The sequence below is a fragment of the Phacochoerus africanus genome, chromosome 11, assembly GCF_016906955.1.
Source record: "Phacochoerus africanus isolate WHEZ1 chromosome 11, ROS_Pafr_v1, whole genome shotgun sequence".
NCBI lineage: Eukaryota > Metazoa > Chordata > Mammalia > Artiodactyla > Suidae > Phacochoerus > Phacochoerus africanus.
In genome coordinates, this window is record NC_062554.1 from 27,403,440 (window position 1) to 27,647,232 (window position 243,793).

Here is a 243,793-nt window from a genome sequence, read left to right on the forward strand (position 1 = left end):
AATGAAGAAAAACATCGGCTTACAATCAGATGGAATGAGAATTGAACTTGGGTTCCCACACATATTCAGTATTTGTTTGGGGCTACTGTTTATGCTCCTCTCTGCGTCAATGTCCTTGTCTTCAAAAGTTGGGGTGGGGGGTGGGGCAGGGGGCAGGTAGAGGACTCCAAGAGCTACCTTACAAGTTTAATATAAACCCTATATAAGAAAATACATGTGACAGGGGAGTTCCTGTTGTGGCACAGGGGAAACGAATCCAACTAGGAACCATGAGGTTACAGGTTTGATCCCTGGCCTTGCTCAGAGGGTTAAGGATCTGGCATTGCCGTGAGCTGTGGTGTGGGTCACAGATGCGGCTCTGATCCCGCATTGCTGTGGCCGTGGTGTAGGCCAGCAGCTGTAGCTCTGATTAGACCCCTAGCCTGGAAACCTCCATATGCCAAGGTGCAACCCTAAAAAGACAAAAAAAGAAAAAGAAAATATATATGATAATAATATTAAATCAGCACTAGTGGACTCTGAATTATATTGTGCTGTTCATAACTCTCTGCTATTTTATCAAATAAATACGTCAGCTTCTAGCCACTGTTTTCATTTTACCTTATTTTCATTGATATCAATTTTCCCTGGTTTGTACTAAAAGGATTTCCTGGATTGTATATTTTTAATCAGTTTGTGGGAAAGGAAGTCCTCAAAGGAAAGACTCTTTGCTCTATATCCTATGAAATCATTGGCAGAATATTTAGAAATTTAAGTAGAAATAACTTGTTTACCATTATTTAATTCAACATGGAAATTTCCTTAAGTTTAGATTTCTTTTTGTTGATTTCATTTGCACAAAGTAAAACCGCTAAATATAAAGATATGAATCTAATGTTTATGAAACAAAGCTGTGAAACTTTATCAACTAACCTAAATTGTATTCTCATTGGTGTTACCAATTAACGTGAAGGTGGACAAATAATTTTCCCACATTAGAGGTTAGTCTACCCAAAGTCTAAGGAGTGCCACTTACCTATTGAAAAAAAGAAATACATGTGGCATAATTCCACTGTAGAGTTCTCCACCACATAACTAGGCTTCTTCTGTAAGTCTACACACTTCGCAATAAAGTTTTATTTATCTCGTTCTATTTATGTATCACTAGTATGTATGGATTACTAATATGTATGCATCTGTCACCGCTGGTGTGTACACTGGGAACTTGGTAAGATTTGCGGTTTGGTGGATCAGATGAAAAGATTGTGCTAAGACGGACCTACTCCTTCTTCCACCTAATAGTCTGTCCACCTTCCCAAAGGTGGATTTGCTCTTTGCAAATCCACAGGGGCCCTTGGTGAATCCAACAAAAGAATTCCTTTTCCTAGGATTTTGTGATGTAGTTAATATTCGTGTTTGAACCTGCAGCATCCCAGAAAGGAGTCAGGTGTGGAAAGAAACTCCGAAGAGTATTTAAGATTCTGCCCCCACCCCATGTCCTCTCTCCTCCATCCACCAAAAATTCTGAGAAACCAATAGAGTTAAATGAATATAAGGGTGAGTTTATCATTGTCTCTCTAAACAGAATTGTGCCCAGTCTTTACAAGCTGTATTTCCGTAGCTTTTATGCTGTCATAAACTGCAGTGTCACTGAGCTGAGGTTGAGAAGATTGGGCAGAGGCAAGGGGAACATCTAGCAAAAAGCTTTGGAAACGCTTCAGGGAGAAAGCTGAAGCATTAGTCACCGGAACAACAAATAAAACGGAATTGTTCTGTTGTTTGTTCCTTCACCTCCTTCCCCCTTTTACTTTCACTTTGGTAAACAGTATTAAATACTCGTTCTGGGCTATTTATGAAATAACACTGAAGGGGACAGGAACTCAACACTGACTTCCTTTCCTCTCAACTCTAATCAAGAAAATATGACAAAGTTGCTAATACGTCCCCTGAAGGGCATTTTACAGTGTAGCTAAAAAAAATGTCCATGAGAGCTATAACACATCAGATTATTAACCAAAAAATCATTCTTAGGCCCAGAAATGTTGTCTAAAGAATTTCCTTCTCTTGTGTTCTGAGAGGGCTTTATTCAATGGCAAAGGGTCATTTATAAAGCAACCATTTCTTGAATGAAGAAACTACGATTCAGGAAGTGGATGGACCGAGTTAATACAAGATGAACTAGTTAATGCAAGATTAACAAGCAGATTGTTTCCTACGCTCACTACCCTACTTTTTTGTTAAGAGTTTCTACCCAGTTCCTGAGTACCTATCGTATCCACAGTGCCGCCTGAAGGCTGTGCCAGATACAAACCCAAACAAGTCATGGTCGCTGAACCCAAATATGTTATAATTAGATACCTGTTACAGAGCAAAACGATAATTGCTATTTATCAAATATTCATCCTGCGAGAGAAACCAGGTCAACATCAGGGTCACGGACAGTATCCTCTTATTTTCCTTATTATCCTTATTTTCCTCCGTCTACAGATGGGAAAACCCAGATCCAAAATAACCATGTAATTGTCTCAAATCACACAATTCATCTGAGGCAGAGGTCATATTGGAACCAAGATCTGCCTGGATCCATGACCTTAGTTAGCTCTTATTGACCACATCATAGGCCATGCTTCAAATGAAACTTAACACATATCCTCAGAGGCAATCGGACATACTTGAGATAAATGTAAAAGGCATGTTTAAAAACAAGCTTTATTTACTCTGGAATAATTTACCAGAGGAACCTACAGCATTTCATCCTTTCTAAATGACTTTAAATTAAGAGATTTCATTTAAAAGTAGGCCTACGTGATTGCCTAACAGGAAGGGAAACCAATGATATCTCGGGCTTTCTTCCATCCTCTGACTCCAAAGGAAAACAATCCTAACAAAAAACCAAAAACATCTACAGCAAAATGCCTTTCCCCTATATTTTCCCTTGCAGTCAAATGATCTGAAAAGTGATAAATTTTTTGCAAAGAAAGTCGCTGTGCAATGCCCTTGGAAGAAGACGTATGGACCTCAAAGCTCTGAGGTGGTTTCAAAGAGATTTTGCAGTCTTTCATAGTAAAGCCTAGTGCTGGAGTTTGGGCAGAGAGAGGTGTGTGTGTGGGGGGGTGCATGTGTGAAGTGACAAAGCCTATGTGTCCGAGAGGCCAAAATGGGAGGTGGCTGGAAAAGATGCTGATGCTGGAAGGCCCACGAGATGGCTGGAAGGCCCACGAGATGGCTGGCATCCTGGAAGAGAGAGAGATGTTTCCTCAGAAAGAGAATTTTGGAACCAGTGCCTTGCTGTCCTTTTTGGGCTTGGTTCTCTCTCTGCATCTCAGGATCACATACACATTGAAACAACTATGCTTCTCCCTCTGTTTGCCAAGAAAGAGGCAGAGAACCAGGAAAGAGCCAGCTAGTTAATCACAAGGACTTGGATAATAGTACCTTTCATTTGGAATACTTTTTCTTTTTCTTTTTCTTTTTTTTTTTTTTTAGTTTTCAGGATGTTGTCATATTCTCTGACACTTGCTTTAGAAACTTGGGCTTTGTTCACGTGCTGTGGCCCCCTGCAGTGCTCCCATAACACCCTGTACCATTTTTCATAAAAACTAGCCCTCTGGTATTCACTTTTTAATACAAGACCTCTTCTCTGCTAAGCTATATGCTCATTTTGTGGTGGGGAGCAAGACTGCCTTATTAACGGTAAGAGCATGAGAACGCAACACAATGCCAGAGAAGGTACTCAAAAACATTTTTTTCCTAGCACTCTTGAGAATATTTTTAGATATCCTCAATATTCCAGAGAGGCAGAACCTGGATTGGCTCTTTCATTAAGTTGCTTGGATGAGACCATTCATTCGTTCATTCATTCACTCAACAAATATTTTTGAGTTCATACTATGTGTCAGGCTCTAGGCTGAGTGACTGGTACTCTACAATGAAAAGAAGGAAAGAGCCAAAAACTTTGATCTCATGGAACTCGCATGTCAGCGTAACAACATTTGAGAAAGAAATTGAAAAATCCAGCTATTTGACTACAAAAATCCACCCATTTGCCGGTGACATACATACATTGCTAAAGATCTCACACATTTTCTATTTTGATCAGATTGGATTATATCTCCATAAAACCAACAGAGATTTTTTTTTTTTCTTTTATGGCAGCACTTGCAGCATTTGGAAGTTCCCAGGCTAGGGGTCGAATCAGAGCTGCCGCCGCCAGCCTACACCACAGCCACAGCAACCCCAGATCCCAGCCACATCTGCGATCTACACCATAGCTTGTGGCAACACTGGATCCTTATCCCACCAAGCGAGGCCATGGATCAAACCTGCATCCTCATGGATACTATGTCAGGTTATTAACCATCTGAGCTACAAGGGGACCTCCAACTTATAGAGTTGAGAAACTTGAGAAACATAACTTAAAGGTATAGAAATCTATTGTAATGGAGAGAAAAGTCAGCTGGGTACCACTCCACGGCCCTTCCACGTCTAACTTTAGAAGAACCCCAATGGCTTCAGCACAAATACAGCTGTCCCGTTGTTTCTTGCCACCTGAATAACGGGCTCCAGGTTCTGATGGTAATAGGCAGTTTCAGAGTGTGGGAATATTCGTCCAGGGAAGGGAGGTGAAACTAACATATACCAAGGTGTTTGCAAGTGCTAACTTAGGACTGGCATTTTTGCATACTACATTATCTCATTTCATCTTGACAATACACAAACAGTAAATTAAATCATATGGCCGCCTTTTTACTTCCTTTCAAATGAGGAAATTAGGTCAGAGGTGGAGCTGTTCCTTTACATATCAATAGAGAGATTATGGCTTTTGCTATGGCCAGAGCTCCTAAATCACTGATTAACTTCCCAACTAACAGATTTATGGACTTGCTTAAAGAGTGAATAAATGAATGGTCTCACCAGATACCAGGAAAGTTTGCTATTCATGACCCTGTGCCAAAAAAAGAAATTGGAAATCATCAGACCAGAGAGAAGGGCCATCTACTTTCTAGTCAGCCAGGCAAAATTTTGTAGAAAAGATGTAGAAACCGGCTACAGTTGTTGCTATTTAAAGAAATCCTGACGTTTAAAACTCTCCACTCCCTTTCTTAACGGTATTTTTTTTTTTTCCTGTCCTTAAGGTCACAAGCTTTTCTCCAGCTGAAAACACAGCTGTCTCACAGAAACAGGGCAAAAGAAAATTAATAACAATAAAACCCAGAGGAATCAGGGAAGTAGTGATAAGGCTGTTTGATGCTTTTCCTTTATTCAACTGGGAACTTCCTTTGGGCCTCACATGCCAGTGTGAAGAGGCTGGGGGAGAAGGCTGGGCCAACGGAGAGAGACAGGAAGGTGGGGAGGAGCAAACAGAAAAGGGAGGAAAGGGAATTTTACAGAGGAGAAAGCCTTCCAGCTGGGGCTGATCCAAGAAACAAGGGAAGGTCAGCAGAGGGGCTTTAACACAATCCTCTCCATCCATCTCTCTCTGTCTCTCTCTCTCCTCTGCAGTGTTCTCATCACCTTCAGTTCCCATTCTCTTCCCAGCTGCTCAGCGCCCCCCATCCCCTCAACCACCTGAAACAACAAATGTTCCAAATCAGGAATTAGCTTTGTGTATGCAGTAGAGCCTCATTTTGTCCAAATTTAGCTTTAAAATCTAGAGTTGCAACTAATTATTTTTAGTCTTCAACTTCAAACAAATCTATTACCATGTCTTAGGGCTACAGTGACTCAATAGTAAAAACCAGAATGGCATAGACCCGTTTTGGTTTAGAAAGCGAGCTTTAGAATTGACACTTATCTCTCATTCTCCTCCAGAGATTTAAGAGGTACCTCAAAGGCAGAATGTTCTGAAGCCAGATGTCAGAATGTATGTATTCTTTTTTTTCCATCCTTGGTCTAGATCAATGGTAATCCAATTTCAATATGCGTAAGAATTACTGAAGAGCTAAGTTCCCCTTGTGGTTCAGCAGAAACGAATCTGACTAGCATCCATGAGGACACAGTTTCAATTCCTGGCCTTGCTCAGCTCACCGGGTTAAGGAGCCGGCATTGCTGTAGTGTATGTCACAGACACAGCTTGGATCTGGCATTGTTGTGGCTGTGGCTGTGGTGTAGGCCAGCAGCTACAGCTCCAATTCAACCCCTAGCTTGGGAACCTCCTTATGCCATGGGTGCAGCCCTTAAAAGACCAAAAAAAAAAAAAGAATTACTGAAGAGCAAAATACCTCAAAACCACTTATACTATACTACACAGATTAGTTAAGGCCCTTTCAAGCAAAATTTTCTCTCTAGCTTTGACTTTTGAACATGCCCAGGTGCAAAAAATCACTTCCAATGTATGTACTTTTTTCTGGAAAGGAGGTCTATAGCATTCGAAATACTCTCTAAGGAATCCAAAACTACCCAAGATAACAATCACTATTCTTCCCATATCAAATCTCACCTCACATTCTGTTCCCTTAGGAATATCCTGTCCCCTTGCTAAATTACTATGGCTTAACTGATAAATTAATCTGAGTTAAAATTTTCATGGTTCCTGCACTTCAAGAGCACCTGTACTTTCCAAAAGCCTTTAGCACCCAAACTCAAGGGATTAGATAACTTTGGGAAATTCCAAGAATTTTGGCAGAGTCAGAAAGGGAATCGCTTGAGTCGTCAAGGTGTCAAAAACGGTGTATAGCACCTCTTCAACCCTGCCTTATAAGTAAGCACTTCCTCCTCCTTCAGGAACTTTCTTCTTAGCACTTACCACCTTAGCTCGTCCAGCATGGCTGGTGTGTGGCAACATCAGTGTGATTCTGAATCACCTGGGTCTGAGGATCTTTAGGGGAATAAAAGAGAAAGGGAAGCTGAAGAGAAAGGACCTGAGAACCTTGAAGCAGGGAGGTCTTTACGGGAGAGCTCCTTGAGGTTACTGCCTTCCCAATCTGCCATTTCTTGAAAGACAATAAAAATCAGAGCATAGAATCAGAGAATCTCGGAGCCAGGCTTCTGAGACCTATCTCACGTCTTCGGGTCAGACAAATACACAGAAATTGCAAGTCCCAAAGTGACTCAGCACAGTTAGCATGCTTTTCCTTCAGGAAGTGTTGCCTTAAGAGGAGGTGGCATGCAGGGCCCCTCCCAGCCAATTCTGGACAGAGAGAAACAACACTGAGAGCCCAGATCAACTGCCACATCAAGAAACTACTAACGTCCACCTGGTCAATCTAAAGAATCCACAAATGCTGCGCCTTTGGGTAACATTTTCATGTCATCCCTATTTGAACAGCAGCTCTCTTTCCCTCACAAAGCAAAAATCCATACCCTGGTCATCAGAGCCACGCAGATCAGAACACAACTGTATGGAGCCATAAGGAGAGCTGAATCCAGTATCTTGCAGAGCTTTGATTGTAACTAAGCAATTACATGCAAAGGTTGAAAGAATTTCAGAAAACAAAATAATGTAGCATTGGATTCTAACCCAACACGTATAGTAAATAACCCTGATTTCACACTGATGTAAATGATTGCATAAATAAATACATGGTAGAGGAGAAACAAATTTCCTGTGCAGAAGGATTCCAAATAATTTATGTAGATACTTCACCTTAAAACAGATAGAACAGAATACTTTAGTGTGGGCTGCACACAGTGACTTTCTTACAAAGAGTAAAATGGAAGGTGAGGAAAAAAGTAATTTTACAGTGAAGAAACCTGACAAACCCTCCCTCAAAGTCATATTGTTAGTATGTATTTTTTACGATGTAGTGAAAATGACACTTAACCTCTGCAGTCATCCTTCCAAAAACAAACTGCTCAATCCAACCATGAGAGGAAAAAAAAAAAAAAAAAACCAGACAAATCCCAACCAAGGGACATTCTACCAAGTATGTGGCTAGTGTGCCACAAAATCATCAGGGCCCTCAAAACAGGGATGCCTAAGGAATTATCACTGCCAAAAAGAGACGTGACTACTAAGTGTAATGCTGTAGCCTAGATGGAATTCTGGAAATGAAAAAGGATACTAGATGAAAAACTAAAGAATTCACAGGATATCTGAAAGAAGTACAGAGTTTAGTTAACAATAATGTCTCAGTTTTGATTCACTAATTGTGACAAATTTTTCGCAATGATGTAAGACCCTAATATGAGCGCCATCTGAATGTGAAGAATGTGGAGAGATTGTACTATCTTCACAATAACTGTGCTTCTAAAACTGTTCAAAAAGAAAGTTTATTTTAAAAATTATCAAGTATCAGATAATTTAGGCATTATCAAAATGTTGCTATGCTCTTGCATTGCATAGCACTGATGCATTGAGTTGCAATGCACCTAAAGCAGTGAGCAAAACAAACCTGCCCCATGCCCTCAGGGAGCTTATAGTTTTAATTTGAAGCAATGACATTCAGGATATACTCAAAGAGAGAAACTATACCTTGAGGATTTTATAAAGTCTAATGACTCCAGAGTTGGTAAAGAAGTCCTGAGACTGATCCCATATGAAGAAGCATCATATCCTTCCCTATGGCCCTATAATCAAAGAGGCTGAATTTGAATGCATCCGTCAAACACTTTCTGTTGATGACAAAGACTCTACAGAAGGCGGAGGTAGGCAAAACATGATTGGATCCATTAGACCCAAAAACCTGAGATCAAAGTCTACATTCTATCCTTTATTAGTCATTTCTTCACCAGTCAATTTCTGCACCAGTAAGATTTAGATCCTAACATCCACCCTTCAGAGTTGGTAAGAAGATTAAATGTGATTGGATAAGTGGCCAAGCACACTTAGTGTCTACCTTCAGTGGCTTAGCTAAAACCCCACACAAATCTGTTCGCTGAGTCCAGGCACGTTCTGTTCCAACATGCTGTGTTCCCTCCTCTCAGAAGGATCACCAACCATAGGCTTGCTGGGTGTGGTTCACCCTTCCTCCTCAAATACGCCTCTTTCTCCTTGAGAACACTAGTTTCTCCACACCTGGCTTCTTTATCTGTAAAAGCCTGCTGTGTAATGATGCAATAACGCAACAGAGCTGCCCAACATGGGAAAAAATAAATTATTTCTCTAGTTCCTTGGCTTTCATGCAGGAAACTCAATTTATCTTGCAGAGGGCAAAGGGAAGCTTCATCCAATTTATATTTGGAAGCAGAGAATATACTATGGAGAAAGAGAAAAAACTAGAGCCTGCAACTGAACTTAAAACTTAAGACGGAACTGATACCATCTCATTAATTTGTATCCCACTAATTCAGAATATTTGACAATTCAGAAGAATCCATGTGGTTCTATTGAATAAAAATAAAGGCTAGCAGCTACAGTGCAATATGTGGTATTAGTGGTATATACTATCGAAATTAATTTGATAGAAACAATCCATGTTAAATGATACTAAATGAGTAGGAGCACACTTTTTTTAGTAATTTTTTGTGTTAAATCATTTAGTCACAATACCTCTGAATATATGATACTGTATTAAGCTAGTTTTACCAAGGATGCCTAAACTGAACCCAAGAGCTCAATAAAAATATGATATCTGTGTATAAAATAATGCTGGAAAAGATGTTGTTGCATAGGAGGGAAAGGAGAAAGAAATACTCAGAAGTTCAAATAAGAGGATGCTCTTAGGTGAATAATCATCATCTTTTTGTTGTTGTTGTTGTTGTTGTTGTTGCTATTTCTTGGGCCGCTCCCGCGGCATATGGAGGTTCCCAGGCTAGGGGTTGAATCGGAGCTGTAGCCACCGGCCTACACCAGAGCCACAGCAACTCGGGATCCGAGCCGCGTCTGCGACCTACACCACAGCTCACGGCAACGCCGGATCCTTCACCCACTGAGCAAGGCCAGGGATCGAACCACAACCTCATGGTTCCTAGTCGGATTCGTTAACCACAGAGCCATGATGGGAACTCCTACTTTTGTCATGTTTTGAAGGAAGAGATGATGAGATTTGTGGAAAGAATGAATGTGGCATAAGAGGAGAAGAAAAGAATAAAAACAGCTCCAAATTTTGGTTTGAGTAACTGGATGAATGCAGTTGTTGTGAGCTGAGAGGCAGAGATGGCAGGAGGAGGAGGCTCTGTGGATATTGTTCAGCTGGAGATGCCTACTGAGCATCCAAGCAGAAATGAAGATCAGGCAGTTGGATGTTGGGAGTTTTTACTGTAGAGAAGTTATTTTAAGCTACCAGACTGGGTGAGAGCACCGAGGAAGCAAGTGTGCATAGATAAAAGAGGAGTCCAAGGGCATATTTGATAGCAGCCATACTGAGTGGATTGCTGGGCGGCCCATGGAAGGCAGGAAAGGAGGAGCCATTGACAGGACAGAGGTGGAAACTTCATGACTGTCAGAATCAGAAGAGGAGCCTTAGTCTCTTGTCCCTTTCCCCCATCCGTGCCACAACATCAGAGCAGGGCAGGAAGCAGGAAGAGGAGGGTTGAAGCGGGGACAAGCCAGTCACTGCGCTCCTCACCTCTTTCAAGTTCCTTGAGTCCTGAGCTTAGTCTATGCCTGGGCAGAGAGAAAGAGGGCTTGGAATCCAACTGGAGATTGAAGTCAGATGAACAGCACTCCGTTCTCCTTCTTCTTTTTTTTTTTTTCCTTGTCTTTTTAGGACTGCACCTGCAGCATATGGAGGTTCCCAGGCCAGGGGTTAGATCGGAGCAGTAGCTGCTGGCCTACGCCACAGCCACAGCAATGGTAGATCCCAGCGTCATCTGTGACCTACACCACAGCTCATGGCAATGCCAGATCCTTAACCCACTGAGCAAGGTGAGGGACTGAACCTTCATCCTCCTGGATACTAGTCGGGTTCTTTAACCACTGAGCCACAACGGGAGCTCCACTACTCAGTTTTAAAGATCCAAAGTGTGACTGTTTTAATAACCGAAAATGGCTACAAAGTCATGGAGCCAGAATGAGGTACCTGAAGCAAGCCTGCTCCCCAGCCTGGAAAACATTGTGGGGTTGTGACCAAACCAAAATTGGGTCCATTTGCCTGTGTACAGTAAAGCCAGTCTACTGACAACAGGTTGCGGTGAAGGAAAGTGCGTTTATTGCAGGCGCCAAGCAAAGAGTCCAGGTAGCTAGTGCTTCAAAGCCCTGAACTCCCTGAAGCTTTTCAGGGAAAGGTTTTAAAGGCAACATGAAGGAGGGGTTTTGTGGAGTGTGTGATCAGCTCGTGGACATTCTGATTGGTGGGTGGCGAGGTAATCGGGAGTCAACCTCATCAACCTTCTGGTTCCAACCAGTCTAGGGTCTACATGTCCTATGGGTAGCATTCAGTTAACTTCTTCTACCTGGTGGGGGTTTTGGCCTCTGCAAAACAGCTCAAAGGACATGGCTGAGAATATTATTTATGGCTCTGGAGGAGGAACTAAAAGTCCTTGATTTGTTTAATGTCTAAACTCATCATTGTATCTTGATTTATTCTTTTCCTTTCTTGCTGCATTTTCTCACTTCTCTGATTGAATTTACTCTTTGGAACTTGGGAAAGGCCTAGGAGTTAACGTTTTTCTACAGACAAGAGGCAGAGCAGAGGACATGGGTGGGGGTGCCGTTCTGGGAAGGGCACCTGTTAGACTACAGGGTGAGAACACAGATAGTGTCACTTATTAGGGAAAAAATCCTTTTAATGCTCACAACCTGCGAGAGACTACTCACAAATCCAGGGTGTGTCAATGTCTGATGCTGTGAGATCTATATGAGAGGCAGGGATGGGCTTTCATTCACTTACCCATAAAAGCAGTAGTATCTAAAGATAGTATCTAAAGCCATTTCCAAATCTCAAATTCAGCCTATGCCACAGCCACAGGAAGGCCAGATCCAAGCCACGTCTGAGATCTACACCACTGCTTGAGGCAATGCCAGATCCTTAACCCACTGAGCGAGGCCAGGGATTGAACCTGCAACCTTGTGGTTCCTAGTTGGATTCATTTCCGCTGCACCACAATGGGAACTCCTGAAAATACATTTGTGATAACATGTTTTGACCACTGGCGTAAGAATGAAACTAAAGAGCTTTTTAAATCCAGTTATTAAAAATCTTTTCAGATTCTGCCTTTGGGGCTCACATTATCAATAATAAGGAGCAATACGATTTCTCTCCACATGCAGAACAAGACTATCAATGAAATTTCAGTTTATGCAAACCATTTGCTTTACTGGGCTTAATGAGAATCTAAAAATAAGAACTAATGTCCTATGTGGAAATAAACACACTGACAGATTTGTTTGATTCAAAGAGTTTCCAACATTGAGGGACATATTCTTCCAACTCATATTTTGGCCTTTTTAAGCCACCAAACAGCTATCTTCTAGCAAACTTAATGATGACTGTTTCAGAAATGATTCCTGTAATTCTTCCACATTAGTGTAGAAATAAGCTAAAGTCATAGAATGCAAATCAGTGATTTTACTATACAAAATGTATTCTAATTTCCCGCTTGGGAAAAACCTTGCAATTGAGACACATTGGTTTTTGAGCATATTTGAGGCCCACTTTGCAACTGCCAGTATACCAATATTGAAACCTGAGCAGCAACGAATGGCCATGGCATTAGGCTGACTGTATGTTATAGAAGGAGAAAAGCCATCTGAAACTGACTCTTGGAATTCATTGCTATTTTTGAGTAAATTTTTTCTAAAATTTAGAAGATTGGTAAAATTCCTCAAAATAAGATTTTGGGAAAGCTAGGTGTATCATTTCCATTGAAAAAAAAAAGTTGCTTAAAAAAGATCTGTTCTGATATGCTTAGTTCAGCCTTGTGCCCTTGGCAGGTACAGATGGATCACTTGATTGGGGTTTTCAGAGAGGAGGTGGGATCCAATATAGAAAAGGTGCACCGCAACCATTTATTTTTTTTAGTGAATAGGAACTGAGGTGAAATTTTCTGTACTTTATCTAAGTAGTAATGAAATAATAGGCTAAGATGCTAATTTCAATAAAATTAGAAATGGTTAAAAATGTAAATTTAATAATTCTTATCCAGAATATTGAGGAGTTGTGATGGTTTGCCTGTCTTGTAGTTTTTAAAATTTTATTTCTGTATATACACTTTAAAAATTCTAGAAATTCTGGTTTCTTTGGAAACAAAAATTGTGGGTACTATATACTACATATGTATAGGTTTATATATATCTATATATGTGTGTATATTATATATGTATAGATTTATGTATGTATGTATAAGAGAGAAAACATGCCACATATAAATATATGAGCATCTACTATGTTCAAGTTCTTTGCAAGGTTTCTTACAGTAAGTTCTGAGACTAATAATAGCTCTACTTAGATGAGAAAATGAAGCTCAACAAATTTAAGAAACTTGTTTAAGGTCTGCAGCTAGTTAATGATAAATATTGTGTTTTTTATATATATATATATATTTTTTTTTTGTCTTTTGTCCTTTTAGGGCTGTACTTCTGGCACATGGAAGTTCCCAGGCTAGGTGTCTAATCGGAGCTAGAGCGGCTGGCCTATGCCAGAGCCACTGCAACTCGGGATCCGAGCTGCGTCTGCAACCTACACCACAGCTCATGGCAATCCCGGATCCTTAACCCACTGAGCGAGGCCAGGGATTGAACCCACAACCTCATGGTTCCTAGTCAGATTTATTTCTGCTGTGCCACGACAGGAACTCCTAATCTATTTCTTTTAATCCCATGTTTTTTTTCACTCTGCTGTGCCATCCCCTTTCTGCAAACCCACTAAAGAGGCAATACAAATATACAAAATAAATGAATGAGGTGATTATTTCCTTTCCAAATGAATTCACTCTTTTTTTTTTTCAATGATCAGTGTTTAAAATACCACTTGCTTTTTTATTTATTTATTTATTTTTTGGTCACGTCTGCAGAATGTGCAATTTCCTGGGCCAGGGATCAAACCCACGACATAGCAGTGACCTGAGTCACTGCAGTGACAATGTCAGGTCCTTAACCCACTGTGCCACAAGGGAACTCCAAAATACCATTTGCTCTTACATGCAATTCACTGCATATAGTTTTCGAGAATGTAAGTATTATATACTGTGAGACATGTTCTTGGAAATGAATGTAATAGATATGCTCCAGGATTTTTTTTTTTTTTTTTTGGCTATGCTTTCAGCATGTGGAAATTCCTGGGCCAGGAATTGAACCTGTGCCATGGCAGCTACCTGAGCCACTGCAGTGACAACACTGGATTCTTAACCAGCTGTGCCACACGGGAATGCCTGTTTTGGATTTTAAAAGAATTTTGTTGCTATATTTTGCCCATATTTCTTCCTGACATCTTGCCTAATATCATGGGTCGAATGCTTTGATGCAGATAGACATGACACTGAAAGGACCCCATGTAGGAGAGGCATCGGGTTTGTCAGAAACGGCACGTTTATTAAATTCCTACAGCGTGTCTGCGAGTGTTCAGGCAGGCAGACAAAGTACAAAACAACTTCTGTACCATCAAGTCTTGTAGTGTGGTTCAGAGGTAATAATCAGAGATTCCTATAGAGACAGGTTGATACATCCCCACATTTCTAGTGCTGTGGGTGCCATGTGTCCCGGTCTACGCTAGGTGAGAGGTAAACATAAGAGGGTGAGCACAGCAGTACAAATACCTTATTTCATTGGCTCCGCCTCATTCACTCGACTGCTTTAAAACTGTTACTGATTAGTGTCATCCTTAGTGTTTCGCTGGAATGCACACACTCAAACACCATCATTTTGCCTTTTTCCAGTTACAACTTTGCTGTCTAGGGTCGGACCTGTTCCCAAATTTCCCAATGCCAAAGAGCAGATGCCACTGCCCGGGGTGCTTGCCTTGGCTGCCTCCTACGTCCTGCTCCCAGCTGCTCTCAGTGCTAAAGCGATTTCATGGTGCCAAAAGTAGTGATGGGGAAGGCTTTGGTGCAGAAATCTCATGGTGTGTTTGCCCTCTTTTGTATCACGCTCCTAGTATTGTGTGTAACTCATGCCCTCAGGCTTCTCCAGTCTGCAGGTAGAAATAAAGTTACATGAGCATCAGTGCCTGGAACGACTTTGCTTTTCTGCCCTTATTTATTAAACCACAGTAACTTACTAGTCTCCACCCTTGCCTGAGTCTTTTCACTTAAGTGTGGGAATCTGAAAGCCTCTCTGTGCATGCAGAAACAGGTCGGTTCAGATTTTTCTACCCACCAAGTCCTCTGTAAACTTGCTTTTCTATACACCAGTCTCTTCTTTCCATGCAAAGAATACTTTAAAAATAGAGCCTTCGGCCTTCTGGGAAAATATTTATCCAACACATGAGTGTTTCGGTCCAAAATGGAAGTAAGCTTTATAAGAATGAAGTTCCACCTGGCTTAGAGAACACGTCTTAACATGGATGAGTTTGGAAGAATAAATCAGTAGTGTGGGGAAAAGCTAAGTCTTTTGAGTCTTTCTCCTTACTCTAGGGACAAGACTGCTCTTTTCTCCTGTGTGCTACAAGAATTTTATGTACGCTGACCAAAAGCACAGCTATTTATAAAATTTGCACTGCGGAGTTCATGTGGAAGTCACGAAGATCAGGAGAATTTCCGTGGATGTTGGTCAAGAGACAACCAGCATCTGTTGTGTGTGGTTAGCTGGCTCTTATGGTTGAGATCCTTAAAATAAGAAAGGAGAAAGAGTCATTTGATTGCTGGAATTGATTGTGGGGTAACGGAGTCAATGTGTGAGTGTATTTTGAAAGTTAACACACTCTCTTAAATGTGAATTGCTGAGAATATTTATGCATTTGCCCAAGCAGGAGTGTGGAGACATCTCATGTGCTTTTTCTTTGAATTTGCTTTCAGTTCTCGTGTACTTGAATACATTTTTTCTGTTCTTGCTGTGAAAACAAAATAGAGCCTTTGGGATCATAAGCCTCAGACACACAATCTTGGATTTTGAGGCAGCACTGTGCCCTTGTCATAAAAATTCCCATGTTTTGCTCAAGGAGGACTGAGTTAGGGTCTCTTACTTTCCACAAAAAGAATCTTGACTTAAACAAGATGCTTTTTCTGTTCTGAATCATTCTAGTTTTTCAGAATCCTCAAGATTATCCCCAAACTCTGCATTACAAGTTAGATCCTACAAAGTGAGGCTCTCTCAGATTAATTAATGTTGAGGGCTTTAAATCATTTTTCTAATGTGATTTATTGTCAGCATCAATCCACAGAATAGATGGTTGCATAATTTCATTTTCCTCTGACATTGCAAAGTTTAAATTCCCAGTCTCATTAATATATTTACGTTTTATAAAGTGTTAAATTGAAAAATATTCTCTTGATATACAATTCTCAATGCAGCTGTATGGACTTAGGAAGGTCTTATAAAGTCCTGTTTGTAAACTAGGAGATCTGTAATTTGGTCTTGGGTCCATCAGTTGTTTGCTGTATTACTTTAATTCAGGCATTTAGTACCTCTGAAATTATGTCATCACTTTTAAAACAGACAGAAGGTAGATGTTATAAAAAGGCAAAATGTATAATAGAAATAGTAAACAAAAGACCCCTAGCCTGAGAACCTCCGTATGCCGCGGGTACAGCCCTAGAAAAAGACAGAAAAAAAAATGACAAAAGCAAATTCATAGATACCAAGAACAGATTGGTGGCTAACAAAGGGGCAGGGGTGGAGAATAAGCAAAATGAGCAAAGAGGATCAGTTTTACAGTGATGGGTGACAACTAGACTTTATAGTGTAACTTTACAGTGTACTCAGATGACAAATCATAATGTACACCTGAAACTTATACAATGTTATATACCAATTTTACACCCATAAAAATAACAACACAGTATCAGTTGCTTTTGCATGTTTTGGAGCTCCTGCTGGGGCACAATGGGATCGGTGGCATCTTGGGAGCTGCTGGAACACAGGTTCGTCCCAGCCTGGCACAGAGGGTTAGGGTCCAGCGTTGCCACAACTGCAGCTTAGGTCGAGACTGTGGCTCTGATCTGATCCCTGGCCCTGGAGCTCCATGTGCCACAGTGTGGCAAAAAAATAACAAAAAAATGCATAAGCAGGAGTAAACGGCTTATGCTCCCTTGAAAAAGAAAGAAAGAGAGAGAGAGAGAGAGAGAGAAAGAAAGAAGAAAGAAAGAAAGAAAGAAAGAAAGAAAGAAAGAAAGAAAGAAAGAAAGAAAGAAAGAAAGAAAGGGAAAGAAAGAAAGAAAGAAAGGGAAAGAAAGAAAAGAAGAAGGAGTAGGGAAGAAAGGAAGAAAAAAGAAAAGAAAAGAAAAGAAATATTTAATGGTAAAACATTGTTAGAATAGACAAATACTCAAGCAGAGCTCGAGAAGAGGATTCTTACTGGATTCCATCACACAAATATCCTATTTTCTTGGCCATTACGGCATAAGAAGTTGGTGGTAGTGAAATGAAAAAAAGTTATATGTTTCCATGTTATTTCTGGCTACTCCATTTGCAGCATGGGGGAAAAAAAGTAATGGTTCAGATATTATCTTAATATTAATCTCAAAGATTTGTATGTTTTTATAGAAATGAAACTAGTAAATGGAATTGGAAAATAAAGTTTCATTTTCTTCTTTTTGACATTTTTTGCTGTTTTTGTTTTTTGTCTTTTTAGGGCTGCACCCTCGGCATATGGAAGTTCCCGGGATAGGGGTCAACCACAGCTGTAGTTGCCATCCTACACCACAGCTCAGGGCAACGCTAGAACCTTAACTCACTGAGGGAAGCCAGGGATCAAACCCGTAACCTCATGGATACTAGTTGGGTTCCTTATTGCTGAGCCAAGATGGGAAATCTTCTTCTTTTTGGCATTGTAAAGTTACTTCAAAAAAATTTAGTCTGAAAAAATATTGTGCCCTAAAATTCAAGGGTTCATATACTTCTTAAGTCTATAATTTACTAGACAGAATGTCATTACAAGACCAACAATCAGGTCATTATTACATAAAGACTAAGTTCTAACACAGAGTCTAACTATTAGCTGGAATACCTTCCTAGCTGTGTATCTTTAAAGGAAGCACTTAACAACCCTGAGCCTCGGGTCATTTCAAATAATAGCACAGTCATGGCACCACTTTCAGGGTCATAGTGATGACTGAAAGAAATAAAGTTGGTGACCATCATTACGCAAATGTTGGCTACTGTTGTTTTCCTCTTTATTTCAGGGACCCAAGTATGAGCCTTCCTTTTATCACATGAAAAAACATGGACCACAAACATTATGCAGTCAGAAGCAACCTAAAATAGCCACTATATAATTAACCCAGTCTCCAGAAGAGAAAACAATTACAGGATTAGAGAAGGAAAAACACAGACAATTTTCTATGCCCCCTCAACAGCCGCAGTTGAACGAAGACTTTCAGGATCGCTCATGGCCCCCACCTATTTTACTGAATCTTTATGGTCCCTAAATAGTCCAGATGCATAGGGCTCACTTGTGTCTGGTAAGCCATGAAACAAGCTCGCCAGTGATTTCCCATAAAACAGTGAAGTAAATAACCAGAAGAAGGAATGAAGTTCATTTGGACATTTTTATCTTAACATAATTGACACGGGGTAGGAAAAAAAAATTGCAAGTCCAAGTTTCTTGCAGCAGTTTTCTTATTTAAATACCTTCGAGGAAGCAGTTTGTCTCACCAAATCACCAATTGGTTTCCACTTCATTGCTTTGTCTACCTCTCTAATTCAGGCCCTGAGAATAATCCTCCACATCCCACACACTGTTCTTTTGAAAGGATTCTTTGTTTTTTCATAAATTACCTTCATTTTTTCATTAAATTACCTGCAATTTAGTCCCTTGGAGGAATTTGGCACAGAAATCATCATACAACAAGTAGTTAAAGACCTACAGTTGCCATGCGTTCATCTAGACTCTTGGGTTGTATTAAGGAATAAACAAAGATCTGTCCCCTTGTGGAACTCATAATCTGGGGGAGAGGGGGAGGAGACAATAAATAAGAAAAATTATGAACAAATTATAGGAGTTCCCACTGTGGATCAGTGAGTTAAGACCCAACTAGTATCCATGGGTTTGATCACTGGCCTTGCTCAGTGGGTTAAGGATCTGGCATTCCACAAGCTGCAGCATAGTTCGAAGATGTGGCTCAGATCTGGCATTGCTGTGGCTGTGGTGTAGGCCAGCAGCTGCAGCTCTGATTCACCCCCTAGCCTAGAACTTCCATATGCTGTGGGTATGACCCTAAAAAATAAATAAATAAAATAAAGTAATAATTATACAAAGTGTTAGGCAATAGCATGTAATGAATGGTACACAGAGGCAGCAGGATTGACTTGGGTTTGAAGAGAAAAGCAGAAATGTCTCCATTTCAACTGTCAGCATTTATTATTACTATTACTATTAAAATATAGTTGATTTATCATGTTTTGTCAGGTTCTGCTGTACAACAAAGTGACTCCGTCACACATACTTGCCTGTGCTGTACAGGAGGGTCCCAGGGCCCATCCATTCTAAATATAACAGTTTGCAACCGTCAACCGTCAGCATTTAAAGAGTAAGGATTCTATAAAGACACACAGCCTTTCTTCTTGGAAGAGTGTTTCATCCTGGCAAGTAGTAGCTCTGTTCCTTTTCCCTTCAAGCAAGTAATGGAATTTCACATAGTCATTTTTACTCTTTTTAATTTCCAGATCTGAGTTTGCGGAACAACATATTAGGAGAGCCTCGTTTCTACATCCATTATATTTCATTAGGGCTAATTTAGCTTTTCTATCTCCAAGTCCTCAATCTTTCCATCTTCCCTTCACAAATAGAATAATTACCAGTTCGCATCCTTTGACGTCAGACTAGTCCCAACCGTCAGTGTTTTACCCGTTTAATTCTAAAACTTTTCCCGGGACCTCATTTGAACTTCCATGGGTACAAGCGTATCTTAATAAAACACACACTTGTAGCATGTGGCAAAATTGTGAAGCAAGGGCAGACTGGGAGGGAGGCCCTCCACCGCACAACTCATTGCTGAGATGCTTTACCCACTTATCACTGTGCTTTCCTTCTTTCTCTCCCTTCCAAAGTATGGTGCTCTGATGGGGCGGGGGGCACACTGCACTGCAAATCTCCCCCACCCAAAACTTACCCCTTGGATGGTACTTCCTTGAGGACTTGCCGCATAACTTGTAAACCAATGGCTGGTAATAACTTATTTCACAGTCACTTAATCCAAGTAAAGTTAAAAAAAAAAAATTAAGGGCGTGGGCGGAGGTGGTTCTGCGCCCATCTTATTCGACTTCGTGTCTCCTGGGCTCTGTGCATGTAAAGGACTCTGTATCTGTTGACTAGGTGGATGGGTGACACTAATACACAAAATCATAATTCTGTCCGAGGGAAGGGACAGTGTGAATTTTGTCTACGTGGTTTGAAATCAGGACCATATCTCTCCTAATCCTCTGCTTTATCCCTTCCTTGTGCATTTCTTTATTTCACAATATTTCATTTGTCGCTTTGTCTGCCCGTCTCTCTTCCAATGGACTCAGAGCTCCTTAAGAGACTACGTGTTTGGCTGTTTTATCTCCAGGAACATCCATGGCGGGGGGGGGCGCACATTTATTTCCCGCCAGAGAGAAGCAGGGATGTCTATTCTCCTTCTCGGAAGAAAAAACACAGGAGGAACCTCTGCTGTCTCTCCCATCCCTCCCTCACTCCTGTCCAGGCTGCCTTCTTTACTGGGAAATGCGGGAGAAGAAATCACACGTGCTTCACTCAGCCCCATCTACCTCTCCTTGTGGGCCAGCCTGCCCTCAGAAGCCTGTGTTTTCTGTCATTCTTGTGGGATAAGTGAATGGGGTGGGCTGGACAGGTTCTTCCAGATCTCGGTGGTTAAATCCTCCTATCCAGGACTAAAGTCTTAAGTGGAGGGAGTTCCCATTGTGGCTCAGTGGGTTAAGAACCTGACTAGTATCCGTGAGGATGTGGGTTTGATCCCTGGCCTCGCTCAGTGGGTTAAGGATCTGGCATTGCCGTGAGCTGCAGTACAGGTCACAGACACGGATCTCGTGTGGGTGTGGCTGTGGTGCAGGCCAGCAGCGGCAGCTCAAGTTCAACCCCTGGGAACTTCCATATGCGGCATGTGTGGCCCTAAAAAGGAAAAAGAAAAAAAAAAAGTCTTAATTAAGTGGCCCACTGGGGTGGCCATTTCTAAAGCACGGTCTCTAGGCAGCCTCACCAAGGAAGCCAGCTTTACATCTCCATTCAATTTCAGCACTATGCCTGAATCTCTGAATGCACAGCTGACACAAAACCTGACACATCATATGCACTCCCAAATCAGAGAGTTTAATGAAACAATATTGGGAGGGTAGTCTTTGTGATGCTTGAATACAAATGCGAAGGATGAGCTAAGCAAGCACAGGGTAACTCCAATGCTCAGAGAAATGGAGAGTCACCTCTGACTCCAAAATCCAGGAGTCATTCATTTATTTGGTACTTAGAGGAAGCAGGCTAGAGTAACGTGGCGAATGTCTAACCTTGGCCATGCTTATGTATGGCTGATCACTTTGCTGTATACCTGAAGCTAACACAACAGTATAAGTCACCTATACTCCAATAAAATTTATTTAAAAAAAAGGAAAAAAGAAAATGTCTAACCTTGGCTCTGTGTTTCCTTATTATTACAACATTATATCACGAATGTCTTGAGCCTAAACTGGGGCACATCCCAGTGATACCTGAGATTTGTAACCCTGGGGATGCTCTTTTCAAAGTGTGCTCCATGGGATTCTCCTTGAGCAAGATGCTCTTTGGCAAATTGAAAAAGGAAGAAGATAGAGCGTTGTAGTCAAGAGTGTGGGTTCTGCTGCCAAACTCCTTGGGTTCAAATCACAGTAAGGCCCCTTGCTCATAATGACTGTGAAGAGGTGATGGAAGCATTCCAGGCCTTAGGACCATCACCAAAAAATGAAGACATGTCATAGAACAGTATGGATTAAATGAGGTAACCTATATAAAGCATTTAATATAGTAAAAAGTATGTAGGTGCCCAATAAACGCTGACTTCCTCATATACGTTTGATAACTTCAGTATCTCCTTCTCTTAGAGATTCCCAAAAAGCAATACACTCAGGGATGAAATGCCCTGCAATACATATGAACTTCCTAAATGTATTTCACTATGAACTCTTTTTTTTAAAATAAGTTTAAACATTTTTCTTAACATTCATGCAAAAACTTTAGGCAACACCACCATAGGATTGTGAACAGAGCTAAGGGCCACAAACAGCCCAAGGGGCCATCAAACCCTAAAAACATGAGACATGATTCAGATCTATCCCCCCATTTGGTTGTGAGGCCTCTCTGAAGTCTAGCAGTAAAGCTTGTCCCCCACCATCTGCCTTTTCATGACCAGCGCTATGCACAGGACTTAGTTAATTGAACAAGCAAAGTGCCGCCTGCAGGCTACCATCTCCGTGTCTATTTTGACTCATCATCCAACGAAATCAGAGATGAAAGCAACATCTAATGGCTGCGAATACGTACATAGCCATTTCCATTCACTTTCAATTACCCTGCAGAGGAATCTGGTCACAAATGAGCTCAGTAAATTCACAATATGTTGTCCTCAATAGCCACACTGAGCAAAATCACCTAATTTGTTAGAACATTAATCCTCTAAAAGCGTGCCAACCCTGATCATCCTATGGCTTTGGATTGCTTAACGGTAAAGCTGAGAGGACTCCCCAGGGATGCCCAGGTGTGACCTTCAGTTAGTCAAGCTCAGACTGTCTCCTGATAATGTGGATGCAAGTTGTGCTGCCAGGATACCTGCCTTACGCTAGGGCTGCAGGTGTTCCAGACGTTCACTGGCACTATATGTCTTTCATTAAGTCATCTTGGAGGAATGGCTGGTCCATTGAAAGCGAAGATTACACTTTATTTCTTTCTGAATCCCCAGTGGTGGGCATAATATCAGGCACATAGGGGTTGCACGAAATATATTTGTTAAATGAAAAATCAAATAAGAGATGGATATTTAGGAGACAAAGAAAGGGAGGGAGAGGAGCATGGCATTATTTTTACACTTCTCGGTGTGAAGGCAGAGGTGAAGGCTCTCTTTGCTCAGTTCTACCTGTGAATGAGAAGTTCTGAAGTGCTGGTAGCTTCACAGGCAGAATAATGTAAGAAATGAAAGTGGATTTTGCATCATGCTATGTGGGTTTAATCTTGGATGTCTCTCTTCACACCAATCTCCAAGCAACCTCTCATTTACCACTTCAGATGAGTTTTGCCTTTCCTCGAATTTCACGTAAATTTACTTTCATGTGTTTTCTTTTATTCAACATGTTTTTGAGAGTTATCCACGTTACTGATTTCAGTCGGCTCCTTCTTTTTATTGCTAAGGAGTGTTCCAGTGTATGGATATACTATAATTTGTTTTACTCACCTCTTGATGGACTTTTGAATTATTGAATGTTTCTGGCTATTCTGAATAAAGATTTTATGAACATTCATTACAATTTTTGGTATGACATAAGCTTTTATTTCTCTTGGGTAGATTCCTAGGCATGATTATGTGATCGCTGGTCCGTTGCTAATTGTGCATTTATAAGAATCTGCCAGATTGTTTTCCAAAGCATTTTAACTTTTTATGTTCCCATAAATAATTTATAAGAGTTCTGGATACTCCACATTCTTGTCAATTCTTGATATTATCCATTTTTTTAATTTTAGTCATTCTAGTAGGTATGTGATTATATCTCACTGTTTTTTTTTATTATAGTTGATTTACAGCATTGTGCCAATTGCTGCTGTAGAGCAAAGTGACCCAGTCATGCATATGTATGTACATTCTTTTTCTCATATTATCTTCCATCATGTTCTGTCCCAAGAGATAGGATATAGTTCCCTGTGCTGTACAGTAGGACCTCATTGCTTATCCATTCTAAAAACATCTCATTGTGTTTTAATTTTCATTCCCTAAGGAGCAGTGATGTTGAACATCTTTTCATGTGCTTATTGGCCATTTATGTCTTCCTTGGTAGAGTATTTGTTCAACTCTTTTGCCCATTTTCTACTTGGGTTTCCTTTGTCTTCTTCTTATTGAATTCTAAGAGTTCTTTATATATTCAAGATGTAAGTCTTTTGGTAGATATGTATTTTGGAAATACTTTTTCCTATGCTTGCCTTTTCATTGTTTTAATGGCATCTTATTAAGAACAGAAAATTTTGATTACACTAAAGTTATATTTTCAAACTTTTTTCTCCACATTTCATGATTTTTGTGTTCCTAAGAAAACTATACCAAGACAAGTTCACAAAGATTTTCTTATATTTCTCTTTTAAAATTTTCAGAGTTTTGGCATTTACATTTAGGTCCATGAACCATTTCAAGGTTCTACATAAGAATGATGTGAACTAAAGTATGATGTTCGTTTTTTTCTAAAGGGGCATTCAGTTGTTCTAGCATCATTTGTGAAAAACACTTGCTGAGAATTCAATTCACTATACACACCCACACTCTCTTTTCTGCCCTATTGGTCAGTACATCTATCCCTATATCAGTACCATGATAACTTGATTACCACAGCTTTTGCTGTGAGTTCCCCGCTCCTGTTCTTCTCCTAAATTGTTTTGGCCTTCTAGGGTCTTTGTATTTCCATATAAATTGTAGAATCAACTGAAAATTTCTACCCACCCCCCAAAAAATCATGTATGATTGAGGTGCAATTCTACATCAAGGAGAATTAGTATTTTAACAATATGGAGTCTTTCAATTTGTGAACATGATATATATTACTGTTTAATTAGGTGTTCTTTTATTTTTCTCAGCAAGGTTTTGTAGTTTTTCAGTCTCATAGTGTGAAGTCTTTATATCTCTTGTTACATTTATCCCTGATTAATTTATATATTATACTGCTATTCTAAATGGAATCACTTTTTTTGTTTCGTTTTGTTTTTTGTTTTTTTGCCTTTTCTAGGGCCGCTCCTGCAGCATATGGAGGTTCCCAGGCTAGGGGTCAAATCGATGCTGTAGCCGCTGGCCTACGCCAGAGCCACAGCAACGCAGGATCCGAGGTGCGTCTGCGACCTACACTACAGCTCACGGCAACGCCAGATCCTTAACCCACTGAGCAAGGGCAAGGATCGAACCCGCAACCTCATGGTTCCTAGTCAGATTCGTTAACCACTGAGCCTCTACAGGAACTCCTGGAATCACTCTTTTGTTGAATGCTCCACTGGTTCATTGCTAGTGTATAAAAATACAACTGTTTTGCGAGCTGCCTTTTATCCTATGACCTTGCTCAATCTACTTGTTTACTCTAGTTGCTTTCTTATAGATTCCTTAGGGCTTTTTATATATATATATCATGTTAAATGTGAATAAAGGTAGCTTTACTTCTTCCATTCTAATTTGTATGCTTTTTTACTTGTCTGGCATTGTTGCACAAACTAGAACCATATACAGGGACCAGTGCAATGTTGAATAGAATTGATAAAGATAGATCTTGTTATGCTCCCGATCTTAGATTGAGTCAGTGCTTCACCATTAAGTATGATGTTACCAGTGATTTTTTGTTTGTTTGTTTTTGTAGAAGCCCTTTATCAGATTGGAAATTTTCCTTCTATTCCTAGTTTTCTGAAATATTTTACCATGAATATGTATTGAATTTTGTCCAATGATTTTTCTGCATCTAGGGATGTTTATATTGTTTTTCTTCTTTATTCTGTTCACTTGGTGATGGATATTGACTTTTTTTTTTAATGTAAACCACCTTTGCTTTCCTTGGATAAATCTTATCTGTTCATTTTGTTTTTCGGGGTTTTTTTTATTTTGTTTTGTTTTGTTTTTGTCTTTTTAGGGCCACACTTGTGGCGTATGGAGGTTCCCAGGCTAAGGGGCGAATCGGCCTACACCACAGCCACAGAAACATGGAATCCGAGTCGCATCTGTGACCTACACCACAGCTCAAAGCAACGCCGAATCCTTAACCAGGGATCGAACCCACAACCTCATGGTTCCTAGTCGGATTCATTTCTGCTGCACCACGACGGGAACTCCTGTATTTTTTTTTTTTTAACATGTTTCTAGATTCAAGTTGCTGATAAGTTGTAGTGTAATTTTGTTTCAATATTTACGAGGGACACGGGTCAAGTGTTTTCTCGTAATGTTGCCATCTGGTTTTGTTTCAGAGTAAGTCTGGCCGCATAAAACACGTTAAGTATTTCCTCTTCTGTTTACCAAAAAAGTTTGTGTAGAATTTTTTATTTTTTCCATAAATGTTTGAAGGCATTCACAATGAAGCTATCTAACAAATCTATAGTTTTCTTTGTGAGAAAATCCTTTAATTTTGAATGCAATATCTTTTATGGATATAGGCTATATAGATATTCTGTCTTTAGCTATGTTGATTTTGATAATTTGAGCTCTTCAAGAAATGCTTATTTCAACTAAATTGTCCAATTTTTGGCATAAAGTTGTCCATAATATTTCCTTCTTTTTCTTTTTCTTTTCCTTCTGATCGCCTGGTTAAAGGCTTATCTATTTAATTGATTTTTTCCAAAGAATCAACTTTTGGTTTTATTTATTTTCTCAGCCCAGTTTTTATTTAATTACTTTTGTTCTTATCTTTATTATTCCCTTCTGTTTATTTTTGGTTTCATTTCCTCTGTGGTGCACAACATGATCTTCTTTTTTTTTTTTTAACAATGTTTCTTCAATGTCTTTTTTTTTTTTTTTTTCCCACTGTACAGCAAGGGGGTCAGGTTATCCTTACATGTATACATTACAATTACATTTTTCCCCCAGCCTTTCTTCTGTTGCAACATGAGTATCTAGACAAAGTTCTCAATGCTATTCAGCAGGATCTCCTTGTAAATCTATTCTAAATTGTGTCTGATAAGCCCAAGCTCCCGATCCCTCCCACTCCCTCCCCCTCCCATCAGGCAGCCACAAGTCTCTTCTCCAAGTCCATGATTTTCTTTTCTGAGGAGATGTTCATTTGTGCTGGATATTAGATTCCAGTTATAAGTGATATCATATGGTATTTGTCTTTGTCTTTCTGGCTCATTTCACTCAGTATGAGATTCTCTAGCTCCATCCATGTTGCTGCAAATGGCATGATGTCATTCTTTTTTATGGCTGAGTAGTATTCCATTGTGTATATATACCACCTCTTCCGAATCCAGTCATCTGTCGATGGACATTTAGGTTGTTTCCATGTCCTGGCTATTGTGAATAGTGCTGCAATGAACATGCGGGTGCACGTGTCTCTTTTAAGTCGAGTTTTGTCCAGATAGATGCCCAAGAGTGGGATTGCGGGGTCATATGGAAGTTCTATGTATAGATTTCTGAGGTGTCTCCAAACTGTTCTCCATAGTGGCTGTACCAGTTTCCATTCCCACCAACAGTGTAGGAGGGTTCCCTTTTCTCCACAGCCCCTCCAGCACTTGTTATTTGTGGATTTATTAATGATGGCCATTCTGAATGGTGTGAGGTGATATCTCATGGTAGTTTTGATTTGCATTTCTCTTATAACCAGCGATGTTGAGCATTTTTTCATGTGTTTGTTGGCCATCTGTATATCTTCTTTGGAGAAATGTCTATTCAGGTCTTTTGCCCATTTTTCCATTGATTGATTGGCTTTTTTGCTGCTGGGTTGTATAAGTTGTTTATATATTCTAGAGATTAAGCCCTTGTCGGTTGCATCATTTGAAACTATTTTCTCCCATTCTGTAAGTTGTCTTTTTGTTTCTTTTGGGTTTCCTTTGCTGTGCAAAAGCTTTTCAGTTTGATGAGGTCCCATGGGTTTATTTTTGCTCTAATTTCTATTGCTTTGGGAGACTGACCTGAGAAAATATTCATGATGTTGATGCCAGAGAGTGTTTTGCCTATGTTTTCTTCTAGGAGTTTGATGGTGTCCTGTCGTGTATTTAAGTCTTTCAGCCATTTGGAGTTTATTTTTGTGCATGGTGTGAGGGTGTGTTCTAGTTTCATTGCTTTGCATGCAGCTGTCCAGGTTTCCCAGCAATGCTTGCTGAATAGACTTTCTTTTTCCCATTTGATGTTCTTGCCTCCCTTGTCAAAGATTAATTGACCATAGGTGTTGGGGTTTATTTCCGGATTCTCTATTCTGTTCCATTGGTCTGTTTGTCTGTTTTGATCCCAGTCCCACACTGTTTTGATGACTGTGGCTTTGTAGTATTTCTTGAAGTCTGGGAGAGTTATGCCTCCTGCTTGGTTTTTGTTTCTCAGGATTGCTTTGGCGATTCTGGGTCTTTTGTTGTTCCATATAAATGTTTGGATTGTTTCTTCTAGTTCTGTGAAAAATGTCATGGGTCATTTGATAGGGATTGCATTGAATCTGTAGATTGCTTTGGGTAGGATGGCCATTCTTACAATATTGATTTTCCCAATCCAGGAACATGGAATATCTTTCCATTTCTTTACCTCTTCTTTGATTTCTTTGATTAAAGTTTTATAGTTCTCGGCATATAGGTCCTTTACTTCCTTGGTCAGGTGTATTCCGAGGTATTTGATTTTGTGAGGTGCAATTTTAAAAGGTATTATATCTTTGTATTCCTTTTCTAATATTTCATTGCTGGTATACAGAAATGCAACTGACTTCTGAATGTTAATCTTATATCCTGCTACTTTGCTGAATTTATTAATCAGTTCAAGTAGTTTTGGGGTTGAGTTCTTAGGGTTTTCTATGTATAGTATCATGTCATCTGCATACAGTGACAGTTTGATCTCTTCTCTTCCTATATGGATGCCTTTTATTTCTTTTGTTTGTCTAATTGCTGTGGCTAGGACTTCCAAAACTATGTTGAAGAGCAGTGGTGAGAGTGGGCATCCCTGTCTTGTTCCAGATTGGAGTGAGAAGGCTTTCAGTTTTTCCCCATTGAGTATTATATTTGCTGTGGGTTTCTCATAAATGGCTTTGATTATATTCAGGAATGTTCCCTCTATACCCACTTTGGCGAGGGTCTTGATCATGAATGGATGTTGGACTTTGTCAAATGCTTTTTCTGCGTCTATTGAGATGATCATATGATTTTTGACTTTTTTTTTTGTTAATGTGGTGTATGATGCTGATTGATTTGCGTATGTTGAACCATCCTGTGAACCTGGGATGAACCCAACCTGGTCATGGTGTATAATTTTTTTGGTATGTTGTTGGATTCGGTTGGCTAAGATTTTGTTGAGAATTTTTGCATCTATATTCATCAATGATATTGGGCGATAGTTTTCTTTTTTGGTGGTATCTCTGTCTGGTTTTGGAATGAGGGTGATGGTGGCATCATAGAATGTCTTTGGGAGTATTCCTTCTTCTTCAACCTTTTGAAAGAGTTTAAGGAGGATGGGCACCAATTCCTCTTTATATGTTTGATAAAATTCACCTGTGAAGCCATCTGGTCCTGGACTTTTATTTGTAGGGAGTGATTTTATGACCTCTTCAATTTCATTTCTAGTGATCGGTCTGTTCAGTTGGTCTGTTTCTACTTCATTCAGTTTTGGCAGGCTGTAAGATTCTAGAAAATTGTGCATTTCTTCCAGATTGTCAAACTTGTTGCCGTATAGTTGTTCATAGTATTCTCTTATGGTTTTTTGTATTTCTGCTGTATCCGTTGTGATTTTTCCTTTTTCATTTATAATTTTGGTTATTTGGGTTCTTTCTCTCCTCTTTTGAGTGAGTCTGGCCAGGGGTTTGTCAATTTTGTTTACCTTTTCAAAGAACCCGCTCTTGGTTTTATTAATTTTCTTTATTGCTTTTTGAGTCTCTATTTTATTGATTTCTTCTTTGATCTTTATAATTTCCTTCCTTCTGCTGACTTTAGGCCTTTTTTGTTCTTCTTTTTCTAATTCGTTTAGGTGGAGGGTTAAGTTGTCCATTTGGGATCTTTCTTCTTTTTTGAGAAAGGCCTGTATTGCTATAAATTTCCCTCTGAGCACTGCTTTCGCAGCATCCCATAGATTTTGAGAGGTTGTGTCTTCATTATCATTTGTTTCAAGGTAGTTTTTAATTTCCTTCTTGATTTCCTCATTGACCCATTGGTTTTTTAGGAGCATGTTGTTTAGTCTCCATGCAGTAGGTTTTTTCTCTTTCCTTTTCCCATGGTTGGTTTCTAATTTCATGGCATTGTGGTCAGAGAAGATACTTGAGATAATTTCTATGCTCCTAAATTTATTGAGATTCGCTTTGTGTCCCAATATGTGGTCGATTCTTGAGAATGTTCCATGAGCATTTGAGAAGAATGTGTATTCTGCTTTTTTTGGATGTAGTGTCCTGAAGATATCAATGAAGTCTAACTTTTCTATTGTTTCCTTTAGGATCTCTGTTGCTTTATTGGTTTTCTGCCTAGAGGATCTGTCCATTGATGTGAGGGGGGTATTAAGGTCTCCTACTATGATTGTATTCTCATCAATATCTCCCTTTATGTCTGTTAATATTTGTTGTATGTATCTGGGTGCTCCTGTATTTGGGGCATATATGTTGACGATAGTAACATCCTCTCCTTGGATGGACCCCTTAATCATTAAGTAGTGTCCTTCTTTGTCTTTCTTTATGTCTTTTGTTTTAAAGTCTATTTTGTCTGATATGAGCGTTGCGACTCCTGCTTTTCTGTCTTGTCTATTGGCGTGAAATATTTTTCCCCACCCTTTCACTTTCAATCTATATGTATCTTTTGTCCTAAGGTGAGTTTCTTGTAGGCAGCATATTGAAGGTTTTTGCCTTTTTATCCACTCAGCCACTCTGTGTCTTTTGATTGGGGCGTTCAGTCCATTGACATTTAAGGTGATAATTGATAGATGATTATTTATTGCCATTTGAACCTCGTGTTCCAGTTGATTCTATGGTTCTCCATTCTTCCTTTCTTTCTTTCTTTTTTTTTTTTTTTTGGTTGGATGATCTCCTGTTATTATCTGCTTGAGTGTATTTTTTTTTCATTTTTTGCAAATGCAATATTTGGTTTTGGCTTGTGGTTGCCCTGTTTTTTAAGTATGCTAACCCCTTCCCATAATTGTGTGTTTTAGCCTGATGGTCCTGTTAGTTCAAACCCTTCATTACTATATTAAAATTAAGAAGAGAAACATACAAACAAACAAAAAGGGTTATTTACTTCCTAACATCCCTTGCCCACATTTTATGGTTTTGATGACTCTTTTTTATTTTTTTCTTTTTAATTTTATTTTGTTTGAGGCCTGTTCATGATTAAATCTGTATGCTGGCTTATTTGAGTGACTGCTCTCTGATTTCGGTTTCCTCAGTTCTAGTTCTTCCTCTTCTTCTTCTTTTTTTTTTTCTTCCCTTTCCTTCCTTTCTTCTTGGTTTAGAGAAGCCCTTTCAGTATTTCTTTTAGCCTGGGTTTTGTGTTGCTGTATTCTTTAAGTTTTTGTTTGTTGGAAAAAATTTTTATTTCCCCTTCTATTTTAAATGATATTCTTGCTGGATAGAGTATTCTAGGTTGCATATTTTTTCCTTTGAGCACTTTAAATATCTCTTGCCATTCCCTCCTGGCCTGTAGTGTTTCTGTAGAGAAGTCAGCTGATATTCTTATGGGGGTTCCCTTGTAGGTAACATTCTGTTTTTCTCTTGCTGCCTTTAGGATCCTCTCTTTATCACTAACTTTTGCCATTTTTATTATGATGTGTCTTGGTGTGGGTCTATTTGGGTTCAGTTTGTTTGGGGCCCTCTGTGCTTCTTGTATCTTGAGCCCAGTATCCTTTAGATTTGGGAAGTTTCCATTGATAATTTCTTCAAATATATTTTCCATCCCCTTATCTCTTTCTACTCCTTCTGGAATTCCTATTATGCGTAGATTGGCCCGCTTTATATTATCCCATAGGTCTCTTATATTGCTTTCCAGTTTTTGGATTCGGTTTTCTGTCTGTTGAGTGGATTGAGTGATTTCCATTATTCTATCTTCCATATCACTGATTCGTTCTTCTGCATTATTCATTCTGGTTTTTACTGCCCTTAGTTCAGTTTGCATCTCTGCAAATGAATGTTCTAGTTTTTCTTGGCTCCTCCTTATATTTTCTAGTTCCTTTCTGAGGGTATCTGCATTACTGTTCATATCTTCTCTTAATTCCTTCAGTATTTTCACTATTTCTCTTTTGAACTCCAGGTCTGTCAGACTGCCGAGATCTGTTTCATTGTTGACTGTTTTAGGTGAGTTCTCCTGTTGGTTTGACTGGGGGTGGTTTCTCAGCTTCTTCATCTTGCTTGTTGTTTTCTTTCTCCTGAGGGAGTTGTACTCTCCGTTATCAGGCAGTGTTTGCCTTGTCACTGCCGTGGAATATTTCCTGAGGGCTGGCATTGTTGGTCAATCTTTTTTGAGGCAGTGTGGCTTTTCTGGAGTGTTGATGGGGCTAACAGTGTTTCTTTGAAGCAAAGGAGGGCTTCCTGAGGGCAGACAGGACTGGGAGGTCCACACCACGATGGTAGCAGATTTCACTTGGTCATGCAGAGCTTGCTCTGGTGTTTTTAGGCTGTGGGGTTCTTGCAGGGGGTTGGTGGTGTTGGGCAGCTGTTCCTCAGGAGTGCAGCACCCCCTGGGGGTTGGAGCAGCTATCTGGGTCACTGAGAACCTAAGAGGCTCTTCCCTAGGGCAGCCCAACTCAGAAGGATGGCCTGAGAATGTTGGCAGATCTTTTCACAGTCTGGCCAAGCTTGTTGCAGCTTTTCTGGGCTGCAGGGGCTCTTCTAGGGGGCTGGTGGTGCTGAGCAGCTATTCCGCGGGAGTGGGGCACCCCCTGGGGGCTTGGGCGGGTAGCAGGGCCACTGGAAACCCAAGAGGCTCCTCCCCAGGGCAGCCCAACTCAGAAAGACCGTCTGAGCTCTTTTCCCGGCTTGGCCAGGCTTGTTGCAGCTTTTCTGGGCTGTAGGGGGTCCTGCCTGGAGCTGGCAGTCCTATGCAGCTGATCCACTAGGGCACCCCCTGGGGGCTTGGATGGGTAGCAGGGCCGTTGGAAACCGAAGAGGCTCCTCCCCGGGGCAGCCTGACTCAGAAAAACCGTCCGGGAATTAGGCAGATCTATTCACTGCCTGGCTAGGCTTATTCTAGCTTTTCTGGGCTGCAGGCCTTTTCTCGGGGGCTGGTGGTGTTTGGTGCTACTCTGCGGAAGTGTAGCCCCTCCAAAGGGCAAGCAGGCCTGTGCAGAGACAGCCCCTGTGGTGGTAGGCTTCAGGCAATTGTTGAGGCCAGCCCTCCTGGATGGCAGGCAGCCCCAGGTCAGGCAAGAGCATAGAGGGTGGCGGGGGTGGGGGGGAGGGGATGCACCGGGAAGCGCAGCTTTCAGCTAGCTAGCGGGCCTGTAAGCTTGCTGTGGCGTGGGGGGTATTCTATGGGGACCCACCCCTTCTTCTCTCCCCTCCCCAGCACGGGCGCAGACCAGGCTCTTTTCCCAGGTTCCCTCTGATGCGGCTTTCCACTTCCCTGCCCCTAGAGTATTGCTCCCTTCCTCTGCGACAGCTTTGTTTTCTAGTCTCCCAGGCAGTCTCTGCCCCGTCAAATGGTTTCTAGACCTCCCAAGCAGTTTCCACTCCGCCCTGCCCCCCCAGCCTGGGGACTAACCTCTGGAGCCTAGGTCTCGGTGCCCAGACCCCACCCAGGCGTCTCAGTTTTTGGTGACTGTGCCCGTAGTTCAGACGGTCTGTTCGGTTCTTGATTGGCTTTTCCGTACTCCAACTTACTGCTACACTCTTCTCTGCATTGGAGATTCCTCCGGTTCGTTTGATCTTTCCCCCGTGTAGGTGACTTTCCAGGGTGCGGGATCCTTTTCTCCTCCGCAGTTCCCTTTCGGGAGCGCCCATCCTGCTCGGATTCACCTTCTCTCACTCTCCTCTTTTCTCCCGTTCTGCCCCGTAATGTCACGAACTTCTTGCCGTTATTGGAGTTTAGGTTCTTCTGCCAGCGATTGGTTGCTGTTCTGTGCGAGTCATTTATTCTGTAGATGTGCTTTTTTTTGTTGTGTTTGTGGGAGAGGGCGAGCGTGTCCCCCTACTCCTCCGCCATCTTGTCCTCTCTCCAATCCCTTCTTTTTAAAAATTTTTTATTAGAGTTAATTTACAATATAATGCCTTTCTTCATCCTGATAATTTTCCTTATTTTGGGTCCTCTCTGTCTAATATTAATGCAGCCACTCTTTCTTTTGATTAGTTTTTCCTCAGTGTTTTTTTTTTTCATTCTTTTACTTTTAACCTAGGTTTTGATATTTAAAAATAGGTTTCTTGCAGCTATCACAGCGCTGAGAATTGCATTTTTTTACCCAATTGGACAACCTTGCTCTTTTATTTAGAGACTTTAGCCTATTTAAATTTCATGAATTATAGCTATAGTTGGGTTTAAATCCATAATCTTGCCATGTGCTCTTTATGTTTGTCTGAATGAATTTTTTTCTCTAAAGGATAATTTTGCTTCATATAGAATTCCAAGTTAACAGCATTTTTTCTCTTTTCTATTATTCCGTTATATGTGGGCTTGTGTTGTTTCTGAGGAGTCTGATGTCATCCTTATCTTTTTTCTCTTTTATGTGATGGGATATTCTCTAATCCTCTGCTGTCTTAAAATTTCTTTTTATCATTGATTTTCAGCACTTTTGATTAAGATATGTCTTGATGGAGTTTTTGGTTTTTGTTTGTTTGTGTGATCATTTGCTTAGGTTTTGTTGAGTTTCTTGAATGTATAATTTTATGGTTTATATCAAATTTGAAATTTTTTTCTTTATGTCACCAAATATGTTTTCTACTTATTTCTTAAATTCCCATTTTATATGTGTGTGTGTGTCTGTGTGTCTCTGAGTCTGTGTGTGTGTAGAGTGCTTGAAATTCTTTCAACGATCACTGAGGAACTATTGATTTATTTTAGTCTTTTTTTCTTTCTTTGCTTCCATTTGAATTGTCTCTATTCCTACATCTTAAACCTCACTCATCTGTTCTCCTATACAATCTACTCTGTTATGTTCATCATATAACATGCTTGTTTATGTTAAACGTTGATTTTTTATTTAATCCTGGAAGATCCGTTTGCCTCTTTTTAAATATGTTTTATTTCTTTCCTCACTAACTTCATTTTTCTCTGTAAATTCTTGAGCATATTTGTCATAGCAATTTTAAATCTAGTATATGTTAGTTCCATCTTCTTTGTCACTTCTAGGTATATTGACTTATTTTTTCTTGGTTATGGGTCACATTTTCCTGCTTCTTTACGTGTCTAGTAATTTTTACCAGATGCTGAGAATTGTGACTGCTATATTTTGAATGCCTAGATTTTGTTGTCTTCCATTAAAGTATGTTTAAGTTTGCTTTGACAGGCAGTTAAACTATTTGTGGATCAGCTTCTTCTTTTTGAGGATTGCTTTCAAGTGTTTACAAATATCTGGAGTTTATTTTAGGGTTCATCTAGATGTACTGCTAAAGTGTGAACCTTCTGTGGTCCCTATTTAAGGTTCATTGAGGTCTCACTACTTTGGCTACCTGTAACTCAAATACCGTCCAGTCAAGTATAATCTCTGGAAACTGCTTATTTTACCACACCCTAGTGTTTCCTTGGTTGGCTTTGAGGAGTTTTCATCCTCTGCATGCATAGCTGAGAATTCATCAATGGACTCAAGTGGACCTCTTTGCAGGTTTCTGGTGCTCTTTCTCTGCATGGGTCCCTATTGTCTAATTCCCTGACCTACAAACTTCAGCTCCCTCAGCCTTCTCAACCTCTGGTTTCTCTGTCCTCAATGCAATAGGACCTGCACTCTGCTTAGGCTCTCCCACTATGAGCTGCGTTCATTGAAAGAATGACCACACATTGCTTTTTTTTTTTTTTTTTAAACCATCACTTAAGGATACCCTCCTGTTGTTCAGGGTATTTTCTAGTGATTTGGGTGGGAGAGCAAGTTCAATCTCAGTTATATCATCATATTTGGAAGTGGAAGTCAAAAGCTAAGTTTTGATTGCTGTTGTACTTTAGGCAAAATGATTTTCTGATTTAAGTAAAATTCACATTAATCTCCAAAAGACTCAACCTTCCCCCTCAAGGACCATAGCAATCCCTTTTCATCACTGAACAGATTTGAGGAAGAGCAAAGAATAAATGGTCAAAGAAATCCTAGAATGTTTATAGTGTCAGGATTTCCTTTTTTTTTTTTTGTCTTTTTGTCTTTTTGCCTTTTCTAGGGCCACTCCCACAGCGTATAGAGGTTCCCAGGCTAGGAGTCTAATCAGAGCTGTAGCTCCCGGCCTATGCCAGAGCCACCACAACAAGAGATCCAAGCCATGTCTGCAACCTACACCATAGCTCATGGCAATGCAGGATCCTTAACCCACTGAGCAAGGCCAGGGATCGAACCCGCAACCTCATAGTTCCTAGTTAGATTCGTTAACCACTGTGCCACAACGGGAACTCCAGGATTTCCATTTTAAAAAGTTACATACCCTCTTCACTTAGCAACAATCCTCTACCTCATTACTCTCCCTCATTTGCATTCTTCATTCTGGATTCTTCATGTAGTACACCATGCTCCCCACCTTTTCCAAAATGTCTCTCAGCAGAATTTCCTGCTTAATCATCCATCTGTTCGGAGTCCAACTCCCCAAACAGGGACCATATATGTGGGCCACACTTCAGTGGTGGCAGGAGACTAAGTCAGGGTTTATTGCCTTTGACCAAGGTAACATCTGTCATTATCAGCAGACACCTTCTGGAGAGAATGGTTCTGCCTTTGTTGTTTAACCCAAAAGGGTCCATCTAATCAGTCCAGGAAGAACAATGGCTTCTAGGCCAGTCATTGGAAGTGAACATTTTAATTAGGTCAGGTCTTTAAATATCTCCAGGTGGGTAGTTAATAAAATAAGAGAACTTTCAATGAATTCAAGCAAAATATATGTCTCTTCTCCCAATCTCCAGTAGAGCAGTAAAAGGAAGCATTCAAAACCATTTCTATTTAACTGACCTCCAAGGGATGGTACATTTATATCTGGCAAGTACTTATACAGACTGGGTTTTTATTGCTTTGTTTTTACTATTTTAAGTAATCTGTTAAATGGCATGTTTGTTTATTTATTTGTTCAGAAATACTTATTTCACTCTTGCTGCATGTCCTAGCCATTCCCTAGGGATGGCTGGGGATGATGGTGCTTCCCAAGTTGCCCATCATCTCTTAAAGGAACAAATGTATAACTGGACCATTAAAATACAGTGAAGCCATTTTTATAGAGTCCTGCTCAGAGAGCTACAGAAGCACCAAAGAAGGAGTAATGTCCCCTGTCATGGGAAGAACTACCTAGATCAGGTACCATTTCAGTAGATTATGCTCAATATGGCTGAACCTCTCAGAAATGAGACAGTTTTGACCTGGATACACTGTTAGAGACACAAGGGGAACTAAATTAAATATTGCAAAACAAAATATCTTTCTGGGGGAAGCCTGTGAGGAACTTTAATGGAAGGCTGAGTGAGGAAATCCTCATGCTCAACGCACAGGTCATTATCAGAGAGAAAGTGAAAGAGCAGGTCTGATGTAGTTAATCAGAGCAGGGAAGGTCCGAATGCTGTTAGAAGGCTGAGTAAGGATAGGAAATAAAAGAGAAAATTAACTCACAAACCAGTATGTTCTTCATAGAGCAGTAATGCCTAACCTGGAGGCCAGGACTGGACTTTTGATGTATTGGGGATGATGAGCCTCTCCATGCTTGAAACTGTCTTCACCTTTTTGGATGCGTGTATGTGTGCATTTTTTTTTTTTGTCTTTTTTGTTGTTGTAGTTGTTGCTGTTGCTATTTCTTGGGCCGCTCCCGCGGCATATGGAGGTTCCCAGGCTAGGGGTCCAATCGGAGCTGTGGCCGCCAGCCTACGCCAGAGCCACAGCAACGGAGGATCCAAGCCACGTCTGCAACCTACACCACAGCTCACGGCAACGCCGGATCGTTCACCCACTGAGCAAGGGCAGGGAACGAACCCGCAACCTCATGGTTCCTAGTCGGATTCGTTAACCACTGCGCCACGACGGGAACTCCTGTATGTGTGCATTTTTCTGGGACTGTGTTCTTTAGCTTCGATCAGGTTGTCAAGTATCACATAACTCCTTTTTTTTTTAAGTTGAAGTATAGCTGATTTACCATGTTGTGTTGATTACTGCTCTACAGCAAAATGATTCAGTTATTACATATATATATATACATGATTTATCACAGGATATTGAATACAGTTCCCTTTGCTAAACAGCACCTTGCTGTTTATCCATTCTATATGCAGTAGTTTGCATCTGCTAATCCCAAACTCCCACTCCATCCCTTCCCTGTCCCTACCCCTTGGCAACCACAAGTCTGTTCTCTACATCTGTGAGTCTGTTTCTGTTCTGAAGATAAGTGCATTTGTGTCATATTTTAGATTCTACATATAAGTGATATCATATGATATTTGTCTTTCTCTTTCTGACTTACTTCACTTAGCATGATAATCTCTAGTTCCATCCATGTTGCCTTGAAGGGCATTATTTCACTCTCTTTCATGGCTGAGTAGTATTCCACTGTATACATGCACCACATCTCTCTCTTTTTTTTTTTTTTTCTTTTCCTTTTTAGGGCCACACCTGCAGCTTATGGAAGTTCCCAGCCTAGGGGGTCAAATTGGAGTTGCAGCAGCAGGCCTATGCCACAACCACAGGAACATGGGATCCAAGCCACACATGTAACCTATAGCACAGCTTACAGCAACTCCAGATCCTAGCAAGGACAGGGATTGAATCTGTATACTACTCAGCTTCATTACCACTGAGCCACAATGGGAACTCCAATTATCACATCTTTTTTATTCATTCTGATTGATGGACATTTAGGTTGTTTCCATGATTCGACTATTATAAATAGTGTTGTGAACATAGGGGTGTATCTCATAACTATTAAATGCTAAGAACCACTGCAGCACAGTAAATTATCTTGTAATGTCAACGAGTTATGAAGCCAGAGACTCAAGTTTGAGGCATGCACCCTCCATATACTAGCTTCGTGTCCTTGAGCAGGTCCCTTTAACCCTCTATGCCTATTTCTCTCATCTGTCTACTTATGAAATTGTGACGGTCAAAGGGTGTCATAAAACTTAAAGGATTACACTATAGTTACTTCTGAACATAAAAATTCACTAAAGTAAATGCAAATTTAATTTATTAAAAGTTCCACCTTGCTCTTTTAAATAAGGCAAATCCACTCTACAGGTGCACTCCTATCTGTACAAGATGTGTGTGTGTGTGTGAACTTTTAAAAAAATTTTCAGTGTGAAAGTTTTCAAACAGACACAAAAAAAGAGAAAATAGCATTGCAAATGCCCATATCTTAGTTCCATAATTATCAACATAGCCAATCTTTTCTCACCTATACCCCCATCTTCTCACTGGGTTATGCTAAGTTACATACAGCATATCATGTTATTTTATCTATATATACTTTAGCATGTTTCTTAAAAATAAAACGACCCTACCATTTTAAACATAACAATATCATTATTATACCTGTCAATTACAGTAAATCCTCAATATCATCAGTGTTCAGATTTCTTTGAATCAGAGTCCAATCAAGCTCTATCCTGAGCCTCTGGGTTGAGAGAGCCCCATAAGTTCGCTCCATACTGACCTTCCCAGATCCTCTGGCCAGGGCCCTCCAAGCCCTTCCTCAGCAGCTCCTGAGACTGAGCTGCTCAGGCCAGGATTGTAGCAGTAGCATTCCCCACAACAGGCAGCTCTAGAAATTATTTTTGTTGCCATAGCCCTTATCAACTACGACTGAGCCTGATTTTCCGTTGTGCTTCTGTTTTATTTCCCTGACAATTTTCTGACCATTTGGCTACTGCATGCATGACTATTTACGATGGTTTTAACATCTGGTTGCAAATTCTTTTTTTTTTGTCTTTTTGACTTTTAGGGCCACACTCGCTGCATGTGGAGGTTCCCAGGCTAGGGGTCTAATCGGAGCTGTAGCCACCTGCCTACACCGCAGCCACAGCAACACCAGATCTGAACCACATCTGCAACCTACGCCAGATCCTTAACCCACGGAGCAAGGCCAGGTATCAAACCCACAAGCTCTTGGTTCCTAGTCAGATTTGTTTCTGCTGTGTCACAATGGGAATGCCTGGGTACAAATTCTTTGACACCCCTTCTATTGGGGAATGATGTCTATGTATCAGTTGAATGGAGCTGAGTTTGGACCGCTTTGATCAACAGAATACAGCAGAAGTGATACAATGTGATTCGCAAGGCTGGGTCATAAAAGCCCTGGCAAGTCCTGTCTTTTCAGTGGGACCAGTCCTCCGTACTGTGACCAAGTACAAACACCATGGAGAGGCCACATGTGGGCATTCCAGCTGACGATCTGGTCAAGGCCAGTCTTTATACCATCCCACCAGGCACCATACCTGTGGTTGAAGAAGTTTCTAGATGATTCTAGTCCCTATCATTTGAGTCGCTTCAGATTTCTGAGTCCTCCCAGCTGAGGCTTGAGGCATTATAAAGCAGAGACAAGCCACCCCACTTAGTTTTATTAGCGAGTGCCTTGTCTGAAACCTTGACCCGCAGAATCCATTAGTGTTTTATGCCAATACATTTTGCAGTGACTTGTTACATACAACATTAATAACCACCCCAGTTCTTGAATGCCTGTTACCTTAGAGCACGACATCCCCCCAAAGCTCTGCCCCAGTACTGTCCCCTGCATGGCCATGATTTGGGAGACCAGATAAGGAGATGGGCCGAGAGATATTAACCATTTACTCTGCAGAATTTAAAGTGACTCACTCTGACTCCAGGCTGTTTTTGTCATCGCTAAGAGTGTCTTAGTTCCATTTTTCTGGAGCATAAATCTCCAGAGGCCTAGCTTTATGGGAGTGGGAGGAGGTTTAAGTCAGGTGAATTTCAATCAAACTTCTTGCATTAAGCCTGTCCTCATCCTGCCCCCAAGCCCTCAGTTTTCCCTGGGTTCTGCAGTCAAGCTTCACTGTTGGCAGGCACCCTCTTTGGAGGCACTTAGGTTTCAGCAGTGTCCACTCAGCTAAGCTGGAATCCCCCAGTTTTTGTTGGCATGTCATATCTGCTGTTGTTTCCCAGCCTCTTTTCTCTACCCTTGTGTATTTGTATCCTATGTTATTCGTTCTCAGGCTTCCAGTCTCCTAGAAGCAGATCAGGGGAAGTGGCTGGAGGGCCAGACTTGTTTTCCAGATGTGGACTTTCATTCAGTCCCTGCTTTCTGGCCTACCTCTCACCCTAGCCATATCCATACCCAATTCCCTATATCTCTGAGTTTTGTTTTGTTTTGTTTTGTTTCCTGGCTGTGCAAAAGTTCCCAGGTCAAGGATTGAACCTGCGCCACATCAGCAACCTGAGCCACAACAGTGACCATGCCAGATCCTTAACCTGTTAGGTCACCAGCGAACTGCACAAATATCACTGAGTTCTAAGTTCAAACTTTCTTCCGTGTGTTGCAGACTCTCATTCTTCTTATTCTCAGCCCTGTGCCTCATTTCCAACTTGCACAGTACCTCTACGCTCTGAGCCTTGTACGGTGTCTGTGGAGTGGACAAACTGACCACCAGTGAAGATCCCTCTTTTCAGACTCTTCTCTGCTCTGTCAGTCATCTCTGCTCTGACTTTGTTGTTGTCATTGTTGTTAAATTTTGATTGCACTATAGTTGATTTACAATGTTGGGTTAGTTACAGGTGTACAGCCAAGTGATTCAGTAATATATATATTCTCTTCCATTATAGGTTATTCCAAGATATTGAATATAAGTCCCTGGGCTATACAGTAGGATTCTGTTGGTTATCTATTTTATATGTAGAGATTCCTTTTTTATATGTAGGGATCCACTTTCTGTCCCCCTGAAATACTATTTTCATCCTGAGTCTACATCTTTTAAATTTTCTTCAGGTCTTAGAAAGAAGAAGATGTAAGTCTGTGTGGTCAATACATGAAGTTTAAGAAATGGAAAATTGCCAATATTTACTTAGAAAGTCACCAGTGAGTAATGAAGGTTGCTAAGATAAAAATTAGAAATCATAGAGTGGTTGCTATTTTATATCACACTCACTGTCTACTTTACCTCTTTATTTTTATTGGGTTATCGTATATTGAGAGATTTCTATTTCATAGAGACAAGAAGTCACAAATGATAATGTTTTTAGCAAACCGCCCCGCCGTCCCCTGATACCCAGTGTAATTGATCCAAAAGACTTAAAGGGGAACTGCAGTAAATCTTTCTTTTCAATGTTGACGTGCTAACAATATCCCACACAGTTCGCATGTTGTCACTGGTAGTTATTCAGTTGGGAGTGAGTTGGTGGCACAGTTTTTTGAGCAGCAGATGATCAGGAACATGATGAGATCTCCAACTACATCTTTAAAAGCTCAGGAAGATTTCTGTTCCAAATGGAGCATACATGCTCCTCCCGTTCTTCTTAAAATCCCCTTGGAATGACCATAAGCAAAGAAGAGGAAGAATTCCTGCAAGAGCTGGGACTGGGGAGGGGGGCATCAATGTAATTTACTAGAAGTCAGTAAGACAGACTCAAGATGGTGTGGTTCCCAAGGAGGAGCAGGAGTAGGTGGGGGTCCAGCTCTGAGCATGTTCTGATGGGGATGTGGCCGAGGCAGGGGGATAGTCAACTTTAAGAGTGATACCCAATAGATTCAGGGATGATAATTTATCATAACTGAGTTTTATTGAGCACTTACAACATGCCAAACACCTTATGAAGTACTGTCCCATTTGATCCTGACAACAACTTTCTAAAGTCAATACTACACCCAGATGAAGAAACCAAGGCACAGAAAATTTAAATGCCCAAGATTCCTCCACTAAAAAGTGGTAAAGCTACACGTGGAACTCGGGCAATTTAACTCAAGAGCCTTGAAACTGCGTTCCCACACTGAGGCTGCTTGCAAATGGTTATATTCATTTTGCTTTGTATGTTGAATTCAAACTTTAAGGTTCACTTTTATTGAGAATATGTTATCTGCATTGGGAAGCTGGAAATCCCTGAGAGACTGCACTGTAAATGTGAGCTTATTCAACTTGTTGAAAGTCAGACAGAAAGCACCCCACATACGTGCTAAAACCGTCATATAAGTGGATCACGATACGTTACCCATTCACCAATTTCTCAAGACCAGCTCTTTCTCCACAAAAACGCCATGTGTCCAGTGGAAGCATTTAACTATTGCCTAACATTTAATTGAGCACAACATATGTGGGTTGTCGTAATGTTCTTTACTATATGACTGTATATACACTATATGACTAATGTTCTTTACTATACTATATTTCTGTATAGACAGAAAGTTGAATTTCAAACAACACTGGGTAGGATGACAAATCTCCTGTAGGACACATTCTTACATTTTGGCTTTTTTAAGGCCGCACCCATGGCATATGGAGGTTCCCAGGCTAGGGGTCCAGTCGGAGCTACAGCCACTGGCCTATGCCACAGTCACAGCAACATCAGATCCGAGTCTGCGACCTACACCACAACTCAAGGCAACGCTGGATCCTCAACCCACTGAGCGAGGCCAGGAAGCAAACCCACAACTCATGGTTTCTAGTTGGATTCATTTCCACTGTGCCACAATGGGAACTCCTTTTTTTTAAGTACAAATACAAAAACTGTCAGAAAACTCTGATTCCAAATTTGTGCACAAGTTAAACAAGGTGTCACCAGTCAGCACCTAACTTTGAGCCCTTGTAGTGGACACCGCAGAGGTACCCCAGTGCCAGCACACACAGGAGGAGGCTCCTGGCAGCCATACTTAGAATGCGTGCGTCTGTGCCCTTGGCAATAGCTGACCGGATCCACTAATACCTGGGTCAGGTTAGCCAGCTGGAGTTTCTAAGCATTTGGAATTGGTAATGAAATTTGAGTAGGTGTCTGCAGATATACAGCCCCAGAGGGTGTGTAGTGGCGATATTTTTGACCACAAGGCCGAGGAGCACTGGAGGCAGGTCTTGAGAAAAAAGAATGAAGAAACACAGAGGCGAGAAATAGAGGGTCCTATTGGTACCAGGTTTCAGTTCCTTCCTGGGACCCGGCTGCATTCCAGACCTTGATCTATGACAAAGTCCTGCGTCCCCTGAATAAAGTGCTCCATCGGCCCTAGGAAGGGCTGGTTTCTCTTACTTGAAATTCTAATCCTAACCTAGAGGGCCTCCCCTGTGTTAAAATTTATTGTCAGCCCAGAAGTGTGCCTCTTACTTTTTACGAGTTGTTTGCTTTTTGTTTGTGTGTTTTGTCTTTTGAGGGCCACACCCTCGGCATACGGAGGTTTCCAGGCTAGGGGTTGAATCAGAGCGGCAGCTGCCGGCCTACACCACAGCTCACGGCAATGCCAGATCCTTAACCCACTGAGCAAGGCCAGGGATCAAAGCCGCATCCTCATGGATACCAGTTGGGTTCCTTACCGCTGAGCCATGACAGGAACTCCCCTTGACACGTTTTTGAAGTATTCAAAATGTCCTAAATTAATCGTTCTCTTGTCTGCAGACTCCTGCAGCTTCTGTGCAGTGTGGAAATCTCTCGTCTAAACCTGCTGAAGAACCTGCCACAGGAATGAAGAGTTGGGCTAGCGGGAGTGCAAAAATACCTCCCATCACCCATTGGCAAGATGGAAAACCAAGTGTCCCCTGGATCAGATAGTGACAAGTCTAGCCTGGCCAGAGATGCACACTCCTAGCTGTTGGGGCATCTCTTGTTGCTTTGGGTTGTGGAACTCAAACAGGAGGCCTGGAGACGCGCAGGTCCTCCTTGCTGCCCCAAGGCCATAGCCTCTGCACTTCCTGCTGCTGCTGCTTCTGCCTCCACTGTGGGAAAGGGGTTATTTGTTCGCAAAAGTCTTTCCTGGAGTTCCCATCGTGGCGCAGTGGTTAACGAATCCGACTAGGAACCATGAGGTTGCGGGTTCGATCCTTGCCCTTGCTCAGTGGGTTAAGGATCTGGCATTGCCGTGAGCTGTGGTGTAGGTTGCAGACGCAGCTTGGATCCCGCATTGCTGTGGCTCTGGCATAGGCCAGTGGCTACAGCTCCGAGTGGACCCCTAGCCTGGGAACCTCCATATGCTGCAGGATCGGCCCAGGAAAAGGCAAAAAGACAAAAAAAAAAAATCTTTCCTTACTTGTTCTTGTTGCTGGTGCAGCTCATTCTGCTCCAGGCCCCCACATCTCAGAGACCAGGCCCAAATGACTCAGAGCCCCAGAGAGGAAATAAAGCTTCCCCACCCCTGGACGCTGGTCCGCACTCATCCCAGGTTACAACAGTGGAAACATCCATCTCTTTTCAGGGAAATGCTTTCTTACTATGGATGTCATGTAATCCACGACCTCAACAAAATAATTAGGTTCATAGTGGATCTTCCCCAACCTGAAAATTTTCAATCACATCCCTGATCCTCTCATCTCACTATGCTACACTGATGGAGGTGAATGCGCTGGCTGGCCGATTGGAATATTAAAAGTGCAAATAGGATGTGCTTTATTCTGTGATGGCCAGTAAAGTCAAGTGAGTCATTAGCATAGTGAAAGGAAAACAAAACACATGTAAGAAAGCAAAAATAACAAGATAAAAAACACTAGGGAGGGAGTTCCCATGGTGGCTCAGTGATAACAAACCCAGCTAGTACCCATGAGGATGTGGGTTCAATCTCTGGTCCTTGCTCAGTGGGTTAAGGATCCAACTTTGCTATCAGCTGCAGTGTATGTCTCGGATGCGGCTCAGATCTCCAGTTGCTGTGGCTGTGGTGTAGGCCGGTAGCTGCTGCTCTGATTCAGCCACTAGTCTGGGAATTTCCATATGCCAAGGTGAAAAAAAAAAAAAGAAAGAAAGAAAGAAAAAAATACTAGGAAGAAAGGAAAAAAAAAAAGGAGGTGGGGAGAAAACCCCAAAACACAAGAACTGCCATCAGAGAATAGCAAATGCTGGTGAGCCAAGAACACAGACAGCTCTGTACCTTGCCGGGAACTTATGGCCCAGAGGAACATTCCTGGAAAGGGCAGAAGGGCCGTGTTAACCTGACCCTGTTAACTTGTTATTGCCGCAGGTCGGCAGAGCAGGGCAGAATTCCGTCGATGCCAAGTTTACGGAAGCCCAGTGGACTCAGCTCAAGTCAGCCACTCAGGGAGCTTCGGTTATATCATCTTTAATAACAACAGCATCTATGGCCATTTATGGAATGTATAGGAATTTTCATACCATGATCTTACTTGATACTCAGAGCCCTGGGGACTGATCGCTAACAGCAGCATTATTATAACATTTTAAAAATGAGAAAACTAGGGAGTTCCCATCATGGTGCAGCAGAAATGAATCTGACTAGTATCCATGAGGATGCGGGTTCAATCCCTGGCCTCATTCAGTGTTAGGGAATCTGGTGTTGCCCTGAGCTGTGGTGTAGGTTTAGATCCTGTGTTGCTGTGGCTGTGGTGTAGACTACAGCTGCACCTCTGATTTGACCCCTAGCCTGGGAACTTCCTTATGCTGTGGGCGTGGCCCTAAAAAAAAGCAAAAAATAAGTAAATGAATGAATGAATGAACTAAGATGAAAAAAAAAGAAAAAGTTATTTTTCCAAGGTCTCATGACTCTCCATCTCACTTCTTTTTTTCTTTACAGCCATGTCTTTAGCATATGGAAGTTCCTAGGTCAGTGGTTGAATCAGAGCTGCAGCTGTCAGCCTATACCACAGCTCAAATGGCAACGCCAGATCCTTAACTCACTGAGTGAGGCCAGGGATCAAACCCACATTCTCATGGATACTGTCAGGTTCTTAACCCACTGAGCCGCAACAGGAACTCCTCCCATTTCTTTCTATACATCACAACAGATTTTGATTCCGTAATTAATGGAGTAAAGCTGGGCTCTGGAAGTTATGCAGTGGCAGAGACATCAATTCTCTTTATTCAAAGAGACAAAAAATTAAAAAGCAAGCGGATATCAAGGACTTTTCCAAGTGAGCAAGTTCCAGCGCCCTCTCCTATTCAATCTTCCCTTTGCCTTTCTAAGGAATAATCATAGCCTATTTACTGAGCACTCAGTGGGATTGGCAGTTTAGATGCTTTATTTAAACTTGACAACAACCAGGTGATTGACCACTATTTTAGTGATGACAAAACTGAGGCTCAGAGAGGTTAAGTAACTCACCCAGTGTTGCACAGCCACATATGACAGATCTGAGTTTGAACAAGGGTCTAATTCTAAAGCTGCGGTTCTTAACCACCATACCTTTTTAGCCTGAGTGTAAAACACTGTGCTAGGTCTGAAGTGAGGTTTCTCATCTTTGAGTCAAGGAAAAGTTAAATTCTTCCCAGCAATCACCACCTATGAAAACCAGGAAGCATTCCGTACTGGGGAGTGGGGTGGAGTAGGGTCAAAATTTAGTTTAATTATTTTTGACTTAATTCAACATTAGTGGTCAGGAAACGTTATTCTGCTTTTACTTTGTAGATCCTTGCTAACGTTTATATTAGTATTATTATTATTTTGATTGCACTATTATCTTTATTTACATAAGGCAGAAGGGTTTTTCCTAAGCATAGAAATCTCTTGAGCTGTAGATCTTTTTTAGAAATCCAGACCTACCTAATTTTGTGCATATGAAGAAATGAAGAAATGTGATCATATTCATGCTAGATTCTCAGGGCACAGCCCTTTTCTTGGCGGCTAACCATCCCACATGTCTTGCTGCTTCTCCCTTCCTGCAGTTAATTTTTTTTTTTATGATGTTTCCTCTTTACCTTTTTGTTATTTGTACTGGTGTGATCAAGCTGCCTTCAGTCCAGTTTTCCCCCTGATATTTTGCAAGTTCTACCTCCTCTTCACTTCATTAAGGGCAAACTTCCCTTTCCTGTGCTCACGGGCACAGTCATGTTTTTCTAGTTTATTTGAACAAAAGATACCATCGGTGTCTCCTCCACCCCAGGACTTCTAGTTTTCCATTTTCTCCTGACCCTACTGAGAGCAAACCTTTAAAATATGCCCTCCCACCCCCTTCTCATGCTGTCCTCTGCTGCCTGCCTTGCTCATCATGAAAACGATGGGAATGGAATGGAATCTCTTTCCCATCTCCATTTTTTAGATTTTGTTGAGATTATAGTTCAAATCATTGAGTTGTCTTTTCAAGAGTTCATATGTATCACTTCTGAATATTAGAAAAATCCTAGGCTAATAATATCTATTTAGATTTAAAGATAATTATGTCTTGCAAGCTTCATTGCCCAACCATTGCATCCTCTCCTTGATGTCTCCGAACTGAATATTTTTTTTTCCATTGCCTTGCTTGATGTCTTTTCTAGAATAGTTTCTTCATATGAAGAACACCGATGGTAGAGTCTCTGATTACTGGCACAACCACAATTACATTTCTTGCATCTTGACAGAATGGTCCTTGGCTGCTGAAGAATGCTTAGGTTATAGGGTTGTTTTTTTTTTTTTTTTTTTGAGGGGGGGGTTGGCAAGTAGTTTGTGGGATATTCATTCACTGCTGCTTCTAGTGTTATAGATGAGAAATCTGATTTCTTGTCCTTTGCAGGAAAACTGCTTTTTGGGTTTTTTTCCCCCTGTTTGGAAGTTTATAAGATTTTTCTCTTTAGACTTAAAATACAGACATTTTTACCAGGACATGTCTTTTAAAAAAAAATCAATACTGGTAGAAATTCATTGATTCCTTCCAAGATGCAGACTCAAGTCTTTTGTAGTTCTGGGAAATTTTCTACTATAATTTAATTAATGTTCCACTCCTCCTGTTTCTTTTAACTGTTTTCTTGTAGGACTCCTTTTAAAATAATTAATACTTTGCATGTCAGGACTCTTAAATCTATCTTACCAGAAATGACCTTTTCTCCTCATTTCCTTTTTCTTTTTTTTTAAGCCGCACCTGCAGCATATGAAGTTCCTGGGCTAGGGGTCCAATCTGAGCTGCAGCTGCCGGCCTACACCACAGCCACAGCAACTTCAGGATCCAAGATGCATCTGGGACCTACGCTGCAGCTTGTGGCAACGCCAAATCTTTAACCCACTGAGCAGGGCCAGGGATCAAACCTGCATCCTCATGAAGGCTGTGTCAGGTTCTTAACCTGCTGAGCCACAACAGGAACTCCTCTTTTCTCCTCATTTCTACTTTGCATTTTGGACATATTTCTTGTCATTATTCTTCCAGGCTATTGGTCTAATCATAGCAAATGTTTGGCTGGGAAATTAAAACTGTTTTTAGGTCAAGAAAGTCTTCTTCCCCCCACCTGCTGGCTATTCTTCTTGTGCATGTCACTGTTTTTCTGTTCAGATGTTCTCTCTCCCCATCTGCACCTCTGGTTGGTTCCTGTATTATTGGTTCTGGCTGGTCTTTCCCATCTAAGTGCTGGGCCCCGCTCGCAGGAGCAAGTCCTTTGTTATCCCCCAGGCGCTCAGCTGGGTGGATTGAGGCCCCTAAGCGGTGGCTGGCTCACTGAATCCTCTCAGCACCCACTGCTTCAAGAGTCTCATCCCTGAGGTGTGGAGTGTGGGAGGCGAAAGAGAAGGAGAAGTTAGAGGTGAAAAGAGATTGAAAAGACATAACAAATGCCAAGTAATAGACCTTCTCTAGATCTTATTCGTAACTCCATACAGATCCTATTTTGATTTATTAAGAAAATTTGGACACTGATCATTTGATAATGTTAAGAAATCATAACTTTCAGATGAGATAATAGAATTAAAAGCTTAGGTTTTTAGAAAGAACCTCTTTCTTTCTTTTTGTTTTGCTTTTTTTTTCTCCATACACCTGCAGCATATGAAACTATGTAAGTTCCCAGGCTAGGGGTTGAATTGGAGCTGTAGCTGCCAGCCTACGCCACAGCCACAGCAATGCTGGATCCCAGCCACTTCTGCAACCCACACCACACTTATAGCAATGCCAGATCCTCAACGCACTGTGCGAAGCCAGGGATCGAACACAAGTCCTCATGGAAACTACTCAGATTCATTACCACTGAGCCACAACAGGAACTCCTAGTCTCAGACTTTTCCTCTGCATGTGGCCTTTCCATGCATCTCTCTAGCAGCAGAGATGGCCTTTTTCAATGAATGACCCCAAGAGCACAAAATTGGAGGTTTTCAGGACTTCTGGAAGGCTTAGGCTCACAACGGACACAACCTCACTTCCTTTGCATTATGCTGGTCCAAGAAAGACACAGGGCCATCCCACAATCGTTGCAGGAAGGGGCACACAGCCTATGCAGCTATGAACCACAGCCTGTGACTGGGCTTAGCCCTGGGCCTGGGATGGTATGCTTTGAGACAAGCTATGGATGTATTGGATGGCTTCTCAAGGTCATTTCTTCCTGCCCATTTCATGCACCATGGATTTTTCTTTGAGAAAAAGAAAAAATTAGGCCTCCCTTATTCACTAGTGATGGGACAAGTCTGCCAGGATAGCATGAAGTCAGATGGACAGGACAGCACGAACTCCTTCAGCCTCTATTGAAAGCTCCCCCCAACCTTTTTTTTTTTTTCTTTTTTGGCCACTCTGAATATGGAATTCCCCAGTCAGTGATCAGATTCGAGCCACAATGCTGGATCCTAACCCACTCTGCCTGGCAGGGGATTGAACCTGTGCCCTGCCGCGGCAGAGATGCCGCCCATCCCACTGTGCCATGGCAGGAACTCCAGCCTCTCTTTTTAATAACCTTAATTGTGAATGCATCCAGAAAAATTGGTTCTCTCCTGCCCATATATAAATCAACCAAACTGCTAGCTACTTTTAACCAGGATGGGACTTGTGAATTTTCTTAGTTGGATAAAATCACTAACCTTTTTTTTTTTTTTTCTTGAGGTTCTAGACCAAATACATTTCTTTCTTTCTTTTTTTTTTTAGGGCTGCACCCTTGCCGTATGGAGGTTCCCAGGCTAGGGGTCTAATTGGAGCTGTAGCCACCGGCCTACGCCAGAGCCACAGCAACGGGGTATCCAAGCCATGTCTGCTACCTACACCACAGCTCACGGTAACACCGGATCCTTAACCCACTGAGCAAGGCCAGGGATCGAACCCGCAACCTCATGGTTCCTTGTCGGATTCGTTAACCACTGAGCCACGACCGGAACTCCAAGGCCAAATACATTTCTTGTATTAGCATTTTAAAAAGTAAACCTGGCATGTGGCAAGTTTAGAGAGTCCCTGAAAATTAATGAATGGACGTGAAAATAATAATGGGGTTGCATAGATTGGAGGAGATATCCTGAGAAGCCTAGAGTGTAGCTGCAAGGGAAGTGGGGCATTAGGAAGAGTGGAGTTCAGGTAAATACATCCATAGCTTGCCTCAAAGCACACCATCCCAGCCCCAGGGCTAAGCCCAGTCACAGGCTGTGGTTCATAGCTGCATAGGCTGCATGCTATACAACCCAGGACTCCAGGGGTACTACTACTATAGACCAGCTCAGTGATGCAGTGGCCACATCAAACCTCCCTTGGAGACAGAGCTTAGTTGGAGATGGAGGACCTCGGACAGTATGCTGATTCCCTGACCCATTACAGGTCCTGAAGCAGGAGCTCCCACATGGGGAGGAGGAGGAGGGCCAAACCAATGTCCCTAGTGCATCAGCAGGACTGGCTTTGGAGAGAAAGACATGTGCACAAGACATCAAGACGGAAATCTTTAAAGCAACTCTTTTTAAAATAGCATTTCTGGAGTTCCCATGGTGGCGCAGTGGTTAACGAATCCGACTAGGAACCATGAGGTTGCCGGTTCGGTCCCTGCCCTTGCTCAGTGGGTTAACGATCCGGCGTTGCCGTGAGCTGTGGTGTAGGTTGCAGACGCGGCTCGGCTCCCGCGTTGCTGTGGCTCTGGTGTAGGCCGGTGGCTACGGCTCCGATTCAACCCCTAGCCTGGGAACCTCCATGTGCCGCGGGAGCAGCCCAAGAAATAGCAACAACAACAACAACAAAAGACAAAAATAATAAATAAATAAAAAATAAAAATAAAATAAAATAGCATTTCTGAACTCAAAACCAATGCTTCCAAAGACAAACATTTTAAAACTCATGTTTTGTGAGCTAATGAGTTGACTGAGTTGAAAAGTTATATTCTGGAATTGTGCAAGACCAACTGCCTCTGCAAATGGATTCTCCCATTTATACCACTGTATAGCTTATATATAAAGCGTAGCTGTGAGAATGCTTCTTACCAGAGTGAATTCTGCAGCCGTATAGCAAAAGCAGCGTTCACAATGTTATTTGGTAGTGAAGCCCTCCCCCTGGTGGACATAAGTAGGAATTCAAACAAAGTCAGTGAAATCTGATCACTACGTTTGGTGCCTCTTTAACATTTAAATCATGCAATTAAAAGCGGAAAGGGAGCAATAACTGCTTCACATGACATGCTATGACATGATTTGATGTCATGTAATACGATCACTTTCTGCTCCTCTGTTGAGAATAGCCAGCAGGCAACAGAGATATCAGGAGTGGAGACAGTGAAAAGTAGTCAATTCCTGGGTGTATTTTGAAGTTAAAGCTGACAAATTTTGGAAGGACAGATAGGGGGTGAGAGAGAAAACGAAGAGTCACAGATTATACCGAAGATTACGGCCTGAACAACTTGAATTGTGTTGTCATTAACCGAAGTGAGAAAACAGCCAAAGAGTTATTTGGACTTGAAGGTCCAGATCAGGAGCACACAGCTGTGGATGCCAAGTTTGAGAGGCATTTTGGATGCACACATGGAAATGACATACAGTCTAGAAATTAGCAGAGTTGTCCAGACTGTTGCTATAAGTTTGGGAGACATTAGCTTAGATAATAATTAGAAATCATTAGAGAATATTTAATGAACTTATCTAGGAAAATTAATATATATATATACTGTATATATAAGTGAAAAAATTATATTTTATATATATATATTTTATAAAATACAAGGACTGGGCCCTGAGCAATCCAACCATTTGATATAAGGGTATGAGAAGAAACGAGCAAAAGAAACTGAGAAGCAGCAAGAGAAGTTAGAGGCAAGTGTGATGTTCTGAGGTCATGAGTCTTTGTAACAGTTTAAGGATCCAGCATTGTCTCTGTGGTGGCTCGGATCTTGGCCAAGGCACAGGTTCAATGCCTCGCCTGGAGCAGTGGGTTAAGGATCCACAGTTGCTGCAGCTGTGATGTAGGTCGCATCTGCAGCTCGCATTCAATCCCTGACCAGGGAACTTCCATATGTTTCAGGTGCAGCCAAAAAAGAAAAAGAAAAAAAAATGGGTTTATCTTGGTAACTCCCTTCTTAGTGTTATCATTCATGAATATCTGTAATTTATCATACTTTCTGCAGTAACTTAATTGCCTGGCTGTCTCCTCTAGACTGCGAGCTCCTGAAAATGAAGATCAATCTTTGCATCTTTGTTGAACTGGCAACAGTGACTGACACATAGTGAATAAAAGATGTTCAATCAATACTGGGATTTAAAAGGAAATTCACTGCTCTGAAATGAAAATAACTGTACAATAACAGTCACTGAGACTCTCAATTAATTCAAAATTAGCAATAACTCAGACATAATTCAAATAATAAAGATTATTCAATTATGTGGCATCATCAAGGACTCTTAGCCACCAACATCAGCCGTACTAAATCCTACAATGACGGGGATACCATTCTCACCTTGACTTCAACCAAAGCGTGTCTGCTTTTACTTGTTTTATACATGAGGACTCTGGATAATATTTCACTTGATAAAAGAAAACTAGTTCCACGGCTAAAAACCATGAAGCCATTAGTCAACCCTAATATTCCATTGTTATCAGACTCACAAGAGACAGGCTTGAAACTCAAAAGGTAGCGTTAGCCCTGAAGTTAGCTTTAAAGGTTTTTAGTTAAGTAAACAGTTGTGTGCCAGAGATTATGGAAAGTCCTTTGTGTGTGAATGCTTTATCTTACTTAACAGTGAGTAACAGCCTTATAAATTGTTAATGGCCCAGATGAGGAAACTGAGACTCAAAGATATTGATAAATATACCCCGAAACATCCAGTTAATAAATGATTTTGAAACCACATTTGACTCCAGAAATAGTGACCCTAAATACTAGGCTCTACTGCCTTCCATGTGTGGCCATGAAATTACTACAAATGGTTTTTTTTATAATGTAGGAGTTGCTTTTCTTATAGAGGTGAGGGGAGAGAGGAAGAAGGAAAAGAAGAATCAAAATTACATTATAACATGATCGTAGCCCTTACAGATAATGCTGGAAGAAAGTGTACAAAACAGAAACATGAACGTCCCCAGGTGGTAGAATTATGGATGGCATTTTTTTTTTCTTATATCGTCTCATTTTTCTCAGTGAAGATGTGTTGTTTAAGGTGAGCCATGGTGGTGGTGGTATTGGTGGTGGTATTTTTTTATTACCAAAAAATAGTGGGTTTTTTGGTGGGTTTTTTTTGTCTTTTCTAGGGCCACTTCCCGTGGCATATGGAGTTTCCCAGGCCAGGCTCGGGGTTGAATCGGAGCTGTAGGTGCCAGCCTACACCTGAGCCACAGCAACACGGGATCCGAGACACGTCTGCAACCTATAGCTCATGGATCCTTAACCCACTGAGCAAGGAAGGCCAGGGATTGAACCCGCAACCTCGTGGTTCCCAGTCAGATTCATTAACCACTGCGCCACAATGGGAACTCTAAAAAATAGTATTTTTAACTTACACAAAAGTTAAACTGAAGAGTGTAATAAACTGCCATATACCAATTACTCAAGTCCAATAATTAACAGCAACAGTCAATCCTATTTTGCTTGTATTCTCATCCACCTCCCTCCCTACATTATTTTGAATCAGGTACCAAACATCATGTCATGTCCTTGTAAATATTTTAGTAGGTGTTTTAAACATTGCTGCATTATCATACCTAAAAAGGTAACAGTAATTACTTACTATCATTTAATAACACATCAGTATTCAAATTTCCACTTGTTTCATAAATCTTAAAAAAAAAAAACTTTCAATTTTTAAGTTTCTTTGATTCAAGATTCAAATGAAGTCCACACATGGTGATAGGTTGATATCTTTTAAGTACGTTATATGCTTCCCCTCTAACTCCCCTCCATCACTTTTTTTCTCCTTGCAACTTACTGAAGTAACCACTGTGCCAACTGCATCCCTTTGGTGTCATTCAACGTAATGTTCTTTGCTATTTCCTGTAAACTGAGAGATGCTTGATCAGATTTAGGTTTGATTCTTTTGGACAAATTTACCCTTGGGTACTGAGTGGTGTGCTCCTCCTTCAAGAAACCACGTTATGTTAATGAGTCTCCGGAGTTCCCGTCGTGGCACAGTGGTTAACGAATCCGACTAGGAACCATGAGGTGGCGGGTTCGGTCCCTGCCCTTGCTCAGTGGGTTAACGATCCGGCGTTGCCGTGAGCTATGGTGTAGGTTGCAGACACGGCTCGGATCCTGCGTTGCTGTGGCTCTGGTGTAGGCCGGCAGCTACAGCTCCGATTAGACCCCTAGCCTGGGAACCTCCATATGCCGCAGGAGCAGTCCAAGAAATAGCAAAAAAAAGAAAAAAAAAAAAAGAATGAGTCTCCTTGGGAGTTCCTGTCGTGGTGCAGCGGAAACAAATCCAACTAGGAGCCATGAGGTTGTGGGTTCAATCCCTGGCCTCACTCAGTGGGTTGCCGTGAGCTGTGGTGTAGGTCGCAGACACAGTTTCCATTCTGTATTGCTGTGGCTGTGGTGTAGGCTGGCAGGTGTAGCTCCAATTCAACCCCTAGCCTGGGAAAATCCATATGCCGCAAGTGTGGCCCTGAAAAGCAAAAAACAAAAAAAACAAAAACAAACAAAAACAAACAAAAGGAATAAGTCTCTTTGTGTACTTTTAGCAATTGGTCAATAGTATGACCAATGCTTATTATCATCAAAAACTCATTAAAAGTTGCAAAATGATGATATCATGATTCAATCATTGCCTTTCCACTTATTAACAGAAACCTTTTTTTTTTGGCCTCACCCATGGCATGCAGAAGTCCCTGGGCCGGGGATTTGAACTCATGCCACAGTAGTAACCCAAGCCACAGCAGTGACAATGCTGGATCCTTAATTTGCTGAGCCACCAGGGAACTCCAAGGATTTTTTTTTTTTTTAAAGAAAAAGTATCTTTAACTGCTTGCCTACCCAGAGGTATAGTTTGTATGGGAACTGTAAGAAATATTGAGTTCTTTTCTGTTCAGTCATTAGTTTCCAAAGTAATGAGTCAGTCACTAGCCTCCTCCAATGGTGAGAGATTAGTGCTTTGGTTTTTGTATGGTGTATTTGTCTATTTAGTATCATTTTAAACTCATGTATTTAAACATAGGCAACGTTTCCACCTACTGCAGATATTATTTTCTATATTGATGTTCGTATTGTGCTATCTTGCAAATGGCTCATGAGTCTTTTGAGAGCATACTAAATCATCCTTGATAGCTTCCTTGCTATCTGGCCTGACAAGGTGTTGCAGGCTTATTTTTTTATACTTTCCCTGCTGAATATGTCTATTTCTTCTGGAAGTATCTTGAGTTTATGCTGGTAATTCTAATTGAAAATAGACTATATAGATTTTAGTAAACCTATTTAAATCTCCTTTCTCTCTAGCCAAGAATCCTAGTCCTAAGTAATGAATAGAAGGATAGTATTAGAATATCACATAATTATTCACTTGCCTTACTCCTTAATATTTTGTCCCACATAATAACCTCACCAAAATATGATTAGTTAACAGTATAAGATGATTCTGCAGCTCTATTTTACCAGAAGACATATCCCACTGGGGAGGTACAAATTATTGCACTTTATAGCAATTAGAATTGGTCGTGGCACCAATTGGCCAAATATTTAGGTACATTTGTTTCATTTCTTTTTTTCTTGATTGTTTTACAATTGTGTAAATTATGCTAAACCCTCAATTTAAAAAAAAAATGAGCAGATTTGTATGTGTGTATCCCTACCCTTCTTAAATATATAAAAGATATAAAACACACTTTTTATAAGTGTGTGTTTGGGAGAGATTTTTAGAAATTGAATTGCTAAGTCAAAGCACAATTGCCTATGTGATGTTGCTAGTTATTAAAATGTACCTCCACGGGGACTGTTTTGCAATGACCGAGAGCCGTTTCGTAGGGCGTTTCCACAACTCCGTCAACAATGTATGTTATCAGATTTGGGATATTGCAAACCTACAAATGAGAAGGGGTAACTCCTTACTTCTTTCCTCTTTCTTATTATGAGTGTGGTTGAGCATCCTTTCACGTGGTTAAGAACCACATGCATTTTTCCTATGAACCGTGCATTCATTTCTCTGGCCCAGTTTTCTATAGGGTGGTTGGTCTCGTCTCTATTTTAGAAATGAGTCAATCATTTCAGTCAAAATACAGTTTCTGATCTTCTAATCATTTACGATTTCCTTGAAAATGGTGACTAGCAATACATATTCCAAATGCAGTCATCACATTAAACATGAGGGAAAAAACACGGGGCTTGAGTCATATACCATCTCCTTGTCAATTAAAAAGCACATTCGGTACCTTCTGTGTTGAGGCATTGTTGAGAATGGAGACTTTTCTCTGCCCACAAGCTCAAGGCATCCGATTGACTTTTCTCATTATCCTCAACTCCTTAGCTATGTCCGATAGGATGACTACACATTCCACCCTAAAACTGATTTTCCTTTGTAAGGCAAACTGGCTAGGTACAAGTGACCTAAGGCAAGCTACCTCAAATTCTTTTTAGAAAATGTCAGGGCATGAATAAAAGTCAATCCTTAAGTCGTTTGCCCTTTCCTGCTTCATTTTTTTGGCTCTAAAATAAACAAGTTGGAGACAATGACTCCTACAGTCCTCTTAAAGGGTCAGATTATCTAATCTTACATCACTTCCTCTTCAAAAATCTAGTGGAGGCTCTATCCAAAATGCTTTTCTGTATGTACGTATGTATGAGTATATGTACGTATACTGTGTCCACAGCATGCAGACCTTCCTGGACCAAGGACTAAACAGGCGCCTCAGCAGTGGCCCAAGCCGCTGCCATGACCACACCAGATCCTTAAACCTACTGAGTCACATAGGAACTCCTACCCAAAATGCTTTTAAAATGCATTTCTAAAAACTTTTTCATGTTTATTCCCCAATTTTTCCTCAAATACCTTCCACTTATTGTCCTGTGAAACTTCTCGTGACTTTTTTTTTTTTGGTCTCTAAGGGCTGCACCTGCAGCACATGCAAGTTTCCAGGCTAGGGGGCAAATCAGAGCTGCAGCTGCCAGCCTGTAACAGAGCCACAGCAATGCAGGAATCGAGCCACGTCTGCAACCTAAAGCACAGCTCACGGCAACACGAGATCCTTTACCGAGTAAGGCCAGGGATGGAACCCACATCAGCATGTATAATAGTTGGGTTTGTAACATGCTGAGCCACAACGGGAACACCTTTTCTTAAAAGATTCACACACTCACACACACACACACACACACACGTATATATAAAAGTTCTCAAAGTGTGGGTTCTGGGCCAGGAGATCAGGATTACCTAAGACCTTGAAATCCAAGTTTTGGAGCCACACCCCAGACCAATGAACTCAAGAACTGGGACACCCAGCAACACATGCTTAACAAGCCCCACCACCACACCCCAATTGATGCCTGCTCAAGTCTGAGAAAGCAATGATGCAGACTAACCTTTCCCACGACTCTGAGAATGCCCTTGCCTAAAGGCCATTAGCTTCTTATTGCACTAATACTACAGTTATGTTCCAGATTTCTTTCATGTGTATTGTCTCCCCAGCAAGTCTATAAGTTAAATCATGTCTTCAACTCTTATCCTATCAAACAGTCTAGCACGGTTCTAGTCATGTTGCAATGTTTGCAAAAACCTAACTCCATATAGCTTGATTTGCCTATTGTTGCTCTAAAATGGCACAATAATAATTCATATAAATTTTTTTCAGGAAAATATTTCACAAAAAGTCTTAACAGAAACGAAAGTTAAATGTTTGGCCTGAGTTAATTCTCTCAAATTTATTGTTTTAGAGCCCTGTACTGGGAAAACGTAGGCGAAGCTCAGTAATGATCCCTCAAGATGTCCTATCCTAATCCCTAGAACACATAAATACTACGTTATTTTATGTGACAAAAGGGAGTATGTGAACTTAAGACAGGAAGACCATCCTGACCATCCAGGTGGTCCCAATGATGTCCTTGAAAGGAGCTTATAAGAGAGAAGAGAGGTAGGAGGCAGTACAACCAAAAAGAGATCATGACAGAGGCAGAGACTTGAAGATGCTATTTTTTTGGCTTTGAAAGAGGAGGGGGGGGGGCGGCGGAAGGGGCTAAGAGCCACAAAAGGCAAGGAATGGGGCTCTATGAGTTCTCTTGTGATGCAGCAGATTAAGGACTGCAGTCGTCACTGCACGGCTCAAGCTGCTGCTATGGCACAGGTTTGATCCCTGGCTCAAGAACTTGCCAAGGGTACAGCCAAAAAAAAAAAAAAAAAAGAATATGTCTCCAGAAGCCAGAAAATGTAAGGAAACACACTCCCCTAGAGCCAGCCCTGCCCACACTTTGACTTTAGCTCAGTGAAACTGGTTTTGGACTTCTGCCCTCCAGAACTGTAAGAGAATTGATCTGTGTGTTTCTAAGCCACTAAATTTGGGTAATTTGTTACAGCAGCAATAGGAAACCAATACAAAGCTTTTGACAAGTTTTTATTGTGAAATATTGGATTTAGAAAAAAGTACAAAATGTCAACAGTCAGATGAGCATAAGTACAGTATTTCAATAGTCTATACATATGAACAGCTTAACAGGTTCACTGAGGAATGCATATTTAGACCAATACCATCTAAAAAGGACTGCAATATTCACAGGCTATTAATACATAAATAACCGGAGCCAAAATGACCCTCACTGGCAAATGCTAATCCATAGCTGAAAACAGGCTAAAAAGCACAATACGGCACACCATAGTATCTCCTTACAAGTCCACATTGAGAGAATATCTGCTCATGTCAATAACACTACAGATCCAGGACTGGGACTCAAGTACTACTTTATACAACTGCAAAATAATTAAGTTATAAAATCAGCTCATGGAATAAAGAGATGGCATTTAATTAGGACTAAATACTGTGAAGCCCCTAAAAGGTTTTAGCCTCAAAATTTACAAAGCTTCATTGTTTAGACCAATTTCAACTTTTAATCTGTTACCTAAAATTGGGGAAGGCGCACCTTTCTTTTGTAGCAGCTCCAACAAGGAAAAAGAACTATTAACACAGTTTATACTGACCACTATGACCGACAAATAGCTGTGAAACCAGAATACAAACACTATAAATTTTAAAGAAAGGTTAAGACTATATAATGAATTTAGTAAATCCTGCAAAAACATTAAAATCTGTGTTAAGAAGGCATTATCCATCCCTGTAGAGAGTACTAAATTTAGGAAGATTATTGCATGAAGACATCATAAAAACAAACTGGTTTAATTTTTCCAAGTCTGGCTGACTATTTTGCTATCACTTGAAAGTTGCCCTAGATTATATGTTTTCAAATTGGACAAAGAATTATTTGATGTCACTTTGTAACAAGTCACTATAGGAGTAATCGACTAAAACATGTCATGTTAAAAAACAATTATTACAGTCATTCCGTCTTCTGAGGAAAGAGGATCTTTGATACAACATTCATAATCAATGCTTGTTTAAAAACAAATCTTCAAAACCAAGAAGTTTAATAACAGTTTACCTAAACAAATCTGTATTTGCCCATAAATGCCTAAGAGAAGGAGCCCTTCTACTCTATACAGTTACCTAGCAATACTTGAGACTTTAAAATTGAACTGAAAGTCTGAACTGGCCTTAACTAAGGAGATCAATTCTATTGCAGGGAGGCAAAAACACTGGATCAGAATATAATTAGTCAATAACTTTTCCTAACCTATCCCACCCTACCTTAATCTTTTATAGACAATTTTAAAAAACTCTGATATAATTTTCTTATAAATAGTGCCTAAATCTTACAGTAGATTCCAATTTATTCAAAGGTAATCCCAGACTGATTTAAAAGATATTTAATTTTTTCCAGACTTGCTTTAAACTTACAAATTAAGTATGGTGTACATAAATATTAACTTAGATAACCACATATTATAGGTAAAGCAGATATATGGACCACTACAGAACTATAATTTCTTAAAATTTTAATTAAAGAAAAATAAAGTAAAACATGTAACTCACAAAATATGAATATGAAGCCATATGACATTAAAAATAAAATTACTCTATCAGAAGTGATTTAAAATTAAATCTTTGGGGAAGTATTTTGACATAATTCAATGAATTCAATGACCAACAGCTTCCCACATCACACAGAAACAAACAACAAAATCATCTAAAGTCTAGATGCATATCAGTGCTTAATGCAACCTCAAACATTTTTACTAGCAATTTTGATTTCCTTTTGAAATAGCTTCTGTACATATGCATTTATATACAAACATTTATTAAACATGATTTTAAAACAAATAGTATGTACAAAAGATCAGCATTCCTATAAATAAAAACATTAGGTGGCAAAAAGGCACTTGTAAGTAAAAATCTACAGTAGTTTTTACAAAACAAACACATTTTACCTTGGATACTGTACAATAAACATGAAGTCCTACACCAATAACGAAAATACTAGTTTACTAATGTTAACGATGTAACTTTTAAAAACATATTTACATATACTCTGAAGTCCATTTAATAAAAGCACCATGATTCTCTCCTAAATTCATGTCAATGAAAAGTAAAAACACAACTACCAAAAAACCAGTGTTCACAACTTTTTTTGTTTAAAAGTTTCTGTATTTCTAAATTGAAAACTGTTTTATCTGAAATGATCATCGTGTAAAATAAACATCAAAGCCAAACCCCTGCTGCTCTGACTTCTTAAAACCATACTTACTCTATTATTGCATGTTGCATTTTAGAAAGAGCACTATTCATGCACTCCTTGACAGCTGTTTAATACTATTGCTGGCAAAAAAAAGTTGCTGGATATCAAATAATTAAAAAGTTACTTCAAACCAGTTGAAGTTTTATTTGAATGTTTTACAACTTAAAAAAATGCTGTGTTATCAGTTACAAAAGTGAATAGGAAACACACCAATTCATTTGGTGTGCAAAAATATTTTTCCACTACACACTAAATTTAAGGGCTTCACAGAATTTCTTTTTTTCAAATTTTACATTTTCAGCAGAAACACTAATGAACAACTACTTTCTCTAAGGGGATGTTAATATGCTTCCACTTTTGTCAAACTTTTTACCCTTTGACAATGCTGCGACCTGTTTGAGTAGTTCTCTGTTTTTGGCCTGTGGGAGACAAAAACATTTAAAACAATTAAACAATTAAAAGTATTTGAAATAGTAAGTCATGCTGAAGAAGACTACTTAAAATATTCATTGAATCAGAATAAATAAAAGAGTTGATATATTTAGGTTCATCTCTTTACTACTGGATATGTAGAAGGATGATTCTAGATTGTCTGTCAGCCCCCTTTATATAAATATCAATACTAACATAACTGTGGTCCTAAGACATTGGCTACAAAAAAGGCAACTTAAAGTGAATCTATTTTAAAGATGGACAAAATTTTAAATAAGGAAAAAACTTTGTCTTTATCTTAAAAACATTAAACAAGGAGTTCCCTTGTGGCTCAGTGGGTTAAGGATCCTATGTTGTCCCTGCTGTGGCATGGGTTTGATCCCTGGCCATGGAACTTCCACATGCTACAAGCAAAAAGAAAAGAAAAAAGAAGAAATGAAAACCGTGAATATAAGTATTTTATAATTAATACGATCAAATAACTCAAGTGGTGATTTGAGAGGACTATTTCCAGACAGACTGCAGAGTCTTTCATTTTGATGCTTACCTATTTATGGAACAAGCCTAAGAGGTCCTTTTCCCAAAAATATCGACTTTAACACTTTGCTGAAGGGACCACTCTCTTAACTTAATAATATTCAAGTTATTTTTTTTTTTTTTAAGCACCCGTTAGACCCACCCTTTCAGGTCTTTCTTTAATTGCCATACAATCATTAGGTACTGGCTTTAATGTAATTTGGGCAGTTACACATCATCATTGTTTTAAGTTTCATGAAAGGATGAAACTTTTCTTCAGAGATTAAAGATTTCACTTTGCCATCAATCTGAACTGAATTTGCTCATCATTCCAATGACAAAGTCCCTGTTCTCGAGCCAAGGTACTATGACAGTCACTAGTGCGTAGTGAGGAAGCAAGTATAAATGGGGGCCTTTGGTGAATATTTTCAGATTTTGACTGCATCTGTCTCCCTACATTAATCCCTTAATTATGGAAATGTAGGTAATAAAGGACCCTCCATACATACAAATACGTTATTGCACAAATGCTTTTGGAGCCAATATAGGGAGGAAGTTTAAAATAGTTTGGAATCTGAGCACTACTCTAAAAATAACACAATTTCAAAAGATGTCCTCTGGTTTATACGTGAAAAACCTCTTCCCTTCACAGGTCTCAGGGTTTTTTTTTTTTTTTTATCTAGACTTTTTTAACCCCAGTATGCAGCTTCTACTTTAATTTTAGGCTTTATATGGCAAACGCTCTGCTTTCTCAGTATACCATCTTAAAGCAGTTTCACAAAATACAAACCTTTTCCAGGCTTTGTACTTCCACTTCCCCACCCTTCTCCAGTCCAACTCTCCCTAATTAATACCTATGACCTCCAAAATGCAAATATTCAAGAAGTTTCTTACATCTACAAGTCAAATCATTTTATGTTTCACTGCATGATTAATAGCATTTCTTTATTCAACAGTTATTAAATAATTAAGGCGGTAATTAAGAGTTTTGATTTCAAATTCAATTTCAAACTTGGAAAACCATCAAGAATTTCAAAGGATTTTAATTTTCCCTTTAAGATTAAACAGTCTGAGAAACTCTGAAGACAAATTGATGAGAATGCCTGGCAGTTAATGGAAGTCAAGTCCGCACAGTCATGACTGACTGGTGTACAGCTCGGCTGACCAGTCCCAGGATCATGGTAATTTTAAGTTGTTTTCCTTTTATTGTTAGCTATGTGTTATTTAATTTATAACTGTAATAGACTCACTAAAAAAAGGCGTCTTAAGAAACAAAATTTTAAATATAAATTAATGAAGGGCATTAAGAAAAAGGGAAATGCCTGCAAACTGGCCTCAGAGATCTCTGCAGATTTATAAATGATATTTTACCAAAGTATTTACAGTGACATACTAATTATTAATGCCAGTTATTTTATAATTATCTTTTCTCATCATTAAGAAATAAACAAGAAAATCAATGAGTTTATAATTTTCATAGTCTAAATATGAAATACAAGAACTCAACCTTAGGTACTGAAAGACGTCTTTCCTTTTAATTCTTTAGCAGCTAATTTTCAATCTGCATGTATATATTCAGTCTCCTAATCACATCACTAATAAATTTATTTGCTGATAAATTATGGAAGAAAAGACTAAGAAGAATTAACAGTGTGTCAGCTGTTAAATGGAGACAAGTCCAAGTCTGTCTCATTCTTATTTAGGTACCTTTAAAATATATTTTAGAGTTAATATTTAATATATAGGCATTAAAATTTTTTATCCAAATATTACTTATTATGCACCATGCAAAAATCAATTAAGAACTCTTATTTAAACAAGTTAAGTGAAAATATTTAGAAATGCTGACTTAAAGGAAGGAATATGTGGATTAAGAATCACACAGATCCCAGAGTTCCTATCATGACTCAGAGGAAATGAATCTGACTAGCATCCATGAAGACACAGGTTTGATCCCTGGCCTCGCTCAGTGGGTTAAGGATTCAGTGCTGCCGTGAGCTGTGGTGTATGTAGGTCGCAGAGGCAGCTTGGATCTGGCGTTGCTGTGATTGTAGTGTAGGCCAGCAGCTGCAGCTCTGATTCAACCTCTGGCCTGGGAACCTCCATATGCCACAGATGCACCCCTAAAAAAAAAAAAAAAACAATCACGCAGATCCTGTCTTGAATCCTGGCTCTGCAACTTATCTTGGCATCTATTTTCCCATATGTAAAACAGAAACTTCACCATCTCCCTCAAAAGGAGTTGAAAGAACTAATCAAATATACAAAACAGCCTAACACAGTTGCTGGTATATAGCAGGCACTCAAATGTTAGTTCCTTTTCCCTTTTTATCAACTTATTGCCTAAATAAAATCTATTTTTTATTTGGTATTCTTGATGTTTGAGACAATTTGTTTTCTATTTGGTTGACTGGGTCTTTTGGTTTATTTGTTTGGGTATTTTGGACAATTTTTTTCTTGTGATGCTCAGTGCTTATTTTCCAGGTTTGGTAGTTTAAAATGATTTGAGAGCTTTTAGAACAAGCAAATTTTCTGCTTCAAGGTTCAGTTTCTTATCACAAAAAGGTAAGAAAAATATTTCACTATGTTTAGGTAGAGAACCTTACTGGTACATGGTTGCTAAAGGGAGGGGGGTTAAAACAGGGTACTTTACTGGGACAGAATGTCACCACGTTATCAGCAATAACACAAATGATATCGGGAAGTGGCCTGACAACAAGGATGACGTGGAAAACTTGAGCAGGTGGGGCCAGTATAGAACAGGAGAAAGTTAAATCTGAGTCAGAAAACGGAGGTTTGTCACTTTTAACTATGTGACCACAGTTTCACTTGCAAGAGGAGGACAGCACATAACTCAAAGTTAATGTCCAGAGGAAATAAGACAGCTTATGTAAAATTATGTTGAAAATATTTACTTCTACATAATTATTAGTTATTATTCTATTATATGAAACTTGAGCTACTAACCAAGAAGAGGTAGGCTTAAGCTATCAATCAGGCTAAGATGTGAACAAGAAGTTTAGGAGTTCCCGTCGTGGTGTAGTTGTTAACAAATCCGACTAGGAACCATGAGGTTTCGGGTTCGGTCCCTGGCCTCGCTCAGTGGGTTAAGGATCCGTCGTTGCCGTGAGCTGTGGTGAGGGTTGCAGACGCAGCTCGGATCCCGCATTGCTGTGGATCTGGCGTAGGCCGGTGGCTACAGCTCCGATTAGACCCCTAGCCTGGGAAACCCCATATGCCGCGGGAACGGCCCAAGAAATGGCAAAAAGACAAAAAAAAAAAAAGTTTGCCTGTGCTTAGAATTATAAAATCAAACAAAGGACTGCTCTTTTAAACAGTGAGAAGTACTAAGTTTTATCATATTTAAGTAGTGTTGACAGTTTTTCTGTTACATCATTCTGGATTTACTCATGTTTTGGCTCCATCCCATTAAACCAGAGATCAAAATGCACAAGACTTTGTTTCTATGAATCATTCAGCACTAATAACTGAATGAGTAAAACAAGATAAAACTATTACTTGCTGGTGGATGAGAAACAGCAACATACAAGAAGCCTAATCTGCAAAAGGGGTGGTCTCTCAGAACAGAGAGTAGATGGACATTTCATAAATCACTGCTCATTCAACAAATGACTTTAATGTCTGCTATGTGTGAAGTTCTACAAAGGGTTTATCTTCAAATCTCCCCTACTTTGGGGCTCACCCACCGTGCCACTCGGCCAGAAAAGCAGGCCGCTGGGGCTGGTCTGGGCAGGGCTGCCAGGTCCCACTCTGGGGCCAAATGCCCCTGTTCCTGGTCTCTGCTACCTTCCTGCTCTTTGTTTACTACTCCATGCAGGCTGAGGATGGCAACCCCTTCCGGGCAGAGCCCTGAGAGTCTGGCTTTGTGGCTTTGGGGCCAGCCGGTCTTAGAAGTCCTGGCTGACTGCCTTGGAAGCCCCAGCTGACTGCTTTAGCAGTATTTGATGGGGAGGGAGGCTGGGACTTATCTGAGTGTTTGAGCTTGAGGGTACTGGGGCAGGGGTAATGACTGCTTCCCCTGCCTTGTCCTGCAAGGGAGGCAGCAGGCTCAGGCCCTCTGCAGCATGGTGGGTATGAGCATGCAGGCCTTCCTCTGCAGCCTCCTAGCTCTGCTCACCTCTGAGCCTTAGGGCCTAGGAGAGCAAGACCCTTCTCCTTCTCTTGGAGAGAACAAGGCTGTTGTCATTACATGCCTTCTGTTCACTGTCAACTCAATCAGCGTTGGGGGGGAGGGAGGGAGTTTTAACCAAAGGCTACCCTGACTTTGTTTTCATGGACACACAATAAAAAAGACCTTTTCTTAAAAAAAAAAGACTAGGCAACATCAATCTTGAATTTCAACAGGTTCCTAAATCCACTTTACAATCTTATTCAATTTAAGCTACTTTCAATAAAGCATGAAGAATACAAATCCAAAGACAGGAATAGCAAATATCCCTTGGTGTTTAATGTTTAAAAAGAATGGGGGGGGCAGTATTAATTCCTTCCTTCCCAAGCTGCACTCTCCCGTATCAAGAGCCTCAAGTCTGTGTGCTATCATCTCCCAGGCTATTTTTTGTTTGTTTGTTTTGGCTTTGGTTTGGTTTGGTTTAAGGGCCTCACCTGCGGTATATGGAAGTTCCTAAACTAGAGGTCAAATCAGAGCTACAGTTGAGGTCTATACCACAGCCACAGTAATACCAGATCTTTAACCACTGAGCAAGACCAGGAATTGAATCTGCATCCTCACAGACACTATGTCAGTTCTTAACCCGGTGAGCCACAATGGGAACTCCTCTTCTAGGCTTTCAAGACTTAAAAACTTTTGACCTTTAGAAATCCTGTTCCCAAAGATTAATTTTACAAATGTCAGAATGTAATTAACTTAGAATGGTCTGATTTCTAAATTTACAAAGGCTTGGTGAAAAAAAAGTGTAAATATGGGAATGACCTGTATCTCTGTTGGATGCTCTCCATCTCTGCATGCCAGACCTCACACAGAGGTCACTGTGGTGATTCCTGACATCACCATTCAGTTGTTCTGGATACTGAAACCCTACTGAGTAGACCCCGCAGTACTCCAACATTGGCCACATCCCTAGGCTCCCTGCCGGGGATACAGCAGAACCCTGTGTGGCACTTTGAAAACAGTACAGAGGTCAAAGTGCACTCTTCGGCCTTGCATCACTGCATGAAGCATGAATTGGCTCTACTCAGGTCCCTGGAAATCAGTTTTGTACCCCCACTTCCCCTCCTGTTGTCTGGGAGGAAATAGGAAGAATAATTGCACAATGTACTAAAGACCTTATTTTTACCTTAGTTTCATGAATCTGATTTTTTATTTTTTGCTTTTCATCCAATGATCAATTGAACATACTTTAGTGATCTCCTCCTCTGAAAATTCTATTTGAATTTTAAGCAAAAGTTTCCGGAATTGATCTACTGAACCCCCTATCAAGGATTTCAAGGAGCACCTTTTAATGGGAGCATGTTAAACATTATTATTAAGTCAAAATCAAAGCTGAACATGCACTAAATATGCATAGAGTAGAGATACCAAGACTAGTCTAAGAGAATGAGTGCTATCAACCAAGTTTAGCCCTCCTTGCCTACCATTTACATAATCTCATTTACCTGAAGTTGTTCCACAGTTTCTTTGTGAGCTTTCTCCATACTGTTCATCTTTGTTCTCAAGTTTGACTCTTGGTACTGAAAGTCTGCCTTAAGTTCAGTTAACTGAAAGATTAAAAAAATACATATACATATATATGTATATGCTTGTACATATGCATATATACACACATCACTGTAAATATTCTTCATGACAAACTCAATTCATTACAAAAGGGGAGAATGTTAACAGCAGTGAGCTTTAAAACTTATCTAGAATGTATTTTGTGAAATGATGACTTCTATCTAATTTATTAACACTAATATAAAGTAAGGATAATAATGAAACATCAGTAAAATTTTTGAGAAGTTGCCTTTTTTGTTTCTTTTGAAAGGTGGTTTCACTGGGCAAAGTTTGGCAACTGTTGTGCGAAAAGAAAAGCTCAATGGCTAATACCTTGAAAAAACGCTTCAATTAAAACATACCTCATCTTGGAGTTCCCGTCGTGGCGCAGTGGTTAACGAATCCCACTAGGAACCATGAGGTTGCGGGTTCGGTCCCTGCCCTTGCTCAGTGGGTTAACGATCCGGCGTTGCCGTGAGCTGTGGTGTAGGTTGCAGACACGGCTCGGATCCCATGTTGCTGTGGCTCTGGCGTAGGCTGGCGGCTACAGCTCCGATTAGACCCCTAGCCTGGGAACCTCCATATGCCGCAGGAGCGGCCCAAAAAATGGCAAAAAGACAAAAAAAAACAAAAAAAACCCCCTCATCTTATATATAAACAAAGTAAACAGTAACACTGGTTTCAGATTAAAATAACCTTTCAATGATCAAAGAAAAGTTTCACAACAGGCAAGTTAATAGAGGAAGAGTCTTATCAACCAAAAGCTACCCTACTTTTATTTTAAAATTTATGTCCAGAATTATGTATCTAGTACCATCTAAGATTTGAGGTAAAAATGGAGAACAAAGCCCAGGAATACAAGATGGAATGAGAAAGGAAAGGGGGTTACATTAAAATTTCTGTTGAATTAGACAAGTGTAAGAAAAATGTTAGTGGTTGAGGAAGACAGTTTACATGACAACTTTTTACATATATATAAATGACATACATAATGATATAGAATCTCATGTCTTCACACTCAAAAATAAGTTGGTATTATATAATTTTATTCTAAGAACCAGGTGGAAGAAAGCTTCTGGTTACTTTTAAATGGTTTTCCTTATGTAAGCTTTAAAGGTTTGCATGTTCTTCTCTGTAATTACCCAGTAGCCAGTAAACAAATAAGTACGGCAAGGGAGAAAAAGGAAGTCACAGTGTCTTATATTCTAATTTTTTGAATAAAAAGCCCTTGCTTTTGTCCAATTCTAAGAATAGCTCAATTCTGCTTTCTGTATGACAAAGGAATTCCTATTCTGAAATGCCTGTTCACATCAGATAAACTATGATATTCTCATCACTGTGAGCTGCCTCTGGATTATGAATTTCTAGACAATAAGGATTATACCTTATTTATTCATCTTTTTATCCTCACCGTCTAGTACGTGGTGGGCTCTACAAGTCACTGAATAAGGTGAAATAAATTCATGAAAATAACGTGACATCTTATATTAACATTATAAGGAAAAGTTCTAAGTACATAGCTATTTTAAGTTTACAATTATTTTCCTTAGAGCACTGCTAATTTCTATCCCCATTAGTGTTTAAGAAAAAAGGGAAACTATCAAAAGCAGAAAACTTCCAACTAACTGCACTAACAGTGGGACACTCTTAACCATCCTATTTTTAATCTTATATATCAATCTTAAATTTCATATAATGAATTTGCTTTAAGTAAGGAACAAATGTATTAAAATAAATTTAAATCCAGTAACTATTAAAGTGTGCGAAAATGTAACATAAAAGTTATATTTTTTATCTAAATGCCAGAAGTAAAAGCAAACTGAGACTCAAATACTACTATGGATACTCAGAGATAACTACATACTAATGTAGTCACAATCATGTCTTATTAATTTTAAAAGAATGTTTTTAAAGTTTTCCTACTACAATAATATGTTTGAAATACCAGAGAGTCTAGGACCATAAAACAAATACATAAGTAGGTTCTATCTTTAAAGATGACCGAATCCCAGGAATAGCAGCTCTGAGCACTTACACATGCCAGGAGCTCTAAGTAGGCACTCTACATTTGCATTTAATCACAACCGTCACCCCCTAAGACAGTGTTAATACTCTCATTTTTAAAAATGAGAAAACTGAGGCCCAAACAGGTAAAATTCTGATCAAGTGCACAAAGTATTAGAACTTTTCACTAAACAGACATATTGGATATTTCCCTTGATCTAACTGAAAAAACCCCAATAAGTATATTTATATCCTATTTTATTTTATTATTATTATTTTTTTTGGTCTTTTTTTTTGCCTTTTCTAGGGCCGCTTCCCACAGCATATGGAGGTTCCCAGGCTAGGGGTCGAATTGGAGCTGTAGCCGCCAGCCTACACCACAGCCACAGCAACGCGGGATCTGAGCCGCGTCTGCAACCTACACCACAGCTCATGGCAACGCCATGAGGCCAGGGACCGAACCCACAACCTCATGGTTCCTAGTCGGATTCGCTAACCACTGCGCCACAACGGGAACTCCATATCCTATTTTAGATACCTATTGTTAATCGCTACCACATAGAAATTCCCACAGCAGTACTTTTTACCAGCTATTTGATCTTGATTGAAATAAATACATAATTGCTATATCAAAGACTATACCTTAATTACTTTCTTATAGCAAAAGAATTGGCATAATATTACATTTACATCTCATTTTCAAATTAAGACATTAGATCTATTTTTAGATTACAGGTTTACTGAAATCCAGTGTTCAGAAATTATTAGAATTCTAATTAGCTCTCAAATAATTCTTGGAACTAAAATTCTGAAAGACCATTTTAACATATTGTCATTAAATGGCTTAGGATCCGATTTGGGCTTCTGTGTCTTACCACAATCATGCACAACACACATTACCAAATTATTAAAGAAAGTCTAACAAAATTTGCAATCAAGCAAGAGTCAAGATGTAATATTGCCAGGCTTCAGTGAACCATGTACTTACCTTTTTATCTTTTTCTAAAATGGTCTGGTCTCTCTGCTGTAAGAGACGTTTAAGTGACATCACTTCTTCTTTCAGTTGACTTATAAGGACAAAATTGTCTGTTCCCCCACTATCTGCTGACTGATTTATAGAGCTACTAAAAAGAAAAAAGTAAAACACAGTTAAATGAAGTGGAAGGAAAATCAGCAGGTGTTCAAATTGCATAAATTAGACAATTCCACAAACATCCTTAAGGCTAATGCAAAAAAATATGTACCTGACAGAAATGGATGCAACTGGCAAATTACCTTACTAATGGCACACATTACATACACCTGCAGAAATATAATTCAGTATTAGCTTTTAGGGGGTCAATACTTCTAGTGTAAAGCAATAGGCAGCCAATTTGTACAGTAACATCAGCAAACTTTTGGCTAATGAACTAAAACAGTCACTCTCATAATACTTTAAATCTAAAAACATTTTCCAAGCAGGTCAATTTCAAATATCACAATTAGATCTGTGTTTCATTGAAGAATAATTAAGAAAAGAGAAATGTTCTCTATTCAGATTTGTTTTTTTTCAAAACCCAAGTTTATGCCCCAAATAGAACAACATAGTTCAGTGCCACTTTCTTATTGCCAAAATTAGGTTCAAAATTTTAATTGATTATGTTTACTCTTCTAGGTGACTCAAAGAAGTCAATGTAGAAGACACGTTTCTATTCTTCTACCTAGTAATAATTGGCAATTAGTCATAACTGTTCAACTGAGTTAAATTTTCACAGCACTAAAGGAATTCATTTTTACCTATCTCCATTAGATGGCTTAGATTCCAATTTGGGCTTTTTCTTTGGAGTTTCATTCTGAATTGTTGCAGAGGATTTATGGCTGAAACCAAACATTAATAAAAATAATTAGAGTAAAAAGGACAAAGGCATCAAAAGAAAAGTTATTCTTCTTCCCCTAAATTATTATTGAACGTCGATTTTTTTTTAAGCCTAAGTAACAAAATTAAGGGCTTTCACATTTTTAAAAATACATTTTGAAATACTTCAGAAAATAAACATATTTACCTCTGTTTCCACAGTCCCTGCTCTTGTTCTGGACTTAGGTTGCTGATTCTGAAAAAAATACAAACGACATCTAATAACAACAATTATTTAATACATCAACATATTAACATCAGTTTTCCCAACAGAATCAAATAATGTATATTTATATTTTTTTGTTCAGAGAAAAACGTATTCAAACTAAGTTTTTAATATACTGAGTGAATCACATTCTAATAAGATAAATGTTAAGTAAAGGAATATTAGCCATCTTAGGTTCTTTAATAAAGGTATATTGATAGGGGCTTAATTTTCTTTTTAATCAGGTCTTTCATAATTCAATTTAATACCATCCTAAGCGTTACAGTATATGACTACGAAAACCACCACAGCAGGGTCGGTATGTCTGAAAATCATCGTAACTTAGGTTGCCCTTACTATTTCAGACAGATGATGTTTTATCTTTAAAGGTAAGGCCTTCCCAATAATCCTACTGGGAGGTTCATTTGAGGTTAACTCAAGTTCCTCAGATTAATATGTCAAATTGAACCAGGAAATATTTGAATTTCTTTCTTTCCTAGTTTTCCTAAGAATCCTTTCCAAAGCTCCAATCTTTTGTTAGGCTGTACTCTGGGGAATTCATGCTAAAAATACTGGGGAATTTCACAGTAACAACTGATTTCACTTTTACTTATAATTTCTACTGTAATACTGCTACTTCTCCATTATGCCACTTTTTAATTCACTACCACCCGTACATACTTTTCTCTTGTACTTTCACACCAGCCAAGCCTTCACTAACCTCCAGCTTATCTAGTCAACGTATGTACAGCATCTCCTATATACCGGACACCACATATACTGCTGACCCTTGAACAACACGGGGGTTTAGGGGCCAGGATCCTTCACACAGCTGAAAATCTGCACATAACTTTACAGCCAGCCCTCCATATGGGACATTCTGTATCCACAAAGTCAATCAACCGCAGATCAACTATAACTGTAGAAAAGTATTTAGTTTTAAAATTTTTGAGTATAGAAATGGATCCATGCAGTTCAAACTACTGTATGTACAATGTAAGCAATATCAGAAGACCTGGACTATGTGACTTTTGCAAGTTGCTTAAAATCCCTGAACCTGTTACCTTATCTGTAAAACAGCTATGACACATACTTTATAGGGAATATGAGGATTAAACGAGTCATATATGTAAAAACATTTGGTACAGTGCTAGTATACATACATTAGAAGTATGTACATATGACTGTGTGGTGTGTATAAAATTTACTACTGTTTTAGCTGTGTAAGTTTTTAAATCATGTTCTTAAGAATCAGCTACAAATAAAAAAGTTGGGGAAACAGCAGCTGTCATTCTATCAACCTGAATTATTCCCTACTTGTGGCAATGAAGAGCAATCCTACTGAGGAATTCAGCTGCCGTTTTGTTTCCTTAACAAATTTCATTAAAAGCATTAGCAAGCCATATAATCACACGTGAATTAATAGCACTATCCAGACCTCAAAGTGAGAAAAATCACATTAATGATGATTTAACAGAAACACTTGGAATCTCATTAGCTTTCTGAGGCAGGTACTCCCGGATCCATATTGCTGTGAGTTTCTTCCTCCCCCAGTCCCCATCACTATATATCACAATATGTATGCTCCTTATAACCATCCTTATCTACTGAACTTAAGATAGGGCTCCACAAACCTGTTGCCTATTCATCAAAGGTAAAATAGTATTTGCATTTCTTAAATAATCAAAAGGAAAATAAAATCAATCCATTCTCTTTCCCTTTCCTTTCTCTGAAACCTGTCATTCTTTCAAAAGATTAAGTTACTGTCACAAAATTTAATCTTTATTAACATAATCGGTGTGTGCCCTTTCCCATGATGCTAAATTAAATTCATATGCAAAGGACAGGGAAAGGGACATTTCAGCTGAGTCTTAGGAGTAGGTCTGATAGTTACCATCCTGGTAGTTATTTTTTCTTAAAGCAAGAAGCAAAAACCAGGAAGACTTATGTTCCTTTGCTCCCTGGGCTACTCTGAGACAGACAGGACAAGATCTCTTCAAAGGAGCAATATCAGAAGTCACTATTCAGTCAACTGCTGCTACATCCAGAAAGCACAACACAGAAAGGCTGGTAGAAAAATTGCTAGAGAAGCAAACAATATCAGTGCCTCAACAAACCCTCGTAATCTAATAAAATTTGTGCTTACCTATAATTTAGAATCAAATGTTGTTAATCAGACAGAACTTTTTTTTTTTTTTTTGGTCTTTTTGCCATTTCTTGGGCCGCTCCCACGGCACATGGAGGTTCCCAGGCTAGGGGTCAAATCGGAACTGTAGCCACTGGCCTACGCCAGAGCCACAGCAATGCGGGATCCAAGCTGTGTCTGCAACCTACACCACAGCTCAAGGCAACGCCAGATCCCCAACCCACGGAGCAAGGCCAGGGATCGAACCTGCAACCTCATGGTTCTTAGTCGGATTCGTTAACCACTGAGCCACGATAGGAACTCCAGAACTATCTTATATTCCACATATACCATCATGTGTTCCTAACTGGCAGGCATCAATTTTTTTGTAAATGAAACTATGTTTTATCTATCTAGAACTTTAAAAAGACTCAGAAATTTGGGGAAAAAACAACAAATTCTGAAAATTAGTGTGTATCATGTCTCTTTCTTCTGGTTCAATTTTTGTGTTTAATTTGCACTTTAATATATCTGATTTGTCCATGGAGGCTAAAATCACACTTACAAAAAAAGAAACAAAACAAAAAACTTTATACCCAAAGGGTTAATTTAAGATATTACAACTATATAACTTTTCTCCCCATGACACTTTAAAAATCAAGTCGTTTATATTTGAATGGAGTTCTTGTCTGTGTTTTTTAAAAAAGGAAAATACCACTAATTAAAAGGATTATTCCTCACCCTGGGAAACTTTAAGACTTAAAGTGCTTCTATCATGGTTACAAAGGATAGTGTTATAATCTGTTCTCCCAAAAATACCAAATACGTTTCCTAGTCACTGGCTTAAATTTGTTTTAACTGAAACAAGCGAATAGTAACCGAGGTAAATATAATTTATCTACAAGTAAAATCCCAACAACTCTTGGAACAGAAAAAGAATATTGATGCTTTTGAAGACATGAATCAAGGAAGTATTAATTAACTCTGATGTACTTGTATTCTGACTTCATTATATAATCATAATTTTATGCTGTAATCCTCTAAGTGTCCTATCTTTATATTTGTGGTAAAAAGCTAAACACACTCATCATGTGTAATGCTATACACCGAATAAAGGGGGGAAACAGCCCTAGTCACTTAAGAGGCTTACCATGTGCCATGGAAACTAGACGAGCACGTAGCCAGTACGTACAGAAAGTTAAACACCAACACGCAGCACTGAAACGGCAGGGAGGAGTTCAGAAGACGTGATTTCGGAGTACTTACTTGTGATGGCTACTGCTGTGCCGATGGTGATGGTGATGATGGTGGTGGTGATGTTTTGAATGATGCTGGTCTTTCTCAGTGAGGGATGAAGAAGAGGAATTTGAATGTGAGGATCCCAGGCCCTTCCTTTGTTCTTTTGTCTTCTGTAAAACTCTCTTGTATGATAAAGTACAGAGCCAGCATAATAATTTCCCATCAACCTTTTTAAAGAAAATATGTATATTAGATTAAATGTACCTGTAAACTGGCTGTAAGTGAAACCAGGTTAAGGTAAGCTGCTCAACTTTCGGTTATACATCACACACACGTATTGTTGCAAAGCAGTAGTAAAATTAGACTTTTCTAAAACTTGGGGAAATGCTTATTTAGAGAATCATAGAACTAGAAGGATGATATATGGACTTAATTTAGAAAAACTCATTTTCTTATTACTGGAAAATAAAGCATAAATTGATGACATACTTCAAAGAAACCTTATTTAAGCACTAGCCTGAATTCTTAAATTATTGAATAATTACTGAAATGACAAAGTATTTCCCAATACAGCAAAACTATGAATTTACAGAAAAAAGGAGACTGAATGACACAGAGTCCATCTCCTCAGCAGACTGCCTATTTGCAAATTCACCACCTACTAGCTAAAATTTATCTGTCGCCCCAAAATCAACTTGCAGCACTTTTGTAACCATTTACTCACTCAAAAGAGCAGCAAAAAAATTTGTGTAGCTAGACTGCAAATGTTCCCAGCTGAGGCTGAACAAGGTGATGCTCTGCTGCCTTTTGTCAGCTCTCATTCTGTAAACAAGTGTCCTTTTCACAGTCTGCTTAGTACTACATTGTTCACATTTGTGGTTTTTGGTTTTTTTTTTTTGTCTTTTGTTGTTGTTATTGTTGTTGTTGTTGTTGTTGCTATTTCTTGGGCCGCTCCCGAGGCATATGGAGGTTCCCAGGCTAGGGGTCTAATCAGAGCTGTAGCCACCAGCCTACGCCAGAGCCACAGCAACGCAGGATCCGAGCCGCCTCTGCAACCTACACCACAGCTCACGGCAACGCCGGATCGTTAACCCACTGAGCAAGGGCAGGGACCGAACCCGCAACCTCATGGTTCCTAGTCGGATTCGTTAACCACTGCGCCACGACGGGAACTCCACATTTGTGTTTTTTATTGGCAGCGTCACTGTTAAAATGGCCCCCAAGTGTGGTGCTAAAAGGATGTACACTGTTCCTAAGTACAAGGCGGCTGTGAGAGACCTTATATGGAAAATACCTGTGTTAGAGAAGCTTTATTCAGGCACAGTTCAGTGCTGTTCCACTTCATCATTCAACAATACTTATTGAGTGAAATGCAGATATAATAATAAATGTTAAGTATGTATTAAGTTACTGAAAACAAAACAAGGTTAGGTATCGATCAACTGATTACCAAGTTGTAAGCAGATGTGAACCTAATCCTGTACTGCCCATGGGGACGAGGGTTCCATATTCACTCATTCAGTGTTTGCAGCCACTTTATAGACCACAACAATCGCGGGCAACAGGAGTCAATTATATGTGTGTCGGGGGGAGAGACAAAGACTTCTTTCCAAAATGATTACAGCTAAGCTTATAAAAATTAAGTTTCTATCCTCTATTTTTTCACATGAGACGTGCTGGAGGGGCATGTTTTGCAACAAGGGTACTTATACTGCTGTGGAGGGACCTGGGAGAGCCCCTCAAAGAGACAGTCATCCTGCAAATCAATTGAAACTGACAGAGCCCAGGAGGCCTGTGTGAATGCGCATCAGCAGAGGAGTGTCACACGCATACACATACTTTTTAAGTCACTGTAGATGGAGAAAAACAAACAATGGTTTAAAATATTAGCCCCAAATCAAAAGGCACATGTCTGACTTTGATTGAACATGTGAATGTGCCATCAGGTATTTTTCCACACCAGCAACTTCAAGTAACCAGCAAAAGGGTAACTAACTAAAAGGATTTAAAAACAGTAATTCTCCCGCATCGAAATGTTCAGTAACCAAATACCGCAAAATAGCCAACACAGAATATTTTTTCAACTATAGTCATCTCAATTGATCGACAATAATCTACACAGCAGGCCAAAAAGGAGAAAAATGTACTGTTCCTGCACTGCCATCTACCTACCTGCTCTCAGGGACCCAAAGACTACATCAAGCCTCAGTAACATATAACTTATATTAACTTCCAACTTGTTTGTGTTTTAATTTCCAGAAGACCTTTACAGCAGCAACAAAACATACCTTTCTTCTTCCCTCCTCCTTTCGATCAAAAGCACACTGTTGTTTGCACTGTTCACAGGTCTGAGGTGGTCCATATTTTTTTTCTGAATTTGTGCAACGCTGACACTTTGTACCAATAAATGCTGCAATTATGTTACAGTACTGACAAGGCTTAGGCTGAAAAACAGATATATATTTTTTTGAGACATTTTAAAATATTAAAAAATTTGCTGCATAAAATACACCCGGTGTACAGGAAACATCTTGGGAATTTAATTAAGGAAACTAATAGGTAAAAATTTTTCTGTCAAGTACGATGCCCTCTCATACTCAAAGACATTTATTATGTTTCTATTCATTTACTGACATTTATTTCTAGACTCATAAAACTTTGTTACTCTATTAAATAGTTAAATAAGGTCACAAGGAGAAATGTATTTATGAGTTGAATAGTAAGTTATAAACACAAAAGATACATGTGAAAAAAGTTTTAATGAGTAAAAGTAAAGATATACAATGATAGAAAAGTTCCATATATCCAGTATTTAGAAGGAATGACCTCCTAATAATTTAATTTCCTATTAGTTTAATTACTGTGTCATTTATTCAAAATGTATTTAACAACTTATCATATATAGGCATAGATGGTGCAAGGAACAACTACTACAGGTGAGTTTTCAACTTAGAAAAATTGGCGCAAGCATATTCAACATAACTATAACAAATATACCTTGATATTCTTTGATACTCCAAAGACAACTCGAGACTTTAGAAAGCCTTACGGCCAGCAACTTGACTAATCATGACTGCAATATATCAATAATGACTATAACATACATATAAGAAAAGAATTTGTACTAAGATAACTTCTGGGAATAATACCTGAACTGTGCTGCTATAAAAACTGTTTCTGAAAGAGGGGGAAAGTATAATTATACAAACTTTATGAGTAAGGAGGTTCTCTATAACCAGGAGTTTGTCGGCTATATTTGAATCTCTACAGGGTAAAATCATAAATTTCATACTGAAATTCAGACATGTATAAAACATGCACATACTATGACTGTTTTTAAATGTTATCTTCCCATCAGGCTCTCTGTAGCAAGCTTCTTTCCTGAAATACTGTGGTGTTTTGAAATACTTAAGAACACAGCAATACATTTTCCTTTAAAGGTTCATCTTTGTGAAAACACACTGACCAATAACAATGAAATGAAATGAAAATATAAGACATACTTACGGTGCCAAACTGCTTCACATTTTGAGCACACTTCTTACAAATTGTGTTAGTTTTGCTGAAAAGGAAATTGTATATAGATGATGAAATTTAGGCAGCTTTCTGAGGTAATTAGCACAATGATGAACTAAAGTAAATAAAGTCACAGAGTACTATTTGCTTTAGTAGTACTTAAAACTTACTCTAACACAGACCACTTTTTTTTTTTTTTTTGTCTTTTTAGGGCCGCACTAGTGGCACATGGAGGTTCCCAGGCTAGGGGTCAAACCAGAGCTGTAGCTGCCAGCCTATGCCACAGCTGTATCTGTGACCTCCCGCATAGCTCATGGCACCGTCGGATACTTATTCCACCGAGCAAGGCCAGGGATCGAACCCGAGTCCTCATGGACACTAGTCAGGTTGGTTAAATGCTGAGCCACGATGAGAACTCCCAAATTTTTTTCAAAAAATACAAGCATAAGGATATTTTCAGAGCTGTACATTATCCGACCTTATTCCTCTTAACATAAAAATTTTTATAAATTTTTATGTGTATTTTAGATGCAAACAAACAAACAAAAAAATCCTAATGCTTATCTAGTCCCAAAATCTTCACACTTGCCACTATTTATGTATTTCATCAGTGTCAACCTAACATTCCACTGGGCCTTCTCCACTATTATGATGCTCACACCTACTTGTGAAGAAATTATTTCTTCTTCTCTTAGGCTACTGTCTTGTGCGGGCACCGACACTCTAACAGGAATCACACCATTAAAACATGTGCTGTTCTTCCACTGGTAACAAGTTACTAGATTTTTCCCTTGGAAGGTAGTTGGTGACACTACAGACCTTTCCTCAGGTCCATGTCAGCACTAATGTTCTGCTTTTTTTTTTTTAACAGCTTAATAGTAACTGTTTATATTTGCATTTTTCATTAGCAAGTCTGTATATTTTCCATGCAATAATTTATTTTTTATTTCCTATTGTATAAAGTCTAGGTGTAAAAACGCCTGTTAATTTTTTGTCAATATTCTCCTACCATGTCTAAAAGGTTCACGATTTAAAATTCAAGAAACTAAACCATTTTATTAAAAAAATTTAATAAAATATGGGACTGCAACCCCCACATACTCCTCAGAGACAATATTTTGTCTTTAACAATCAAAAACTGTTCAGTATACAAACCTCTCTTGTTGAAATTCTGATCTGCAGTAAGTACATTTTACAATAGGATGCGCAATCCGACATTCCTGTAATAAGACAATATATGTCAGTCTCTATCTGAAAAGTCCCAAATTTCACTTTTTTGGTGGAAAATTTTTACCCATTCTAGTCAAATGCCTAAAACATCAATACAATCTGTCCCCCAACGTAGACAATTAAGTGATTTACTAAATAAGTGGTCAATTACAGCATAATTCCTTAGGGAAGGCATAGATGTCTTTGTCTTTATTAGATGTGAGGGGTACGCGCTACAGATAAATTAAGAAAGCTGTCAAAGCCGATCCCAAGGATTGGTTAAATGTGAAACTACTTATTATTGTGCACCGTTGCTCACAGACAGCATCCCGGCTTTAATGGGATGGGAGGAGCTCCAAATCTTAGAGCATTCTGTTCCCAAGCCAGACGCTTCGCTTTCCTGGACAGGGAAGAAGGATGCCATCAGCTTTGCGGCTTCAGGTTCCTAGCAAGAAAGTGCAAACACCGTCCCCTGCCTCCCGTTGGAAGAACAGGACAAACCAGGAAGAAAACCGAGATGAAAACATCTCCACCCCGGGGTCTCTGCGGCATAGACAGGTGGCTGCCTCACTCAGCCCCACCCCTAAGACCCCTCAACATTGCTGGCGCACGGCACCCTCTGGGCCGCCTGGAAGAGGGGGCTTTCCCAGCTGATGCCCAGGTTCTAGGATAACCGGGTCTCTGGGTGAGGAGGCGAGGGCTCCAAACCCCAGGCGCCGGCGAAAAGAGAGGGGCTGCAATGCAACGGGCACCCAGATCGCTCGGGCTACCGCCGCGGAAACCCCGCCCGCCCGCCGCCCAGCGCCCACGGACCTTGCAGAGCTGCTGGCCCTGGGAGAGCTCCTCGAAGGGATAGCGCTGGGTGCACTTGGTGCAGGCGTACAGGGCCGAGGCCGCCATCCTGCTCCTCAGTCTCCTCCTCCACCGCCGCCCGCTCTGAGGCGGAGCCCTACGGGAAACTCGGGCGCCGCAGCCACCGCTGCCGCCGCTGCCGCTTGGGCTGCGGGCTCCTCCTCCTCCCCCTCCCCCTGCCTCGCGCCCACCAGGCCCTCGCCGCGAGAGCCCAAGGCCCTGCGGCCGCCGCCGTCTCCCTCCGCCTCCACTTCCGCCCCAGCCCACCCAGTGACGCCGTCCCGGCCGCTCCCGCTTAGGCCCGAGAGCGGCGGAGGAAGACGAAGAGGATAGTTCGCTGCGGTTTAGCAGCGCGGCAGCGGATCCGCTTCCTCCTAGGCTTCCCTTTCTCACCCCTGATTGGCTGGGAAGGCTACTGCGTCACCAGGCCGCTCCGCCCAAGGCCTAACCCCCGCAACGCTGGGAGCTCCTACAAAGGGAGGAAGTCGCTGGCCAATAATAGCGCGACGCTTTCAGCGCGCGAAATCCACTTTAAACTTGCCCCGCCCAAAGGTCCCGGTGGCGACTATTTCTAGCAGCCAGTCCCAGGTTTGGTTGGGAGCTTCCCAATCCAATTGGGCAGTTGTTTGCTAAGGTTTACTCTCTGCCCCTATTCTTTTTTCTCCTTGACTTCCATTGGACCAAATTTTTAAGCCCCTCCCAATTCTATTTGTTATTGGCCGAAAGGTGAGTACTTCACCTGGAGAGGCGTCCCCGAGTGAAACTCACGCTCTCTCTGGCCTTTAATCCAAGGGAAGACATGGAGTGTTTGAATTTCGCGTTCGCTTTTATTTCAGTCATTGTATTCGATTGCCAATGAAACAACACAACCCTTCGCCCATCTATTTCCCTCGAGAAAGTCCGTTCCTGTGCAAAACCCTGTCAGAAAGGCCTGGGAACCCTCGGCGTTACGCGCCCGCGCAGCCCTTGCGACGCGCTACCTTGTGACGTCACCGAGGGAAGGGGCGGATTCTCCTACCACCTGAAGACGTTCGCCTTTTTGATTGGCTGAGCAGGGCGTCCGTTAGGACGTGTTGCCCTTTCCGTGTGCACTCCAGAGCGCGGGCGTCCAAGTGGGGGTGTGTGGCAGGAGTTTCCGGGCCGGGCACCAGCACCCCAGCCCCTTCCATCAGGGGTTTGGCTTAGGGTCGTCCCTGGCGGGCGGCTCTCGAAGCTTGAAGAACAGCGCGCGCACCCGGGCCGCTCCGGGACTGCAGAGGTCCGCTAGGCAGGCACGAAGATGGCGGCAGCGTCGGTCTCTGAGACTTCGGCTTCTCAATTCTCGGTAAGAAGCGGTGGACGTTCGAATAGGTCCCGTTTCGGTCTTGGCGCCCCTTTGCTCTTCCTCACTCTTCAGAGCTATGTCGGCTCAGCATCTTACCCGTTCTGGGGAACGGCGCGGGGCGCCTACATCTCCCCGGACTACCTCGGCGCCCACCGCTCTTCTGCCTGGGCTGTACCGTTCATTGAAAGCGGCCGGCCGGCGGGTCTCTGCCCCCTGCCCCTTTCTGCTTACCGCCCAGGTGGCCCTTCATTGCCGGGACCCGCAGGGATGATTACCCACACGCACCCCGTGCTGCGAAAGCTGTGCTCCTGGGTCACGTGGGTGTAACGGCCAGGCTTGAAAGCGCCCCGAGACCAGGTAGGCGCTCTAGTTGCCTTAATTGGCAGCTGTTGAATAATCCACAGTCTCCAGTGCTTCTGCTGATTGCTTTGCCAGCAGTACTCCCTCCCTTTTGTTCTTCCATCCTTCCTTCTGCATTCATCCCACCGCCTTCCTTATTCCGATGACCTCTGTGTAAAGGTCGTTTTAGAGAGGCGACAGGAGGAGCTGATCTTAAATATTGTTTTGGCCTCCGCTAGAGTCACAAGCCTGTTACTAGTATTTTGTTGAATTGGGCTGGTACCCGCCGCTCTGGGAATAGATGGGAAGTGAATGTGAATGTGAAGAAGCTCAAGTTAGAGCCATTATCTCTTCATGCAGCAAATGCTGAGTGTCTGGCGTATTTTTAAAAGGCTCTAGGATTGCACAGATGAATAGAGCAGAATCCCTCTGAAGGAGCAAACACTGAAGGAATCTACACGTAGTTAGATTAATACACAGTATTGTTTCATAAGTGCCACCATGCTGGAAAAACCGAGCCAAGAGTGATGAGCACTGCTTGGTGAGAGAAGAGAGAGCTAGTTGGGTGGTGAAGGATTCGCAAATGCTTGTCCCAGGAACAGAAAAGGAAGGAGAACAAAGCACCACAGGCATTTTGGAATATGTGCCAAGACAATAGGTGCTTCCAGAAACCTTGAAAAAAATTTGGAATGAGCAGAGAGGTAGTGTGGGTGTAGAGTCCCTTTGGAAGAATTGTAAAAATAGATTAAAATAAGAAGAGAGGGATGGTGAGGGGAGAAGGCAGGAGAATATCACCGTAAGGTAATGTCATAGACGTTAACAGGGAAAGGTTACTAAGAGCAGAGTCACCTGGGTGAAAAGACACTTTTTCCTGTTTCAGCTTTTGGTGATATGTGATAATGAGGCCAGAGTGATCCTCAGGGTTTCAGCACAAGGAGGGTAGCGAATTAAGAGATCAGGGAAGATTAAGAAGAAGGAATGAATGAAGCAATTGGAGTTATTCAGGAATTAGGTCAGTAAATGAGAAGATGAAAGAGGAACTGTTAGACTATTAAGTGTCAGTAGATAGATGAGATATGAGCTGTGATTACTACTTCAGTTTAATTGGGAGAAAAGATAAGTAATTAAAGATAATTGGCATGGGGGTCTTTTCATTGCTCTCAAAATAGCACTTGGAAACTAAGCAAGGAAAATTCCTATGAATGTTGAATTGAGCTGAATTCTGCCAAGGCCATCTAGCTGAGTGGTTACTGGGATGTGGTTAACCATTAGTCTTTAAGGTAGCCTGGACAGAAATTCTATGGAATGTTTACTAGGAAAGCATATATATATATATATATATATATATATATATATACACACATAGTATATATATACATAGTGTGTGTATATATATATATAATATGCTAAGCTCAGCTTTAAGTGGATTCTAAATATGGAGAAATTTGCTATGAATATCTAGGATCCTTTACAAATCAAAGTATAACTTGACCTGCTGCATCAAATGTCTAATTTGGAGGTCACTATGTCTCAAAAATGACTAAATTTAGTTTATCAGAGTATAAGAAATGGCCCTGCTAAGACACTATTGTCCTGTCAGAAATAAGGCTGGCATTTCCAATAGAGGTTAAAAAGCACTCTAACTTAATAAACAGTTGATAATAAAATCAACAGAAGAAAGACCTTTTAAAAACTACAACATGAACTCAGAAGATGACTCATAATGAGATTTCAGGGTTGTGGACATTAACAATTTGTGTATTTAACATCAATAAACCTAGCATAGAGCAAGTTTAGTAAATGAAGATGCTTTTAGTAGGTAAGGATTTTTTTTTCTTTTCAGGGCCCCACGTGCAGCATGTGGATGTTCCCGGGCCACCTCTGCAACCTATACCACAGCTCAGCTGAAAGCAACGCACTTAACCCACTGAGCAAGGCCAGGGATCAAACCCTCATCCTCATGGATACTAGTCCGGATACTAGCCACAATGGAAACTCCTAGCAGGTAAGGATTTTTAACAGGTAGATTCACAAATAGTGTAATCTTTAGGAAGCAGCTACAAGGTAAATCTTAAATGAGAACAACATGGCAATAGGTGATACATTTGAATTGTTCTTGTAAGCACTTCTTGTAAGCATTCTTTCACACAGCAAGAAGAGTAAGGGCTAGCAGCTGACATTTATTGAATGATTGCTATGTATTAACTCACTAGTAGAGAGCCTCAGAAAAATAATTGTGATCAGGCATAATGATATGAATAGAAATATAGACAGCATAGTGTTGAAACAGAAGAATGTCTTTTTTTTTTTTTTTAACTATTCCCAGTAACCGTGGTCAAACACTCTTATATGACCTTGAACTTAATTAATAAGCTAATCTATTTGATCTCCCTGGCTTTTTAGCCAGGTCCATTAACCAACACTCTATTTTTTATTTCTCATAAAAATATTTTATGAATATGTCAGAGATTTCATAACAATATATAAAAGATTGGTTTTTGAGAAAGACAAGATTAATTTTTAAGAAAGACAGTGAATACTTTCATGCCCCTTTATTCATCTTCCTGCTTTTACTCATATACATTTTGAGGTTATAACAATATATAATACTTGTATAGTACTATCTGATCTGATCAGCATTTTAAATATTTTTCATATATAAATTCACTTAATCCTCACAATAATCTTATGAGGTTGGCATTAGTATTTCCATTTTCAAATGAGCAAAGTGAGGCACAGGTTAAGTCAAGGTTACATAGCTAGCAAATAGCAGAGCCTCTTATATTTCTGTGTAGTATAGTGTCTTGATGGGCTTTCGGGTTTTTAGAGTTTGTTCATTTGTTTGCCAGCTACTGTAAACAATCCTGTTGTGGGTATCTCTGTATGTTCCATGTGTGCTAAAGTGTTTCGAGAGTAACATTTCTCAAAGAGTGGTCTAAAGACCTTTGGTAGGCCCTGAGACCCTCTCAGGGGATCTGCAGTATCCTTCCTTATTCACTCACTTTGTGGGAGACAAGATTCTTCATATACATCAACCAAAACAGAATGAATGCAGAAGCAAATAAAAGAAGTTAGCAGCATTTTTTTAAGCCAAGAATTAAAGAGCTTTGCAAAAATGTAAAACAGAGCCACACTTTTCACTAAACTTTTTGGATGATATAGTTGTTTTCACTCAGAAGTTCTATTTATGATAATGTCATGGGGGTTTTTTTGGTTTTGATTTTGTGAGGTTTTTTTTTTTTTTGGTTTTTTTTAGGGCCCCACCTGCAGCATATGGAAGTTCCCAGGCTAGGAGGGGTTGAATCGGAGCTGCAGCTGAAAGCCTACACCACAGCCACAGCAACGGAGGATGCAAGCTGCATCCTCGACCTACACTACAGTTCATGGCAACTCTGGATCCTTAACCCACTGAGGGAGGCCAGGGATGGAACCCACATCCTCATGGATACTAGTCAGGTTTGTGACCTACTGAGCCACGACAGGAACTTTCATGGGTTTATTTTTAAATTAGTAAATATCTTTAAATTTCCTCAGTTTGGGTTTTTCATGTGATAAATATCAATTGACATTACTCCCATAAGCAAAAGCTCTTTGGGGTCTTCGTTAATTTTTAAGAGTGTAAGGGAGTCCCAAAACCAAATAGTTGGAGGAGCAGTGACTTCAAACTGCAGATTGAACTTTCCCTTTTCTTTCTTTTTCTTTTTTTTAAAAGAGGAGAGAATAGTTCATTGAAATGCTAGGTCATAGAGTGTGTGCTTATTTCGAAATGCTACATTGCTTCTCAAAGTGATTGTACTACTATATGTTACCAGCATCAGTCTCCTTTAATATATATCCTCTCTAACAGGTGGTGTTGCGTTGCTTTATTTATTTATTTATTATGGCTAAGTGATGAGTGCGAAATGATAGCCTATTCTTGGTCTTTTTTGTGCTCCCTGACCATTGGTAAAGATACACTTTTTTTCATAGTTTTTCTAGTCTTGTGGATTTTGTTGTTAATTCTGTGAATGCCTGTTGGTACCTTTTACCTGTTTTCCAGTGGTTTGTCTGTTTTTTTTTTTTTTTGGCTGATGTATAGTTGCTTAATGTGTTTTGGATGTTAATCCTCACCTGTTTGGCGTATTCTGAATACTCTTTGGCTCGTCCTTTTATGATATCTTTTGTTTAACAAGATTCTTTATTTAAATGTAAGAAGATGTATCCTTTTATGATTAGTGCTTTTTGGTTAAAGTTCTTCCTTATTGCCAAGGCCTTAATAATATTCTGCTATATTTTTCTCTACAAATTTTAAAGTTGGGGCCTTGTAAATCTTTTATTTGCTTGAAATTGACTTGTTTGCTGTGTAGGGATCCAGTTTCATGTTTTACTTAAGATACACAATTATTTCAGCATTACTTGTTAAAATTCATCCTTTCCCCAGTGGTTTACAGTACCAGCTGTCAACATATTAATTTCCATGTGTGTGGGTGTGTTACTGGCTCTTTGTTCCATTGTTGTATTTGTCTCCCTATGTCTATAACTCTCTGTCTTAATGATTTTTCTTTTTTATTTGTTTGAGAGGGCAGCTATCTTCCTTGTTCCTCAAGAGAAATGTAAGCTTTTCTTGGTCCTTTGCTATTCTTTAGTAGAAATTCTAGAATCTGGTATTGGAATTTTGATTGAAATTGCATTCAGTTTCTAGTTTATTTGGGGAATAACTGACACTTTTAACTATTGATCTATCTGAACATGTTATGCTACTCCAGTTTTAATAAAGTTCATAATTTCTCAAATCTTGTACATTTACTAAGCTTAAATAGTAAGCTGTTTTTACTAGCAGTAGCTATTTTTTATATGTTTTCATAAGTTGCATTTTCTAACTTGTATGTACAGTCATTATTGGTTACGTTAATTTTACACAGCAACTTTCCTGAACTTCAGTTCTAATAATTGAGGATTTTTTTGTGTTTTCTTTTTAGATGATCATAATCCATGAAGTTTGACTTAAATCCATTTTCAATCTTAATATCTGTTATTTATTTTCATTATCTTAATGTGCAGTTTAGGAAATGCAGCACAACATTGATTAAATGTTGTCTTATAGATATCTTTGCCTTGTTTTTGAATTTAAAAGAATTCAAAACATTTTAAAATTTGCACCATTAAATGTATTGCCATTTTTCTGTGTAGATTTTCTACACAGAAGAGATATGTAGTAATGGCTAGATATTAAATTTTATTGAATTTTTTTTTTTGCATTTGTTAATAATATTGATTTTCACTTTAGTGGGATGGATTTTTATATAGTTGGGTGTGATTTGCTAAATGGTATTTAAATTTTTATGTACTCGTTTTCTTCCAGCCATGTTGCATATTCTGTTTGAAAAGAAGCCAAATATACCATTTTTTTGATCATCCTTCATACTTAACACAGTATTCAGAGATGTTTAATGAGTATTTGAATCATAAATGTTCCTGAGTAGAATATTTGCCCTAACAGCTAAAACCACCATAAAGTGGTCAGGTTAAACATTTTGCTTTTAATTTGGAAAGTGTCTCATAGAATCCTATCATTTTAGTTGGAAAAGTATTTATTGAATGATTGTGGTCATGGGAAGAGGATTGGATTAGAACTTGGACTTTGCTCCTTAGAACCTATGAAATTTTAAGCAAATGGCTCAAGTTTTCCTAGCCTCTGTCATTTCATCTGCAAAACGGGGACAGAGGAGTTCCCATCATGGCACAGTGGTTAACGAATCCGACTAGGAGCCATGAGTTGTGGGTTCCATCCCTGGCCTTGCTCAGTGGGTTAAGGATCTGGCGTTGCCGTGAGCTGTGGTGTAGGTCGCAGACGCGGCTTGGACCCCGCGTTGCTGTGGCTCTGGTGTAGGCCGGTGGCTACAGCTCCGATTCGACCCCTAGCCTGGGAACCTCCAAATGTCATGGGGACAGTAATATTTGCTATGCTTGTTTCACAAGGTTCTTGTGATAATTAAAGGGAGAACATAAATGTGTTAGGAAAAAACAGTGTGCTGAATCTAAAATAACTTGTTCATTGTTCTGAAAATAAATCCAGGTATATTTTCCTGAGGTATAAAATGGAGATACTTTTTCACTTGTCAGTTACCTGTCAGGATTGTCATGAGGATCAACCCAGCTGATGAAAGTGTAGATTGTAAAGTCTATTGGGAGTTTGAGTTTATGGATTGTTGTTTTTAATACTCGTATGAGAGGAGAGAGCATAAACGTTCTGCTTAAAGTATCCTTTGTCCTACCATAGTTCTCAAGTACCATGATTGGATGGCATATAGCATTGAAGGCAAGAATTCTCTTGAACTCTTCCATAATCTCAGATGACTGCTACTTTTAGAAAGATGTTTGCAAAGTTAGCTCTTGGTTGGCATCTGTGAACTTGAGTGATATTTTCCTATACTGATATAGAACTTTAACAGTAAGTGATAAAAGAGTGGTTCACTGCACTTAAAACTGTTTATACAAACAATGTTGAACACCTGCCTTCCTTCTCGGAGTCAGGAAGATGACCAGCCTCCAATAAAAACCTTGACCACTGAGTCTCATGAGCTTCGTTGGTAGATGCCATTTGACAGACCTGTCACTGTTAGGTTGCTGGAGGAATTAAGCACATCCTCCTGTATGACTCCACCTGGAAAGGAATTGTGGAAGTGCCTGATCTTTTACAGTTTTTCCTTTCTCTGATTTTGCTCTGTACCCTTTGCTGTAATAAATTGTAGCCGTAAGTATAACTCTATGTCGAGTTTGCCAGTTTTTCTAGCAAATCACTGAGTCCAGGGCTGGTCTTGGTGACCCCTGACTCTTATGATGACAGTATTCAGAACCTTCCCAAAATTCAAGTTCTGAGATAACCTGCCTGGAACCAACCTTGCTGGCAGACCTTTCTAAGGATAGCAGTCTCAACTCAATATTTACATTTTCTTCACTGCCTTCCTATGACATTTGTGCAATTTGTTATTTGCTAGGAAGCCAAATCAAGCAGGATTTTGATGAAATATGTGTGACAAGTTGAAGGGCAAATCTTGAACTGTTAAAAAATTTTACAAGAGCCAGGAGGCAGTGAATTTAACAAAAGTGGTTTGTTCTCATTTTGTTTTGGTTTGGTTTTTGGCAGATTATTTATGCACAGTTCTTCTGTTAATATTTGTGCAGTATTTGGTAATACTAATAAAATTTGTTTTGAAAATCATAAGTGACAGCATTCCTCTGTGGTGCAGTGGGTTAAAGATCTAGCATTGCCCCAGTTGTGGCTTGGAGTCGATCCCTGGCCCAGGAACTTCCATGTGCTATGGGTGAAGCCAAAAAAGAAAAAAAGTAAATTAATTAGGAAAAGAAAGTCATAAGTGAATTTGCTCATGGTTTGTCTTCATTATATGTTAAATGTTTCCTAACCATTGTTCTTTGAATAGTAGTTGTTATAAATGATAGGATTCTAGTAGGTTGTACGGAGGCATAAGGTTCTCTGTGAAAAATGGTACTTAAAGTTAAGCTATGTGATTATTCATGGTGTTTTGCAAGAGCCTTGGCAGTATTATGTATTTTAAGAATTGAAAACACCCTGTTTTCCAGCCGCCTCCAAAACTTGATGTCATTTTGCCCAAAATTTTAAAAAAATGCCAACTCTTAGTTCTTATTGCATGTGAACACCCTTTCACAGTAGAGTAGCATTAAGTACCACTTTGAGATTTTACTACCCCTTCCAAGGTCTTTGCTGTCTTAGTTTCCACAGCCATAGTGTGTTGTTTTGTTTTTCAATTTGCTTTCTTAAGTCAACTGGAAAATTGCATGAATTTTAAGATGGCAGTACAATCTCCAGTTTTTAATAAGATTCAGATACAGTACAGTTATTTTGATGACCTTTGTTTATTCCAGGAGGCCATTTACTGTATTGTAAATATTCATTGTTCCTTTGTACTTTTGGACATAGATTATTGTGCTTTATAGTCATAGTTAGCCAAAGGTAAGAGTTGAGAACCTAGTTTCCTGTGGCTATTTGAATAAGGATGGATGTCTGAGAGTTTTGAGCAGCTAGCAGCCCTATCTTCCATCTGAGCTTTTCCCACTCAACCTCTTTCTACCAATAAGAAGTCACCTATAACAAACAAAACTCCCCAGTTAGCATCCCCTGCACTCGAAATTGTCATGTGGAACATAATCCCAAATTGAAGAGAATGACAAATGACACACTGGTGTATGTGTGGAAATAGAGTTTTATGTTTAGATGTTTGATAAACTTCAGTGTTTCTAATGGCTTCCCTCTTCTTTTCCCCAACTGAATGTAAAATCTTTGAGACAGGGTTCTGCCTTATTTTCTTTCCGTTTATCACAGAGTTTTGGACTTTGATAGATTTTCAGAAAGTATATAGATTTTCAGAAAGTATTTAGTTGATTGGGGATAGATTAATTCAGTTGCTTTGTACCAGTTTTTGATACTATAAAAAATATTTTCTTTTCCAAATTTATATCTTAAAGTACATATTTTTTTAAAGAAACTGTATTAAGTCCTTTGTGAGTACTATATTTAAGTATCTGTGCAACGTGTTCAAGTTGTGTGAATATTATTTCCTATTTATGGTGTTTGGCATATGGTTGTATTTAGACTTATAACACTTTAAAAGCTTTATTATTTTTAAGTAGTGATTGAATTCTGTTGTGTATGGTCATTGGATTCTATTTTTTCTGTTGTCTCTATCAGTGGAACATAGGACAGTCCAATTCTTAGTCATGAACATATGAACATACATGCTATTTGTGGTTTAAATTTTTGAAAAGATAATTTCTGTATTTTTATTTTTCAGAACATCTTAGCAGAACCATCAAAGTCTAGTGGAAGTATGGTTCGCCATTCCTCATCTCCGTATGTAGTATATCCACCCGATAAGCCTTTCCTTAACAGTGATCTACGACGCTCCCCAAATAAGCCTACATTTGCCTATCCGGAAAGCAACAGCAGAGGTAATAGAGCCTAACAAGATAGATGTGGGTTTTGCATGTGTTTGCTCACTGATAAAACCTCTTAATTGTGTCTTCCATTTAAAATTAGAGGAGAGGAGTTCCAGTCGTGGCTCAGTGGTTAACAAGTCCGACTAGGAATCATGGGGTTGCGGGTTCGATCCCTGGCCTTGCTCAGTGGGTTAAGGATCCGGCATTGCCATGAGCTGTGGTGTAGGTCGCAGATGCAGCTCGGATCCTGCGTTGCTGTGGCTGTGGTGTAGGCCGGTAGCTACAGCTCCAGTTCAACCCCTAGCCTGGGAATCTCCATATGCAGCTACAGCTCCAATTCAGCCCCTAGCCTGGGAACCTCCGTATTGCTGCAGGAGCGGCCCAAGAAATGGCAACAATAAAAATAAAAAAAGACATAAAATTAGAGGAGAGTATATTTCCCCCTTCCTGTTTTTAACCTCTTTAAAACATGCCTTTCTTTTGTTGTTTATTAAACATCGTCATCTACCAGATCCTCGAAACTAAATTGCTTTTAGTCATTTGGGACTGCTCTGTCATTTCCAGCATCGTTCAGGAACCAAGACTTGTGTTTTCCTTCTGAAATATCCCAAAAACGTATTGGTTCTGTTTGTCTCTTCATTCTCATTGATTTGGTTCAGGCTCTCATCATCTCTTGCATAGGTAATGTGGTGCACTCCTAACCAATTTCCCCGCCCTTAGTCTCCCTCTTGTCCCCATTTAACAGTATTGCTGCCATTTTCTGTTAGCCATCATCTCTCCCACTTTAAAGTTTCAGCACCTTTCTATGGCTTAAATAACAAAGTCTTTGATTTTTTTATAACCTAGGTTCCACCTGCTTTACCAGCCTTATCCCCCTAGCCACTCTTCCATCCTTTCTTACCTACACATCCTTTGCTCTGGCTTCTTTGAAACGTATTTGTTCCTGAAATGAAACTTGCCATCTCTATTAGTTTGCTTGCTGTTGGAACAGACTGCCAAAAAACTTGGCAGCTTTAAATAACCCAAATGTATTCACCGTTTCTGTAGGTCAAAAATTTGGGCAGGGTTCTCTATTTGGGGTCCTACAGGACTGAAATCACAGTGTTCCTTACTAGAGAGTCAAGGGAGGAGGTGTCTACTGTTAGCTCATTCAGATTCTTGGCCAAGTTCAGTTCCTTGTGGTTGTAGAACTTGTGGTTCCATTGTCTTGCTGACTTTCAGTCCAAGCTAGTCTTTGTTCCTAGATGCTGTCTGCATTCTTTCTCATGCTTTTCTTGTGGTCCCCTACAAGTAATGGTGGGTCACGTCTTCTCTCATGTTTCAAATCTCTTGGACTTCTATTGCTGCATCTTTCTAATTACAGCCAGGGAAAATTGTCAGCTCTTAAGGGCTCATGTGTTTAGTTAGACTGAGCCCACTGAAATAATCAGAAACATTCTCTCTCTGTTAAGGTCCATAGCTTTAATTACATCTCCCAAAGTCCTTCTTGCCATATAACAGGTATTCAGGGATTCTAGGATTAGGACACAGGCATCTCCGGGGGTTTGTTCTGTGTACCACACCAGCCATGTCAATTTTACAAGCATTTCTCATGCTCTACCCTCTTATTAAAGTTTTTCGGTTGTAGAATTATACTCTTTTTCTAAAGGCTGGATTATATATTATTTCTTCTGAGAAGTCTCCCTTTCTACTAGCTTCCTCAACACATAAACTCTCTCTGCTCTTCTCAAATGTCTCTTCCAGGCTCTCTTGCTCCTCTGGTCACACCTCATAGGCTTCAATTTATTGTCTGGTAGAGGGGGAAGTGGTTTCTGTGTCTCTCCGTATTGAAGATAGATATCATTGGATTGATACCAAAAACACTGTAAAAGTATAATGGATCATAATGCTTATCCCATGTTCTGCAGGAAGCTTGGTCTCACTGTTTTCTACATTATTATTTCTCTTGTTTACATTCTTCTTTCTATGCTTCCGCCCTCATATTCCTTAAAACCACTAGCTACTCACAAGCAGAATTTAGCTTATGTTGCTAACTAATAAACATTTGATGACTCTGTGAATAAATCTGCCCCATTTAATTTTTCTTACTCTTAGATTCTTTTTAAAATTTGCTTTTACTTTTTAAAAAATTTCTTTAGATATAAGGATCAGAACTAGATGTAGTAGGATTAATATCTAATTCTTAGACTTTGTATTCCTGCTAGAACTCCTGCATGTTTGTGTGTGTGTGCTTATTTTTTTTTAGTAAAAAAATTAGTAAAACTTAACTGGTTTTTGTTCCACTGTGGGTTTCCGTTATTTATCTTTGGGTTTTTAACCTATGTTATTTGAAAGTTATCCAGCTTTTGTTATTTTTCTACATTGCCAAAAGTCTGTAACTGTTATATTTTGATGAGTAGCACTTTATCGATTGTTTTATTAACCATTAAACTAATTTGCATTTTATCATCATCTCTGAGGTACAGTTAGCTTATAAATAAGGTGTTTCTAGTTAGAAAATTGAGTATCAATTACTGAAATTCTTAAAAAACACTAGACCTCAGGTTAAATTGATTTCAGCAACCATTTTCAAGGCCCTTTTATGGGCTAGGATGTACACTGGTAGCTATACTTGGGTATTGTTATATACCTAATATTTTACTATATAGTCAGTCCACAGTTTACAAAACAGTTATTCTGAGATTGATTTTTAAAAATTTGCAATGCATTTCCTACTTGGAAACAAACAAAAGGACTCCTAAACTAACTTACAAACGCCTGTATAATTCATATGTGGCTAAAATATAACACTCTTAGCTAGAGAATCATTGGTAAATATAATTGCCACAATAGTAATAATTAAACTTTTAAAAAAATGAAAGGAATGAAATGCAGTAGTAATCCAGACAAAGCAAATATATTTTCATTTACTCCTCACAGAAAAATTGTATAAGATAGGTATATTCATAATTTACTGATGAAGGAGCTTCCATCGTGGCGCAGCGGAAGCAAATCTGACTAGGAACCATGAGGTTGTGGGTTTGATCCCTGGCCTCTCTCAGTGGATTAAGGATCCTGTGTGGCTGTGGCTGTGGCCGGCAGCTATAGCTCCATTAGACCCCTAGCCTGGGAACCTCCATATGCCATGGGTGCAGCCCTAAAAAGCAAAAACAAACAAACAAAAAAAACATAATTTACTGATGAAGAAACACCTCTAAATGATTACTTTAACATATGCAATATCAAAACTATTTTCTCTTCCCACTTTTTCCTTTGCTCAGTAAACTCTCAAGTATTTACCAAAAGGAGGCTTGTTTTTAATACGTACTTGGTATGGTAAACTTCTTTAAATACCTAGTAAATTTTTTTTTTCTCACTAATACTTTAGAGGGGGGAACTTGTTACTCTTTTCTAGCTTAGTTATGGTTTAATGTATTTTTGTTACTAAATTACCATTTCACTTTGCTATCTGAAACTCAATTTGAAAATATAATTTGATTAATGCTATGGAAAGAGATAATTGTCCTTGTAATTCTTGCATTCATTTTGAACTTGTTAGAAAAGAAAGGAGCAAGAAATTTGAAATTATTACTGCCTTCAAAAAATATATTAATGTATTTAGAGAGCCCTTTTAAAAAATGCTAACATCATTACAAAGACTTTGAGTATAACTCATAGCTCATTATTTGTTCAGTACATTTCAGATGATAGAAACGTGAAGAATGGCTTGGATGTTTGAAGCAAGGTGGGCAGTTTTCCTAGGCCAGTGCTTTTCAACCTTTCATAGACTATAGTACATATGGAAAATGAAATGATAATATATGTATGATATGCTGAGATAAACTGGTGGGGTTGCTGGCAACTAGTCTGGGGTCTTTTACTGTCCCAAGCTGCTCTTTATCCCTATTATAAGTCTCTATTGGAAAGCTCAGTGGCATTGTGACCAATGAGAAGAGTCGAGTTTATAACGCTTGTGTTAGGTATTGATAATAATTTACTGCCCATGTGTTCTTCTAAAATGTCAGATCTCAAACTTTGTTGATCCAGGAAACCCATTCCATGTGTATATACATATTTTGATGAAGAGTATTTTCCATATTTAAAAAACATACTACATACAAAGAGTAACATTGTTTTATTTTGCACTTTGTAAATCCTGTCTTTCCGTCTTAATAGAAGACAGCTTGATTCTAGTATCTGTTTTTGCATTCGATTTGTGAAGATAAGTTGTTTTGATGTGTGTGGAAAAAAAGAAGTCTGGCCTTACACGGATAGGCATTTGGAAAGGAGTTGAACTTTAACAGCCTTTTCAACAATTTATGGGTATCCACCTTTGATTCTCTGTCACCACGTGGCTGATATGTTCTTTTTAATATTTAGTTGCAGTGTGGAATCTGAAAACATTATTGAGTTTTTTATACTCTGGGACCTTAAGACCACCTATGTGGTTACAGATTAACGAGGATTTAGGATTCAGCAGTGGTTGTAATTACAACTGTGGTTTATTGTAGTGGAATCTGGAGACATCCAGATGCAGGCTTCCCAAGTTCTTTCTCATGGTGGTCAGATAAAACTCACTACTCTCCCAAGCAATAAATTGCACAACGTGTGTGCAGTGTTTCTGCCCAGGAGAGCCCTTTTAACTCTCGGAGACACAGGTTTTTATTTGGAGTTGGTCACACAAACACTTTTTGCCCACTTAATCAAGATATTTATCATAAAACACATTGTTTACACAGTCTAGGCAGACTTGTGCAGCAGAATTCAATGCCCTAGTCATACAAAGCAACCCTATCAATCAGTAACATAGAGAACATTCCAAAAGCCAATTCCCAGAAGTTAGTCAAGGTTCAGCCCTCTAAACTTTCTTTTTCTTTTTTTAAGCACTATTCCACTGAAATTCATTTGTTTGTTTTGAACTTTGAATGGCTCCTTTACCCATGCATGATTTTTTAAATTATACCGACTTATACACACTCTTGAAAATTGATATATCTCACTATACAGTATCAAAAAATTACATTCGTTAATATCACTCATCTCAATAGAAGAAAATCTTTATATTGAGAAACTATAATGTTCACAGAACAGATAACATTTTTTTTGGAAGTTTTAGTTTACCTTTGAATTTTATCATTGACAATAGTTATTGTCAGATCTTTGAAGGCTCATGTCATCTGAGAAATTTAAGATAAGCTCATTCTTTTTAGCAAATGACTACTAAAATATCTTAAGCCTGAATAGTCATAGTTTAACATAAGTTCTTTCAAGTAAAAATGGTGTTCCTTTGAAGGAAATGGTTTTGGTTTAGTTCACTGTGCAAACATTTGTACATCAAGACCATTATTCTTTAGTGTGTACTTTACAGATGCATTCTTCCCATTTTGTTGCACAATATTAAGTAGATGTGAACTCAAGGTTTGCGATTTAATGATTTTTACTGCTTCATTGGGGACAGCAAACAAGTAGCTTTGTTTTTTCTTACTAGTAGTGTGTGGCAGGGAAGAGTCCAATGCCAGAATTATGGTTTAATGCCACTGTCTTGATTTGTCCTAAAATCAGCAATTTTACCCCAGCATTGCTGTTGCATCATCTTTGCAAATGTCAACACAGTGAAAAGAGTAATTAAAATCTTAGACATATGGAGAAAGTAGTATTGAGCTCACAGGCCCTGGTGGTGAGCTCTACCTCCCTACGGGCCATGCCCCATCCTTCAAGAAGCAGTGTAATAAAGAATATGATACATCTAGAGTAGTGTTTTAACCAAATACAGGAAGAGTAGATGGTAGCTTCTCTTTCCAGAATCCGGAAAAATAGCTCCTTGAAAGCAAGGACTATCGGTTATTTTTATATTCTCTCTTTCATCTTTACACAGTGCCTTACACATCATATGTACTCCAAAAAAATGTTTGTTGAGCTGAAATTTAGGTCAGAAATTACTCTAAACTGAAGCAATGTCAGTTTAAGGAAAACTCAGGGTTTTGGGGGGGGTTGGGGAGGTTTTTGGGGGGGTCTCCTTTGCCTGTGGGATAGAGAATAGGAGACTGATTAGGAGAGATTCATGCATATTTCAGTGTGGCAGTGAAGAAGATGGAGGTTTGAGTCCAAGGTTTCTATTGTGGATGAAAGGTGGCGTGATTAAGACAGATTATAGGTAAAACAAAACATTTGAAGGAAGGATAATTTTGGCTCTGTCAGCTTTAAGAGCCTATGAGTTAGGCGGAGATGAACAATAAGTAAGTGAAGATAAAAGTGAAATGCGAAAGGGAATGCTGCACTAATGAACTTAGGCATCAACAAGGATACAGTAGTAGATGAATCTATGAGCGTGGAGGAAGAAAAGAGTTTTGGAAAACTGCAGTATTTAAGCAGTGAGCTAACAAGTGCAAATATTCAGAAGGGTAAAGAGCTATCAAGACAGAAAAACACTATGGAAATTGAAGATGTGTAGCAATGATCTGGGGTTCCCCCCCCCCCTTTCCTTTAACCTGCAGCAAACTTGTGCTAATATATTGTGATAAAAATATTCCAAGTAAGAGTTCCTGTTGTGGGTCAGCGGGTTAAAAATCTGACTAGTATCCAAGAGGATGTGAGTTCAATCCCTGGCCTCGATCAGTGGGTTAAAAGATCCGGTATTACCATGAGCTCTGGTGTAGGTTGCAGATGCGGCACGGGACTGGCTTTGCTGCGGCTGGCAGCTGCAGCTGTGATTGAACCTCTAGCCTGGGAACTTACATATGCCATGGGTACAGCCAAGAAAGAAAGAAAATGAGGTGATACTGAGATCTACTATGTTTAATACAGCTCTGAATGGCAAACCGGGACTCTTTTTTGCTATGCCTGTGGCATGTGGAAGTTCCTAGGTGAGGGATCAAAACCACACCACAGCACTGACCCAAGTCACTGCAGTGACAACATCAGACCCTTAATCTACTGCACCAAAAGGGAACTCCCTCAGTATCTATCTTTGCTAAGTTCTCCAGAAGAACTTACATTGTCATGCTCAACTAACCAAAATGTATTTCATTTTGAAATGTATCTTCAGGACTACTGCAGGTAAGGAGAATAAAAATTTTAAATCTAGTGTTTGCTTAGAGCATGATAATGTGAGAAAAAAGAATGTATACATGTATGTGTGACTGGGTCACCTTGCTGTGCAGTAGAAAATTGACAGAACACTGTAAATCAGCTATAATGTGAAAAAAACATTATAAATTTTTTTTTAAAAAAATCTAGTGTTTGCTATGAAACGTTTATTTGTGAAAAAACAATTATATACAGAATTTACTATATTTCAGTATGTCACTTTTCTATCAGTATTTGAATTTGCTTCTTATTCTATAAATATACTTCCCACTTTATATGTTCCCAATATAGGAAGTTAAAAATCTCTGACTCTTTCATTTTTCATTTCTACATAGAATATATTCCACTCAAGGGTCATTCTAGGTAATGTGGTTATTTGAACATAAATAATGCAGTGGTACATGACCTCATAGATATGAGAGCACTAGAAGGGGGAAAAAAAACAAGAGCTTGCTCACTTTTCTAAGGAAAAAAAAAAGCTTAAGATCCATCATTTTGTCACCCAGAATGTTTTTTTACCTCAATAAAGCAGGCATGTCTGTATGAAAACTAAGTATAAAACTAAAAAGCTATGTCAAAATATAACTTAAAATGAAGATATAATGTAAATTAATCATCTGAATTAAGAAAATCTCCAATTAAAAAAAGTAAGTGGATGAAGTTAAAAGTTTGCCGTTAAATCTTACATGAGCTTCTTTTCATATAGAATCTCTTTGATGTAGAAAATGCATTTGGGGTGTGTATGCATATGCACTCATTTGCTTTTATATTTTTAAATATATGTTAGCCATTGGTATAATAATGAAGTCATTTTATAACTTTATGGTACTAGATTTATTTAATAAAAACTTAGAAAACAAAGAGCAGTTAATGAAAACTTAGCTGCAGGTGATTAAAAACTCCCAATCTGAACCAGCTTTAGCAAAGAGAAATCTTTTTTCTTTTACACACATGCAAGGGAGGATTGAACAACCACGAAGAGAAAGGCAGATAGATATACAGGAGGACTTGAAAGAACATTTGAAACCACAGACTCAGTCATGGCCAGCATTTTCTCCCCATCTGTTTTCTGTTGTCCTTCTTCTAGCTAGCTAGCTAGCTTCATTGGTTCTTTTTCAGATTCTTTTCCCTTATAGATTATCGCAGAATACTGGGTAGAGTCCCCTGTGCTCTATAGCAGATTCCCTTTGGCCAGTCATTCCATATACCACAGTGACTTCTACTTTTTGGACCAGCATCCAAAAAATCCTGAGAAGAGAGCTCTTGTCTGGGCTTCAGTTGGGTGCCCTCTATGGGCCAGTCAGCCATGGTCAGATTTGTTAGAGGGAGCTAAAGGAAGACATCAGTTGTAGTTAGAGCCATGTTGAGGGAAGAGGAAATAACCAGGAAAACAGGTGTATAAGCCAGGTAGATAGTTTCAAAGATGCCCATACTTAATATAGTAAAATACAATAGTAAGGAAACAAAATTAGAAGGCATAAAATACCATGGGAAAAAAAATGAGATGACATTTATCAGGTATGACGACAAAAGTGATGTTTTTAAAAAAAAAAGGAAAAAAACCTCAAAAGTCAATACATGCATTTTAAGCCAAATAAAATGACATAGACTAAAAGTTGGCAAAGACAAACATAAAAAATAAAAAGGATGGATGGCAATATTACTGTCAGAGAAAAGGGTCATAGATAAATATCAGCAGTTTCATATAACAATAAAAAATACCTGGCTTAAAAGCAGGAAAGAGAAATAACCTAAATGCTAGAAATATAATGAAAGTAAAGCCAAAAGCCTCAGGGACACTATTAGGAGTCCAAATACAAATCTCAGGTATTAGGATACAGTGGGGAGAAGCTGGGATTTTAAATCTAGATAGCAACTGGAAACAAAGGCTTTGGGCCATGTGAAGCGGCTTCTGGAATAATCCTTCCTTTGGAAGTAAGTCTTAATTGGAGAAAAGGAACCAAACAGTTCAGCCCTCTGGCCTGGGAAGGGTGCTGTTGTGGAAGAGTCACCTGGTCACTGAGCATAGGCCAGTTGTGTGTGCTCTGTGAGGAGCATACATGAAGACTTGAATACACAGAGCTGTGCAGTGTTACTCAGTGGAAATTCTTAGTATTGTAATATCATTTAAAGAATAACGTGTGAGGGGAGTTTCTCACAGCAGCAGAGTGAAAAGAACATGGGATTAAAAGAAATAGATTAGGAGTTCCTGTCGTGGTGCAGCAGAAACGAATCCAACTAGGAATCATGGTTAAGAACCAGACATAGTGTCCATGAGGATGTGGATTTGATCCCTGGCCTCACTCAGTGGAGTTAAGGAATCGGTGTTGCTTCAAGCTGCTGGTAACTCAGATCCTGCATAGCTGTGGCGTAGGCCCGCAGCTGCAACTCTGATTCAACCCCTGGCCCAGGAACTTCCATATGCCACAGGTTCAGCCTAAGAATAATGTGTGCAAACAGGCTTTTATTAGAAGACTTTATTATCCATATAAAGGATGGCCTTACCCTGCCAACTAATAACAGGATTATAGAGCTATAAAAATAGAAAGTGTGGGCATTTCTACTGTGGCTCATTGGGTTAAGAATCTGGACAGGTTCGTTCCCCATCATGGCACAGTGGGTTAAAAGATCCAGCGATGCCACAGCTTTAGTGTAGGTCGCAGCTGTGACTCAGATTCAATCCATGGCCTGGGAACTTCCGTGTATCATAAATGTGGCCATAAAAAATTGGAAGTGTAGAACTGGTTCAGAACTAGACATTAGTGGAATAGAAAGTTCATAGACACGAGTATGTATAAGGATAGAGTTCTAGAAATACACCTAGATTGACATGGAGAAATACTTATTTGTATAAGTGTGATTTCAACTAGTGATGGAGTAATTCACTAACTTAAAAAACAAAAATCCAAAAGGATTTCAATTTTATAATTACTAAAATGCTTATAGTAATTATACTGAGATAGGATTATAGGTGTCATGTTTTAACTTTTCATTCCTTTTTTTTTCTAAATTCTGCTTAATGTACATTTTTTCAGTGTTTTTTTTTTTTTTGCAGAAGAAAATGGTAAAACTTTACACATTTAAATTTTTGGAATGCAGTCCTTAGAAGGAAATTAGTATGATCTTAAGCACTTTTATAATTACAAGAAAAGAATGAAAATACTCAACTGTAGTTAACACAAGAGAGTAGATCTTGGGTCCTTATCACAAGGAGAAATTTTATTGTATGTATTAACCTACTGTATTAATTTTGCCATATATGTAGATCAGCACATCATGCTGTACATCTTACATTTATACATTCAGTGTATGTCAAGTTATTTGTCAATTAGCTGGAAAAAATAAGCATTGATTCAAGTTTGTTAAGCAGTAGGGCTAAGAAAAGTGGAAGAAAAGAATTAATCCTTGACTTGTCTTTTGTTTTTGAAATAAAAAATGCTGAGGATTCCAAGGAACTTCTAAGATTCTAAAGATGCTAAGATTCTAAGGAAAGAACATAAGTCTGTTATTCAAAAAGTTAGAAATAAGAATGTGGCAGGTGCCTATAGGGCTATTAAGTTTAGTTCTCTATTTTTGAGTGTCTTGGAGTTCCCTTCGTGGCACAGCAGAAATGAATCCGACCAGGAACCATGAGGTGGTGGGTTTGATCCCTGGCCTGGCTCAGTGAGTTAAAGATCCAGCGTTGCTGTGAGCTGTGGTGTAGGTCGCAGACGCGGCTCGGATCCCGCATTGCTGCAGCTTAGGCGTAGGCCAGTGGCTACAGCTCCAATTCAACCCCTAGCCTGGGAACCTCCATATGCCAAGGGTGCGGCCCTGAAAAGACAAAAAGCCTAAAAATATTTTTTAAAAAGGTTTGAGTGTCTTAATAAAATATTTTTAAACAAAGAAATGGGGGAGGGGATGATTAGAAAAAAATTTTTTTTTAAGTTGTGAAAGTCTTATAAGTTTCCAGCATCAAGTAGTTTTAGGGAATAAGTTTTGAGAAATGTTTAAATAAAAAATCCCCATGATAAATTAGCCACTCCAGAATGCAGAAAAGGAAAGCATTTACTTTACCCTGGGTCTTTTGTTAATGCAGCATATTCCTGCCATATCACAGTTGTTAATGTATCAAACAGAAATGCAGTGTTCCAGCCAATTGCAGTAACTAAATGCAAAAGTAAAATACTAGTAAAATCATATACTATTAAATATAATTTATGAAGGAATGCAAGAAATGTTTGCTATTATGAAGTTTTTAACAAAATACTCAGTGGTTCAAAAGAGGCAAACAAACAAAAAAAACCCTCAAATGGCTCATATTACTTTTTTCCTTTACATTTGTTATCTATTAGTCCAGCTTTATCAAAGAATTACGGTTCCTGTAAATACCAGTCTTATTTCTGGGCTCTTTTCCGTTGATTTTGTGTGTGTGTATTTGTGTTTCACATCTGTGTTCTTTCCAGTGCAATCATACATGGCCTCATTGCATACCAGCAAGAATAAACTGACTATTATAAAATGTGTCAGTCTCCTGTTTGGGGCCTGTCATATCTTAGGCACTGAAAAACTTGGTAAATGAATGAATTATGTTAATAAATGGGAGTTTGTGCGTTGTTTTGAGTGAGAAGGCCCAGTTTTTAAAAGGTGTTAATTCTTCCTATTTATTGTTTATTTTACATCGTGTTTCATTTAAGTCATTGTTTAAGCAAAATGAATCTGAATATTTAGCTGGTAAGAATTTTGAAGTGTTTTTAAAGATTTAGATAATGTGGGAGACTGGCAGTATTGATGTTTATATTCTAAAGCTTTAATAATTAAAATACTTGTGTTATATTAATGAAACCAAAGTAAAAGAAAGTTCTAAAACTGTCTGGGGTATCTGTGTAAATAATAATAATATCTGTATATATGTGTGTGAATTTGGTATATGATAGAAGTTGCCATTTGAAGTTCTTTCAACACAAAAATACCTTTTATTTGACTTAAAGAATTAAATGTAAAAGTGTGTGAAGCTATAGTAAAGGAAAATGCAAAGCTTATCTAATTTGGAGGTTACAGAAGAACTTGTATGTAAACAAAGAACTTAATGGGGAAATTGTTAGGTATAACTATAAAAAATCAAAATATTTGTATAAAAACTAGAATTAATAATAAATGGAGTAGAGGACTTAATTATAGAAAAATGAGCAAAGAAATACGTAAAGGATGGCCAACAATTTATACAAAATATTTAAACTTTTAATAGAAATGCAAAATAAAATAATTAAAACAGCATGGGTTTCTGTTTCATAGCAACAGAGCTATTGTAATTAATAATGATCTGTATTGGCAAAGACATGTATTTATGATAATAGTGTCAATTGATGGAGCTGTTTTTGAAGCTACTTTACTGTGTTCAAACCTTTAAAATATGAAGATTTTAAAATTTTTAAATTGAAAAAATAAATATTTTAAAATATGAATATTTTGATCCAGTAACTTAGTTTTTCAGTAACTAGTTGATCCCAAGGAAATAATTTATTAAGTCTGATTGTGTGAGGGATTGTTCACAGTTCCAGTGGAAAACATAACTTAGATCAATTTTTATCTCAATTTATTTTACACATAAAGAAAAAGATTGAAAGAAATAACCCAAAGTGATAATCATTATCTCTCGGTAGTAGGATTATCAAGTCATCCTTCTGTTAGTTGTATTTTCCTGTGTTTTCTACAGTGAATATGTATTATCTTTTTTTATGTCACTATTATAATCAAACCTTCTGAGGGGCAGAATGATTACGTTTTTCCTAAATAATAAAAAAAAAAAGAGGAAAAAAATAGTCCTTTTTGTACTTGACTGTTTTAAGCTCTATAATTGGATTTTGCATGTGATCCTATTAGTAAAACCAGAAAGATGGATTGTTAATAATGTATTTCGGGACGGTTTTTGAATTTTATACAATTAGTTGAATGTTTTTAACATTTTATAAAATCTTCGAAGTGTTTTTACCATGGCATTGTGCTTTTTACTTGAGTAGCTAGCACATTTCAGAGACTCAAAAGATGCCCTTAAATGGATTTTTTAAGCAATTATCATGTGATAATAATTAACATTGTATTGTTCCCAAAGCATGAGCTCCACTGTACCCACCTGTCAATTTAATATTTTTTTTGTAGTCTCTTTAGGGCTGCACCCGTGGCATATGGCGGTTCCCAGGTTAGGAGTCGAATAGGAGCTGTAGCCGCTGGCCTGTGCCAGAGCCACAGCATCGTGGGATCTAAGCTGCGTCTGTGACCTACACCACAGCTCGTGGCAACACGGGGATCCTTAACCCACTGAGCAAGGCCAGGGGTCTAACCCTCCTCCTCATGAATGCTAGTCGGGTTCATTAACTTCTGAGCCACAGCAGGAACTCCTTAATTTTTATTTTGATGTTATTTGTTTTCAGTGAACTATATATATATATATATAAAATATCTTATAGTAGACATGTTTGTATTTGGCAGCTATATTTTCTGCTTTGAAGAATCTTCAAGATAAAATTCGACGTTTAGAACTTGAGAGGATTCAGGCAGAAGAAAGTGTGAAAACCTTATCTAAAGAAACAATTGAATATAAGAAAGTACTGGATGAACAAATACAAGAAAGGGAGAATTCAAAGAATGAGGAATCGAAGCACAATCAAGGTTGGTTTAATTTTGAAGGAAATGAAACACTATCAAAATAATTATTTAAAATTATTCTGAAAGAAATTCCACATAGGGTTTTCTAGTGCTTAGTATCTGGAGCTTAATTTTTTGGGTCATGGTAAAATTACATTTTGCTCAGGTGCATTTTGAGGAACAAGTGCTAATGTCCTGTGTTAGACTTACTGACTGAATTCAGGGCAGATTGGACTAACATACAGAAACAGGCTGACTTAGAGCATCTGAAAAGGGCTTGTAGAGCACCTGGAAAATACTTGTTATATATGCTGTAGATTTATGTTAAACAGCTTGTTAAAACTAAAACTGTTCTCTGAGCAAACTAATTTCTGCTTTTCTTATGTATTCTTTTTAGAACTGACATCTCAGTTGTTAGCTGCAGAAAATAAATGTAATCTTTTAGAAAAACAATTGGAATACATGCGTAATATGATAAAGCATGCAGAAATGGAGAGGACGTCTGTATTAGAGAAACAGGTATGTCACTTCACAGAGTCAGTCTCAAGAACAATTAAAGAGAGGAGTTCCTGTCGTGGCTCAGTGGTTAACGAACCTGATTAGTCACCATGAGGCTGCAGGTTCAATCCCTGGCCTCGCTTAGTGGGTTAAGCATCCGGCGTTGCCATGAGCTGTGGTGTAGGTCGAAGACGCGGCTCAGATCCCGAGTTGCTGTAGCTGTGGTGTGGGCTGCAGCTACAGCTCTGAATTCAACCCCTAACCTGGGAACCTCCATATGCCGCCAGTGCGGCCCTAAAAAGACAGACAAAAAAAAAAGAAAAAGAGAAAATTAATGCAAAGACCTTTTTTTCTCAGTGAGGAGTAATACTGCTGTCATAATCAATTCTATCTTAAAAGATAATAGTACCAGTAGTTCATTTTGAAAAACTGCTAGTGGAAGCTTTGAGAAAAATGTGATTTTTTTCTTTAAGCAAAACTATGAAGAGGAGTTTCCTTTTGGGGAGCTCCTTACACATACTGCTGTATTCTCTGCACTCAGCTTTGATAGCTTCTGCTTTTGAACAGTGTTGGCAGCCCAGGACTGAAATTACTCGGGATCAGTTATGGTGTCCGAAAATTTGTTTTGTCTTCATTGTTATTGCTGTATTTGATAGAGTTTTACTTAAATTGGAAAAATACTATACATTTAGTTGTGTTTTCAAGTCATGATAAATTCTTTCATACATTATTAAAAGTGTAAGTAAGCATGTTATGTACCTCTCTACCCCTTGAGTTTTTTAGACTCAGCACATTTCAGGGTGGTTCATACTTTGAAAAAACTCTCTACAATTGTTATTTTAACAAAAATATTTTGCTGTTTTCACACCAGAGGTGTTTTTATTTAAGTAACCTGCAACATGAGTCTCAAATATATTTTTAAAAGCGTATCTCCTTTTCCTATTAGGAACCTAGAATTTGAATTCCTTATAAATATCCCAGTTTCTAGCCATCTTAACTTTATGATGCCAAAGTTGACTGTTTATATGCTTAACATTTCGCTGGATACCATGCAGTATGAAAGAAATTAAATGCTTTCCACCTCAGTCAACTCTGAATCATAGTTGGAGATGTTAGAACAGTGTGAATGATGGCACAAGAACATTTTAAGTAGGTATTTCAATAATTAATTCTCATGTGTGCTGCAGGTCTCTACTGTGCCACTGAATTTATTTGTGATCATATTTTTTTGTTTCCAGTTGGGTCCTCTTCAGCCCATCTTTTTTTTTTTTTTTTGTCTTTTGTCTTTTTTGTTGTTGTTGTTGTTGTTGTTGTTGTTGTTGTTGTTGTTGTTGCTATTTCTTGGGCCGCTCCCGTGGCATATGGAGGTTCCCAGGCTAGGGGTTGAATTGGAGCTGTAGCCACCGGCCTACGCCAGAGCCACAGCAACGTGGGATCCGAGGCGCGTCTGCAACCTACACCAGAGCTCACGGCAACGCCGGATCGTTAACCCACTGAGCAAGGGCAGGGATCGAACCCGCAACCTCATGGTTCCTAGTCGGATTCGTTAACCACTGCGCCACGACGGGAACTCCAGCCCATCTATTTTTGTTGTTATTTTAATGTACCATTAAACTTTGGTTTTTATTTCCTCCTTTTATCTCTTTGAACACTATAAAAATTCCCAGTCTTGGAGTTCCCCAGTGGCCCAGCAGTTAAGGATGCAGCATTGTTACTGCTATGGCTTGATGTCACTGCTGAGGCTCAGGTTTGATCCCTGGCTCAGGAACTTCCTCGTGCCATGGATGCAGGGCCTCCCCCCACTCAAAAGAAATCTCAGTCTTCTTTAAATTAACTGATTTTTCTTATGAGAACTGTATATGTATGTTTACATATTTTTTATGATGAACCCATATTCTTTGGAATTGTTTATATTGGGAATTCCATTCTTCTAAATTGAGTAGGCAGCCTTATAAAGTGATGGTAGATTTGCCTTTGCTGAGGATTTCTGGGTTTCCCTGGTTGTGATCTGCATTTATGATGCCTTTTGGCTTGAGGTTCACGAATTGGGCAGATGGTACCTTGTGTGAGATTTATGTCATGGTCCTGGTATGCCTTATACAGCAAGGCTAGTTTTGCCTCATCTAGTATTTGGCTTCAGTATTTGTTCAGTTGCTTTTGAATTCTTTATCTTTTTTTTTTTTTTTTGTCTTTTTGAGGGCCACACCCGTGGCACATGGAGGTTCCCAGGCTAGGGGTCCAATCAGAGCTGTAGCTGCCAGCCTATACCACAGCCACACCAGAACTAAGCTGCGTCTGTGTCCAACACCACAGCTCACAGCAACACCGGATCCTGAACCCACTGAGCAAGGCCAGGAATCAAACCCGCAACCTCATGGTTCCTAGTCGGATTTGTTTCTGCTGCACCACGAGGGGAACTCCTTTATCCTTTTTCATCTGCAGATTTCCCTTTCTTGTCTTCAGATTTCCTGTGTAATTATTATTTCTGTGTTTTGTCTAATATTTTATGTGATGGGATGGGAAAGCAGATGGTCAGCTCAATCTGCCACATGATTGGAAATGGTAAAACATGATGTACAGTAATATAGCAGCTGTCTTCATGGGGATACTCCAGTTCTCAAGTTAGAAAGCATCCATGAGACAACAGTGAGATGTCTTGACTAACACATCTATTAAACATATATATATCTTTGAATTAAGCCCTGTTTTCATCATTAAATTTTGAATAGCCTGTTTAATAAGAATACTGAAAGTAAAATATGATTTTTGCCAGTTTTTAGCTTAATGTATTCTTTTAAGGGCCGTATCTATCTACTAAGGTGATAGGGAATTAATAGTTCACATAAATTCCTGAGAACTTTATTGCTTTATATTACTTGTCATATTCAGATTTCTGTTAGTAGGATACCACTTGCTATAGACTTGCTGTATATGAGCTCACATGCTTAGTGTTTTGGCTTTTTACCAGTAGACCCCAATTTCACATATTTCCTCTTCTTATCCTAGTTTAATGGTATATTCTGTGACTATCAGTCCTTAAATCTGATAGGTTCCAGTCTTTTCAAATCATTGACTAAACCTGAAAAAAAAAATAGGATGGATGCTTTGCATAGAATTCAGAGGAAGGGGAATTCTCGTCGTGGCACAGTAGTTAACAAATCCAACTAGGAACCATGAGGTTGCAGGTTCGATCCCTGCCCTTGCTCAGTGGGTTAGGGATCCGGCGTTGCCGTGAGCTCTGGTGTAGGTCACAAACGCGGCTCAGATCCTGCATTGCTGTGGCTCTGGCATAGGCCAGCGGCTATGGCTCCAATTGGACCCCTAGCCTGGGAACCTCCATATGCCACGGGAGCGGCCCAAGAAATGACAAAAAGACAAAAAAAAAAATAAAAAAGAATTCAGAGGAAGTGTAAATGATAGATACTAGAACTGTAATTATTGCCTTAAGAGGTTAAGTAAGAGAACCAGACTACTTTTTAAGTATTTTTGTGTAGCCTGCATATCTAGTAAATGCCCGCTGTCACAAAGCATCAGTGAATCTTACTGCAAGAAACCAAATGTTATGAGAGGAATATCGTAAGAATGGGATTGCACTTGTATTTATTGGTGTTCCTGTGGTTTCATCTTAGTATTGTTTTCTTAGAATTCCTTTGTAGTATCTGAGTGATTCTATGAAAGGCCAGACAAATAGTGTACAGCATAGTACTCTCAGTGTTGGTTTTTCAGTTTTTTGTCAAATCATCATGCTGAATTTATATTGCTTCCTAGGTTTCCCTAGAAAGAGAACGGCAACATGATCAAACACATGTTCAAAACCAGCTTGAAAAATTGGATCTTCTTGAACAGGAGTATAACAAGCTTACCACAATGCAAGCCCTTGCAGAAGTCAGTGAAAATCTCTTGTACTCATCAGTGCATAATTTAGTTCTTTTGTAAAATCAGTCATTGTATAATACTGGATATTTTATAGGGCAAAGAGCAACTTTGTAGCAAAGAAACATGTAGAATTTTTTAAAAAGAGGAAATGTTCATATTTTACAATCAGTGTACATAAGGAAGGGGTTCTTTTTGAAAATGTTGACAGATTATGTCAACATTTGACAGAAAATGTTGAAAATGTTTTTGAGTACCCTTAAGGCTTCTGTTCAAGTTATTCTCTGTACTAATTTTAGTTTTAGTTGAGCCATTTGAGAAGTACTTAATACCACTGAGACTATAAATTTCCAGATTCAGCTTCCATGTAGCCTGTATTCAATCATAAAGAGCTGTGTTCTTTGGTCATAGATTTTACCCATAATTCTGTTGAATCACACTGGAGAGCCGTGGATGCTGGCAAGCCCAGAGCCATTACTAGAGTGAACTCACGGCATATAATTACTATGCTAAAACTTTATAACACATTTCTGTGTCTTATAGTAAAATTTTACAAGTAGACACTGAAACTGTTTTCACTCATCACTTTTAATATTTTTATCCCTAGAAAAAAATGCAAGAGTTAGAAGCCAAACTTCGCGAAGAAGAACAGGAAAGGAAACGTATGCAAGCGAAGGCAGCTCAGGTAAGTTAAAATGTGAGCAGGTAGGCTCCTTACATTTCATATTACTCTTTATATATAAATAGATACGTGTGGGCTGCTTCAATTATTTATATTTTGGAATGGTCCTATATGTAAATTTGCAGACCCTGCTTAATATGGAAAATTATAACATTTTTACAGACAAGTAAAAGATGAGCAGTTCTTTAGGGTTTTTCAAATTGTGGGCTTCCAATCAGCATTTTTTTTTTGTCTTTTTTGCCTTTTCCAGGGCCGCACCTGCGGCATATGGAGGTTTCCAGGCTAGGGGTCTAATCAGAGCTGTAGCTGCCAGCCTGTGCCACAGCCACAGCAATGCAGGATCCAAGCCTCGTCTGCAACCTACACCGTAGCTCACAGCAACGCCAGAACCTTAACCCACTGAGCAAGGGCAGGGATCGAACCTGCAACCTTATGGTTCCTAGTCGGATTCGTTAACCACTGAGCCACGACGGGAATTCCACCAATCAGCATTTTTTAAAAAACTAATACACTGAAAAATATCAGAGACTGTATACATAGTATAATAGATAATCATGTAAAACTCGTTTTAGTTACTATCAGAAATGTTTGAAAGCTTCGTTCAGAATCCTACTTATGGAGTTCCCATTGTGGCTCAGATGGTTAAGAACCCAATGTAGTCTGTGAGAATGCACATTTGCTGGCTTCCTTCAGTGGGTTAAGGATCCAGTGTTGCTACAAGCTCTGGCATAGGTCACAGATGCGGCTCGGATCTGGTGTTGCTGTGGCTGTGGTATAGGCTGGCAGCTGTAGCTCTGATTTAGTCCCTAGCCTGGGAACTTCCATATGCCATAGGTGCAGCCATAAAAAGAAAAAAAAAATCTTACTTGTAAGTGCTCCCCTTTTTTTTGGTGGCCTTGAGACACCAGAAGTTGAGATGGTATGCTGCCCAATAGGCTGTGGCCCATGCTAATTCACAAAGGCTACCATGTAAGGAAAATGAGCTCTGCTCGTTCCTAGCCTTGAATTTGATCCCTGGCCATGGCTATCAGGTAGAAGAGTGAGGCAGTGCTAATTCAGAAACATTGAGTTTCTGTGACCAACCAGAACTGCATTTCTAGAAGATAAAGCAACATTTCTGTACCCAGCAAATCTTATGCGCTAAATAAAATACTTCCATTTATAATGAAGACTCTTCCTATATGAGCTTATTTATTCAAATAACTCTCATGTATTTCCCTCCCCTTTCCAAAGCTTTTAAGTTTTATAACATTTACTACGTATATCTTTTCTCGTAATGTAACACAGGAAGCAGGTCCCAATTCCACAACAGTTAGGAGCCTGCAGTTCTGGCTGTGGCCAGATGCCAGCAGTGTTCTGGGCTCACTTCCTAAATGTGCTCACAGGACTGCAGACCTCTTTTACCTCATCCTTGTCATCTTGTCTGTTTCTTCCAGTGCTTCCCAGAGTTCATTGAAACCTGATAGATTTTCGTTCTCAAATATTTACCTCTTGACCAATTTGTATGTATTTTTTACCTTCCTATGCTGAGTTACAGAGTCATGTGGCTTTATTTTGGACCACCAGCAAATTTTGAAATGACTTAATTTCTTTCCCCATTCCACTTTGGGGTAGGCAGACCACTTTGCTGTGTCTCCGTTTCTTCCTATAACATACAAACTTTCATGTTATGCTTTATATGTGTTGTGAGGGCGAGTTCTATCATCCATGAAATACAGAATTAAACAAGTTCATTATTTTATAAAGTAAAAAGAAAATTATTTTATGGTATTTTTGTTTTGTATTTAGCAGAAAAAAAGTTGTTACTCATGATGTAATATCAGTGGTTTTCAGGTTCCACTAGTGAACACTACTACAGTGGGAAAGCAGCGGCCGGGGTGATAATGTGGACCCAAGTCTAGCTAACCCTCATTTGTGTAATCTCAGGCAAGGTATTTAACCATTAGAGCTTGGGATTTACCACTGATAAAGTGGTCTTCATTTTATATCTTCATAATGTTGGAGAGCTCAAACAGAAAAGATGAGGGAAGCACTTTAAAATGTTAAAATTCAGGAGTTCCCCTTGTGGCTCAGCAGTAACAAACCCAACTAGTATCCATGAGGATGCAGGTTCGATCCCTGACCTCACTCAGTGGGTTAAGGATCTGACATTGCCGTGTGCTATGGTGTAGGTTGCAGACATGGCTCGGATCCCGTGTTGCTCTGGCTGTGGAATAGGCCAGCAGCTGTACTCCCATTCGACCCCTAGCCTGAGAACTTTCATGTGCTGCAGGTACAGCCCTAAAATGCAAAAAAATTAAAAAAATAAAAATGTTAAAACTCTGCTGCATAAACATATGATGAGTACTGGGAAGAACTTAGAAAATTTAAATTGTTCAAATTTTTTTGTTTTGTATACTATTGAAACTCACTGACTTCATAGGTTTTTATGGAATCATAACTATTCAGTTTACTATGTATAAAACGTTAGATGTGTGGGAATGTAGATGCTCCTGAGAGTAGAAATCCCTGTGTTGCTTTTGTCACTGAATAGATTCTATCCCAGTCATTGGGGGAAGCGTTAGTAATGATCTCAGTATTTCTCTTAACTAATCCATTGGTTCTGAGTGTTTGAGCTCCATCATAATTTCCTGACGAACTTTAAAATAATTTTAAAATAAAGATTTCTCCAACCTGAAATGTTTAAAATCATGAAGTCAGGAGAGGCAACTGACGATATGAATTTGTCCTCATCTGCTCCAGACAATTGTGATACATAGGCAGATTTGAAAACTACTATGCTAGACAAATACACACACACACACACATATATGTATGTATGTAATTATATTTTTTAAAGGAAGTTGAAACCAGCACTCCTTGTTTGAAATCCTTAGTAATTGCTTGTGGAATTTCTACCGTAGTAAATTAATGTAGTTACTATGCTTCTAGAGAAAAGGGCTTAAAACACTTTCTGACATACCTTCCAGTTCTTTTGGACATAGATTTCCAGTTTCTTTTTCTTGTATTGTTAAATGTATGAGTTTTTAAAAGAGGAAATGTATTTTGCTCTCCAGCTGCTTTGTGTCTAGCACTGTTGTATATGCCATGCATGAAGAAAACATTGAACCATTGGTTTGGAGTTAGAAATATTGCCTCTAACACATTAGATATAATTTAAGGGCCAATTGCAAAAGAAGGAAAATGGAGCTAAAGGGTTCCAGGCTAAGTGAAAGGTCAAATTAGAACACAACCCCCAAGATGAAATGAGAGACTGGCATTGGTTTTAAATATTGGATAAATGTTGCTGATTTGGTTCAAGACAGTTACACAGCTGTGACGTGTTTTTCAATTAGATACCGCTACAGGTTTTTAACATGTGTTTACATGGCATATATCAAATTTGAATCATAGCTTTTATTTCTGTAGTATTAACTTTAGGCTCTCATATTTTTCCTAGTTGCAGACTGGCCTAGAAACAAATAGACTTATCTTTGAAGATAAGGCAACTTCATGTGTCCCCAATGCAAAAAGAATTAAAAAAAAAAAGTCAAGGCCATCAGAAAAGGTATGAAACAGAACCAGTAAGTCAAAGTGCTGATTATTATTTGGTATAGTTTAGGTAAACCATATGGTAACTCAACCTTGGACGAGTAAATCTCTTTCATTATCCTTTCTTCATTGGGAAAATGGGAATAAAGTCTACTTCTAAATTTTCATCCGGACAGTGAGATAATATACATAAAGGCATTTTAGAACTACATAGCATTACACAGATGTCAGTTGTTACTATTCAGTATTGCATTAATTACCTTTTGCTCTTAAAAGTTTGTGTGTGTGTATGTACACACACAACACACACACACAGAACTTCTCTGCTTAGACCATAACTGCTATTTTATCAGGTACTACTTTTTCTTTCGTAGCCTTTCCTAAGCTAGAATGCATGTTGACAAGTATTATTAGGAGCTCCAGACCATAATGCCATCAGAGGTAAAGCTGATGTTTCAGATTAGTTGTATATAGTCATCTTTTATCACCATGTGAGTAAAATTGCTTTTCTTTCTTTTCCATGCAGAAAGGTTCTAGGAACTGTTGTGCTGCACAACCACATTATAGATTATGCTTGGGTGATATGCCATTTGTAGCCGGGAAGGTGAGTTGGTCCAACTCTAGATTTTTTGTACAACTTAGATCTTTTAATTAAATCTGTTCATCTGCCTGTATACCTGTAAATGATGCAAACATTTTTCTGCTTTTTTACCAATGTGGATCATAAGATGTGGGAACGAGATGGAGGAAAGGTTTATGGGATGGGGGGTGGATGGGGCAGAGAGAAAACTAGGGGGTCACTTTAAAGCAGGTAAAAGCATACGTGGATAGGAAGTGATGAACAAAAGCAGAGACCCTGGTTTGGAGAAGGTGTGGTTGCAAATAGGAAAGAGAACGGGAAAGTATATTTTGTAGCCTTGGATGTTTAGTATCAACCCTGTGGATTTGTTTGTAGTTATAGATAGATGTTTAAATGAATAGAAATCACATCCTCTTTGTATCATATGCCTATTACTTATAGGATTCATTTCTAAGAAGCAGTCATACATAGACTTGATTCTTCCTTTCCTGCTTAAAAATGTAGAGATGGTAATTTTATCAAACATCAACAAGCACTGATGGTTTCTAGGAAGTGCCTGACACTGTGTTAATTTATGCCACTTTTTCATTAATGTTTGTGTTGCTGGTTATTTCATGTATAGAGCTTTGAATACTCAACTAGATTATGAGTTCAAGAGGCTTGGGGAGTAAACTTTAAGTTTATAGATCTGTTCATTTATTTTAGGCCCACAGTAAATCCTCAGCGAAAACTTGGGGAATGAACTCTTTCCCAGCTTTTCCACTTGCCTGCTGTAGATGGGTGAGGCACAAATCCCTTTTGAAAAGTTTTGCCCCTGGCTCTGTACCATCCTTAACCTTACATTTAACCTCTTCTCAGACTGCATACCATCTTTTGGCCTACATTATTTCTTTCATTTCTTTCTCGTAACCAAAGTTCTTTTGGTTTGCCATAGAATGTTTGAGTTGGGTTGGAAACAGTTTCTCAAACGACATCCAGCTGCATCAGAACCACTGATGGTGCATTTGGAAAAGCAGATTACAAAGCCCCACCACAATTCAACTAAATCAGAATTTTCTGGATGCGGGGCCTAGAAAGTATATTTAATGATACCCCAGTCTCAGTCTCATGTTCACTTAGGTTTAGGACCCACTTAGTACTGTTGCCTGTCCAGTGTTTTCATTGTGTAAACCTCCAGAATAATGATTGTATACTCTGTCCAAATGCATCTCCTGATGAGGCCACATTATACCTCAAACGGCCCTTCTCATTTCTCAACAGCTTCATTTGAAAGTTCTTAAGTGAGATGAAATGTCACTATAAATTCTACTCGGTCTTTTTTCTGCTCTCAGAGATCCACATAGACCAAATAAACCCTTGATTATAGGAAAATTTAAAAACTTGAAGAAAGCTTTATCTTTCTTATCTCTTTATCCTAGGTTATAAACAATTACTTTTCTTCAGCTGTTCTACATAAGATGTGCTCTATGAGTTTCGTTATCACGTCATCACTCCCTTTCCTTCCTGAATCACATATGGCCTTCTGAGTGTGTGATGAGCACAGAATTGTCTTTGTTTTGTCACATTCTGTATAATCTGTTAACTCAGCCTAGCATCACATTAACGTCACAGGGAAGCCACAGATTCCCTTTCATTCATTAATTTTAGAGCCAACTTAGTAACAGGTCTTTTGTACAGAAAAATTTTTTTTCTTTTCTTTTTATGGCCTCACCTGTGGCATAATGGACGTTCTTGGGCCAGGGGTCAAATCGGAGCTGCAGCTGCCGGCCTGTGCCACAACCACAGCAATACTGAATCAGAGCCGCATCTGTGACCTGCGCCGCAGCTTGTGGCAATGCCGGATCCTTAATCCACTGAGCAAGGCCAGGAATCAAACCTGCATCCTCGTGGACACTATGTGGGGTTTTTAACCCACGAGCCACAATGGGAACTCCTATACAGAATTTTTAATCAAATAAAACACTCTACAGATTGATTCATCCTATCCCACGTTAGAGTCTGGTTCATTCTTCCATTATATTTGTGTTACCCCCAAAGTTAATTTGCCTATCTTTGGTGATACTCATTGAGATCATTAATACAGAAGTTGAACAGGACAAGCTCAAAGATAAGGCTTTTCGACCTGAGCTTTTCTTTTAAAGTTGTAATTTGTACTTTTTGTGAAATAGTATTCAAACATATAAGAATGTGCTATCGTTTAAATGTTTCCCAAATTATCTGTTGTGGAAGACCTGTTATTATTTTTAATTATACATTATCATAAACCAATGCATTTATAAAATGCAACAAAAGTAAATAACTAGAAAAAATAAAATTTAAAAGGCAAAATACAAGTTCTAGTTTTTTTGAAGGTTGTGGTAATTTCTGCTCTACAACAAAGTGATTCAGTTATACATGTACACACATCCATTCTCTTTCAGGTTCTTTTCACACATAGATTATCGCAGAACATTGGGTAGATTCCCTGCGCTATACACCCGACCCTGTTGGCCAGTCATTCCATATGCCTCTGTGCATATGCCATTCCCAAACCCCCAGTCCGTCCCTCCCCACCCCCACCTGTCCCTTTTGGTAACCGTAAGTTTTTCAAAGTCTGTGAGTCTGTTTCTCTTGTGCAGATAAGTTTATTTGTATTGTTTTTATTAGATTCCACATATAAGTGATTTCATGTGATATTTGTTTTTGTCTGTCTTACTTTGTATGCTACACATGGCATTATTTCTGTACTTTTTTATGGCCAAGTAGTATTCCATTGTATGTATGTACCACATCTTCTTTATCCTTTCCTCCGTCAGTGGACATTTAGGTTGTTCCATGTCTTGGCTATTGTATATAGTGCTGCAGTGAACATTGGGTGCACGTATCTTCAAATTACAGATTTCTCCAGATGGATGCCCAGGATTGGGATTGCTGGATCATAAGGTAGTTCTATTTTTAGTGTTTGAGGAACCTCCATACTGTTTTCCGTAGCAGTTAGAGCAATTTACATTCCCACCAACAGTTTAAGATGGTTCCTTTTTCTCCACACTCTCTCCAGCACTTATTGTTTGTAGACTTTTTGATTATGGCCATTCTAGCTGGTATAAGGTGATATGTCATAGTAATTTGGATTTGCAATTCTCTAAGAATTAGTGATATTGAGCATTTTTTCATGTGCTTACTGGCCATCCATATGTCTTCTTTGGAGAAATGTGTTTAGGTCTGCCCATTTTTTATTGGGTTGTTTTCTTGATATTGAGCTGCAAGTGGTTTTGTATATTTTGGAGATGAATCCTTTGTCATTTGCTTCATTTGCAAATATTTTCTTCCATTCTGTGGGTTGTCTCTTGATTTTGTTTATGGTTTCCTTTGCTGAGCAAAAGCTTTTAGGTTTAATTAGGTCCCATTTGTTTATTTTTGTTTTTATTTTCATTACTCTAGGAGGTGGATCTGAGAAAATAATTGCTATAGTTTATGTCAGAGTATTCGGCCTATGTTTTCCTCTAAGAGTTGTATAGTATCTGGTCTTACATTTAGGTCTTTAATCCGTTTTGGGTTTACTTTTGTGTATGGTGTTAGGGCGTGTTCTAACTCCGTTCTTTTGCATGTAGCTGTACAGTTTTCCCAGCATCACTTTTTTTCTTAATGGTTACACCTGCAGCATATGGAAATGCCCAGGCTAGGGGTCAAATCGGAGCTGCAGCTGCCAGCCTACGCCACAGCAGAGCAACTTGGGATCCAAGCCATGTCTGCAACCTATACCACAGCTCATGCAACACTGAATCCTTAACCCACTGAGCAAGGCCAGGGAATCAAACCTGCCTCTTCGTGGACTAGTCAGGTTCTTAACCTGCTGAGCCACAACGGCAACTCCCCCAGCACCACTTATTGAAGAGACTGTCTTCCCCATTGTATATTCTTGCCTTCTTTGTTGTACGTTCATTGACCATAGGAGCGAGGGTTTATTTCTGGGCTCTCTATCCAGTTCTCTTATCTATGTTCCTGCTTTTGTGCCAGTAATACACTGTTTATAGTATAGTCTAAAGTCATGGAGCCTTATTCCTCAAGCTTCATTCTTCTTCCTCAGGATTGCTTTGTCTCTCTGGAATCTTTTGTGTTTCCATACAGATTTTTTTTAATTTGTTGTATTTCTTTGAAAAATGCCAATGGTAATTTGATACCAATTGCGTTGAATATGTAGATTGCCTTAAGTAGTATTGTCATTTGGACAATATTGATTCTTCCAATCCAAGAGATATGATAGCTTTCCATCTGTTTTTGTCATCTTTGGTTTCTCTCATCAGTGTCTCAATAGTTTTCAGAGTACAGGTCTTTTGTCTCTTTAGGTAGGTTTATTTCTAGGTATTTTATTCTTTTTGATGCAATGGTAAATGGGATTATTTCCCTAATTTCTCTTACTGATCTGTCATTGTTGGCATATAGACATGCAGTAGATTTCTGTGTATTAATTTTGTATCCTGAAACTTTACCAAATTCTTAACAGTTTTCTGGTAGCATCTTTAGGATTTTTTATGTGTAGTATCATGTCATCTGCAAATAGGGATAGTTTTGCTTCTTCCTTTCCAATTTGGATTTTTTTTTCCTTTGATTGCTGTGGCTAGGACTTCCAAAACTATGTTGAATGAAAGTGGCAAGAGTGGACATCCTTGTCTTGTTCCTGATCTTTGAGGAAAATCTTTCACCTTTTCACCATTGAAAATGATGTTAGTTGGGGGTTTGTGATATGTGACCTTTATTATGTTGAGGTAGATGCCATCTGTGCCTACTTTATGAGAAGTTTTTATCATAAATGGGTATTGAATTGTATCAAAAGCTTTCAAAAGCTTTTTATGCCTCTGTTGAGATGAGGGTATGGTTTTTATTCTTCAGTGTGCTATAACGCATTGATTGGTTTGTGGATATTGAAGAATCCTTGTATCCCTGGGATAAATCCCACTTGATCATGGGATATAATCCTCTTAATGTACTGTTGTATGTATTTTAGGTATTAGTCCTGTGTCAGATATGTGGTTTATAAATATATTCTCCCAGTCTGCACCTTTTCCTTCATGCTCTTAACAGACAAAACAGAAGCTTGTCATTTTGATGAAATCCAGTTAATTGATTTTTCATTGGTTTTGTGTGTGTGTGTGCACGCACACGCATCATGCTTTTACTGCCTAGACTTAGATCCTACAGAGGCTTATGTTTTCATGTATGGTTCATAGTTTTATATTTTACATTTAAATTTATGATCCACTTGATTTTTTTTTTTTTTTTTGCTGTGCCCACAGCATGTGAAAGTTTCTAGGCCCAGGGGTCAAACCCACACCACAGCAGCAACCTGAGCTGCATCAGTGACAAAGCCAGATCCTTAACCCTCTGCACCACAAGGTAACTGCTAAAGTAATTTTTGTATACCGTGTGAGACTTACTAGGTCCAGGTTTATTTTTCATTGTTCCATTGATATATATGTTTGTCTTTGCCAGTACCATACTGTCTTGATTACTGTAGCTCTATATAGTAAGTCTTAACATCAGGGAGGGGATCATTTCTTTTTCAAAATTCTTTTAGTTCTTCTAGTTCCTTTGCCTTCCCATGTGAATTTAATGTAGGGGGGAAAAAAAGCCTTATTGGTATTTTTACAGAAACTTTTATTATACCTATAGATCAATTTGGGAGAATTGATGTCCTTATTATGTTGAATCTTTCAAGTCATGAGAATGGTATATCTGAATTATTTTTATTTCTCATTTCTCTCATCAGTGTTTGTAATTTTCATCATTATTAGTCCCATACCTATTTTATTAAGTATATATTCAAGTTTTTTTGAACAATTATAAATTGTGTTGTGTTTTAATTTCAGTTTCTACATGATAATTGCTAGTATATTTGAGTTTTATATGTTGATCTTACAGTCTGTGACTTTGCTAAATTAATAGTCTTAGGATTTTTTTTTTTTTTTGTATTACTTAAGCTCTTGTATGCAAAGAAGCATATCATCTGTAAAGGGGGATAGTTTTATTTCTTCATTTTTGTGTGCCTTTTATTTCCTTTCTTGACTTACTGCACTGGCTGGGATTTCCTATATTTTGTTATAAGTAAAGAGCGATGGCAGCGGACATCTTTGCCTTTTTTCCCGTCTTGAGGGGAAAGCATTCATTCTTTCACCAGTAAGTATATTAGTGGTTGGTTCTTTGTGTATGCTTTTTGTCAGCTTGAGGGAATTTATCTCTGCTCCTACTTTGCTGAAAGTTTATACCCTTAATGGGCGTTGGGTTTTTTCAAATGCTTTTCTTCATCAAATGATATGGTTATGTGATGTTTCTTTTTTACCTTGTTAATATGCTGGAATACATTGATCGGTTTACAAATACAGAACTAACGTTGCATTCCTAGAAAAACCCCCACCTGCATGTGGTGTATACTTCTTTGTATATATGTTGCTGGACTCAATTTGCTACCTAGGAACAAAAACTAGGATAAAAAGAGCATCTGTTTAGCTTAGCAGAGTAGTTTGCAAACCTGATCAGAATCAACTGGCAGACATTTAAATATGTATAAGCCTTGACTCCACACTGATCCAGTTCAGAGTGCTGCTTAGGAATCTGCATTTTAAACAGTCTGTCTAACTGGTGTTTATGGAGCCAAGTTGGCCCAGCCATCTGTTTGTAAGTTGAAATGGCACATCAAGACTAATGTTCAAAACGAAAACAAAAATTTTGAGAAGGTTAATGGGGTTTTCCTGTTTTATGTGACAGTCTTGAACTTAGGGGTTCCTACTATTTGATGATAGAGAAATAAATATAGTAACAATCCCTCCACCTGGAAGTGTATAACAAACACTATTTAATAAGTGAAATAGATGCAATGTCATAGGTGATCTGAGGGTGAACCAATTAATTACCTGGAGGTTTTAAGAAAGTCTTTACAAATCATATGTTTGAACCAGGCATTAAAAATGGTATAAAAATAGGCACACAAAAAAATAGAGTCTGCAGATACAGTTCATTCAAATAACGGAGAGCTGTTAGGAGGCAGCAGGACATGAGTCGAAGGAGAAGTTGCAGCCCAGTGCTACAGGGCCTTGTTCCCTGTGCTGAGGAGTGTTGGCATTAGAGTCAGCGAGCATAACACAAGGATTCCAAATAGGAGAACAGCACAATCAGAGTAATATTTTAGGGGGATAACTGATAGCACTATGGAGTTAAGAGACTGAAGAGGTTGGAAGCAGGGTAACAGCTGGCATGTTCTTCCATAGCTAATAAAAATGGGCAGTGAGCCAAGTGAATGACCGTCAGGTGGAGAGTAAGAGGCAGAGTGGAGATATTCCAAAGATTTGATTAATTGATTTACTGTAGATAAAAGGTTTGTATCATAGACTTTTTTTGCAGGGGCGAAGAGGATCTTTTTACCCAGGTTGGGGGTAAAAAGAGAACATTTATAGAAGATGTGGCTTCAGTTAATTAGTTTGCATTTTCTCCAGTCCACCAGCCCCAGCCATGCTGTGGTAGCCAATGTTCAGCATGTCTTGCATCTAATGAAGCAACACAGTAAAGTCTTGTGCAATGATCGAGTAATCAACAACGTTCCTTTGGCAAAGCAAGTGCCTTCACGAGGTGGGAAAAGCAAGAAGTCAGCAACGCCTCCCTCCTCCAGCAGCATTAATGAAGAACTCTCAGAAGTCTTACAGACTTTACAAGATGAATTTGGGCAGATGAGCTTGTGAGTTTCAATTTCTTGTATTTTTAACTACATTTAATTCTAAGACATTTTAACTTTTTGGTGACTTTATTCTTTCATACTTCAGTACTTTAAGAAATACTTGTTGAACACAATCCTTGCATCAACCGCTGGACATGCTACTGAGACTTTAACAAAAATAGCTGTTCTAAATGAAGTCTTGTTTTTCTGTTACTATTAAATGTTTTGAAGACCAGGATTTACATTTAAGTTTTATTTTCTTGTTTGGGAGCATCTCATACATTGAATTTACCTAAACGTGACTGATATTTAGGAAGTGAGTGAAGAATGAGATATCTAGACTGCCCTTTGCTACACGTGTAAGCTCTTGTGGGAGTGGCACGTATATAAATAATTAGCTCTCGGAAATTATGAACTCTTTGCATTTGCCTCCAGTACCTTTTTTGGACGTTTAAACTATCTCTAATAATACGGAGATTTGTGCTCTATTTTAAAAAATTGAGTTTGTTTTTTTTTAATGCACAGAGCAGTGGTCCCATGGTGAGAGAGGTAGTGGACTCAACCAGGTAACATAGGAAACTTAAGCCCTCCTTCTGTTTTTTATGTAGTGACCACCAGCAGCTTGCAAAACTTATACAAGAATCACCAACTGTTGAACTGAAAGACAACCTAGAGTGCGAACTGGAGGCATTAGTGGGAAGGATGGAGGCAAAAGCCAATCAGATAACTAAAGTTCGAAAATATCAAGCCCAGGTAATTCCATTTTCCTTTACTTGTTTCTAATGATTAAAAAACAAGAATGAAACAGAACAGAAAACAATTTTCTTCAAATACATTAATTGACGACACTGTAAGTACATCATGGATAGACAGCTATAGGAAGTAGGTCTTTAGTGTAGACATGAATTAATTATGTTCATTAATTATTAACTGGTATTAAGCAGGCACTGTCTTCTAATCTTTTAGAGTAGATTTTATCATCTAAAATACATCTTTCAAGTACTAAATGTATTTAATATTTTATATGAACAAACTCACCTGTGATGAACTTAAATGACTCTGAGTCTCTCTTTTTTTTTTGGTCTTTTTGCCATTTCTTGGGCTGCTCCCACGATATATGGAGGTCCCAGGCTAGGGGTCGAATCAGAGCTGTAACCGCTGGCCTACATCAGAGCCACAGTAACATGGGATCCGAGCCGCGTCTGCAGTCTACACCACATGGCAATGCCAGATCCTTAACCCACTGAGCAAGGCCAGGGATCGAACCTGCAACTTCATGGTACCTACTCGGATTCGTTAACCACTGAGCCACAATGGGAACTCCAACTCTGAGTCTCTTTAAAAGAACTGAGAAGTTCGTAATTTCTAAAGGAATAAATCGGATATAAACAAGTGAAAAAAATATGTACTTACAGTTATATTACTATTTATATTAAATTAGTAAAACAGCCATTTACTTAGTATCTGCTAAGTGCAGTGGGAAGTCACACTAAGGGTTTTCATCTAGAGAGAAGTGTGATGATTGAAGCGTTTAAGAGATTACTGTGACTGCCCGGAGGCGGGTGGAGACAGACCAACCGAGGCTCAGAGATCACGAGGCCATTTGCACTTGTTGTCTTTATCAGAGGTTACTGGTGACTGCCGTTGGGAGAAGTAGACAGATTTGAAGTGAGCTTGGAAGTAGAAGTATGAGGACTTCTTGCTGTTGGATATCATGTGTAGGGAGAGGACAGTAGAACTGATGACTGCAAAAGTTCACATATTAAAAAAAATAGGAGTTCCCGTTGTGACTCGGCAGGTTAAGAACCTGACTAGCATCCATGAGGATATAGGTTCGATCCCTGGCCTCTTGCTCAGTGGGTTCATAAGGATCCAACGTTATTGCAAGGTGTGGTGTAGATCATACCCTCAGATCCCGAGTTGCTGTGGCTGTGGCCTTGGCTGGTAGCTCAACTCCAATTCAACCCTTAAGCAGAAGAGGGAGTTAAGCCACAGGCACAGCCGAAAATGAATTAATACAAGCGATTCCTGATTTGTTTTTCTGTTCATTAAATTTAACTTTATTCTTCCAGGCCCTAAAGTACAAATAAAGCTCCCTGTTTGAAATTATTCTTGAAAATAGTGAAATAATGAAATTAAAAATCCTTTTCAGAAGTGTGCCAGGTTAAGGATCTGGCATTGTCACTGCAGTGGCCTGGGTTGCTGCTGTGGCACGGGTTCATTCCCTCACCCGGGAACCTCCATGTGCTGTGGGCACAGCCAGAAGAAAAATTCTTTGCATGGTATTAATACATTACCTTTATATCCCTTTATCCATCTGGAAAATGCTTCTTTGTCTGCTCAGACTAGTTTCTAGAATGCCTTTCCCCTCGTTTATTAAAGTCCTTCCTGTTTTTCATTTCCTATATCAGATGTTTTGCTTCCTCCATGAGACCGTCCCCCCAGCTCCCTTGCTTCTCACTTGCCCTGTTCTGCCCTAACTTGATACAGCATCAGAATTCATGTGTTTACTCTTGTGTACATGTTTTTATGTCACTATATATTTTAAACACTTTGAGTGTTAACTGACTAGTACAATAGATGTTTGAAGCTTTTAAATAAACTACACCCAGAAGATATACATTAAAAGTACCGGTTTTCAGGAGGATATGTTTTTCCTTAGTTTTTCCTTTTTTCTCTATGTTGGTTATTTGTTGTAGCTGGAGAAACAGAAGATAGAGAAGCAGAAGAGGGAGTTAAGAACCACCAAAAAGACTCTTGATGAAGAAGGAAATAGCAGCAGCCGTTCTTCTGCAACCACTGGGACCATAAATAAGAAGGACTTTGCCAAACCGAGACCTGGAGAAAAAAGCAGGAAAAATCTTCAGTTATTGAAGGACATGCAAACTATACAGAATTCATTACAAAGCAATAATTTGTGTTGGGATTACTGAGTGGTACCAGGTCATTTTTTATTCACATAATCTTACCCCATCAATCAGATGCTGACAGTTTACTTTCCAGGTCTCATACTCTCTTTTGTTGGAATTAATTAATAGCAGGTGTTAAGGGGCCAACGCTTTATTACACGGGCTTCTTGTGTTACGTATCATAATTAAATGTTAAACCATCTAAATGGAAACCAGGGGAGTTTTAAAGGCTGAGAAGGCACCCATACTCTGTTTCTTTGAGATGAATTTGCTGTACTGAAATGTTGCACTTTGTAAACAAATTACCAGTTTTTTATTTGTGGGCGTGATTTTTTTTTTAAATAGTTCTATATATCTAAGTAAAATTAGGTTTAAATTATCAAAAGATGAGACTGTCCATAGGCAGTCTTTGAAAAGTCTCATTTCTAAATCTTCTGGCATGAATCGCCCATTTCTCCTTTCAATACAGCCATTAAAATACACCTTGCTTCGACTATTGATGGACGTTTTCTATATTTAAATATTTATACATATTTAAGAGGGTTTTGTTTCGCTTTTTGAAATTTCAGACATTGATCAATATTAAATACACTTGTAATGATGTTAATCCTTTTTTTTTAAAGCAAAGCATTCATTTTAAGTCAGTTAACTGAAAATAAGAGCATTTTTAAAGCTAAACAGATTGTTAATGAAATAAGTGAGGTTTTGGAATGAAAAGAATAGGGGTATTGTAAACATTTGTATTTTTAAATAATACCTGTGTAATCATGCTATTCACTTCAAGGCATTATGGTTTTTAATCTTAAAACTTGGAAGAATTCCTCGGATATTTACTTTTATTGGTGTACAGTGTGAGTGCAATATTAACTGTACCCATGCAGCTGTCATTGTTAATGATGTAAATCGTAATTTTGAATAGATCAAGACATGTTAACTTTTATAAATCTACCACTGAAATCAATAAAGCAGCTTTTTGAAGGAAACACTGAAATTTTCCTTAACAGCCTGTTAATAAAGGCTTTGTTGTAATCTCAGAAAATGCATTCTTAAATAGGACATTAATGTATTATGAGAAACATAACATGGTACTTAATACATATTTTACTTGGCCTTTCTCATACTTACATAAAAACTAGGCCCAACAAGACCAAATTACCTCATGGTGTATGATAGGATACTCTTAAGAGTACTAATGAATATGTTTACTAGATATTTAACAGATTCCTTTTTATGCCTCTCCTGGGTTTGCAATGGGAGTTCTACAATGTTATCTAAACAGCCAGTGTAAATTGTAGAGTGGCTGGCTGGGCACTAAGCTTATTAGGTCTCTTACCGAATTGTCTACAAAGTTCTTAACTAAGTGTCCTTAGCTTTGGGGGTATTTATGAATCTCAAAGTTGTATGTACACTTGTGCTCACATGCACAATTTTTTACTTGGAAGAAAGATACGCTGTAGACATTTGAATTACGCAGTCCAGCACCGTGTGTGGTGGCATGGGAAGGCAGGGCATGGCAGAGAAGGGAATGATGAAATGAGTAATTTCCCAGAGGAGGAAATGAGGCCTAAATTCAGGAATAGTATACAGGGATAACTCCAAGGAACAGTTCTTAGTCAGCAAGAATGAACAAAGGCAGGAGTCTGCACTGTACATGGGAGACTTGTGACTAGTTGGGTAGTGCTGGCACATAAAAGCTGAGGTTTACAGATGGGAATAAAAGGGCAAGAGATAAGTGACAGGAGCTCAGGAACTTCCTTTTAGCTACACAGGGCTCCAAATTTTATACCCCTGGTCATAAAGGAAAAAGTATGCCGACACAACTAAAATGCATGGACAAGTATAAAACATGTCAACTTACAATGATTGCCACTGTAGCAATATTTATCACAGTATATAATTATAGCACGTCTATTATGTGGTGCATTAGTTCTATGACTTACTACTTGTTGCGTGTTTGTATCTTTCATATCAATCTTTACTCTCCAGCCCCCATTTCCTGATAGTTAAATATTTTACTGTTTTTTATGAGTTTGACTTCTTTAGATGCCACGTATAAATGAGATCATACAGTATTTGTCTTTCTCTGACTTAGCATAATGTGCTCAGGGTCCTCCCATGTCCTTGCAAATGGCAGACTATTTTCCTTTCTTGTGGCTGAATAATTACTCTGTTTTATGTACCACAATTTTTGTATCCATTCATCTATTTAGGTTGTCTCCATATCTCCTTGGCTATTGTGAATAATACTATAGTAAACATAGGAATGCATATGCTCTCTTTGAAATTCTATTTTCATTTCCTTTGCATATTTCTCTGGAAGTGGAATTGCTAGATTGTATGGTAGATCTGTTTTTGTGTTTTTGTTTTTGGGGGTTTTTTTTGTCTTTTTGCCTTTTCTAGGGCCGCTCCCATGGCACATGGAGGTTCCCAGGCTCGGGGTCCAATCCAAGCTGTAGCCACCGGCCTACACCAGAGCCACAGCAACGCAGGATCCAAGCCGCGTCTGCGACCCACCCCACAGCTCACGGCAACGCCGGATCCTTAACCCACTGAGCAAGGCCAGGGATCAAACTCGCAACCTCTTGGTTCCTAGTTGGATTCTCCTAGTCGGATTCGTTAACCACTGAGCCACGACGGCAACTCCTAGATCTGGGTTTTTTTGGATGAAATTCCATACTGTTTTCCATAGTATTTGGGCCAGTTTATATTCCCAACAATGTACAGTTGACCCTTGAACAACAGCATCTCTGCATCCACAGATTCAGCCAACCTCAGATGATGTCCTGCAAGTATGTATTGAAAAAAATCTAAGTGGACCTGCATGGTTCAAACTTGTGTATCGACCAGTTTACCTTTTTTTGCTTTATTTACCTTTTCGCCACATCCTTACCAGCACCTGTTATCTCTTCTTGATGATAGACATGCTAACAGACGTGAAATGGTATCTAGTTGCAGTTTTTAATTTAATTTCCCTAATGATTAGTGATGTTGAACATGTTTTCATATATGTGTTGGTCATCTTGATGCCCTCTTTGGAAAAATATCCGCTTAGTTCTGCCCATTTTTTAGTTAGATTATTTGGGTATATTTTTTATCTTTCTTTTTTGCCTTTTCTAGGGCCGCTCCCGAGGCATATGGAGGTTCCCACACTAGGGGTCGAATCGGAGCTGCAGCCACTGGCCTAAGCCAGAGCCACAGCAACGCGGGATCTGAGCCGTGTCTACAACCTACACCACAGGTCAGGGCAATGCAGGATCCTTAACCCACTGAGCAAGGCCAGGGGTTGAACCCCCAACCTCATGATTCCTAGTTGGATTGTTTCCACTGCACCACAATGAGAACTCCTGGGCTTGCTTGCTTTTTTTTTTTTTTGTCTTTTTGCCTTTTTTAGGGCCACTCCCATGGCATATGGAGATTCCCAGGCTAGGGGTCTAATCAGAGCTGCAGCCGCCGGCCTACGCCAGAACCACAGCAACGCCAGATCTGAGCCACGTCTACAACCTACACCACAGCTCAGGGCGATGCAGGATGCTCAACCCACCGAGCAAGGCCAGGGGTCAAACCCGCAACCTCATGGTTCCTAGTCGGACTCGTTAACCACTGCACCATGATGGGACCTCCGTATTTTTCATTTTTATTTTTGTTTCTGTTATTTCGGATGGTAATCCTTAATACATGGTGTGCAAAATCTTCCTCCCACTCCGTAGGTCTTTTCATTTTTCTTTTGCTGTGCAGAAACTTTTTTGAGTTTGATGTAGTTGCATTTGGGTTCTGCTTTTGTGCTCTTGGCATCATGTTTAAAGAATCATTGCTAAAACCATATCAAGGAGCTCTCCTAGAAGTTTTATGGCATCGCATCTTACGCCTTTGATCCACTTGAAGTTAGTTTTTGTGAATGATGTTAGGCATCCATTCTCATTGTTCTGGATGTGTTTCTACAGTTTTCCCAGCAGCACATTTGTTGACAGAGACTATCCTTTCCCCATTGTGTGTTCTTGGCTCCCTTGTCAAATACAGTTGACTGCTGGGATTTAATTCTGGGATTTCTATTCTTTTTTTTTTTTTTTTTTTTGCTTTTTAGGGCCACACCCGCAGCATATGGAGGTTCCCAGACTACGGGCTAAATCAGAGCCACATCTGCGACCTACACAACTCACGGCAATGCAGGATCCTTAACCCACTGAGTGAGGCCAGGGATTGAACCCCCAACCTCATGGTTCCTAGTTAGATTGTTTCCACTGCACCACAATGAGAACTCCTGGGCTTGCTTGCTTTTTTTTTTTTTTTTTCTCCTGTCTTTCTGCCTTTTCTAGGGCCACTCCCGTGGCATATGGAGGTTCCCAGGCTAGGGGTCGAATCCAAGCTGTAGCTGCCGGCCTACACCAGAGCCACAGCAACATGGGATCCAAGCCAAGGCTGCGACCTACACCACAGCTCACGGCAACACCGGATCCTTAACCCACTGAGCAAGACCAGGGACTGAACCTGAAATCTCATGGTTCCTAGTTGGATTCGTTAACCACTAAGCCACGATGAACTCCATGGGCTTTCTATTCTATTTTACTGGTCAAGGTATCTATTTTTGCACTGGCACCATACTGTTTTTATTACTGTTGCTTTATAGTAGAGTTTGAAATCTGTAAGCATACCTCCAGTTTTTTTCTCAGGATTGTTTTGACTATTTGTGGGGGGTTTGTGTTTCCACAAAAATTTTCAGATTATTTCTACTGTGTCTGACTGTGAAGAATGCATTTGGTATTCTGATGGGAACTTCATTGTCTGTAGGTACCTTTGGGTGTTATAGACATTTTAACTATTAATTCTTCCAATCTATGAGCATAGAATGCCTTTCCATTTGTGTGTTGATTTCTTTCAGCAAAGTCTTGCAGTTTTCATCACACAGATCTTTCACTTTCTGAAACTTATTCAGTTGTTTTTTATGCTATTTTGAGTGGGATAGTTTCGTTTTCAGATGCTTCATTAGTGTAAACGTGTACAACTGATTTCTTACGATTCTATATCCTGCAACTTAAACTTTATTAGTTCCAACAGATTTTGATGAAAATAGAAAAATTTTACTTTTTCCTTCTTTGGATGCTTTTCTTTGTATTGCCTAATTCCTCTAGCTAGGAATGCCAGTACTATACTGAATGAAGTAGTGAGAGTAAGCATCCTTGTCTTGTTCCTAACCACAGAGGGAAAACTGATTTCTCCATTGATAGTGGTGGGTTTCTGGTATATGGCCTTTATTATGTTGAAATATGTTATCATGAAAGCATGTTGTATTTTATCAAATGCTTTTTCTGCATGTTAAAATCATGGAATTTTTGTTTTATTAATATCAGGTACTACACTTCCAGATTTGCCTATTGAAACATCCTTACATCCCAGGGGTCAATCCCACTTGGTCCAGGTGTGTAACTCTTTTCCATGTTCTTGAACTTGGTTTGCTAATATTTGATTGAGATTTTTGTTATCTATATTCAACGATAATATTGGTCTATAGTTTTCTTGTATCCTCTTCTGGTTTTGGTATTCCTGTAATGCTGGCCTTGCAGGTGAGTTTGGAATTGTTCCCTTCCCAGTATTTTGGAAATGTTTGGAAGAAGTTTGCATTAATTCTTCTTTAAATGTTTGGTAGAATTCGCTGAAACCATCTGGGTACTGAAGTTTTCGGTGTTGGGAGTTTTTTGATTACTGATTCAATCTCTTTACTCATTACTGATCTGTCATGGAGCTCTCCCCTTAGAAACCCAGGATGTTGTTGAAGAACAATGGGACCTTCCAACTGCAGCCCACAAACCGGGCAGACTTCTACTTACCCCTTTCACTTTCCACCTCTTTTGCAGTAGAGGTTGTTGCTGCCACCACCTCCACTGTCACTACAACTCCTGGCTCCCTAGCCTTCTCTGAGGTTTAATCCACCCAATTTCAGATTCACAGATGGATGAATCGATCTCAGGTGTCCTGGTATGCTGTGCAGAGGCACTTTTGTCCAGTTATGGATATCCGATTAATTTTAAGGCAAAGGGAGGGAAAAGGAAGCACCCGTGCCGCCATGATGCTGACATCATCCCTAAAGGATCTGAAAGGCCCTCCACTTTGGAGACTCCTGCAGAAGGTAAGAGAAAACCTTACCTTCTGGAGATTCTGAAACGAGAAATGACAGATTTGCACTTAGATTGTTCTGAATGGAATTTAGATTCTGAATGGAATTAAGACTGTTCTGAATGGAATTGAAAGTGCTTGGGAGGGTATTAAGACTGGACTTTTTAATTTTTTTTTTTTTTTTGTCTTTTCGCCATTTCTTGGGCCGCTCCCTCGGCACATGGAGGTTCCCAGGCTAGGGGTCAAATCGGAGCTGTAGCCACCGGCCTACGCCAGAGCCACAGCAACTCGGGATCCGAGCTCTGTCTGTGACCTACACCACAGCTCATGGCAACGCCGGATCCTTAACCCACTAAGCAAGGCCAGGGATCGAATCCGCAACCTCGTGGTTCCTAGTCAGATTCGTTAACCACTGAGCCATGACGGGAACTCCTGGACATTTTAAATTCTTGAACCTCTTCATTTACATTCTTTTATGTAGTATCAGACCAAGATGATAAAAGCTTAAGTAAGAGAAATGGTAAAATGGACAGGAAGAAATGGATTGGAAAATACCTGGAATAGAAAACCTAGCTTTAATACTGATAGACTGGCCACTTAAGTACTGTTGTTATCCACTGTCTTACAACAAGTTTCATACACATGACCAAATCATTTTGGTACCAATTTTGCTAATATTGGATATACTAACAAATTAGAGTTACTCATTGCAAGACCAAGAGCAGGGCTGAAGTTCAGACTAGTGAGTTAACAAGTGAAAAAATACTGTATTTTTGAATATTGTTTGATGTGTGGGTTCAAACTGAACATTTCACTGGGAATGGGCGCTCTGAAACATTCGTTTCTTCAAAAAATTTCCGAATAACATTTCTGCAAAAGAAACTTAAGACAAACAACTTAGAACAAGGACAATGTTTAAAAGTCAGCTGAAGTTTTCTTTTAATTAAAGACCCAGGGGACAAGAAGCTCCTTTGTGTTACAGTACATAACATATGGCTCTTAAACAGAGTAAAACAGACGTCAGGGAGTCAAGTGTTTATACCAGCGCTGAACTCTTACTGTAGCAGGCAAAAAGTGAAGCAGGATTCCTTTACTGGCACTTTAATACATTTCTACATGCAGTAAGTTCTTTGGTAGACTTAATCATTCAGCAGAATTACAGAATTTGCAAAGGAAATAGTAGTAAAATATTTTATGTGAAATTTGAGCACAGTACTTCTCACCATATGCTATTTTATAAGGACTTCAGCAAAAAATTCAATCCCACTAAACTTTTAAATACTGTCTCAAAATTCACCAATTAACTTCTCTGGATTCAAACACACAAAAATGTAAAGTAGGGTAGGTAATGAGTTTTTAAATTATGTTTCATGACATTTCTAGTAATTGTGCAAATGGAAACTAATCTGAGGATATGGAATTCTTTGAAATCCTGGACGGCTACCACTTTCTCCTCCATCCTCCTCCCAAGGCATCATTTTGGAACAGCTATCGAATATATCTTAAGTACGTAAATAATGACGGCAATTAATTTCCAACTACTACTACACCATTATATTCTCAAGACTTTGCCCTATTATCTATGAAGAGTGTGGGTTTTGAATGGTGATCAAAGTAAATCACTATTAAAAAGAAAACACCATGATGAAGAAAGGAACATAAGCGATTTTGATCCTGACACCGAGGCCTAATGTGTGCAACGCCACAGAATTTCAGTATCAGTGTGGTTTGAAGACGGATGCTCTTCCCACCGTGCAATGAGTGCTCTTCCATCAAGAAGTGTGCTTCTGAAGTGGTTTGTGTTTTGATTTCACCAAACACTAAAATGTCTGAGACAGCATTTTCCTTTCAAAATCAGAAACTTGTTCCCACTGTGGATCCAAGACTGATGCATTACAATATTCTCTGTGTGACTTATAAGATTAGTGTCATAATCATGTAATTACATGTGGGGTTATTTCACTTAAGCCACCTGCACTGCTACAGTTCTAAACTCATCCTAGAGAGACTGAAAATAAATAAAGTGACTGGATTTCTCTCACAGATGGGTTCGATATTCAGAAGACTTTCTACTCATAAAGCTGCCATTGTAATGCGGATTTCAAGGCAATGACTGATGGCCCCACCTAGTGTCCCCTCACACAACAGTTTGTACAGGGGGCACACACTGTGCGGGAGAGCTGGCTCGCTCTGAGGATGAGGTGGAGCGGTTGGAAATCTCTCTCTGTAGTTCCTCTACTTTCTTCTGAAGCTCTGCTCGTTTAGCAAGAAGTTCTTTATATCTGCTGTGAATAGGCTCCTATAAGAGCAAAGCACCACAAAATTAATCAATAAGCAATCCTAAACAAACCCAACTCACTCTGGTGTATAGTTCCCTCCCTAAATGCTGCAATGTGTGATTCTGGCTGTGGGGACCAAACCCACCTTTCCGGCACATGAACTTCAGGGAGTCTACTGACACCACTGCTCTCATTCAGCGACTTTCCTAGTGCCCCCAAGTATTTCCACTGAATACCTTAGTAACTGGTGCTTAGTCAACTACAACAAACTACTAAGAAACAACATAATCCAAAAGCCAATACTCAAAAGACTTCCTGTAATTTGAGTTGCAGATTTTTAACTTTTAAACAGTTCTAAGCAGTAAATTTAACATTTTAAAATGTGGACCAGAATTAGATTATGCATTCAACCTTCCTAAAGCTATTTTCAACAACCTATTAAAACAAGACCTCTAGAAGGTATCTAGTCCAGCACCCTCATTTATACAGGAGGGAAGGAAAGACAAAACATAAGTGATTTTTCCAAGGCCATATACACAAGGAAGTCATGATAAAAACTAAGTATACTGGTTATCCTATCCCTATGTAGCACTTTTTCTACCATACTATTATAACTGTTAACATGAAAAATTGAAAGTTTTAAATGTGCAGAAGTAATTCTTCTAGTTGCTTTAAAGGAGACAAATTAACTCAGAAAACTGCATGGATGAAAACTCTCACTATATTGCAGGGCATATACCTGTGGCTTCATCCGTGGATTCCACCTCACGTAATATCCCACCCAGAGCTCTAGGTGGCGCATGCTGGCTACTGGATAAAGGACGTGATTGGAATAGCTCCCATACAGAGGATTAGTGAAGTCCTCCAGCTGGCTATTTATGTAAGACCACAGTGACACAGTCCTTTTGGGAAGATTCTAGAAGAAAGAATAATAGGTTAAAATTCCCCGTTATATACTTCTGCTTTAGATGAAATCTGTAAAGAGGCACACTGTGATCTTCAAAATCTTTTTTAGAGGGAGAACTTCGATAAAGGTGATAGCCCCATTTAGATTAAAATCAGGGGATAGTGGGAAACAATGCGGTCCCTCAAAATTAACACAGAGTTACCATACCAGCAATTCCACTCTTAGGTATATCCCCAGGAGAGGTGAAAACACATGCACACAAAACCTTGTATACAAGTGTTCAAAGTAGCATCATTCACAATAGCCAAAAAGTAGGAAAAAACTCAAAAGTCCATCAAATGAAAAAGATAAAATGCAATATATATATTAATACAATGGACTATTATTCAGGCATAAAAAGGAATGAAATATTGTTACATACTACAACTGAACCTTGAAAACATTATTCTAATTGAAAGAAGCTAAATACAAAGACCATATCTTGAATGATTCCATTTATATGAAATGTCCAGAAGAGGCAAATCAAGAGATTAGTTTGCCAGGGTCTGAGAGGAGAAGAGGAGGAGTAACTACTAATTTGTACAGGGTTTCTTTTCAACGTTCTGAAACTAATATTGGTGATGGCTATAGAACTCTAGATATGCTAAAACCCACTAAAAGAGTGGATTTTATGGAATGCAAATTATAGATTAGCTTAAAATTTTTTTTAAAGAAATAATAAACCCTATTGAGGCTCTTAAAAAATGAAAAATATGTTTGAAAGTCATTCTTAATCGGCTAACACGCAATAAATTCTTAAGTATCAACTATGAACAGAAATATTTACTGCATGCTGGATATGGAAGATATAACGGTGAACTATAAAATTCAGCATCTGTCTTCAAGGAGCTTACAGTCTAGGAAGCACTACATGGCAGTTACTGTAGTGTTTTAAATGTTTTATTTGTCAGAATAGTAATCTTATTAAGTCCTTAAGTAAGTACTATTACCCCTACTTTACAGAAGCTGAAATTAACTTTCCCAAAGTCACAGTGAAAAATTCAAGATCTGAACCCACGCAGCCTGGCTCCAGAGCAAGCACTCATGACCACTGGGCTTTACAGAAAAGTGTGAAGAAACTATTTTATAACCACATTTTTTTTAGAATGAAAATGTATGCAGAGGGAGACACTAATCAAGATAATTCAGAATTTCATACACAGGATAGATACACTTTGAAAAAGAAGTAAAACCTGAAATGTAATCCTTATTACACAGTATCTTCTAAATAATACCAACCACCTAAAAGTGGTATCTCTGGGGAAGTGGGAAGTTAATAAATTTTAACTTGCTACACAATCTTTTTTCAGTATTTGAGCATTTTACAGTATTACTTTACAATTGAAAAAAAAAAATGCCCCATATGTACACAGAATGTATTTGGGAATTTGAACTGTCCTTTCAGTCAAATGTGTATTTGTTGGTTAATTATACTTTTCTGTACCTGCTTTGATGGCCTTCCACCCTGCAAGGAATAAGAGGTAACACTGGTGCTCCTAACACTCCACACACCTCAGTTCTCTTCAGTGGACACTACTTCCTACCCATAGACTCAACTGACAGCCAGTTGGAATGTTCCGCCTTATGACAGAGGAATTTTAAAACAGGAGGGGCGATCCCTTCGTGGCTCAGTGATTAACAACCCGACCAGGATCCATGAGGATGAGGGTTCAATCCCTGGCCTCGCTCAGTGCGTTAAGGATCCAGTGCTGCTGAGAGCTGTGGCGTAGGTCACAGATGCAGCTTGGATTCAGCGTGGCTGTGGCTCTGGCATAGGCCTGGCAGCCGCAACTCTGATTCAACCCCTAGCCTGGGAACTTACATATGCCAGGGGTGGGGCCCTAAAAAAAAAAGCCAAAAAAAAAAAAATACATAGAGCAGGTTCCGATGTATAGAAAGAAGTAAGCATATTACAGCATGTAAAATAAAAAGAAATCATCCAAAGAACAATGGTTCTGTTAGGGTTCAGTTGACTCGCATCACAGGATGTGCTCTAGTAGGAAAGCACATTATAGGGGGTAGAGGTGGGACGGTTGTGGTTCATGTTTTACCTCTTTTCCTCTCTGCTGTTCACTGTTGCAGAGGAATGTTCCAAATAAACAGCTATACAGGTGGTCCAAAATGGTAACGAGAAAATACTCATTGAATTCAAATGCTGTGGGAAACTGCAAATTAAACACCACAAACACACAAAATTAACAGGCCATCTCTAAAGCATATTCTTCCAGGTATATTGGTAGAGCCTTTGTAATACTGCTTAAAATGAGGCTAAACAATCCTCAAAACTATACTTCTAAACCATTAAGACATTATCTGCTTGTTCTTCTGTTTAAAAAACTGATCTTTATAATTTTTCTGAGATAATTTCTCTTAATAGCTCCTTTTCTTGCCCAGCAAGAGGAACAGTCTGACTTTATGTTCCTGGGTCCTTTTATATCTGTTAATCCTCAACCTGGGCTACATTCTGGCTTGTCTTTCTCTGCCAAAAATGACCACATTTCAATATTATAGTTGTTTTTTAGGGATTACAAAAAAAATGCCAATGTCTCTAGAAAAATGTCAGCAAGGCACAAAAATAAACATCCCAGGTACATGTGCAGATCACTTAAAAGCCAACTTATTTATCCTTTCAAGGGACATACACTCAAACCAGAACATCTGATAATCCAGTACCTTGGCAGCCTCTTTCTAACAAGAAGAAAATTCACTTTCTCTTAAACCCAGAGCAAGGGCTTGACTAGATGTCTTACTCTTATACAACAACACAACTTGTGGGGGAGATTCATCAAAGACAAACTACAGATCCCAGGAAGGTAAAGGATTTAGTATAATCCTTCCTATCCAACTAATAGTTCAAGAATTGTTGGAAAAATTCTATACCGATTATAGGACTGTGAAAAGGACCTCCATGAATATTCGGATTACGGATTTGGGAAACAAGTATTGGTGCCAAATTCTTCTTAGAACAATCCCTGCCCAAGCAGTGAAGGAAAACAGCATAAACTCTACGCAAAGGGGACAGGGGTGAAAACCACTTTGCCTTGAAGTTTCCTAAATTTAGAAGCAGAGTAATATGGTGAATTATCTTCTCAAACAATTCACCTTCTTAAACAATTTATTCTTGAACAATTTTTGTGGCTGTGAAGCGAATTAAGCAGGTGATTAAAGCACATGCCAACAAAAAGCCAATTAATTATAAGAAACTCTGTCAAATCCCATTCATTCATTTACAGATAAATCCCATCTTCTGTATTGTTACACACTCTTTAACAGCCTTCTTTATTAGCCAGCTCTGAATGCACCCTGACTCATTACATAGTGATCCAAAGAAGCTAAGCCTATGATTACGCTTTCATTTTCTTGGCAAAACTATTAGCTCCGTTAGCAAAAGATGGCTTAATCAGTGGTCTTTCCTCACAACAAAACTAAAATAGCAGTATTTTAGAGCATTATTTAAATAGAGCATTAACTGCTGCTACTGCTTTTAAAATCCTGAGCATAGGAGGAATATTTTGCTCTCCTTACATGTGTGAAATCTGAAGGGCCCTTTCTCAACTGCTCCCTGATCCCAGGAGTGATGGGATGGGGATGAGGGCAGGAGGAGAGGGAGACTCTGGCTAATCACAACCTAATTGGTCCCATTCTGAAAAATGTGCTATTGAAGATTCTGCACAGACATTCAATTATTTTAAAAACGGATGACTGCCAGCAAACATTATGATTGTCTAACACATTGAATGCTCAGGAAGAAAATGCTATACAGAAAAATATAAAAGTAGATATTTAAAATAAAGATTCACAGCTATAGTGTATTTTAAGTTCAATCAATGAAACAAGATTAAACTGACATTCCATTAATAACTTAAGTTCAAAATTAAACTGCTTTTAGATATACAGCATATAAAAAGTTAACATAATTACTAAGGAAGAAATGTATCTGTCATGTATCCCTCTATGCAAACAATTGGTAAATGTGATCAATTTTGTTTCACACGTTGCTCCCTTCAAGGTATTCTCAAAAGTAGTACACTGAACCATCAATGATGCCTTCTGTAGTCCTATTATGATATGTTTAATTTTTGCCAACAGTCAAGTGTTAGTTAAAAATTGAGTATGTTGGAGTTCCCGTCGTGGCTCAGTGGTTAACCAGTCCGACTAGGAACCATGAGGTTGCGGGTTTGATCCCTGGCCTCGCTCAGTGGGTTAAGGATCTGGTGTTGCCGTGAGCTGTGGTGTAGGTCACAGAAACAGCTCGGATCCCACGTTGCTGTGGCTCTGGTGTAGGCCGGCAGCTACAGCTCCGATTCGACCCCTAGCCTGGGAACCTCCACATGCCTCGGGAGCGGCCCCAGAAAAAGGAAAAAAAAAAAAAAAAAGACCGAAAAAGGAAAAAGAAATTGAGTATATTAATGATCAAAAGTAGGTCCTATTGTTTTTGGACAAATACTAACAAAAAAAGAAAAGAAAAGAAATAGCAAGGATTTGTATAGCTGATATATACTACCTCAAAAAACCAACCAGGCTCTCAATTATTTGAGGTCTAAATAATTAACTGATATATCAAGGAGTATATCCAGCTTTGGGGTTCTGAGATTATTTTTCTGAAAAAAAATTTTTTTTTTTTGCTTTTTGCTTTATAGAGCCGCAGCTGCATCATACAGAAGTTCCCAGGCTAGAGGTCAAATTGGAGCTACAGTTGCCGGCCTACTCCAGAGCCACAACAACAGGGGATCTGAGCCACGTCTGCAACCTACACCACAGCTCACAGCAATGCCGGATCCTTAACCCGCTGAGCAAGGCCAGGGATCGAACCTGCATCCTTGTGAATACTAGTCAGGTTCATTACCACTGAGCTATAACAGGAACTCCACAATACCATTATTTAATACTACTTGTCCAAAACAAAGGAGGAATCCTCTCGGGGGTTATCATCAATGCCACTCACTGAAATGCTAATGGAATCAAACTGTTAAGTGTTTAATACCACCTCCAAATAATACCATTTAACCTAATTCACAATGTGATAGACAACAGGTTTTATAGTTCTGGTACCTAAAAAACATTTACAAGAACAAAATATAGGATAATCAGTGACCAAATCCAGCTCTGACTGGACAGCTTAAAAGAGAATGTAGGAATGAATATTCCAGATAAATTACCTGTCTCGTCATTTGCCAGACACAGTCAATAAACTGAAGAAAAACAGGCGATCTGTCCGCATCTGCATGGTTCTTATCTCCATGGCCAAGTCTCTGAAACAAAGAGAGTGAAATATTACATAAGCTTTGTGGGACTTTTCATTTTTTTAATGGAAATAATTTTACTTTCTAAGAAAAGTAAAAATTCAGGAAATCTTTTCAAAAGAGCTCTGCAAGGAAAACAGAAATCACCATAATCCTATCCATCTATTCATGTTTTGATGTGTAAACTGTATTATTTCATGATATGGGCTGCTTGTAACAGGAATTACAACTCTGTTTAATAAATGAAACTCAGATCCTAAAAGGCTGATAACAGAAGAGAGGAGCAGTCAGACCTCAGACCCCAGATTTTTGTCCGGGAGATAGAATTTGCCCTGATTGCTAACAGTCACTTGTACACTAGCCTCAGGAAGCACCCTTCTTTAATGCCTAGGCCAGAGCATGAAGGGGACCTATTGCATCTGAGCTCCAGTCTGTCTCTTTCAAAAAGAATTACAGAACATATAACTTTGAACACTCAAAAAATGATTGACATCTGCCCACTTCCCCAGTTTCGTTTTGTTTTGTTTTTTTCTTTTCTGAAGACCTTTGCCCCAGATGACTGAGATAGACTGTGCCCTAAACAGTGATTCTAAAAGTGTGGCCCAGGGGTTCCTGTTGTGGCTCAGGGGTAATGAACCCAACTAGTATCCATGAGGATTCGGGTTAGATCCCTGGCCTTGCTCAGTGGGTTAAGGATCCGTGAGCTGTGGTGTAGGTCGCAGATGCAGCTCAGAATCCAGCATTGCTGTGGCTGTGGCGTAGGCTGGCAGCCACAGTTCTGATTAGACCCCTAGCCTGGGAACTTCCATATGCCTCAGCTTCGGCCCTAAAAAGACCAAAAAAAAAAAGTATAGTCCACGGTAGACTTCCACCAGGGTGAGAGGCCTGTGAATTCAAAACCATTTTTGCAATGTTACTAAGACATTCTTTGCCTTTTTCGATGCACTGACATTTGCACCAATGGTGCAGAAATGATACAGGTGAAACTTTTGGTACCTTAGGAGGAATCAGGAATCAAGGCACTGGAATTAATCTACACTAGTAGTTACTATATTCTGCCCTGCCACACACTTGCAGTTAAATGAAAGGAAAAAAAAGAGCCAATTTCTCTTAAGCCAGTTTCCTTGACGAGACAGTAAAAAAATATTAACTGTATTATATCTCCCCCTTTATTAAAATACATATTTTTTCTTTTCTTTTTTCTTTTTTGCTTTTTAGGGCCACACATGCAATATATGGAAGTTCCCAGGCTAGGGGTCAAATTTGAGCTATAGTTGCTGGCCTACACCACAGCCACAGCAATGCAGGATCCAAGTCAAGTCTGCAACCTATACCACAGCTCACGGCAATGCCAGATCCATAACCCACTGCACAAGGCCAGGGATAGAACCCACAACCTCATGGTCACTAGTTGGATTCATTTCTGCTGCACCACAACAGGAACTCCTGAGTATATCATTTTTTAATATCCTATGTAACAAAATGGGAAATACAATGTGCTTCCACTGCAGACCTACTGAGAATGACAGGAAACACTAATTTTTCATTGACCATCATGATGACTTGAAAGAACAACTGACATGTGAACTATGATTATTAAGACTTGAATATCTTGCAGGCATTTTTTTGAAAATACAAAAATGTGAATGTGTCACTTCAAAGAAAACAATGGACAGTACTTTTTATCAGTGATAAAACTCAAGCTTTTGAGAGCAAATTAGATTTGGGGGAAGACACTATCTGCCGCAACTGAATCTGATAATACTTTAAGACTTTTCCAATAAAATCAGTAGTGATACCAACAAATGTAATTTTATGATATTATGTAATGAAATGCATTAGCAATGCAAGAGTGTATACCTCAATCAGCCAGTATTCCCCAAATAACCATCACACTGATGTTACAATTAAGCATGGGGGAGAAGATCCACCTTGCACTATTCAAAGTGTAAGATGGACCAATGGGATTTAATAGAATAAGCACTGAAAAACTCATTTAGTTTTAAATTTCACATTACAATTAACCTTTAAAAAACTACGATTCATCAGAATGGCAAATACATTTTAGCAAAACATCAAATATCTAAGATTCCCAGAAATAAATTAAAATACTCTTCATAAATCAATACTTTTTTTTTTGTCTTTTTGCTGTTTCTAGGGCCGTTTCCCACAGCATATGGAGGTTCCCAGGCTAGGGGTCGAATCGGAGCTGTAGCCACCAGCCTACACCAGAGCCACAGTGATGCAGCATCCAAGCTGCGTCTGCAACCTACACCACAGGCTCTCGAATCCTCAACCCACTGAGCAAGGCCAGGAATGGAACCCACAACCTCATGGTTCCTAGTCGGATTCGTTAACCACTGAGCCACGACAGGAACTCCAATATAATATATTTTTTTAATTAAAATACTCTGTTTTTCAACCTATATATCTCTGTGTGGTCAGATTTTCACTTCTTTCAACTAAAAGAAGATATTATAACAGAGTGCATACAGAAGTAGATACAAAATTCAGTTTTCTTCTGTTAAGCCAGATATTAAGGAAATTGGCAAAAAATAAAAAAGAATGCCACTCTTTTGTTTTGGAAAACACTATTTTTCTTTAAAATGTTACTTCCATTAATCTGCAATAGTACCATGTTCTGCATGTTCGTGTCCCCCCCCAAATCACATGGTGAAATCCTAATGCCGAGGGCGATGGGAGTAGGTGCTACCTAGGTCAGGAGCATGGAACCCTCATGAGTAAGATTAGTCTTTCTTCCAAAGACACCCGCAGGGTTCCCTACCCTCCTTCCACCATTCAAGAACACAGTGAAAAGCTGGCAGTCGACAACCCAGAAGAGGGCCTTCACGAGAACCCTACCATGCTGGCTGGCACTCTAAACTTGGACTTCCAGCCATCAAAACTGAAAAACATAGTAGCCCAAATGGACTAAGACAAGTAGATTTTTTTATTTCTTTAAATAATTAAATTTTTAGGGAGTTCCTGTTTGGCTCAGTGGGTTAAGAACCCAATGTAGCCTCTGTGAGATTTAGGGTTTGTTCCTTGGCCTCACTGAGCAGGTTAAGGATCTGGCATTACCAAGAGTTGGGGCGTAGGTCACAGATGCAGTTTGGATCCAGTGTTGCTGTGGCTATAGCATAGGCCTGTGGCTGTAGCTCTGATTCAACCCTTAGCCTGGAACCTTCCATACGCCATAGGTGAAGCTGTAAAAATAAAAATAATATTTAAATTTTTCAATTTAATTTCTAACATGGTGAATACTAATAGTTATGAACAAAGTTCTTTGGAGTCACTGAGAAATCAAAACGTTAGAGAATCATTACCCCATATTAACATGTGAGCACACCCTCTTGTACAGATGTTCTTAAACTGCCAAATTCTGCTTTTACACAACTACTAGGGGTAAAACATGGAGTAGATAACCAAAGTTAGGAATTTAGGAATCCACTGCAACTTCAATCATCCTGAAACGTTTATGACTGTGGTTACATTCATATGAAGATGTGCAGTTCGGGCTGACTAAAAACATCCTTCTTTTTGTGAGCCATCTGAATAGACACTCCAGATGACCAATTTCATTTTCAGTTCAAGTTCAAAAAAACAGGCTACCTTTCAATGTCTATTTCTTTCAAGTTATTCATCAATACTGCCGGTACCCTCTGGGTGCTGCTGGATTCTAACACTTAACACTAGACACAGCATCTGGGCAAACATGCTTCAGAAAGTCTTTTAGCCCATCTAGGAATCACACTCGCAGTGGCTTCAAACATCTGATAATCCTACCTCCCCTCTCCACGGCTTCCTAAACCCACCCCCCTCTCAATTCTACTCTAGCCACACTCACTCCCAGGCTGAACATGTGCTCACCCTGTTCATCTTTCTTGGAAAAATGTTCCTACTCCTCGCTCTCTAAATTCTGTGATTACAACTAACAGAGAGCATGGATGGGCACGAGAACCAAGGCCTACTAGGTAACTGGTCCCGAGTTTTCTGATTCCAAATGTTTAATTAAAAGCTACATGAATCCAAAGTATAATTTAAAAAAAATACAAAAGCATAGCTTCGTTTAAAAGGGACATAATAATCCACTCCTCTATTCTAGGAACTATGAGAGTTCTGGTACACACTTGTAGAAAGCCATGACCAAAATCCAGAAGACAACTGGGAAGGTGATGGGATTAGGATGAGACAAGACTGAAGAAAACGGATGGTTAGCCAGAAGAACTGAAGATAATGAATGACACGGGAAAGACAGCTACTTTCAGATATTTGAAGGGCTATTTTGTTTTGATTAGCAGTCATATTTGTTCTTGTCTCCAAAGAGGAATGTAAGAAAATGGGAAGCAAGTTTTAGTTCCCCATGAGGAAGAAGTTTCTAGTAGGTAGAATTTCTGAAGTGAGAATGGATGGCCCTCAGGAGGGGACTTGTTGCTTATTTCTGGAGGTGTTAATGAAGAAACCAAACAATCACCTCATGCAGACACCAGGAAAGACATTCAATAATTAACGCCTGGACTCTGGGGCCTTTAACTGTTAGATTTGATACCAACAACATCATCAAAATAAATTTTGAGAAACAGAGAGGGCATAAAGATTTGTTATTTCCATAAAACTTACTGCAACACTTGCCCAAACATATGGTCATTACAGTGTTAGTACCTTAAGAAGGATAACAGAAGAGCCATTTAATTCCCAACTCTAAGTTAAATTATTATTTTTTCCTGTTATTTCTTATAGTTTCAGCCTAATTTTCTTTACAAACTATTCCTGTGTGAGTAGTGCTACACTGCATGGCCACTTTAAATTAGGAAGATAATTAAGCTATTCTGGTCATTTTCTTAAATTTACAAGGAAAGCTAGAAGTGCCTTGTGAGTCTATAACCATTCATGCTAACCTCAACTGTCATTTGAAGGTGGACATCACAAAATGCTATACACCATGTGTGGAAGAGATTGGGTCAGACACATGACCAACAGCTAACGCTGGCTCCAAACTACAGATCCATAGCAGGACACCAAGCCCTTTCCAAAACAAGCCCAAAGGTTCTCTTGAGAAGTTTACCCCTTTAGAATAAAGGGTCAGTTTTAGATGAATATCTAGTGGATAAAAGACATGGTTATCACATGGTTTATGTGAAATGCCCATGTGACACACAGAGTCAAGGCTCTTCACTCACGAGCTGAAATCGATGTCCAAAGCTGAGCCATTCTTTCTCCACGAGGACTTCGAATCCTCGGATGGTTCGGTAGTATCCATCCAACATGAGCATGGCCAGAGCAGTCAGCTGAGCCGTGCGGTCCCAGCCGTCGCTGCAGTGTACCACCACAGACGTCTTGCCCGACTCTACTTTGTCAGCGATCCTAAGAGCCCCTGCAAGAATAAGCTGCAAACCAGATTTTTTAAATGACATTTTTTAAAAATTAAAGGCTTCTTTCTTCCAAATTTACTAATAGAGATTTTTTGTTTTTTGTTTTTTTGTCTTTTCTAGGGCCACTTCCCGTGGCATATGGAGGTTCCCAGGCTAGGGGTCGAATCGGAGGTACAGCCGCCGGCATACGCCAGAGCCACAGCAACGCAGGATCCGAGCCGCGTCTGCGACCCACACCACAGGTCATGGTAACACCAGATCCTTAACTTACTGAGCAAGGCCAGGGATCGAACCTGCAGCCTCATGGTTCCCAGTAGGATTCGCTAACCACTGAGCCACAATGGGAACTCCAAAATTTACTAATAGAGTTTTTTCAGAGATGACTGTCTCCATAACATGTGGAGAAAAAACATCAGTCCCTTCCAAAGAAGACATTTGTAAATGGCAGAAGACATATAAATTTTGCTTTTAAAACTAGAAAAATCTCATTAGAGTAGATTCCTATTAGTCTATACAACGGACTATCCAAACCAAAGATCTCTTTGGGCACCAAACAAATCAAGCGTATGATTAAGAAAGAAGGGCTAAGTTCTAGAAAGATCTATTTTCCAAATATTCCAACATCATCCATTTAAATAAAAATAATATACCAGCTGTATTTAAAACAATGAACAATGATATTTAAAATAAATATGAAAGCAGTAAAATTGGATATTTTAAAATATTCTATAGCTCTGTAGTATTTATTCCACTGTTCTTAGATACATCACATAGCACACAGCAAGAACAGTATAAAACTTTAGTGTAGGCTGCTTTTTTTTGTATCAGTATGAATGAAGAATTCTCATCAGATCAACACATTATCATATTAATTTAACTGGTATCTAAAATAATTCTAGTTGTTTCTTTTTAATATGCAGGGGCTCTTTGCAAAAATAATTTACCTTTTCTAAAGTTGATCTTGAGTTAAAACTAGACATATACTTAGATGTAACCAAAAAAGAAACACAAAAGGATAATCTTCTTTAACTTGAACAATGAAGCCCCATTCTTCTCTACAATGGCCAGATCTTACTGAAAAAACAGCATGATCACACACATATAGATCAGAATGAACAAGATGCATGAGAATTGGAGAATCTCATGATGACCTCCCTTTGATAATAACTGTAGCCACAATCTGGAAATGGGGTACCCTAAGCAATCTCAATCCTGACCATGTATCAGAGTCATCTGTGAGCATTCAAAAAAAAAAAAAAAAAAATGCCAGGTCCGCATTCTTCTCTAATCCCATTTTAAATAACTTTCACCTATAATTCAAATGTATATCCAAACTGACACCTCACTGACCCAAAGGATTAAAAACAGTTGGAAAGTTAAAACTGACAACAAAGAGTTATCCAAAGTGGTCGCCTTCATTTATTTGAAAGATAGGAGTCCCCTCCTATGTGGCAGGCGCTGCTCTAGGTGCTGGAGGTAGAGCAGCAAATGGAACAAGGCGCTGGTTTAAGGAAGTTTACATTCTACTTAGGTGAGGCCAGCCAAGGGCAAATAAAGAAAGAAATACATAAAATGTCAAAGGGCAATAAGTGAAAAAGCACCACTTAGGTCTAGGGAGCGCTGGCAAGAACTGCCACTTTGTATGGAGTGGTTGGGAAAGGCAGCTTTGAGAGTCTGATATCTGAACAGAGATCTAAAGAGAGAGGGTAAGCCTTCGGGTGTAGGAACTGAGGGAAGAAAAGGTGGTCCAGGCACAACGATACCTCTTCTATCTCTAAGGAAACTTGTTTCTATTATAGCCAGCATTTTAGAGAGAATGTTGCACCTGCTAAAAAATTATCTAGACTCTACAGAATGCAGCAATTGTTAGTTCCAAATCAAGTCTTAAGCTTTTCTATTTAAAGACCTACAATGTAATGGATAGTCCACTGTGACAGGGCTCTCTAACTGGAATATTTATACATTCAAGCTTCTGTATTTCTAGAAGAGAAATGATCATCAAAATAGTTTATAATTCTCATTATGTCAACTCAGTCTTCAATTCTGTCTTAGAATTTCAGAAGTTTGAATGTGAGTACAACTGCTCCTTCTGAAGATGAAAAAAATCTCTTTTCCATTTATTTCACAATATTCATATATATTATAGAAGTCTATATTTTGGTAAGCTATGTTACTGAAATTTAGACCATATCTGAAAATATTTATAACTATATTAACTGAAATAACATTTGGTGCTTCAAACATTTTATTAAAATATTAGGCAAACTAGTATTCACATGGTAGTCTCCAAAACATTTAGCGTTCAAACAGTATCCTACATTTAACTATTTCACCTCATGTGCCTGACCAGAATGGTTTTCACAAGCCATGCAGCCATTACTTATTAGGCGCTTTAATCACACCATATAGTCCTGCCCTAGCTCCTGAGGGGACGAAAAAGAAATATGATCTATCCTGTGCTAGTCTCAATAAATTAGAAATATATGTTGGTTGACACATAAGAGTAATTAAATCAAGCGCAAGGTAGCATCCAATTAATGGGGTGGGGGGGAACGTAGGTAAAGTGAAAAGTTCCAAGAAAATGAAAATGAATGCAATCTGGGAGGACTTCATGGAAGAAATGAAATATGATCTGAAGAATGGGAAGACTTCAGATAGGATGGGAAAGAGAGAGGTACAGTGGAACCAAACACACAGTATACAAACCAATCACTCAAGCACCAAAACTTACAAGTAACTTCTAATTATCAAAGCAGTTATCATTTTCTCACTGTTTAAAAAGGTGCTTTCACCTTGATTTCAACTTTAAGAGCCAATATAGACAAAACGGATATTCTATAACAGTTTAAAGAAACAGTAACATACAGTCACCTTAATATGTTCTAGCCAGTGAGTAGATTCCAAGTTAGACAACCAGTGGGTCTCCTCAATGTTGGGGTACACAATCTCCTTAAGTTTTCGTAATGATTCTCTCATAACATGAATATTATGGATATCTAGAAAAACTAGTTCTGCATTTTGATAGGCATCTTCACTTTCATAACCTCCACCTTTCGCCTGGAAAAAATAAGCAAATATCACAGGAAATCAGCAATGAATGCACATCCATTGTATGCTGACCTCCCTGAAACGCTGCCATAAAACATCCAAAAGCACCAAAGATTACATTACTGCTGAACAGGAAAACTCCATGAGAAGATGTGGCAACTCTACAAAACCATGCTCTACCACATGCTCTTTGAAAACAAGACTATACACTCTCACCCTGACTTCCTTTTGTTGCTGTTATTAAAATGTGATAAAATGTGATAACATATCAAGGTACTTAAACTTTATTATTTTTATAATTAAATCTTATTGGGGCATAGCTGATTTATAATATTGTGTTACTTTCACATGTACAGCAAAGTGAATCAGTTATATACATATATTCATCCTTTTAGCATTCTTTTCCCATACAGGTTATTACAGAATATTGAGTACAGTTCCCTGTGCTATACAACAGGTCTTTGTTAGTTATCTATTTCATATATAGTAGTATGTGGATGTTAATTCCAAACTCCTAATTTAGGATTGGTAATTTCCTGTTTAAAAATGTCATGAATGCTTTATTTAATCATAGTTCTTTTTTCCTTTTTTCTTTTTTGGGGCCTCATCTGAAGCATATGGAAGTTTCCACGCTAGGGGCCGAATCAGAGCTGCATCTGCGACCTACACCACAGCTCATGGCAATGCCAGATCCCCAATCCACTGAGCGACACCAGGAATCAAACCTGCATCCACATAGATACTAGTCAGGTTCTTAACTTGCTGAGCCACAATGGGCATTCCCTGACTCTTTATTTAGGGCCCTATCATTTCTATGTTGGCTCTTCTTCTCTGCATCATTTGCTGCTTTCTCTGATTTTTTTTTTTGTCTTTTTCTTTTTAGGGCCCCACCCGAGGCATATGGAGGTTCCCAGGCAAGGATTAAAATCGGAGCTACAGCTGCCAGCTACAATCACAGCCACTGCAATGCGGGATCCAAGCCTCGTCTGCCACCTACACCACAGCTCATGGCAATGCTGGATCCTTAACCCACTGAGCGAGGCCAGGGATCAAACCCGCAACCTCATGGTTCCCAGATTCGTTTCCACTGTGCCATGATGAGAACTCCTCTCTGAATCCTTTTTATGTCAAAAGAACTCAAGAGAAAACTTGAAAAGCCTCCCTCTGACCAAAGGTGGGAAATATTATTTCAAAATATATATATATACTTGCAATGAATTAGAAACTGACTATATATAAATGAAGGCATACATAATGATACTTAAAAAAAACTAGTCATCTTCATGGGATAACAGGGAGTATATTATTAGGAAAACTGGTAAACAAGGAAAAAGAATCAAGCATTTATCCTGCTTTCTTTGTTACATGAACTATCTTCCAAAATTTAGATGAGAAAGTGTTTCTTTATAGAAAGAGTTCAACTAACAGCTGAAAAGGAAATCATGAAATCAGAATATCACCATTTTACAGTCCCAGTGAATTAATATATCCTGGCACTAAGCTGCTGCTTCTATCCCAAAAAGGAGAATCAGCCACAAATTATGTGCCTCCTCATATACCTCCTATAGCTTTGCCAAAGGAGTGGACCCTGAATCTGAATAAACCCCTGAAATCATGTGAAAGAAATTTAGAAGACAAAAGTTGAACTATACCACAGCACAATCCATAAAATCCGGACTATGGGAGGAAGGGAGGGAGGGAGGAAGGGAAAGGGAAAGAGAAAGAAACAAAGAAAGGTTAAGAGAGAAAGAAAGAAGAGGAAGGAAGGAGGGCAGGAGGAAGGAAGAAGGAAATGGGCAAGGGGAAGACTATAGATAAAGAGAGACTTAAAAAGGCATATCAAATACAACACTTAAAAAGCCAAGGCTGGAGTTGCCATCGTGGCTCAGTGGTTAACGAATCTGACTAGAAACCACGAGGTTGCGGGTTTGATCCCTGACCCCGCTCAGCAGGTTAAGGATCCGGCGTTGCCGTGAGCTCTGGTGTAGGTCACAGGCGTGGCTCGGATCCCGCGTTGCTGTGGCTGTGGCTGAGGCCAGCGGCTACAGCTCTGATTAGACCCCTAGGCCTGGGAACCTCCATATGCCAAAGGTGTGGCCCTAGAAAAGACAAAAAAAAAAAAGGCAAGGCTAAACTACAGAGTCCGGGGATGTACTCTTCAATAATAAAAATATAAAGAAATACAACATGATTACTATGAAAGTTAGGGTAGTGGCTACTTTTAGCAGGGGCAGAAAGTAAATCTGATTGGCGTAGGGCACACATAAGATTTAGTAGCTACCAAAATTTTAATTCTTGATATGACTCATGGTTGCTAAAGCAGGTGTCATATTCATACTGGTGGAAGCTATAAGAAAAAATGTTCTTACTGTGAAGGTGAAAAATATTTGCTGTAACAAGGATGTACACTTCTGCAAATTTTAAAAGAGAGGTAGGAGGGGGAATTGGAGGAAGGTGGTCAAAAAGTGCAAACTTCCCATTAAAAGGTAAGTTGTGGTGAGATAATGCACAACACGAAGACTGCAGGTAACACTGCTAGATTGTAGATTTGAAAGCTGCTAAGACAGTAGACTTTACAAGTTCTCATCGCAAGGGAAAAAATTATAATTCTGTGAAGTGACGGACATTAACAAAACTTATTGTGGTGTTCATTTTACAGTATATACATATATCGAATCACTATGTTATACTAAACCTTAAATTTATGCACTATTCTATGTCAATCATATCTCAATAAAACGATACCAAGCTGGTAAACTGAATTAAACTTCTGAAGAATACTGGGAATATGTAACAAAACTTTAAAAAAGGCATGTTTTAAATTATGATATAGTAATTGTAATAGCTAGGAAACTATTTTAAGAAAATAAAGATGCCAACAAAAGATATTTATTTTAGCTATGTTTAAAATACTAAAGATCCAATATTAGAAAAATCATTAGAAGAAGAACGATACACCTTTATAATGAGTACTATTAAAGTATTTTCCAGAATATTTGATGAAAAGAAGTAATTCTTATAACGTTAAGAGGAAAAACAATGATAACAAAATAATCAATACATAAATGCACAGAAAAAAAAACAGTGGGAAAAATACATCGAAGTTTAGTGATATAATTTATTCTTTACTTATTCTTTACTTTTTTTATGCCTTCCTAGATTTTATGTTGTCTATGACATGCTTTATAATCAGAAAAATGTTCCAATAATTGAAAGAAGTGAACATAAGTCTTTTTAAAAAAGAGCTATTTCGGAGTTCTCATCGTGGCACAGTGGTTAACCAATCCGACTAGGAACCATGAGGTTGCGGGTTCGATCCCTGCCCTTGCTCAGTGGGTTAAGGATCCGACATTGCTGTGAGCTGTGGTGTGGGTCGCAGACGCGGCTCGAATCCTGCATTGCTGTGGTTCTGGTGTAGGCCAGCAGCTATAGCTCCGATTTAACCCCTAGCCCTGGGAACCTCCATATGCGGCGGGAGCGGCCCTAGAAAAGGCAAAAAGACAATAAAAAAAAAAATGAGGAATATAACATCTTGCCTTACTGCTTTTTCTGCTTTATACTCTTTCCTCCTTCTCCTTTCATCCTCGAGAACATTCTAGGTTTCATACCTCCTAATTCATGGCATAAGTTTAGGGAAGAGAACAAGAAATTACTAGAAAAATATATGCTAGTCTCTAGGGTACCGGCTTCATATACACATTGGCTCATTTTTCCTTTAAGGGGAAATATTTACAGTTTGACAGAGAATGCCTGGAATTCACAATGTTCTCAAAAGCACTAAACAAGGACAGAAATAATTAGATTCATGCTCCATAATTTAATTAAAGGATGATCATCCCAGCATTGTTTATAACAGCAAAACAAAAAACAAAAACACAAATAACCTAAAGGTCCAGAAACAACTGGTGTTACTAGTTATCATACCATTAAAATGTTAGAGATGAGTATATACTGGCATTAAAAGAAACAGTGTCAATTTAAAAAAAGAAGTTTTAATCATTCTTCTGTTTCAAACATATGTGTGCATAGGTATGCACATAGGTCTGCAAGTATAACCAAGGGTTGACAGTATTTCTCTAAGATTTAGGATGTTGTATGATTTGGGTTTTTTGTGTTTGTTTGTTTTTTTTTGCTTATCTGTAAAATAACTTTTTTTTTTTTTTGGCCATACCCACAGCCTATGGAAGTTCCTGGCCCAGGGATCAAACCCAAGCCACAGCTACAACCTATGCCAAATTCTTTACCCACTGTGCAGGGCCGGGGATTGAACGCACGCTGCCCTGGAGACAGTGCTAGATCCTTAACCCTCTGCATCATAGCGGGCACTTCATGCAAGATAATTTTGTAAAGCTAAATTGTATCTCTTCTCCTTCCTTCTCCAATGGTAGATAAGGAATTTAAACTGATCAGAATTACAGACTGTCAACTGAATCAGAATTTCTATTTCCATAATGCCAATATTTATTCTATAGCAGCAATCAGGACCACTGCTCAACTGCAAGTCTTCAGTCTGAATAGCTTGTACAGGTGGAGGGCTGCCAGAAGAGGGCAGCACTGGTCACCAAGAACACCTCATGATTTCTACAACAGTGCCGCGCAGACTTCAGTCAGCCATAAGCTCACTGCCCAGTTTGGAGAAGGCAGAGAGAAACTCATAGGTGCTGAACACTTATTTCTACATAAGTAAGCAGAGCTATGCACTATTTTTTATCAACTTACTTTTCCCCTAAAACAATTCTTGTTAGTTGTTTTGATGCTCATTAACTACAAAAATTAAAGTTTAAAAAGATTAACTGACTCAATCATACTATCAAACAGGAGAGCCAGGATGAGAATCTACATCTTTATTTCTGAAAAGCCTGAACTCTTTATGCTATAATGTGGCTCCTACCAAATTCAAGTTGATTCATGAAACTGTAGCTATAATCTTAACTAGTTGAAAGATGGTCTCACCTTATTGGCAACAGCATTAACACTTGGCCGGGCGTCAAATATAAAGATTTTATGAGATTGGGCATTGGAGTCCATAATGGCTTGAAGGTATTTTTCATCTTCCTTGCTTCGCTTCCCACTCACTCCTACCATGGGCTGGCTACACCTAGTGATTGTGGCTTGACTTTCAGGATGAATCCATGATAAAACCTTAAAAAGAGGGGGGAAAATGGCAACACACTTAACATGCTTCTCTGTTAATAATTCTTCTTTAAAACATTACTCTATAAAACTCTGCTTTCTAACTAGATCCAAAGCCTAGGATATAAAAGGCTGCTATGAAAAATCATCACCTGGAGTTCCCATCATGGAGCAGTGGAAACGAATCTGACTAGGAACAATGAGGCTTCAAGTTTGATCCCTGGCCTCGCTCAGTGGGTTATGGATCTGGTGTTGCCATGACCTGTGGTACAGGTCGCAGACATGGCTTGGATCCTGCATTGCTGTGGTGTAGGCCAGCAGCTACAGCTCCAATTAGACCCCTAGCCTGGGAACTTCCATATGCCGTGGGTGCAGCCCTAAAAAACAGACAAAAGACAAAAAAAAAATCACCTTTCTTTCAAACCAACTCTGGCATGTGGAAAACTTAGTCTAATTCTTTAATTAGATACTGATTTATGAAAGTCATTAACTATTGGCACTGCTGTCTCTAGAAAAAAATACATTAAAGAAGACAATGTAAACTTCACTTTTAAGGTCTTAGTACTAGATCTGCAAAACTGCCCAACTATAAAATCTTCAGAGTCTGTGAATTTTTGTACCTAAAATTATTTGAGCTGATCTAAAAAGATCATAAATTCAATTCATCATACATTTGATTAACAACAATTTTATCAAAATTGATGAATTTGATTTTCAAATAGTATCAAATTCGATAAATTTGATGAGCAATTCACCGTAAATTTGTAAAGTTTTCTTCTTTCTGGGATTTAAAGGAAAAGAGCATGTACCACCATACCTAAGAAGTATAAGATAAAGAAATAATGAATAATACAGAGCCAACTTTGTTTTCAAGTTAAGAACCATGTAATTCTGAGCAACTCACCAATGCTCATTTCAAATTCCAGAAACCTCAGCATTATGTGGGGTACAAAAGCAATGAGAAAGTTTCATCACCGCTTCACACTTACTGGGATACGGCCCCTTGATCTGAAGGATGCTACTCTCTTTAATTCTTCATCAGGAATATTTGCCGGCACAACCAAGAGGGCAGGATATGTATCACAAAGCTCATATCGCTCATTTACCTTTGTTATTCTCCAGCTTTCATTCGGAATTCCCTACATGTGAAACAGAACATAAGACAAAGTACTACCTAACAAAAATATTTTAAAACATCAGAACAGAAGCCTCCTATTCAACTTCTCCCAAATACACTATCCATCCATCTCTTAAGTTGTTGGAAATACTTACTGTCAGCCTGTGGTAACCAGGCTTTTAGGATGAGACATTCTAACATAGGGATTTGTGTTCATTCTCGCACTCAATTTTATTTTAATAGACTTACTAAGTCATACTTAGTAAACATACTGATCAAGTGTTAGGTCTGTCCTGAATACATCAAATGAAAAGGAAGGAAACAGTAAGACTGAAAATATTCTTGTCTTTAAAAACAACACCCTCCCATACATGTGACTGGATGAGTAACTTTGTTGCCATCTATTATACAAAGAAATGTCAGAGGGCAGGTACCTAGTGTCTACCAGAATGCTAGGCATATTTCATCACTTACAACCTAAAGTCAATTTTAGGTACTAATGAAATGTTGCTCATCTAAAACATATTAGAAAAACAAGGAAGAGAAGGCAAAGCCAAAAAACAGGAGGCAAGAGAAACACTTGAAATACTTTTTTAAAAACACACGAGGCATTTCCATCATGGCTCAGCAGTAACGAACCCGACTAGGATCCATGAGGATGCGGGTTCGATCTCAGGCCTTGCTCAGTGGGTTAAGGATCCGGCGTCGCTGTGGCTGTGGTATAGGCCGGCAGCTGTAGCTCCCATTCGACCCCTAGCCTGGGAAACTTCTATATACTGTAGCTGCGGCCCTAAAAATAAAATTAAAAAAAAAACCCACATGAATTATTAACCTCATTTGGTCCTTCAATATTTGAATATTTCAATATTTATAACTAGAATACTACTTCACATATAGAATTACTTAATAAGACACTTTAAAATTTCCATCCTCCATTCTAGAGAAAATAAAGCCATCATATTAAATGGTTAAAAAGTGTGTATTTTTTAAACATTATTATCCCTGACAACTCATATAATGAAACAGAAAAAGAATCGAAAGAAACCAAACTATAGTCTAAACAAATTTTACTGAGCACCTACTATGTGCAGGCACTATGCCAACAGCCTTTCTTCTCTTTCTCCCCCTCTGCTACACACTCTCTCTTTACTACCTTCAGGTTTCATTAACATCATTTTATAGATGAAACTGTGGCACAGACTATAACTTGACCAAAGGAAGATGTAAAGAATTCCATGTACATTATAAATCTATCCTTTTTATAATAAAACTACACTATTTCTCAAAAAAAATCTGTTATCCTGGTTCATGAAACTGTTAAAAAAGCAGATATCAAAGAACAGAAGGTACTCTCCTTTAAAGGGGTATTTATCAAGCTGTTACCAAACCCAAGAGGATAATTAAGAAAGGTGGTAGAAGTTCCCACTGTGGCTCAGCAGTAACAAGCCTGACTAGGATCCATGAGGATATGGGTTCAAACCCTGGCCTCGCTCACTGGGTTAAGGATCTGGCATTGCCATGAGCTGTGGTGTAGATCACATACGCAGCTTGGATCCCGAGTTGCTGTGTCTATGGTATAGGCCTGTACCTGCAGCTCCAATTCAACCCCTAGCCTGGGAACCTCCATATGCCGCACAGGCAGCCCTAAAAAGTTTAAAAAAAAAAAGAAGAAGAAGAAGAAGAAAGAAAAGGGAAAATTCCCTCCCAGTAACCACATGGTAAATAATTGTCAGTATTTTCTGCCCATCCCTAGCCACGGTCTGCCTCTTCACCAGCACCATATATCCTACTTACCCCAATTAATTAGCCTGGTCCCAACTTGCTGCCTGCCATCTCCATCTCTCCCTCCTTCCTGCTTTCCTCAATTTTATATATACTAGACAACTGTTCAGATAAGATCCTAACTTATTCCCAGAAATGAAAATAGAGTTTCTTAAAAATACACTTACATGCTATAATAAAAAATGTACAGTGAATTGGTAAGTTTACAGAAGTGGTACTCAAGTAAGAAACTTGGATACCACCTTTCACTCATTCCTCTTCCTCACCCTCTACTTCCAATCAATGCCCAATTTCTCTGATTTTTTTTTTCCATCCAACAGTGCCAGAAAAAAAGTCTGCTCATTTCCCTCAATCCTCTCTGCCACTTTCCTAATTCAGGCCTTTATCGCTATTCTTCTGTGCCTCTGCAATCTATCCTCCACAACGCCTCCACGATTACCCTTTAAGATGCAAAAGTTATCATGACATTCTTCTGCCTAAAAAACTAGCAATGGCTACCTATTTCTTTTCACATAAAGTACAAAGTCCTTTATGGAACTTGGCAAGGTCCTCGCAACTCCTGCTTTCCCTGGATTGATCTCTGGCCACTCTACACTCTAGTTTCGCCTTCGCCAAAAACTTTCAGTTTCCAGGTGGCTGCATGTTTTCTCACTGGAGTACCTGCTCTATCCATCACAGTATTCATCACCGCATATTGTGATTGCCAGTGTACTTCTTTGAATCCTCCATTAAATATATGTTCTTTGCACTCAGGATTGTGTCTTTCTGTTTCATAGTTCTAGCCACTAATCAATATAGTAAGTGTTACAGGAATTTGATGGAAGAATGAATTTCTGAAAAGAAGCTTCTATGAGAAGTAAAATTAGTTTCTGAAGTTTTCTTAGAAAACATGGAGTCAGAGCTGAGAGGGTCCGATCTCCTGAGACCCCAGTGCACCACCCCAAATCTAGGTGGGTAGTCCCATCTCTCTCTCACCCCTTCCCACATTCTTGAAAAATCACCACCAGGGAGAACCACTGTTACCACTAGGACTATGTCACATTCTTCAGAAAAATAATGGCTGGTTTGGAACAGAACCACTGACTTAAATTACCTTGCTGGTTACTGTCTTCCTCATTCGTAGAGAAGTTGACACAACCTATCTCCACTCAAGAAACTGCCTTCCGAGCAGAAATCTGGAGTTGGCTAGTCAGTCTTTCTTTGTGGACAGCGCTAAAGATATATACTGACAACTGTTGATCTTTGGCAGGTATCTCTACTTTCCATGCAAATCACTGCCCTTCAGTTAATGTATTCACTTGTCAGAGTCAGCTGACAATCAAATAAACCGCATTACAGCTTTCCTCAGTTACTTATGTTCCAGTTCTGAGGATAAATTCTGTTTTCCTTTACTGGACTTAAATGATTTCCAAATTTGTTAATAAGCAAGGTATCTACCACATGATAATTTCTACAGAATACCATGCTCATTGTCTATATACCAATTTTCAGTGTTTTAGCAACTTGACGACTTCTATTGAGCTTACCCACAAATTTTAGGGTCCTCTGTATAATCACTATCTGTGTCACTCATTCTTTTTAACTTATTCTCTTCCATATTAATTTATTTTCTCTGGACACAGTTATCTCATCTGCTTTCCAAAGTTCTATGCTGAATACTACTGAAAGAGACAGCAATTTCTTCCCAGATTCCCAAAGAATATTCTTCACTTTTATAATTCTACAGACATTTGACAGATTTTCTGATTGCTTTGCCATGTAATTTTGAATATCAAATCTAATGATTTCCAAGAAACAATCAATATATTTGACCCTACATTCTCAAGAAAGTAAAGTGAACATGTGAAAAGTTAAAAATACATACTATTTTAGATATTGTTTAAATATTATAGTATAGGAACTCTTTGGGAAATAGTGCATTGAGGAATAATAGCAAGAATGATATACCATAACACAGATTTCAAGACTAAATTCTGCTTTAATCTCTTATTATGGTGAATCACATTAATAGGGTTTTCTGGTATCAAGCAAATTCACCTTAGTCATGACATATTATCTCTTTCGTATACTGTAAGATTTGATTTGTTAACATTTTATATAGAAGTGTGTCCTTTGTGAAAATGTAAAACATTCAAAATAATTATGTAGAGATAAATTATAAGCAGCAGAACTATTAGGAAATGTTTTCAAATTTATAGGATACCCAAAAAGAAAAATCTGAGTGAATAATGTTAAATAACACTTAAGAATATTAAATCATAAACATATTTTACAATTTTAGTTTTATTATATTTTATTTTATTTTTGCTTTTTAGGGCCACACCTGTGGCACAAGGAGGTTCCCAGGCTAGGGGTTGAATCAGAGTTGCAGCCACCGGCCTATAGCACAGCCACGTGGGATTGGAGCTGCATCTTGCATCTGCAACCTATGCCAGAGCCCACGGCAACATCGGATCCTTAACCGAGTAAGCGAGGCCAGGGATCGAACCCACATCCTCATGGATCCTAGTCGGCCTCGATAACCACTGAGCCACAAAGGGAACTCCTTTAGTGTAATTTTTTAAGTAAACTGCTTTATTTACAAACTCTTCGGTAAATAAAGATTCATTAAGATTTTTATACTCTGAAAAGCAGTTTAAAGAAACTGAAAGGCAGTCAAAAAAAAAAAAAGATTAGCCTTTATTAAAAAAACAACAACAAAAACCACAGAACTACAGAAAGCTGTTCACTTCAATCCATGAAGTTTTTGTTGTAATAAAAACAATACAGAATTTTTTTTTAAAGTACTTACCTGCCTTCTATACTCTAAAAGAGAGTCATATAGCTTCCATCCATTTTCAGGGAATACTTCTTTGTACTCAAAAGCAAAAAGAGGCTATGAGAAGTAAACAGAGTTAAAGCTTAAGTCATTTAGGAAGGTAATGCATCAGAAGTGTTTGCTTATCATATCCAAGGCTTTCACTAACTTATCTGCAATGACATTTTGTATTGGTATCCCTTTTTATATTGTTGTTTTAACTTTTGTTTTATAATTTTGAAAAAGTATTGTTTTTTCATATTTTTCAAACATAAAAAAAGCACAAAGGCCCACCACCAAGATTTATCAAATACTAACATATCACCATATTTTCTTCAGATATCTTCGGTAGCTGCTTTAGGTTTACTTCCAAATAACAGAGACATTACATAAAAAAGACAACTTCTGATATATTAATTACTTTGATAACAGATAAAAGATAACAGCAGTTAAGCAGCTTTAAAGATTATGCTACATTTCCTAAAACATACTGAGTAAATTTTTTATTTCGAGGCATGCAATCCGTGTACCAAAAACGAAAATTTATCATTAATGTAGACAGAATGATATAAACAACTCTGATGAAAAACATCCCAACCTGAGTCAAAAGACCAGGACTGATTCCGAGTTTTATTGCCTACTAACTATGACACTGAGTTAACTGCTTACCTGCTCCTGCTTTCAACTTTAAAATATCTCGAGTAATATTTACCACTAAATAGCTACTGTGGAAGTTGGTTTATATAAAATAAACGAGGAGGCCTAACACCATTAAAAGCACACAGTAGGAACTCTTTTAACCAAGTATTTGTCCACACTTTCCTCCTAAAATTGCTAGACTTAAAGCTTAGCTCCCAATTAAAAAGGAGATTTCACATCCTAATGAAAACCACATACAGCTTTTCTTATGGAAACAACCTGGATAAAAAGACCTTATGATGACAGAATGTTAATCTGCAGGAATGAACCTTAGAAATCAGCTAGTCCACCTTTCTCATTTTGTACCTTAAAAAACTAGTCCTAGAGATCAGATTAAACCTAAATTATACACCCAGTTAAATGGTAAAGTGGGATTCTAAACAAAGATTCTAGAGAGCCTAGACAAGCTTCTTCACATTACACCGAAAATTATAATACAAGTTTTTCAAAAATAGGAAACATCTTACCAGGTTATTAGAGACAGGAAATGCATATTTCATTAGATTCTCAAATATTGATCTTCTTGTTCGCCCCTCAGGTTTATGAGCAAACCGTAAATTCCGAATATCCTAGAAAAGAGTTAGGATCTAAGTCACCTACTGCTACTCACTTTTTATTTAATGAACAAATACGGCAACTTGGAACTATCTTGTAAAATGTTAAGATCGTGACTGGGATACAAAAATAAATCAGACAACAAACAGTTCCTGGAGGCAGGGAAATTACGCCTTATTGAAAGAAATAAAAATAAACACAAGGCACTCTGATACAAGGCAGAATTCCAAGGACAGAAGATTTACCTCTGCTTACGAACTCAAGGAGGCAGCATCTGACGTAGGCACTGGAGATCAGAGATACTGCATCTGAAGTCACGATATTACATGACTGACACCCACTATCAACATATGTCCTTTCCCTGTGAAAGCCCATTTTCTGTTAGGAATTTCCCTATTAAAAACCTGATTAGCTGTTGTCCCGTTTCACAAATGTCTTCATTCCCATTATGCTTGGTGATCATTTTCCTACTTACAACCCCTTCCCAGGACTCATTTCCATTGGATCTTCTCTTCATAAGTCTCTTGCTACTAGACTGAGAGAACTAAACTCTGCCTGAAGGGCCTCCTCAACTCCATGTCCAAGTTCTTCAGCCACCTACAGGCAGAAATAGTTTTGTTCATATTATTCAGGCTCTATGGTCACATCTAAGGACCAGAGTTCCCTTCCCTTATTTGTCCTCAAGCAGTCTTCTATGCTTAGGCTGAATGGAGATGTTCCCATTCCAATTTACTGAGATCTTAACAGCACTAAGAAAAAAATTAGGATTAAGTGTGATTTCAAGACTATTTATTTTATTTAGGCATTTTCATCTAGACAGAATTCAAAATAGCTTTATGACACCATGTTCTATGAAACTGAGCACAGATACCCCACTACACTGCACTCACAGAACACAAACAAGTGAAACATTTTATTACAAATCTGATCCAAAATTAGAATGCTAGCCCTGCCATCTTTTAAAACAAACATGTGTGGGAACCTAAAATGATAACTTGTTAGACATTATTATACTTATAATTACTCTGTTGAACACTAAGCTCCCCAAAGGTACCACAGCAGAGGCCCTACAAATGTTTGGGTTTGTTGATAATGGTCTTGGTCTATGGAAAAAACTATATTTAAAATGATTAAAATTCCACGGAGTTCCTGTCATGGTGCAGTGGTTAACAAATCCGACTAGGAACCATGAGGTTGCGGGTTCAGTCCCTGGCCTTGCTCAGTGGGTTAAGGATCGGGCATTTTACTAAGGAAGAAATGTATCTGTCATGTATTCCTCTATGCAAACAATTGGTAAATGTGATCAATTTTGTTTCACACGTTGCTCCCTTCAAGGTATTCTCAAAAGTAGTACACTGAACCATCAATGATGCCTTCTGTAGTCCTATTATGATATGTTTAATTTTTGCCAACAGTCAAGTGTTAGTTAAAAATTGAGTATGTTGGAGTTCCCGTCGTGGCTCAGTGGTTAACCAATCCGACTAGGAACCATGAGGTTGCGGGTTCGGTCCCTGCCCTTGCTCAGTGGGTTAAGGATTCGGCGTTGCTGTGAGCTGTGGTGTAGGTTGCAGATGCGGCTCAGATCCTGCATTGCTGTGGCTATGGTGTAGGCCAGCGGCTACAGCTCGGATTTGACCCCTAGCCTGGGAACCTCCATGTGCCACAGGAGCAGCCCTAGAAAAGACAAAAAATAAAATAATAAAATAAAATAAAATAATAAAATAAAATAAAATAATAAAATAAAATAAAATGATTAAAATTCCAAAGTCATCCTGTTTCATGTCCTCTTATATTCTACGTCCTGTTTACACCTAGACCACAGAAGAGTGATGAAGAGACAATGTGCTAGTCTCTCAGAGCCCTTCCAACTATAATGGAAAAACATTAAAAATAATTACTAAATCATTAGTTTTAATGTCAGATTCATAATACTTCTAAGACTGGCATAAGAAAAGGTCTTGAAAGTTATACATATGCTACTGCTTTTACTTTTTTGGCACAGCATAAGAAAGAGAAGAAATGACCCAGAACTGAGATGTGCACACGTGTTAATTAGGCCCTAATAAGGAGAATGGTGACACATGCTGTTAAATATCTATGACTGAATGTTAAAACTATAACAATCTAAGTCTCATTCAAGTATTAATGAATTCAAAGGATATGAGTTAGATAAGAAAATGCAGAAGGTCTGTAACATGGAGTTTTCTCCACGAGTGTTTCAGAAGTAGAAAAAGTATAACTCAAAATAGAGAAGTGAATATATCATAATCAGTTCTTCCACTAAAAAGTATTATGAGCCTTAACTGCTCAGAGCCTTATGTTCCTAATTTGTAAATTAAAGGTAATAATCACGCCCCCTTCAAGATTTTTATGAGGTTCAACATGAAATAATGAATGTGAGAGAACTTTGTTCAGGTCCAAAAAAATTCAAGCCTGATTCACAATAGATCAATTTTTTTTATTACTCCTAAATGTTGTTTTCTTCTACTAGAATGATGTTTCTAGTATGAAATCCATTTGATATTTCGGAGACAAATTTCTAAACACAGGTTCTATTTAACAGAAAGCTTTTCAAACTAAATAAAACTGCATACATATTACAACAGTTACCTTGCACACAGTTTCTAGTCCATAAGAATTTTCACCTCGACTAGAAGCACCACCAATTTTTTCTACTCTGCTTATAACACCAAGAGAAGCATCTAAAACAAATGGGGGATCCTAAAAGGAAGGAAGAAAAAAAATTAAAACTGAGAAATTGATACTGTAAAATTATAGCTGAGACAAATCTTAATTAGAAATGCTTTAATCAAAAGTGATCAAAGATGGAATTTCTGTTGTGGCTCAGTAGGTTAAGAACCAGACTAGCATCCATGAGGATGTCAGTTCGATCCCTGGCCCCATCAGGCTCAGTGGGTTAAGGATCCAGCATTGCCATGAGCTACAGTATAGGTTGCAGACATGGCTTAGATTTGGCGTTGCTGTGGCTGGCAGCTGCAGCTCCAATCTGACCCCTTAGCCTGGGAACTTCCATACGCCACAGGCGTGGCCCTAAGAAGACCAAAAAAATAAAAAAAAGATCAAAGATGAACAAACAACAAAGAGATGTACATATAAAAATCTAATCCAATAGCAAGTCTTACCCGTTCCATGCTTTTGAAATATAACCTATAATTCGTAACAGTCAGAGTTCCTCGTACAGCACCAGTGAACGGACATATATAAGTTACATCTTTGGCTGAAAAGGAAAAGAGCCCAAAATTTACTCTATATTGTGCACTATTTAAAACTACACTTATCTTTTCACAAACAAAAGTTAATAGAATTCTGATTGCTAGTCTAAATTATGCCCCAAAATCATAGAATCAGTGATTCAAAGAGACCTTGGAAGCCAAATCCACGCTTCCAACCATGCACTAATTTGGGAAGGAATGTGGAATAAATGGGAAGGGCTGAAGAGGCAGAGGGACATTCCTGGCCCTGAGACAGACACAGGGAAACAAAGACGGCCACTCTTCCTGCTGGGCAGATCAGGTGCGGCAGTTGGAGTAGTGACTGGAGGCGGAGACGTTACAGGGGGAACAACGGCAAATATCTCAAGTCACAGTCACCAGTCACCTAGTCACAGTTCCTACATCGTCACCAATTTGCTGGTCTTCTTCTGGCCACAGTCTAGTTGTGAACATTCCTCTAAATATACAATACCTGAAATACATAATATCAGAAACTCCTGACCTGATTCTATTTATGGGAAAAATACTGTAGGGGAAATGAAATGTATATGAAATATGACTTCTTAGAAAAAGAATAGTAAAATAAGAAGGTATTATATTCCCAACCAAGCAACTGGTGTCAAACTTTGTGGAGATATAATCACAAGTTATTGTCTAATTAAATGACAAATGATGAATCTACACAGTATTACTGCTTTTTAAAACATACAGTAAGAGTGGGATAACTCAATTACCACTAGCCCAAAATAATATTTAATAAGGTAGAGTTCCTAATACCCAGGACAAATTTTTATATCTTAAAATATTCATAAATCCCTTCTACGTCATTATTGTAGCAAGTCAGCAGATTAAAAAAAAAAAAATTTCATCGTTCCGAGGAAGTAAGGCAGAATTACAAGCAAAAAACTTCTAAGAACCCTCCAAGGGACTTCTGGGAAAACTTAGGAACATGAAATATGTTCAATAAGGTACTGCAACTTTCTTACTTTGCTTTTTTATTCATCACTTTGAAGGACCAACTGCTTTGTATGGAATCTGAAATGAGACTGATCTTCTAACAAACATTTCTAAGTTTCAAAATAGCTCCCTTGGGAATGTTCAAGTATGAGCTACATTTTTTAAATCATTGTTTCCAATGCATTTCCAATCTTTCATTTAGAGGGAAGCTTTTAAAATTAAATAAATTCATCATTATAGAAAGATACATACTCTTGCTTTGCATACATTTTCTCGCTCTTATGAATTTTTACCTCAACTGGGAAAGCTTTATTCAATGTTACTAAAAACATTTCTGGGTTCTTTCCAGAGCCAGTTTTCTTCACTCACACAAGTGAAGTGAAAAATCAACCTTATTATGCTATATTCTAATAAATGATATGTCCCTCTCAATCCAACTTAACTTTCATTCTAAAATTATGAAATAATATATACAAAGGTGCTTCCCAAATTTAAAATGCCATACTAAGTATAAGCATTTTTATCTGTGTTACTATTATCATCATTAGGCTCTGCTTTGTTCTGTCTTTTTTATCATTTTTTCTTAGGCTGGTTTCAGCCTAAGTCACTCTGAAGAAAGAATTTATGCCCAGCAGGGTTTGTACCAAGTAGACAAGAGACTGTGACTAGGAACCTTACCAGGGCAAATGACAATAGTAACAACCAGCACTGACAGCCTAACCCAATCAAAAAATGAGCAGAAGACCTAAATAGACATTTCTCCAAAGAAGACATATAGGTGGCCAATAGGCACATGAAAAAATCCTCGACACATCACTAATTATTAGAGAAATGCAAAATCAAAACTACAATGAGGTACCACAGTCACACGGGTCAGAGTGGCCATCATTAATAAGTCCACAAATAACAAATGCTGGAAAGAGTGTGGAGAAAAGGGAATCCTCCTACACTGTTGATGGGCGTGTAAATTAGTATAACCACAATGGAAAACAGTATGGAGATTCCTCAGAAAACTACATATAGAACATCCATATGATCCAGCAATCCCATTCCTGGGCATATATCCAGACAAAACATTAACTGAAAAAGATACGTGTACCTGTATGTTCACTGCAGCACTATTCACAACAGCCAAGACATGGAAATGACCTAAATGTCCATTGACAGATGAACAGATTAAGAAGATGTGGTACATATACACAATGGAATACTACTCAGCCATAAAAAAGAATGAAATAATTCCATTTGCAGCAATATAGATGCAACTAGAGATTATCATACTAAGTGAAGTAGGTCCGAAAGAGAAAGACAAATACCATATGACATCTTATATGTGGACTCTAAAATATGGCACAAATGAACCTATCTACAAAACAGAAATAAACCTGGAGAACAGACTTGTGGTTGCCAAGGGGGAGGGGGAAGGGAGTGAGAAGAAGTGGGAGTTTGGGGTTAGATGCAAACTATTACATTTAGAATGGATGGGCCATAAGGTCCTACTGCACAGCACAGGGAACTATATCCAGTCTCTCGGGACAGACCATGATGGAAGACAAAATAAGAAAGGGAATGTGTATATACGTATGACTGGGTCACTTTGCTGTACAGCAGAAATTGGCACGACACTGTAAATCAACTACAGTTTAATAAAAACAAAACAAAAAACAAAAAAGGTGGACTGCTATTAAATAAGCTGCTTAAAAAAACAACTTATACAAATTAAAACCTGTTTTCCTAATACTGTCAGCCCTCTTTAAGTCTTGTAGTCTCTCCTAAATTAAAACAATTGTATACCTATACCGAAAAAATAAAGCTCTTCAGAATTTATGAAGTACTTTTGACCTGAGTACCTCCTTTAACCTTCAAATCAGCCCTTAACTATAAGACCTCTAATTACCTACACTTTTTAGATGATGAGAATACCAGGGCTCAGAGAAGTACAGCAAATTGCCTAATGTTTCAGAACCAGTAATTCTAAGATTAGGACTTGAATGCAGTTCCTTGGATTGCAAATTCAGATCTACTTCCAACACATCATGCAAAGCTAAGCCACTCAAATAGCAATAGTCTATCTCCTATGTTCAAGGGTGAAATACTGCAGTCTCAGTCTGGAAACCACACCCACTGCTGATGTGCCCAGGCCACAATATTCCGACACTGTTGCTGCTTCTATTAAAGCATTCTGTGGATGTTCATAATACTTACTACTCTTGAATTTTAAAAAACTTCTAAACAGTAGATTTACATTAGACCCAGTAAGAATCAAATGTTCTTTCTACATGAATTAATACAGTCAAGGTTACTCTAGCCTTATACTTTATATTACATTTAATCTTTTGTACAATAATCAAGTCTACACAGATGGTTTAGAATCACAATATTTTATTTAATATATTAGGTATCCCTCTAGTTTCGCAATAGTAAAACTGCCTAGTGGTACCCAAAGAGCCTAGATTTACTAATCCTCTCAAATTTTCCCTGAACTCGTAGAGAAAGAATCCATAATAGGTTCTACGAGGTAGACCAAAATGACTTTGAGAATACACATCCATAAAGATGTAAAATACATACAAACAAATGTAATACATGAGAGCATGCAATCTGTGCAGAAAGAAAGGTACAAAAACACACTTTAAGTAATAAAAAGAAGGAAAGTCCATTCAGCCATGGGATCAGAGAAGGTTCAAGGAACACAGGCATGGGAGTTGTGCACAATGGCAGGTATCTTTAAATAGGGCAAGATGTTGAAGCAGCACTCAATACAGAGAAGAATCTAAGAACATAAGTGGAAAAGTAACTACTTTGACAAAGGTAAGTATACAGTCTGGATCTCTGTAATTTACATCATATCACATTCTCTTCATTCCTTCTCAGTTTCCCTCCCCGGGTCATCTTCTATCATTAACGGTAAAATGTTTACCAAAGCTATGTTCTTGGCCCTCTGTTCACTCCATACATTCTCTGGGTTACTTTCCTCCTTTCAGTTTCAACTAATATCCATATTCTAAGATGATTCCAAAACATGGACTTACAGGAATTTCTGCTGTGGCACAATGAGCTAAGAATCCCACTGCAGCAGCTCAGGTGGCAACAGAGGCACAGGTTCAATCCCTGGCCCAGGGCAGTGGGTTAACGGACCCGGCATTGCTGCAAGCTGTGATGTGGATTCAGTCCCTGGCCAAGGAACTTTCATGTGCTGGGCGTGTAGCTATAAAATAAAAATTTTTTTTTTAATTTCCAAAAAATTCGGACTTTCAGCCCTGATCTCTCGCCTAAGCTTCAGCCCTGATCTCTCTCCTAAACTCCTAAAAATTTCTCATAGGTACTTGACATTCAGTGTACATAAATATTATACCAAGGGCTCATGAAAACTGAAAGGAAAGAAAATCTTAGTGATTACTCCTTTGCATCTGATAACTGATTGAACGTCAGAGTTCAGAAAAAAAGAGCAGACCAGGATGACTCCAAATTTCTGCCTTGAATGAGTGGACAATCAGTGGTAATATTAACTGAGAGAGAGAATGAATACATTTAGTGACAAAAGTGATGACTTCGGTTTTGGAAATGCTGAACATAAGGGACATCTATAGATTATCCAAGGTCATGTGACTAAGATGCAGGCATTTGTTTATATACTAGGACAGGGATTCACACTAGAAGTAAATTTTTGAGTCATCAATAAATATATGGTAGGTAAAACTGCTACCTTAGATATGATCGACCAAAAAGAGCAAATAGGAGAGAAAAGGGAAATGAGCCAAAGAAAAACTCCTACATGGAGTGCTGTTATTTAAAGGAGATGACAACAAAATAAACTGAGTAGCAACTTGAAAATCTTCTATAAGGTCATTTATCATGGTGGAAAATGCGTATATGCTTTAGGCTCAGAGAGAGAAAAAAATTTGTTAAAATGCTAGCAATAGATTTACTATCTAAGTAGTCTCCCTATGCCTTAGTTTCTTCATATACAAAATGGGATTAATATCTTTCTCAAGAGAGCACTTTGAGGACAATTAAAGAAGACAATAAGCACTCTATAATGATAACTATTGTTATTACATAATATCCAATGCTAATAATATATAACACCTAACTTAGCAGCTCAGCAGAACAAGAACTTAGGATACCTCAGGTGAGTAGTGGGAAAAAGGGGGGAATGGGGAGGTATTCAATCAAGAGTTAAGTGTTGGAAGAGATAATAGCTGTGCATGAAACAACTAAACGCACCACAGGCAAGAACAACACATTCAGGGGGTAGGTTCCCCTTTGGCTTAGTTATTTTCACCCAAGGAAATGACACCTGGCCACAGGAAATTAGGCAATAAGTTCTTTTTAAAATTATAATTGATAATAAAATGAAAGGTGCTGTTCACTTTGACTAAGAAACCATTTATTCTCCTATATATCACTTTTATTTCTCAAAAGCTATGAGTATTTTCTTTTTATGGCTGAGCAATATTGCATTCTTTTTTAAAAACCACCTTATTTCTTTATTTAGAGTTCTTTTATGAACACAAGCATACAACTTTTTCTTTCTTTTAAACTGAAGTATAGCTGCTATACAGTATTACATAAGTGTACAATATAATAATTCACTGCTTTTAAAGGCTGTATTCCATTTATAGTCATAAAATATTGGCTATATTCCCTGTGTTGTATAATATATCCTTATAGCTTATTTTATACCTAACAGTTTTTACCTTTTAATCTCCTACCTCTATATTGCCTCTCACCCCTCTCTAACCACTAATTTGTTCTCTATGAGTCTGCTTCTTTTTCCTTATATTCACTAGCTTATTGTGCTTTTTTAGATTCCACACATGTGCTATTACACAGTATTTGTCTTTCTCTGTCTGAGGTAATTCACTTAGCATACTGTCCTCCAAGACCATCCATGTTGCTGCAAATGGCAAAATTTCATTCTTTGTCACGGCTGAGTAGTATTTCATCGTGTGTGTGCGCACATACACACACCTACACACCTTCTTTATCCATTTACCTATTGATGGACACCTAGGTTGCTTCCATACTTTGGCAACTATACACAATGCTGCTATGAACACTGGAGTGCATATATCTTTCTGAATTAATATTTTGAGGGGTTTTTCTGTTGTTTTTTATAGTTTGCTTTGTTTGTCTTTTTAGGGCTACACCCATAGCATATGGAAGTTCCCAGGCTATGGGTCAAATTGGAGCTGTAGCTGCCAGCCTATGCCACAGACACTGCAACATGGGATCTGAGCCGCACCTGCAACCTACACCACAGCTCACGGTAATACCGGATCCTTAACCCACTGAGGGAGGCCAGGGATCAAACCCACATCCTCATGGATACTAGTTGGGTTAGTTACCACTGAGCTATGACGGAAACACTCTTTGTTTTTGTTTTTGGTTTTTTGTGTATATATTCCCTGGAGTGAAACTGCTGGCTCATATGGTAATTCTAGATATACCACATCTTCCTTATCCATCCCTCTATTAATGAACACCTAAAAAAAGAATGAAATCTTGCCATAGACCTAGAGGGTACTATACTTAATGAAATAAGTCAGACAAAAACACTATATGTTTTCACTTATATGTAGAATCGAAAAAAAACAAAATGAAGAAACAAACATAACAAAACAGAAACAAACTCACAGGTACAGAGGAGAAACTAGTGGTTACTAGAGGGGAGAGGGGTGGGGAAAGAAGCAAAATAGGTCAAGGGGATCAAGGGGTACAAATTACCAACTGCAAAATAAATTACTTGCAAGGATGTAATAATGCACAGCACAGGGAATATAGCTAATATTTTATACGAACTTTTACATCGAGGGTTATCTATAAAAATTTCAATTACTGTGTTGTACATTTGAAACTAATATAATAACTGTAGGTCAACTATACTTCAGTAAATCTTTTAAAAATAAAAAAGCTATGGGTATTTTATAGATTACCACATAAATGAAACAAGGTAAAAACATGAGAACAAAAAAACAACTTAAAAGTTTGTTTCCAGTATCCAGCACATACAGTAAGTTCATGCTTAGTTACTTAGGCTGACAAAGAAAGGCACCTATGGGCAAACAGCTTGTTTTGCAATGGAGATGAGATATACTTAACCTAAAATTAATGGGTTTATTCAGAGTAGGAAAAAAAAAGCAAAAAGAATATGTTTTAAGAAATGACGATTCAATTTTTTTATCTATGAACTTGCTATCATACTGTAGTAATTCAAAATAATGAAATTTACTTTCACAGAATTCAGCAACAGGTTTTAAAATGTCACCTACTTTCAGTGAAAGTAAAGCAAACCAGAGCAGCAGCAGAACACCATTCGATCTGTGTGTTTCCCAGGAATCCAAATACAAACATAAGCAACAGGTCTTAACCTAGGCTTACAGAACACCCTGGATGCTGGGAAGGCTGGCAGTAATGAGCCCACCAGACAGGAGGTGTCACAGCAGGGAGCCTACTCTCTGTATAGTGAGAGTACTGAATAGTCTACACAGTCAGAAAGGAGAAGAAAATGCAACAAAAAATACCATTACAGACCCATGTCTTTAATATTTTCTCCTGGAAGCAAGGGTGGTTCTTCCATTTCTGCTAATTTGTTAGACTCCCTCAGGACCTGGATTGGAAAGGGGAGGAGAGGGTAAGAAAAGAAACATTTTTTCACTCAAAGGTTAATTTTTTACTCAAATTTAAGTATGCTTGGTCTTATTTAAAGTTTTAACATTATATCTTAAGTACTACTTTAAATCAAATTATAAAGATCGTAATGTTGGCATGTATAACATGTGAAGTTGTTGATTTTCTACAAAGTAATTTACCGAGTTCCGCCTTTGCATAAGGTACTATATGAAACACTTTACACGTTTTCTCACTGAATCCTACCACAGCTCTATAACGGTAGGTGTTATTATTATCCTCATTTCCCAGATGAGGAAAGAGGCCAGAAGTGATACAAGGTCTAGATTTGAATTATAGTTTTGGTGGACTGCAAAGCCCATTTTCTTTCCCTTAAGCCATGCCCAAGGGCCTTAGTGCATTTAGACTTGGATAAAATCAAGTTCTTGTGTAGATATAACATTTAGAGAACTTGGGAATGATGTTGATAAAGGATCTTATTGAAAAGGAGATATTAAATAAATTAAAATCGTGATCAATATTTACTGAGTAGTTATAAAGGATGTTACACTGGATTCTAAGAATGTAAAAATACAGAATCATGGTTATCAAATGGACGTACAACCCAGAGATGACACAGACAACTGCCATTTGCTAAATATACCCCAGTAGTTACCAAAAGCCTCCCCTTTCATCACTTTCACTGCCAAACAATGAACTTCACTGTCCAATTCTTTAATCTCCCATTAATTCCTCAGCCTTCTGCAGTCTGGCTTTGCCACCTAATCTAAGCCCTTCCAGGGAACCTGCTTTCTCCCCAGTAACTCCCTCCTTAGGACAGACAGTGGGCATTTCTCAGTCTTTATTTCTATCTCCAGCTACATTTGCTACTGTCCACATTTGCCTGCTTCTTGAAAGCACCCTCGCCTGGCTAATCTCTTCCTTCTCTGGCCATTCCTTATCAGTGACCTCTACAGTCCCTTTTCTCAACCTCCCCTGTTCCTCAAGGTCTATCCATTTCTTACTTAACTCATTTCTTGTTCATTTCATATCTTATCTATGACTTCACCTAACTCTGATCTACATTGCTGGCTGAAATTTTTCTTAGACTAGTTCCATACACCCATTCCTCTCCACCTCAATATTCCACAGACACTCTGAACTCAAAAGATCTCAAGTTGGCCTATGTTCCACATTTATCAAGAGGCACTACCATCCATTTGCAGCAAGTGCACCATATGTAAGTTCCCAGGCTGGGAGTTGAATGGAAGCTGCAGCTGCCACCCTACACCACAGCAACAAGCAATGCAAGATCTCCGCCATGTCTGTACCACAGCTCATAGCAATGCCAGATATTTAACCCACTGATTAAGGATCGAACCTGAAACCTCATGGATACTAGTCAGGTTTGTTATCACTGAGTCATGATGGGAATTTCTAGATGACAGACTTTTAATAACAGGTGTACACTGAAAGTTATACATGAACAACTTTAGAGCTGAAGCTATAAAAAGAAACTCAAACAGGTGAACAGAACAGGCAGGGCCAAGGGCAATCTAAACTTTTATCGGCAGATACTGACTTTGAACAAATCTATCCTTAATGAAACAGAAGAGAAAAAAATAGAGCCCAGAAAATAAATTATTAGACAAGGAAAGGTATGACCTTGAAGTTCAACAGAAGACCTGTCCTCTGAATATAATTCCCTATCACCATTAGTAGCAACATTTATAAGCTATTTGGCATAACCAAGAGGAAATCAGACATATTTCCTAAGAAACAGGAACAGAAAAGAGAAACTGAAGCTAAGAGCAATGGTAAAATAAGGAATGACTGCAAAAAAAATTAAATATAATAGCATTAATAAAATCTGTGCTGGAGATGATAAAGAACTGAATGGCTTATTCAGAACACTATGTATGTGGAGGGCAAATGTGAAAAATTCTCTATGAATTTGTAGAAAAAGAACATAAAAGGACATAAAAATCATAAGGGAAGATGTAATTTAATATGTAATTAAAGAATATGGTTTTGAAATAATAAAGATTTTCCGGAGTTCCCATTGTGGTGCAGTGGAGGCAAATCTGACTAGGAACCATGAGGTTGTGGGTTTGATCCCTGGCCTCGCACAGTGGGTTAAGGATCTGGTGTTGCTGTGAGCTGTGGTGTAGGTTGCAAAGGCGGCTTGGATCTGGCATTGCTGTGGCTGTGGTGTGGCCGACAGCTATAGCTCTGATTAGCAGGCGAAACTCCATATGGGTGCGACCCTAAAAAGCAAAAAAAAAAAAAAAAAGATTTTCTAAGTTTGCTGATCAAAACAATGTACTGGGAGTTCCCATCGTGGCTCAGTGGTTAAGGAGTCCAACTAGGAACCATGAGGTTGCAGGTTAGATCTCTGGCCTTGCTCAGTGGGTTAGGGATCTGGCGTTGCCATGAGCTGTGGTGTAGGTTGCAGACACGGCTCAGATCCTGCGATGCTGTGGCTCTGGTGTAGGCCGGCGGCTGCAGCTCCAATTCGACCTCTAGCCTGGGAACCTCCATATGTCTCGGGAGCAGCCCAAGAAATCGCAAAAAAAGACACACACACACACAAAAAAAAGTACCATGTTTCACATAAAAATCATAAAAATCAATAAACAAAGACATATCTGGGTGCATCTTAGCAAAAAAATTTCAACTGTAATTAAATGACAAACTATGAAAATATAGACAAAATTTTTAAAAGAGAAATTTTGTACGTACAAAAGAAATCTACCTTCAGATTTATCTATAAAACTATATTCCTAGAAGACAATATTAAACGTTTTCAGATTCTTGAAAGTGCCTTGAGTTCTCTAATATTAAAGTCATTCTCAGATATGCTAAGTCCACAAAAATAAAACCTACATGTCCTGCTTTTGAAAAAAGAAAAAAAATTACCTGAGGCAGTAATTATGCTGAAAGGGAAGAATCCAAATTAAAACATACATAAGAAATTTGTGGTCTATAGCAAAGATAAGTTTTATATCCTAACTATCCTCCAGCCCCCCAAAAAAACCATTCCATTTACCAGCATACTAAACTCTCTGAATCTTAGTTTCATCATTTACATTATTATTCACCTAATGGGATTGTGAGAATGAAGTTAGAGCTACATTATAAGGGGATTTGCAAAGTGCTATTAAAATGGAAGCAATACTTATTATTCACTTAACAGAAGCATCAACATGAATTTTCCCTCTCTCCTCTAACAATGGCTTACACGTGGTACTTTATTCCTCTGCTCTAAAATATACAGGGATTAGTATTTGAGACAGCATGTCATAAAGAGAACCATAAATCCCACTAATTTTTGAACTACTAACTTTAGGACTTCATTACAGAATAGCAAGCATCTTACCATGCTAAAGAAAGCAGGAAGAGGAGTGATCTTAGAATCATGGTAGGATAAGACGTCCCTCATTTTTGTGGCCCTTTGTTTGCACTGCCCTTTAACATCTAAAATTTGGCATCTATCCATGAACAAAAGTTCCTCCATGGGAGCTATGGAATCCAGCACCATGTGTTTCTGGGAGGAACCAGAAGGAGTTTCAGACACCCATGCATCATGTAATAAGGAAACAAAATCTGGTACAGGCTGTGGAACCAGAAGGAGTCTGTGAACTGACCCAGCCCCTCTTGACTGCAATACCTCAAAAACAATGACTTGAGCAGATACTCACAAATGACAAAGCTTTTATGGAGGTCCAAGTTTCTAAAGAAGTTCTAGCACTACACTGAAACACCAACAAAAAATTACAAGTTTGGACACATTAGATTGGGTAAGAGGGCTCCTCTCCCCAAGGAGGCAGAGCCTAGAAAAAGAGGAGGTTGGGGATCCCTCCAGGGAAAAGAAAAAGTGAGTGAGCACCCAGCTTTCCCAGCTGTGGGGATGCTGCTAAAGAATCCCATCTTTCTCCCTTGGTCCCAGAGTATTAAAGAGAGAGCTCCATAACTGAGAGAGGGGAGGAAAGAGACAGATAAGAATATCAGAGGGCATTAAATGGATGGGGTTCCCTGCATTCTAGACTCTAGGAGAAAGCCCACCCACGAGCCACTTGGAAAACTTCATCCAAGAATCCCCTAATCTGGACTGCCAGAATTCCCAATGCCTCAAACACCACATCCACACCCTCCCAACTCTGCAGCCAGCTCTTTGTTCACATTTCCAAGGGTAACAAGAGTGAGAGTAAGCTCAGATAGACAGGGAATGCATAAAGAAAACAAGTCAGGGTCTGTGGGAAAAGGAGAAACCACAATCTTGAGCTGTAGCGCCACCTTTGGGACAATCAAAGAGAGGTTACCAATAGCCAGCCTAGTTCATTTCAAGATTTAGAGAAGACATACAAGCTTAAGAATTCTGCCACCAGCAGAAGCAAGAAGTGTGGAGCAAGCATATTCATACAAGGTCAGAGAAAGCCTCAGAACACAAGCAGGACCAACAAAAAGCATCTCTTGGCTAGTAAAGGCTGGTATAGTAATTGTTACTTCAAATGACAAAAGAGCAGTGTTAAATTACAATGAATATGAAGAATAAATGAAGCATGACATTGCCAAAAGATCATAATAATCTCCCAGTAACTGAAAGTAAAGACACAGAGATCTGTGATTTACCTAATAAAGAAAGTAGTCATCTTGAGGAAACTCAATGAGCTACAAGAAAATAGAGACAATTTAACAAAATCTGGAGAACAGCACATGAACAAGATGAGAAATAAACAGACAGAAATCATTAAAAGAACCAAGCATAAATTCTGGAGCTGAAGAATTCAATGAATGGAATAAAGAATGTAAGAGAAAGCATCAACAGCAGAACAGAACAGGCAGAATACAGAATCTATGAGTTAGATGACAGGAACTTTGAAATAACACAGTCAGTGGTAAGCAGAAAAAAATACGAATAAAAAAGAGTAAAGAGGGCCTTCATGATCTTTGGAACATCATCAGAAGAATCAATAGCAGAATCACTGCAGTTCTAGGAGAAGAGAATTAAAAGGGGGAATAAACCTTATTTCACAAATAATGGGAGTTCCCACTATAGTGTACCATGTTAAGGATCTAGTGTTGTCTCTGCAGTGGTTCCAGCTGCAGCTGAGATGTGGGTTCAATCCCCAGCCTGGTGCAGTGGGTTAAGGATCCAGCACTGTCATAGCTGTGGTGCAGGCCACAGCTGTGGCTTGGATTTGATCCCTGGCCCAAGAACTTCCATATGCCTTGGGTGAGGCCAAAAAAATAATGGTAATAATGGCTGAGAACCTTCAAACCTGGGGAGAATGGACATCAAAGTTCATTAAGCTAATAGATCACCTCATTGTTTCAACTCAAAATTATCTTCTCTAAGACACATTATTATGAAACTGTCAAAGAGAAAAATCCTAAAAGCAGTAGGATAAAGTTTGTAACCTACAAAGGAACCCCCATTAGGCTATCAGCAGATTTCTCAGCAGAAACTTTATAGGCCAGGAGAGAGTGGAATGAATGATATATTCAAAGCACTGAAAGGAAAAACTTGATAGCTAAGAATATTCAATCCAACAAAGGTATCCTTCAGAAATGAAGAAATGTAGAACAGTTCTTCCCAATACAGTCATTTCTGCCAAAAATAAAACAGAAGAGGTAGACAGATAAAATACTATCTCACTACTTTCATTTCACCTCATACCACAGAACATATCATCATGACTTGGCCCAGTTAATGGACTTTTAGAAGATCATTATTCATTTAGTACTCATAATACCCTGAAAGAGTAGTAGTATTTTTATTCCCATTTATAAATGGGGTAATTGACCCTTACAGAAGTTAAGCAATTTTCCAAAGTGACATAAACCTCCAACAGAGGCTGAACTTGAACAGGTGCACAACTGTACTAAGACTATGATCATGACATAAGAGCATCCTACCGCAACCACATAGCAAGCAAGTGATATGATGGGTCAGAGACTGAGAAAGAGATCAAGACCAGAGGTAAAGATGTAGAGACAGCTGAAATTAAGAGAAAGAAGGAGCATAAGGAAGGAAGGAGTAGAGAGTTAGAGGGCAAACAAGGGATGAAGGACACGTCACCTTGTTCAGCTGAGGAGACAAGAATAGAAAAGTACACAAAGGAGGGGCAGTCAGATAGAAAAGAAGGAGTTCCCGCCGTGGCACAGCGGAAACGAATCTGACTAGGAACCATGAGGTTTCAGGTTCGATCCCTGGCCTCACTCAGTGGGTCAAGGATCCAGCATTGCTATGAGCTATGGTGTAGGTAGCAGACATGGCTCACATCCCGTGTTGCTGTGGCTCTGGTGTAGGCCAGCAGCAACAGCTCCAATTAGACCTCCTAGCCTGGGAACCTCCACATGCCGTGAGTGCAGCCCTCAAAAGACTAAAAAAAAAAACAGAAGTGAACCCATAAACTGTCACCAGGTTTCAAACCTGGAATCATCACCTTTGACTCCTCTCTCCCTCAATCTGCAATATTCAGGCACCTTTAACACATTACATCCACAAATGAATTTTTTTCAAACCTGTCCATGGCACTTCATTGACATAACCCTAGTGCGTGCCCTTTATCAATTTTTACTTGGAATTGTTCAAACACCTTCAAACACGTCTCCTTGTTTCCATTCTGTTTCTAATTAATGTCACCTGTTTGTGTAGCCATAGCTTCTACTAACCGTCCCCCCACAATTCCCAACAAGTGGAAACTTAGACATTCTTCTGTCCTGAATTTTTTAACCTATCTTGAACATATTTTCATATCCACACATGGAGATCCATCTCTTCTTTCCAAATACTACATAGTATTCAGCTGCAAACATATAATTTATTTAACCATCAGCCCACCAAAAAATATTTCTATTGTTTCCAGACCTTTATTATTACAAATTTGAGAATCACCTTCTCAAGTTCTAACCATGTTATTTACGGAATAAACAAGCATCAAAATCTGAACAATACTGAGCCTTTCTATCAAAAGACAAGGTATGACTTTCCCTTTATTTCAGTATTCTTTTACGTAATTCAGCAGTGTTAGTTTCTTCATATAGTTTCTGTCTATATCTTAAGTTTATTCCTGGATATTTTATATTCTTAATTGTTATTATAAATAGAATCTTTCCCTCTCTGATATTTCTATTTTTTATAATAGCAAGTTGTTGATTCTTACATACTGACTTCAGCTTTTAGTAGGCTTCGTAATTTTTAGTTGAAAGCTGGACATGCTGTACTAAGTAAAAAGAGCTGAGATAAGCAGGCCCCTGGTAATATGGTAGTGAAGTGTGGCGGTGGAGGGGAAATGTTTCATAGTCCCAGAATTGAACCCCATAGTCCTCTGTCTTTTAAGGAGTTTCTGTCCCTGGACTGCGATATTTAAAAACACTTCATTTTCTTCCCCCAGAACAGGACAGGATGGTTAGAGAATACTGGAATTTGTATTTCTCTTCCCTCATGTGGAAGGCTAGAGGAGGCTGGAGTTGGCTATTTCCCTTCCTCCAGGTCAGTTAGGCTCTGACAAAACCCAGCAGGCTAGGCTAGTAACAGTTTCTTTAGAGGGCAGGCCTTGTTAAGAACAGAAGGTTCTAGACATTTTCAAAAGAGACGTTTTTTCCCTCCCTCTGAAAAAAGCAAAAGCGATTTTCCTCAGTCTTCACTATGAGAACCTGGTAAGGCTCTTTTAGGTAAAACTCACAAAAATATGAAGGCCCCCCAAGACTGGGATCCTCCTGAAGTTTTTAACTCTCAGACTTGTCCGCTGATCCTTCATAAATTCATCAATTACAGTTTAAGTTTTCCTACTCAATACTGGTTCCTACAGTTTCTGCACTACCTGTCTCTCCAATTTAGGAGACAGTCACATACCCTGTGATCTCAATTCTCTGATGGATCTAAGAAGAGTTACTGATTCTAAACTTGTTTGGCTTTTTCTTGTTCTTAGGACAGAGTGATGACCTGCAAGCTCCTTTTTGTAACTAGTCATCTGATTAACGTCTTTTGTTTCTAATAATTTTCATTTTATTTTCTTAACTTCCAGATACAAAGAATGCTCTTTTTCAGTAAGGCACTTCCCATATACAGCTGTCCCTTGATATCCACAGGGGACTGGTTCCAGGATCCCCACTGGATACCAAAATCCAAGGATTCCAAAGTCACTTACGCAAAATGGCATAGTATCTACACATAATTTACACAGCTTCTCCCATATACTTTAAATCATCTCTAGAATACTTTAAAAAACCCATAAAAAACATAAATACTATGTAAATAGTTGTATACACAATGCAAATGCTACATAAATAGTTGCTGGCTAGTGGCAAATTCAAGTTAACTTCTTGGGACATTCTGAAGCATTTTTTCCAAAATATTTTCAATATGCAGTTGGTTGAATTTGCGGATAAGGAACCTGTGGATTTGGGAGGTCAACCACATTTCTCATATCAAACTGCATTCAGACAGTACTTACAAATAATGCTAAATAACTCAGGAATGATAGTAGGTATTTTGTCCTGTTTTTTAATGGGAATAATGCTAATATTTTACTATCTTAACATTATGCATAATGCTTATGTAAGTATTTACCTATTCCTTTCTAAATAAAAGTTCTAAAAACCTGAAAAAATGTTGAATTTTGTCAAATACTCTCTATTAAATGCCTTTTCTCCATAAAGATAATCAATGGAACCATCTGTGACTCGCAAAAGAAGTTATATCAGCAGCACCTTTACTATGCTTAACTCTAAAGTCTGAAACACTTCCTGTCTTCTCCACAATTAGGATCATGTTAATAAGCATTCCGCCTAATTAAATATCCTTTAGGGACGTACTTTTCCTTCTCTATTATTAACTGAATACAGTCATTATTACTCCTTACTATTAACTGAATAGAGTCGATATTACATATTGCATCATGAATATATTAAATATATTTTATATTTATCATTTTTCCATACTTTCCAATTTTTAAAAATAATCTCTATGTTTCCATGATAATTATTTGACCTTTTTACTAAAACTTTTACACATTCAGAGCTTTTATGCTTGTAAACCTTAAGGGGGCTAATATCTGCAATATAATCTTCAAATCACATCAAAATAATTACAAGCCCAATAAACATGCTATAGACTATTCAGCAGTATAATAGGCAAAACCCTACTTACTACAGCCTAGCCAGCTGCTGATACCACACACTTGTGGTGACAAGAGGCGAACAGCTTTCACTCTGATTCTCAATCTTGTAAAAGTTCTGCACAGAAACTCTTTTTTTTTTTTTTTTTTGGTCTTTTTGCCTTTTTAGAGCCACACTCAACAGCATATGGAGGTTCCCAGGCTAGGGGTCAAATCGGACCTGTAGCCGCTGGCCTACACCACAGCCACAGCAAACACACAAACTCTTAAGGAAGAATTCTGTGTACCAAATAACATGTAGTGGTAAGAGTAGAAGTAGTAGCGATTTTTATTTTTTCTTTAATCCTACTTCTACTTCCCCAAAATTATTACTTTTATAATAAAAAAAAAACTCAATGTTATTATAAAAGATACAAAATTTTACAAAGGAGAGTTAATGGTAACTTTGGAGAGAAAGTTTCAGTAAAATGGAAATCATGACAGTGTGGTCTGAAGTCATTTCTCTATTAAGCATGGAAATGAGACAATTTTCAAGTGGAATTTGATGGAGGTGAATTAATGACTGCCTCTCTTCCGACTTTTCCTCATATAATTTCTTCGAAGCTTTTTCAACACTCTGATTTTTATCTAAGTATCTCCTATTGGAAAAAAGATCATTAACAGGCTGGAAGGGACAGAGATGGGGACTGAGATCATGATTAACAGGCTGACGATGATTTGTTTCACATTAGAGAAGAAGTACATTCTGGATGTGTGAGCATATGAGCATGAATGGAAGTGAGCATGAGCACATCTTTTTAATGATTTTTTTTTCCATTATAGATGATTTACAGTGTTCTGTCGATTTCTACTGTACAGCAAAGTGACCCAGTAATACATTATATATATATATGCACACACACACGTATTTTTTTCTCATATTATCTTTCATCATGTTCCATCACAAGTTACTAGATATAGTTGCCTGTGCTATACAGCAGGATCTCCTTGCTTAATCACTCCAATGCAATAATTTGCATCTATTAACCCCAAACTCTCAGTCCATCCCACTCCCTCCCCTCCCCCTTGAGCACATTTTGTGTAAGGAACTATAAGAAGAATCCCTATCTATGGGGGTGGGATTCCATCTGGGAACAGCTGGAGATACAGTGTGATAGTTGTGATGGGACCAAACACACAAAAAACCCTGAATACAAGGCTTAGAAGTCTGCATTTAATACTCTAAGCAGCGGGTCCCCTTGAAGAATTTTTAAACAGGAATATCACATTATGAAAGTGACATCAGAGGAAGATCAGTCTCACAGTAGTGCATTAGCTGCCTCAGAGAAAGACAAGACTATCACATAAAAACTAGGGGACTATTAAGAACGGAAAGTAAAGGGGAAATGAGCATTTTTCAAAAGATATGACATTTTGATAATAAAAGACAAACTAACTTAGTATTTCTCATTCTCTTCCACTGATTCAGTTAAGATATTTTTGAGTACCTTCCACATCCCTAATGATACAACAGAAGACAACAGATATGCTTAATTTGTATATATATTTTATTCTTTTTCTTTCCAGAAAGTTTTTCTTTAAATTCTTGTTTTTGTAAATGCCTTCTAAATACTTGCTTATATGTCTAAATGTGGTAGCACTTTATTTGTTTATAACGTAAAGTGCTTCAGAATATTCTGTTCTCTCTGCTTCCAAGGTATACCATCATCATAGTGCCTGTCATATAATAATCACTGATCTGCTTACCTCCTTTTCCACTACAGGGCTCTGAGTTTCATGCCAGCAGAGATTATGTCTTACTGGATACTTTTTCCCCATACACTCAGGAAACTTCAAGAGAGTGCCATTGAGTTAGTGAATAAATGCACAGATATTATTGGGAATATGAATAAAACAGAATGGCTTCCTTTAGTTTCCCAGGTGGTCTCAAGTTTCAGTCAATTAGGAGTGCTTCTCAAACTTTTCCACCAATCAAATATAGCAAATGGAAGAACAAATGCTGTCAGTGTCTCATAGAGCTTTGGATGCAACTGGCCTACAAGTGTGAAGAGTTTTTAGGTCACATTGATTCGGGCACTATTCTATGCACCAGAGAAGTAACCAAGGCTCCTACCTTTATACAGCTCAATTTGAGACAGGTCAGATGAACAGTCATCAAATAAATAAGAAAAGATCCTTACTATTTTAGCGCAATAAAACTTTTTTTTTCCCACATGCATGGCATGTGGAAGTTCCCAGGCCAGGGATCAAACCCTTGCCACAGGAGATGGGGCAATGACAACAGATTTTTAACCCACTGCAACAGGAGAACTCCGAAAATATTTTATTTTTATCAGAAAAACTTTTAAAATGTATTTTTTATGTAACAATAAAAATAACCTTTTCTTTTATGGTTAATATTTTTGGATCTTATTTTAAAATTCCTTCCTAAGTCATAAAGATACTACATTTTCTTTTAAAATTTACAATTTTTGATCTTCAATTTCAAGTGTTTAGTCTAATGAATTCAACTTTTGTGTTAGGTATGCATTAGGAATCCAGCTTCTTTCCCCTACCCCAATATGTCTAATCCAGTGCTGATTAGCAAATAATTCATTCTTTCCCCACTGATTTGTTATACCATTTACAATATGAAAACAGAGTTCCTATAAATATCCGTCTGTTCTTGAACTTGCTCATGTCTCATTCATCTATTTCTATTCTAATTACTTTGGCTTTATATTTGATTAAATGAATCCCCCACTTCCTTTTTCTTCTTAAGTAAGCTTGACCTTTACCTTCTTGTATAAATTTTAGGATCAGTTTCCCAAGTTCTACAGGATAAACTTGAATTTGGTTTGAAATGATAGTGAATTAACAAATACACTGAAAATAAGTGACATTTTTTGACATTCCCAGGCTTTTGTGTTTATTCATATATTTTAAATAGTTTTGGGCTCTTCAATAGACTTTTATAATTTTTCCATGAAGTTCTTGCATATTTTTAATAGACTTATCTCTGAAAGATGAAATTTTGTCACTCTTGTGACTGAAATTTTTTTTTAATTTTATGGCTGCATCCACAGCACATGGAAAAGTTTCCAGACCAGGGACCAAATCTGAGCCACAGCTGCAGCAACGCTGGATCCTTTAATCCACTGCAATGGGCAGGGGATCAAACCCACACCACCACAACAACCCAAATCAAACCACTGCAGCCGGATTCTTAATCCACTATGCTACAGCAGGAACTCTGGGAATATTTTTAAAATCAAACTCTCTAAACAGTTTTCCTAAGGTACAAAAGCATGCTTTTAAGTTATCTTGTATTCAGCATCAGTGCTAGTAGTGTATTTATAGATTTTTCTTAAATTTTCCATATAGATATTCATCCATAAATAATAAAAATTTGTTTCTTCCTTTCATTTCTCATATTACTGATTTTTTTTATTTTACTGGCTAGGACTTCTAGAATAATGCTGAATAAAGTGGTGACAGAAATCATACCATGTTCTTAAGTTCAAAGGAAATGCTTCTAAATTTTCCCATTAAGTACAAGGGTTATGGTGGATATCCTTTATCTGGCTGAGTTGTTCTCACTTCCTAGGTTCTTAAGAGTTAATGCTGCTAAAAGGGGTGCTGGTGTTAATGATAAATAAGTGCTAAAAAACTTCAATCATTTTTGCTCTGGCTACTGAAATAATTATGTGTAAAAGACATTGTTCTCTGTTTACCTAACGCCTGCTCTGTGAGCCTTAACTCATTCAACTAGAGTTGCACACTTACAGACATGTCAATATTACATTCATGTACACACTCTAGATAAGAATAATGCAATATAAATTTTGAAAGGATAATTACACCTACTTGATTTAAATCCATTACATATTCCCAAATACGGTCAGATGGTTAAGAACAAAACTCAAAATTTGTGACTTTTATCTCATATAGATATATATATGTACAAATTATACAAATATATAAATTATGAAATCAAATAGGCCTTCTAAAATAGATAAATGACAGAATACAATTTTATTTTAATATTTGATTCTAAATTACGGACAAACATCAGTATAAAGTGCCACAGCACAGGCATCAACAAAGAAAAGGAAATGCTGCAGAGCTTGATTTTCATCTTTTAATCACCACCATTTAAGGAACGTACTTCACTTGAAGCCCAGTGCCACTAGTTACACTTTATAAATTCAGAGCAGTGCATCTGAATTTTAAAATCCTACATTTCATAGGATTTAGTCCTCAGTGTGCAAATAAATCAACTAAACACAAGTCCCCTAGGTTCTTAATTCCACTAAGTGAAAACTTTAAAAATGTTTTTATTAAAGAAAGCCTGAATTTAAAAATTGCAAATTTATAAAAAAATAATTTGCAGTATTAAAAATTCCGTATGAAAGGATTTTCAGTTTTTTAAATGAAATTAAATAGACTTCACTGCCAAAGAAAGAATAAACAAAGAGAAAACACTGTAATATCACTGAGGAACTATGATTCGATTTATCAAGCCTGAGTTTGTGTACAGTCTTTCAGAAATACATCTATTGGATTAAATCTGTACATGACTTTTTCCACAAGATGGTTCACAAAGTGAAAAAGTAACACTAGTAGAATTCCACCTGAGTAAATACAAGTTCAAGATATCTAGAGTAGTTACATATACCCCCAATAATTTTCCATTCCATGTTACTGATGCAGGAGCAAAAAATCTTGTTTGAATAAGAGATTCTTTATAGAAGTTTTCACAGCTGTTAATCTACAACCACATTATCCTTTCAGAAAAATGTCACTTCATGATACCTGTAGCAGAAAATCTATACAATTTGATCTAGTATTTTTAACAAAATTAGATTAACTTTTCAATGCATTGTTTTTTTCCACACTTCTATCTAAAAGCTGTTACCAGTAGAGCTTATAAAGTGTTGAGGCTCAGGGCAGAGATAAACAATGAGGCTATGTGGGGAACTCAGATCCTAGAGGCTAACGAGCTTCAATCATCTGTGATGATATTCTAAACTATCATACCAAGCCCTTCACCTCACAGGTAGAGCCAAACTATGGTCAAAGAGCAACATACAGCTGTCGGCAGTTAGTTCCTCCTGTAATTAACTACAACGCTACCATTTTATAGCCACTAAAGGTACACATACTGAAAACAAAATATCATCAACGAACAAAATTGAGAAAGGGGAGAGACTAGATTCCACTACAAAAATCCATTTTATGATTAGTTAGAAAAGCAATTCTCATTCATTAAGAAAGCAATGGTGAAAACTGCTATTTCTACCACCAGAAAAAATGTATTAAATATATTCCTTTTAATTAAGAAAATCTCTGATTGCCATGGCTAGGACTTCCAAAACTATGTTAAATAGAAGGGATGAGAGTGGACATCCTTGTCTTGTTCCTCATCTTACCCGGAATTCTTTTGGTGAGAATGATGTTAGCTGTGGGTCTGTTATATATGGCCTTTATTATGTTGAGGTAGTTTCCCTCTATGCCCACTTTCTGGAGGGTTTTTATCAGAAATGAATGTTGAATTTTGTCAAAAGCTTTTTCTGCATCTATTGAGAGGATCATATGGTTTTTATTCTTCAGTTTATTAATGTGGTGTATCACACCGATTGATTTGCAGATATTGAAAAATCCTTGCATCCCTGGGATAAAACCCATTTGATCACAGTGTATGACACTTTTGATTTATTGCTGGATTTGATTTGCTACTATTTTGTTGAGGATTTCTGCATTTACGTTCATCAGTGATATTGGCCTGTACTTTTCTTTTTTTGTGGTATCTTTGTCTGGTTTGGGTATCAGGGTGATGGTGGCCTTAAAGAATGAGTTTGGGAGTGTTCCTTCCTCTGCAATTTTTTGGCACAGTTTCAGAGTGATAGGTGTTAACTATTCCCTGAATTTTTGATAGAATATACCTGTGAAGCCATCTGGACTTCTGTTTGTTGGAAATTTTTTAATCATAGTTTCAATTTCAGTATTTGTGACTCATCCATGTATTTTTTCTATTTCTTCCTGGTTTAGTCTTGGAATATTGTACCTTTCTAAGAATTTGTCCATTTCTTCAAGGTTTTCCATTTTATTGGCATATAGTTGCTTGTGGTAGTTTTTTATGATCCCTTGTATTTCTATGATGTCGGTTATAACCTCTCCTTTCTCATTTCTAATTTTATTGATTTGGGTCCTCTCCTTTTCTTGTTGAGTCTGGCTAAGGGTTTATCAATTTTGTTGATCTTTTGAAAAAAAAAAAAAAAACAGCTTTTAGTTTCATTGATCTTCTCTACAGTTTTGTTTCTATTTCCTTTATTTCTACTCTTATCTTTATGATTTCTTTCCTTCTGCTAACTCTGGACCTTGTTAGTTCTTCTTTCTGTAGTTACTTTAGGTGCAAAGTTAGGTTGTTTGAGATTTTCCTTGTTTCCTGAGGTGGGCTTGTATTGCTATAAACTTTGCTCTTAGAACTCTTTTTGCTGCATCCCATAGGTTTGGATTGTTGTGTCTTTGTTGCCATTTTCTTCTAGGTTTTTTTTTGTTTTGTTTTTTGTTTTTTTGGGGTTTTTTTGTCTTTTTGCTATTTCTTTGGGCCGCTCCCGTGGCATATGGAGGTTCCCAGGCTAGGGGTCAAGTCAGAGCTGTAGCCACCGACCTACGCCAGAGCCACAGCAACACGGGATCTGAGCTGCGTCTGCAACCTACACCACAGCTCACGGCAACGCAGGATCGTTAACCCACTGAGCAAGGGCAGGGACCAAACCCTCAACCTCATGGTTCCTAGTCGGATTTGTTAACCACTGCGCCACGACGTGAACTCCCTTCTAGGTATTTTTTAATTTGCTCTTTGATTTCTTCAGTGATCCATTAGTTGTTTAGTAGCATGTTGTTTAGTCTCCACGTGTTTTTTGCAGTTTTTTTCTTGCTGCTGATTTATAGTCTTATAGTGTTACAGTAGAAAAAAATGTTTTGATATAATTTCAATTTTTTTTTAATTTACTGAGGCCTGATTTGTGGTCCAGAATGTGATCTATCCTAGAGAATGTTCCATGTGCACTTGAGAAGAATGTGTATTCTGCTGCTTTTGGATGGGATGGTCTATAAATATCTGTTAAGTACATCTGGTCTAACGCATCATTTAAAGCCAGTGTTTCCTTGTTGATTCTCTGTCTGGATGATCTGTCCATTGCTGTAAGTCGGGTGTTAAAGTCCCCCACTATTATTATGTTACAGTCATTTTCTCCTTTTAAGGCTGTTAGAAAGGCCACATATGACAAAGCCACAGCTAACATCGTTCTCAATGGTGAAAAGCTGAAAGAATTCCCACTAAGATCAGGAACAAGCAAGGATATCCTCTCTCACCACTTCTATTCAACATAATTTTGGAAGTCCTATCCATGGCAATCAGAGAAGAAAAAGAAATAAAAGGAATCCAAATTGGAAAGGAAAAAGTAAAACTATTACTGTTTGCAGATAACAAGATATTATACCTAGAAAATCCCAAAGACGCTACCAGAAAACTGTTACAACTCATCAATGAATTTGGTAAAGTTGTAAGATAAGAAATTAATACACAGAAATCAACTGCACTTCTACATAGAATCAAAGATCAGAAAGAAAAATTGGGGAAACAATCCCATTTACAGTCACTTTAAAAAGAATAAAATACCTATGAATAAACCTACCTAAAGAAGAGACCTGTAATCTGAAAAGTGTAAGATGCTGATAAAAGAAATCGAAGATGACACAGATGGGAAGATAGACCATGCTCTTGGACTGGAAGAATTAATATTGTCAAAATGACTATACTACCCAAGGAAATCTACAGATTCAATGCAATCCTTACCTAATTACCAATGATATTTTTCACAGAACTAGAACTTGAACAAAACATTTTAAAATTTGTTCGGAAATGCAAAAGACCCTGAATAGCCAAAACAATCCTGAGAAAGAAAAATGGAGTTGGAGGAATCAGGCTCCCTGACTTCAGACAATACTACAAAGCTACAGTCATCAAAACAGAATGATACTAACACAAAAACAGAAATATAAATCAATGGAACAGGATAGAAAGCCCAGAAATAAACCCAAGCACATATGGTCAATTAATCTATGACAAAGGAGGCAAGAATATAAAATGGAAAAAAGACAGTCTCTTCAAAAACTGGCACTTGGAAAACTGAACAGCTATATCCAAAAGAATGAAATTAGAATATTACTCCAACACCATACAGAAAAATAAACTCGAAATGGATTAAAGACCTAAACATAAGACCAGATATTATGAAACTCTTAGAGGAAAACATAGGCCAAATTGTCTCTCACATAAACTGCGACAGTACCTTCTCAGATCCACCCCCCAGAGTAAAGACAACAAAAACGAAAATAAACCAAAGGGACTTAATTAAACTTAAAAGTTTTTGCAGAGAAAAGCAAACCATAAACAAAACGAAAAGACAACCCATGGGATTCGAGAAAATACTTGTAAGTGAAGCAACTAACAAGGGATTAATCTCCAAAATATAAAAACACCTCCTGCAGCTCAATATCAAAAAACAAACAACCCATCAAAAAATGGGCAGAAGATCTACACAGACATGTCTCCAAAGAATATATATGGGAGCTCCTGTTGCGGCTCAGCAGAAATGAACCTGACTAGTATCCATGAGGATGCAGGTTTGATCCCTGGCCTCTCTGAGTGAGTTAAGAATCCGCCATGGATGCAAGCTGTGGTATAGGTAACAGACATAGCTCAGATCTGGCATTGCTGTAGCTGTGGCGTAGGCCAGCAGCTGTAGCTCTGATTTGACCCCTAGCCTGGGAATTTTCATATGCCCGCACCTGTGCCCCTTAAAAAAAAAAGATGACAACAAAGACATACAGCTGTCCAAAAAACACAAAAAGATGCTTAACATCACTAATTATTAGATAAATGCAAATCAAAACTACTATGAGGTACCACCTTACACCAGCCAGAATGGCCATCATCAAAAAGTCTACAAATAATAAATGCTAGAGAGGGTGTAGAGAAAAGGGAACCCTCTTACACTGATGGTAGGAATGTACAATGGTGCAACCACTATGGAAAACAGTATGGAGGTTCATCAAAAAAACTAAAAACAGAACTATCATAAATCTAGAAATTTCACTCCTGGACATCTATCCAGAGGGGAAAAAAAAAACATAATTAGAAAAGATACATGATGGGAGTTCCCGTTGTGGCACAGTGGTTAACGAATCCAACTAAGAACGATGAGGTTGCTGGTTCAATCCCTGGCCTTGCTCAGTGGGTTAAGGATCTGGCGTTGCCATGAGCTGTGGTGTAGGTCACAGACATGGCTCGAATCCTGCATTGCTGTAGCCAGAGGCTACAGCTCCAATTAGACCCCTAGCCTGGGAACCTCCCTATGCCACAGGAAGCGGCCCTAGAAAAGGCAAAAAGACAAAAAAAAAAAAGAAAAAAAGAAAAAATATACGAACCCCAATGTTCACTGCAACACTATTTACAATAGCCAAGGCATGGAAGCAAGTTAAATGTCCATCAACAGAGGAATGGATAAAGAAGATGTGGCACATATACAATATGGAATATTACCCATAAAAAAGAATGAAATAATGCCATTTGCAGCAATTTGGATGGACCTAAAAACTAAGTAAGTCAGTCAATAAAAGACAAACATCGTATCACCTATACGTCAAATCTAAAAAAAAAAGGAAACACATGAACTTATTTGCAGAACAGAAATTTTGAAAAACTTAAGGTTACCAAAGGGGACAGGTGGGAGGGTGGGAGGGATGGACTCGAGATTTGGGACTGGCATATGTACACAGAGGTATACGACTGGGTCACTTTGTTGTACAGCAGAAATTATCACAGCCTTGTAAATTAACTATACTTCAGTAAAACTTAGAAAAGGAAAAAAATAATAAAGTACGTAAGCCACGGGGGAGAGAAGGGGAGAAGAAAATCTCACTTTGCAATTGAAGAAACTCAACAGCAAAATCATGGAAGCACAGTCTCTCTGGGTTTATGTGCTGTACAGGAATATGACTTGAACCAGAGAGGCAATAAACAGGTAACACCTAGAGGTGTGCCTTTAAGCACATGATTTAATTCAGCTCTTCTGAATATCAGGCTGCTCATCTGAATCAAATGGGGTAATGATATCTATCTTAAAGGAATGTAGTGCAAGTTAAATGAGATGAGGCACATATAAATATTTATCCAGGTAGCATGCTAGATTTTTTCAATATTAGAAGGAAATTCTTCCTCCCACTCTACACACACACTTGAAATCACGCTTCACTTTTAAGTGATATTAAATGTTATGCATTCACTTCCCTCCCATAAGTGAAAAAGACTGTAATTCAAATAAATATATACTTAATAATCAAAGATAACTTTTAAAATGAGTAAATAGGACAACAGGCATCCTAGACCTATTAGTTTTCTTTTTTTTCTCTGTCGTTTCAGGCATTCTGCTATGGAAAGTACAGTTAACCTTGAGTTGTCCCAAACCATCTCTCCTTAATTTAACATTAACAACTGTCTCTTTTGTCAGCTAATAAAAATTCTCTAAGGGCTCCGCTAAGTTGTGAAAGATGCTGAATTAATACGGCGGCAGTGGGGACAATTTCTGAAGTCATGGAGCTGATGTACAAATTTAACAGATTCCCTTGGTAGACTAGTGCCAAAAGAGTCAATAATTCAGACCTCGAACTGATGATTCTGAAAGGAGGGAGGGATAGAGGGAATAAAGAAGGAAGCAAAGAAGGGAAGAAGGAGGGAAAGAGAGGAAGGAAGGAAGCAAAGAGAGATAGAAGGAGAAAGAAGAGAAAGAGGGAAAGAGAAAGGGAAGGAGGCAGGGAGGAAGCACACCTAATGCTCAGATCTGGCTCTCTAATACCACTCTCCAATAAAAGAAACCTGGCTCCCTGAAAAATGGATGACAATTCTAGGACTAGGGCAGGAAATATCTAGATAAGCCGGGAGCACCTTGTTGTGATGGAAACTAAGAAACAGCTGAAAAAAACAAACAAAAAACACCACCAGGATGGGAGTGTGCCACAAGATCTGACTGTAAGAACTCCCAGTTTGGAGTTGAAACAGTTTGAGCAACAAAGTAGTACCCAACTGTAATATATAAAATATCCCTGAGTCCATACTGATATAAATTAATGATTGCAAAAATCAATAAATGAGGGAGAAGAGACAAATCTCTCATGAAGAATAAAATGTGTATGCATGCAGATGTTCCACTCTAAGAAGGTAGAGCTTATTAAGCACAGGCTCCTTAAGCATGGACTGTATAAGTTACCTCTTTCAAAGAGTACATTATAAGGATGTGAGGGGGGGAGTGAAAAGAAGTTAACATTCTCTCAACCTAATGATTAAGGTTATTAACATCAACTGTGATAAATCAATCATGTTGATAGTATGTACCTCGGTATGTGATGAAAATGGCTCTTTACCTCTGTGGCCTTCTTCCTCAAAACACATCTACAGACTAATAATGGCTAAAATATCAGACATTCTACAAAGTAACTGAGCAGTACTCTTCAAAATTATCAGGGTCTGTTTCCCTAGGTTAGCCCCCCAAGGTAACAAATAAAAATAAAAATAAACAAATGGAACCTAATCAAACTGACAAGCTTTTGCACAGCAAAGGAAACCACAAAACGCACATGCACACACACACACACACACACACACACACAAAGACAACCTACAGAATGGGAGAAAACAGTTGTAAATGATGCAACTTACAGGGGCTTAATCCCAAAACATACAAGCAACTCATACAACTCAACAACAAAAAAATAAACAACCCAATCAAAAAAACTGGGTAGAAGACCTAAAGAGACATTTCTCCAAAGAAGACAAACAGATGGCCAACAGGAACATGAAAAAAAAAAATGCTCAACATCACTAATTATTAGAGAAATGCAAATCGAAACTACAATGTAACACCATCTCATACTGGTCAGAATGGCCATCATTAATAAGACTACAAATAACAAATGCTGGAAAGGTTGTGGCAAAAAAGGAACCCTCCTACACAATGGTGGGAATGTAAATTTGTACAACCACTATGGAGAACAGTATGGAGGTTCCTCAGAAAACTGGATATAGAACAACCATATGATCCAGCAATCCCACTCCTAGGCATATATCTGGACAAAACTACAATTCAAAAAGATACATGCACCTGTATGTTCACAGGATCACTATTCACAACAGCCAAGACATGGAAACAACCTAAATGTCCATCAACAGATGAATAGATTAAAAAGATGTGGTACATATACACAATAGAATACTACTCAGCCATAAAGAGTGAAATAATGCCATTTGCAGCAACATGGATGCAAGAAGATATTCTCATACTAAGTGATGTAAGTCAGAAAAAGAAAGACAAATACCATATGATATCACTTATATGTGGAATCTAAAATGTGGCGCAAATGAACCTATCTACAGAACAAAAACAGATTCACAGACCTGTGGTTGCCAAGGGAGAGGGAGTGGGATGGACTGGGAGTTTGAGGATGGTAGATGCAAACTATTACATTTAGAGCAGATAAGCAATGAGGTCCTACTGCATAGAACAGGGAACTATATCCAATCTCTTGGGATAGAACATGATGGGAGACAATATGAGGAAAAAAATGAATGTATACAAAGTGACTGGGTCACTTTGCTAATGTATAGCAGAAACTGGCACATTGCAAATCAATTATACTTTAATAAAAAATATGCTTTTAATAAATAAATAAAAGATATGACTTAAAAAACCTATCAGGGTCATCAATAACAAAGAAACTCTGAAAACCTATATCACAGTCAAGAGGTGCCTCAGGAGACATGACTAGTAAATGCGATGTGGTGTCCTGGATGGACCATGGAACAAAGAGGACTTTTAAGTAAAAACTAAGGATAACTGAATAAAGCACTGATGTTCATTAATAATAATATACCAATAATAATAATGTATCAACACGGGTTCATTAATTTTGACAAATGTACCACACAAATGCGAGATTATAATAGGGAAAGCAGGATGTCAAGTATATGGGAACTTTACTATTTTTGCAATTTTTCTGCAGTAATAATAAGTACTAATAATACTTATAATAATACTTATTATTTTGTTGCTATTATGGTACATATGACATCCTGAGGCAATAAAGGGGATCTGTATACAGAGAAGCTGACATACAAATATTAAATATATAAAATACATTTTTTAAATAGCAATAAATTGATGAAAGGCAACAATATTTATGTCCACTAACTCTTTATTAATGATGAACCCTGCCCTAAATGAATATTATGCTTCGAGGTAACAGCCAATGATATTACAAAGTCTTTTTAATCAGCCAACACTTATTCAGATTATAAAGGTAAATCTTTATCATTTTTGTAGTGATGTTAGTCACAAAGTGATGTTAAATGCCAATTTAGTATTTTATGGCATTTCACAAAAGTTAATGGCAAATATGCAAAAGCCTTTACAGATGTTTCTAACCTGTTGTATTACATTTGATGGATTCTGGTTTTGAAAATAAACTGCATGAAAAAGACATTCTCAATATATGCTCAATAGCAAATGACTTCATGAATGAAAAACAGTATGAAAATGTAAGCACTGAGAAGGCGGTCATGGTCAAAATAAAAAGAGTCTGAATTGGAGTTCCCGTTGTGGCGCAGCAGAAACGAGTCCAACTAGGAACCACGAGGTTGCGGGTTCAATCCCAGCCTCGCTGAGTGGGTTAAGGAGGTCACAGATGCGGCTCAGATCTGACATTGCTGTGGCTCTGGCGTAGGCCAGCAGCTGTAGCTCTGATTAGACCCCTAGCCTGGGAACCTCCACATGCCCATGCCGCGGGTGAGGCCCTAAAAAGACAAAAGACAAAAAAAAAAAAAAAAGAGTCTGAATTAAGTTTTAAAGGTTTTTACCACACATGAAATTTATTTTCCCCACCATTCACAGAGAAGCAGTAGTAGAAAAACAGATGAATCTAAAAAAATACAAAGTGCTACAGGATATCATTGGTGTGGTTAATTTCATAGCAACAAGACCTTTAATAAAGACAGGAATACTTAAAAATATGATGAGATATATAGCAACTATGCACAGTACTGAAGTGACTTAGCTCCAGAATTGGACTACATGAGCTGGAATACTGACAATTAAATTTATGAGCTATGAGACTTTGGACATGTTATTTAATCTATGAGTTACTGCCATCTGTAGAATGGTGATAATAATAATTTCTACCTCACAGAACTGGTAAAAGTATTACAAGAGATATTTCGTTAAAGCACTTAGAACAATACTTGGCACATGGTAAGTACTCAATAAATATTAGCTATTATTGGAAATAAAGCATTATAGGCGTAATCATGAAAATCTTTTATATCACAACTAAATTCATTTATTATCTTTTGGCAAAGAACTTAAAAGATAACAAACTCAGAGATGAATTACACACTTTTCTTTTACAAATAAATAAGAATGGCCAGTTCTGAGATATTAAAGCCACAAAGAGCCAATAGAAAATACTTCACTAGAACTTAGAAATAGTATACATACCCTCAAATCAGGAGAAAAGTTCTCTGCAGAAGTTGAAATGGAATCCGATGATACAACAGAAGCTGATTTTGTATGCACTGAATTCTCTGAATGAGAAGTGGAAGCACTACAAGATACAAAAACAAGTATGTTTGAAAAATGGGGGTGTTAAACCCAATTTCAGCAACTTTATTAATTATAACTCCATGATTTATTAAAACTTCTACTGCCAACTAGTCCTACTTTGCCTATTCAATCTTATCTCCAAATACTGATAAACTGCAAGTTCTATTCCTGCTGGGCTGAGTATTCTTATCATCCACATTCCCTCTGGACAGGCTTCCCCAGTGCTCCTGAATACACTCCAGGCTAATTCTTTCTTTTTATCTGACATCTATTCATTCATCCAATGACCAAGCAAAATCATTACACCAGGGACCATGATCTGGAGATAAATATGACATAATCCTCATGTTCATAAATCTTAGAAGCCTGTAGAAGAGACAGACAAATAAATGGTACAATGTGATAAGAACTTTAACTACACACACACACACACACACACACACACACACACACAGTGGTGGGGGTGGGGAGGCAGAGAAAAAGAGAGAGAGGGCTATGAACTAACAGCTAATTAGAGGGCCAATTTTTCTCCCAAGAAAAAAGAAAGCACCTAACTCTACCCAGAAAAGTTCAGGGAAGACTTCACAGAGGAAGTGATATTTGAACTGAGTCTTGAAAGATAGGAAACAGCCAGGTGGACAAACAAGGGAATTCCAAAAAAAAAAAAAAAAAAAAAACCACTGCAAAAGTATAGAATTATCAAAGAGCACTGAACATTTGAAAAACTACAAATAGTCTGACAGGGCTGGATGAGCAGAAGATAAAGATGGAAAAACAAGCCAAGCCTGCCTTTGTACCTTGTACCTTTGCAGGAAACCAAATTCTATACTTTACACTTTTCACAAGCCTGTCTGAAATACCTGCTTCTTCCGTTACACTAAATAATCACATTCCACAGTTACATCTACTCTCTTAAATACCTACACAGCTTTTGATACCTGCCTTTTACTGTTTATTGATCTCAGGTATGTAAAGTTGGTCTCATCAACTAAAATTTAAGTACCCCAAGAAGAAAGACTGTGTCCCTATTTTCCATAAAACAGACTTCAGTGTCTGTGTATACAGCTAACATGTATCATGTTTGTTAAAATAAAAAACACAGTGACAATATACTTACGCTACAAACTGAATGATTTACATCTTTTCCTTTCAGCAGTAAAAGAAATTTAAAATTATTTAAGGTATGAAAATAGTGGTAGAAAAATCTGACACTTTAAACTGAAACTTAAAAGTGCTGACTAAAAACTATATTTCCTAAAGCTTCATTCTCAACATATTAAAATTCTCCTTCAAAAGTCAAAACTTTTCATTAGATTTTGATACAGTAATCCATATTGAGGTTGATATTGAAGAAAAATATTTTTGTTTAAAACTGTCCACCAGAGTTCCCATTGTGGCTCAGTGGTTAACAAAGACTAGGAACCATTAGGTTGCGGGTTTGATCCCTGGCCTCGCTCAGTGGGTTAAGGATCTGGTGTTGCCGTTAGCTGTGGTGTAGGTCGCAGACGCGGCTTGGATCCTGCGTTGCTGTGGCTGTGGTGTAGGCCAGCAGCTACAGCTCCCATTGGACCCCTAGCCTGGGAACCTCCATATGCCGAGGGAGCAGCCCTAGAAAAGGCAAAAAGACAAAAAAAAATAAAATTTGTCCATCATATGGGAGTTCCCGTCGTGGCGCAGTGGTTAACGAATCCGACTAGGAACCATGAGGTTGCGGGTTCGGTCCCTGCCCTTGCTCAGTGGGTTAACGATCCGGCGTTGCCATGAGCTGTGGTGTAGGTCGCAGACGCGGCTCAGATCCCGAGTTGCTGTGGCTCTGGCGTAGGCCGGTGGCTACGGCTCCGATTCGACCCCTAGCCTGGGAACCTCCATATGCCTCGGGTGTGGCCCAAGAAATAGCAACAACAACAACAACAACAAAAAAGACAAAAGACAAAAAAAAAATTGTCCATCATAAACCTGCCTATAATAACTAAATTATTTTTACAATGTGAGAGGCATCTCCTCTCAAAAAAATGAAAATTTATTTTTATTATTTTTCAGCTTTATTGAGGTTTGATTAGTAAAAATTGTATATATTTTAGGTGTAAAACATGATGTTTATATATCATGTTTTCATGATCACAATTAAGCTAATTAAAAATCTATCATCTCACAGTTACCTTTCTTTTTGTGGTGAGAGAATTTGCAATCTACTCTCTTGGCAGTTTCAAGTATACAATACAGAATTAGTAACTAGTCACTGTGCTAGCATTAGGTACCCAGAACTTACCTACATATCTTCAAAGTTGCCCTTTGGATCATCTCCACTTTCCCACCCTATCAAATAGGATTTAAAAACACTTCTTATTCTGTAGGTTACTTTTTCATTTTGTTGATTGTTTCTTTTGTTATAGGGAAACCTCTTATTTTTCCTCCTTTTTAAGTTTTACTGTAGTTAATTTAGAAGGTTGTGATCATTTCTGCTGTACAACAAAGTGACCCAGTCATACATACACACATATCCATTCTCTTTCAGAATCTTTATCCACATAGATTATCACAGAATAATGGAGAGAGTTTTCTGTGCTATAGAGCAGGCCCCCATTGGCCAATTACTCCATATACCTCAGTGTGCATATGCCAATCCCAAACCGTCAGTCCATTCCTCATAATTATTTTTTTTAATTTTTTAGTATAGTTGATTTACATTGTTCTGCAAATTTCTGCTGTTTGGCAAAGGGATCCAGCCATACATCTATACGCACTCTCTTTCTCATATTATCCTCCATCATGTTCTATCACAAGTGGACACAGTTCCCTGTGCTATTTATACAGCAGGACCTCATCGCCTACCTATTCTAAACCTAACAGTGTGCATCTATTAACCCTGAACTCCCAGTCCATCCCACTCCTTCCCCCTTTTTATTTTTATTTTTAATGCAGTCCTACTAGTAGGAACTTCATTTTTAATGTAGTCCTACTAGTAGAAAAGTTCTACAAGTTTATTTTTGTTTTTGTCACCTGTGCTATCGGTATCAAATCCAAGAAACCATTCTCAAGACCAATACCCAGGAGCTTTTCCCCTGTATTCCTCAAGGAGTTTCACAGATTCAGGTCTTACTTTTAAACACTTAATCCATTTCATCTTGATTTCTGTGTGTGATGTAATATAACAGTCCAATTTCATCCTTTTGCATGTGGATATCCATTTTTCCCAACACCATTCATTGACGAGTCTATCATTTCCCCCTTGTGCGTTCTTGATGTCCTTTTCAAAGATAAGTTGACTGTACAAATGTCTGTTTTTACTTCTGGGCTCTCTATTCTGTTCTACTGTCTATGTGTCTATTTTTTATGCCAGTACTATACTGTTTTGATAACTATAGCTTGATAACACAGTTTGAAGTTAGGAAGTATGATTCCTCCAACTCTGTTCTTTGTGCTCAAGATTGCTTTAGTTAGTTCAGGTTTTTCATGGTTTCACACTGATTTTAGGATTGTTTTTTCTACCTGCTAAAAATGCCATTAGATTTTTATGGAGAATGCACTGAATCTGTAGATCACTTTAAGCAGCAATGACATTTTAACAAGATTAATTCTTCCAATCCATTAACACAGGATAACTTTTTTTTTCCTTGACCACACCAGTGGCATGAGATCACCAGGCCTATTGAGATCAAATCTCCACCACAGCAGTGACAATGCCAAATTAACCCACTAGACCACCAGGGGAATACAACACAGGATAACTTTCTACTGATTTGAGTTTACTTCAATTTCTTCCATTGCTATTTTATAGTTTTCTCAGTACAAGTCTTTAATCTCCTTGGTTAAAGTTATTCCTTAGAATTTTACTCTTTTTGATGCTACTGCAATGAATTTGTTTTCCTAATGTCTTTTTCAGCAAGTTCATTGTTAGCATATAGAAATAGCTGATTCCTATATGTTGTTTTTATATTCTGCAGCTTTCCTGAATGTAGTAGTTTTAAGTTTTTTTGTACAGTTTTTACAGGTTTCCATATATAAGATTATGCTATCTAAATATATTTTATATATTTATACGATGTGATAATCACCTCCCCCAAAACAGCCACTTCATTTAAATGGATGAAAACAGCACTGTAGTGGGAACATTTCCAAAAAAATTTTTTCAAATACAAACATCTCTTTATTTTTCTACTTTAAACTATAATTGTGGTTAATTTTTTTATATCCAAGACCTATAATATTATATAAAGGAACAGTTATAGGAATTTTATTATCTAGTTTTATAATGTAAGGAAAGAGAAACTGATTGACCAAGAATGATTTCTTCCTTTTTTTTCCTATAGCCAATTTCTGATTAATTAATTGCCACTTGCATTAAAATAACAAGTAAAACAATCAGGAGTTCCCGTCGTGGCGCAGTGGTTAACGAATCCGACTAAGAACCATGCGGTTGCAGGTTCGATTCCAGCCCTTGCTCAGTGGGTTAACGATCCGGCGTTGCCATGAGCTGTGGTGTAGGTTGCAGAAGCGGCTCGGATCCCGCGTTGCTGTGGCTCTGGCGTAGGCCAGTGGCTGCAGCTCCGATTCAACCCCTAGCCTGGGAATCTCCATATGCCGCTGGAACGGCCCAAGAAATGGCCAAAAATAAATAAATAAATAAAAATAACAAGTAAAACAATCAAACATTAGGTATAATACTTTGACAGATACTATTTGCTCTTTCTCCATATATGTCCATACCCCTTTCTTTTCTGACTTTGAGGAGGGCAGCAAGTGCCCAGCCCAAGATGACATGCTTCCTATGGGCTTCTTTGTATCTAGGAAAGCAAAGCGACACAATTTTGTCAATGACATTTAAGGGAAGGACTGTTAACTGCTATGGAAGCCTTTTATTTTCTCAATTAAGGGGTGTGCAAATAGCAAGGTACTCCTTAACCTTTCCCAATTTCTCTTGCCTGGACCGAGAACATAAAGCTTAGAAACAGTGTGGCCATCCTGTAAACATGAGCAACATGCTGGCCTGTGAAGGACACAGAAGAACATAAGTCCTTTCCTGGTGAGCAGCTGAATCCACACCAACTCCCTACTTTGGGAATGTTTGTTATATAAAATAAATGAAGTTCAATTTTTCAAATCACTGTAACAGAGTTTTCTTTTTTGTATGGCCAAACACAACTCTAAGTGTATATACAGCAATCAATACCTCACAACATCTATTTTGAATAAGTTGACATGTATACCACTACTTGTTATGTATATGACCTATTGGGAAAACAGAAAAAAATACATAAAGGCAGTAAAACACAATTTGGAATAATGGGTAGTATAGTCCTAAAAATAATATCAATAGGATATTACAGCATGTACCACTAAGACAACAAACATTGTTCAGAGCCAAAATATGAAATAAAAAAATCTGAGAGAGATCAAATAACAACAAAACCAGATCTTGCAACAAATACTTTGCAGTCTCAAAAGAATCAGTCTTTCAGACAAAAGCATGGCAAACAACTTTTAATTCTTCTCTTTTCAGATACACATAAACATGGGTAGATATTATGATCTACAGTGTTGCTTTTGAGTAAGAATTAAAAAGTTTTAAACTACAGGTAAGCAACGAGGGGCTGGAGGGGACAAGTTATCATAGTGCTGTTCTTGTGACTGTGGCGAACACAAATATACATACACACCACACCAACACCAACACCTGCAGAGCTACTGAAAGTTCTGACCTGAAGTGGCTACTCACACTAAAGGTGGCCACAGAATGCAGAGCTCCATTTTCGGAGGTTATTTTTCTCCTGTCATATGGGGGCTATGCTTGCCTCTGATCATCATGGCTACTGCAATAATACACTCTAATTTCTGCTCCTCTTCTCCATTTCTCCCCTACTCACCTGGAAGTCAAGCTTTCTATGTTTACCTTTTATGAACCGTTTTGTATTTCCCAAGATTCATACCTCTGCTCATGACATTCCAGAACAGAATGGCCATTTATCTCAACCTATTTATTAACATTCCCCTTACCCTTTCAGACCCACTTAAAAAGCCAGCTTTTCCAAGAAGTCTTCCCCAGATGCAGCTGGAAAAAAGTCCCAGTTGTCTACACTTCTGTCTATATTCCACAATGGCACTTAACACTTTCCACATTAGACTAGAGCTCTTTGGTTACACAGCCTTTTTTAAAAATTATAAACTGCTAGAGAATTAGAATCTTATAATTGGCAAGGCAGCTGAACTGAGCAAAGACTGCAGTCTGCTAACTTCATTAAGTAATCAACGCCACTTTGGTTCCTCAGTTTTCCTAGGCACATAAGTCTCATAAACTTCAATCCAAACATTCCTGCTATCCTTGTCATCCTGAACCTCTTCCAAAATGCCACATTTTCTAGTCTGACTATGTGTTCCTTCCATCCACTTTCCCTGTCCAAGTCATCGTTTAGCTAATAACTCCTCTTCATCTTTATACTGGCTTTTTAGTCCATGGTGACTAAATTCTTATCCATCTTCAACCATATTCTCCCCTCCACCTCTGCCGCAACTGAGATTTCCTTCCAGAAGTCCGCTCCCCTGCAGCCTTATCTGAAGACAACTTTCTTCTCCCACCTCCATTATCTAACAGAACCCAAAGGTGAAGCCAGCATTTCCACAGCTCCTCTTTCACGCTTCTATACTAGCATTACTTTTCCAGCTTCAGATATAAAAGCCTTCTTCTTCTGAGGCTCATGGTATTTCGGTATACAACCCCTCTGTTTCTATCACTCACCTTTTAATTACTCCTCCTTACTCAGTAAGGACTTTCTAATCTGGCTCACTTTTTAAGCTTCTTTCTACTCTTGCCTTCATCATGGGAATTCTAACGTTCATAAGGATAAACTAGCAATGACCTAGCTCAAAATTCACTTCCTACATCCCTCACAACCCCACTTTAGCAATCACACACTGTTATGTTATCATTTCTGTGAACTACTCAACCTTTGTGATCTCAAACTCAAGGAAACCAATATCTGACCATAGATGCTATTCTTTCAAATATCTCACTTTCTTAACTTTCCTTTCATCTAATCTTCAACCTAGTGGTGATAATTCATCCCTCAACCCCTCCATCTGTCGATATCCTTCGTGCTTTACTGCTCTCCCCTTCCCCCTCCCCTCCCTTCCCTATCCAACCTGGAACACACAGTGTAACATTTTACATACTCTCTCTCAGCAAACCCTCTCAGTGTCCTTATATCCTTATCCGAAGGCCACTACTGCCCTGCTAATCCCCAAGCTCAGATCAATAAAATTATCTGCCTTCCCCTGTGCTAATGGAATAAATCTTCACACTGGAGCCTTTTAAAACTCATGGTTGGAAACATCACCATCTTTTCCCCAAACCAATCACACACAGTCAATCCAAAGTCCTGTAGAGTCTACTTCCTTTTATTTATTTATTTATTTATTTTTGCCTTTTCTGGGGCCGCTCCTGCAGCATATGCAGATTCCCAGGCTAGGAGTCTAATCGGAGCTGTAGCTGCCGGCCTACTCCAGAGCCACAGCAACATGGGATCCAAGCCGTGTCTGCGGCCTACACAATAGCTCACGGCAATGTTGGATCGTTAACCCACTGAGCAAGGCCAGGGATCGAACCCTCAACCTCATGGTTCCTAGTCAGATTCGTTAACCACTGAGCCACGATAGAAACTCCAAGTCTACTTCCTTATCATCTCTTGAATGCATCCTTTTTTCTATCCTAATTCTTTTTTTTAGGGCTGCACCTGTGGCATATGGCAGTTCCCAGGCTAGGGGTCCAATTGGAGCTGTAGCTACTGGCCTACACCACAGCCACAGCAACACAGGATTCGAAGCCACGTCTGCAGCCTACACAACAGCCCACGGCAACACTGGATTCTTAACCCACTGAGCAAGGCCAGGGATCGAACTCGCACCTTCATGGATCCTAGACAGGTTCGTTAACCACTGAGCCATGATGGGAACTCCCTCTATCCTAATTCTTAACTGTCTAAGCTTAACACCTCTTCCCTCAACTACTCATCCAACATATCATCCCAAACTAATACCAAAATGATCTTTCAAAAACAAATCTGATATCATTCCTTAAAACTTAAAATTGAGATAAAATAGACATATAACATGATATTAGTTTCAGATATACAGCATGATTCAATATGTGTATACATTGCAAAATAATCACAAGTCTCGTTAACACAGTTACATTTTTTTTTCTTCTAATGAGCACTCTTAAGATGTACTCCCTAGCAACTTCCAAATATGCAATACGGTATTATTAACTACGGTCACCATGCTGTACATCACATCCCCATGCCTTATTTATTTCACAACCACGCATGTACTTTAATCACCTTTACTCATTTCACCCATTCCCTCCCAACCCCCTGCCTCTGGCAACCACCAATCTATTCTCTGTACCTATGAGTTCAGTTTCTGTTTTTTAGATTCCACATATAAGTGAGATCATACAGTATTTGTCTTTCTCTGACTTATTTCACTTAGCATAATGCCCTCAAGATTCACCCATGCTGTAAATGGCAAGATTTCCTTCTTTTTATGGCTAAATAATATCCCACTGTGTATGTGCATGTGTGTGTGCACATTTTCTTTATCTATTCATCCACTGATGGATCCTAAGGTTGCTTCCATGTCTGGTCTATTATAAATAATGCTGCAACAAACATGGGGTGCCTATAACTTTTTGAGTTAGTGCCTTTGTTTTTCTTAAATAAGTGCTCAGAGGTTGAACTGCTGGATTATATGGTTGCTGTTTTAATTTTCTGAATAACCTCCATCCTGTTTTCCATAATGGCTTAACAATTTACATTCCCACCAACAGTGCATCAGGGTTCCCTTTTCTCCACATCCTCACCAAAATCTGTGATTTTGTCTTCTTGATAATAGCCATTCTAACAGCTATGATGTGAGAGCTCGCCTTGTGGTGGATTTGTTTTTTTTACTTTTTTGGGGTTTTTTTGTTTTGGTGGGTTTTTTTTTTGGTCACACCCACACCATGTTCTAGGGCCAGGTAATCAAACCTGAGCCAGAGCAGTGACAATACCAGGTCCTTAACCCATTAAGCCAACAGGGAACTCCTCGTTGTGGGTTTTTTTGGGTTTTTTTTTTTGTCTTTTCTACCACTGCACCCACAGCATATGGAGATTCCCAGGCTAGGGGTCTAATTGGAGCTGTAGCTGCCGGCCTACGCCACAGCCACAGCAACGCGGGATCCAAGCCACGTCTGCGACCTACACCACAGTTCACAGCAATGCCGGATCCTTAACCCACTGAGCGAGACCAGGGATCGAACCCACAACCTCATGGTTCCTAGTCTGATTCGTTAACCACTGTGCCACGACAGGAACTCCCTCATTGTGGTTTTGATTTGCATCCCTAGCTTAAATCTTCACTGATTCCTGATACCTAAAGAATTGAGCCCCAACTCCTCAGCACAACACTTGAAGTTTTCCATGATCTGGCCTGTGTTCTGCATATCTAGCTGTAGCTCTTACTTATCTGAATCCACTGGGAATGGTTTGCAGATTCTCTAAGTTCTTTAGCCATTCACGCATCTGCATCTTTGCTAACCCTGCTGTCTTTGCTTGTAATGTTCTTCATACACTTCCATGCCCTCCTTGCCCCAATCCATCCTGTAGGCATGACTACTTCCTCCTTTACTGTACACATTTCTATCATAATACCTGTAAGACTTTTTTTTTTTTGCCATACCTGTGTCATATGGAAGTTCCGAGGCCAGGGATCTGAGCTGCAGCTGTATGTAACCTATGCCACAGCTATGGCAACACCAGATCTTTAACCCACTGCACTGGGGATCAAACCTGTGCCACAGAAGAGACCCAAGCCACTGCAGTCAGATCCTTAACCCACTATGCCACAGCAGGAATGGCTCATAACACTTTATTCTATTTCCTCACCTACAAGCTTCTCTTCTCAAGACATTTTTGTTACTGTTCACTATTCCAAGATCCTTTACCACAGATTGTTTCCACATCCTGCTCACGATGTGAAGCATTTTTTTAAAAAATGTAGCACTGCATGTATTAGCTGTTACTATTTATGACAAATGAGTGTTATTACACCCAAATTACCCACCCCCAAGTTCAGAGTAGTTGTATAAATTTAAAAATTATAATGGTAAAGCTGCTGTTTCACTTCTCATTAATATTACTTTCAGTTGTGACATATTACAAGTCAGGAAATAAATGTTCCCCAGTGACTATACCCATAGATTTACTGGGGGGCGGGGGGAGGCACAAACTACAATTAAAGACCTAGTATTTACAAAATAAGAAATTATGTCTTTTGGGGAGTTCCCGTCGTGGCGCAGTGGTTAACGAATCCGACTAGGAACCATGAGGTTGTGGGTTCGGTCCCTGCCCTCGCTCAGTGGGTTAACGATCCGGCGTTGCCATGAGCTGTGGTGTAGGTCGCAGACGCGGCTCGGATCCCGCGTTGCTGTGGTTCTGGCGTAGGCCGGTGGCTCCAGCTCCGATTCGACCCCTAGCCTGGGAACCTCCATATGCCACGGGAGCAGCCCAAGAAATAGCAAAAAAATTAAATTAAATTAAATTAAAAAAAAAAAGAAATTATGTCTTTTGGAAAATATGATGTTAGAAGTAATAGAAAAATTAGTATTTTCCCCACTATAAGGTGTGTGTATTGGTACTGTGAATGCACTTTAAAAATGAAGTCTGTCGTTGCTATGGACTGGTAATCCAAGTTAAATGAAGTCATAAGGGTGTGGTATAAGTTAAGCTCCATAGGGTTAGTGACCTTACAAGAGGACGAAGAGAGAAAGCCTGTTGTTCCCCAACCTGACTCCCCAGGCACACAGCAGGAAAGGCCCTGTCAGAAAATAGCAAGACACCCGCAAGCCAGTCAAAGAGAGTCCTCACCAGAAACTGAATTAGTCACCAGCTTGATCTCACACTTCCCAGCCTCTAATACTGTGAGATATAAATTTTGTTTTTGAAGAAGCCACAAGTCTATAGTATTGCTTTGTAAGCAAGCCTAAGCTGACAAATGCAGTCAGAGAGATTGAAAGTCATCAAAGGAGTTTCTTGTGCATTTAGAAGTAAAAGCTAACTTGAAACTGATCACTTAAATTCTTTTTTCTACACATAAACACTCAAAAGTTCTAAAAGTACTAAAAGGGACATGGCAGTCCTGCCAGAAGAGTCCTAATTATGTTATCAGAAACAACCTTTCTCTGAGAAAAATCTGAGTAAAAATTAGATGTTCATTTTGCCTTTTATGTTTTCCACAGAACTTCATTTTCCAAAACTGTTTACCCCAACCTGACAGACACTCCAATTGCATGAAGTAAGTTCCATGAGGAAACAGTTCATACGTTCTTTTATTTCACACTGCATATCATTTTTATTTCCCATTTTCATGTCTCACTCTAACTCAATATGCTTTGGCTGAAAAAAGGCAGAATCAGCTCACAACTGGATTTTTTGCATCTATATTCGTTATGATGAAAGTGAAAACACTGCCACCCAACTGCCTCCAAATTAAATGAAATCTCATAACAGCCTCCAAACTGCCTTCTCTTCTGACCAACTATAGTTTTTAATTACCCCAAACTTATCTTAAACGTTCATTTCCTACAAGAAACCAGTCCAAAGTTATTTTTACTGATTGCTTACAGTAATTCTAGTCATCCCAACACCTTTGCATTTATATTCAGTTATAGTTATGTTTACTGATTCATTTCTGTTTATACTAATTCATTATACAGTGCACTTATTCCTTTAAAAAAACATTTACCAATTACCAAACTCTTACTATGTATGAAATCTCATGTATGTAAGATCATAGAACAGCCTCTGCCCTTGAGATTTCAGCCCTAAAAAAGACATTATATCAGATATGTACATCGATAATACCATGAGAGATACAAACAAGGGACGAGAGAGAGAAGAAACTCAAAGGAAATGGTAGTAATTTTTTTTTTTTTTTCTCTTTGAGGTCGCATCTGCAGTGTATGGAAGGCTAGGGATGAATCGGAGCTACAGTTGCTGGCCTATGCCACAGCCATAGCAACACGGGATCCGAGCCATGTCTGCAACCTACGCCACAGCTCATGGTCACACCGGATCTTTAACCCACTGAGCGAAGCCAGGGATCGAACCTGCATCCTCATGGATACTAGTCAGGTTCGTTAACTGCTGAGCCATGAAGGGAGCTCCCAGGAAATGGTAGTAATTTGAGTATTAAAGAAATAGTTCTATTTCAAGAAAAAGTTGAACCATTTGAAATTGCTATCTAGTAAATAAAATAGTCAAATATCAACTATTCCACATGGCTCAACATGCTCAAATAAAGGTGAAAGAAATTCAGCTGGACCTTTAAATAAGGACTTTAAAGCACAGATCAAAGTTGTGCAAATCACGAGAGCACATACACAAACACACATACACACAACTTTAAAAGAGCCTGGGAAAGTATAGGGCATATTTTGTGAATAATAAAATAGATAAAGTGCTAAAAGGATAGCCTGGTACCAGAATCCTAAATGCCAAGCCTAAAAGTCTTGCTAGGAAAAGTCAACGTTTCACAGTAAGACAGCACTCTATACCCTCTAGGGTAGCTACAATCAAAAAGACAGACAACGGTACGTGTGAGCAAGATTGTGGAGAAATTGGAATCCTCATACCTGCTGATGGGAATGGAAGGCAGTATAGCCACTTTGGAAAACAATCTGGTAACTTCACCTTAAAAGGTGAAATGGAGTTACCAAATGACACAGCAATTCCACTCCTAAACATACACCCAGGACAAGTGAAAACAAGTCCACTCAAAAAACTACACAAATGTACTTCACAGCAGCATGATACATAATAGCCCAAAAGTCAAAATGCACCATGCCATTTCCTTGCTTGAAATCTTTCAAGGCTCCCCACCGTTCCTACCTTACCACAGCCTCAAGCACCTGATCTGTACTTGATCTGCCCAGTCTCCTTCTCTAGTTTCCTCTTCTGCATCTCCCTCTCTCCTTGCTATTCTCGGTCCAACCACACTGGCCTTCTTTGAGATCCTTGAATAAGTGGCACCTCAGCAGAGAGCTTGGTTCTGCAAAACTCCTTCACTCATTCCCCAAAGACTACAAACTTTAAGAAGGAAGAACTGTCAATTTTGCTTGGCGTTCTATTCCTAGGACCTAACATGGTACCTGGGATTAGAACAAGCATCCCAGAAATACTGCTTGAACTAATGAATGAGTGAAAAAATGAATGAGAATGATCAAAAGATTGGATTATTCTAATCAAATTCATCAGAGGCCATGACTAGAACATCCAAAACAAGATGAAGAAGAAACCTGACAAGGAGATGGGGAGGGGCAGAACAAGGGTAGGGGGAAGATAAACATAAAGTTTCATTTTCCTTCTGGACTTACTGTACATATATGATTTTATATACCATATATGATATCCTGTTTCCATTAAAAATTCCTTAAAACACTGGAGCAAACATTTCATTAAAGAGGTTATATCTTCGGTGAATGACAAATATATATTTCCTAATTAGGTAACCATAGCCTTAATCTTGAAGTAAGACTCAAAGACTAAACAAATATTTGAATATGGTATTTCTTACAATAGAGTCAAAAGGAAACTAAATCCAACAGCTATACTTATTTCAGGAACTCTGGGCTATCACTGTAAATTCAACACCCCTGCTTATAGATAAATAGAGATGACATCCAATCAAGAAATACAAACCATAATTTCTTTAAATATTTTCACTGTTTTTTTCATATTAAGTGATTTTACCAGAAACTGTACCTATCTTTTAAAATACATTTGAAAAATATTCTTATTTAGCTAAATAATGGTTCTTTCCTCTCCCTCTCCCTCCTATTTTTTTTTTGTCTTTTTATTGTTGTTGTTGTTGTTGCTATTTCTTGGGCTGCTCCCTCGGCATATGGAGGTTCCCAGGCTAGGGGTTGAATCGGAGCTGTAGCCACCGGCCTACGCCAGAGCCACAGCAACGCGGAATCCGAGCCGCGTCTGCGACCTACACCACAGCTCATGGCAACGCCGGATCGTTAACCCACTGAGCAAGGGCAGGGACCAAACTCGCAACCTCATGGTTCCTAGTCGGATTCGTTAACCACTGCGCCACGACGGGAACTCCCCTCCTGCTATTTTTTTAAGGCCGCACAGCCGGATATGGAAGTTCCCAGGCTAGGGATCAAATCGGAGCTGCAGCTGCGGGCCTATGCCACAGCCACAGCAATGCCCAAATCCCTTGAAGCAACACCAGATTCTTAACCCACTGAGCAAGGCCAGGGATCAAACCCATATCCTCACAGACACTATGTCAGGTTCTTAACCCACTGAGCCACAAGAACCCCTGATTCTTTTTTTTTAAAACTAACTAAGATGCGCCAGAGAAGTCTTCCCCCTAATGTCATTTCAAGCATAACAGAAAGACCTTCGCTGTCTGCCTCTCTGGTCCTACCACACATCATCAACAGTTTCCACCATTAGGGTTCCTGAGCTTAATGATTCTTTTTCAAATGTCCCAACACTATTATACCCATAATAATTAAGGGGAGAGACCTCCTTTAAAAAACACATATGGTTGGCTCTGTAACTCTTCTAAGTAAATAATTTCATCAGACTGAACTAGAACAACAGAATATAAATTCGATGACTTAGGAACATCACCCTTGGCAATGCCGGACATGGTTATGTTTACAAGGCTTCTTCTAATTCTGTGATCCACACACTTAATCTAACCTCATGGCCTCAGCACAGTGGAACTCGTTATTAGCTTCAGTGGCCTGACTCACTGGAGTGCTTCTACTCTGCCAAGGTGAAAAATGAAAACGCATGGCCTGGAGCAATCCTGGCACTTGCCTTTGTGACAGCACACTGATTTTTCTTTCAAAGACCACATGTGGTTTTCCTTCACAAGGCTCTTTCCAAATCTGCAGACTATATTCCATTTCTTAAGAGTTTAGCTACCTTCCACATTACAGCAAACTATCTATGCTCAATGGTTCCATTTTCTCAGGACCCACTGACTCCCTAATCGTTTCAATCTGGCGTCTGCCTCTATCAAACCCATAAAATGGCTCCTTTCTATAATTACTAATGACCTAATTTTATTTTTTAATTTAAAAAAAGGTCTTTTCTCAGTTCTGTTACTATAAATTCAACTCTCTTCACTAGCATATTCTTTCAGTTATCCCATTATCTCAGTTTAATTTCATCAATACTCTTGAATACTTACTATAAACAAGACACTACTGTTCTAGAAACTCCTAGAGATACAGAAATAAATAACACAGAGTTGCTTCCCCTAGTGAGCTTTCACTCCAATGTACTTAATACAAGTACATTTTCCAGAATCTGGAAAATGAGAGAGAAATAAAGCACCTGGGGGTTTGGAAGTTGGAATGGTCACATACAGCTTTAACCTAGGGGCTTTAAAAAGGTTTTTAGAAAAGTGACATTTAAAGTTAGCCAGAAAATATAAGAGGCTCATCACTCTCTCACAATTTCATTAAGCAAAAGAACAATATGGGGAAAAAAAAAAGAATTGGGAAATCCAGGGCATAGTCAAGCTATTTTAAGAGGCAGAACACTTTGGTCGAAGTGTGAGATACTTGTAGGGCTCAACCAGAGATATGCCTGAAAAGACAGGTTTTGATTAGTCCACACAAGTCCTAAAAAGTAAGTTGATACTTAGTTCTAAATACAGGGAGAAGCCACTGAAAATGTTTGCACTTTAGAAAGATTCTTTTAACAACAGATCAAAGAATGGATGATAAGAGAAGGAAAATCTGTTAGGAAACTATTGAGACCACCTCAAGTCACAGGTACTAAGGGCCTAAATTAGCAGAAAAATGAAATAGTAGATGCAAGGGACAGTGGAGACAGAATCAATAGAACTTAGCAACTGATCTGACATGATGAGAACAGGAGAGAAAAGGGTCAAAATATGATCTTGAGGACTGCTGACTGAGAAACCAGTATGCCAAATCTGGCAGCAAAGAAAAAGGAGGCAATTTGGGGAGCTAAAAAGTTTCATCTTGGGATGTTTAAGATTAAGGTGACATGAAAGCATCCATAGGGAAACATATGCGCCCCACCCACCAGTAAGCCAAAGGAGTTTAGATCTTCCCTGGTCATGTCTTCGTTCATCCATTCATTCAGGCAATTTTTATTTAATGCTAACTGTGTTGGATGAGTGCACTCTGAAGACAGATGTGATACAGCTATATTATATTAGATGTGCAACCCCAATTAAATCCTTGTGGGAGAGGCAGACTCCTACTAAACTATCTATGAAATTGACTGGGATACATGCTACAAGAGCAGTTTTAAAAACACTACAAAGTAGAAGAGGAAAAGATTGACTGAGACTGGGAAAGGCAGACCTGAAATATATGTCATTTTTTTATGGCCAGTGGCCCTTAATAGGATTTGATGGTAGAGTGGAAAAGTAAAAACATTCCAGACAGAGAAGAGCGTTAAGTAAACAGATCATCTGGGGAAACCTATGTGACTGGGCTGTGTGGATCCACGGCAAGGGTGGAGGCAAGAAAGGCCCAACTCTACGTTCTATGAAGAAACCACAGAAACCATGGTTCTAGGAAGGATGCCATGAGTTCAGATTCTATTTTGTAAGCAATGAGAAGCCATCAAACATTTCTGAGTAGAAGGGTTACATGATCAGTTCGACATTCAGTACGAGACTGTGCTGGCGTGATGGAGCACCACCTAGGGGGAAATGTCTAGAATAAATCAGATTAGTGAATAGGCTATTGAATGAAATCAGTAACAGACAATTGGATCAGACCACGTAACAGCAAAGATGACAAATACAGAGGGTAAATCTGAGTGGGACCTGTGGAAATATGCAGTAGATTTAGATGTTGTTGAATCTGAGGTTCTTGCAAAGTATCCAAGTGAATGTGTTCATCAAATGGAAATACAAAACTTTTCCAGTTTTTAAGTTCTTCGGAAAGTTACAGTTAGGTGATAGCTAAATCCATGAAACTCATCATGCAGCCCAGGGACAGCATATAAAGCAATAAGAGAGCTGACATTTAGTAAACAAAACTACTTTCATTTTCATAGAACAGAGATTGTAGATGGAAAGCTAGGCAAAAAAAAAAAAAAAAAAAAAAAAACGTTCAGGGAGACGGAAGAATCAAGAGAAAAAGTTTAGTGAAAGCCAAGAAGAGTATTTCAAATTGGCAGTTCATATTACATAATAATACTATGAAGAGTCAAGAAAAATCCAATGGATTCATTAATAAGACATGAAATCAATCACTATGTCAACACAATCTACATAATATTTTAGAAATAATCTAACATGAATGAAAAACTGAGGTGATACAGTATAGACGGCCTCAACTTCTTGTCTCTCAGTAAACTTATCTGTATCCAAACTCACTTTTTCCTCGTATCTTAGAAGATGACACATTCTTTTTCAGGTTCAAAACAATTCCCGCCTCCCATGTTTTTCATCCTGCCTGTTCCATCCAGTCTCCTTTGGGAAAGAGTGAGTGAGTCAGAGAGAGAGAGAGAGAGAACATGCAGAGACTTTACATAACACTGGACATTCAGCAGAAACTCAACAGTGATATGCTGAATATATGCCAGAATCATTAATAACACATTTTAAACTCCACGGTTAACTACACTATTGATACTCTTTCTAGAATGCCATTAGTGACTTCAGGAACAAATCCCGGAGTCTCATTCCTTAGTTCTTGCCCTCCTTAACTTCCCTGCAATATTTGATATTGCTGTCACTGCCTCCCTCTTGGGATTCTTTTCTCTCTAAACTTCCGTCCTCATTAAAATTTACTGGCTTTCTATGGTTCTCTTCTTCCAGTTGCCCTCTAAATACAGACTCTTTAAAGTTCTGACCTTGGCTCTGTTCTCTGTACTCCATGTCTCTCTGAAATATCATGGATTCCCACAGCTTTAGTTATAATCTCCATGAGAATCACTTTCAAACATCTTTAGTCTTCTCAGTCTCACATTTACAAATATTACTACCACTAGCTGGCCCCAACCTCTCTCTCTCTCCAGCCCTATTTCTCACTCTGATCCTGTCTGGCTACTGCCCACACCTTAACAATGACATTAAGCTGCATAGTAAGTAACCAGAATTACACCAATTAGTTTTTTTTTTTCTGCTTCTTAGGGGCCACACCTGAGGCATATGGAAGTGCCCAGATTAGGGCTGGAATCAGAGCTGTAGCTGCCAGCCTACACCCACAGCAAGGCCAGATCTGCGACCTACACCACAGCTCACGGCAACACTGGATCCTTAACCCACTGAGTGAGGTCAAGAATTAAACCTGGATCCTCATGGATACTAGTCCAGTTCGGAATTTGATGAGCCACATCAGGAACTCCCCTAATTAATATTTTCTAACTGTTCTTTTCAAATGCAAGTATAGGCACCAGCCATCTATTCTTTTTTTTTTTTTTTTTGCTATTTCTTGGGCCGCTCCCGCGGCATATGGAGGTTCCAAGGCTAGGGGTCGAATCGGAGCTGTAGCCACTGGCCTATGCCAGAGCCACAGCAACGCGGGATCCGAGCCGCATCTGCAACCTACACCATAGCTCACGGCAACGCCGGATCGTTAACCCACTGAGCAAGTGCAGGGACCGAACCCGCAACCTCACGGTTCCTAGTCGGATTCGTTAACCACTGTGCCACGACGGGAACTCCAGCCATCTATTATTGATAGCTCTAACTAGTGAGTTATAAAATATTATAACTTTCAAAGACTTCCTATATTTTAGTTACACTCCCTTCATTTACAGATAAAATATAGCCCAGTGAAGTGAAGTGAATGATTTGAAATCTGATAGCAAATTGATCGCAGAGCCAGGTATATCAAGTCCCTTCTGACTAAATCGCATTGCTTCTGATATGGAGTACAGAACCAAAAGGACAAATACCCTCAGGGCGTTTATTATCCAACCAGGGAGATAAAACAAATGAACACATGCACATACATACACACCAATATGTCTAACACAAACTCACTGTATGAGAATGAAATTCACTTGAGACCAGTCAAGGAACGCTCCTTGGAGAAGATAAACCTGAACTGGATTTAGAAGTGGGTTAAAAATAGGAGTACGAGAAAGCAGTATCTTTGAGTTTCCCATAATTTTTTAAAGTTATTGGACAACAAAGAACATGTTCAATATGAGAAGACTGGACTGCTCATTAAACCTCCCGTTTACAATTCAGTTTGAATCCAAGTGATATTATGGAGATGATAAACTCTACTCCCTGTAAGTGATCATTTATCCAGCTCCTTGTGTCCATCAGAAGGAGTTATAAAAGGGCATCAGAAAAGTAAGACTTTTCCACCTCTCCCCTCCATCTCTCCCCCCAGCCTCCCCAACACCACTGGCAAGTGAAGAGGAGATCCCAGAACTGTGAGCGATCCTTGCCAGACCTCACCCTTCCCTCCCCCTCACCACATTCCATCACTGCATCTTTAAAAACTGTAAGGATTAACTTCACTATACCCTTAATCTCCACTTTACAACAGTTCCCACAAGAAGTCAAAACCACCAGATTAACCCCCTCCTCTAACCTCATCTTCCGTTCATTCCCCTCCCAACTCCTGTGCTTCAAATTTCAAAGTCAAGCATCGGCAAAATATTCTTTTTCTCTTTTCAATGGTCTCTTTACCTTTTACTCCAAAGAAACCCTGATTTTCCCCTGAAGACGCTGCACTTTGTACAGCCCTTTGAAATGGAAAAGTAAGCCCTCTTTTTTTCTCTCTTGTATCTGTCTCCTAGGACAGGGCCTAAAAATTGGGCCCAGTTCTTCACTGCCACTTTCAGACTATTTCTCCTCTCCATGTCTAAAAACTCCAATCATTTGATCTTATGTCATCAGAATATACAATCCCCAGAGTTAGAGATCTGCCACTGTCACTGCTGCAGCTTGGGTCATAGGTTTGATCCCTGGCCCAGGAACTTCTACATGCCATACGCATGGCCAGAAAAAATAAAAATAAAAAACAACATACTACCGGAGTTCCCGCTGTGGCTCAGTGGTTGAGGAATCCGACTAGGAACCATGAGGTTGTGGGTTCAATCCCTGGCCTTGCTTAGTGGGTTGAGGATCTGGCGTTGCCGTGAGCGGTGGTGTAGGTCGAAGACGCGGTTTGGATCCTGCATTGCTGTGGTTGTGGTGTAGACCGGCAGGTGCAGCTCCAATTCAACCCCTAGCCTGGGAACCTCCATATGCCACGGGAGCGGCCCTGGAAAATGCAAAAAGACCAAAAAAAAAAAAATACACTACCGTCTACCCCTCCTTGTTGAAGTCAACAACCAGTCTCTAATTCAGGCTTCCTCACCCATCACTCCTTGAAAAATTAGCTTCCCGCTCACCATCATTCTTTCTAATATCAGTACAATCGCCATAAATCTTAGTGACCTCAATATCCACATAAATGAATATTCCAACACCCTGACCTCTCAGTGCCTTGCCTCCTCTCTCCACCAGTGATCTTGTCCTCCGTTCTGCCTCGGCTCGGGATCACACCCTAAAACACTGGCATTACCAAGTAACTGACCACCTTCATTTACATTTCAAATGTCCTACTTTAACCAGCTCATTCTCTCCAGGACCCCAGCCAACATCTTTAACTGTTCAATTCCACCAAGACTTCCACTATTCCTACTACCTTTCATTGTCACTCATTATTTCATGACCTTACTTCTCTCTTTCCCCAATATACTAAATTCCATAGCCTGTAATCACACATCACTGTCTTGGGTGCTTCATGGTAATACCCAAATTCTAGCTAAGCCAACTCTGTCTACTCCAGATCTGTACCCATACAGAGCTGGATTAGTGTAGAGAAAAACACAAAACCATACAGCCCAGACACACTTTGAATTCATGATCATTCACCTCAACCAGGCCCTTAATACTGCCCAGCAAACACACTTCATTTCCCTAGTTCATATGTCCTCCTTTTCTCCAGACAACTATTTCATATTCTTAGAGCCAGATTAAACCGCTCAAACCACCAACCCCCTAATCTTGCCAAGAACCAACCATTCTAGAACGATCACTGCCCTACATTTTGACTTTGTTAATCTTCAACCCACACCCTATCTTGGAACATTCTCACCCTTTCCTCCTGTCCTTCCATGACCCAATCTGGGAACTTTCTCATCTTCTCCTCCTACCCCTCCCATGTAGCCTAATGCTAACCTTGACACAGGTTACTTCAGCCACAAGCCCCGATAAAACCTACTACCCCCTAACACCGAGGAGCCTGAGCCTTCTCTCAGTGCTCCTGGCCATTTGCTGGCCAATAAGTGTATTTGAAGCCTCAACGCTCTGGACTCTCTGCCTCTATTTACTTCAGCTCCAAATCCACAGCCCTTTCTCGCTCTAACAATATTGCCTTTTCTTTCTTCAACCTCTACTACCTTCTCCACCTTGAACTTTAGTAGATGAAGTAGATTCCCATTTCACTGAAAAATACAGAAGTAATCAAAAAAGATCTTTCACAGGCTTCCTCAACGACAACCTCTGCATGTGTTCATATACTCTCTGCTTCTTTTCCTACTGTAGGTAAATCATCCATACTTCAATCTAAAGCCAGCTCCTCCATTAAACCATCTCCTTCCATCTTCGCAAGAAAATCTCTCCAGCATTTCCTCCCTCTGGTTCCAGCATCGGAAAATTTTCCCTCTCCTCAGTCATTCCAGTCAGTATAGAAACCTGCCATTACTTCTCTTAATCCCTCAGATACCACTTCACTTAGCTTAGCTTCCTTATAGCAAGCAAAATGCCTAGAAAATGGATCTATACTCACTGCTTCCAATTCCTCACTTCTCATTCTCTCTGAACCCACTTCCATCAGGCCAACAGAAATGCCTCTGTCAGTCTAGCAAGAACCTCTACTTTGCTATACTCAATTGCCAATACTTAGTCTTCATCTATAAGCAGCCCTTGACATAGCTGATCCTTCCTTTTGAAACATTTTCTATCCTTGGCTTCCCCAGTACTGTCAGCTTACGGCTTCCTCAATAGGCCCTCTTCCTCTCAGGTCTCCTATAATCATTCCTTCTCACTTCTTAAACTTCAGTCCTTGAACCTCATATCTTCTCTATGTACACCTCCCCTCCTTAATAATCTCACTCAGTTTCACGACCTTAACATCTCTAAGTTGATGAACCCAAATTTATAGCACTATCCCACACTTTTCTCTTGAATTCTAGATTCCAATAACCTATTCACCTCCACTTATGCACCAAACCAACCTGCTCTTCTTCCTGAAACCAGCTCTAACATCTTAATAAACAGTAAATCTATCCCACTATGCTTTCTTAAGCCAAAAACTCTAGAATCAACTTTGACTCTTCTCTTAGACTACATGTTCAGTACATCAGGAAATCCTTTTGGCTGCACCCTCAAGACACGTCCAGGATCCAATCACTTCTCTCTCCCTCTTTGCCCCCCACTGTCATCTCCCTTTTGGATGATTCCAATTGCTTATAAACCATTCTCCTTGCTTCCGCACCCCAGTCTTTCTTAACACAGCAGCCAGAGTGACCCTTTTGAAACATCTGACAGTCACTCCACTGCAAAAAAAACTTCCACTATCTTCCCATCTCAAAATAAAAGCCAAAGTCCTTAAATGGCCCAGAAGGCCTTTCACAATCTGTCCCCACCCATGCCTCCCTGATCTCATCTTCTACTATCTCCTCCTTCATTTTTTTGCACTATAACAACATAGGAGTCCTTGCTATTCCTCAAACACACCAGACAAGCTCCCACTTCAAGATCTTTATATTTTGTTACCTCCGTCTGGAACTCCTATCTCAAATATTCCCCTATTTCTTCCCTCATTTTCTTCAGCTTTTTTGTTCAATGTCACATTCTTCATGAGACTTTCCCTGGCCATTTTGTTGAAAGTTGCAAACAACTCCAAACCCATTCACTCATTTTCTATTCATCTTCCCTGCATTATTCTTCCCAAAACACACTGCCATCTGATATATTTTTTGTTCTATTTACTTATTTTTGCTCTCTTCCATTTAGTTAATACTTATTAAGTACTTACCATATGTCAGAACAGTTCACATACTTATAAAGATTAAATAAAACAATGCATGAAAAGAGTTTAAGCACATTACCTGACAGACAAAAACACCAAAACAATGTAAATGGAGGCTGGAACATACCTCCTACTGTCATCAGAGAATTCCAGTTTAAAAGAATGAGGTTAAACACAAGACTGGAGAATTAAAATAAATGAGATTCTAACAGTTTGATCCATAAAGAAACAAGGAGCTAAATTATCCATAATCAGTCTCCACTAGAGAAAATTTAATACAATTTATCTAAAACAAGACAAGAAAGCAAAAAAAAAAACTTTCAAAAAAGGAAAAGGAAATTTCACATTTCCCCTCAAGCAACCAGTTCCAATTAATTAAATCACTGATGGATACAGAGATCTTTTCTGCTTTCATCACAAATGCTGTGTACTATTTCATTTCATGACCAAAAAAGGATGTCTATTGTTAGGTGTTTAATAGTAGATTATTATATGTAACTATACTGAAAAGCATCTTTACAATATAAAGTATGGGACATATAAACTACTCTCTCACTCCAACTAGGACCTGTGAAGTTTAAGCTATGAGAAGGAAAAAGCCATCTGGCCTTTCAGAGTCTCAATCTCATACTGCAAAGTGGAGATAAAAATACCTGCTCTTCTTATTTTCTTGGATAGATATAGAGACCAAGTGAAAATAATATGAAAATCCTATCTAAGCATTAAGATTCTTTTATATATAAACATCACTATTCTTAAAAGAAAGGGGGGGGCAGCATCCAACAACTGATAATGTACTAAAATGTGGAAAATGAAGTTACTGTTAAAATGTTTAAGATATATATGGGGCTTTCTAAGAAACAAGGCATCTTCTCAGGAAGCCTTTCTAGATTAACACCATTCCTCCTAGATGACTCCCTGGATCTAAGCCCTCCTCATCACATTCATCTTTGATTCATTGCTATTTCTTACAGGTTCTTTGCTGATGTTTTCAAGCAAGATTATGTTTTCTGGTTTGGTAAAATGCAAAAACTCAATAAATGTCTATTCAGCAAGAAAATTTGGCAAATAAAAATCAGATCTCTTCAGAGATTAGAATTTACAACATATCTGTTACATTTTAAATGACAATAATAAAATAATAAGATTTACATTAAAATAATTTAAAGGGGTAAAGTTTATAGGAAAAGACATTAAATAAAAATATTCCAGATGATCAAATCTATCATTACAAATAATAAAATATTGTGGAAAAAGTCACAAGATGTCCAAAAAAGTAACATCATCTTATTTTTGACAAAAGCCAAACTGGACAGAATTTGGGCATACAAATGAAAAGATGACATAGAATCACAGGCTCATGGTCCAAAAACATTTTTTTTAATGGTCACACCTGCAGCATGTGTTAAGTTCCCAGGCCAGAGACTGAACTGGAGCCACAGCTGCAACCTACACCACTAAACCACAGCTGCAGCAACACCAGATCCTTTAATCCACTACGCCAGACTCGGGATCAAACCTGAACCTCCACAGCTACACAAGATGCTGCAGTCGGACTCTTAACCCACCAGTCGGACTTTGCACCACACTGGGAATGCCCAAATATACTTTTTTCAAATTCCCAGTAGTTTCATAAGTTTCACAGAGTGATTTCAAATAGTTAAGATTAAAAGAATTATGGCATGACTGGAGTTTCAATCATGGCTCAGTGGTTAATGAACCCAACTTGTATCCATGAGGACACAGTTCAATCCCTGGTCTCACTCAGTGGGTTAAGAATCACCAGCGTTGCCAGGAGCTGTGGTGGATTCAGACGCAGCTCAGATTCTGCATTGCTATGGCTGTGGTGTAGGCCGGCAGCTGCAGCTCCAGTTTCAACCCCTAGCCTGGGAACCACCATGTGCCCCGGGTGCAGCCCTAAAAAGATGAAAGACAAAAAAAAAAAAAAAGAAGAAGAAGAAGAATTGTGGCATTACTAATCAAATTAAGTTATAGCCATTCCATAGTATCTGCTTTAGTCACTAAATGCCACCTCCCCTGACAACAAAAAGATTTTTCCCAACATGTACTTAAATAAGAAACACAACTGTGTTTCCAAACTAAGTGTTAATTCTCCATTACCCATATTCCATTTAACTGAAAGGCTACCAAAAGAATCATTTTCTTTATCTAATTCTTCTTTTTATGATGAGACTGATCTCCTAAATAGAGTAAGAAGTACTGAGGAAGTGAGGGTTTTTCGAATGAGCACATTCAGTGACATTCAATGAACTCAATTCAATGAGGACATTCAAGTTATAAGAAGACTTGAGGGGTGGAACAGCTATACAAGATCATCTCAAAGTCAAAATCTAAGATTCTATGACTCAGAGCATTAAAAACCCTGGACATAAAATATTTGGACTACAAATGAAGAGTTATGATTCTAACTATTAAAAAGATCTGCTAATCTGAATTTTACCATTTTTAATATCCCCTTCAGTTCTTGACAGTCAAAATGCCCCCAACTCTCTCCTACACACACACACACACATGCACAACATACATATAAATAAACTATTGTCCCATATGAAAATGAGATTCAAAGACTTCTCCATCAACTTATTTCTTAGCTGTAGTACATAAACATTCCATGAAAAGGTCCTCACACAGCAGCAATATTGTGAAATTTTATTCATTTTTAATCAGTGAGGGCACTTTTCTGCCGAAACCTTTAGTTAGAATTAAGACATAAAAATTATAATCATGACACCCTTTCTATTCCTATAAATCCTTTAATGAGGGGGGAACACTGACAAGATTCAAATATCTAAGCCATAAATAAATAAAGAGAAAATTCCTAGGTCCCGGATAACCTGCAAGTAATCAATAAGGTTCAGAATAATGGAGGGGTAAGTGTACTCTGGAACAAAAACAATCATAATAACTCAAAAGTAGGCCAAACACTTTCTGGCCTCTACAGCAATAACATCTTTATCCAGATAAGTCAAGTGTGCTATGTCAAAAAAGTTATAAAGAAAACACACATCTTAGAAATTAATAAAGTTGTTAGAATATTTTCTCAAAAGCTACAAATCTGATCAAAATACTTGTTAATAATACTAATTTTTCTTTGTACTTACTTACATGTAGACTCCTTATCTAAGGAGGCATAAAATACCTCTTAGAATAAAACTGAAATTAGATGTTTAGGATAAAATGGCAATTTAGAACTACTAATGTTACCAACCCTTGGGAAGAGCAGTTAAAGACTGTACAAACATGCAAACAATTTACATTCACAAATAAGCTTATCCAAATTTGCAAGGCCATGGCCTCTGTAAAAGGGAAATCTTTCTCACTGGAATTCCCCTCCCTTTAACACACTCCTCGTTCTACCCTATTATTCTCTTTATTCCTAATTAAAGAGAATCAAGTCAATATTATTTAAATGTTAACTTCTGGCTCCACAAAATAACCAAATGAACATATATACACACCTATGAAAGAAGAGAATGTAGGTTTTGAGTAAGAGAGGCATTGTACAGGACAGCACTAGTCACACTCCTTTTTAGTAGTCCTGACACTGTCTCAGCCAGAGAAACACAGTTCTCTTTCCACCACAAGATCAAAACAGAAAACCCATCATCTGACTCTTAGTCATTCCCACACATTTACTGGTCTGCTGTGATTATGACGGAATGTTTTTTTCCCTTGATACACTATTCCTAAGAGCAATGCTCTACCCTTTTGGTCTGAAAAGCTCTACTATTTCAAAGTGTAGCACTGAAGGGAAAAGAGTTGTGCCAACAATTCACTGGTAAGGTGGGAGAAACTACTCCCTATATGCTTTTCAAAATATTATCATTAAATAAGACAAAGTGCTCTCCACTTTTCCATTTTTATTTCAATTAGGAGATTTTTTTTTTTTTTAATCTTTTCTAGGGCTGCACCCGTGGCATATGGAGGTTCCTAGGCTAGAGGTCTAATTGGAGCTGTAGCCACCGACCTACGCCACAGCAACTCGGGATCCAAGCCGAGTCTGTGACCTACACCACAGCTCACGGCAATGCCAGATCCCTAACCCACTGACCGAGGCCAGGGATCGAACCCAAAACCTTGTGGTTCCTGGTTCAGATTCGGTAACCACTGAGCCACGACGGGAACTCCAGGAGACTTCTTCATGTTATACTTTTTCCTGAGAATTAATCAGGCTAAAATCTTCCTAGCAAAATTATGTCTAAACAAATGAAATCTGGTACCTACAACAGAAATACTACTTGCCTCAATACTTACTGAACTTATAAGCATCCCTGTTATGCTGCAAAGGCAGAGGCATCTGTCTCCAGAGAGTAGGGGTCATTTATCACCCATGCCTCAAAGTATCCTTGCAAGGATGCAGACTAGGAACCTCTATCTCTACTAAAGGCCTCTTAGCCATCTTCCCTCCCGCTCTTATCATTTTCCCCTCCTTCTGGAGAGCAGGAACTTCCTAATTTCCTTTTTCATACCCTCTCTCTCTCTTCCACAGACACTCACGACATCACCACTGCATCAAGTACTAGGGCTAGTGCTGAAAAGATTCATTTTCTTCAAGGGACTTACAGTCTAAGGAAAACGCCAGAAAACAGATTCCCTTTCTTCAAGGGACTTGCAGAAAATGCCGGATATCTAAGCATCTCATAATAGTACAGAGTGGGAATGAAGGGGCATAAGAGATACAACGGAAACAGAGAAGAGAACACGAGCACAAAACAGAGGCAGAAGTGCTAAGTAACTGAAAACATGAGCTGCAGGGGTCACAAAGACTTGGTTTCACCATTTAGCAAATAATAACTCAGGCAAGTTACTTAATCTTATTTCTCGCTTAGAAAATAAGATATTGACACTTTATAAGCCTGGAATAAGGATCAAAAAACATGATATGTAGGAAGTATTTGCCGGGGCCAGCTCAGCAGGATTGGGGCTGAAGAACGGGTGCTGTGGAACTTAAGGAAAAATAGTTAACATAAAACAAGACACAGAGACATTTATCTTAAGTAAAGGTGGGAGCCGGGGGACTCGAGGTCTCAGGGACCAAGAGCGCCCTGCCTCAAGAAACCACACGGCTTTTACTGTGAGATCAAGTGAGGAGTGGCTATGGGTGGATGATACAGGGTTTGTTTACTATATATAAGTTCTTTTACTATTTAAAAAGCCACTTAGGTGGTAAAGGGTTAAGCTCTTACTCTGACCTCTAGGCACATAACAGTTCTTAAGCTTAAGTCACTTATGTCTTTAGGTCTTTGCTCTTAAACTTAAGTCATTTACCAGCACTGTGACTGTTTTTCAAAGCAGGAAGATGGGATAAAGTAAGACAAGAAGATGGGATAAAGTAAAGAAGGACAAGATGGAGTTTTCAAGGAAACATGTCTTGCAACAAGTATTAGCACTAAATGCTTAACTGGTAGAAAGCGTTCCACAAATAGCATTGGAGAAGTACAAGTGTACCCTTTTCAGAAGGGAAAATAGGATGAAATTAAAAATAAGGTTCTCCTTTTAAGAAGTAAACCCACTAATTAAAATGAAGCAAAGCCTTGGCCTTAAATTACTTTTCACTCCGATATACCCTGTAAAATGTCCTCTTTTGACTAAGATAACTGAATGTAATAAGCTTTAAAAAAAGTTTTAATTAATGGATGAATCACTAAATACAAAGCAAAAAAATCAAGGGAAAAATTATATAACACACACACATTACACATATACACACACAACCCCCCCATACATGCATCCTGTGTAATTTCTGATAGATTCAAGAAAACTAGCCCAAAACTTCAAACACAAAACCAATTCCATCACTAGTATTTTTCAGTAATAGCTGTTAGCAAAGCATTGACTCTCTTTAGCTCTGCTGGTTTGCTGGACTATTAATGGAATTAACATTATCGTCTATCACACTAACACTTGGTGGTATTTCACAACAATGAACAGAAAAACAAAATTCAAACACTAAAAGGTGCCACAAATATGTTTATCCTCCTCCTAATTCTCCTGATCTAGTATTTCAAAATCCGACAAAAACCTTTATAAGCAAAAGTGAAAAAGCATTTCTGAAAATTAAGGATACAGATAAACATACCAACATTTTACACTCTTAATTCAAAAGAGCCTGGAAACAAGCAGCTATCTTTTCATATATCCTAGTAAGCAAATGCCTCCAAAGAACTTGAGAGAACTTGCATTTCTTCGATTACTGACCATAGTTATTACAAAAAGATTTAAATCACTTGCCTTAAACTCCTTCATTCCTACTGCCAGTTTAAATTTTCTTCAGTATTCCATAGAAAGAAAAGGTTCTTTTCAAAAAGTACTCTCCTGAAAGTAATGTCCCGAGGACATACATAGCATGTTTGCCCAAGAACATTAAAGAATGTATTCTATATTCTGTGAAGAAGCTTTTCTAGAAATGCAAATTTTGCTGTCAATACTCACACAATGGACTATAGTGTCATAAGCACTGTTAATGCTCTATTAGGCATTCTGTTGAAAATTTTATTTAAAAAGATAATAAAAGACCTGCACTGTGTATAAAGCACTTGGATTACAAAAGACTTATTGTCAGAATATTTGCAGGATCTCCAAAACAGAAAAACAACTCAACCAAATTAATTATAGTTTATAGTAATTATTTTTTAAAATGCTACACCAGAAACCTGAATGTTTTTAACTTAACCAATCTACAGCACAAAAGAGATGGCATAAATGATCTGATCATCACTGCATCTGATTGACAGAGGTAAGAGCCACATTTCGTATTCTTCAGAGAAACAAAGGAGATTTGAGCTCTGGGACAGCTGGCTCACATTGGCATTAGTCTGGAAAATCCCAAGGTTCTGAAGCTCATGTGACCTTGGACAAAGTTTAATTTGTATTATTTTATTTTCAGGTCTATCAGCTACATTTCCCTACCTAAAAGTTAAGGTATATTATTTGGTAATGCAACAGAAAGTATGAAAACCAGGTTGTATCAAAAATGATTTATACACATCTTTTTTTTTCTGCAGAGTATTGTTTCTTCAAGGATCTTATCTGGAAATTTAAATAAATAGGTAAAAACCAAAGTATTCTAGCCAAAATGAATGTGTCCATGGGGTCTGGTAAGAATTGGAGAGCAGGACAGACCTTGAGTTCCAGCACCAATCCAAACACCCTTAGCAACTCCTTTTTTAAAAGAGCTTCTAGAACTCCTTCAAAATCCCTGATTCAAACTCAGATGAGAGCTGAAATTAAAGGTCACATGGATTCATAAGTAGCCTAGAGAAGAAAAGTTATTCATACATCAGTTAGGCTGAGAAAAATGTCATACTAAACTGAAAGCTGTTAAGTTTATTAAAGCTCAAAGAACACTACACTGAAATTATAATTCCTTTTAGAAACAAACACTTCCATCCAAATTGAAGTATAATGGCAGAAATATTAAAAGAGAGTTGACCACTCAACCAAAAAAAAAAAATGAACATCACAATCAAAAAATGGGAAGACCTAAAAAGACATTTCTCCAAAGAAGACATATAGATGGCCAGCAGGCACATGAAAAAATACTCAACATCAGTAATTACTAGAGAAATGCAAATCTAAATTACAATGAGGTATCACACCAGTCAGAATGGCCATCATTAACAAGTCAACAAATAAAAATGCTGGAGAGAATGTAGAGAAAAGGGAACCCTCCCTCCTTCACTGTGGGTAGGAATGTAAATTGGTACAACTGCCATGGAAAACAGTATGGAGGTACCTTAGAAAACTAAATATAGAACTACCACATGATTCAGCAATCCCACTCTTGGGCGTATATCCAGACAAAATTTTCATTCAAAAAGATACATGTACCCCTATGTTCACAGCAGTACTACTATTCACAATAGCCAAGACATGAAACAACCCAAATGTCCATCAACCGATGAATGGATTAAGAAAATGTGGTACAAGAGTTTCCATTGTGGCTCAGTGGTTAATGAATCCGACTAGGAACCACGAGGTTGCAGGTTCAATCCCTGACCCCGATCAGTTGATTTAGGATCTGGCATTGCCGTGAGTTGTAGTGTAGGTCACAGACACGGCTCTGATCCCGCACTGCTGTGGCTCTGGCATAGGCCGGTGGCTACAGCTCCAATTAGACCCCTAGCCTGGGAACCTCCATATGCTGCAGGTGTGGCCCTAGAAAATACCAAAAACAAACAAACAAACAAAAAAAGACAAGAAAATGTGGTACAATGGAATACTATTCAGCTATAAAAAAGGACGAAAGAGTACCATTTGCAGCAACATGGATGGACCTGGAGACTTTCACACTAAGTGTAGTAAGTCAGAAAAAGAAAGACAAATATCATATGATATCACTTATATCTGAAATCTAAAATATATCACAGGAATTCCCGCTATGGTGCAGCAGGATCTATGGTGTTTTGGCAGCACTGGGATACAGGTTTGATCCCTAGCCTGGAATGGTGGGTTAAGGATCAAGCTTTGCCACAGCTACAGCTTAGATCCCTGGCCAGAGAACTCCACATGCCTCAGGTCAACCCAAACAATTAATTAATTAATTTTAAAAATAAGGCACAAATGATACTATGTACAAAGACGGACATGGAGAGACTTGTGTTTGCCAGAGGGGATTGGGAGGGAGTGGGACAGATGGGGAGTCTGGGGGTGGTAGATGCAAATTATTACATTTAGAATGGATAAGCAATGGGGACCTACTGTGCTGCACAGAGAACTATGTCCAATCTCTTGGCTGAGAACATGATAGAAGATAATATGAAAAAAAGCATGTGTGATATATATATATATATATATATCACACTTTATATATATTATATAAAGTGACATATATATGTCACTTTGCTATACAGCAGAAATTAAATCAACTATACTTTAATTAAAAAATTAAAATTAAAAAAATTTTAAAGAAAAGGAAAAAAAAAAGAGTGACCTATTCTGTACACTCTTACTCAACACTTTTACCTGGACAAGTATAGAAAACACATGGGGAATTCACGCACTGACAAATGACCTTGCTTGTAATTTTCTCATTCCATCTTGCAAATATGAATTTATCATTAAAACTACAAAGTTACATATCCATTCTTCAGGCTATTTAGATAGACATTTTTATTTTTCTAAGACAGAGAAAAATGAATTACTAATTGGTCACTACCCCATCAGCATAATGGGGTTTTCTGCACAAACTTCAGTCATGTAAGTGGACTTGACATAGGTATATTATTTTGTCTTGTTCTGCAGTCAATAAAACATTCTATAGGACAACACTGTAAATCAACTATACTTAAATTTTTAAAAAATAAATTTTAAAAAATTCTGTAGGAAAATAAGAGCATTCAATGTCTCTTTCTAGCCTAGAATGTTTAAATTAAAAATCTAATGTACTGGCATCACTCAGTGATTTAGCCCATGTCTATAATTTTGAATATTGTTTCCTATTTACCAGATTAAGCTGGTTGTTAAAATTCATAAAATACAGAGAGACTTCTTCCTGCTTGTTTCTTCCTCTTTCCCTCTATCTATGTAATAAGGATGAGGAAAACATATCTTTTAAGATATTTTTAAAGTAATAATACTTAACATTGGTGTATCCCTTTACAAATGTCAAAGAGCTCTCATACACATTATCTTCCACACACATTACTAACTCTGGGGCCAGACCGCCTGATGCTAAGTTCTGGTTCTACCACCCTGTTGTGACCTTGAGAAAGTTACTTAACCTCTCTGTGGCCTCAGTTTCCTCATCTACAAAGTGGGGGTAATGATAATTACTATACTTCACAGGGCTGTTACGAGAGTTAAATGAATTAATATACATGAAATACTTAAAACACTGCCTACCCCATGGTACATACTACACAGGCATTAGTTATTTTTTTAATTATTGTCATCATCATCAATTACCATCAGGCTCAAAGGAGTTAGGTGACTCATCCGGAGTCACAGTTAAGAAGTAAAATCTGATCTAAAAAACGCAGGGCTAAGAAAGTATCAAGACTTTTCACAACATTGTGTTATATGTATCATACAGCATATTTTTTTAGTTTTTTTATTGAACTATAATTCAACACACTTTTAAAGACCATAATCAGAACTCTTTTAAACATGTAAGAACTCAAATAATTCTAGACAGCACACACAGGTAGCCGAGCTAAGAATTTATCTTTTACCCAAAACACACCTCCATCTCTTGTAAGCATTTTAAAAATAGCAAAAGTGAGTCAGAGCTTCAAAGAAAATCATTACACTGGCTGAACCAGGTGAACCTATCATTAGTTTTCCAATATTTGGAATTCCTTTTAAATAGCAAAATGTATACCCCACGAACCTTGAACATTTCCATGCTATGATTTATGTTGGGCAATGAAAACAGCTTGCACTTAGAGCTAAAGTTCAAGTTTCAGTTCCACCTCTTATAAGCAGGGGACAATGGACAATCAATCACATCACTTCTCTGAGCTTCAGTTACTCATCTGTCCAAGGAGGACCTATCCCACAAGGACCTATTCTCACAAGCTGTTATGAGAAACAACTGAGATAATGTAGGTGAAATAGCCTGTGCTACCATTACCATTAACTACTTGGACTATACTGAGGAACAATACTAAACATTCATTCATTCATTAAACTTTTTTTTTCCTCCAGAAAAACAGAAAACTGCTGACAGAAGTCTTCCAATATAGAAGTATCATCCTGAGTATTATTGATTTGGCCACAACCATGTCATGCAAGTGTCCAGGCCTGGGATCAAACCCTTGCCACAGCAATGACAATGCTGGATCCTTAACCCACTAGGCCACCAGGGAACTCCCGTTCTGACTACTCTGTGTAATTGTATAAGGTGACACTCTGGATTGGACTAGCACAGTGAAAGAGAAATTTAGGTAACGTGCAAAGTATTTATTCTAGCACCACATGCTTCAAGGAGATGCAGTAAAATCTGAGCGTAAGAAATAAGAGAACAGACCATGTGACAAGCATCAATGTTATTTTTTTTCTGGTTTTAAATTAATAGTAGGAGTTCCCATCGTGGCAGTGGTTAACGAATCTGACTGGGAACCATGAGGTTGCAGGTTCGATCCCTGCCCTTGCTCAGTGGGTTAAGGATCCGGCGTTGCCGTGAGCTGTGGTATAGGTCACAGACACGGCTCGGATCCCGCGTTGCTATGGCTCTGGCGTAGGCCAGTAGCTATAGCTCCAATTCGACCCCTAGCCTGGGAACCTCCATATGCCGCGGGAGTGGCCCAAGAAATGGCAAAAAGACAAAAAAATAAAATAAAATTAAGTAAAATAAAATAATAGTAAACATTTTCAATTAAATCATAAGAAAACTAAGTGGACATATCATCAGAACAGTAATCATCATAATGTATTTGTGTGATACTTTACAGTTTTCCAAGCACTTCACACCTATCATTATAGAAACACAATATTACTCTGTTTACAAGTGTATTTTAATATTCATAAAATTTCCCCTCTTAGACAACTCCCTTAACATTAGTGTCCAAACATAAAAGATAGAGGTTATATTGCATAACAGATACGGCGCCTTTTTAAAGCTATCATATTTACTATTTTTAGTCTGCAGTTACAAAAAGAGCGAAAAAACTTCAATGGCAACAAAACTGTAAATCACAAAAATACAATAAACTTATTAAAATGAATAAATGATTTTAAAATATTACTTTTAAAAAATCTTACAAAACATTTCCCAAAATTTCCAGAAAATTGAGTAATAGCATTTATAGTTAAACTTAATAGCTAATTTGAGAATTACAGACTATTCCAAAGAAAACTGGATAATTACATTTACTAATGTAGTGTTACAATTCAGCAACTATCAATATACCATATGCAAAATGATGTAAAATATACACAATACCAAAATAAACACATACAGTTCAGAAAATAATTTAGAATATTTCAGTCCCTCAGAGGTAATATGAATACCAGCTATGACAATGAAATATCATGAATATAAATGACTTCAATTATTTAAGCCTCTGTAGAAAGCAAATAAAATCACTCCTAGTAGTATCCTATAGAATCCAAAGAAACCTGTTCATACTGTTTATCAAGCACCTACTATTTGCAAAGCACTATGCTAGTACCATCATTCAAAAATGAAATCAGATCCTTCCTTTTCAGAAGGATAAAACATAAAGACCAAGCAGAGACAGTGCTATGTTGGGGGGGGGGGGGAGGGGGGTCCTTCCACTCCATGATCTTAAAATCTGACTCAGTCCTACATCTGACTCAAGATGAAGAAAGAGTTCATGTTCTTCAGTTGTCTTATTTTTTTCAGGAACAGTGATGAACTGCTTGTGATTTTATTTATATACATAAATAAATATATGTATATATATGTGTGTACATATGTACATGTGTGTGTGTGTGTGTGTACAATGAAGCTGTCTGGACTAACAAAAACCACATCACGACTTGAAGTCTAGAACTAGGAGTCAGGAGATCCTTCATGACTTTGAAGAGAACACCACCAACCTCTCCTGGCTTGGTAACACTTATGGTACCTTTGGGTAAGTTATTAAACTTCTCTACATCTGTTCCCTCAACTGCAAACTTATAGAGTTGGACTAGAATCCAAAAAGTTCCTGAACCAGTGGTTCTCACTTTAAGTAGAGATTCCTGGGCCCACTCCCATGATTCAGAAGTCTGGCCTGGAACCTACGAAGCTAAATGTTCACCAACCACATGTGACTAAAATATGCAGGTGGTCCTCAACCACACTTGAGAAATTAACCAGATGATCTCTAATGTCCCATCTGTATAAAGGATGACATAACTCATTTCAGCACAAAAGTCTTAGGAATTCTGGATCCAGTTTAATGTGCAGGACATAACATATATTAAACAAATATTTACAGAAAGGAAGGAAAGGAGCGAGTAAAGACAGAAGGGAAGGGAGAAGCCAGCTAGCTTACTGGTCATATTTTTGTCCAAGAAACGTACAAAACGGTAGTAAAATTAAAACTGCATAAAACACATTAGCAGCTGCCAAGTGAAGATCTGATCTCGGTCTCTACACACATACAATTCTAAATACAATGTCAGTCCATGTCATACTGTAAAATACTAAGGAGAAAAAGGAAAAAAACAGCATATGGAAGCCAAAAGAATTCTAATGGTAAGTTACTGATGATTAAAACTTAGTGACTGTTCTCCCCAGGTAGAAGAGAACACAGAATTTTATGGACTAGTACCTGGAATTGGGACTAAAGTTTTAAGTTACTGGTTACTCATATGCATAAATTTCATTTGGGGTAATATACGAATTGCAGAAATACTGTTGGCAGTATTAACTTTTGTCCATCTTTAATATCCATTTTCCCATTCACTTACATTATAATTTTTGAGATGTTTTATCTTCACTTCTGATGATCTTCAATTGTCAATGGCTCTTAACACATTAACTGTAAACAAACACAAAGGAACTTAGGGGAATTCAGATATTTAAGGAACCCTGCAGTAAAGTACTCTAAATTATTCTGTAAAGCCTACAGGGGAGGGAAGGATGGGAGCGGGCTTTGGCATCATGCTTATTTGCTTCATAATTTAACTGATGTTCAAAATGCAAAACTGCTCTTCTGAATGAAAATACTATCTTCTTAATCAGCAAGCAAAGAAAAAAATCATCCTATTTTCTGTTGGAAGAAAAAAAATAAAACAACATTCAAAGCTGGAGAAAATTCTCGCCAAAGATAGATACTCTGAACTCAAAAATGTGTTGTGTAACTTATCCCTATCCTTCTGCTCAGTCGTGCACCTCGTCAAGGAAACTGATTTCCTTGTCAAGACCACCCAATCAACCTGCCCTGGGACTGCCCTCAAACTACCAAGTCATGGCCTGGACCTGGGGCACCAGATCATCAAGTATGACGAGTTCATTCTAGCACAGAGACCCTGAAGTTAAACACACTTGGGTTCAAATGTCAACATCATCTCCCTGATCTTCAATTTTCTTATCTATAAAATGGAAACAATAATACTGTTTATTTTACTCAATTATGAGGATTATATGAGAAAATGCATGTAAGGGATTTAGCACTATTATATAGTAAGCACTCAATAAACGTTTAGTCCTATTATTTTTATTATTATTATTGTGACAATATTAATACTATTAATTTATTACTATAACAACTTTCTACCACTTGAGAAGCAAAGCTTATCTCAGGTGTTCTTATTTTCAGGGAAAGCCTTTGGTTATAATGAAAAAATATTATTCACTACCAGTAAGAGAGGACATTTATATCATATAAAATTTTATTTTTGACCACTGCTGAGTCAACTAAAGAAAATGAAGGCTCATAATCACGATCGCCAAAGTTATTACACCTTTTGTTAATACACAACCTCCTAAGAAAGTCATGGATAAATAACCCCTTACTTGCTATTTTTCAGTAAATGTAATTCTGCTAAGAAAGGAAATGGATATATGTGTAACTCATGACTGTTAAACCCATATTCTTTGTGAATGGGTTATGTTGTAACCATATTGCTACAAAGAATAATGTTGTAGCAATCAAGAAGAGACACCTCTACCTTCCTCTATCTATCCCCAATGATTAAGCTCCTTAGGTTTGACATTACATGCTTAAAATATTGATATTTAAGTTAGGTGACACAAAAAAATGCATAAGCCACCAATTTCTCTGAATTTTCAATCAAACTTTTAGGTCAATCATATAAAAATAAACACAAGATTTTGGAAAAAGCATTCATAAACAAACATGGCCCCAAACGGCCTGCTTCATTTCCCTTATGAAGACCAAACACCTTTTGAATTGAAATGAGAGAAAATACATAAGTAGAACCTGATACAATATTCTGGGTGGAGATAAAACACAAGAACCCATGGCTTGGAAGTGAATGCAGAGGTGTAAAGAGTGTGGGCCGCTGCTTAACCAAGCAACTCCTGAGCTCTTCACATGAAATAGGTCACTCTTCATTTGATTTCTATCTGCCTTTCACTTAATCTGGAAATTATTAAATGTACTCCTTTTATTTTATGGTCCAAGATTAAGATTATAAAAATCTGGCCCAAGAAAATGCACACACAAAAAAGTAAAAAGCTTAAAAACTCCAAAGTTTATAGAGTATTCCAAGACCCAGTTCTCTTTTTCTGGTCTGCTACAATGTATCATCTCTTTCTGTGCATTTTCTTTTTTTTTTTTTTTTCCTTTAAACATGGCCACACCTGCAGCATATGGAAGTTCCCAGGCTAGGAACTGAATTGGAGCTGCAACTGCAGGTCTATGCCACAGCCACAGCAACACCGGATCCAAGCCACATCTGCGACTTACACCACAGCCTGTGGCAATGCTGGATCCTTAATCCACTGAGCAAGGCCAAGATCAAACCTGCATCCTCTCAGACATTATGCCAGGTTCTTAACCTGCTGAGCCACAATGGAAATTCCTGCATTTTCTATTATGGTGACTGCAGGCAAATCTAAGAATGTGTCTGGCATAAGTTAAGACTTGTACCCTTTAATTTAAAAAAATGTTTTCCGTACAGTAGAAAATTAACAGAATACTGTAAACCAACTATAATGGAAAAAATAAAAATCATTTTAAAAATATTTTCCTTGCTTTAAGACAATTTATTAGTATACATGGGAGGAGCTGCTGACTATCCCCAATACCCATTTTCCACCATTGATTAGAGAGAGACCTCTAATTTCTAGCTCAGAGTACGGCCTTTCAGAAGAGACAACATATCCTACTCTACTGTGGGTAGGTATGGCCGTGGACCATAATCTGGCCAACTGGATGTAAACTTAAAATGAGATAAGTGACTTCAAAAAAAGTATCCTTTAGGCGTTTAGTATCCATTAGGATTTCCCTGGTAGCCTAGAGGCTAAGGACCCAGGGCTGTCACTGCTGTGACTCGGGCTGCTGTTGTGGCATGGGTTCGATCCCTGACCTGGAAGCTTTTGCATGCTACAGACACTGCCAAAAACCAACCAAACAAAAAATATCCTTTAAGTAGAGGTAATATGCCTTTCTTTTTCCTTTCCTTCTTCTTTTCAACTAGAATGAAGATGCAATGGTTAGAGCTCCAATAGCAATTCTGGCTCTTGAGGTAACACTGGAATGTAAGATACACTAAGTTAGAGACTGTGTCCTTGATACTTCGTATCCACTATATCAGATCTGGATTATCTGTCTCTGGGCTTTTACGTGGTTAAAAATATATATCACCTCATTTTAAGCCAGAGTTAGTTTGGATTTTCTCTTAGACTCTGCTAAACTGAATTTAAAAATTTTAAAAAAAAAAATTAAAAAAGAAGGCAAAAGGAAGTTTTGCAAATAAGTGTACTTAGGTTTTTTTGAAGTGTATAGGATAGCAATCTGCTCTTATTTAAATCTAGAACTAAGAAGTATTTAAAGAGCCCTTTTTGCAGTTCCCGTCATGGCTCAGCAGAAACGAATCTAACTAGTATCCATGAGGACAACGATTCAATCCCTGGCCTCACTCAGTGGGTTAAAGATCCGGTGTTGTCATGAGCTGTGGTACAGGTCACAAATGAGTCTCGGATCTGGCATTGCTATGGCTGTGACATAGGCCAGCAGCTACAGCTCCAATTCAACCCCTAGCCTGGGAACCTCCACAGGTTAAGCCCTAAAAAGACAAAAATAAATAAAGAGCCCTTTTTTATAATGTTAAATTTATAAATTTATAAATGTATTTATGTTCACAAATATAAATCTGCCCTTTTTTATACTGTTAGTTTTTATTATATTGAAAACATAAAATCTACACTAAAGAGTATTTAAAGAGCCCAAGAGTTAATCACATCCAGTAAAGAGTCTTTGAAAGGAGGAAAATTCATCAGCAATTACTGTAACCATGGATACTACATACTTGGGTAGGGGAAGAATCATGAAGTGTGCTCATTAGCTGTCTATACTGATGACAACATTGGCACATATATGGGAACACATTAAGAGGGACAAGCACAATTAGTTCTGTGTAATAAAGCTACAGGAGAGGGAACTGAGGTCGTTATTTTTTATTGAGGGCTTCTTCTCTAGTCCCTTTAATTTTAATAAATTTATACCAATTTTTTTCCTTTTTTTTTTTTTTAAGGCCATACCTGCAGCATATGGAAGTTCCCGGGCTAGGGGTTGAATCAAAGTTGCAGCTGCAATCTACACCACAGCCACTACAACATTGGATCCAAGCCACATATGCCACCTATGCCACAGCTTGTGGCAATGCTGGATCCTCAACCCACTGAATGAGGCCAGGGATCAAACCTGCATCCTCACATACAACCTGCTGAACCACATTGAGAACTGCAATTCTTTCTTTTATATAGTTCCATTTTTAACCTAACTTCCCGCGGGAAGGGAGGCTTATAAAATCACTCCCTAACCACGACTATCCCCTCTCAATAATTTTTAATCCTATCCACTGATTTAACTAAATCATAGAGTAGGCCAAGAGATGGCAAGTGCTTTACCTATTCAAAATTAACTTCCATAAAAAGAGAAAATATTCTATACTGATATCTAGAAATTTTCCACTGGTTAAGTCCTGAATCACATGCAACCTTTGTCCCTGGTGAATCTGAATACAACAACACTAACTGGCAGCTTTCCAAAATAAACTCACTGCTTTCTGAACATCTGTATCTGGGTTATTTCCTTCCCTTGGGCATAATCCTTTATTGATTCAGGTGGTGGCCTTCTGGAATTCTTTATAATACTTTTTAAAAATGCATGTTACCACTAATGTACCTCACCAAGGATTTAATTCTTAAGAAAAGCCTAAAACATATATTCTTGATTTGCGTTCTTTCTTGCAGCTAAGGAAGAAAAGACCTCAGGAAATTTCCTAAGAACCAGATATAATAAATCCACAAGAGATGACTTGTACCTTTCACTACTTAAGTTAATATTTTTACAGAAGTGTTCTAAAGTAATAGGCTTATAGTAGTTCTAACACAGGCCTTAACTTAGTCCATTTCAACTATTATTAATGGAGTCACCAGTCACTAATCAGTAAAAGACCCAAGGACAGTGGTTCTCAAACTTTGGCATGCATGGGAAGTTCCCATTGTGGCTCAGCGGTAATGAACCTAAGATCCATGAGGATGCAGTTCAATTCCTGGCCTTGCTCAGCGGGTTAAGGATCTGGCACTGCCATGACCTGTGGTGTAGGTCACAGACACAGCTCAGATCTCAGGTTGCTGTGGCAGGGGTGCAGGCCGGCAGCTACAGTTCCAATTTGACCCCTAGCCTGGGAACTTCCCTATGCTGCAGGTGTGGCCCTAAAAAGCAAAAACAAACAAAAAAAAACTTCAGCATGCATCAGGATCATGTGGCGATCTTGCTAAAACACAAACAGTGGTCTCCATTCCCAAAGTTTTTGATTCACTTAGATCTCAAGTAGAGCCAGGAAATCCACATTTTAACAAATTCCCAAGGGAATGCTGATGATGCTGCTGTTCTTGGAACTATCGATCTACATGAAGACTACTGCTGATAGCATAAGAAGGAAAAAATAAAACATACCCAGGACTCAATCTTAGCTTTAATATTAACTGGTATACTTTTGGTTGTTAAGTAATCACTTTTAATGTTCTTCCAGAAAAATATACCCAACAGCTACTGACTACTTCACTATATTGGATCTTATCTAACAGAACTTTAAGGTTCTTTTAGGATCCTGTTATAATGAAATCCAAAATAAATAATTATTAGGCTACCAATAAGTCAATGTCTGATACAAGGTGCTAATAATCAGGTCAAGATTGGAGATTCAACCTATTAGCTGGACTTTGTTCTCCAGCTATAGTTTCTACCACTAATCCTGGCCAGCTGCCTCAGAGGATATGCCAAGAGTCACAAAGAGAATGGATAAGAATGTGTGATTGGGAGTTCCCATCATGGCTCAGTGGTTAATGAATCTGACTAGGAACCATGAGGTTGCTGGTTCGATCCCTGGCCTTGCTCAGTGGGTTAAGGATCCGGCGTTGCTGTGAGCTGTGGTGTAGGCTGGCAGCTACAGCTCCAACTACACTCCTAGCCTGGGAACCTCCATATGCCTCAGGAGTGGCCCTACAAAAGGCAAAAAGACAGAAAAACAAAAAACAAAAAAGAATGTGTGACTGGATACAAATCTATCACCACTACTGGAACAACTCAAAAGCGTATTTCCTACCGACATACCACCGCTAAGTAACCTTCGGGCTGAAACTAGATATAAGACCTTGCAACGAAATATATTTTATCGTAAATGCTCTTCTACCTCTTCAGACTATAAGCACCAACAAAATGCATGGAAACAGAAATCCAGGATGTGCTGTTTTCAAATGATGATAATTTTAAGGAAGACATTCAATTCAAAAATGTAATTAGCTGGAGCTACTTCTTTTTTTTTTTTTTTGTCTCTTTGCTTTTTCTAGGGCTGCTCCCACGGCATATGGAGGTTCCCAGGCCAGGGGTCTAATTGGAGCTGTAGCCGCTGGTCTATACCACAGCCACAGCAACGTGAGATCCAAGCCGCATCCACGACCTACACCACAGCTCATGGCAACACCAGATCCTTAACCCACTGATGGCAAGGCCAGGGATCCAACCCGCAACGTCATGGTTCCTAATTGGATTCATCAACCACTGAGCCATGACAGGAACTCCATGGAGGCTACTTTTTTTATTATATTATGTGCACCTCCTCTTTGATTTTTTTAAAATCCAAGTTAAACATAAATATGGGATGTTCATAAATGCTAAAGTTTATAGGCTAAAAATCAACCTAAATAACCTAAAATAACCCAAATTATCTGAGACAAATAATGGTGCCCAGAGTAACTAGAGAATGAGGATACACATAAGATGAAAGAAATATACATTAAATAAAACAACAAAGTAAGTGAGAAAGAAAGAGACCGAAGTAATCAGGAGCAGCAGATGGAAAAGCCAGTAGGCTAAGGGAACATAATGTGGTGAAGACAAACAGGACTGGGCACAGAAAAGACAATGCAGCCAATAAAATAGCTCAGGTATCAAGAGGCTCCAGTCACAACTTCAGCTTGAACCTGAAGTTGTGACTAGACAGGCCACATTCTACATAAGAAACCCTTTTTAATCCCTTGAGTAGAAACAACAAAAAAGACAATTGGTAAACATTCAGCCAACATTACCTTATTCCAACATTCATTGGGCACCTATTTTGGTCTAGATTTATTAGCACATGACTACACAGAGTGATAAGGAATCAAAGAAAGTCAAGCAGTACTTTTTATAACAGAGTTCAAACTGAAAAGTGGAAAACCAGATTAAGGAGGCAGAATAGTACTAATACAGTGTCAAATTCTGCTGTATAACTTCCACAGTTCCGAGGCTACCATATCCAGCCTACAGTATTGCTTTGTCTACATCCTACTCAAGAATCAGAGCAACACCAACAAGAATAAAATTATGGAACAGGAGTTCCCATTGTGGCTCAGTGGTAATGAATCCAACTAGCACCCACAAGGACATGGGTTCAATCCCTGGCCTCACTCAGTGGGTTAAGGATCCAGTGTTGCTGTGACCTGCAGTGTAGTTCGCAGACACGGCTCAGATCCAGCATTGCTGTGGCTGTGGTGTAGGCTGGCAGCTATAGCTCCGATTCGACCCCTAGCCTGAGAACTTCCTTATGCTGTGGGTTCAGCCCTAAAAAGACAAAAAAAAAAAAAAAAAAAGAATACAGCCAGATTATAAGTGTGCTGAAGTGAATTTTCACAACTCTCTCTCTCTCTCTCTCTCTCTCTCTCTCTGTGGGCAGGACATGTGTGATGAACAGACAAGAGCAGGATATACAAAAGCTGCTGCACAGCTCACTGAAGTACGCAGTACCAAGCAGGACTCATCAAAGAAAATTACTTTTTTTCAAAGATGCAAGATGACATAACTGTAGCTGATTAGGAAACTGCTATCTGAATGTCATATTAAGAATGAAATTGCTTTTTTGTGACCAAAGACATTAGGCCAACGATGACCTAGAAGGCAAAGCTAGAAGCAATGGCAATCCTGAGCAGACTACAGCCTTATAGCTATATATAGACTATAGATATGCAGATATCAAGACTCAAAATACGTTTAGTGTGAACTACAGATCCCACTTCAATGTCAGCCTCCCAGCTTCAATGTCATTTTCCCAACAACAGTGGGCAACCACATGGGTTACTATACGATTTTTCACCTTCCCATTTCCCAGAAGAGTGTAAAACATTTTACAAATTAACACATTTAAATAGAAATATTTAAGATGAATTCATCTAATAGTACGAGTACTTGAAGAACTTAAAGATGAGCATATCACCATCGGTTATAAATGTGACAAGACTTTTTGCCAAATTGAAGATGCAATTCTAATTCCAATTCTCAAACAAATAGGAAGCATAACATAATTTTTTTTCATAAACAATTTTCCAGAGTTCCCGTCATGGCTCAGTGGTTAACGAATCCGACTAGAAACCATGAGGCTGCGGATTCCACTCCTGGCCTTGCTCAGTGGGTTGAGGATCCGGCGTTGCTGTGAGCTCTGGTGTGGGTCACAGATGCAGCTCGGATCCCGTGTTGCTGAGGCTCTGGCGTAGGCCAGGGCTACAGCTCTGATTTGACCCCTAGCCTGGGAACCTCCATATGCCGCAGGAGCGGACAAGAAACGGCAAAAAGACAAAAACGAAACAAGACAAAACAATTTGCCTTGTAACTAAACTCAGCAGAAATGTGTTAGTGTGTGAAAGACAGTCTGTAACACAGGAAACAGTATTATTAATATTCTGCAGGAGATATGAAAACAATTTCACAAGGCAATTTCCTAAATGAAAATTTCCCAATTGTATAAAACAAACACATAATCACAATTAAAGGGTGAGATTTCTGCAAAAGGCTGAGACAATACAGTTCAAACACCAACATTTTCCTTTCTCATAGGCTAACAACAGTAATAAACTTGATCTGGCTAGCCGCTTAACACAGCTATTATAACCATACTGTCCACCATCCCTGTGTATTAGAATCACCTGTGATTGACTATTACCCCAGATTAAGTTTAAAATTAAGCTTTCTAACAATTGTCTACAATGCAGCTATTCTACAATGTTGATTAAAAAGAGTGTCACAAATAGGTGTAATGATTCAGAAACAAAGATATGAAAGAATTCAGTAAGGTCAATTCCATTCAGTAGCCATTCAATAAATGTTATTTTTCTACCTTCCAAAGAAGAGGAATGAAAGCTGGCATTTTACTCCTCATATTTTCATCCAGAGAGGCTGAAGCTAAGCTAACATACTCTAGTCCAAATTCGAGTTCTTAATTTTCTCAAATTCATATATAATATGTTTCATTAAGAAGTTAAGATATTTATAAACTTTAAAGTTGCTGGTTTTTTTTTTTTTTTCTGGAAATAAATGTGCTTAGGTGGCAAATTAGGTACATTAGTTTGTAATAATAACACACATTTATTTAGTGTAATCCCAAAAATCCATAACAGGAGTTCCCGTCGTGGCTCAGCGGAAAGGAACCCAACTAGTATCCACGACGATGTGGGTTCAATCCCCGGCCTTGCTCAGTGGGTCAGGGATCCCGCGTTGCTGTGGCTGTAGGCCAGCAGCTACAACTCAGATTAGACCCCTAGCCTGGGAACTTCCAGGTGCCGCAGGTGTGGCCCTTTAAAAAAAAAAAAAAATCCATAACAAAGGTTATTATCATTAAGTATTATCATTAGGATAAAGTAAGTATTATCATTAAGATAAAGAATGACAGAATTTTAAAGCTCCAAGGGACCTTACCAGTTTTCTAGATAAACCCCCTTTTTTCCAAAGATGAGAAAAATGCAAATCAGAAGGTTAAGACACAGGCCACATCACTGGCTAAGCCTAGGTCTTTAAAAGAGACTGAGCCTGACTTAGTACTTTCTAACAAGACTATGCTGCCTCCTGTGGTTCCAAATCCTCTCACTTGGATGAGATTACTAGTTGCCACATTTGTCTTTACATTCTATCCTGAGCCACAGTTGTCATTTGTAACTTTCCCATAAAATTATAATTTTCCAACCTGTTTCCTGAATGATTTGACAGCTGAGTATAATCCCCAGCTTTCTAGATTTCATAGTAATAAACATAAACCTGAAAAATACTTGAAACAAGTATACACTACACATAATCACACAAAGAAAAATTTTTGTCTCTCCTGGGTATTCAATCCACAAATTCAAAAATGCATTTAATAAGCATCTCTGACAGACAGGGTCTCTGTTAAATGCTGGTGATATGAAGATAAATAAGATATACTCCTCATCCTCTAGTAGCTTATAGCCTAATAGAGAAGACAATTAAACCAGCAATTACACTCTGCTTGTTAAGGATGCTGAAAGATAGCTGGGCAGGTTGCTATTAACCAGTATAGGAAAAGAATCTAATTTAGAATGGTGGGATCAGCTTATGAGTTCCTGAACAGCAACAGGAAAAAAAAAAAGTGGTAGTATCACGCATATTTAGCAGAGTCCAAAATGAATTATGAGACACAACAACTTCAACTCACAAGGAAAAAAAAGAAAATTATGTTTTCGCACAATGGCTTAGTAACTCTCTAATAACTATTTTTTGAAAATAATTTGATTTCATTGCGGCTATATAACAATTACAAATCTTTTTAATTTCCTAATAAAATTTTAAATCACAATCTGAAAACCCAAAGAAAAAAACTGCATCAGAAACATACATATATAACATTTACGACAGCTCCCTGCAAAGCCGCATACTAAAATTCTGCTCAAAATTCCAGGGGAAAAAAATCCCATTTAGTACAAGAGAAATAACCTGGAGAACCGATGGCCCAAGAAGGGAGAAAACTACCACTCATCAGTTAATCAGGAATAATGACTTTCAGCTGTAAGATTTAGACCAGAAACGCACAGCGGTGGGGCATTTTTACTTACATTTAAAACAAAGTTGAGGGGATGGAGATTGGAGTGTAAGGAAAACTGTAAAAAAAAAATAAGAGAAGGGAAAGTGAGGAAAGGGTGGGAAAGAACCCAAAAACCAAACGACGGATGAAAGAAAAACTAAAGGCTGGTTCTGGAAAGAGTGGTCAAGAGACAAAAAAAAAAAAAAAAAAAAAAAAGGCAGGGAGGAAATGAGGGAAAAGGGGAGAGAGCTGGGGGAAGGGCTGTTTCAAGAAATGAATTTAGAGGCAATAAGCGATAAGAGAAAGCAAAGGAATGGCTCCTGCAACTGCGAATAAAACGACATGAGAATATGAGGGGTGGAGGGCTAGTGGGACTGATAAAGAAGCAATGAGTTTTAATCTCCTCTTTCCCAGTGTCCAACCCCCAGGGAGGGAGGAAGAAGCGGTTTCCAGTCCTAGGAAAGGAATTCCGGCGCAGCCTTCTTGAACCAGAATCCAGAATTGGGGTACCATCCAGCGGATCCCCGGCCCCTCTCCATCCCCCTTGGACGCTAGGCGGGGCCCTGGGCGTCCCGGTTACCTGGACAGGGAATCCACGCTGGGCGGCCGTGCTACCACCGGCTGGGAGCCAAGACTCTCGCAGCTCGAGCTTTTCTCCATGGCTCGGCGGGGATAGCGGGAGGAAAAAGCTGCAGCGACCTTCTCGGCTACGGGGCAGAAGGAGCGGAGGGTGGAGTGCGTCGGGGAAGGACCGCGGTCAGGCCCGCGCCGGCCCGGGAGGGAGACCGGAAGCGGCCATGTTCCCCCAGCCTGCACCGCGCGCGGGGGCTGCCGGGGAGCCGGCGGACCCCGCGGCGCCCCTCGGTCGACGGCTTTGACGCGGCTTGCGCACTTGCGCAGTAACGGGGCGGGGGGGGAAAGGCAGGTGAAGGAGATGAGCTGCTAATATCACTACCTACTTCGTAAGAGTTGTTACTGGATGAAATGGACTAATATGTATAAACAGTTTGTAGCACAACTTCAAAAACGGTAGCTGTAGGCAGGGAAGCTATAGGCAGGGGGCAGAGAAGTAAGACGTGATTGATGTGGGAGGGTAATGTGAAATATATAAGACAAGTAGGGGAAAAAATTAATGCTCATCGTTCTATTTCCATTGCATCCCTGAGCCAGCATTGTAGAGAGGGCACTAGAAAAGAAGCTGAAACTTTAAGCCCTGCTGTGATTTGGATTGAAGTCTGTGTGATCTAGAAGTATCTGAAAGAAAAAATCACTTTGGAATTAATCCATTGTCCACACAGAAAGGTATGGGAAGAGGAAATGGGGAGGGAACTGTTAAATGTACCAAAAAATTAGACACATATACCACTGGGTGCAGTGGTGTCAGATAGAGGGCAAACTTGTAGGCATCTTTCCCTGCCCTCTCAAATTCCCAGGCAGGGCAGGAAGGGAGGGGA

General features: G+C 38.7%; 3 protein-coding genes across 13 annotated transcripts; 1 reads left to right on the forward strand and 2 right to left on the reverse strand.

The window, feature by feature from the left end:
• Window positions 1-59,555: 59,555 nt before the first annotated feature.
• FAM76B (family with sequence similarity 76 member B) lies at window positions 59,556-82,613 on the reverse strand. 5 transcript variants are annotated; one of them, XM_047751838.1, is made up of 12 exons: window positions 82,507-82,613; window positions 81,488-81,995; window positions 80,994-81,074; window positions 80,621-80,685; window positions 79,457-79,511; window positions 78,238-78,393; window positions 75,977-76,176; window positions 72,529-72,576; window positions 72,263-72,343; window positions 71,475-71,610; window positions 68,383-68,484; window positions 59,556-62,219 (listed from the first exon to the last, which is right to left on the reverse strand). In XM_047751838.1, exons 2-12 carry the CDS (start codon window positions 81,572-81,574, stop codon window positions 62,130-62,132), a joined length of 1,101 nt encoding a protein of 366 aa, XP_047607794.1. In that variant the 5' UTR covers window positions 81,575-81,995; window positions 82,507-82,613; the 3' UTR covers window positions 59,556-62,129. The 5 variants fall into 5 exon arrangements, with proteins under 5 accessions (XP_047607794.1, XP_047607795.1, XP_047607793.1 ...); XM_047751839.1 differs by lacking the exon at window positions 82,507-82,613 and having other exon boundaries at window positions 71,475-71,607; window positions 81,488-82,473; XM_047751837.1 differs by lacking the exon at window positions 82,507-82,613 and having other exon boundaries at window positions 81,488-82,473.
• Window positions 82,614-82,710: 97 nt separating this feature from the next.
• CEP57 (centrosomal protein 57) lies at window positions 82,711-126,573 on the forward strand. Of its 2 annotated transcripts, none has more exons than XM_047751835.1 (11): window positions 82,711-82,850; window positions 92,000-92,156; window positions 105,678-105,857; window positions 106,231-106,352; window positions 110,100-110,216; window positions 110,812-110,889; window positions 114,326-114,433; window positions 114,944-115,021; window positions 122,464-122,702; window positions 123,290-123,434; window positions 125,381-126,573. In XM_047751835.1, the coding sequence occupies exons 1-11, from the start codon at window positions 82,806-82,808 to the stop codon at window positions 125,612-125,614; spliced, it is 1,503 nt and encodes a 500-aa protein (XP_047607791.1). In that variant the 5' UTR covers window positions 82,711-82,805; the 3' UTR covers window positions 125,615-126,573. The 2 variants fall into 2 exon arrangements, with proteins under 2 accessions (XP_047607791.1, XP_047607792.1); XM_047751836.1 differs by lacking the exon at window positions 82,711-82,850 and adding an exon at window positions 85,153-85,194.
• A 6,039-nt stretch (window positions 126,574-132,612) lies between these two features.
• On the reverse strand, window positions 132,613-243,246 carry MTMR2 (myotubularin related protein 2). 6 transcript variants are annotated; one of them, XM_047751978.1, is made up of 17 exons: window positions 242,920-243,047; window positions 242,371-242,415; window positions 231,771-231,841; window positions 195,191-195,296; window positions 171,397-171,472; window positions 163,813-163,907; window positions 163,280-163,390; window positions 160,582-160,683; window positions 159,410-159,493; window positions 154,709-154,858; window positions 153,540-153,728; window positions 148,410-148,595; window positions 145,347-145,553; window positions 140,083-140,175; window positions 136,975-137,088; window positions 134,717-134,893; window positions 132,613-133,997 (listed from the first exon to the last, which is right to left on the reverse strand). In XM_047751978.1, exons 5-17 carry the CDS (start codon window positions 171,440-171,442, stop codon window positions 133,836-133,838), a joined length of 1,716 nt encoding a protein of 571 aa, XP_047607934.1. In that variant the 5' UTR covers window positions 171,443-171,472; window positions 195,191-195,296; window positions 231,771-231,841; window positions 242,371-242,415; window positions 242,920-243,047; the 3' UTR covers window positions 132,613-133,835. The 6 variants fall into 6 exon arrangements, with proteins under 6 accessions (XP_047607934.1, XP_047607935.1, XP_047607933.1 ...); XM_047751979.1 differs by lacking the exon at window positions 231,771-231,841; XM_047751977.1 differs by lacking the exon at window positions 242,371-242,415 and having other exon boundaries at window positions 242,920-243,045.
• Window positions 243,247-243,793: the final 547 nt, after the last annotated feature.

Bases quoted from the DNA above. Each gene is read 5' to 3' on its own strand.
- FAM76B (XM_047751838.1), bottom strand. From the start codon at position 81,574: ATGGCGGCCTCGGCCCTGTACGCCTGCACCAAGTGCACCCAGCGCTAT. The intron at 76,177-78,237 runs GTATGTTTTGTT...TTCTTTAAAAAG, and splicing joins AGGAGGAGGGAAGAAGAAAG to GTTGATGGGAAATTATTATG. The intron at 72,344-72,528 runs GTAAATATGTTT...GTTTGGTTTCAG, and splicing joins CAGGGACTGTGGAAACAGAG to CCATAAATCCTCTGCAACAA.
- CEP57 (XM_047751835.1), top strand. From the start codon at position 82,806: ATGGCGGCAGCGTCGGTCTCTGAGACTTCGGCTTCTCAATTCTCG. The intron at 92,157-105,677 runs GTAATAGAGCCT...TGTATTTGGCAG, and splicing joins TCCGGAAAGCAACAGCAGAG to CTATATTTTCTGCTTTGAAG. The intron at 115,022-122,463 runs GTGAGTTGGTCC...CATTTTCTCCAG, and splicing joins TGCCATTTGTAGCCGGGAAG to TCCACCAGCCCCAGCCATGC.
- MTMR2 (XM_047751974.1), bottom strand. From the start codon at position 242,999: ATGGAGAAAAGCTCGAGCTGCGAGAGTCTTGGCTCCCAGCCGGTGGTA. The intron at 140,176-145,346 runs GTGAGTGAAGAG...TCTTTGTTTCAG, and splicing joins TTGGACATCGATTTCAGCTC to AGACTTGGCCATGGAGATAA. The intron at 137,089-140,082 runs GTAATTTATCTG...TTTAATTTGCAG, and splicing joins TCTGGCAAATGACGAGACAG to TTTCCCACAGCATTTGAATT.